General features: G+C 47.9%; 7 protein-coding genes across 10 annotated transcripts; 4 read left to right on the top strand and 3 right to left on the bottom strand.

Moving 5' to 3' along the window:
• Positions 1 to 29,596: 29,596 nt before the first annotated feature.
• On the top strand, positions 29,597 to 75,464 carry MTCL2 (microtubule crosslinking factor 2). The gene is made up of 14 exons (XM_068987605.1): positions 29,597 to 29,809; positions 36,949 to 37,107; positions 49,305 to 49,367; positions 50,018 to 51,202; positions 52,366 to 52,506; positions 53,879 to 54,004; positions 55,218 to 55,448; positions 61,683 to 61,787; positions 62,765 to 62,932; positions 64,477 to 64,728; positions 66,087 to 66,158; positions 67,056 to 67,126; positions 69,958 to 71,311; positions 75,189 to 75,464. The coding sequence occupies exons 1-14, from the start codon at positions 29,612 to 29,614 to the stop codon at positions 75,339 to 75,341; spliced, it is 4,278 nt and encodes a 1,425-aa protein (XP_068843706.1). The 5' UTR covers positions 29,597 to 29,611; the 3' UTR covers positions 75,342 to 75,464.
• A 10,261-nt stretch (positions 75,465 to 85,725) lies between these two features.
• On the top strand, positions 85,726 to 101,971 carry DSN1 (DSN1 component of MIS12 kinetochore complex). 3 transcript variants are annotated; one of them, XM_068987439.1, is made up of 11 exons: positions 85,726 to 86,021; positions 87,773 to 87,815; positions 88,048 to 88,371; positions 90,275 to 90,348; positions 90,986 to 91,058; positions 92,905 to 92,992; positions 96,951 to 97,010; positions 97,513 to 97,587; positions 98,877 to 99,024; positions 100,212 to 100,299; positions 101,111 to 101,971. In XM_068987439.1, the coding sequence occupies exons 2-11, from the start codon at positions 87,788 to 87,790 to the stop codon at positions 101,212 to 101,214; spliced, it is 1,062 nt and encodes a 353-aa protein (XP_068843540.1). In that variant the 5' UTR covers positions 85,726 to 86,021; positions 87,773 to 87,787; the 3' UTR covers positions 101,215 to 101,971. The 3 variants fall into 3 exon arrangements, with proteins under 3 accessions (XP_068843540.1, XP_068843542.1, XP_068843541.1); XM_068987441.1 differs by lacking the exon at positions 88,048 to 88,371; XM_068987440.1 differs by lacking the exon at positions 100,212 to 100,299 and having other exon boundaries at positions 101,111 to 101,258.
• An 11,183-nt stretch (positions 101,972 to 113,154) lies between these two features.
• Positions 113,155 to 173,183, top strand: NDRG3 (NDRG family member 3). Its single transcript, XM_068987027.1, has 16 exons — positions 113,155 to 113,173; positions 127,164 to 127,265; positions 135,570 to 135,605; positions 145,277 to 145,382; positions 146,416 to 146,536; positions 148,305 to 148,367; positions 149,592 to 149,652; positions 150,650 to 150,736; positions 152,425 to 152,481; positions 160,676 to 160,779; positions 162,037 to 162,102; positions 162,213 to 162,264; positions 166,682 to 166,729; positions 169,235 to 169,270; positions 169,356 to 169,407; positions 171,656 to 173,183. The coding sequence occupies exons 2-16, from the start codon at positions 127,209 to 127,211 to the stop codon at positions 171,835 to 171,837; spliced, it is 1,128 nt and encodes a 375-aa protein (XP_068843128.1). The 5' UTR covers positions 113,155 to 113,173; positions 127,164 to 127,208; the 3' UTR covers positions 171,838 to 173,183.
• Positions 173,184 to 179,345: 6,162 nt separating this feature from the next.
• Positions 179,346 to 202,264, top strand: SLA2 (Src like adaptor 2). Its single transcript, XM_068987790.1, has 7 exons — positions 179,346 to 179,436; positions 183,942 to 184,041; positions 184,402 to 184,488; positions 186,635 to 186,738; positions 200,681 to 200,830; positions 201,567 to 201,699; positions 202,099 to 202,264. Exons 1-7 carry the CDS (start codon positions 179,346 to 179,348, stop codon positions 202,262 to 202,264), a joined length of 831 nt encoding a protein of 276 aa, XP_068843891.1.
• A 968-nt stretch (positions 202,265 to 203,232) lies between these two features.
• On the bottom strand, positions 203,233 to 210,605 carry RAB5IF (RAB5 interacting factor). 2 transcript variants are annotated; one of them, XM_068986980.1, is made up of 4 exons: positions 210,311 to 210,605; positions 208,338 to 208,441; positions 204,932 to 205,092; positions 203,233 to 203,766 (listed from the first exon to the last, which is right to left on the bottom strand). In XM_068986980.1, exons 1-4 carry the CDS (start codon positions 210,422 to 210,424, stop codon positions 203,729 to 203,731), a joined length of 417 nt encoding a protein of 138 aa, XP_068843081.1. In that variant the 5' UTR covers positions 210,425 to 210,605; the 3' UTR covers positions 203,233 to 203,728. The 2 variants fall into 2 exon arrangements, with proteins under 2 accessions (XP_068843081.1, XP_068843082.1); XM_068986981.1 differs by having other exon boundaries at positions 204,963 to 205,092.
• A 9,939-nt stretch (positions 210,606 to 220,544) lies between these two features.
• TGIF2 (TGFB induced factor homeobox 2) lies at positions 220,545 to 240,323 on the bottom strand. The gene is made up of 3 exons (XM_068986979.1): positions 240,229 to 240,323; positions 236,245 to 236,470; positions 220,545 to 221,927 (listed from the first exon to the last, which is right to left on the bottom strand). Exons 2-3 carry the CDS (start codon positions 236,434 to 236,436, stop codon positions 221,406 to 221,408), a joined length of 714 nt encoding a protein of 237 aa, XP_068843080.1. The 5' UTR covers positions 236,437 to 236,470; positions 240,229 to 240,323; the 3' UTR covers positions 220,545 to 221,405.
• A 20,953-nt stretch (positions 240,324 to 261,276) lies between these two features.
• On the bottom strand, positions 261,277 to 269,574 carry MYL9 (myosin light chain 9). Its single transcript, XM_068986955.1, has 4 exons — positions 269,501 to 269,574; positions 266,324 to 266,533; positions 263,007 to 263,168; positions 261,277 to 262,051 (listed from the first exon to the last, which is right to left on the bottom strand). The coding sequence occupies exons 2-4, from the start codon at positions 266,505 to 266,507 to the stop codon at positions 261,879 to 261,881; spliced, it is 519 nt and encodes a 172-aa protein (XP_068843056.1). The 5' UTR covers positions 266,508 to 266,533; positions 269,501 to 269,574; the 3' UTR covers positions 261,277 to 261,878.
• Between the last annotated feature and the right edge of the window lie 9,742 nt (positions 269,575 to 279,316).

Below are 279,316 nucleotides of genomic sequence, written 5' to 3'. Positions count from 1 at the left end.
CCACATCCACCTCCCTGTGCTTCCGGGGAAACCTGGGGCTCGGTGGGTGAGGAGAGGCCACCCTGCTCTGGTCCTGTTTCCCTTCTCTCACGTGGGGGAGGTGATTCTTACTGGCCTGTCATGACATGGAAGGACAGGAAGCCCAGTATCTGGCACACAGTAGGCATGCTCTCGGTTCAGGTAGTTCTCTGTCCCAGGCTCATAGTGGGACTTCAGTGAATGCTGCTGTTGAAACACAGAACCTCAAAGTTGGAAGGGGTTTCAGCCAGTCCCAGACCAAGTGACCTCCACGCAGGACAAGAAGTCAGGAAAAAATATGCCCAGCAAGGGTCCCCCAGCCTGTTTGGGATGGGTGAGCCCACTCCTTGGGTGGCTCACACCCTTGGACGGGCCAGCTGCCCGCTGGGGGACCAGGATACAGAGCTACAACTGTTTCACGCAGACCTCCAGGTGAACAGGGTCAGTTCTGGAAGTAGCCCCTTTTCTGCAGGATCCAGGAAATGTGGGATGGGAGCGGGGGGAGGGGCAGCTGTAAAAACCCCTTCCTGCTGGCCTTGGTGGAAAGGACTTGGGTCTCCAGATCCTTTCTCCATGGCCAGGTCTCCTGGGGCAATGCCCCAACCAGGAAGATAGGATACTGAACGGACTTGTATTAATATTATGGGGAAAACATTCAAGTGATGGGCCCTGTTGCCATCTCAAACAAGGCTGTTGCAATAGGTGTTTGAACTGTTAACAGCCTGGAGGTCACATGTCTGGCCCTCCTGCTCTCACGGCCCCACTCCCAAATCTTTTCCCTCCACACTCGATTCCTGAACCTTTGGGCACTTTGGGAGGCCAGTGAGGTGTGCCTTGCTGTCCCATTCTTTGTCCTTAAGTCTAGAATGTGACCTGGCAAGAAAAATAATTGCCACGAAGTGTGTTCAGTCGTGTTTCACTCTTTGCGATCCCGTGGACTGTAGCCCACCAGGCTCCTCTGTCTGTGGAATTATCCAGGCAAGAATACTGGAGTGGGTAGCCATTCCCTTCTCTGGGGAATCTTCCTGACCCAGGGATGGAACCTGGGTCTCCCACATTGCAGGCCGATTCTTTACCATCTGAGCCACCTGGAAGCCCAAATCGCATGTAATTGGCTTCTGAAAAGCTTCCACGACCAGATTCTAGATGCCAGAGGGTTGAACATCCCAGCTCTGCCTTGCAGCCTGCCTTCTCCTTTCTCCACCAGACCACACGCCGCCTCTTTTAGCACGGCAACAGTCATCACCAGGAAACAATTTCAGTGTCCTGTACAAGGGAAAAAGGTATTTCTATGAATTAAAAGCGATGTTTGCCAAGAGTTCATAAATGCACAGGAAAATGCTTCTGCTACTCTGTAAAGTGAAAAAAGCAGATATAAAATGAGATGTGCGGCACAGTTTCCGCTACGCAAAATAAACCCTAAGACAGGAGAAAAGGGAGAGGATACACCGGGTGGCTCGCTGGGCTGACTGGCTTCACTCTGAGCTGTGGGTGGGTGCATGATGTACCCCTCGGCATCCCGGGAGCTCTGATCTCCGTGCTCTGGCCCCTGTTATGGGCCGCCTTGGCCCCCCTCGCGCACAATTGGCACTCCTTTGGCTCCTCACTCTCAGCTGGTGACTTTGTTCCTCTTTGAGAAAATGGAAGCCATCAGTCCCTCCCTCACCCTTCCGATAGACCCACCTGCATCTCACCCATCTCTTCTGCCTGCCTTCCGGGACAATGAAGGAACAGCCTCTGTTCCCTTCCGAAGCCAGTCCCTGGGGTCCCCCTAGATTTCTCACTCTCCACTTTTCTCTGCCTCATCCGTCTCTCGCTTGCCCCTGCCTCTCACGTGACCACGACGGCTCCATCCTCGTCTCCCTACATTCCACCTCTACCGCCTGGTCACTGTTCAATCCCTGGCCTTTGACATCTGTCCTGACCACCCCTGCTCTTGTCTCTCTAGGCTGGGGGCGGGGGGACACACTTTTCTGCTCCCGTCTTCCTCCAGCCCCTCTGCTATTTGACAGAGTGACTCTCCCTCTCCTGCATTTACCCCTTCAGTGGCAGCTCCCCTGCTGTCTTTCGTGGCTGGTGTCTCCTCTCTTACCCACTTTTTAGAACCAGGGATTCCTTTTTAATTTTCTACTTTATTAAAGAAATGATATATGGAGATAGCTTTATTTAATAAGATTCGAACAATTAATGACAGACATTCCAGAAGCAGTTGTTGAAGGCCCCTCTCATCCTGTCTTCTCCCAATCTCACCCACGCTTGGAGGGAACAACTACCAATTTTTTTTCATTTTTAAATTTTACTTTTTATTTTAAATTGAAGTATACTTGTACAGCATTGTAGAAGTTACAGGTATACGTGATAGTGACTCACAATGTTTAAAGGTTACACTCCATTTATGGTTATTATAAAACAGTAGCTATATTCCCCGTGTTGTACAATAAGCCCTTGTTGCTTTATTATTATTATTATTTTGGGAGGTGCGTGCCACATGGCTTGCAGAATCCCAGTTCCCCAACCAGGAACTGAACCTCAGGTTACAGCAGTGAAAACCTGGAACCCTAACCACTAGGCCACAAGAGAACTCCACTTGTAGCTTATTTTCTACAAAACAGTTTGGACCTCTTAAGCCCCTCCCTTCTCCCCACTGGTAACCCCTAGTTTGTTCTCTATATCTGTGATAGAACCAGGGATTCCTAACTTCCCGGTTCTAGGGCAGTTTTTCTTCTCTCTATAGACCCTCTCTGAATGTGACCCTATCTGGTCTCGTGGATTTAAATTATTATCTGAACGTTAATAATCTTTCAAGACTCTGGACCACATGCTACCCTGGGCCCCACACTCATTGATCTGTTGCATATATGCCTTGAAAGTCTCCAAAAACATTTCAAAGAACTTTCAATTGGGCCCAGAAAGAACTCTGAATTTCCATCCCTAAACCTGGTCTCTCTACCCACAATCACCTCTGAGCTGTTTTCCCTGTCTTGTTAAACCACACCACCACTCGTACTGTAACAAAAGCCAAAAACCTGGGAGTTGAACTTCATTTCTCTGATGCCTCACCTCCGTCCATGGGTGTCCGAGTCTTCAAAGTTCCCAGAAGCGATCTCAGGAGCATCCCTCTTCTTCCCTCTCTACTGCCTCCACCCTCATCCCAGCCACCGTTACTTCTCAGAGGCTGGTCCAACAGCTCCATGCCCCATCTTCTAGCAGCTTCTTGCCATCAGCTAGAGTGATCTATTTAAAACACAGATTACATCTCACCCTGGCTTACTCCAAAGTCCCCAGTGGCTTGTCACTGCATCAAGAATAAAGGCCTGCGAGGGCTGCTGCGACTCCCTCTGTCCACTCCAGCTCTGTCCATCACCCGTCTAGTGCTGGTCACATGGCCCTTCTCACTGTCTTGAACATCTATCAAGTGGGTTCTCTCTGTCTGGAATTCTCTTATTCTGGCTCTCTGAATAACTCACTTTAAATGTCACCTCCAAAGAGAGGCTGACCTGAGTACTCTATTTAAAGCAGGCTCCCTTACTAATTCCTCTAACTCTTCTTCAGCCAGTGGTTTGTATAAGGGACAAAAACTTTGGGACTTCCCTGGTGGCCTGGTGGTTAAGACTTCACAATTTTTAAAGGTTATACTCCCATCTATAGTTATTGTAAAATAGCAGCTATATTCCATGTGTTGTACAATAAGTCTTTGTAGCTTATTATTATTATTATGGGGGGTGTGCTGGGGCATGAATTTCATCCCTCATTGGGGAACTAAGATCCCATATGCTGCATGGTGTGGCCAAAAAATAAAAGTACATTTAAAAAAGGAATAAAAATTTCAGTTTTTAAAAGATCACCTCTTCTTGGGAGCCTTCCAGGATTTAGTCTCTATTCAGTTTCCATCATGTTGGTCAATTCAGCTGCTTGAATGGGAGAACATAAACTGTTTTCCCACTGGGTGATCAGCATCTTCATTTCTTACAATCTGATTTATTTCTTACAATCATTTAATGCTTCATGACTTCTAGAGTAGAACTTTATAAAGTGTGCACCTGAGCTGAACACTACCCAACAATGCAGCACAACAGGGTCTAAAGCCTGATGGCCCTGGGGTCAGATCTACCCCAGCCCTGCCACTTCCAAGTTATATGACCTTGAACAAGCATTCCAGTTATTCATTGCTGCGTAACAAACTACCCCCAAAATTAGTGTCTCAGAACAACAATATTTATTTTGCAGTTTGGGACAGCTCATTTCTGCTCTGCTTAGCATCAGCTGGTGCCATCTGAAAATTCCTTCTCTTACATGTCCAGGGCTTGATGGGGACCAGAGCTGGAGTTGTTGACTGGAACACTTTCATGTGGCCTCTCCCATGAGGCCTCGCTTCCTCCCAACATGGTGGCTGGGATCCAAGGGGAAGTGGATTGAGAGAGAGAGACTCAGAGACACAGAGAGATTGAGTTGTCAGTCATATTGCCTTTTAGGACCTAGCTTTGGAAGTCACACTGTCACTTCTGCCATTTTCTGTTGGTTGAGGCAGTCACAAAAGCTGCTCAGGTTCGAGGTGAAGGAATACAAACCTCGTCACTCAATTGGAAGAGGGTCAGTGCCACACTGTAAAAAAGAATAATTGGGGGACTTCCCTGATGGTCTAGTGGTTGAGAACCCACCTTGCAATGCAGAGGATGAGGGTTCTAGCCCTGGTCGGGGAACTAAGAAGCCTTGAGCCCTGCCCCTCACCACTAGAGTGTCTGTGTGCTGCAGCGAAAGATCCCGCATGACACAGTGAAAATCCCGCATGCCGCAACTAAGCCCTCATGCAGCCAAATAAATCAATAAATATTTTTTTTTAAAAAAAGAATAATTGAGATAAGCATGGCAACCCACTCCAGTACTCTTGCCTGGAGAATCCCATGGAGGGAGGAGCCTGGTAGGCTACAGTCCATGGGGGGTGGCAAAGAGTCGGACACGACTGAGCTACTTCACTTTCACTTTCATACATACGTCAATGCTGTATATTGTCACCCTGCTTATTTAACTTATATGCAGAGTATATCATGAGAAACGCTGGGCTGGAAGAAGCACAAGCTAGAATCAAGATTACCCGGAGAAATATCAATAACCTCAGATATGCAGATGACACCACCCTTATGGCAGAAAGTGAAGAGGAACTAAAAAGCCTCTTGATGAAAGTGAAAGAGGAGAGTGAAAAAGTTGGCTTAAAGCTCAACATTCAGAAAACAAAGATCATGGCATCTGGTCCCATCACTTCATGGGAATTAGATGGGGAAACAGTGGAAACAGTGGCAGACTTTTTTGGGGGGGGCTCCAAAATCACTGCAGATGGTGATTGCAGCCATGAAATTAAAAGACGCTTACTCCTTGGGAGGAAAGTTATGACCAAACTAGATAGCATATTCAAAAGCAGAGACATTACTTTGCCAACAAAGGTCCGTCTAGTCAAGGCTGTGGTTTTTCCAATGGTCATGTATAGATGTGAAAGTTGGACTGTGAAGAAAGCTGAGCGCCGAAGAATTGATGCCTTTGAACTGTGGTGTTGGAGAAGACTCTTGAGAGTCCCTTGGACTGCAAGGAGATCTAACCAGTCCACTCTGAAGGAGATCAGCCCTGGGATTTCTTTGGAAGGACTGATGCTAAAGCTGAAACTCCAGTACTTTGGCCACCTCATGAGAAGAGTTGACTCATTGGAAAAGACTCTGATGCTGGGAGGGATTGGGGGCAGGAAGAGAAGGGGACGACTGAGGATGAGATGGCTGGATGGCATCACCAACTCAATGGACATGAGTTTGGGTGAACTCCGGGAGTTGGTGATGGACAGGGAGGCCTGGCATGCTGCCATTCATGGGGTCGCAAAGAGTCGGAGATGACTGAGCAACTGAACTGAACTGAACTGATACATCCCTGAACCTATCTTCAAAAAATACAGACAGTCCCAAGAAGTTCCTAACCTTTCCGGGATCCTCTGCTGAAGCGTTGGGCACTGAGCCTGGCATGAGTGCTCAGGGGCCGGGAAGCCCCGGGTGGTCTCCCCACCTCCATGGAGCCAAGTCTGGGCCCCTGGCAAGTCTTGCTCCTTCTGCTGTTTCCCTCCTCTGAACCGAGTCCAGAGCCCGCACCTTGACCCTACCCAGCCCTCGCCACCCCAGCCCTACCAGGGCTTGCTGTTCCCCAGGCTCTTCTGGGGCTGCAATGTGGATTCAGGGCTCCCACATCTGAAGACCCTCAGAACAGGAAGGGCCATTAGCTCCCTGCTTAGCTATGAGTGTTGGGACCCAGACAGGGTATGTGGTAGAGCCAGGACTCTCGCCCAGGCCCACATGGGGAGATCCAGGCAGCTGCTGGGGGACTTCCCTGATGGGTCTAGTGGTTGATGAGTGTGTCAGGAGTGGCTGAGCAGCCTGCTCTAGCACGTATCCCCCTGCCACGGTTCACATCATCCAGCATCTCCAAGCCCACATTCTGCATAGATGGAGAAATTGAAGCTCAGAGAGGGTATGGAGTTTCTAAGAGCCACACAGCATCTCTCTGTGCCAGACCAGAACCAGTCTACAAGAAATGGGGTCATCAGAGCTAGAAGGACCCTGTCATCCATTATATCACATGGGGTCTTCCGAGGCCAGAGAAGCAGAGGAGGGCCTACCTTGGTCCTTGCCTTGGTGGAATGTCATGCCATCCTGTGGGTGATGACTCTTTTGTAGCTCATCTCCTCCCTTGACTGCGTGCTCCATGAGGTCAGGAATTCACCACTGACAAGTCCACCACTGTGGCCCTCTGTGGACTGGGTGAGTGGACAGTCAGTGCGGGCAGGGGAGCTGGTGCTTTGCCAGGAGGGGATGGAAATGCCCCTGAAGAAGTGTTTGCAGAGGACCTGTCAAGGGGCCCTGCTCCTTACCTGGCTGGTGGAGGCACCTGGAGAAAGGGTTTGAGGATGGAGGGGGCACTCACACACGTAGACACCCCTAGATGGGAATGAAGCCTTGCCTCACAAGGAGAGGGCATACCCCAGGAGTGTATTCACCGTTGTGGGGTAGGAGGGACAGAAACAAAGTGGACCTGGGGCCAGCTGTGTGTCAAGGCGGAGGAGTGAGGCAACAGGACTGGGGGGAGGAGGAAGAGGAGGGAAAGGGAAATGGAAAAGGAAGGTGGAAAGGGTTAAGAGGAGGAAACGAAAGTAAGAGGAACAGAGGGAGGAGGAAGGGGCTGCAGAGGGGTAAACACAGCCCTGCCCCCCACCGTCGCAAGGGGCTGCCACCCTGAGGGTGATCGCCACCCCGCTGGGCAGCCAAAGGACTTCCGATGACTCTGCCCAGCAGGGGCCAGGCGGCGATGGCGGGTAGCAGCGAGGAGAGGGGGCGGGGAAGGTGTGACAGCCACATGGGAACATCAACAACACGGGAGCACAGTTCTGGAAGGGAAGAAACGACACCCATCAGAGTCGGGGCTCCAGGGTCATATGGAGTTGCTCTGTCAGGGACGTGTGAGGATCAGGGCAACCAGGTCCAGCTCGGACTAGCCTACGCGGGAGCCAAAACCTACTCCCAAAGCAACCGCAGGTCTGACTTCTCAGAACGGGTCGCCTCGATTTTAGCCGGGCAGAGCCTGAGGCCGGGTTCAGGGAAGCAGCGAGCGTGCCTGGGGTCACAGCCGGTCAACGCGTGCAGAGCTGGGCAGGCACCGAGGGCCAGACGCTCTCCACGACTGTGAGAGGGAAGCCAAGCCTGGACATCCGGAGCACGCCCTTGGAGGCGCGAGGTCTGGCGTCCATCCCGGCTCTGCCAGTAACCGTGGGCCGGGATCGCCGGTCTTCCCCAGGCTTCAGTTTACGCATCTGTACATTGGGATGAACTGTCTCGCTCCGCTAGGTTCAGGGGGGCGGAGTTCGCGCACGCTCCGCACAGCCGCGAGGGGCGAGGTGCTCGGCGTGTATATGGATGCTGGCTCACGCGATCTGAGGTCCGCCCGGCCTCTGCCTGGGAGTCCCCCGTCTCGCGGCTCGCGCGACCTCTGCGCGGACGAGGGGAGCGAAGGCGCCTCTGCCGGGGGCGTCGCCCAGGCCAGCAGGGGAGGGGACGGCGGCGGAACGGAGGCGGAGGGAGCCGGGGCCTCGGCAGCCTCGGCCGGCCTGACCCTCGAGGGGGTCGCTGTTGCCTCGCAGATCCCTCCCTCGCTCGCTGCCTGTGTCCCTCCCTGCCGCTCCCGCCGCGTCCGCCTTTTGTTCGCGGAGCCGCGCGTCCCCGAGCCGAGGCGGCGGGGCGGGGAGCTGGCGGGGCTGCGCGGGGGGCGGGCCGCGCCGGGCGGAGCCGGGGCCCGGGCCGCAGCCGGACTGGGAGCTCGAGAGAGCGATCGGCGCGCAGGCAGCCGGGGCCCGGGCACGCTCCGGGGGCGCGGCGAGGCCGAGGGGGCGGGCGCCGGGCGGAGCCGGAGCCGGAGCCGGGGTGCCTGGAGGCGATCGGGCCGCTCTCTCCGAGCCCAGAGCAGCGGAGAGACCGTGCGGCGGGGGTCGGGGCCGGAGCGCAGCCCGGGGGCTGAGGTGGGCCGGGAGGAGCCGCGACCCCAGCGGCCGGAGCGGCGCCAGGAGCCTCCCCACGGGCGCGGAGGCCGGGCGGGCCCGGGCCATGCGCGCCGCTCCTTGAGGCCAAGGCAAACCGCGATGGAGGTGCCGGCGGGGGAGCCCCCGGCTCGGGGCTGCGGCCCCCCGCCTGCTCCCGCCCCGGAGAGGAAGAAGAGCCACCGCGCGCCGTCGCCGGCCCGGCCCAAGGACGTGGCCGGCTGGTCTCTGGCCAAGGGCCGCCGCGGCCCAGGCCCGGGCGCCGCGGCCGCTTGCAGCGCCGCGTCCTCGGCGAGGCCGGACAAGAAGGGGCGTGCGGTGGCGCCCGGGGCGCGGGGCGCAGGGACGCGAGTGGCCGGGGTCCGCACCGGGGTCCGCGCCAAGGGCCGTCCGCGCCCGGGGACCGGGCCGCGACCGCCGCCACCGCCGCCCAGCCTTACCGACAGCAGCTCGGAGGTGTCGGACTGCGCGTCGGAGGAGGCGCGCCTGCTGGGCCTGGAGCTTGCGCTGAGCAGCGACGCCGAGTCGGCTGCCGGGGGCCCCGGGGGGACCCGCACGGGACAGCCGCCCCAGCCGGCGCAGCCGGCACAGCAGCCTCCGCGGCCCCCCGCCTCCCCCGAGGAGCCGTCGGTGGCCGCGTCGTCGGTGGGCAGCAGCCGCCTGCCCCTCAGTGCCTCGCTCGCCTTCTCCGACCTCACCGAGGAGATGCTGGACTGCGGACCCGGCGGCTTCGTGCGAGAGCTGGAGGAGCTGCGCTCGGAGAACGACTATCTCAAGGTGCGGGGTCGGGGCGGGGGTCCCGGTGGGGGAAGGGGAGGCCGCGGGGAGGCGCGGGTGTCCGCCCCACCGGCCCGAGGCACCAGCCGGCCCGCTGTCCCACCGCTCGAGCGTGGCAAGGGGCCTAAACCCTCAGGGGTTCCCTCGCATCCCGCTTCCCATTGTATCTGGGAAACCTTCTCCTAAGGGAGGAACCCGGAGGAGACTGCCGATGGGCTTTGATTTAGGAAGAGGGTCTTGAGTGCTTTGGAGGATGCTTAGATAAGGTGCCTGGGATGGGGGTGGGTGCTCCGTGAGGGGCTGGACCTCGGAAATCGCGGCTCAGAGCCCCTACCCCCAGGCCGCTGGGTGGCCCTCCTTTCTGGGACAGGCACTGGTGTGCCGTTTGCCGGGGAGACCTGTGGCCATCTCCGGCTAAGGAGAGGCCTGAACACTAGCCTGAGTCTTCACCCAGGGCTTTCCTGGCTCGGGCCTGTCCCTGCCTGCCTTTTAGGGCGGGTCCGCATTTGAAAGCATGACATCTGGGAACATCCCCTTGGCTAGAGTCCGACTTCCGCCCAGTCTAACGGTCCTGCAGCCTGGGAGGATGGTGTCCTGGGAGAACCCGTTCACACCTCCCTAAATCCCAGGGTATTGTCTTCTGCCCAGTTTTGGATAGGCCCTGTATACACAGCAGTCCTATCGGTGCCCCCCAGCAGTGCCCATCTCCTTTCCAATGAGAAGAGGGAAGCTGGCATCTGAAAGAGGCTTTTTCTCTGGGCATGTAGGGGACCTGAGAGCTTCCCAGGAAAGCAGGCTTGACCGTCACCCTTTCGGTGCACATGAGGACCTACTGGATGCAGGCCAAGTTCTGTCTGCCCACTGAGGCAACTTGAGCGTCGGCCCAGCCCTCGTATGTCGGTGTTGGCCTGGGAGACTGCCGGCTTCCTGGGTTCTCCCACCACGGGCTGGGCACGGTTTGGAAGAGGCTGAAATGTTACCTGCTCTTATCAGTTGGTATCCTAGCACAACACCCGGAGCACCCCTGGCCAAGAGCCTCCGAGTTCATGGCACTCTGCTGATTTCTGTCTGCCTGGCAATACTTACCCTTGCACTGTAGCTCTTCGGGCCCAAAGGGTTTCTCTGTCTTTAGAGTCTGTGAGGTCTTGCTTAACTGTGTCTCTCCTTCTCCATTCCCCCAGGATCTGCTACCCCACATGTGTTTAGTAACTGCTTGTACAATAGAAGGACAGAGTCTGTCTGAATCAGAATAACCTACCCTTTTAGCCTCTAACCTTTCCTCAGACCAGGCCTTAGTTTTCTCATCTGTTAATTGGGAGGGTAAGCCTTCCCAAAGCCCCCATTCAGTGTGGACAATCGGGGGCTCAGTCAGTTCCTGCAGTCTTCACAAGCCAGCTGTGAGGAGGGTATTAGGACAGAGGAGGGAGATCAGCCAGAGAAGGCCTGGCCCTGCCCAGGTGGTGCCTGACCTGCCTTGAGCTCCTCAATCCTGCCTCCTGGCCTCCATTGCTCCCCTGGCAAGGGAAGATGGGCCATAGAACTTGACTTCATGGTCTCCCTCATCCACCCCCACCAGCTCCTGTTCATCCCAGGAAATTACCCGGCAGAGCTCTGGAGTCCTGCCCAGCCACCCATGATTGTTAGGATGGGAAACAGTTCCAGAAGGCTGGAGATTGAACCTGAGGCCCCACAGGGGCCAGGACCTGGCTGGGGACCACCCACTGCCTGGGTCAGGGCTCAGCCTCAGTTTCCCTCATTCATTCAGTGTTTCTGGCTTCACATGCAGGCCTCAGACCACTGTTATATCTGAAGAGTGTGCCTTCCTGGTTGTGTGATCTTGGGCAAGCCCCTTAATGTCTCTGGACCTCAGTCTCCCTGTTGTAAAAAGAGACATCAAACATCTTCCAACCTTAAGCGTTCAATGAGTTATGTGCGCAAACACCCTGAGAGCTCCACCCTGAGTGGAGCGAGCCTCAGAGGAGGGTAATTTCCACCACTGTTATTCTCAAGTGGTACACGACACATTTCCGTGGGCGCTTACCATGTTCTCTGGCAGACTCCGTGGGGAAGGAATAGAGCCTCCTCCCCACCCAAAGCAGTCCTGGCCCCTCATTCATTCATTCACCAACTAGTTACTTAATGCCTGCTGGGTACCAGGCACTAACACAGATCTGAGGCTGAAGTGTCTGTTTTCATGGAGCTGTTGGTCCTAGTGGAGGAGACTGGAATTAGACAGTAGTCACACACTGCATCACACACTGCATCACACTAGGGATCGTCACAAGGGTGGGGAGGGACACGAGGCGGGGACTGGGCGGCTTAGGGAGGCCAGGATGAGAGGGAGCCAGCTGAGTAAGGAGCTGGAGTGAGACCCTTCCAGGCTAAGCGAAGTAGGAAGAAACTTGTGGAATTCAGGGAACAGTTCTGAGCCTGGAGAGAGGGAGGAGATTGGATGGGAGAGGTGAGCAGGACAGGTTAATGCTGTGTCCACGTGAATCAGTCCCTGATCTTCTCTCCAGCTGCCAGCCTCACAGAAGCGAGGTGAAAGCCTAGAGGCTGTGGATGTGGGCCGTGAATGTAGAGGCTATCACAGGAGTTGAGTTCTTCGTTTGGTTTTGTTTCGGGGGGCACGCCGTGCGGCATGCAAGATCTTAGTTCCCGGACCCAGGGATCAAAGCCGCATTTCCTGCAGTGAAAGTGCAGAGCCTTAACTACTGAACCGGCTGGGAAGTTCCAGGAGGAGTTGTTTTGTTCATTCTGGAGATGGGTAAACTTCAGCCACAACAGGGAGGGGACTTGCTCCAGGTCCCAGAGCCAGTTCTCCAGGCAGCCAGGCTTGGAGTCAGAGTACCTTGTACTCTTGACGTGTTTCCTGCCCCTCTGGGCCTCTTTGCTTCCAAGATGCAGGAACCGAGTTACCAGGAGAGACTGCAGGTCCCCAGCATGTCCGCGGCAGGCCTGGTGCTGCCTGGCTTGAGTCCCTGGGAGCCCCGAGGGGCCTTTCTCAAGCTCACCTCCCAGTTGATGGAAGGCACTGGGACCTGTCGCCTGGGGAGGGCCTTGCGGATGATGATGGCAGATCTCCTATGGCCTGAGGCTTGCTCTGGGGCCCCAGGGGGAAGGTGGAAACCTGGCAGTTCTCTCCCAGTGAGGAGCTGCTACAGAGAAGGCAGTGAGCTTGCTGTCACTTGAGTTATTCAGAGTTATTGAATGCTGGAGGTATTCGCCCGTTGGATAAAGACATAGGGCTTGTGGAAAACAGCTTGTAAACTGAACAAAATGTAGTGTTTGTGATTACTTGAGGAGGATTTAGGAAGAGGTTTATGTGAAGGCTGTAGCTGAAATTGCCTGACCTCAGGGTCCCTTCCAGCCAAGGAAGTGTGAAGGTTATTAACTTTAAAAAAAATGTAAACAAGACATTGAGGTATAGTTGCTTCACAAGGTTGTGTTAGTTTCTACTGTACAGCAAAGTGAATCAGCTATGTGTATACATATATCCCCTCTTTATTTCCCTCCCATTTAGGTCACCACAGGACACTGAGTAGGGTTCCCTGTGCTATAATGGGAAGGTTCTCATTACTCGTCTATTTTTACATAGTATCAATAGTTTATATATGTCAATTCCAATCTCCCAATTCATCCCATCCCCTCCTTTTCCTCTTGGTATCTATGTTCTCTACCTTGAAGGTTATTGACTTTTAAGGGTCCAGGATTCAAAGAAGCAGACAGATTGACTGTTTGACCTTCAAAATCCTGGTGGTCTGAGGTCTTCCATTTCCCCATCACCACTAATTGTTGCCTGTGTACCATTAGGACATGCTGGGAACCACCCAGTGTGGACTGAAGAATCTGAGAGTTGGAACCCAAAGATCTGGCTTTGCGACCTGGCTGTCATTTACTGTGTGGCCATGAGTGAGTCACGTGGCCTCTCTGAGCTCTCTTTTAGTTTCATCTGTATAATGAAGATGATGAAACCTGCCTGGGCAGCCTCAGAGGACTGTTTACAGGGATCAAGGAGGTGTGAATAGACAAGAAAACATTTTGCAAGCAGTGAAATCCTGCACCTTTTAGGGAATTACCATTATTGTTAATCAGTGAGCAGAGAGTATGTCTAGGTCTTCATTCTTTCTTTGGGGGTGTGGCTGTGCCGGGTCTTTGTTGCTGTGCAGGCTTTATCTGGTTGCGAGGAGTAAGCCCATGCACCACAGCAATTCCTAGCTGTGGTGCGAGGGCTTCTCACTGCGGTGGCTTCTCTTGTTACAGAGCACAGACTCTTAAGGCACAGGCGCAGTAGTTGTGGCGCATGGCCCTAGTTACTCTGGGCCATATGGGAGTCTCCTGGACCAGGAATCGAACCCGTGTCTTCTGCATTAGCAGGCAGATTCTTTACCACTGAGCCATTAAGAAAGCCCTGAAGTCTTCATTCTTGATAGAGCTGGGAGAAGACAGGAGGGTGGATCCCCTTAGCTTTAAGATGTTAATAAATCAGGAGCTGCTCCAGGGAGGACAGGAAGGTGTGGGTCACATTCCACACTGTGTGGACTCCATGAAGCAGGCCCTCCCCACCTCCCTGGAGGTTCTACATGCGAGAGTTTGTGTGTGCGTGCTGTCACTTCAGTCATGTCCGATTCTTTGCGACCCTATGGACTATAGCCTGCCAGGCTCCTCTGTGCATGGGATTCTCCAGGCAAGAATCCTGGAATGGGTGGCCATTTCCTTCTCCAGGGGATCTTCTCTATCCAGTGATCGAACCCGTGTCGTCTATGTCTCCTGCGCTGGCAAATGGGTTCTTTACCACTAGCGTCACCTGGGAGGTTGGAAGGACAGCCAGTTTTAGATGTCAGCCCAGAAGGCCCAGAGGAAGCATCTAATTCACTTCCAGTTCCCATTGGGTACAGTTGGGTAAATGGAGGCTCCAGCTCACACAGCCAGAATTCCAAACCTGGTTGGTCCAACGCTGTGAAAAGACTGTTCTTTTCACAGTCTGAGAGGAGCATGAGCTTGTGGTTGCTAATGACGGGTCTAGTGTGGGACATAGGTTGGTGAGAGGAATTCTATTGTGTGTAGTGCCCTAGGCTAAGACTTGTTGGGAGAAAGTAGAGAATAACCTATGTTGGGGCTGAGGGCCTGGAGCCTGCAGGCACTGTGCGTGTGTTGGGGTGGAGGGGCACGTGCCTGCCTGAGTGTACATGGATATGTACCCCGCATCAGTGCAGAGTGAGATTGGGACCAGAGGTCTGAGACTGGAGGAAGTGATGGGGGGATGGATCCAGCTTTAAGGGTTAGATAATGGTTAGGCTGGAATCCAGAGTGCTGGAATGTTAGAGCCCGCCTGGGGACCCCCAAACCACTGATTACTGGCCTTCTCTGGCTCTTGCACACAACAGCTATCAGCTATGAGATCATTTCCAGAGTGCCAGGCCCTGAGTTAAGTAAGTCCTTTACTCCTCACAGCAGTCCTCTGTAGAGAGTTCTGACATCAGACCCATTTGACAGAGGAGGAAGCGGAGAGGTTATGTCACGTGCACAGCTGGTACACGTGGGACCCTCATCAGACAACCCCAGGGAGCTCCCTTCCCCAGTCGTTCTTCCACCCTCTCCCATGCAGGAGGCAGCCCGTGCCTCCGAGTTTCAGAGAACAGGATTCTCGCCTGGTTCTGCCAGTTACAAGCTGTGTGAGATGCTCAATCTTTCTGAGTCTCTGTTTTCCCTTCTGAAGAATGGGAGATAAGCATATCTGCCCCTTTTCCAAGTGGGGACCCTTTTCCAAGTGACAATGTAGATTTGTGTGCGTGCTAAGTCACTTCAGTCGTGTCCAACTCTTTGCGAACCTGTGGACTGTAGCCCGCCAGACTCCTCTGTCCATGAGATTCTCCAGGTGAGAATACTGGAGTGGTTTGCCATGCCCTCCTCCAGGGGAGCTTCCTGACCCAGGGATCAAACCCAGGTCTCCCGCTGCTCCTGCATTGCCGGCAGATTCTTTACCGCTGAGCCTCCGAGGAAGCCCGAGCTACATCTAGCACACAGTAAATGTCAGGGCTTGTCCTGGTTGCCACCTTTCCCTTACTTGCTGCTTCAGGCATTCATTCATTCATTCATTCAACTTATATTTTCCGAATGCCTCCTGGATTCCAGGCCCCGTGCCAGGTGTCTGGGGCAGTAGCCAGCAAGCTGTGAAGCATTTCTCAGCTCCCGGGAGTTGTAGGGGGAAGGGTTCAATCTGCCTGTCACCGGGTTGGGGGAGAGGAGTGGTCATCGGTCAGCAAAGCTCCTGGTCAGTCCCTGTCTTGAGTCTCAGCCGTCTCCGAGGCGGCTGAGAGGTGGCCTGGAAGAAGCAACTCTGAGAACTGGGTCTTTAAGGATTTTCAGCCTGTCATGGGGGCAGGGAGAAGCTCCAGCGAGATGGAGAATGAGATGGAAAATGTGAGATGGCTGCTGCTGAGGCCTTAGGAGGACCACGAAGCTCCTAGGGCTCCCAGTATTCCTGGCAGAGGGGCTTGGCCTGTGTCCCTGGGCACACTCTCTCCTGCACACACAAACTCACGAACCCATATTCACAGCGCATGCGCAGAGATCCACGCCCACTGACGCACGTCTCATGTACCCATTCAGGGACAGGCTTGTGCTCTCTGCTTTCCAGAAGCACACTTGCAGGCATTTTAGAGAGGAGACCCATTCAAAGAAGTACACAGACCCATGCAAGATACACCACACGTGTCTCCTCACACCCCCCGTTATTGGACAGACACAACACAGACACACCATCTAGGAGATGGCAGGCTCCGAAACACACCCTCACACACCGCCAGACACGACACACCCTCACACACCGCCAGACACGTTTGGCCACGTCCCAGAGATGGACAGACCCTGGAGACAGTGTCAGACATATCGGAAGTACACATGCGTATGCAGGCGCAGACTTGGTACACAAACCCACGCAGACTCATTACACACAGGTGCTGGCACCCACAGAAATCCACAGACCCACCCCTGCCAGGCGGGCACAGACACCGCCCATCACCCAGACACCCCCACTGCATCTGCCACAAAGACAGCAAACAGCAGACCGAGGCTCACCGACCCGGGCTTGCACCCCGGGCTCACAGACACACACAGCCAGGAGACACATGTGAACACACACACAGACAGACAGACAGACAGACACACACAGACACACACACACACAGACACACACAGACAGACAGACACACACACACACACACACACACACACACACTGGCTGTGACATTGCAGCCACACAGAAACACAGGATATCCTGGCCCGTGTCTCCCTGGAGCTCATGTGTACAAACTACTGTTTTCAGCGCCTCCACGAGGCTTCCTTCCACTAGGCTGCTGAGAACAGTGAGGAGTGTGACAGGGGCTTGATTTTGCAACCTCTGGGATCTGGGTGCCCTGGAGCCTGACTGAGGCTGAATGGTTTGTAGGCAGATAAAGGGCTGGCAGGTCACCGAGGTGGAGAAACTGCATCAAAGGCCCTCAGACCCCGGACACACGACACTTGGGCTGGGGCCCAGTGAGCCAAACGGAGCAATTGTCAGGCCTGCCTGCAGGAGAAATAGTGCCCAGGGGCACCTCCCTCCTAATCTCCTTGGAATTTCCTGCTTGCCCTCATCTACTGCCTCCTCCCCTTGCCCCTTTGCTGGGGGCTGTGGAGGACTGTACCATTCCTGTCCCTAATGAGTGCCTGATTCTGCCTGGGAAAAGGAGACTGGGATAGAGGAAGTTATGTGGGCACTCAGAGGAGGGGCCTGGATGACTTCCTGGAGGAGGAGGCATTAGAGTTGAGGAGTTAGCCTTGAATGACAGCCTCTGTGTCCAGCTGCTGGGACCGTGCCTGGCACATCCTAGCAATTCAATAAATATTTGTTGCACGATTGAATGAAAAGCAGTGATCGGGGTCTGCAGGTGGGCTGCAGGCAGTCTATGGGCTTAAAATAGAAGAGCTGGGGGGAGTGGTGGGTGGGGGCAGTGGTGAGGGGGAGACTGGGAAGGGGAGGTGGGCCCGCTTGGGAAGGGCACTGGGCGCTGAGCTGACTGAGGCGTTGTGAACGCCTTGCTGGCAGGGGCTGTGTTGACCTAGAGCAGGGCTAGGCACTGCTTCCTTTCCATGTGTCTTTAGCACGGGGCACAAGACCCAGGGGCCTCGGCAGGGACGTGGAGAAATTTCCACTTTGGGGATCAGGTCTGGGCCAAACCTTGCATTGTTGCCTCTTCCCTGTACATGAACCCTGTGTTCAAGGCCCCTCTTCAAGCCTCAGTCTTCCTGTCTGTAAGATGGGAACTTATGGGGTCCAGTGATTAATAATCCTTCCAATGCGAGGGATGCAGGTTTGAGCCCTGGTTGGGGAACTAAGATCCCACATGCTGTGGGGCAGCTGAGCCCATGCACTGTAGAGTCTATGCTCTCTATTAAGAGAAGCTCCCGGATCGCAATGAAGACCCACTGTAGCAAAGAAAAAACAAAACAAAGGGAACTTAATTCCTTTCTTTCAGAGCACTTGGGAGGATTAATGGTCAGGTATACAGCACATTCAGCACCATCCTGGGCACAGCAGAAGGGAGGGAGCCCCACATGTGTATAGTGTCTGGGGCAGAAAGAGTTCTTCAGGGGAGGAGCTTGGCTGAGTTCTAAGCAGAGGCTTGACCAGCAGCCAAGATTATAACTAAGATCATTCCCCTGGGTGCCCCGCAGGCGTGACCTCATATGCAGTCACATTCTCTTCCTTCTGGCGCCAGAAGGAACTGGGAACTGGGGTGGGGAAAGAGCCCGGAGACTTGGGTGTTCTGGGCCGGGCTGGCCCTGGCAGTCACTGGAGGAGCCCCACAGGTCAGCGGATGGTGCTGGCCTCCCTGAGAAATGGTGGGGAGTCGAAGAAGGTGGGAGCAATAAGCCAGCCTTTCCCTTCTTTGGGGTCCAAGGTGGTAGAGAGCACTGTGGTCTGGAGCCAAGCCCACTTGGGCTTGAAACCTTGTTCTGCCTTTTCCTCTGTGAGCTTTGCCTTTACAAGCCTCAGTCTCCTCATCTGTACAATGGATGGGCATGCTGATGGTGCTTGCCCTACGGTGTTGGCTGTGAGGATTAAATGTGAGAAAGAATGTATGTGAGGATTACCCAGGGCCTATAAGTTCTCAACAGCTCTGCACCCTCATCACTCGTTATCACCAGGCTTGGATCTGACTGCCTGTGAGCCCTGGGTTTTTGTTTTTAGTATTTATTTATTTATTTAATTATGTTGGGTCTTAGCTGCTGCACACGGGATCTGTTTTGTGGCATGTTTAATCTTTAGTTGCAGTCTGTGGGATCTAGTTCCCTGACCAAGGATGGAGCCCAGACCTTCTGCATGGGAACTGTGGAGTCTTCCGCCCTGGACCACTGGGGAAGTCCCATGCTCTAGGTCCTTGACGACAGGGGTTGTGCCTGGCTCTGGGTGTGGGTCTTGGCATGGAGCAGGGGCCTGGGAGGTGTGTGTGTGTGCAGCTGAAGTGCATTGTGGGTATCCCCAAACACATCTCTCCCTGCGCCGTCCACTCTTTTCCCTCCTGCCCCAAGTCAGGCCAGTGCTGCAGGCTCTCATCCAGAGATACCTCTTTGCTGATGGAGGGCCACCTTTGGGGATCCCACATTCTAGAAGTGGGGTGAAGAATCTCCCATTGCCTGTGCCTCAAAGAGAAGCTCAGACTCCAGAGAGTTTGGGGTTCTGTATCCAGGCTGGACCAGCTGTCTTTCCCCTGGTTTTGCCCCAGATCCACATGAGTTCTTCGGGGTCAGGTGCCTCGACCTCTCCCCTCCACACCCCTCCTGAGCCCTGCCCAAGTGCCTGGGTGGCCTGTGTGGTCCTGCTTTTCTCAGCCTCACCTCACCCCCACTCCACCCAAATTCTGAGTGCTCTTTGCACCCAAGCCTCTCTCTGTCTTCTCTGCCATGGGGCCTTGTGCTGCAGTCCCTCTCGCCTCCGTTGGGTTCCTCCTCCACCTTCCTGTGTTCAACTCCAGGCCAGGCTCCTGACTTAGACACCTAGGTGCTGCCTGTAGGCTCCTCTGGGGCATTTTCCTCTAATTACATTGTTAACTAGATAATTTCATCCCCCTTCCCCATGCTCTGCAGGAGGACACAGCTCTTACCCTGGTGGGACTTAACCCCTTCCTTTCATTGGTGTCTGTAAACTGAAGCTCAGCAAGGTTAAGGGGCTTGCCAGAGGTCATGCAGTCTGTAAGTGGCAAGAGGCAGAAGGACTAGGGTCCCTGGTGCTCTTTGCTGGATGCTAAGCAGGGGTAATGGTGCCCGCGAAGATTTGGAGGTGTGCGATGCTGGAGTGTGCTGGTGCCTCAGGCCACACCGCCTGGAGCCACTCCCTTGACTCTCCAACCCCGCCTTCCCTCCCTGTACACTTTTGAGCTCTGTGCTCTCCCTGCTCAGATATTTGGCTGCAGCCCGGAGACCGTTTGGGGGATGATTTTGAATTTTTAAAAAATTATATTTATTTATCATTTATTTTGGCTGTCCGGGTCTTCATTTCGGCACACAGGATCTTCAATCTTCCTTGTGGCTTGTGGGATCTAGTTCCTGGACCCGGGATCGAACCCGGGCCCCCTCCATTGGGAGCACGGAGTTTTAGCTACTGGACCACCAGAAAAGCCTCTGGGGGACGTTTTAAATACATCCAGGTCCAAATGCTACTTTCCTTCCTGTCAGCAGAGAAAGGACAGGAGGGACACTGTTGGGTGTCCCTGCTCTGAGCGCCCCCCAACCCAGAGGCATCAGGGGCTGCAGAGGTCTCGCTGCTTTGGCTAGTGAGGCCTGGAACGGGACAGCGACAAGTCAGGCCTGGCCTTGGAGGTCAGCGTTTTCTAGGCATCTCCTCCCTCCTCAGCCCTCGCTGCCCATGCACGCCTATGTGGACACACACACAGCTCCCCACCAGAGAGTGTGTGTAGTCTCACGCATAGAGCCAGGCCACATCTGAGAGGCTCACTCCTGATTGACTTTGGAGCCTTCTTCCTGACCCTCTGTTTCCTTATTTGTAAAATGAGCGTCTATAGAATAGCACTTGCCTCAAAGGAACTGTAATTGAGGTAACGGACATTCAGAGCTCAGCCCAGTGCTGGCACAGGATAAACCCTTGCATATATTAGCTGTTATTATTCTCACTACTGTCCCATCAGAGACACCGTCTAGTCTAGTTTACAGAGGTCAAACTGGACTTGAAACCTGGCCATGCCATTTAACGTGTGACCTTGAGGTGTCCTCTCCGACCTAGTCCCTCATCAGTCAGTGCTGAGGTGGGGATACAGCGAGATAACATGTGTCGCCAGGCATAGGTGGTGTGCTCAGCAGCCCTGTGCCTGTGGGCATTGATTGCTCTTGGAAAGGCAAGTCCAGGACTCTGTCTTCCATCACTGAGACCAGGCAGCCTCCATGCCAGTGGGAGGGGGCATTGTGTGGCTGGGGTCCGGGCCCTCCTTCTCCAGGACCTTTGACCCTGACTCCACTAAAGCTAGAGCCCAGCCTTCACACAAGGAGGCTAAACTGGGAAATGGGAGCACAGAGTCCCTCCCGGCTGGACTCCGGACAGTCTGGGGGACAGTGGGGTGTCCCAGGCCCCCTCTAGACCGCAGAGCCTCTGCCTGTGAAGGGATGGAGTCTCTGGGCCCCCCAGCCCCGCTAATGCTCCCGTAGTTCTTGGCTTTTGAGCTGGAAAGGAAGTGGAGCCGCACAGCCTCTGCCCTCCTTGGGGTCCAAGTGCGATGATCTCATCTGGAGCCTTGACAGACCCTGGAGGACGGGCAGAAGGGACAGCAGATGGCTGTCCTGGCCTCTCGGGGGGCTGGCATGCTGCCCTCGTGGCCACTGCTGGCCCACCCTGCAGGTCAGCCCTTCCAGGCGGGGGTGAGTGACCCGGCCAGAGCCAGGGTGGCAGATGGGCAAGCAGCCTGGGCTTTGGCCTGAGGGAGGGACTGTGGTGGCCAGGGTGGTGTGGAGAAGGCCGGCCAGGCGGAGGCTCCCAGGCCTCTGTGGAGTGGTTGCCATCCCGCAGATTGAAGCTTCTGGATCCCTCAGCTCAGCTGTCATTCTTGCTGGGTCTGTTGCCCATTGATGGGTCGGGTCCCTAGAACCTGGGAAAGAAGTGATAAATTTGGGTAAGGTTTGAAATTGAGCAAGGCTTCCCTGTGACTCAGACGGTAAAGAATCCACCTGTAATGAAGGAGACCCGGGTTGGATCCCTGAATTGGGAAGATCCCCTGAAGAAAAGAAGGGCAACCCACTTCAGTATTCTTGCCTGGAGAATTCCATGGACAAAGGAGCCTGGTGGGCTACAGTCCATGGGGTCACAAAGAGTCAGACATGACTGAGCGACTCACACTTTCACTTTTCTTTGAAACTGAGCAGCAGTGTAGTCAGGCTGGGACATATGTTACGCTCCATGAAAGAAAAACAGGGTTGAGATGGACGCGTTGGGCTTAGAGGGGTCTGGAGGGCTTCTCTGAGGAGGTGGCCTTTAAGGGGACACTTCAAGCAGGACGGGCAGCCAGTAGTGGGAGATGAAGGGGAGGGAAATCCAGGCAGAGGCCTAGAGGTGGGACAGGCGAGGTATCTTTTGGCCTCTGGGAAAAGACCTGAGTGGCCAATAAGAGGAGGAGTTGGGAAGATGGAGATGGACAGGTTGGCAGGATCAGGCTTCTCTTTTGCTTTCAGGCCAGGTGATTTACATACAGTAAAATGAACTTCGGCAAGTGTATGGAGCTCTGTAACCACCACCATAATCATTCCATTCCCCAGTGGCTCAGATGGTTAAGAATCCACCTGCAATGCAGGAGACGTGGGTTCAGTCCCTGAGTCAGAAGAGCCCCTGGAGAAGGAAATGGCAGCCCACTCTAGTATTCTTGCCTGGGGGAAATCCCACGGACAGAGGAGCCTGACGGGTCATAGTTCACAAAGAGTCAGACACGACTAAAGCGGCTGAGCTGCTCCAGCTCTCGCCCCCCGCCTGACATTCCCCCGTACCCCTTGGTGGCCAGGGCTTCCCTCCTCCAGCCCCTGGCAACCACTGATCTGTTTCCTGTCCCTATGATCTTGCCTGTTCCAGAATATCATGGAAATGGCTTCATACAGTCTATAGCCAACTGAGTCTGACTTCCTCCACTTAGCATAATGCCTTTGGGCTTCACCCGTGTGGTTGTGGGTATCAGCAGTTCCTTCCTCGTTATTGCTGAGTAGTTATTATATGGATGTACCACCGTTTAGCTCTTCACCAGTTGAGGGACATTTGGGCTGTTTCCAGAGTTTGATGATTGTTGAAGGATTTCACGTAGGAGAATTAACGGTTAAAAAAAAAAAAATCACTCCGTGTACTCAGTGGAGAACAGATTAGTGGGGAGTAGACCAGCCATCCTGGGGACTGAATCCAGTGATTTGGCGATGAATCTGGCTCACTGTGTGTGCTCAGTCGTGTCCGACTCTTTATGATCCCCCACTCCCTGACTCCTCTGTCCTTGGAATTTTCCAGGCAAGAATACTGGAATGGGTTGCCAGTTACTACTCCAGGGGATCTTCCCAACCCAAGGATCAAACCCCCATCTCCTGCAGCCCCTGTATTGACAGGTGGATTCTTTACCCACCTAGGAAGCCCATAGGTACTCAATAAATCATATAAAATGGCTGTGCCCTGCGGTAGCCAGGGAGGCTTCTTGGTGGAGGTGGTATTTGAGATGGAGGGGTGAGGAGGTTGGAGACAGATACAAAGAGGAAAGAGGCCCAGGCAGTGCAGAGTCCCCATGGGAGCTGGGTGGGCTGGGACCCCAGCTTCCTGCTCCTGCCCCAGCCTTGGTATCCCAGGGTTTCTAGAATGTGGTCTACAGGGACCAGATCAGGATTCCCTGGGGATGCTGGGTGAGCAAGCACCTGCCAGGGCCCACCCTAGCCCCATGTGGGCTGGCACTCTGGGGTAGGAGTTAGCCAGAGGACTTCAGCTCTGGAACAGTCTCTTCCTTGTTGGCTGATAAGAGGCTACCCCCTCATGTATTCAGGAGCCTCCTGTTCCCCTGGCTCCTCCTGTCCCCTCTGGGCAGCTGGGGGCTCTCCCACCTTTTGCTACCTGCTGTGTTTCTTTAAGGGGCTTCGTGTTGGTCCCTTGCACCTCTAACCCCATGAGCTGGGAGACCTCACCAACTGCTTTCCCAGTCCAGTTCCATCAAACCCATGTATCTGGAGCCCCTCTGAATATTCCAGTAGCCCCAAATATAACCCCTCCCTTCTGTCCTCATTGTGCAGAGATTAATCATCTTACATTCCAGTAGGTTTCCTGCTGAAAGTATTTTTTCCTGGAACATTTTGTATTTTTTTTGGCCATGCCACACAGTTTGCAGAATCTTAGTTCCCTGACCAGGTATCAAATCCCCACCCACCACAGTGAAAGCCCCAAGTCCTAACCACCAGACTGCCAGGGAATCCCATTTTCTGGTATATTTTAAATGTGGCTTGAAATCAGAGCTCTTCTTCTCCAGCTTTATGCCCTGATGGTGGAGAGTGGGGGTCTGGGGTCACTACCCAGACCCTACAGATGAGGCAGCTCCAGGGGAAACACAGATTCCATTTTATTTTGTGCTGTGTCTCCCTTTAGTCTCTCTGCTGAGAGTAATTTTCAGAATAGTGTTTCTAAATGTTTAAAACGAAATGTAAAGGAAAGCAAGCATATAATATAATTATCAAAGTATATATTTAAATGATGACATAGTAATAGGTGTGCTTATTAACTCATGAGATCTGGAAATAGGTCTACTAACACTGTAATTTCAAAGTACTGATGAGTGTAAAGGATATTTTGACATTTCTGCAACAACTGTTATATGCTATGAAAATGTATGTGGTTTCTTTTGGTGCCAAAGCTGTAAGTACTGCTGATACAACTGTGGTTTGTCCAGAATAGAAGGAAATGTTAATTTTTAGTGAGTGTTAGTGAAAAATAAAGGTGTGATTTTTTTCCCCCTTACCACTGAAGTTCATGGGCTCCCTGCATCCTGGTGCAGACGAGAGAGCCTGAGTCCTGCTTGGCGGTGTCTCTGGGTGACCTTGGGCAGAGCCCACATCCCTGTGCCCCTCCGCGGTTCTTTGCCCCTAGAGCGAGACGGGGATTCCTGTGCTGCCTGGCCGTGGGGCTTCTGTGAGGACCCACGAGATGAGTCACGTGGAATGTCTTTGTAAACTGTGACGCCCCGTGCTGCCATGCAGTGCCACGCTATTATTAGCGGTCGTGTGAGCTCATGTTTGGCCCTCTAGCCCAGCGTGGACCGAGAGACTTTTCCTGGCCAATTCCCCCAGGGTTCCTGGGAATCAGTCCGTTTTGGGGAACTGGCCTGCCCCTGAGAGGCTGCTTCCTGCAGGGTGACCTCATGGGTCATTAGGGAGGGTGGTGGAGATAGACTGAAATGTACTTGTGGGCAGGGTGTGGGTGGGGAGCAGACCCTGCCCATCCTCCTGGGTGGCATGGGGGTCTGAGGCCAGTGCTGGAGCAGCCTAGGCTCTCCCTCTTTTAAAAAGAATTAGCTAATTAATATGGCTGCATCAGATCTTAGTTGGGGCACATGGGCTTTGTTGCTACACAGCATGTGCATCTTAGTTCCATGACTAGGGATTGAACCCACGTCCCCTGCATTGTAAGGAAGATGCTTAATCCCTCCGGGAAACTTCTGAGCCTCAGTTTCCTCATCTGCAAAGTGGGAACATTTTCCCCTACCTACCTCACAGGGCTGGTAAGGTAAGACTGTTGCGCATGTACTCTGCTTGGATTGGGCCTAGTAATCAGTGAGCTGTTTTTTATTTGAGGGCATGTCTGGACATGGGGGGCTGAGGATTCTATGGCAGAGGCAGGGCTGTGAGCCCTGTGAGGAGGAGACCTGGGGAGAGGCAGGGCTGGATTCCAGGGTAAGAAGCGTAAACCTAACACAGAAACCAGGAAGAATCAGGGAGGAGAGAGAAAGTTACCTATTTTTTCTTTTTTTTCAAGTTTTTCCCAATAAACAGGTGTTACCTCTATGAAAGTGAAAGTGTTAAGTCACTCAGTCATGTCTGACTCTTTGTGACCCCGTGAACTGTCCATGGAATTCTCCAGGCAAGAATACTGGAGTGGGTTGGGTTGCCATTCCCTTCTCCAGGGGATCTTCCCCACCCAGGGATCAAACTCGGGTCTCCTGCATTGTAGGCAGATACTTCACTATCTGAGCTACCAGGGAAGACCATTACCTCTATAATCAGAGCAAAATAATTTTTTTTCCTTTTTGCTGCACCGCACACTTTGCGGAATCTTAGTTCCCTGACCAGGGATCGAACTTGTGCCCCCTGCAGTGGAAGCAAGCAGTCTTAACCACTGGACTTCCAGGGAAGTCCTTCCTCAGCTTTTTTAGTCTGGCATTTCTGACAGGGGGTTGAGAATCAGGGGCCCCCAGGCTCTGAGGTGGGCACCTTTGGGCAGTGTGGCCGTTTTCTGTCTACCATGGGGGATGAGGTTTAGGTTTCCCCACTGATATGGGGCGGGGGGTAGTCTCTGACAACCTTACTGAGTAGCCACAGGGCAGGCAGAGTCCAGTGGAGCTTGGCCCCTCTCTCCCCACTTCCGTGTTTTTGGGGTGAGGGGCTCAACCGGGTCACTGAGCTGTCTTTGAAGGGAAGGCTGAGCTCCCCACCCTCCTGGCGATTCCCTACCAGCTCCCTCCGTTGGATCAGACAGCCCCTGGATGCAGGAGTCCCGGGGGGTGGAGCGGCTCCGTGAGGTCTAAGAACCTCCGAGGAAAGCAGAGTTCTGCTCTTTGCCCCCTCCTCACGTCCCAGAAGCCTCTTCCCAGCCCCCACCTCAGACCCCGAAAGCTTAACCCCGGCCTATGTCCCGCCTTCACCAGCTTCTGCTGCCCACATCCCAGCAGACCCAGCCATGCGGCCCACAAGCCAGCCTTTGTGGACTCACCCTCTCCTGTGGACCGTGCCAGGAGGGGCTGACTGCATTCTGCCTGCAGCTGGGACAAACCCCCAAGGGCCCTGGGCCCCCCTTGGCTACCACGGAGAGATGGAGCTGGCATGAAAGCAACATCCTGCATTTTCAGAGATGAACTGTGGTGAAGGGTGGGCCTGGAGAGGCAGCTGCTTGTGTGAGAAAGACCATTCATTCATTCATTCACTTCTTCAATAGATGCTTACTGAGACCTTGTTCTGTGCCAGGCTCTGGGTTGGGGGAGCTTGTGTGCTGAGACACAGGACTCTTGCCCATTTAGGGAAAAAGACTGTAAGGAAACACCCTGCCTTAGAGTCACTCAGGGGCCCCCATTTCCAGGGTTTCTGAGTCAGTAGGTCTTGGTGAGGGTGTAAGAATTTCAAAGTTCCCTGATGTACCCAACACTGCTGGTCCAGGGACCACACTTTGAGAAGCACTGTGATTCAGGACCAGGTGGAAGAATTTTGAGTGGTTTGTATCCTCTTTATTTTCTAAACTATTTCTGTGGTCATCATTTACTTTCATCAATAGAAAAATCAGTTATTTAAAAGGTTATTTTTTAAGTGGTCCTGCAAAATTGACTTCAGTGCACTGGATGTGGTCCTGTGATGAGAGGTGTCACCTCTTATGATCTAAACGTCACACATCTTTTTTTAAAAATCTCATTTATCTTTAATATTCATTTATTTATTTGGCTGAATGGCGTCTTCGTGGTGGCACGTGGGATCTTTGTCGAGTCATGTGGGATGTTTCGTTGTGGCGCACGAGCTCCAAAGTGTGCAGGCTCAGTAGTTACGGTACGTGGGCTTAGTTGCTCCTCAGGGATCCTAGTTCCCTGACCAGGGGCTGAACCCACATCCTCTGCATTGCAAGGAGGATTCTTAACCCACTGGACCACCAGGGAAATCCCTAAATGTCATACATCTTTTAATGCAGCCGAGCATCATTAGTCGTGCATGCCCTGCACTTCCCTTTGGCTCTTCCTGAGCTTGGGGTCCACTCAGACCCCCACATCCTCCTCATCAAGATGGTCTATAAATGGTATGGTGAGGATTTGAACACAGGCCCATCTGGAGGCTGGTTTAGCTTGGATTTGGCCAACTGGCCCACACTTCCTGAGTGCCGTTTCCTTTATGCTTCCTTAATCTTGCCAGCTGAAATGCATGTGGACCCCTCACTTCCTCATTTCTTTAACTGGTGTGATCATTGACTGGGCCACTTCCTCCTTCTCCACGGATTAGTTATCTATTTTATATATAGTAGTTCAGTTTCTCTCTTTAGTCTACAGTCTTATTTAATGCGTTCAGCCACACGAAAGGTAGATCCTTTTATTTGTGATTCGTTCACATCTGCTATTAGACATAGTGATCATTGGTTTCTTCTCCCGGGTCTCCCCACTGCTACACTTTGTCTAATGATTGCTGCAGGTTGGTGTGTCTCCTTATGGTTGTTTGCCTAACCAGACATGACACTGTACACTCAGGATGTTGGTCCCTATGCTGGGTGTGGGGGATACAGCAGGGAGTGAGATAGACATGGGGAAACCCCCCGACCCTGCCCCTGGCACTCACAGTGTCTCTGGGAGATAGACTGTTAAATGAAGAATTACTGATGTGTTCATGTGGACAAAGGGGAAGTGAAGGACATCTGGGAACTGATGTCAGAGGTGGTCAGGAGCTGCCTTGAGGAAGTGAGGTCACCCCCCTCAATCCAACCCCCTCCACTTAAAACCCAAGCTCAGATTCTTTTATTTTGTTGGTTTTCCTGGGTCTTCGTTGTTACGCACAGACTGCCCTCTCTAGTTGCAGTGCATGGCTTCTCACGGTGGCTGCTCCTGTTACAGCGCATGGCTCGATAGCGCAGCGTCTTCAGTAGTTGTGACCCATGGGCTTAGTTGCCCCACGACATGTGGAATCTTGCCAGACCAGGGATCAAACCTCTGTCCTCTGCATTGGCAAGCAGTTTGCCTAGCCTCACCTTTCCCCTGTAGCCCCCCTGGCCACTTTGCTGTGTCCTGATACACTGAGCTCTTTCCTGCCTTAGGGCCTTCGCACACACTCCGCCCATCCCTCTGTCTCATGGGTGTTCCTTCCGCCTCAGCTCAAATGTCCCTTTAGGGGTGGCCTCCCCAGCCATGTCCTCTAACATAGCACGTTCCCCCATCACTCTATCATATTACCCACGTGTTTTGTTTTGGGTTTTTTATCTTCATAACTCTTAACAGTATCTGAGGGGTTTTTTAATCTGTCCATTTACACTGTGTCTAGCCAGTGAGACTTGGGGCTCCACACAGACGGTACAGAAAGGGCCACGTTCGTCTTGGTTGCCATCTCCTTCCCCACTCCCCTGCTTGCACAGGGCCTGGTATGCAGTTGGTGCCCATAAATGCTTGTTGAATGAGCCCTTTTCTGCTTCCCCAGTGTATTAGCTTCCTGTTGCTGCTATAAGAAATTACCAGAACTTTAGTGGTTTGCAGCAATCCCAGATTATCATCTTACAATTCTGAAGATCAGAAGTCTAAAAACCAAGGTGTTGGCAGGACTCCATCCCTGTAAAGGCTCTGGCGAGAGTCCATTCCCTAGAGGCTGCCTGCCTCCACTGGCCCTCGGCCCTTTCTCCACCTTCAGCATGCATCGCCCCAACCTCTACCACATCGCTTACTCCTGCTCTGATCGCTTTGCCTCCCGCTTTTTTCTTTTTTTAAAAATTTTTATGTATTTATTTGGCTGCTCCCAGTCTTAGTTGAGGCACGCGGGTTCTTCAGTCATCATTACAGCATGCACGATCTATCTTTATTTTAGTTGCGGCACGCGAACTCTTAGCTGAGGCATATGGGATCTAACTCCTTGACCACAGATCAAACCTGGCCCTCCTGCATTGCGAGCATGGAGTCTTAGCCACTGGACTGCCAGGGAAGTCCCGTACCTCCCTCTTATATGGATGCTTGTGATTACATTAGGTCCACCCAGAAAATCCATGATAATCTCCCAATCTCAAGATCCTTAATTTAGTTAGATCTGTACAGTCCCTTTGCCATGTAAGGTGATATATTCAGATTCTGGGAATTAGGATGTGGGCACTTGGGGGGGTTTGCATTGTGCAGCCTACCACCCTCAGACCACCCCTCCCCCGAGGGGTGCCTAGGACAGTGTCGAGTATGGGTTGTGCTCAAGCACTCTGGCCACTGCCACAGGGCCCAGCGACCTGACCTCTCCTCCCCTCTGCAGGACGAGATCGAGGAGCTGCGGGCAGAGATGCTGGAGATGCGGGACGTCTATATGGAAGAGGATGTGTATCAGCTGCAGGAGCTGCGGCAGCAGCTGGACCAGGCCAGCAAGACCTGTCGCATCCTGCAGTACCGGCTGCGCAAAGCTGAGCGCCGCAGCCTCCGGGCTGCCCAGACCGGCCAGGTGGACGGCGAGCTCATCCGTGGCCTGGAGCAAGACGTCAAGGTGAGCCTGGGCCCCTCCCCAGTCCTCAGAGGTGCCCCTGCTGGGTGGGGTGGTGGGGAGGGTCCTGAGCCCGAGTGGGCCCTGGTCAGCTTACTCCTTGTGTGTCCCTTGGGCAAGTTCCATCATCTCTATGCATGTCAGCATCCTCATCTGTAAATGGGGATCCCTGATGAACTGATAGGCCATCAATATGAATCCTCCCAACAGCAGCTGTCGTGTGAGTCACAGCCACACACCTGGTGCTGGGCTCCATGCTGTCTCTATGCAGTTCTGTGGAAGTTTTCTTTCTTATGCTGAAGGAGAGTAGTGAAGGTCTGGAGTTGGATGAGGCTGTTTATATCTTGGCCCCAATATGCCCTAATTTTATGGTTTTGAGCAAGTCATCTGTGTTTCAGTTACCTCATCTGTAAAATGGGTATAACAGCAGCCCATGCCTCACAGGGCTTTATGAGATGAGATGAGATCAGGTAGGTAAGAGGTTACTGTGTTAGCTACTATTGTTATTCCCATTTTTCTGGATGAGAAAAGTGAGGCTCAGGGAAAGGAAATACCTCTCCAAGGTCACAGGACCCACTGTGTAGCTGGCAGAGCGCACACTCATCAGCCTCCCATGCTGGCTGCCTGACCTCAATGTCCTCGGCCTCAGGGAGCCAAACGATGGCCTGCGGTCTGGCGTGGGGAAGAGTCTGCCTTACCTGACTGTGTGAGCCCAGGTCTGGGAACTGAGAAATCTGGGGGACCTGGCCCGACACCCAGCTCTCAGCACTCAGCACAGTGTCATCCAGGGATGTAGGAGCTGGGGGTGAGGGCATCTCGCACAGCCTGGGGGCCTATGGGGTCTTCCTGCAGGGGGACCTCTGAGCCGAGGGTTGAGGCACAAGAAGGAGTGTAGGAGGAAGAGGGCCCCTCTAAGGGAGTGAAGAGTGAACACCAGCCCCACCCTGGACTTGGCGTCTCCCATTGTCTTGCACGAGCCAGGTGCATCAGGTCTGCTGATGACGAAACAGAGCTCAGAAAGGTTATATCTCCAAGTCCAAAGTGCACCCGGGACCTCCTTGATGGTCCAGTGGCTAAGACTCTGCACTCCCCAAGCTGGGGGCCTGGGTTCAATCCTGCATGCCACAACTGAACATCTGGCAGACTGCAACAAAGATCGAAGATCCACGTGCCGCAACTGAGACTGAGAGCTGCCAAATGACTAAATACAAATACTTTTAAAAAAATCAAGAATGAAGTGCTCCTCGCTATCTGAGAAGGCAGCTTCTGGGATAAAGTTACAGAAATATTCAAATTCCCAGCACCGGATTGAGAGGGTGGCGGGTGAAGGAGAGCCCTAGAGGCTTAGAGGAATCTGAGTTTGGGTCCAGGTAGTTGGGGCTTTCAGGCAGAGACCCAAAAAGTCAGCCTTAGATGAGGAAGGCGGGGAGGAAGGCTGGAGCTGGGAGCAGACTGGCTGGGTGGCTGGTGCCTCCATGGGAGGAGCCGGGAGCAGCTGGTGTGTGTGCAGAGTGTGAGCGGGGAGGCCCCTGGAGTCTGGACAGGGGGGAGCGGGCCCCTTCTGTTGAGATTTGAACCAGCCAATCAGCAATCAGCTTGCCCCTTCCCTCCCTCCTCTCCCTGAGCCTGCAGCTGGGGCGCTGAGCTCATCCATGCCGGCCTGGACTGGACAGCTCTGGCTGCCTCCCTCAGTCCCATGTGCTGGGGACGTTCTGGGGCGTTTCTCGGAGGTTCTTAGAATGCTGACTTCCCTGGTATTGCCTGGGAGGGCTTGATGGACTTAAGTGTGGGGAGGACTGCTTGCTGTCTGGAAGGGACGCTCTGATTTCTCAGCCAGCAAGAGCAGACTGGCATGGGGCCACTTCTTGGGATCTCAGTTTCCTCTCCTCTTAAATGGCGGGCTTAGAGCAGCTGAATTTTCAGGGCTTTAGCAGCTCCAGTGGTTTTAGCAAGCAGGTGGACTGTCGGTGTGGGTGCTGTGAAAGAAACCTCAGGCCTTGGTCCTCCCTCTCCCCCTGCGCCCCCAGGCTCTCTCACTCTTTGCTGGTTCTCACAGTGGGCAGGACCCCACAGAATGCTGGAATGTTGTCCATCATGAGGAGGGCAGAGGTGGGCGCAGAGACCTGCTCTGCCACTTGCTTGCCCTGTGGCTTTGGGAGAGCTGCTTTGCAGCCTGAGCCTCAGTTTCCCCGTGTGGAAAATGGGGGTGCAGCAAGTCTCTACGTGGAGAGAATTTTGTGAGGATAAAATGAAATAGTGCAAGTAAAGAGCATGCTGAGCGCGGGCGCCAGCCCGGGACACTCCCCCAGCAAATAAGTAAATGTTGGTTGGGGTGTTACTGTTATTGTTCAGGAGAAAAACTTAAAGGTGGGATGAATGGCTGGGCCAGGGCGAGGAAGTGGGTGAAATCTCAGCCTCCCTGGATGGATAAGTATCGCCTGGAGGTTTGTTTACCATGCAGATTCCCAGGCCCCAGCCTCAGGGGCTGGGATCCTGTGGGAGGGTATCAGGTTCCAGGAATCAGGGATGAAAATTCCCACCTGAAGAGACCCTTGTAGGGGGCCCCAGGAGACACCAGTAAAACATTTCTTAGAAGCAGTTGCTGGAGAAAATGTTTTGGCTTTGGGTTTACTTCCTGGTGACTTGAGCAGGTTTCTTTCTCTTTTTGTGCCTCAGTTTTCTCATCTGTACAATGGGGGTGACATTCCCACCCTCCCTGGGTTCTTGGGAGCGTGTAGCCACACTGAGTCCACATGCTGCCTGGACATGGGATGTTCCTCAGTGAGGGCTCCCAGCCCCTGCCCTGAGGATTCAGTGTGACAGAGACGCCTTAAAGCCTTAGGCTTAGGAGCCAAGGGGCCGATGAGCGAGCTGGCTGTGGCCTGGAGGCTGCCAGTTGCATTTGGCAGGAGCCGGGCCCCAGCGCTGTAAACAGTGACCTCATGGCTGAGAGCATTTGTTTGTGCTTTGGGGATTTGCCCTGGTTTCCGGAAGCTGCAGCTGCTTCGCCTCCTGTAGTATCTCAGTCTCCCCAACTTGGGGATAGTTGGGAGGGTCGTGAAGGGGTCACATGAAATAGGCAGGTGGGGCCCTTTGAGCCCCTGACGCTGTGAGCACATGTTGTGCTTTAAAAAAAAAAAAAAAATATATATATATATTTAGTTTTTGGCTATGTTGGGTCTTAGTTACATGGGATCTTCCTTGTAACTCCCGTGGAGATCTTGGCACATGGGATCTTCCTTGGGATGCATAGGCTCTATAGTTGTGCCTTAATGGGTGGGATCTTAATTCCCTGACCAGGGAGAGAACCTGCATCCCTTGCATTGGAAGGCAGATTCTCAACCACTGGACTACCAGGGAAGTCCCTGTGCTTATTATTAATACTTTTATTACTGATATTAACACAATGTGTTTTCAAGTTTCAGGCCAACAGCAGGCTCAGATTGAGAGCAAAACTCCAGAGCTGACCCACCTGATTTCAAATCTGGTTCTGTAGCTTCCTAGTGTGTGACCTTGGACAAGTGACCTTTTCTTTCTGAGCCCCAGAATGGGGATGATAAAGTACTTCCTGAGGGTTGAAAGGCACGTGGTGTGCGCTCAGGGAGTGGCCTGATTCTGCCTGCTTACCTGTGGGAGCCAGGGAGCCAAGGGCCACTGAGACTCAGAGAGGGGAAGGGACCGGCCATGGCAGCAAGGCTCCCGCCCTCTAGACGTGTGCTCTCTGTTGCTGTGGGCCTTCATCAGGGGCACCGGGCTCTGTGGGGATCTGAGATTTGTCCACACTGGAATTCTGTAAGCTACCTGGCACTAGGCCTTCTTTACAAGGCACCCCTGGGGATAGAGAGCAGATGGAGAAGGGGTTTCCTGGGGAAGGGGACAGAAGGCAGCTGGGGACTCAGGGAAGGGATGAAATCTGCAGAGTCACTCATGGACCCCAGAAGATCCAGGATTCCACACTGATCATGCCTTCTTGGTGGGGAGTGGGTCACCTGGTCACCAGGTTGAGGCCTTGGTGGGAATGGAGTGGACCCCAGGTGGAGAGGAGCTTGCCCAGGTGGGAGTGTAGTTGGGAGAGGAGCCCCGGGTCCCCCCCAGCAGTTGGTCCCTCAACCCTAGCCAGGGACACAGCCCCCTCTGGACATCTGAGGGTGTGGGTGGTTGGGGGGTGCATCCCCAGCCAAGTTTGGCCAGGTGCAGCTCCCCATGTGTCAGCTATTCACTCCTTCGTTGCCTACCACCCATTTTGCTTGTTGGAGTCTCAGATCTGTTTGTTCATCCAACAAGCACTTATTAGGCACTTAGTATATGCCAGACTCTGCACTGCTGCCAGGATAGAGAGATATGAAGGAGTCCAGACATGGCCTGGATTCTGGACCTCTGTGCTCCACCACTCCTGCCTCCTGGGGGCTAAGCAGATGGATGAGTGAGTGAATGAATGAATGAATGAATGAAGTATTCATCAGGACAGGGGCTCACTGGGTGACCTCACAGCCTAAAACTTGGGACCGGAGCCAGAAGCCTGGGTCTGAATACCTCTAGCAGAAATACTGACCCTAAACTCAAGAGTGAAGCTATGAGATGTTGGACCAAGTTGGATAAAATCAGTGCACAGAGGTGAAGCGGTAATTTTAACACTGCATTACAAATTCATTCTTCTTCTTTTTTTTTTTTTTGGCCACACCATGTGGCATGTGGGATCCCTGACCAGGGATCGAATCTGTGTCTGCTGCATTGGAAGCTTGGAATCTGAACCACTGTACCACCCAAAAAGTCCCCCAAATCATTATACTTTTGAGTACCTGCTATGTTTCAGCCATCAGCCCGAGCCCTGTGTTGTTTATTCCCCACGGCAGCCTTTATGACAAGGCGCTGCCATCCCCTTTTACCGATGAGCAAACCGAGACTTCAGATGGTTAAAAAAACTCGTCCTGGGTCACACACCCAGTGAGGGCTGAAATTAGGCTTGAAGCCAGTTTTGCCACCTGCAACGTCTTTGTTCTGCTAGTGAGAAATTGCTCACCCCACTTTGTGGAGGGGCAAGGTCTTGGGGGCCTAGAGAGACTGTGGAAGGAGCCTGGTGGCCCGGCTTCTGGCCGCCCTTAGAGATCTTCAAGGGTGGAGAGAGTTAGTGGGCAACGGAGGGAGGAGAGAGAGGGAGGCCGAATTTCCTCTCTGGCTGTTGTTTTTCCTGGCCTGCCTTGCGCACTGCCAAGGGGTCTGTGCTGAGCTGGGCCTGGGCCCAGGCAGAAGGCAGAGCCAGGGAGGGCCCTCTTCCCTTCCGGCGGGGAGGAGGTGCCACGGTCATTTCCGAGACTGGCAGGCCCGAGGCGCTGGGCTGTCTGCCTCATTTATCCTTCTTGCTGGCAAAAGTCCTCATACCCCTTGTGGAGTCCTGGCCACACGGCCCTTCAGCCAAAGCCCCCGAGGTCCCCCCACCTCGGCCCACACTATCTCTGTTAGCAGGTCATTTGCGCTCTGAGCCTCTTATTTCCTTGCCAGCAAAATGGGGGCAGAATTGGGGTGAAGACGGGTGAATCTGGCCCACAGCAGGTATCAACACATGCCGGTGCTCAGTCCTCTTAGGGGCTCAGAAGGGCCTCCCTCGGGACTTCCCCGGTGGTCCAGTGGCTAAGACTCCATGCTGCTAGTGCAGGGGCTCCGGGTTCGACCCCTGGTCAGGGAACAAGTCCTGCATGCGGCAGCGAAGACCTGGAACAGCCAAAACACAAGAATATGAAAGAAGAGAAAGAAGGCCTTCCTCATTGCCAGAGACCTCTTTTCCTGTCCTTTCACCCCCACCATCAGGGGATAGGACAGGGGGTGTCCTCAAAGAAATGGAGCGTTGTTGCCGCAGAGCCCTGGAGCCGGTGACCTGGGGTTTGTGGCTCTGTCAGCTCCTCCCAGAGGGATGACCTGGACGGCTGCCCAGCCTCTGTCATTTGGGGCATGTTCTGTATCCCAGACAATTGGAAACAGGCCTCGGGGGCTGTGTCACACTGTGACCCCCAGCAAGCCATGCCCTCTCTGGACTCAGCCTCTCCCAGCAGCCGCCACCACTCACCCAGTGCTCACTGTGCAGGCCCTGGGCCAAGCCTTTGGTGCAACAGCTGATTCAGGCCTCCTGTCGGCCCGTGAGGTTGTGCTATTATTATTGCACCCATTTTGTAGTGAAGGAGACAGAGGCAGAGTAGGGAAATGATTTGCTCAGGAATATATGCTGGTCACTGGCAGAGAAAAAATAGGGTTCAAAGGGCTTTAGGGGAGCCTATCTTGCTCTGGGTTTCCCCTCTATGTATTATTATTTTTTTAAATTTATTTGGCTGTGCTGGGTCTTAGTTGCAGCATGCGGGATCTCTTTAGCTGTGGCATGGGAACTCTTAGTTCAGCGTGTGGAATCTTGTTCCCTGACTAAGGGTTGACTCTGGGCCCCCTGCATTGGCAGCGTGGAGTCTTAGCCACTGGACCACCAGGGAAGCCCCTCCCCTCTCTTTAAAGTGAGCTTCTGGGCCTTCCCTGATGGTCCAGTGGCTGGGACTCCGCCTGCCGGTGCAGGGGACTCGGGTCCAATCCCTGGTCAGGGAGGATTCCACACGTCGCAGGAGCCCGAGAGGCACATCTGCGGGAGCCCGTGTACCTGGAGCCCGTGCTCTGCAAGAGCAGCCCACGACCGCAGCTGGAGAGCAGCCCCTGGTTTCCTCAGCTGGAGAGCGCACGCACTGAAGGCCTCGGGCAGCCAAGACTAAATAAGTACATTCACATGTACGTAAACAAAAATGAGCTTCTGGTCCTGCCATCGGCTCTTGAGAGAACTGGGCGAGAAGGTAGATGGGAGAGGCTTTTGGAAGCATTAAAAGATCCAGATAAATGTAAAGGCACTGCTAAGGATAGACAGGGCCTCTCACTTTCTAGGGGCTGGACTGTAATGTGAACACAGGAAGCATAGGGTTCCTGGGTTTGGGTTTTGGTTCTCCCACTTCCTGGCTGTGTGACCCTTGTTGAGTTACTTGACCTTTCTGTGCCTCAGTTTCTTCCTCTTTAAGTGGGGGTGATAAGAGTAACTGCCTGCCCTGGGGTTGCTCTGTGGCCAAGGTGGGATGGCCCTCAGCCTGCTCACACGCTGCTTGTCACTCGCCTTTGCTCAGGTCTCTAAAGACATCTCAGTGCGGCTGCACAAGGAGCTGGAGGCGGTGGAGAAGAAACGGGCGAGGCTGGAAGAGGAGAATGAGGAGCTTCGGCAGCGGCTTATTGAGACTGAGCTGGCCAAGCAGGTGCTGCAGACAGAGCTGGAGCGGCCGAGAGAGGTGAGGGTCCTGTTCTACCTGGCATGTGGCGGCCCCACCCCAGCCAGTGTCTCTGAACCTCTGTTCTGCACTGTTAGGCCATCCTGGCAGAGCTGTCTATTCATTCATTGGTCCAGCACGTGCTCCCTGAGCACCTCCTGTGAGAACTGTGTGCTGGACACCAAGGACACAGTGATGCTTGAGAGACACCTGGCTCCTGGCCTCCAGGAGCCCAGAGGCCAATGAAGGAGACAGCCAGCCATCAGAGGAGCACAACTGGGTGGGAGATTAGCTGAGAAAACATGCAGCAATGCCCAGCCCTCTACGCCTCAGTCTCATCATCTATAAAATGGGATAGTAGTACTTCCAAGTCATCAGAAAGACTAAGTGGGATACATTTTATGGATGTGCTTTAGGGACGGCCAGGCGCTGGCCACTCGGTATAAAGTCACTGCTGGGGCTGGCCTCTGACTGGTGTCTCAGCACATTTTTAGGACACAGCTGCTTCTTGAATGTGACTCCAGGCACCAGGCTCTCTGTCTTTGCTCAGGAGCGCCCCTCCCACCTGGCAGCCCGTTCTTCCTCCTGCCGTATGTTAGGTGTACAACATGTTAAGCACCATGCCAGACACTTTCTATAATAGGCCCAATGAACTTGTGATTGTACCCATTTTATGGATGGGAAAATGGCCCCGAGGGAGGGAGGAATATCCTCCAGGTCAAGTAGGGCCCACTGGGGTGCACTGATTGGAAACCACCAGCAGAGGCGATGCCTAAGGGCTGGAATCTTCCAGAAGCCAGCGCTCTGTGTCCCAGGCAGCCCGGTTGCCTTCTGGCCCCAGCTGGGCCTCAGCTGTCTCACTGCTCCTGAGGCATCCTAGGATCGAATGTTGTGCTGGGGCACAGGCCTCATCTTCCCGGGGACAGGCATTCCAGCGTTCCAGGACACACCATGGCCCCGAGGCCAGAGCAGTCCTTCAGCTGCCCTTCCCGCTGGGTGTGTTGGTGTGATGTGCCAAAGGCTTCTCAGAGTGGAGAGGGAGGTATGTGCTGCTCAGGGCTCCCAGGGTGGGGTGGGGGCCCCCTTCCCTCAGGCAGCCTCCTGTCCCCCATGACCTGGCCTGGCCTGGTGCCACAGGGCGCCGTCTCCACACATCTCATTGTTGCCACCCTTCATAGTGAAAAGGAGAGACCGTTTCAGAAAGTGCCTTGGAGGTCAGGCTGTTCCCATTGTAAAAGAGGGGAAAAGGTTGGATGCAGGAGACAAAGAGTGCTCAGGGCTGGTGCACTGGGATGACCCAGAGGGATGCGATGGGGAGGGAGGTGGGAGGTGGGTTCAGGATGGGGAACACATGTATACCCATGGCTGATTCATGTCAGTGTATGGCAAAAACCACTACGATATTGTAAAGTAATTAGCCTCCAATTAAAATAAATAAATTAAAAAGAAAAAAAGAGGGGAAAAGGAGGCCCAGGGAGGGAGTGCTTGCCTGAGGTCACCCAGCCTTTCCTTGGCTGAGATGTGGCTGAGACCCTGAAGCCACCTCCCCTTTCTAAGCCTCAGTTTCCTCCTCTGTGACTTCAGGATAGTAACAGTACCTAGCTTACGAGGTTCATGATCAGTCATAAGATTCATAACCAGAGAACACTATGAAGAAGTTAGAAAGAATAAGGTAATATGACAGTTCCTGAAAAAATTAAACACAGAGTCACCAAATAAGCCAATTCTACTTGTGGGTATATACCCAAAAGAATTGAAAATAGGGACATGGACAGATATTGGTACCCCCATATTTATAGCAGACCTCCCTTGTGGCTCAGTTGTAAAGAACCCCCCCTGCCAAGCAGGAGACCCAGGTTCGATCCCTGGGTCAGAAAGATCCCCTAGAGAAGGAAATGGCAACCCACTCAGTATTCTTGCCCGGAGAATTCCATGAACAGAGGTGCCTGATGGGCTGCAGTCCCTGGGGTCGCAAAGAGTCAGACACAACTGAGCACCTAAACAACAACGGCATTCATAGCAGCATTATTCACAGTAGCCAGAAGGTACAAGCAACCGACATGTCCATCAATGAGCAAAGAAATATGTAGTATGTACTTACATTGTATGTGTAATCCTAAGAAGGAATGTGATTCTAACACAGGCTACAATGTGGGTGAAGCTCGAGGACATTGTGCTCAATGAAATAAGCCAAACACGACAGGACAAGTATTGTATGATTCCACTTGGATGAGATACTGAGAGTAGTCAGATTCATAGAAACAGAAGTAGGTTGGAGGCTATCAGAACCTGGAGGGGGAGGGTGTGGGGAGTTATTGGTTACTACATACAGCATTTCAGTTTGGGGTGATGATAAAGTTCTGGAGGTGAGAGGTGCTTATACCACTGGATTGTACACTTGTAAGTGGTTAAAAATGGCAGGTTTTATGTTATGTATATTTTACGATCATAAAAGGAAAACATGGTTAAAATGGTAAATTTTATATTAGGTATACTTTCCCATGGTTTTTTGTTTTTTTTCTTTCTTAAAGGTAGATACATATGCACTAACGTGGAAAGATTTCTAAGGTACATTGTTAAGCACAAAAAGGAAATGATAGAACCATCATTGCATGTTGTGCAATCTCGCTAATCATTTTGGAGACCTGTACAGAACAAACTGGTTTTGAAGCATATGTGTCTATGTGCAAAAATGCATAGCCTGGAGGAAAATCTGGGGAAAAACCCGCTGAACTCAGGTGTTAGAAGTGGTGGGAGTGGGGTAGAGAGTGACCCTTGCTTTTTACTATATGACTCCTGTAGTTAGGGGTTTTTCTTAGGCAGGGCATGGTCATTATTAGTGAAATTTTAAATGAAGTCAAGCATGTTAAGAGTCCTTTGTGGGGCCTGGCACACAGTAGACACTCAAGAAACACTGGTTCACTTCCTACTTATTTATTTGGCTATAGCAGGTCTTAGTCGCGTCATGCGGGATCTTTTGTTGTGAGGCATGCACTCTCTAGGTGTGGTGGACGGGCTTAGTTGCCCCGCAACATGTGGGATCTTCGTTCCCCCACCAGGAATCAAACCCGCGTCCCCTGCATTGCAAGGTGGATCCTTAACCACTGGACCTCCGGGGAAGTCCCTCACTTCCTCTTGAAGGTGACATCAGCAGGGTTGGTTTAGCCTTCCCTGATGTCCCTTGGAGTCTTAGGATCTGGGCAAGGAGGCACGGCCCTGTGTTTATTGGCTGATTGCCTTCTCCCCCCTCCTTCTCTTTCCTGATATGGTTGCTATGGAGACAGGGGTCCCTTAGCAATTCTTCTGCCAGAGCTGCTCTAGTCCCATCATTGAGATCTGCCTTTGCCATCATGACAGGTTGCTGTGGCAATGCTGTCACCCGACTGGGAACAGGAGCCCTTGGCCTGAGCTGATGTGGTTGCTATAGAGATGGCACTTCGCTGGAGAGAAGGGAGGGTGGCCTGCCCAGCCGTGTTCGGCAGTGACACTGTTGCCAGCTGGATTGCAGCTCAAAAATCGTAATAGCAGCCCCCCAGCGCCAATCCAGTATCACTCCCCTTCTTTGTATTTTAGGCAGAAAGCCAATATCAATGTTGATGGGATTTATTATAATATAGCTGCTGTGTCTGAGCGCTTCCTCTGTACCAGGCGCTGCACTAAGCATTTTATGACTGTCTTCACATGGTGTAGCCAACAGCCTCCCAGGGTACATAGTGATTTTTGTCCCCATTTTATTTTGTTTTCTTTCTAGCCATGCTGTGAGGCTTTTGGGATCTTGGTGCCCCCACCCAGGATTGAACCCTGGCCCTTGGCAGTGAAAACTCTGAGTCTTAACCCCTGGACATCCAGGGAATTCCCATTTTGTCCACGTTTTATAGATGGTACTCCTCTAGGCAATTGTTTAATTGCAATATAGTCCACATACCATAAAAGTCAGCATTTTATGTGTTTATTTTGGCTTGTGGGATCTTAGCTCTGTAACCAGAGATTGAACCCGGGCTGTTGGCAGTAAAAGTGTGGAGTCCTAACTGCTGGACCACCAGGGGAAAATTCACCATTTTCAAGTGTACAATTCCATGGGTTTTAATATATTCATAATGGTGTGCAACCATCACCATTATCTAATTCCAGAACATTCTGTTGTCAACAGTCACTGCCCACTCCCCGCTCCCTCCAGCCCGTGGCAACCTCTCATGTGTGAGAGTATGAGTGACATAGAGACTCTCTGTCTCTATGGTTTTGCCTATTGTGGACATTTCATCCAAATGGAATCATGCAACGTGATCTTTTGTGACTGACTTTTTTCACTTAGCATCATGTTTTCAAGGTCTATGTTGAGACAGGTGTCAGTACTTCATCCCTTTTCATGGCCATATAATAAGCCTTTGTATGGAGAGACCACAGTTTGTCCCTTCATCAGTTGATGGATATCGGGTTTGTTTCCACTTTGGGGGCTGTTATGTACTAATGCTGCTGTGAACCCTTGTGTACAGGTTTTCGGGTGGACATGCTTTCAGTTCTCTTGGGTGTATACCTGGAGTGGACCTGCTGTATGTAGATGGGATAGGAGAAAGGACTCTTTGCATCTTTCAAAGGCACGCTGACTCTCATGGTGATGCCCCTGTGCTCCTTGCCCCATCCAGGGGCCTTCCCGGAACCCTGCTGTGTTTCAGGACCTCTGAAGGGGCTGCTTACTCCAGTGAGGACCTCCTTCTCTGGCCCGGGCTTCTTGGCCTGATTCCCACTCTTATGGGGTAAGAAGGGCATCAGTTCACCTGGGTTCCCGTCTCCGTCTGCTGGATTCATCATCTCGTGCAGCCCTGCTAAGGCCTATGTGCTGCAGGACAAACTTGAACTTGGAGTCACATGGGCCTGGGTTTGAATCCTGGCTTTGCCACTTGTTGGCAAGTAACTGTAGCACTGGGCAAATCGTGTAACCCTTCTAGTGCTCAGTTTGTTCATTTATAAAATGGGACTGTGAATCCCTGCTTCTTAGAGGTATTTGTGAGAACTGATCAAGACAAAGCAGGTAAGGACTTGATCAATGCTGGTTGTTGGTATTGCATCAGCACCCTGACAACCTCTATGGTGGCTGTGGTCCCGAAGAAGTATTTCCCTTGATCTAATAACTATGCTTCTGGGACATGCCTGGCGATCCAGTGGTTAGGACTCCACTTCCAATGCAGGGGTGCAGGTTTGATCCCTGGTCAGGGAGCTACAATTCCACAGGCCACGAGGCGTAGCCAAAACATAAAATTTAAAAAATAAGTCATAAGTGAATATGCTTCTGCTGCCTCTAGCAAGAAGCTCTCCATATCAGGCTGCCAGTTGCCCACAGAAGGAGCAGTTAAGTTGCAAGACTGCGCTTGCAGTTGGCGGCGTCTGTCCCAGTGATTTGATCTGGGGCCCTTGTCAAACCACTCTCTGTTTCCTCCTCCCCAGTGGTCTCCCCCAGCCAGGAACCACACCCACTCTCTAGCTTCTTCAGCCAAGAAGGCCTCAGTCTTTGAGATGCACCCCGACCCAGATCCCCCTCCACCACCACCACCACCACTCCAGAGGAGATTTCATCCACACAGCACAGTCTGTGTTTTCAGGAGACCTTTCCAAACATCCCCTCTAAACTGGGTGAAAATCTACCCAACTGTTTTGGCAGAAGGCTCATTTTATTCCTTGAAGGTTGGTCTTTGTTTCCTGGCAGGATGGAGGGTGTTAGCAGGCAGGGGGCTGCTGCAGTTGTGTTCGGCAGCCTCTCCAGGGCAGGCTGAGGGGCGCGGGCACCATCCTGGTCTCCCCAAGAAGGGAGAGAAGGGCAAGTGGGGACAGAGCTCCTGCTGCTACTAGGAGCCGTTAGACCAACGATGCTTAGAGGCGCCACCCTGGCTGCCCAGAGGCAGCCTTGTGCGTTGCTCTGTGGGTGGGGAAGCCCCCTGCTGCTTGCCAGCCAAGGAGTGTGCCCTTGGGGTCCGGTACATGTGACTGCCATTCCTGTGGGTGCTCAGGCGTTGTCCTGCCCCGCCCCGCCCCATCCCACCCTCCAAGGCTCAGGAACAGAACGTCTGCCCCCAGGGGCTCCACAAAGGGGCTCTGACAGCCCTGGCTCCCTGGAGGGAGTCCCGCCTGACCAGCTGCTGCCTTGCAGAGGGGAGGAAGGTCTGTGTGCTCTGTGAGCCTGCCTTGTTTTCCCTCCAGAGCCTCAGAGCACTGTGGGAGCCCACGTGGCTGAGATGGGGTTGGGGCAGGGTCCGTTCTGTCCAGAAAAGACTGGAGCCACTCTGGTCCTGAAAAGGTTTCCTGCTTCAGCCCCTCTTCTCTGCCCACCGCCTGCACTTTCTTTCTTTTTTTTAAAAAAATATTTTTATTTATTTGGCTGCACTGGGTCTAAGTTGCAGCATGTGGGATCTTTACCTGTGGCTTGTGGGATCTAGTTCCCTGACCAGGGATTGAACCCAGGCCCCCTGCATTGGGAACCTGGAATCTTAGCCACTGGACCACCAGGGAAGTCCTGCCCTCCCTTTCTGGTGGGCACTCAGAGCTCCCCCTCTGCCTATTGAAAAGGCATTCATGACTTTCCTCGGAGAAAGTACGTTAAAAAAAACACAACAAAATAAAACCCTTTACTATAACTTTCTCCATCCACCTGACAGTTAACATATGCTTAGTAGAGAAAGACTACAAAATACAAGGAAGCCATAAGGAGAAAAAGTTTCACCTGTAGCCCACTATTCAGAGGGAATTCCTCTGAGTAATTACCAGATTACTATTTGGGTCGGAGTTCTTTCCAATCTGTTGTATTTCCGGTATGTTTTTCTATGTGTGTGCACACATATTGAAATGTACATATGCATTTGTTTTGACTAGAAAAGTAATACAAGGTCAGTGAAACAAAAATTTCATTACAAAAACACAAATGCATGCCTAGCATACCTCTAAGGCTGGACACAGCAGACTCTGGTTGCCTTGGTTGCCTGGGGTGAAACAGCCGGTTAATGGGTTCACTGTATTCCCTGATGCTGGGAAAGATTGAAGGCGGGAAGAGGAGGGGACGACAGAGGATGGCATTACCGACTCGAGAAAACTCCAGGAGTTGGTAATGGGAGGCCTGGCGTACTACGGTCCATGGGGTTGCAAAGATTCGGACATGACTGAGCAACTAAACTGAACTGAACTGTATTCCCTTTTGGATTTTTTTGAAGTTAAATGAATGTGAGTATACTCTCCAAAATATAAGAAATGATAAAAACCATACATAAAAGAAGAAAGCCTCCCCTAACCACTTCCCTCAATTCGATGCCTGATTCAGCCTAACCCATGATTTGTTTTAGTTTGTGCCTTTTCAGGCCTTTCTCTGTGCTTTACAATGTATAGTTGTTTCTGTATGTACTTTTCAAAATAAAGATGGGATTATGTTATAAGCACAGTTTCTGTAACATACATGATAATGTAGCATGAACACAGGCTGTCTTTTTAAATGCTGGATGTTTGGGGGTTTTCTTCTGCTTAAGGTGCTTATTATAAAAATCAAAGATCACAGAGCCAAGTAAACATAGGAAGGAAAGAAAGTCTAAAAGAACACCATCTATTTCAGTATTTTAAACACAGAGCCAGAGGTCTAGAAGGAGCTCCAGCCAACCTTTGGCTGTGGTCACCCTCAGGAGAATGGGTGGAGGTATAAACAGGGGGACTCCTGCTTTGTCAGCATAGTATAGATTTACAGTGAGAATATAGCTTTATGTATTAATTTACTTTAAAAAAATTATGTAATTTTTAAAAACCTTTAAAGAGAAAACTCTGGTGGACTATGTCTTCGCTCCTCTCAAAACCATGTGGGGGAAGAAAGGTGAAAAGTGCAGCTTCTCTGGACTCTCCTTGTTTCCAGCTGGGTGTATATTCTTTAAATCATATCCCGCCACCAGGCACACGCACACATGTATACCCACATGCACACACACACGAGTCTTATTTTTATAAAGATGGTAACACGTTCTAGTTTTTTAAAAATCGTTTTATTTCTGTATTTATTTTTTGGCTGTGCTGGGTCTTTGTTGGCACTTGGGCTTTGCTCTAGTTGTGGCAAGCAGGGGCTCCTCTCTAGTTGTGGTGCGTGGGCTTCTCATTCCAGTGGCTTCTCTTGTTGCGGAGCACAGGCTCTAGTGTGTCCGGGCTTCAGCAGCTGTGGCACGTGGAGCCCAGACTCAATGGTTCTGGTGCAGCCACTTCGTTGCCCCACGGCTTGTGGGATCTTCCCAGGTCAGGGATCAAACCTGTGTCTCCTGCATAGGGAGGTGGATTCTTATCCACTGAGCCATCAGGGAAGCCCCCCTCTGCTGCTGCTGCTGCTAAGTCGCTTCAGTCGTGTCCGACTCTGTGCGACCCCCAGAGACGGCAGCCCACCAGGCTCCCCCGTCCCTGGGATTCTCCAGGCAAGAACACTGGAATGGGTAGTCATTTCCTTCTCCAATGTCCCCCTCTAGGTTGTCTTAAATAACAGCTTTCTTGAGATATAATTCATTTACCATAAAGGTTGTCTTTTTTAAAGGGTAGAGTTCAGTGGTTTTTAGAGTACTCAGAGTTGCACAGCCATCACAGCTAATTCCAGAACATCTTCATCGCCCTGGAAAGAAACCTCAAGCCATCAAGTCACTCCCCACTCCCTCTTCCTCCCTGGCAACCACGAATCTACTTTTGGCCTTTGTGGATTTGCGTCTTCTGGACTTTCCATGTAAATGGAATCATATGCGATGTGTCCTCTTATGACAGGCTTCCTTCACTCAGCACAGTGTTTCAAGCATGTTGTAACATCGATCAAGACTTCATTCTTTCCCATGGCTGACTAATATTCCCCTGGGTGGATATACCATGTTTTATTATCCATTCATCAGTTGGTGGACGTTTGGGTTGCAGGTTTTGTTTTACAGTTTCCTTCCTTCTGTCTCAGAGTTTATCATGTCAGTGAATTTCACTCTCCCACTGCCCTTTTTAATGACTTTAGGTTTTATATCATCTCAGTCCTTTATATGTGATGGCTGGGACCTCTCAGTGCCTCCGGGAACCCCTGGCTCCCCTTCCTGTCACCCCACTTCCCTCCTCCAAGAGGTCTGCAGTAGTCATTTAATCTGTAGCTCAGTTTTGTAGATGATGGAGTGCAGTTTCTGGGAGAGGAAGTGGTTCACCCAGGCGTCCCACCTGAGTTCCCGGACCCACCCATCAGCTTGTGATGTGAAAGTGAAAGTGTTTTATGCTCAGTTCTGTCCGACTCTTTGCGACCCCATGGACTATAGCCTGCCAGGCTTCTCTGTCCATGGGATTTTCCAGGCAAGAACACTGGAGTGGGTGGCCATTTCCTTCTCCATGGGATCTTCCTGACGCCGGGACCAAACCCGGGGCTCCCGCATTGCGGGCAGATTCTTTCCCATCTTAGCTACCAGGGAAGCCCAATACGCTTGTTGTAGGCAGGCCCAGATCTGCAACCCTGACCACTTGACTCCAGAGCCCCCACCTCACCACTGCGGGACGGGGTCTCTCTCTGAGCATCCCCTTCCCAGACCTCTTTTGTGGGAGGAGCTCTTTGGTGGAAAGACTTGTTTTGTGACCCTCACCGCCTTCCCTACTCTTACCTCCTAGCTTTTGAAAGATTCCCCCATCAGCCCTTCTCAAATACTGCCTTCCTGCTCTTGGGGCCCAGCGTCTGAAATATCAGCCTCTGCCTTCCTGCCTCATTTACATTTCAAAAGGTCTCTTTAGGATTTGATTGGGCTCTAAGATAAACTTAAGAGCCTATCTCGGGTTCATCTTCCTCCTTAGCTCTGTAGTTCCAACCTTAGCTGCACATTAGAATCACCTGGGAAGCTATTTAAAAATACTGATGCCTGGGACCTACTCAGACCAATGATGTGGGAATCTCTGGGGCTGGGATCTTGGGTATCACTTTTTAAAATTTCCCCTAGGTAATTCTGATTTGCCCCCAGGTTGAGAGCCACTGTGCTGAGTCCACTCTGGTTTCTGTTGACGAAGGTACATTTTCTCCTTCCAGGTTTTTGGAGCTAGAACAAGAGTTCTGTCCAGAACTGGTCCCAGGTCAGCTCTGGTTTTGCTGTGGGACCTTTCTCTTGCCTTCAGTAAAGAGAAGGTTCTCACCTCCAGGGGTGGGGTGTGAGAGGTGGCGGACAGGAAGCACATGTATTCAAACTACTTGGAAGCATGCACAAAGATTACCTGCCCGACTTGAAAAGTCAAATGCAACCCAAAAGTGGTTTTATACTCCACTAAGTGAAATGCTCACTTCTCTCAAGGGAAGACGTGTTCAATGGACTCATGCCTTTGAGTGACTTTTTTAAATGCTGAGAAACTTCAGAAAAGATGATTGTAACAATTCCTCAAATTCCCCTCTATAGAACTTGTGCCATTTTGCGTTCTTGCCACTGATATTGAGTGTTCCTGTTTTTCCATCGCTTCATCAATAGAATGTGTTGTCAGATGTTTGGATTTTTGCCAATCTGATAGGTGAGAAATTGTATTTCAGTGTAGTTTTAATTTGCATTTCTCTTCCATGAATAGGGTGAGCATCTTCCTATGGTTGGAGCCATTTACCCTTCTTTGCCTGTGAACTGGTTTTCACCTCTCTAGCCCATTTCTCTGTAGGTTTGTTGGACTTTATCTTGTGACTCTTTTTATATATTTAGGATATTAACCATTTGTCAGTGTCATACACTGCAAATATTTTTTCCCAGTCATTTATATTTTTACTTTTCTTAGAGCATTTCTTTGCCCCAGGTAGAATTTGCTTATCTAATCAAATGTATCAATTTCTTCCCCTATTGCTTCTGTATTTTTGTGTGCTTTTTTTTTTTTTTGCCTCATTGTGCAGCGTGTGAGATCCTAGTTCCCCCAACCAGGGATAGAACCCTTGCCCCCTACACTGGGAGCATGGAGTCTTAACCACCGGACCACCAGGAAAATCCCTGCTTATGTGTTTTTGAATCATGATGATTATCAGAGCCTTACTTTGCTTTAATCTGCACGAAAACCTACCATTTACATTGTAAAAAAAAAAATCAGTTCCTCATCATTTCTAAGCCTCTTATATAATTATGATTTGTTTTACCATATTCATTTTGTTTATTAATGTGTGTTAGTTGCTCAGTTGTGTCCGACTCTTTGCGACCCCATGGACTGTAGCCAGGCTTCCCTTTCCATGGAATTCTCCAGGCAAGACTGGAGCGGGTTACCGTTCCCTTCTCCAGGGGATCTTCCCGACCCAGGGATGACACCCTGGTCTGCCACATTGCAGGCAGCTTCTTTACCATCTGAGCCACCAGGGAAGCCACCTAGAGTTCCATGTAAAAGTGATATCATATAGTATTTGTCTTTCCCTGTCTGACTTATTTCATTTAATATAAGAGAAATATTACTGTTTATTAATATCCACTCTGAATTAAAGTTCTCACTACAATGCCAGTTCCTTGAGCTCAGGATTCCCCCTGAGATGGAGATTTGCATGCAGAGGCTTATGGAAGTGTCCTCCTGGAATAACGCCATCAGAGATGGAGGCAGCAGGAGAAGCTGAGTTGGAGAGCATTCATACTCGTGGCCTCAGCTGATCCCGTGGGGAGCTCTGGAGCTGGTGTGGAAAGAGGGCATGGACTAGTCATTGAATGTGGCTTCCCCCCATTGCCCCCTCGCCCCCACAGGGAGGGCACAAGACCTTGGATGAGGTGGTTGCCCTCAGCCAGTGACCATCGCTGGAAGGGGGACTAGAGGAATGTTCTAGTACTAAGGGGAAGATCTGGGCATAACACTCCAATATCCCCCTGGGGTACCCTATCTGTCATGGTGCCTGCTGTATTCTCCATGCCTCACTCTGCCTGGCACATGATGGGTGCTCAGGGAGTCTTCGGTGAATGAATGAAAGACAAACAAGAATGGAAACCCACATTTTCCAGGTCTTGGGCTCAAGCCGATTAGATCACAATTCCGGGGTGGGAGAGAGGGGAGGAACCCTGGGCAGGTGAACCTGGCTCTCTATTTGCAGTCACTGGGTGGTCTTAAGGCTCCTCTAACTCAGCAGTTGGCGCTGCTCAAGGCTGGCCATGGCTGGACTGGGCTGGCTGGGGAGGGGAGGGGAGGGCTCTCAGCGGAACCCTGGCTGCTGTGACTGCTCTTGGATGTGCATCACCCTTGTGAGCTTTCAGCTCAATTTATTTGTAATCCTCATCCAGCACTCCTTGAAGAAAAGAGGAACGCGCTCCCTGGGGAAGACGGACAAGAAGCCTTCAGTGCAGGTACTTCTGGTCAGCCTCCACAGCTGCAGGCGGCATAACCCCAAGCGGCAGGTTTTAGTCTGAAGGCCCCTGGCTTAACAAGTGGCCCGAGGAGTCCCCAAAGGTGTCCACCCCTCCCCTGTTTCTACTCCGTCCTCCCCTTGTTCATTTTCTTCGCTTTGATGCCAGCTTTACTTCTCCAGACTACACCCTGAACCCATGGTTCTCACATGCTCTGCTCTGTATAGTGCTGTCTGTAGCACAGGTCAGGCACAGAATAGTTAGTCTCGAGTGGTTCTGGATGATCAGGGTGTCAGGCACTTTTTCTATATTGTGTCCTTTCATTTTCTTCATGGTCTGTTGGGAGCAGTGTTATTGCCCCATTTTACAGATGAGAAAACTGCAGTAGCAATGGTAGTAGTACTAGCAGCAAGTCACCCTGGCAGAATGTCACTTACTCCAGGAAGCCCTCCTGGATTCCTCAGGCTGCTATATGTGTGCCCCATTTGTGTGCTGCGTCCACCTCTCTGCCTCCCCTCTGGACCCCCAGTGCTTAAGCGTCAAGACTCTGTTCCCAGCACCCAGTAGAGTTCCCCGAAATGGTGTGGCTGAGCCTCCCAACACTAACTTTCCTGGCTCCTGCCTGTTCCCTGTTCCCCTTCCGGCCCCAGGAGGACAGCGCGGACCTGAAGTGCCAGCTGCACTTTGCGAAGGAAGAGTCGGCGCTCATGTGCAAGAAGCTCACCAAGCTGGCCAAGGAGAACGACGGCATGAAGGAGGAGCTGCTCAAATACCGCTCACTCTACGGGGACCTAGACGGCGCCCTGTCGGCGGAGGAGCTGGCGGATGCCCCCCACTCGCGGGAGACGGAGCTCAAGGTGCATCTGAAGCTGGTGGAGGAGGAAGCCAACCTGCTGAGCCGCCGCATCGTGGAGCTGGAGGTGGAGAACCGCGGCCTGCGGGCCGAGATGGACGACATGAAGGATCACGGCGGCGGCTGCGGGGGCCCAGAGGCCCGCCTGGCCTTCTCCGCTCTGGGCGGTGGCGAGTGCGGGGAGAGCCTAGCCGAGCTGCGTCGACACCTGCAGTTCGTGGAGGAGGAAGCTGAGCTGCTGCGGCGCTCCTCCGCCGAGCTGGAGGATCAGAATAAGCTGCTGCTGAGCGAGCTGGCCAAGTACCGCTCGGAGCACGAGCTGGACGTGACGCTGTCGGAGGACAGCTGCTCGGTGCTCAGCGAGCCCTCGCAGGAGGAGCTGGCGGCCGCCAAGCTGCAGATCGGCGAACTCAGCGGCAAGGTCAAGAAGCTGCAGTATGAGAACCGCGTGCTCCTCTCCAACCTCCAGCGGTGTGACCTGGCCTCCTGCCAGAGCACGCGGCCCATGCTGGAGACGGACGCCGAGGCTGGCGACTCCGCCCAGTGCGTGCCAGCTTCCCTGGCCGAGGCCCCGGGGCCCACGGCCACTCGGCTCTGCAGGGCCCGGGAGGCCGAGGCCCTGCCAGGGCTGCGGGAGCAGGCCGTCCTGGTCAGCAAGGCCATCGACGTCCTGGTGGCGGACGCCAACGGCTTCTCGGCCGGCCTGCGCCCCTATCTGGACAACGAGTGCGTCGACTTCCGGCTGCTCGAGGCCCCAGACAACAACAGCGAGGGCCCTAGGGACGCCAAGCTGATGCACGCTCTCCTGGTGCGGCTGAGCCTGTTCCAGCAGGAGCTCAACGCCTTCACGAGGAAGGCGGACTCGGTCCTCGGGGGCCCCGTCAAGGAGCCTCTGGAGCCCTTCTCCACACTGCCTGCCTTGAGCTCCCAGGGGCCCTCCAAGGAGATTCTTCTGGCCAAAGACCTTGGCTCAGACTTCCAGGTAAGAGGTCCCAATCAAGGGCCCTATTGCTTTTTTTTCCCCCTGGCCACACTGTGCAGCAGGCAAAACTTCTCTGATCAGAGATCGAACCCACGCCCCCTGCAATGGATGCATGCAAAGTCTTAACCACTGGCTGTGCTGTGCTAAGTCGCTTCAGTCATGCCCGACCCTGTGCGACCCCGTGGACTGTGGCCCGCCAGGCTCCTCTGTCCCTGGGATTCTCCAGGCAAGAATACTGGAGTGGGTTGCCACGGCCTCCTTCAGGGCATCTTCCCAACCCAGGGATTGAACTGGCCTCTAAGTCTCCTGCATTGGCAGGCTGGTTCTTCACCACTAGCACCACTGGGAAGCCCCTTAACCACTGGACCACCGGGAACTCCCCTGTAACTTTTTATATATTTGTGTATATATATATATATATACACACACATATATATAAACTTTTTACTGAACCATATCATACAGAGAAACACACAAAACACAAATGGGCAGCTTAATCAATTTTCCCAAGGTGAGCACACCCATGTCATCATCAAGATGACAAGAACCCCAGCAGCCCCTCCACAGGTCCCCTTTTAGCCATTGTCCCCACTCCCAAGGGTAACCCTTCTCTCAATTCAGTTCTGTCTTTGAACTTTGCATAAATTGAATCACACAGAACACACTCACCTGTGCCTGACTTCTTTCACTCACCATGACGTTTGCTGTCTCAGGTAGAAGTAGTTCCGAGTATTCTCCTGACCCGGTATGACCTCATGGAGTGACTATACCACAGTTCCTTTAGTCATTGATCATTGATAGATACAGGCTTCTCTGTCCATGGGCTTCTCCAGGCAAGCATACTGGAGTGGGTTGCCATGCTTTCCTCCAGGGGATCTTTCCCACCTGAGTCTCTTTTATCTCCTGCATTCTGCCAAGCGCCACCTGGGAAGCCCCTAAGACCTGACACAGTCAAATAAAGTTAATTCATTAAAAGAAAAAATTCATGGAGAAGTTGCAGTCTGCCAATCACCAGAGGTGAGTCCACTTAGGTCCCTGCCCTCAGGTGCCCGGTCAGAGGCTTCCACAGAGCCTGGGACCTGGAGTGGCGCTGTTTCTGGCACCCCCATATGCCCCTCCCCAGGGCCACTTTTAGCTTCTTCTGCTTGGGCCTCTAGGTGCAGCCTCCTGACCTCAGGGACCTGCCAGAATGGGAGCCCAGGATACGAGAGGCCTTCCACACCAGCGACCTGGACTCCAAATCTGACCCTAGCCGGAGCTTCAGACCTTACCGAGCTGAAGACAATGATTCCTACGCCTCTGAGGTGGGCCTGGGCCCACGGAAGCAGGGGCGAGGGGTAGGAGGAGAGTGGCTGAGGTGACTCAAGAACAGAGTGACCTGTGGAGAATCTTAGCCGGTGTTGATATGGATTCTGAGTGTTTCCTTTGGTTCCACGCTTCCTGGCAACAAGGGCTGGATGAGAAACAAGGAAGTTTGGGCCATTCTCAGGACCTGATGACAGGAAGTTTATAAACTCATCTGAGGAAGTTTTGTTTTTTTTTAACTTATTTTTGGCTGCGCTTCGTTGCTGCCGGCTTTCTCTCGTTGCAGCAAGCAGGGGCTACTCTTCCTTGCAGTGCGCAGGCTTCTCCTTGCGGTGGCTTCTCTTGTTGCAGAGCACAAAGTCTAGGCTATGGACCTCAGAACCCGGGCCCTCTGCATTGGGAGTGCAGAGTCTTAACCTCAGGACCACCTGGAAAGTCCCTCAAGTAATTTTCATAAACTGAACACTCCTATGTAATCAGCAAGCAGATCAATGAATAACCCATGACCTGTCCCTGGAAGCTTCCCTTCTAGTCCCCATTTAGTCACATCCTGACTTCTAACCAGATAGATTTGTTTTGCCTGTTTAGCTCCAAATCCCTATAAACAGAATTTCCCCTGAAAATGTAGAGTTTTATTGTCTTTTTCATAGGAGTTTCTTACATTATAAACAGCAAATAATTATAACAGAATCCCTAAATAGCATAGCATAAGGATGGAAAAAGAAAATCAAGATCACAAGATTAACACATAGTTAACTACTGTGAATGGTTAGTTTGCTTAACTTGTTATTGAAATATAGCATAAAAATATACGTATAGTAAAGGGCACTATCCTTTTTGTTTTTTTGGCCACACCTCTCAGCTTGTGGGATCTTAGTTCCCTGACCTGCACCTTCGGCAGCAAAAGCACGTTGTCCTAACCACTGGACCACCAGAGAATTACCAAGGGCACTATCCTTAAGTGTACAGTTGAATGGATTTTTACATACGTATAGACCCATTAAACACATATGTTTGATCCCTGACTTACCTAAGCTGTTTGTAAATTATTACAGTTATAAACAATGAGAGGAACATTTTTGTGAATACACTTAGTTTTCATAGTATATTATTTTCTTCAAATAAATTTTCGCCAGGAAGTATCAAGTTAAAATTCTAATAATAGCTAGATTTGATGTGCACTGTTTCATTTCATCGTCATGACAACCCACTGAAGTAGGGACCTGCCATCATGCCTGGAGTATACATGAAGGATAGCTTGGGTCTGACTTCCTGCTGTCTTGCTCCCCTCTGACTGTCATCCTTTGACTTCAGTTTCTGTCCTTCTGCTCTCTCCCTGCTCCTCATCTGTGTCCCTCATCTCAACCCCAGATCAAGGAGCTGCAGCTGGTGCTGGCCGAGGCCCACGACAGCCTCCGGGGCCTGCAAGAGCAGCTCTCCCAGGAGCGGCAGCTCCGGAAGGAGGAGGCCGAAAGCTTCAATCAGAAAATGGTGCAGGTGGGTGGGGTCCTATCCCGCACCTACTGCAGCCTCTCTTCCCTGAACTGAGGGCGGAGATCCTGGCGGTCCTTGGGTTTTCAGAGGCAAGCATGTGAAGGGCAGCCTGTGTCTTTGCACGCGTGCTGCACTGGTGCTTATGCATTAACTGTGCTGGGCTGGAATCCTGGGCTTGTCATGGACTGTGTGACCTGAGGCCCATCCTCTCTCTTGGGGCCTCAGTGTCCCATCTATGAAATATTGCCCCCCTCAGAGCTGAAGTTCTGTATTAGAAAGTCCATAGCCCTAGTTGGTAATCAAGATGGTAGTTCTGCTAGTAGAAATCATTTATGAAGCACTTACTCTATGTCAGGATTGCAATGCACTTTCCACACATCATGTCCTTTAATCCTCATGTTTTCCCCTGTGAGGTGTCCCCCTTTTACACCTGGAAAAACTGATGCCCAGAGGGCCAAAGTGCTTTGCCCAGGACTCCACTTGCAGGGCGAGGTGGAGCTGGGATTCTAATCCAGGTTATTGGTTTCCTCTGAGCCATGATACCTCGTTGCATCCTAGGGTATTCATGTCAGCAGCCTTCCTCACCCCAAGCATGGCCTTTGCTTTGCATGTTGGGTCACCCCTCCCTGCCATCATCACTCACCCTCCCAGGTGTCTCATTAAACGTGAGAGTCCATGTGAAACACTGGTGCCCAGTACGAGCTCATTGTGAAAAAGTGAAAGTGTTAGTTGCTCAGTCCTTTCCGACTCTCTCCCACCCCATGGACTGTAGCCTGCCAGGCTCCTCTGTCCATGGGATTCTTCAGGCAAGAATACTGGAGTGGGTAGTCATTCCCTTCTCCAGGGGATCTTCCTGACCCAGGCCTATGAACCTGGGTCTTCTACATTGCAGGCAGATTCTTTACCATCTGAGCCACCAGGGAAGCTCACCTGGGCTCATTAGATAAAGCCAGTGTTTTTATAATCAGACAGAGCGGGTTCAGATCCCAGCGCTTCCACTGATTACTGTGGTTGCTGTTGTTTTTATGAGTTTCCTTTCCCTGGAGTGGCAGAGGGAGGTGTCTGTTTCAATAGAATGAACTGCTAGTGACAGAATCCCCAGCAAGGTCACCACTAGGCACCACATGTAATTTCTGCCTTTATCTGAGGCCTGGAATGGGAAGAATCGGGGTCCCCAAGACAGCCGGGGTGGCTCACGCTCTGGTCCCTCTTGCAGCTGAAAGAGGACCAGCAGAGGGCGCTCCTACGGCGCGAGTTTGAGCTCCAGAGTCTGAGCCTACAGCGGAGGCTGGAGCAGAAATTCTGGAGCCAGGAGAAGAACATGTTGGTGCAGGAGTCCCAGCAGTTCAAGCACAACTTCCTCCTGCTCTTCATGAAGCTCAGGTGGTTCCTCAAGCGCTGGCGGCAGGGCAAGGTTTTGCCCAGCGAGGGGGATGACTTCCTTGAGGTATGGTTCCCCTGGGACTGGGACTGGGGTGGGAGTGGGGTGGAAGAGAGAGGAGGGGAAGGAGCACCCAGCTGGGTCAACACAGCCCTGGGACTCAGATCCAAGCCATCAGCTTGCAGCTTCCATCCCTGCATTCATTCACTCATTCAGATCAGTTTGTTGAGAGCCAGCTCTTCACTGAGTGCTGTGGCAGGTGCTGGGGATACTGTGGTGAAGACTTGGTCCCAGACTGGCCAGGAGGAAGTCTCCTTGGGGGCCAGTAGGTCTTTAACACCTCTCTGGTATTCCTTGGTTTCCCTTTTTAACAAGCCTGAGTCTTCAGCTGGCAACCGTATCTGGGTGAATTTAATGATCTAGTTCTGTTGCTTTTGCATTCTATGCAAATATGATATATTAATGTTTTTATACAGTAAAATCCACACGTCTTACGTGTGCAGCTGATGAAGTTTTATAGTATACACCCCACAGATACACAGTATAGCATCCCCCAGATTACAATGAGCACATTTCCAGTGCCCCAGAACATTCCTCAGTTCCCCAGGTGATAAGCCCATCCCAGCAGTCAGCACTGTCCTGGCTTCATAAACACCGTGGATTAATTTCACCTGTTCTAAAACTTTATAAAGACGTCTAGTCTTTTGTGTCCGGCTTTTGCTTAATAGGCATGCAGAATCCTCCCAGATCAGGGATTGAACCCATGTCTCCTGCATTGACAGGCAGATTCTTTACTACTGAGATAACAGGGAAGCCCCTAATTTATTTTTAATATTATCTTTGACAATGGTAATTGGCAGTGACCCTCCATTTTTAGTAATAATTTCAACTTTCTTTTTAATTTTAATTTTATTTAAAAAATGTTTATTTATTTGGCTGAGCTCAGTCTTAGTTGTAGCATGCAGTATCTTTAGTTGCAACATGTAGGATCTAATTCCCTGACCAGGGCTTGAACCCGGGCCCCCTGCATTGAGAGCTTGAAGTCTTAAGTCACTGGACCAACAGAGGAGTCCCTCACCTTTCTTTTTTACATTTATTTATTTAACCAGAAGGAGTAGGTTGACTTAAAAGCATCAGTGATAGTAGAGGTGGTATTTGGGTGTGGCAGGAAATAGGACTAGTGGGGTTTTGGGAATGTGTGAAGGTTGGGAAGGACTCACGTGGCCCGTTGGTCCCGCAGCCTGTGAAGGCTGCAGGTTGACCTCAGATCCTCATTCTCCTGTCACAGTCAGCCAGCACGCTCACATTACTGGGAGAAGGGGACAGGTAAGGATGTCATACCTGTCACATCCACCTGAGTTGGCACTGCTCACCTGGCCTTTTGAGTACCTCTGGTCTAGACCAGGCTTTGCCCTTCTCTCATTCAAGTTACTCATTCCACAGTCAATAGAGACTAGTGGCCACCCCAGTGTACCCCTCTCTGGGGTCCCCTAGAGTAGCCTGAATGTCCCAATAGCAGGGGATGGTGGTTAGAACTGAATCTGTAGCAAGCGTTCCCTCCCCTACCCCCAGCAGAGCTCATGATTCTTCTCACAGGCCACCCACTTACTCCTGAAGGGCCTCGAGAGAGAGTTGCTGACCAGTTTCAGTGGACATGCTCCCTGCTGCCCTTGTCCAGGAATGTCTGACCCAAAGGTGCCCCTATGAGAAGCACCTTGAAAGCCCAGCATGGCTGCCCCTTGAGCATCACTCTTTGTGACACCTGGGTACTATTATTATTTTTTTTAATCTTATCCATGTATTTACTTATTGGAATATAATTGCTTTACCATATTGTATTAGTTTCTGCTTTACAACATCATGAATCCTGTATAAGTATACATATGCCCTCTCCTTCTTGAGCCTCCCTCCCACCCCTGGGTACTACTATTTGAAACCACTGTCTGCTTCAGGAACACCCCTCCTGTTTGGAAGTCCCACACAAGCCTCTGGATGAAGCCCGGTGTGGTTTGTTTTTTTATATATTTTTTAATTTATTTTTTAAATTATAGTAAAATATATATAACATAAATTTTAACCATTTTTAAGTTTACAATTCAGTGGCATTAATTCACATTCTTGTGCAACCATCACCACCATTCAGAACTCTATCTTACAAAATTGAAACTCTTACCCATGAACTCTTTATCCCTCCCTGTGCCTGCCCCTGGCAACCACTACTCTGCTCTCTGCTTATATGAGTTTGTCAGATTCCATATATAAGTGAGATCTTGTAGTATTTGTGTTTCTGTCTCTAGCTGATTTTGCTTAGCATAATGTCTTCCAGGTTCATCCGCATTATCACAGATAGTAGGATTTCCTTCCTTTATAAGACTGAGTAATATTTCCTTGCGTCCATATGTCACATTTGCTTTGCTCTTTCATTCATAGACAGACACTTAGGTTGTCTGTCTCTGTATCTTGGCTATTGTGAATAATGCCACAGTGAACACGCAGAGATCCGAATTTCATTTCCTTTGGATATATATCCATAAGTGGGATTGCTAGGTCATATAGGAGTTCTATTTTAAAATTTTGGGGAAACCTCTACACTGTTTTTCATAGGGGAGATGTTTTGCCCCCAGAAATGTCTACAGGCCATATAGCCTGTATTTTAAATCAGTTTGTTGCAAGCAAATTCTCTATTTGGTGAAAATCTTTCTAGCCATTTCAATGTACTGGAATAACAGAGAGAAACAGAAACTTACTTTAGGAGAAAAATAAGGTATAAGCATAGAAAATGAAACGATATATATACCTATAATAAATAGAAACATACGTACTTACTGAAATAGACATAAATAAATAAAAAATAAGTGTAGGGGCTTCCGTGGTGGCTCAGAGAGTAAAGAATCTGCTTGCAATGCAGGAGACCTGAATTCAATCCTTGGGTCAGGAAGATCCCCTAGAAGGGAATGGCTAGAAATAGACATAATTAATAAGAAATAAACATAACCACCCATATTGTAAAATATATGTATATATACACACATATAAAATATGATATAAAGCCCAGTGTATAAAAATATATATACATAAATGCATAATAAAATACATATAACTATGACATATATACTATACTATATATATATACTATATATATATGACATATATACTATAACATATATAACTATATGAATAAGGGGCTTTCTCAGGTGGCTCAGTTCGTGAAGAATCCACCTGCCAACGCAGGAGATGCAAGAGACTCGGGTTCCATCCCTGGATTGGGAAGATCCTCTGGAGGAGGAAATGACAACCCACTCCAGTATTCTTGGAAACTTCATGGACAGAGGAGCCTGATGAGCTACAGTGCATGGGGTTGCAAAGAGTTGGACACAGCTGAACACACACGCATTCGGGTGCATGGGCCCAGGGCCCAGGAGTACAAATAACAAGTGATGCATATTCATACTTTGAAAGAACATATATGTCCACATACGCAGAAGTGAAACTATATGACTTCCCTGGTGGCTCAGACGGTAAAGCGCCTGTCTACAATACGGGAGACCTGGGTTCAATCCCTGGGTCGGGAAGATCCCCTGGAGAAGGAAATGGCAATCCACTCCAGTACTATTGCCTGGAAAATCCCATGGATAGAGGAGCCTGGTAGGCTACAGTCCATGGGGTCGCAAAGAGTCGGACATGACTGAGCGACTTCACTTCATGTGGATGATAACCCCTCATATATTGAGTATTTACAGTGTCCTGGGCTCTGGGTCAAATGCTCTCAGTGGATAATTGCATTAGGTATCCACACATACCCTATAATTTGGAAACAAGTACTACCCCCATTTTACTACAGATAAAGATCTTTGATTCCTTGTCCTCAGTTCTGAAATACAGAAATTCTGAGAACTGTTTTGTTGAGTCTAACTCAGATGGAAAAAAACCTGATATTCATTTGGCAGCAAAACCTTTATTTATCCCATTTCAGTAGCATTCACATGTTTGAAGGGGAAATACTGGTGTTGGTGAGCACAGGGTGTTACTCCAGACGGGGCTGTTATATAATATACAGTGTGGGTACCATATTATCTTTCCAAATCCCGATTAATTCTGAATTCCAAGCACACCTGGCCTCAAAGAATTTCAGAGAACGAATTGCGCACCTGTGTATACAGATAATAAAGTCTGCCTGTTGGACTGCCCTGGGGATCGGTGGTTAAGAATCCACCTGCCAATGCAGAGGGCATGGGATCCCTGGTCCAGGAAGATTCCACATGCCACAGGGCAGCTAAGCCTGTGCGCCACAACCACTGAAGCTCTCACACCCTAGAGCCTAGGCTCCTCAACAAGAGAAGCCGTTGCAGTGAGAAACGCAGGCACCACCACTCGAGAAGAGGCCCTGCTCACTGCAGCTAGAGAAAGCCAGCATGCAGCAGCAAAGACGCGGCACGGCCAAAATGAAATAAGCAAATAAATACATTTGTTTAAGTTTGTGTGTTTAGATACTGGTGACCAAGGATGGAACTGGGTGTTTATTCACACAGGCCCTGCTACCCGCACATACTTCCCAGTGCCTGCCCTGACCCTGGGAACTTCTTCATTTGGTTTTTAGGACACCATATTCTCTTGGTTTTCTTTCCACCTCACTGGTTGCTCCTTCTCAGTGTCCTTGGCTGGACCCTCCTTTTCTTCCTGAACTGACCCCTTAAGGTCACAGTTGCCAGGGTTTATAGCCCTCAGGCCGTATCTCTCCTTTTGACCTTTGCCTACTGCCTTGGAAAGCTTGTCCAGGCACTTGGCTTCCATGGCCTTTCCTGCACGTTGTGAATCTATCTAGAACCTACCAAATCTGCCCCAGCCGCACTGCCCAGCCCTGTCACCACCCCCATCTGAACCATCATCACTTCTTGCCTGGATCATCACTGCAGCCTCCTAACTGGTCTTCCCACTGTTGCCCTTGCACCCTTCCACCGAGCATCTTCTATTCAGAACAGGTGGGTACCCGGCTGCGTGTACTCCATGTGAGTGGTGCCCCCTGGTGCTGTGGAGCTCTGTTTCTACCCTATAAAGTATCCTAACACAGCAGCCAGAGTGATCTCACAAAATTGGAAGTCAGGTCAGTGTCACTCCTTAGCACAGCCCTCCTCTGGCTCCCACGTCACCCAGAGTAGAAGCGGAAGTCCCTACAACACCTGGTCAACCCGCCTTGGTCCCCGTACCTCTCACTTTCTTCCTGGCTCTCCTGCTCTTCCTCAGACAGACATGTTCCCACCTCATGGTCTTTGCATTTGCTGTCGTCGTTCCCTGGAATTCTCAACCTGCAGGTCTTCACATGACTTATTCTTTTACTTCCTTCAGAACTTTGCCCAAATACTACCTCCTCCCTGAGGCTTTCCTTGACCACCCAGTGGAGCACATCCTAGCTCCTTTCATGGTTCTCTTCTTCTTCATAGCACTTATTATTATGGAATATTTCATATACTTAATGACATTTCATGTATTTCACATATCTGTTTGTTTTATTGCTACTGGAATGGAGGCTCAAGGGGACCAGGGTCTGTCTTGCTCACTGACATATCCCCAGCTTTGAACAAGGACCTGGTGCATGGCAGATATTCAGTAAATATGTGTCAAATAAGGGACTTCCTTGGTGGTCCAGTGGTTAAAACTTCATGCTGTCAATACAGGGGGCACAGGTTTGATCCTGGATCAGGGAACTAAGATCCCACATGCTCTCGGACACAGCTAAAAAAAAAAAATTGTCAAATGAATGAATTAATGAACAGTAAATAGACACTCTCTTCTCCTTCTCTCCCTTCTTGAACTAGCCCTGGTCTCCTGGGGTGACTCTGGACTCCTGTCCAGAATCAATTAATAGCAACCCCCACCCCCAGGAAGGGCCCCCGTCTGTCTACCCAAACCTCTGGTTGCCCTTATCTATAGTTAAGAGGGTGCTGTGGCCCTTTTAATCCAATCAATCACTGTGCCTCCTTTGATAACAGAGCTATTTCTGAGTAGTTCTCAGGGATGTCTCATGGTCCTTGGGGCAGAAGAGATGGTTGTGGGGTAGGGGAGAGGGCCAGAAGGACCTGACTCTCTAGCTATGCTCCTGCCCCTAGGAGTAAAAGTTAAAGTTTGGGAAATCAGTGCCTAGCTGGGGTGCCTTTGGTCCATAAGTCCTCATATTTGCTTCCTGCCTGTCTATTCAGCCCCCTTTTTATCTAAGTCACTAGCCTGTATCCTCTCCCCCTGAGGGTTAGACCCTCAGGCATGATGCTCTGCCACCCCCTGATCAGTTCGTTTTTTAAAAAATAGGTAAATAGCATGAAGGAGCTGTACCTGCTAATGGAGGAAGAGGAATTGAATGCCCAGCATTCTGATAACAAGACCTGCACAGGGGACAGCTGGACCCAAAACACGGTGAATTCTCAGCCCATTTCCAGTCCTGTCCATTTGTTCCTTTGTCTGTTTAGTGATCATGTCTTGCGGCTTTTCTGACTGCAGTCCTACACAGGGGACTGGAGCTACAGAGGGTCATTGCCTGGTCACTGGCCCCAGATGCTCAGTACTGTGCGGTACATAAGTCATTCCAGGGCAGTGATAGAGGGTCAGATGATGGCTTGTGGGGCCACAGGGAAGAGAGCAGTTAATTCTGTTCAGAGTGTAGGGGATGGTATTACAGAGAAGGGGTTTTAGGTGGTAGGTTTTGAAAGATGAATAGGAGCTTGCCTAATAAAGAATGAGGAAAAGGCCATTCTGTACCAAAAGAACTGTGTTTGCAGAGGTGCGGCAAGGTATTCTGAGACTGGCTACAGCTTGGGATGTTCATAGTAGGGTTAAGGACAGCAGGCTGGAGTGAGCTGTATGAAGAAAGACCTTGTGGCCTAGGATCAGGAACTTTCAAATCGAGGCAGGGGGTAGTGGAGCAGTGGGGTCAGGCTCCCAGGGATACCCACACTAAGCTGGGTTATAGGTGGGAAACAGGTCATGTGCCCAGGAGAGAAGATTAGGCCCAAGTCAGATAGGTAGACTCCAGCGTTCAGATTGCTCATCTGGCCCCTGGTAGGTCAGAGAATGCAGTTGCTGAGCAGGGAGAAAGACCCAAGCCTAGATGCTGCAGAGCCTCAGAGAAGCCAGGGCCCAGCTCAGCTTTAGGCTGAATAATTGATGTAACTACAGAATTTTGTGTTTATGTGAAGCTGGGGCATGTGTCAGCCTTGGAGGGGGCCTGGGCTGGGCTTGTTATGCCTGTTTTATGAAGAGATGATCCAGAGCAGTCGTGGGACTTGCCTGAGGCCTGGTAGAGTCCCACACTGAACTCTGGATGAGTTCCCAGTCCAGCCTCCCCTCCTTGCCGCTCTGAAAGTTCCTGACTGAGACCTTGCCCCCATCTGCAGCCCAATGAGTACATCAAGACACTGGCCGACATGAAGGTGACGCTGAAGGAGCTATGCTGGCTGCTCCGGGATGAACGCCGTGGCCTGACTGAGCTTCAGCAACAGTTTGCCAAGGCCAAGGCCACCTGGGAAACAGAGCGGGCGGAGCTCAAGAGCCATACTGCCCTGGTGAGTGTCTCACCAGTCAGGGACATCCCTCTCCTTGTCCCTGTCTCTGCCAAGGTCTCAGCTGTCAGACTGGGAAACAGGATGGCCAAGCCATGCTCCTAGAAACATAGGAATCACTTTACTTCCTTTGTGGCCCAGAAAAGGCAAGAGTCTTGACTAGATCACACAGCAAGGATACCAGAAGCAGTGGAGGCGGCGGGTCTCTGGGCTAGGAAAGGCAGGTGAGGGGTTGGCAAAGGAGCCTTGGGGCATCACGGGCACCTTTCCCATACCACAGGCTCGCAGGTGAGGCCAGAACACTTAAATGCCTGTCTGCGCCTGACGGCATCTTCATCCTCACACCCAGACTTCTGTGGCTTGCTGTCCTTGTAAAATCCCCTTAACTCTCTGCTACTTGGCCCTGTTTTGCTCCATCCACTCAAAGTGGGGGAATCCCCTCCCTACAAGCCAAATAATCAAAGGACCCTTAACCAGGAGCCCTGGGTATTTAGTCTCTGCTGTGTGCCTGGCAGCAAGTTAGCTGCCCTCTACTGTGGTCTGAGAAGTGTGAGGGTGGGCTTCCTCCCACTCAGAGTGCTCTCACCACCCCCATACCACCTGCACTGCTCAGCTTCCTCCTCCCTGCCCCTGCTGCAGGCCGCCTTCCCAGGCGTCATGGGCCCCTTGGAGGTGGGTACACCGACTATCTTTGTTGGGCAAGTGACAAGACAGGCACAGAGGAGTTCAGTTTCTTCTCCAAGATCACCCAGCTAGTAAATGGCAGACCTGATCCTCACTCCCCAAACCTTTGCCCTCCTGGCTTCTCATGACCGTGATCCCCCCTTCTTCCCAATTCTCAAACTGCTGGCTTCCCAGTGCCACCAGTCTGTCCTCCCAACCTTCCCTGCAGATCTCACAGCTCCCTTCCCATCTGCACTTTCCACAGTGTCCACTGTTCATACTGCCCCACAACCCCAGCCATTGCAGGGGCCGCTCCCCCATGGGAATCTGACCACAGCCTGGGGTGTGGGGTGCCTCGATTCTATATGGCATCTTTACCTCCTGCTCCCCCCTCTCCCGAGCTTGGGACCAGGAAAGCCGTTACTCTTGAGTGATTCCTGCACACATTTTTTTATGTTTAGACTGTGCATATCTCCCACTAACTATAAACCCTGGTAAGTATTGATGAAATGTCATGAGAAGCATAACTAGGAACCTCTGCCATTTTGTAGCTATGTGACCTGGGGAAAGTAACCTCTCTGAACCTCTTCCCCCTTCGTAAAAATATCAAAAATGGTAGTTATCTTGCTGAGTTTTCTTGAAGATACACATAATTCCTGAAAAGCCCTTAGCACGGAGCTTGGTGTGTAGAAACTGTGCCACACAAGCTTTGATTGTGAGAAGAGACTAGTTCTAACTAAAGAGGTCAGCGACGGCTCCTCCTCCGAGGAGAGGACCCTCCTCCCTTTGCCTACCCTCTGCTGGTGCCTGGGAGGGAAGACCATGGGAGGGGACAGCAAGGGGCCTCCCAGTGCCAGCCACCCAATTTGCTCTTCCTTCCCCAGATGGAGCTGAAGGCTGGGAAGGGGGCTGGGGATCGGACGGGGCCTGACTGGAAGGCAGCCCTGCAGAGGGAGCGGGAGGAGCAGCAGCACCTCCTGGCCGAGTCCTACAGCGCGGTCATGGAGCTGACGCGGCAGCTGCAGGTCAGCGAGCACAACTGGGCCCAGGAGAAGCTGCAGCTGGTGGAGCGGCTTCAGGGTGAGAAGCAGCAGGTGGAGCAGCAGCTAAAGGAGCTGCAGAATCGCCTGAGCCAGGTGAGGCCTGCCCCAGCCCCAGCCGCCTTAAGCCACAAGCGGGGAGTTGCTGTGGGCACAGACCAGAGGGAAGACTCCTCCAGGTACTGCTGGATCCGTGTGCTCAGACACCGCGATAGGGACCAGGTCTTCCTTCCTGCTGGTCTCATAGGCTTGCTTTCCGTGTGTTTTGTTCCGAAGCAAGCTGTCCTCCAATGTGGCCTCTTTGAGTTTTGTGTTCACATCCTCACAGCTTAGCATTTGCAATGGGAAGAAAGTTTTCTTTTTCTCCACGGCTCTGATCAGCCAGGTGTGAGTCATATGTCCATATCCAGAAACTACCAAAAGCCTTGAACCAAGAGGGAAGAACCAAGGCTGGTTCCTCATGAAAATTAAAGTTCTCTGACCAAAAGAGGTAAATAGGAGAAACAGTCATTGACCGTAGCCCCACTACAGTTAACACGCGCCTCGGTTATCAAGCTCTGTTTTCCTTTGTTTATTATTTCAGTTGTATAAATCAGGACTTCATCTTTATATAAGACTCAAATACTGCAAAAGCATACTCCAACCCACTTCCTCCCTTTCTTGCTATTTAAATTTACATTCAGAGATTTTTTAATCATTAATTGAATCATAATATGCTGCTGCTGCTGCTAAGTCACGTCAGTCGTGTCCGACTCTGTGCGACCCCATAGACGGCAGCCCACCAGGCCCCCCTGTCCCTGGGATTCTCCAGGCAAGAACACTGGAGTGGGTTGCCATTTCTTTCTCCAATGCATGAAAATGAAAAGTGAAAGTGAAGTTGCTCAGTCGTGTCTGACTCAGCAACCCCATGGACTGAAGCCTACCAGGCTCCTCCATCCCTGGGATTTTCCAGGCAAGAGTACTAGAGTGGGGTGCCATTGCCTTCTCCAGGGAATCATTATATATATATATATATATATATATATATATAAAATATAATTTACATTTTCCCTCTTTCATAGAGAGCTGTTCACAACAGAGGGCAGAGTCATGCCATTCAGTTTAATTGCTGCTTAGCATACCTCGTGTGGAGACATCACTTTAATGTCATTCAGCTGCTGCTTAGCTGATATAGCTGTTCCAGGAACTGCAGCATGAATTAACATAGTAATAACAACTATTACTGTATTTGAGATAATGACACTTATAAGGATGCCTATAAATGGTTGGTTTTATGATCATTTGCCAAATCCACTTTGTTGGCTCAGAGCTGCTGTCCATTCGAAAGGTGGCTCCGAGCCCGTGATCTGGGTCATGTGGGCTGCAGAGTGGAGCCCGGGGAATGGCACTGCACAAAACAGGGCCCTGCTCCCCAGCTTTGCCTGTATGTGACCACCTTCTTTATTCTTGTTCAGCTGCAGAAAGCTGCTGACCCCTGGGTCCTAAAGCACTCAGATCTGGAGAAGCAGGACAACAGCTGGAAAGAGGTGAGAGAGGTGGCAGGCTCCTGGTTACACTGCAAAATCCCTCACTTGGGGGAAATGTGACCCGGAGGATGCTAATTCTGTCCCATAGGTCACATACCCTCACGCCCTTGGGCTCCTCAATCCTGAGGTCTCTATTTCATGATTCCAGCCTTAAGACCTGTGAAGGTCCCCTCCTTGCCAGCTCCATCCTTCCATGCCTGGGGAGAAAGGTTAGGTGTCTCTCTGTTTTAATTATGCTTTTCTCTAAAACAGGGCCTCTAAAAGAGCTTTGTGATCCTGGGCAAGTCACTCTGTCTCTTTGGGCCCCAGGTGCCTCACTGGTAAAATAAAAAGCATATTTTCTGCCTTAGCCCACCCCAGCTTGTGGAGATTAATCAGTGAAGTTTGCTTCTGAACCTCAGGGGCACTGTCCGTATAGCAACACACTGAGTAAAGCTCAACAGCCTGAGGGTGTCGTGAATTAGATTTGGTTGCAGCAAAAGCCAATTCTGGGGAACTGAAGTAGGAGAGGATTTCATTAGGGGCTCAAGAGGGCTGGGGATGCCGGGTCAGAAAACTGGTGCAAGTCTTGGTGCAAACCCCAAACAAGACCTCAGGTCACTGCTTTCACCTTCAACTGAGCAGTGGCTACTGGTTGCTTTGTTGCTGCCATTACATTCACAGTAAGTTCTAGATAGACTCTCTTGGGTTCTCCCTTGGACCATGGATTGGCCAAGCTTGGATCACATACCTATGGAGGGCAGGGTTAGATGTACTATAGCCAGAAACTGACCAATGGGCTTCTAGGTCGGTGCTAACAATACCCTTGCTCTACAGGAGGAGCCTCAGGCAGAGGGGCTGGGGCCAGCTCCCACACTGTGGCCCGACTGACCCTTTCCTGTCTCTCTTCCGTGACAGACCCGCAGTGAAAAGATCCACGACAAAGAAGCTGTTTCTGAAGCTGAGCTCGGGGGAACCGGCTTAAAGAGGTGCTGGCAGCCCCATCCCTTTGCCCTGTCCCCAGCCCCACCCCCTGCCCCAGCCCCCCGCCTGCGGTCTGTCTTGCCGCTTTGCCTTTCTTCTTTGCTCCACGTGTCCAGCACTGCACCTCCACTGAATTGAGAGAACATGGGGATATGTTTTTTATGGGACCCCAGCCACTGAGGAGCTGGGAAACTTTGGGTGATAGCAATGCTACCCTGCAATTTTTTTTTTATTCTAGTCATGGAAAATGGGCCCCAGTGTATCCTAGCTGGGAAAGAAACTGTTTAGCTCCTTTTGGGGTTCTTCCTGTCTCTGGAGTTTGGAGAGTCATCAGTTCAGTTCAGTTCAGTCACTCAGTCGTGTCCGACTCTTTGCGACCCCATGAATTGCAGCACGCCAGGCCTCCCTGTCCATCACCAACTCCCGGAGTTCACTCAGACTCACGTCCATCGAGTCCATGATGCCATCCAGCCATCTCATCCTCTGTTGTCCCCTTCTCCTCCTGCCCCCAATCCCTCCCAGCATCAGAGTTTTTTCCAGTGAGTCAACTCTTCTCATGAGGTGGCCAAAGTACTGGAGTTTCAGCTTTAGCATCATTCCTTCCCAAGAAATCCCAGGGTTGATCTCCTTCAGAATGGACTGGTTGGATCTCCTTGCAGTCCAAGGGACTCTCAAGAGTCTTCTCCAACACCACAGTTCAAAAGCATCAATTCTTTGGCGCTCAGCCTTCTTCACAGTCCAACTCTCACATCCATACATGACCACAGGAAAAACCATAGCCTTGACTAGACGGACCTTAGTCGGCAAAGTAATGTCTCTGCTTTTGAATATGCTATCTATGTTGGTCATAACTTCTCTTCCAAGGAGTAAGCGTCTTTTAATTTTATGGCTGCAGTCACTATCTGCAGTGATTCTGGAGCCCCAAAAAATAAACTCTGACACCGTTTCCACCGTTTCCCCATCTATTTCCCATGAAGTGATGGGACCAGATGCCATGATCTTTGTTTTCTGAATGTTGAGCTTTAGGCCAACTTTTTTGCTCTCCTGTTTCACTTTCATCAAGAGGCTTTTTAGCTCCTCTTCACTTTCTGCCATAAGGGTGGTGTCATCTGCATATCTGAGGTTATTGATATTTCTCCCGGCAATCTTGATTCCAGCTTGTGTTTCTTTCCAGTCCAGCGTTGCTCATGATGTACTCTGCATATAAGTTAAACAAGCAGGGTGACAATATACAGCCTTGACGTGCTTCCTTTTCCTATTTGGAACCAGTCTGTTGTTCCATGCCCAGTTCTAACTGTTGCTTCCTGACCTGCATATAGATTTCTCAAGAGGCAGGTCAGGTGGTCTGGTATTCCCATCTCTTTCAGAATTTTCCACAGTTTATTGTGATCCACACAGTCAAAGGCTTTGGCATAGTCTTGGACCTCTATTCCTGGTAGTACTGAGTATCATCCTCTGGGCCCAGCCCTGTGCTATAGCCAGGGAAACCCCAGGGGCTCTCAAGACCATGTCTCCACCATTAGGAAACCCATGAAGAGAGTTGGGGTAACAGGACCCCACAGGGGCCATGTGAGCAGCCCAAAGCCAAGTAAGCCCTGGGAAGGAGGGTGGCTCTGGAGCTGTGATGTGAGATCTGAATTTCAGCACTGCAGGTTCTAGCTCTGTGCCCTGGTGCTGTACTTCCCATCTCTACTTATGGGGTAACAGGAATTGCCCCCTAGACTTGTCCGAGGACTGAATGGTCTGACGTGTGCAATGCTGTCACGTATGCCTGGCACTTACAGTCATCAGACAGCACGCACACCAGGTCTGGGCCAGAGATAAAGTGGTTTCCTAGATCATGTTATTATTTGTTGTTAGTTACTCAGTCATGTCTGACTCTTTGCGACCACATGGACTATAGCCTGCCAGGCTCCTCTGGCTATGGAATTCCCAGGCAAGAATACTGGAGTGGGCTGCCATTCCCTTCTCCAGGGGATCTTCCCAACCCAGGGATCGAAACTATGTCTCCTGCATTGCAGGCAGATTCTTTACCGTTTGAGCCACCTGGGAAGTCCTAGATTGGGCTCCCCCAAAAGTAAGCCTTCAGGCAAGGATTTGAGTGCAAATGGAACATTTGGGAGGGGATTCCAGGAAAAGTCTGGAAGTGAGGCAGGAAAGGGAAGGCACCATGAAGGAGGTGTTATCAACCAGGGTACACATGGGCAGCTGGGGCTATTTCACAAGATTGCTGGGAGCCGGAGTGGAGCGTGAGTTTTCCCACCTAAGGGGACCTGGGGACTGGCACCAAATTACCAAACTCCACCCATGGTTTGTTGATGGCTATGTCTATACATCATGTGAAAGTTTTAGTTTCTGCTCAGTGGTAAAGAATCTGCCTGCAATGCAAGATACGTGGGTTCCATCCCTGGGTCTGGAAGATCTGGTGAAAGAAATGGCAACCCACTCCAGTATGCTTGCCTGGGAAATCCCATGGACTGAGGAGCCTGATGGGCTACAGTCCATGGGGTCACAAAAGAGTTGGATATGACTTCAGCAACTAAACAACAACTGGGTGGAGGCCAAGTGTGCTCCTGCAGACAGAAAAACAGCCCTCAGGTGGAGAATGGCAGGTGCGTGGAGAATGGCAGGTGCTCGGAGCATGCAGTACTGCACGTGTAGGTGTGCGTGTGGAGGGAGTGAGAGGCAGGGCACCAACAGCATCTTTCACAAGAGGTGAGCAGGACTGTCGTGGTCCCAGCTCCCGTGAAGCGCAGGGACCAGCGAGGAAGACCAGAGTGCTTGCTCCGTATAAGGCATCTTCCACTAACTCAGCCATTTTCTCTGCTCTTCCCAGAACCAAATCTGTTTCCTCCATGTCGGAGTTTGAGAGTTTGCTGGACTGTTCCCCGTACCTCGCCGGGGAAGCCTCCCGGGGCAAAAAGCTGCCCAACAGCCCTGCTTTTGCCTTCGTGGGCGCCCAGCCAGTGGACCCGGAGAAGGGTGCCCCCGAACAGCCAGGGCTCTCACCCCGTGACTGCAACCGCCTGGGCGCCCTGGGCTGCCCGGAGCCAGCGGGGAGGCAGATGCAACGCAGCTACACAGCGCCCGACAAGACGGGCATCCGCGTGTACTACAGCCCCCCGGTGGCCCGGCGCCTGGGCGTCCCCGTGGTCCATGACAGGGAGGGGAAGATCATCATCGAGCCGGGCTTCCTTTTCACCACAGCCAAGCCCAAAGAGTCGGCCGAGGCGGACGGGTTGGCCGAGAGCTCCTACAGCCGCTGGCTCTGCAACTTCTCCCGGCAGCGCCTGGACGGGGGCTCGGGGGGCGGCCCCTCGGCGGCGGGGCCTGGCTTCCCGGCGGCCCTGCATGACTTCGAGATGTCGGGGAACATGAGCGACGACATGAAGGAGATCACCAACTGCGTGCGCCAGGCCATGCGCTCGGGCTCGCTGGAGCGGAAGGTGAAGAGCACGTCCAGCCAGACGGTGGGCGTGGCCAGTGTGGGCACGCAGACCATCCGCACGGTCAGCGTGGGCCTGCAGACCGACCCGCCCCGCGGCAGCCTGCACGGCAAGAGCTGGTCGCCGCGCGGCTCCTCGCTCGTGTCCGTGCGCAGCAAGCAGATCTCATCTTCCCTGGACAAGGTGCACGCGCGCATCGAACGGCCCTGCTGCTCACCCAAGTACGGCTCGCCCAAGCTCCAGAGGCGCTCTGTGTCCAAGCTGGACGGGGCCAAGGACCGCAGCCTGTGGAATCTGCACCAGGGCAAGCAGAACGGCTCGGCCTGGGCGCGCTCCACCACCACGAGGGACAGCCCTGTGCTGAGGAACATCAACGACGGGCTGTCCAGCCTCTTCAGCGTGGTGGAACACTCGGGGAGCACGGAGTCGGTCTGGAAACTTGGCATGTCCGAGGCCCGGGCCAAGCCTGAACCGCCCAAGTACGGCATCGTGCAGGAGTTCTTCCGCAATGTGTGTGGCCGGGCACCAAGCCCCACGGCGTCCGCGGCTGGGGAAGAGGGCGCCAAGAAGCCGGAGCCCCTCTCCCCAGCCAGCTACCATCAACCCGAGGGCATGGCTAGGATCCTGAACAAGAAGGTGGGCAAGTCGGGCGGCAGTGAGGAGGCCAGGCTCTCCGTGCTCCCGCAGGTGGGGAAGGATGGTATCACTCGAGATGGAGATGGAGCCACGGTCCTTCCCAATGAGGTAGGTGGGTTGGGGGCGGGGTGCCCTTTTTCTTTTGAGGTGAGTTTGGCTTATAAGGCCCCAACTCTTTGGTTTTCAAGCTCAGGCGTGTGGTTTGTGTGTTTCAGTAAGCCCCTGTGCTGGCCTGGGATGGGGGTTGGAAGGCCTCCGTCCTGGAACAGCAGACCTGATGGACACATCATCTGATCACTAGACGCGTGAGCATGGCTTACCCACGCTCACCCCCAGAGACTGCCGGCATCCCCTCCGGGGAAGACACGTGTGCGCTGCTCTCCCACCACCCAGCGGTGTGCCCGCTCCCTTGATTCATGAGAGCCAGTCGTGGAGCTCTCTGTGTTCAGTGGTGTCAACTTAGTACCCTGAGAGGATTTGCTCAGTGGAAACGAATTGCTGAAAATCAGCGCTCCTCCTCTCACTCCTGGGAAACTAGTCTCTAAATATGTCCCCGCACACCACTGCCCCCACCTCACCAAGACTCCATCCCCAAGGGCTTCCATTCTGAGACCCTTTTGTTGCTCATTCCACTCCGGATATCAATTTCAGATTTAGTTAAGGTTTATGTGTATATTAGTAAAACATATAAGTTAACGTTGCAGAAAGGGAAATTGGAGGTTATACCGTGGAACCCAAGGGCAAGGATCCAAAGGCCCCAGTGGCTGCTCTGTCTCCCTCTCCTCTCTTAAAAAAAAAAATCTATCTATATATAGATATATATATATGTATCTATCTATCTATCTATATAATTTGTCTGTCTGCACCAGGTCTTAGTTGTAGCACTCAGGATCTTTTAGTTGTGGCATGCGGAATCTAGTTCCCTGATCAAGGACTGAACCCAGAACCCCCTGTGTTGGGAACTTCGAGTCTTAGCCACTAGACCACCAGGGAAGTCCCTCCCTCTCCTCTCCTTTGAGCTTCATTTTCTCTGATGTCCTCTTTCTCCTTCCCTCTCTGTTGTATTTGCATATGGTCCAGGTGGGCTCGCCCTACTCTGCTTTTGTAACATTTTCCGGTTCAAGCACTTAAAAGAGATGGAGTCGAATCTCTGTGTCCCAGTTCCACATTTCAGGAAGAAACTGATTGGTCTAACTTGGCCCAGTGGGCCCCTTGGCCCAGTCAGCTGTAGTCAGGGGTGGTATCATGGTCTGCAGTGCAGGGAGTGAAGGAAGGTTGTAGGTGGGGGCACAGAGGGATGGCACGGGCTGGAATTGACTCATGTGATTTGTACGGTTTCTATGTTTAGCTGGATTCTAGGTTTTCCCTATTGTACATAATACTGTGGTGAACATCTTGACACAAAAGCATTTTTCCATATTGCAGATTATTTCCTTCAGTCAGTTCAGTTCAGTCGCTCAGTCGTGTCCGACTCTTTTCGACCCCATGAATCGCAGCACGCCAGGCCTCCCTGTCCATCACCAACTCCCGGAGTTCACTCAGACTCGCATCCATCGAGTCAGTGATGCCATCCAGCCATCTCATCCTCGGTCGTCCCCTTCTTCCTTAGTTTTTTCAAATTAATTTAATTGGTTACTTCCTTAGTTTTGAGTTGTAGAAATGGGTAAATTGTTAAAGTAATTGATAAGTGTTGCTGAATTTCCTTTCCAAAGACTTTGTCGAGTTTCTAGAACCCCCAAGAGTATATGGTGAGTGCTTTATTTCCCTATACTCTCTGGCTGCGTTAAATTAAAAAAAAAAAAAAAACCTTTAAAATATTTATTCCTATTTTTTTTACTTAAAAAAACCCTTTTTTAGTTTAATATACATACTGTAAAAAATATGGCTTATTGAATTCTTACAAACTGAACATAGCCATCATATTAGGGTTCCTTGGAGAAACTTGGAGTAGGCTTTTTGGTTATGCATGCGTGAGAATGTGTGTGTGTGTGTGTAGAGAGAGACAGAGACAGAGAGACTGAGTCCAGAGGCCTGAGAACAGAAGAGCCAATGGTATGGTTCCAGTGCAGCACATAGAGCTGACGTCATTCCAGTCTAAAGGTCATCAGGCAGGAAGAATTCTTTCTTACTCACAGAGAGTCAGCCTCTGTGTTCTGCTCAGTACGCCAACTGATTGGATGAGGCTCACCCACGTTGGAGAGGGCAAGCAGCTTTACTCTGTCTACTGGTTTAAGTGTTAATCTCAGTCAAAAGCATCCTCGCAGAAGTACCCAGGATAATGTTTGACCAGGTGTCTGGACCTGTGGCCCAGTCAAGTTGACACAAAATTAAGCATCATAATCACATAACCACAACTGTATCACGAAACCAGAAATACAAAGCTGATTGTATTTTGCATGTTGGTTGACTCAAACATTTTTCAGTTTGTAAAATATGCTTATTGCCCATTGATCCAGTAGTTCTCTGAAGAATGTAGCCATGGAAAGTCTTACACAGGTGGATATGTATATAAAGAAATGTATTGCATTATTAATAAAAATTGCTAAGACTTACTAGACACTATGCCAACAGTTTATTGTGATCACAACAGACTTTGAGGAAAAAATCTGGGCTGAGATCAAAGTTGATCACAACAACTTTGAGAAAAAAATCAAGGCTCAGAGAGGTTGCAAAACTTATTTGAGGTCACACAGCTGGTAAGTAACTGGGCTGGAATTTGAACCAACCAATCAAGTTTTACAGCAGCACGTTTTTGGTTTTTTTGTTTTGAAGTATAGTTGCCGTACAATATTGTATAAGTTACAGGTGTGTAATATAGTGATTCATGATTTTTAAAGTTTATACTCCATTTGTAATCATTATTGACTATATTCCCTGTGCTATAAAATATATCCTAGTAGCTTATTTTTATTCCTAATAATTTGTACCTCTTAATCCCCTACCTCTATATTGCCTCTTCCTCCTTCCCTCTTACCATTGGTTACCATGAGTTTGTTCCCTATATCTGTGGGTCTGATGCTTTTTTGTTATATTCACAAGTTTGTTGTATTTTTTAGATTCCACATATAAGTGATGTCATTCAGTATTTGTCTTACCCTGTCTAACTTAACTTTACCTAGTATAATGCCCTCCAAGTCTATCCACGGTACTACAAATGGCAAAATTACTTTTTTTTTTTTTAATAGTTGAGTAGCATTCTATCCATTCGTCTGTTGATGGACACTTAGGTTTCCATATCTTGGCAATTGTAAATAATGTATAGCAGCACTTTTAGCCATTATCCCTGTGTGTTGGTAGTAGTAAAAAAAAATTAGCAACTACTTAAAACACACATAAAAAATGAGTTGGATAAATAAGCTATTTCCTTTCAGTGGAATACTATGTGGCGATTAAAAAGAAAGAGATCTGGACATACATAATGACAGAAAAGTATTCATGTCTTTGCGATCACGAAGTAAACTATAGGAGTTGAGATCATTTTGGTAAAGGCATGTTCCAGAATTTATTTATGTATATGCCAGGATTTATTATATTCTGGACTGTTGGGGGTTTTTGTTTTGGGTTTTTGTCTGTGCTGGGTCTTTTTTGCGGCACACAGGCTTTTGCCAGTTGCAGTGTGCAGGCTTCTCTCTAGCTATAGTGCATGGGCTTAGTTGCCCCGTGACATATGGGATCTTAGTTCCTCGACCAGGGATCGAACCCGAGTCCCCTGCACCGGAAGGTGGATTCTTAACCACTGGACCACCAGGGAAGTCCCTGGAACGTTATTTATGAACACTCATTACTGCTTTATTTATGAACATTCATTACTGCTCTAATGGAAGAAAATAAGTTTTTAAAACTGGTTCAAAGAGGGGCTACAGCTCCTAGGAACTGGTCCCGGGGCACAGCTGAGTCCAAGTTCCTTGGCTGGCTGGCCACCCAGTCCCGGGGCGGGCGGTCAGTGCCTCCAGGCTCCTCCTGACTTCTCTCTCTCTCCCCACAGGATGCAGTGTGTGACTGCAGCACCCAGTCTCTCGCCTCCTGCTTTGCCCGGCCATCCCGCTCTGCCATCCGCCACTCTCCTTCCAAGTGCAGGCTGCACCCTTCAGAGTCTGGCTGGGGTGGGGAGGAGCGGGCAGCCCCGCCCAGCGAGTGATAGAGCAGCGGAGCTCCTCACCTCGACCAGCCCCCGCCCCTGGACAGCCGAAGGGAACCAGTGGAGAGGAGAAGACGCTTGGGGCCTGCAAGCTCCCTGCATCTCTCGCCCTGGAGGGCTGCATCTCTGCCATGGAAGCGCTTTCCCAGCCAGGTAAAGCGGGGTCTCCTGCTGACTGCTGCTGGGTGGTGATCTCTGACTTCCCAGGGGAAGGCAGCGAGTGGGAGAAAGACCAAAACTGGGCTTCGGAAGCGTCTCCAGAGAGAGCCGTTGAGAGCTGATTCCTGGGTGGTAAGTTGGGAGAGCCTTGCCTGGTTCCGCCCACACCCACTTCTCAGAAGAGCCAAGGAAAGGATCCACTTCCAGCCATGCACCTCAGGGAAAAGGGCTCACAGAGATGTTCCCGGCCAACCACATCGCTCTTCATGGGGAGGAAACACCGATGAGAAGAACAGGCTTTGCTCTAGGGCTCAACATGGGGTGTCTGGTGGAGCTGAGCTGGGCGTCACCCCATCCCTCTCTTCCCTCCGCCGCCGCCGCCGCCTCCTCCTTCCAGCCCTGCTGCTCTGGATTGCCACAGTTCTAGGGGATATGATAGGGCAGTAGCCACAGTCAGGTATCTGCTTGGAATCCTGGGGCCCTGGATCTCCCTGCCCGTAGCTCAGATGCAGCAAGACCTAGAACGGGAGGTAGAAATGTGCGGGGCCCAGGGTCGGGGAGCCACTGGAACTACCTTTCTTGCTAAGGTGACTTGGGGGGACCCCAGCCTTCCCAGGAGACTCCTTGAGGACAGACAGGTAGAGTCCATCTCAAGACCAGGTGCACAGATAAATAAATGCCTAATTGCCCACTGCCTTGATTGCTGGGGCCTCTTTCCCCAGCACCCTGGAGGGGTGCCACATCTCTACTGTGTTTACATCCTGCAGCTGGTGGAGGGCAGCGATGTTCCCAAAAAGAGACTCCCAGTTGGCCAGATCAGGCCCAGGAGCCTTCCACGAGGCCGGTGCCCCAGGACATGGCAATGCACTGGGGCCTAGAAACACATTTCTTGCCTAGGTTGTTTATTTTGAGTTTTTCTTACTATAAATATTTAAGGTGGTTTTACTTTATTTTAATAATTTAATTTACCCCAAAGTCCCTAAGGTAATTTATTGGAGGTTGAGACATGTACTCTCATCACTGGGACAATGCAAGGCTTTAACATGATGGATGGATGGTCCCCTCTGTGGACAAGGCAACTCAGCAGGCGAGCTCTGGTCTCCTGGTTCAGGTTTGGAGGGGGCCCCAGCAGAGGTCCCCACAAATCTGCTGACCCTTTGGCCTCAGAGCACCACTTGTATGTTCCACACCTGCTAATTGCCCGCCCCCAGCCGTGAGTTTGTAAATACTCACAGACAGGACAGAGGGCTGGACCAGCAGCACCGCTTCCCAGTCACTTCCCATTTTCCTTCTCATTTTCCTCCCTCCTTCTGACACCTTTATTTTGGTTTCTAATGAGTCCAACACAGATTACTAAGGCTTTATCAAGAGCATGGAGATCTTTCCAAGTTCCCTAAGTGAGAACTCACAGGAAAACAGGACTGAACTTCGAGAATGTTGTTTATTGCAGCTTTGCACATGGATCTGAGAGTGTCTGCCAGCCTGCCTCAGTTCTCATCAGCCTCCAGCCTTTTCACCAGCCTCTTCCTTAGCCTTATGGACTCTCCAGGCTCGTCTCTCAGCCCCAGCCCCACTGCCCACCCTTCCCCCTGTTGCATGTGAGCTGTCTGAGCCATCAGGCGGATTGCAGCACGGCTCATTGCAGTGGTGACAGGGCAGGGGAACGTGGAGGGCCTCCCGCATGGTGCCAGTGAACCCATTCTGGTTGCACACATACCTGCATATCTGCGTGTAACTGGTTGGGGGCTCAGAATGAAAACATCAGGATAAAGTGGCTTCTTTGTGAATTTTCTATCAGGAAGACCAAAAGCCGGCAGCTTTGCTAGTGTGTCCCCAGGACTCAGGAGATGCCTCTGTGCTCCCACCCACCAGCCCCCAGTCTTGCCCTTTCTGGGGCACCTGGATCAGTTATCCAAATACCTTCATCTCCATTGCCTATTGGCAGAACTTTGGGGTCATGTTAGTACAACCAGCCACTTCTTCATACCATAGTGACCTGTGTGGGCAGAGCAGGCAGGTCAGTGGAGCCAAGGGCCAGGCCCCTCTGGGATGCCAGTGCTCCCACCCAAGAGGTCAGGGGGCCCCTCCAATGCTATCTCCAAGGGAAGGGGGTTCACACCAGGCCACAAGCTACCAGAGGCCTTCTGCCACCTCCCTGGGCTGCAGAGGGCCAGGGAGGCTGCACTTCTAGCCTTGGGGAGGAATCCTCATGAGACCTGGACCCTGCTGACTGCTCAGCCTTACCATCATTGTTCTCATCCAAGATTGTCCTTGCGTTCTCGTTGTCTTAGCGCCTGGCCGCCCAGCCCTCAGCCAGTGTCAGAGGCCTCAGACCTTGGTTTTCAGTAAAGTCCCAGTTTCTGCTTCCTGCATGCCACTGGGCAAGGTCACTCATCACTGTTCCTACAGAAGCCTCTGGACATGGGGCTTGATGAGGTTGAAAATGTTACATGTAAATATTGGTTTGATTTGGGTTTTAGCATTTTAATTAGTAACTGGTTGTGTTTTCCTCTTTTGGGGTGGGGGGTTGTCTTGTAAAAACTCTCTACTCTTTTGAAATGTAGTTTCTAAGTTTTTTTTGTTTCTTCAAATGCCTTTTAAGTCTTGGTAACATTCCCGAAGCAGAAAACTGCCTGGCCCACCGTGAGGACTCCCCAGGAGCACCGGGTCCCAGGAAGGAACACTGCCCTTTTCCCCTTTCTTCTTTGCTGCCTCTTTACTCCCAGCAACTTCCTTTTCTTCCTCACCCTCTGTCCCTCTTTTTCCTTTCCTTTCCCTCTATCTTTGTTCTCTTCAGCCAAAGTCCCAAGGAACCCTGGGGTCCTAATTCCCCACAGGCCCGTAGGCTCGGATCCATTGTGTTGGCACCAGTTGGTTGAGGGGAAATGGAGACCAGTTGGCATGACTGACCCCAAACTGGGTGATCTTGTGTTTCTGACATCTGACCTCTTCCCACAGCCAAATCAGACCCTCTTGGGGGCAATGATGTCTGTATTTGAAATGAAATTCAAACTACTCTGGCACGTCAGTGGCCCCTAGATCCTGCATGCACGAGGTATCAATATTCAAGTCTCTGTCACCCTGGCAGCCCTCTCCCCTCCTCCAGTTTTGTCCCCACCAAAGGCTGATCAATTAAAAAACCCCTTCTAAGGGGTCTTGCTGAAAATGGCCCCTTCCCTTGGTCTCCCCAGGGATGCTCCTCTACCAGCTGCTCTCCCAGGTGACAAAGTCGAGGGTCCAAGACTTGACCTTCTTGTGCCCTGACTGCCACATGGCTCCCTCCTGCCTGCCTGCATCCACTTTTCATGGTTTCATCACATGGCCTGTTCTCCTCTTGCCCATCCAACTTCTAGGGCCTTCCTCCCTTTCCTCTCCCATCTAGAATGCCCTCCCCCTCAGCTTTGCCAGTCTTCCAGGCTCATCAGCCCCCGAATCCCACCACCTCTTCATTAATAATTAAGTCCCTGGACACCTTTTCTAGAGCACATGGCTATTTAGAAATTGCTTCCCCTGCCACATCTCCTTCAGGCTTCTACATGCTAACTCTGGGAGGCAACCTTGGCAGGGTGGGGTTTAGTGCTCCCATTTTACAGATGAGGAAACTGAGGTACAGGTCTCATTCTAGAGTCGCCTAACTAGGAAGTCATCAAGTTCAGACTAGAACCTAGGTCCACTGGAACCCTCAGTCCAACCTTGTCCCTTGCTGTGTTAACCTACTGCTCCACTGGGGGCTTTGTGTGGGTGCAGAATACCCAGACTATGCCACTGCCCAACCCAGACATAAAACCAGTCTACCCTGAATCTCTGGACCTGTGTGTCCCAGAGGGTGGTGTGGGGACCCCTGCATCAGAATCCTCTGTGGACATGTCCAAAATGCAGCTTCTTGGGCCCCACCTCACCCCAGAGGGCCAGGAATCTGCATATCTAACAAACTCCCAGAGAGATCCTAAATACCAGTGCCATGCCATTGATGTTCACAGCCTTGACCATTGTTGTTCAGTTGCTCAGTCATGTCCGACTCTGTGACCCCGTAGACTGCAGCACGCCAGGCTTTCCTGTCCTTCACCATCTCCAATTAGGCCATCTTTTTTAAGCCCAATAACCACAGTGTTATATCTTTAGAAGAGCCTTGAGTTGAGAATTAGGGGACTTGGTCCTCAACCCAGCTCTGATTTGGGTTAATTATGCTGAGAATTTCCAAAAAGCACCGGAGGCAATTTACAATCTTAGTCGTAAAGTTTCAGTAAAACAACAGAAGAAAAAAAAAAGTCAAAAGGCAAGAGGAATTATCATTCCCCAAATCTATCTTCCCAGGTGGCACAGTGGGTAAAGAATTCTCCTGCCATAATCCTGCAATTAAATTTTACTCTGGCGTTTCCTGGCAGCTATGGTAAAAAGGGAAGCACATCACTTTCATGACTCTCATCATCCAGTCATGGGAAGTGACAACATTTGCCCCAGGAGGCAAACTCTTATGCTAATTTAGAGCATGTGTCCTTTCTTCAAAGGCCACTAAGTCAGTTGTGGTATGAACCTATAATGCAAGGATGTTTTCCAAGTCACTATTTTAAAAATAATAATAAACTGCCACTGACTTGAATGACCTTGACCCCAGAGCATGTGGCTAGTCTGTGCCTCTGTTCCTCCAGCATCAAAGTGGAAGAAATCCTACCTCACATGGCGGTGCTGAGGACCAAATACAATACTGTGCCTGTGAGTCTACATGGGATAAACGTAAGGTTCTACACTGATGTAAAGCGGTCTGATCACACTCATTGTCCCCTAATGCCCTCACTAGTCTTAGTGAGTAGAAAAGCTAATAAATTGGACCAACCCTCTCACTTTAAAAAAATTGTGGCCCAAAATACATAATATAAAACTGACTGTTTTTAGCCCTTTTAGCGGCTTTAAATACATTCACACAATGGTACAACCATCAGGACTATCCATTTCCAGAACTTTTTCATCACCCCAAACCGAAACTCTGTACCCACTAAACAGTAACTCCCCATCCTTCCCTCAGGCCCCTGATAACCTCTATTCTACTTCCTGTCTCTATGAATTTACCTATTCTAAGTATTCTAAGTGGAATCCCACAGTGTTGGTCCTTTTTTGTCAAAGCCCTCACTGTTTTGGATGAGGAATTGGGCCTAGAGAAGGGAGTTCCTCACCCAAGGTCACACAGCAAACCGGAGGCAGAGTCAGGACCAGAATTCAGGTTTCCTGACTCCCAGCAGGTTCTGCATTCCTGGGGGTGAGTGAGACCCCACCTACCATTCCCTGATCTTGGCTGAACCCTGTCTTCTCTCTGGGCTCAGCCTATTTGCTTCCCACCACCCATCCATCCTTTATCACCTTCCTCCAAAGCCTCCCCTCCTTCTGCTTCCTCTTCTCTGACTGGTTCCCACCAGCAGACCGGGTGGCCCTGACCCATGGCCAGGTTTTCCTCTTCTGAGCCCCGGGCTTCTTTGTAGCACCCACCCCCTTCAGTCCTCCCAGAATGGCCTCCTCTGGATTTCCTGGCCCCTCAGGCTCACATCCCCATCCTCCCGTGTCTGTGGTCTCCCAACTCCTGATGTTTGCTTTCAGATCTGATTGTGTTTCCTGGGTTTTGTTTTGTTTTCTCACACTGAAGGAGGAACCTTTCCCCCATGCCTCAGGCTGGGCTTGGCCCAGTGACTGCCCCCAGCCCAGAAAGACATCCCCATCTCACCCTTGCGTCCCATTTTCTTCCATCCACAGCCTCCCGACAGGACCCCGGCACTATCCACTGGGATTTGGCGGAGGTCACTGGGACCCCCATTTTGGCTTCCCCTATCCTGCCCAGTCCTGCATAGCCTTGTTTGTAAAGCAGATGCAGCCTGACTTGGGTTCTTCCCTCCTCTCCCTGGCCATCTGTCCATCTGTCTGCCTGTCCATTTGACATCCCACCACCCTCTCTACCCTCCCCTGGATCTCTCTGCCTCTGAATAGCTTGCCCTGGTGGGACCTGTAGCCCACCCTGGCATTACCCCTTATCCCTTCTGTAGTATTTGCAGTTTGCAAAGTCCATAGAGCCAAGAACCAAAGGGAACTGGTGACAAGGTGACCCCTTGCCCAGGGCTCCCCCTCCCCACCCTTCCCCACACCCTCCTTGGACCCTCCTTTGTCTACCCCATTAGCCTTGCTCGCCTCCCTTCCTGCCCTTCACCAGCTCCCTGACCCCAGGCGGTAAGGACAGGAGCTCTGGTTTCCCCTAAGCATCCCTGAAGGGCCAAAGTCATCAAGGCCTGACCATCTTGTCTTTCTCCGCTCTATACCACTCGAACTGCTCCTGTGAAAAGGAACTTCAGCTAGGATTTTGGAGACCTGGCCCAGGTCTGGGCAGTTGTCCTAACTTCTCTGTGTTTGGTTGGTTGTATGATTTTACGATGATGATCCTTAGGGACCCCAGAGCACCCCTCATGTTTTGGGGTCCTGCATCACCATCCTCTCTCCACTGGGCCCTGGTATCGTGGCTCCTCTCTCAGCTCTGCTACTGATCTCTGTGCCTTAGTTTACTTCTCCGCACAGGGGCCTCACCACGAGACTATTCCCGGCAGCTTCCCAATTTGGTGCCTCTAAGGCAGGGCCTTGGCAGCTGTGGCCCAGCTCCCTGGCACTGTCTTCTTAGGGCACCAAGTTGCTGAGGATGAGATGCCTGGAGGTTCTCAAAGAAGCCAGAGCATCACCTGGAAACTTGACAGAAATGCAAAGTATTGGCCCCACTCAAGAACTACAAAACTAGAACTTTGGCGGGGGTAGGGGGAGGGCAGCAAGCTGGAGCTTTAAGAAGCTCTCCAAATGATTCTGATATACATAGGCGTTTACTGCCTGCCGATCTAAACCAGCAGATAGTGTGGCCTGGTGAAGGACCGAGGCTGGTCCTGACCAGGAACAAGTGGGAAACATCAAGCTCATCTGGATTTCCGAGGCTGGCAACCCTGGCCATCCCTACCCAAAGCAAAACACATCTGTGTTCTCCTCTTCCCAGAAACTGGGGGACTGGGAAAAGGCAGGCATTTTTCCTTTCCCTACCCCTGGCTTGGTTCCAGTTCTACCCACCTCTCCTACTTGTCTGGGTTTTACTAAAGGTTGTATAGGGTTGTGCCAGCCAGGCAGGGGGTGGGCATCCTGTGGGGTGGGGGCAGGAGACAAAAGACCCTGACCCTTTATCCCTTGGGAATCTCACCATAGGCTTATGGCTTCTTTTCAAAGGGAAAGAAACTTAGGTTCTCAAAGAAAGACTCCTAAATCCCCAGCCAGCTCCTCCTCCTCCCACCTCCAGGGAGACCTTATAGACAGCGCCAAAAAGCAGTTCCTGCCCCTGGGGGGCTGAGGGGAGAGAGCCAAAAGCTGTCCCTCAACCTGGCCCCCCCATCCCAAACCCCCGCCAATACTGTGAAACCCCCTTCCAGACCATCCTGGTTTCCTGGCGTGGACCCTGAAGTCGTGGGCCCAAGGGGTCCCCCAGGGAAAGGCCTTTGGGAAGGAAGGGACCAGGGGCATCCTTGGGCCAAACTCTCTGCCTCTCCTGTCCGCTCTTTCTCCTCTCTACTCCTTTCTTCAGAAGGCTCCTTCCCAGGAGGTATTGGGTGCTAGACAACCGTGGTCCAGTCTGCCAGCTCTCCTTCCCTCCCATGTCTTATTTCAGACATGAGAATAACTGTACAGTGTAAACTTACAAAGGGTTTTTAATGGTTGTAGATTGGAAATAAAGTATGTCATATGAACAGTTTCCATGGACTTGGCTTCTCTGATTTGTCACGTGAGGTGGGTGCGGTCCCCAGCAGATTTGGAACTTGACTCAACCCCACACCCAGCTGCCTGGGAAGGAGGGAATCCTGGGAATGCCACAGCCAGCTGGCTGGTCTGGGGTCACTTAGGAGGAACCACCAGGGGCTCCTAGCTACTGACTGCTGACACCTCAGAGTCTCCCATGAAGGGTGGTAAGGCCACAGAGAAACAAATGCAGTCATCAAAAATGGACTTGAAACTTTCTACAGAAGACTTTCAAATATTTATCACAAAAAAAGGACATGGGTTAATTATCTATTATAGTATAATTAATTATCCCCAAACATTTATTATATCACAGATGCCGTGGGTCAGGGATTCAAGAGCTAAGTTGTTCTGACTCAGGGTCTCCTGAAGGTGCAGTCAAATATCAAATCAGGCAGCAATCATGTGAAGGCATGATTGGGGCTGGAAGATCCATTCCCAAGGTGCGTTACTCATGCCTGGCAAGTGAGGGTGGGCAGGAGGCCTCAGTTCCTCCCCATGTGGACCTCTCCCTAGGGCTGTTTGAGTATCCTCACAACATGGCAGTTGGCTTCCCTAGAGCAAGTGATATAGGAAAGCAGGAGAGGTCACAATGTCTTTTATGACTTAAGCCTTGAAAAATCATACACTATCATCTCTGCAGTATCTAGTTATAAGATTAGCCCTATTCCTTTTGGAAGAGAACTATATATACAAGGGCATGAACAGCAGAAAGTGGAGGTCATTGGGGACCATCTTAGAAGCCAGCAACCACATGAAAATAATTTTTTTTTTTTTTTGGAATGTTAGTTCTCAGACCAGGGATTGAACATTGGTCTTCAGCAGTGACAGCATGGAGTCCTAACCACTAGATCATCAAGGAATTCCAGATCTCTTTTTTGAGGATCTAATAACAGCCAGGCCTGTGCTGGGCATTGAGGATAACAATATATGAACCTGAAAAATAGGAAAGCAAATGTCAATGGCCAAGGGGTGGTCAGGGAGTTGGAGGGATCAGGAAAGGCTGCAATGATTCCTAAGGTTGAGATGTTGACAGATAAAGGAGATGGTGATGTGTTGCAGGCAGGAGATGGAGACAGTATGTTTCAGGAAGACGGAACAGCATGTAGAAAGCCTATTAGAAAGAAAGGAGAGCAGGATCAGGGAAAAGAGATCATTGGTGTGGGGTGATGAAAGAGGCTGGGTGAGATCACACAGTGCCTTATGAGGGAAGGAATGTCCACATCCTGTGGACAATAGCGAGTCATGGAAGAACTGAAAGCAGGGAAAGGACCTAGAGGAGGTACTGGTTCTGGATTCCATGAGGCAACATACTTGCCCGCCGTGCAAGGAGTTGAAGGAGTGGGGTGGGAAGAGAAGGAACTGGGGTCCAGAAAGTGATACTCAGGGAACAAAGAGCAAATTTCTGCTTCAGACATCTGTTGGGAGTCAACATGCTAGAACTACACGGTGGAAATTTCAGGAAGGCAGATTTCTGCCTACCACCAGAACACTTTTCCAGGGACCACAGCTGCTAGGGAAAGATGACCACAGTCACATTCCAGCTGTGGCTCATTAACCAGTTTTTGTGGACTGCTTGTGATTCAACACTTGTGGAGATTTCAGATGCTGAAGGCCTGCACGTGCAAGCTGACACTCTGATGGCATCATGCTGGGTGTTGAAGCAGCAGCATGCTATCTGGGAGCCCCAAAGCCAGCAATGGACAGTGTGCCAGGCACAGGGTAGGCTCCCAGGAGCACAGAAAGGGCATCTGCTTTCCCGCCTGGGGCCTCAGAGAAGGCTTGCACTGGATCCTCAACTGAGGCTTAAAATTGGAGAATTCTGCCAAGAATAATCAGGGAAGGGCTTCTCAGGCCAAGCAAAGGAGCAGAAGCAATGGAGGTGATGAGAAGAGTGGCAAGCAATTTGGGGAGGGGGAGGTCTGCAATGAGGTTGTAAAAGGAGAGATCCTGAACTTCTCCAGGTGTTGAAGGGGACACAAAAAGAGGGAATATGCTACAGGAGAACTGGAAAAAGTGGTCCCAGTCTGCCCTGGGAGAGTCATGGTCCACAATTTTAGAGTTAAGACAAATGGAGAGAGGGATTGTGGCCTAGCGACCGGACAGGGCATCACTGCCCACTCGCTAATGAATTCCTTTGGCAAGTACCTTTCTGGGCCTCTGCTCCCTCGTCTTGGAAAGGCTCTGGGCGTGTCAGGCGCGAAGAACACGACGATGTAATCGTACCTAGTCAGGGGCCCCTTGGGCGTGCCGTCGTTGGGAAGGTGGTAACTTAGCCAATATTCGGCGGGGAAGAACTTGGACCAACCGGGCGGGGCCACAAGTCTCCAACATAGGTTTGCGCATGCGCCTCGCGGAAGCGGCGTTGTGCGCATGCGCGAGACCGGGAGCTCACCGGCCGCGCATGCGTCGTTAGGCGGCGGGAGTTTTTTAAGGGGCGGCTCTGGCGCCGCCGGAAGGTAATGTAGCGGTCCTAGAGTTGGAAGGAGCAGCGGACTTGGTGCAGGGCGTCCAGGGGTAACCTGGTGTCTCGGAGAGAGTGACCTGCGGCCTTGTGTTTCGGAGACGGAGGCTCTGGGTTGGACAGGCGTCTCTCTGAGGTGAAAAAGTCTCAGGCCTGTTCCCGGACGAGGCCTCCCTCACCCCCGCACCAGCCTCTTTGGGGTTAGACAACTCGGCTCAGCCCACACCCTGCCTGCCCGTCGTCACCCCCGAAACCGGGTAAGAGGAGACCCGGGGGCCAGCGGCGCCTCTCGCTCGGGACCTGTTTGCAGAGCCCGTGGTCTAGACGTCACTGTTGGTGGAAGGTTGAAAGCGGGGTGGAGGTGGGTCACACAGGCCAGGCTTCGAATTTCGCCTCTTCTCCAGGCTGGCTGCCTAACAAGTTTGGGTGTTTTTTTAGCCCCTCTGAATCTCAGTTCGACTAACTGCAGCGTGAAACTGTTGATGGTACTTCCAGAGCTGTGGCAATGATTAAATGGCGCAGTAATGCACATACAGTTTTTACATACAGACAGGTCCTGGCATGTAATAAGCACTTAAAAGGTGTCAGTGGTTGCTGTTAAGTAACCAGACTTTCATCTGAATGATACAGCCATAACTGTGATGATTTAGATCCTTGATCCTACTACCCCTCGTTATTCTCTTACTTTTTACACGTTGTCCCTTCACATATATTTATTTTTCTTTACTAAGCACTCCCCCCACCCCGTATGGATTTTTACTGGTGGTGGAGGGAGAGGCTCAGTCGCGTCCCTTCCCTTTTCCAGTCAGTTACTTGTCTGTGACAGGCACTAGAAATACAGTCTGTAAAAAAAAAAAAAAAATAAAAAATAAAAAAAGAAAGAAAGACAGTCTGGCCCTGGGAGACATGTAAACAGACTTTACAACCAGTGCCAGGGAGGCCCAGGGGTGGAGCTGCCAACTCTGCCAAAGAGACGTGGCATGAAAGCTTCCCACTTGAGCTCTATTGGAAAGGAAGAATAAGTTATAAGGCAATGTGTACAAAGATTCAGAAGTGGTGCGTGGAAAGTGAAGAGTTTTCTGGGTGGATGGTGGTGATGGTAGCCAGCAATGTGGATGTACTTAATGTCACTGAACTGAACTGTACACTTAAAAATGATTAAGATGGTTTATTATATATTGTGCATATTTCAGCACAATTAAAAAAGAAACAACACAAAGAAAGTGGTGCCTGGAATGGGAGTAGCAGGAGAAAGCAGGAGTAGGTACTAGTTAGGACTAGCTTCTGGAAGGTGTTCAGTACACTGGAGGGATCTGCTGCTGTCTAAAGAATGGATTGGAGGGAATTACCCAGCAGTCCAGTGGGTAGGACTCCGAGCTTTCACTGCAAGGGCCGGAGTTCAGTCCCTAGCTGGGAAACTAAAATCCCACAAGCTGCTCAAAAAAATAAAGAATGAATGGATTGGAGAGGAACAATGCTGCATGTAGGAAAAACTCGTGGAGCAGCTGTTTGATGCTTGGGGGAAGTGGGGAAGAGGGATAGAAACTATGAGATCTGAACTAAATAGATAGCTGGAAGTTGGAAGAGTTTTAGGGATCGTTGGAAGTAGAATGGACAGGGCTTTAAATCTGCAGAATTAATAAGTAAAGGGTAAAGTGATTGTTCATGTTTTGAAGACCATGCCATTGATTGAGTTATGCAATTAAGCCCTTGTTAAACACAAAATAATTGGGAACTAAGAGGGGTATATGTTAAGGAAGATAAGATTATTTCTAGTGATAAATTCTGTAGAAATTCAGAACAGGAGGTGATGAGCCCTGCTGATGTTCTGTGGAAGAGATGTGGAAGTGAAGTTGGGCTGGGCCTTGTCAGGCAGGTAGAATTTCATGGGGCCAAAAGGGGCGGTTCAAAGAGACGAGAAAACACAAGGCTGATTCTGGGGGAGTAAAGCCCCAGCAAGACTGGGACTGAAATGTGGAGAACAGATTACTTCATTTTCCTGTTTCAGGGCTCTCATCTCAGGATGACTTCTAGACCGGAGATAGTAGAAGGTGAGTATTGTTGTGAAGTTTGGTACCTTCTTGCCTTGGGTTTAGGTTCATGAGCTTTACCTACATACCTCCCTGGCTCTTGGTGGATTTGAAATCACTTATTTATGTATTTGCAGAGATGCTTCCTCAATGTTTCCATGACCTGGGGCATATGTTTCCTTTTGCCACTTTTTTTGCACAGATTCCTAGTTGTGATGGGTTTGATTCTGTATTTTGACTTTTTTGTGACAAGTGCTAGGAGAGGAACCAGTGGCATCTAAGTCTCATGATCATCAACTGGAATCAGATCCCAACCCTGTGGAAGTGTGTAATAAATCGTCCACCTCCCTGAAGATGACTGAACGTGTTTCAAAGGAACGAATCCACCTTGGCCGTAGCCCCCAAAAAGGGGAAAGTGGTGATCTCAGCCACCAGGAAGAACTTGAATCCAGGTCCCTTCATTTGTCCCCAGAGCAGTCTGCTTGTCATCAAGACAGGAGGCAGTCCTGGCGGCGAGCAAGTATGAAGGAAACAAACCGGCGGAAGTCACTGCCTCCCTTTCATCAGGGCATCACAGGTGGGGTGCTATGTACATAAGACTGGAGCTCCAGCTCAGATAAGAGGCAGTGAGGTATGGCAGGAAGTTAGGCTTGGCTTGGCTACTTACTAGCTATGTGACTGAACAGATGACTTCACCTCTCTGAGTTTCAGTTTCCTCATCTGTAGGAGTATTCTCAGATTATAAGTACTGATGTCAAACACCTAGTAAGTATTCAGTATCAATGCTGTTTATATCATGTTATTAGCTACCCATTGTAATCTATACCATGGACAGAAAATCTGATTTACAGTTGTTCAGCATTCACCTTTGCTAAGTGAATGTTCAGCATTCACATTGGCTAGAAGTAAAGATTTCCTCTCGCTTTCTTCCTCATATCCTAAAGTAGAATAGAAGGTGGATGGGTTGCTACCTGATTTTAGGTTTTATAATTGAAAATATCTCAGAGGGAAGAACCCATAAAAATATCTAGGGTAAAAACCTAGTTTTGAGACATGGTGTATTTGAATATGATTTTGTGTAACTTTATAATAATAGCATCTCAGGATCACTGAAGTACAAGATTTAATGTGGAAAGTAGCACATTTCAGGAAGAACTTAACTAACTTAACCTCCTTTGCTTTACGGTCCTCTTCCGTAAATGGGGTGAAATAATACCTATTTTACAAGACTGAGAATTAAATGAGTTGATACATAACATAGTACTTAGCACATAATAAATAAATATAGCTCGTTGTAAGTTATCATGATTAAAGATATTACTTCACTTCCTGAAGGTCTGATGTTTAGAAGGAAATCGACCTAAAAACAGCCATGTAGCATATCAGAAAATTGCTACCATGGTTATGCTTGTATACTTCCTCCATAGATGTGCCAAGAAATTTCAGTTTCCTAAGGTTACCCTTATTACGTTCATCTATTTTCCAGAGCATGTGGACCTAAAATTCTGTGTAATAAAAAATTACTGATGTATAGGATTTGTTATTTTCTGGTTATTCCTGCCACTTCCCAGGTTTCTTTGGTTATAGGCAGAAGGTATTCTATTTTTCATGACTAAAAGTGAGAAGAAGTAATCAAGAGAGGGCGCAAAAGAACTTAAAAACAGCCAGCTGACGCTGGAGGGCTAAAAGACATGTATCTCTCCTAATTGTCAAAGCAAATTTCCTTTGCTGTGTAAGAATGGATGTTTTTAAATGGACATAATTGGGAAAAGCAGTATCTACATCTTTTATTGATAGCTGTTTGAGGATTCAGTGGCATAATTACGTAAAATGCCTGTTTAGTTCAGGCTGATGCACTGTGTGACCTTGGGCAAGTTGCCCAGCATCTAACCTTTGTTAAATGGTTAGGCTGATAAATCACTTGCCTCAAGTGAGGGTGAAGGTTAGAATTTAATAAGATTCTTTTTAGATAGTCTATGTTGAACAAATTTACTATTAATGTTATTGTCTCTGGCTTCAAACAAGCATCCCCCCCTCTGAGCTTCAGTTTCTCCATCTGTAAAGTGGAACTCATAGTTTATAGGAAGATTCTTAAGACACTGTATTTAAAGCACACTGCAATGGCTATCACAAAAATTCTGAAATATTCCCATCTCCTTTCTTCAAATGGTGAATATAAAACACAAAGAGAAGTTAAATTTTTTTTTAATCTGTTTTATTTAGCAAGACAAGATTTTAAGGTAATACATAAAAGGTTCTTTTAACTCTTTAAATTTAGGATGCACAGATGGGTAAATTTCATTCTCTGGTGATCTTGAACAAATTAGATGTAAGAAGACAGATTAGAGAAGACTGCTTGGGTTTTCTTACCTTAAGTTAGGCTGCATCAAGAGGGAGGGAATTTTTCAGGTTTTTTTGTTTTTCACTTTGCTAACTGTAGAAGTGTCCAGCTCTTTGAATATGGTAATATTTTATGTTAGAGCTCTGCAGATCCATCAGTGTCGACCTAACAGAAAGCAAACGGCTGAGCTCTCTCCTCCTTTCCAGTTTCCAGGTGAGAGTCAAGTCTCAGGATTGGGAGTGTTTTCTTTTTCTTTCCTTTTTTGTTTTAAACTGTTACTGTGACATCCCCAAAGACATGTCAGGACTGTGTGATTTATCAGTAAAGAGTAAAAGGTGTTTCTCTGTAGTGAGATTAATTTAAAAGCCAGATTTAATCCTAGAAGTTTTGTCTCTGGATCAGGCTCTACCAGTGCCATTGATGTTCCTGTGGCTAACTGAGCAGTTAAGAGAGTTCCCCTGTCTAGTATATTTTGCTCATTAGCAGCAAATGATGGGACTTTTAAGGTGGGTGGAGGTCATACCTAAGTTTAAGCAGACATTTGAGATCTGGCTGCTCTCTAAATTGGAATTATATGACTAACTGGTGATTGCATCAGTGTAGATAAGCAAGTCATTTGTGTGAATTAAATGACCATTTTTTCCCCTGAATCAAAAATCACATCACGTAGTCTAGGAACAAAGAATTTTTTCCTTACCTTTTTATTTTCTTGTTTTGTTTATATGAAAAATCTTAGGTGTAGAATTAAATCATGCTCACTTACATTTATTAAATATCCTAAGATTACATTAATTCAGGATTGGCCTGGCAAATCTTGGTTGTTGTACTGAAAATGCTTTTCTTTATTTAGTTCTCTGTTCAGAAACTTGAACCTTTCCTAAGGGGAACTGAGGGCTTCAGTCTTGAAAGTTTCAGAGCCAAAGGTAAGTTGCTAAGACCAGACACTCGAGCTTTGACCTTGGTCTGTACCTTCTTTTAGGGTTGGATGAAACCTCTCTCTCGGGGTCACTACTTACAGGAGCTGCTACCTTACACAACCAGGCCTCCTCCAATTTTGGGGGGAACTGCATTAAAAAAGATACGAATATGTGCTTACGAAGTTTAGAAGGTCTGAAAGTAAGCCTCTCTTGCCCCATGACCCCCAGTCTCAGCTCCTCTCCTCCCAGAGGCAACCACGGCCACCAGCTTCTTGGGTATCTTTGCAAATTTATTGCATTTCTAAACATTTATCCATTAAAATCAAATGAATAATCCTCTCTACACACTGTTCTTAATCTTGTTTGTTGTTTTTTAAAACCTTAATTTATCTTGCAGATAGTTCTTTATCACACTGATAAAGCTGTCCTGATATTTTAGTAGCTACATGATGCTCTATTTTATAAATGTACCATATTTCATTTAAATGGTTCTTTATTGATGGGCTTTTAGGTTTGTTTTCAGTCTTTTGTTATGACAGTGAATGCATAATGAATACCTTTTTATACAAGCCTCTTAGCACATATTCAAGTAAAAATAAGATATATTAGAATTAACTAGTATAAATATACTGTAACTAAAAGTTTAGATTTTTTTATTACTTGGTAGGTATTATTTGAAGGTCTTTTGGGGGTTTTAATCTGTGTTTCTTTTTCTTTCCTGGAGAAGGAAATGGCAACCCACTCCAGTACTACTGCCTGGAAAATCCCATGGACAGAGGAGCTTGGTAGGCTACAGTCCATAGAGTCGCAAAGAGTCGGACACGACTGAGCGACTTCACTTCACTTCACTTCACTTCACTTCACTTCTTTTTCTTTTGAAGAGGATAATATTTTTTCGTATTTTTAGAGGAGAGCCATTTGTACTTTATTTTCTGTGTATTGTCTCTCCATATCCTTTGTTCATTTCTTAAAATTGAGATATTGCCTCTTTTATGGGCTTCCCTGGTGGCTCAGATGGTAACGTGTCTGCCTGCAGTGCGGGAGACCCCGGTTCAGTTCCTGGGTTGGGAAGATCCCCTGGAGAAGGAAATGGCAGTCCACTCCAGCACTCTTGCCTGGAATTTTGCGGGCACTCTTTGTGTTAAGGAAATTAGCTTTTGTCTGTGACATAAGTTGAAAATATTCTTCCCTGGGAGTCAATTTTCAGCTTTCTAGGAAGTAGCTATTCTCCTTACAGTGTAATTATGCAATCATCCAGGCCAGAAATAAAAGACCTAGAAAATACATGAAGTCAGACTTACTTGCCAGTTAAAGCTGTTTATCTCAGAAGTGCACTATTACTGTAATTAGGTTAGACATGTCCAGGTTTATTGTGATAGCTATTTAACATATCTTTTCCCGTCTGCATTCCTCACCTGAATTTAATTGTGAACTCTTTAAGCAGAGACCTGTTTTTACCTTATGCCCATCATTTTTTTATTTGCTGCTAGCATTTCTGACTTCTATAATAAGTTTTTTCACCTAATGCCAGCAGATCGAATCTCTTGAAAGAGTGAATTGTCAATGCCGATACATTTTTCTAACACATCTTTTAACCTGCTGTTTCGTCAGTTGTGTGAAAAACACTATTATAAATGTTATAAAGAGTTGTCTTCCATTTTATCTGTACCTACCCAAAGAAAAAAGGTAAAATCTTCCCGCATGTTTATATCACTTTTTTGAATGGGTGAGAGGGCAAGAATGTAACAGGTGACCCTAGAGCTGAGACCACCATATGTATGTTACATCTTTGTCAGCAGCTCACTGTGAAAAGTATTCTCTTTATTTTATAACATAATTTTATTCTCTGTAGTGTCTTCCCTTTCTGAAGAGTTGAAACATTTTGCAGACAGATTGGAAAGTAATGGAACACTACAGAAATGTTTTGAAGATTCAGAAGGGTAAGAACAGTTCCCTTTCTCTCCAAAATTATAGTTGAATAAGGACTTTTTATTTTTTAATTTTTTACATTGAAGTATAGTTAATTTACAGTGTTGTGTTAATTTCTAGTGTACATCAGAGTGATTCAGTTATATGTGTGTGTTTGTGTATACTGCAGTTCATTTGTATCATATTTTAGATCCCACAAATAAGTGATGTATGGAATTTGTCTTTCTTTGTCTGACTTAATCTGTTAGTATAATCTCTATCTAGATCCATCCATGTTGCTGCAAATGGCATTATTTTGTTCTGTTTTATGGCTGAGTAATATTCCTCTGTGTGTTTGTACACACATACATCACATCTTTTATCTGTTTATCTGTTGATGGACATTTAGGTTGCTTCTATGTCTTGGCTATTGTAAATAGTGCTGCTATGAATGTTGGGGTACATGTATCTTTTTAAATTCAGTTCAGTCGTTCAGTCGTGTCCGATACTTTGTGACCCCATGAACTGCAGCACGCCAGGCCTCCCTATCCATCACCAACTGCCGGAGTCTACCCAAACCCATGTCCATTGAGTCAGTGATGCCATCCAACCGTCTCATCCTCTGTCATCCCCTTCTCCTCCTGCCCTCAGTCTTTCCCAGCATCAGAGTCTTATCAAATGAGTCAGTTCTTCATATTAGGTGGCCAAAGTATTGAATTTCCAGCTTCAACATCAGTCCTTCCAATGAACACCCAGGACTGATCTCCTTTAGGATGGACTGGTTGGATTTCCTTGCAGTCCAAGGGACTCTCAAGAGTCTTCTTCAACACCACAGTTCAAAAGCATCAATTCTTCGGGGCTCAGCCTTCTTTATAGTCCAACTCTCACATCCATATGTGACTACTGGAATTGACAAAGTAATGTCTCTGCTTTTTAATATGCTGTCTAGGTTAGTCTTAACTTTCCTCCAAGGAGTAAGCGTCTTTTAATTTCATGGCTGCAGTCACCATCTGCAGTGATTTTGGAGCCTCCCAAAATAAAGTCAGCCACTGTTTCCACTGTTTCCCCTTCTATTTGCCATGAAATGATGGGACCGGATGCCATGATCTTCGTTTTCTGAATGTTGAGCTTTAAGCCAACTTTTTCGCTGTCCTCTTTCACTTTCATCAAGAGGCTCTTTAGTTCTTCACTTTCTGCCATAAGTGTGGTGTTATCTGCGTATCTGAGGTTATTGATATTTCTCCCAGCAGTCTTGATTCCAGCTTGTGCTTCCTCCAGCCCAGCGTTTCTCATGATGTACTCTGCATATAAGTTAAATAAGCAGGGTGACAATATATAGCCTTGACGTACTCGTTTTCCTATTTGGAACCAGTCTGTGGTTCCATGTCCAGTTCTATGTTGCTTCCTGACTTTCATACAGGTTTCTGAAGAGGCAGGTCAGGTGGTCTGGTATTCCCATCTCTTTCAGAATTTTCCACAGTTTATTGTGACCCACACAGTCAAAGGCTTTGGCATAGTCAATAAAGCAGAAATAGATGTTTTTCTGAAGCTCTCTTGCTTTTTCGATAATCCAGTGGATGTTGGCAATTTGATCTCTGGTTCCTAGGCCTTTTCGAAAACCAGCTTGAACATCTGGAAGTTCATGGTTCACATATTGTTGAAGCCTGGCTTAGAGAATTTTGAGCGTTACTTTACTCGCATGTGGGAGGAGTGCAATTGTGCGGTAATTTGAGCATTCTTTGGCATTGCCTTTCTTTGAGATTGAAATGAAAACTGACCTTTTCTAGTCCTGTGGCCACTGCTGAGTTTTCCAAATTTGCTGACATATTGAGTGAGCACTTTCACAGCATCATCTTTTTGAATTAGTTTTTGTCTTTTCCGAATACATGCCCAGTAGTTAGATTGCTGGGTCCTATGGTAAGTCTATTTTTACTTTTTTAAGGAACTTTCATAGTGTTTTCCATAGTGGCTGCACCAGTTTACCCTTCCACCAACAGTGTTAGGAAGGTTTCCGTTTTTTCTACACACTGTCCAGCATTTATTATTTGTAGACTTTTTCATCATGGCCATTTCTGATGGGTATAAGGTGATACCTCATTGTAGTTTTTACATATAATTTTATTTGCTTATTTACTTAATGTTTGGCTGTGCTGGGTCTTTGTTGCTGTGTGATTTTTTCTCTAGTTGCAGTGAGCAGGGGCTACTCTCTAGCCACGGTACGTGGGCTTCTCGTGGTGGTGGCCACTCTTGTTGCAGAGCACAGACTCCAGTAGTTGAAGTGTGTGGGCTTGGTAGTTTCGGCTCTCAGGCTCTGTAGCATAGGCTCAGTAGTTGTGGCGCCTGGGCTTAGTTGCTCTGAGGCATGTGGGATATTCCTGGATCAGGGATTGAACCCATGTCTCCTGCATTGGCAGGTGGATTCTTTACCACGAGACATCAGGGAAGCCCTTCATTATAGTTTTGACTGCATTTCTCTAATAGTGATGTTGAGCATCTTCACATGCCTATTGGCAGGCAATCCGTATGGCTTCTTTGGAGAAATAAGACTTAATTAGACAGTTGTTCATTCACTTATCAAACGTTTATCCAGCATCTTCTATGTACCATGCTCTTCTGGAAGCTGGAGATATAGTGATAAATAATCAAACAAGATCTTTCTTCTTATTCGTTGTAGAAGGAGAGACAGTCAAATTACTTAGAAAATAATGACTTCAGATATAATCTGAATGATTTCAGTGATAATCTAATTGGGCAGGTAATATGATAGTGACTTGAAGCAGTGGGCAACTTAAGCTAGAGTGTTCAGAGAAGTCCTCTAATGATTTGCCGTTTGGACTGAGACCTGTAAGACCTGGATGGTGAGGAGGAACCAAATATGTGAAGATGAGACGAAAAGCATTCATATTTTTGCTAGCCATGCCAGTTGTAGATAAAGTCATGTTTTTAGCTGTTGGCCAGCAAGAATATTAAGAGAACATTTACAGCCGCCACCGCTACCCGCCCCCCACTTCTTCCCCCGAAACTGGTAGTCCCTCAGCAGGGGCAACACCTAGCCCTCTCCCCATCCTGCAACAAATTACATGACTTGATCTCACACTTACAACTTCACAGAGGTCTGCCTTTCCATAGATCCTTAGAATTAACATTGCTATTGAGGAAATGAACATTATGTTAGCTTGACGTTGCTTCCCTTTTAACGCAGTGTATTTAAACCATAGGCTGCTGTATTGCTGCTAGAGGTGATAGAGGCTGTTTGTCACAGGCTTTGATAGAAAAACATAAAAGGTGACACAGCTGATTTGCCTTTGCCAGGTAGAGTACCAAGTACATCTGCAAAATTTTGGCATTTTCATTGCCTCCTGCTTTTCCATTAGAATCATTCGCCCTACTAGCCAAGCTATTGGTTTTAGTAGAACATATCCAACTGAGTGAAAAGTGCACTTCAACTTAAGTGCAAAGACAGTTGTATAAAAAAGCTATTAAGGTTTTGATTAGTGGGAAGGCAAGAGGCTATATAAAAAAAAATGGTGGAAACAAACTTTGGAGATTGAAACCGGCAGATATTTTGAGACTGAGTGGCATTATATGCATAGAATAGATAAAGGGTAACAGTAGGAATCAAAGATAATGAGCTGGACAGAGCCAGAACACAGAGAACCTTAAGTGCCAGGTTAAGGAGTTTTGGCTTTTCTTCTGAATGTAGTGGAGAGTCACAGAATTTTTAAGAAACAAAAAATACAAAAGGAATATTTGAAGAGAGGTTAATTGTTTCACATGTGAATTCAAATTGATGAGGGAAACAGACAATGAAGAGCCCAGTGAGAAAGCTAATACCTAGTGCAAAAGTGAATTCGAGTCCAAGACTAAATATTCGTTGAAAGATAAATTCTGAACATATTTTATTGCTGTTAAAATGATGTGAGACGTCCAGTACTAAAAGCAAACACTCTTGGAAGATTTCTGTTAATCTCATAATCGTGTCTCTTCTAGAAGAGTATCAGATTTGGCTCTGGAAACATCAGTGGCTGAGATGAAGGAATATATAACAAAGTAAGTAAAAACGAGTGAACTTTTGTTGGGGAATTCTAAATTTGTCTGGGGGAAATAACTCAACCCAGGAAAAATGAACAGTAAACATCCTTCTCAGGGTGTCAGTATTAGAAAGCTGCACACGGGGATTTTATGTACTGTTGTCGTTTTGTCACTAAGTTGTGTCCGAGTCTTTTTTGACCCCATGGACTGTAGCCCACTAGCCTCCTCTGACCATGGGATTTCTCAGGCAAAGACACTGGAGTGGTTTATGGACTGTATCGATGGCCAGTTTCATAGAATGGAGTCTAGAGACTAAGGATGTGGATTTGATGTAAAGACTCATGTTTGATTTGATTAAGTTAATATTCTCTGACTTGGTCCTGCTTTCTAATCTTCTTTATTTTTTAATGACCTTTTTATTCATATCTTAGAATCAGAGTAGACACCTAATGTATGGTTGCCCTGAGTGATTCAGAATGAGATGATCAAAAGTTAACTGAATTTTTTCCTGCTTCTGTAGGTTTTCTTTAGAACGTCAGAGTTGGGATCAGCTCTTGCTGCGCTACCAGGAAGAGGCTGAAGAGATCCTATCAAGGTTAGATCTATGACAGGAAATAGGAAGGTTTTACCTTGTGACTTTTGATTTGATTTCAGTTCTGTTAGCACAAATTGAATGATGAATCCAGTCTTACAGGCCAGTCAACTCATCAAATCTCTGTAGAGTATATACGAACAGTGTGACTGAAAATGGAGAGTGAGGGGGCTGGGAAGGAAGAGTTGTCACTATTTTCAGTCAAAGAACAGAACTGCCTCTGTTCTGTGCCCTTGGCTGCTGTTCCACATTCTGGGGGAGACAGGCATGTCTCTGCCCTGTACCTGGCAACCTGGGGCTGGTCTAGGAACAGTATCAAGGGACTTCAGTGAGCACTTGGCCTTTGAAAAGCTGCGACTGTGGGAGAGAACCACAGCCAGGGCCCTCATGGAGACACAGGGGTGAAAGAGGTGATGGAAGTGGGTCTACAGGAGAGAGACGATCTTTGGGCCTTGAAGGCATAATAAAATGGGAAAGTGCTAGGTTTTGGCTTCATTTTACTGTCCAAACCAGTGATTTTAAGCTTTTTTTCCCCAAACAGAACCTTAGCTAGAAACACAACTATAAAACATTAGCTAAAATAGTAATTGCGAAAGTAGCCTCCTAGTAGAGAGGCACCTTGAGCACAGTATGAGAAGCTTCCCTAATCCAAGCATTGATGCCTATTACTTTCTTCACCCTTTAAATGCTCTATGTATGAAGACCAATAATGCGTAAGATGGCAGTTTCAGAATAAACACTTTTGACGGGCCATAGTTCATATTAACAGGAAAGCTTCTGGAAGCAGACTGTCTCTGTTCAAATCCTAACTGCTCCTTAGTTTAGTGACCTTGGGCAGTCCGCTTAATCTGAAGTTCCTCATTTGAAATGGGATAATATTACTACCACCTCATTGGTTTGTTATGACTAGAGTCATCAGCAGTTTTCATAAACTCTCCATTATATTGAGTTATTTTAGATAATTGAAGTGGGCCAACATCTTTTTGGTAAAAGATCATAGATGTTCACTTCAGGCTCTACCCCAGGAGTAGTCCTTTTTGTAAACGGATCTTACTGTTAGATGGAGTCGACTAACCTTCTAGCATTTCCTGGAGTCCAGAAGTATAAAAATATTAACACTGGATAATTATCTCAGAATCTCCTGTTGGTAAGAGAGCCTGTGCTCACCATGGGGTGGAAGAATATTGATTCAGGTTAGTAAAGCCTTTTAGGAAGTGTTTTCCCTAGGTAAATCTCTGCTATTTTCCCACAGAAAATTATTTGAAAGCTTTTTTGTTTTATTTTGTTTTTAGAGGATCAGCTGAAACCAAAAATACTGAAGTTGAAGTGGAACCTAGAATGTATGTCGGGTCTTCCCAGAGTGAAGTCCTTAATACAAAACCTGACTACCAGAAGATACTGCAGAACCAGACTAAAGTCTTTGATTGTATGGAGTTGGTGGTGAGTTGGGTCATGTTTCTTTGGCTGAGTTATCCAGCTTTGATACCTTCCCATCCTTGTTAAAAGAGCTGGAGAACATGTGTAATTAGATAAGTATATTCAATTCTACCTTGGGGAAACATGGAGAGACAATGAAAGAAAATAAACAAGTAAATGGTGATAAACGCTATTAAGTCAGGTGGAGGAAGAGAATGTGTCAGGAGGGCTTCAGTTTGCTATATAGAGGGGTTGAAGGCCCTTCTTAGGTACCACCTTAATAAAGAGTTGAAAGAAATGGGAAAGTGAGCCATGAGGACATTTTAAAGAATGTCAACCCCAATTTTTTTTGTTTTTTGTTTTTTTTTGCCAAAATACCATCTTAAACTTAAGGTATGAGGTCTCAAGTTGGACTTTTTTATTTGTTTCTCTTACGTTTATTTTGGTTGCACCACACAGTATGTGGGATCTTAGTTCCCTGACCAGGGATTGAACCTGTACCTCATGAATTGGAAGTACAGAGTCTTATCTACTGGGCCACCAGGGAAGTCCCTCGATCCAAGTATTAGGCTGGCCAAAAAGTTTGTTCAGGTTATATAAGAGCTTACAAAAACCCAAATGAACTTTTTGGTCAGCCCAATATGAACAGGAAGCAGGTGGCATTTGATATAGGGTAAGGAGAGTCTGTTTACAAAGGGGCTGAGTATAAAGATGTGGGTATCAGGAATTCAAAAGTGAAGTGAAGTGATCTGGGGCTAAGAGGCAGCTGAGCTGTTCCTACTCCTCAGCTGGAGGGTGAAACAGTTACTGTGGTACCTGGCAGGGAGTTGTATGGTGGGCTGCTCTGAAAGAGCCATGGTCTTCAGTTGAGAGACACTAGTAACTCCAGATGACCCTTCCGGGAGCAGGCCCAGGTAAAAATACCCTGAGCTCATTCAGCTCCTACTTGGCTTCCTCTTGGTCAAGCCCACCCAGAAGCCAGAGGACCTGGGATCCTGTTGAGGTTGTGCAGGTCAGTCTGCTCAGGAGTTAAAGCAGTGTGGAGAAGGGTGAGTATGGATGTGAAAGGGCAAACAAAATGTCTGGCATAAGCATTCCAGGTTGAAAGAGCAGCAAAAGCAAAGCTCCTGAGCAGGAGCTCGCCTGGTGTGTTTGAGGAGCTATGCAGAAGCCATGCACCCTTCCAGTTCACAGTTGTCTGTTGTCTGCAGATGGACGAACTGCAAGGATCCGTGAAGCAGCTGCATGCCTTTATGGCCGAAAGTACCCAGTGCCTCCGGGAGGTGTCAGTACAGCTCGGTAAGCCTGTATTAAGGGGACCAGAGCTTGCACTGTTTTATATCTAATGGCCCTTCGGATGTACACTGCCCTTCAAAACATTTTAGGGGTCATTCGGATTGTAAAGGGAATGAGACTGATTTTCTCCTGTGACTTTGAGGGTGATTTTAGGTAGAGGAGTTGTGAGCATTGTTTGCATTGTGTGGATACAAATAAAGGCTTCCAAGGGTAAGGCCTGTATCTGGTGACTTTTATTTTTCCCCCTCACAATAACAATTACTATTGTGGGTACTCGAAGTTAATTGGAAATTTTTAGACAGGAGTACAGTAGACTGAGAATTAAATCTCCACAAACTGACAAACTGTATTGTTTGGGTAGATCCAGGACAAGAAATATCTATCCATTGCCTTTTTTCTCTTTTCATTCTTCAAGAATCTACCAAGTGACACTGACATTACTTTTTAAAAAAATAATATTTATTTATTTGGCTGTGCTGGGTGTTAGTCGCAACATGTGGAATCTTTAGTTGCAGGCTGTGAACTCTTAGTTGGATTTGTGATGTGGTTCTCTGACCAGGGATTGAACCGGGCCCCCTGCACTAGGGTGCAGATTCTTAGTCACTGGATCACTGGGGAAGTCCCCATCAGATTGTATTGCGGTTGTAGTTGCAGCTGGCTTTCCTACCAGAGAGCCATCTCCTTGAGGGCACATGCGCTCTTAAGTTGTCCTTCGAATACCCTTCAGGGTCTGGCACAGTATTCACACAGTAAGTTTTCAACAGTGGTATTTGAATTCAGTTGAAATGTATTTTTTGGCTCCTTTTCTCTCCAGGGAAGAGAAGCACTCAACAGTTAGATCCTTCACCAGCTCGAAAACTGCTCAAGCTTCAGTTACAGAAACAACCTAGCAGATACTGCTCTAAATCTTGTCAGTGACTTCATGCAGCTTTCCTGCCACAAGGTGCTCTAGAGGAGAGAAACCGGAAGAGTGCCCCAGTGCACAGCGGGCGGAGCTGTGACATCTGCCCTGTTGCCTTTGAAGATAACTGACTGACTGTAAAGCACTCTGATTTTTTTTCTTAAAATGGAATTTATGCATTTGAATGAATGTCATATACAAGCTTTTTCTCAAGAACGAGCAAAATGCTTGAGACTTTGCTTTGGTATGATGTTCAGAACTAGTAGCCCATTCTTTGAAATATTCTTTGTGATCAGAAATCTCCCTACTCCGAAGATGTTTTTGAGGTTTTGAAACAACCTAAAGTCATTCAGGACTAAATCCAGTAAGCATTTTAGAGGTCATTCTGGTTGTAAACAGAATGAGACTGATCATCTGTGATTTTGAGGGTGATGTTAGGTAGAGGAGTTGTGAGCATTGTTTGCATTGTATGGATACATATATCTCCTTACAAGATTCCCAAATTGAAGATAATAACACTCATTCTTTATATCCTGATGTCTATAATGTGTTTTAGCTTTTTTAGGGGGGCGTGCTACACCATGTGGCATGCAAGATCTTAGTTCCCCAACCAGGGATCAAGAAGGGGTTAAGTGTTTCTTTTTCATTGTTCTCCATATTTGTTAATGATTTGCATTACAAGATTGCATGTTCTTAAAAGCTTTCCCTTATCCTTGTGTATGGAAAAAATGAAAAGGCAGGGAAGACTTAGCAGAAAATAGGATTCTTTGTCAGGACCCAGAAGTGTACAGTAGCGTGAAGTTACACCTCAGTGTTAACAGCCAATAAAACACCAACTAATTTATTGTCAGTGTCTCTTATTTTCTGATCCTCCTAATAGAACAGAACCCAGTTCACTTAAATACGCAGTTATTAAGTCTTAAAGCTTGGACTATGCACCAGTTAGTGAGAGGTGATATATCCTAGCTTTTCCCTGTGTTCCTTATTGTTTAAAAAAATTTTTTTTTAAATTTTTTAGTTAATTTGGCTTTGCTGGGTCTTAGTTGCTTCACGTGAGATCTTTGATCTTCGTTGTGACCTTCAGGATATTTTTTTTCTTGGTTGCAACATGTGAACTCTTAATTGCAGCCTGTAGGATCCAGTTGTAGGGATCAAATCCAGGACCCCCTGCCTTGGGAGCACTGACTCTTAGCTGCTGGACTACCAGGGAAATCCCACATTCTTCATTCTTTCATATATTTACATAGCCCATGCTAAATGCCGTGCACAGTTCTCGGACTGGGAAGAGAGCAAAGAACAAAAACAGTCTTAGGACTTCTTTTCAGGATTCTCACAGTCTGTTGGGCACAGGGAACAAGAAGAAACCTCTTTTCCATAGAAGTAATGTTTTAGTTGACTTGGGAAGGAGAAAGGAGTTAAATAGAGCAGTTATTTGAGGTAAAAGGAGCCACATTTTAAAAGGCCTGAGGAGAGAGAATAAAACATTCTGGGATACTAAAAAGTAAAAAAGACGGGTTAAGCAGGAATGCTAAGTGCCAGTGTAAGAACCACCTGAGACAAAGATGATTGAAAGTTACTGAGAGGTTTTGAGAGAGGGATGGGATCAGAACTTAATTATTTTTAATTTATTTCTAATTGGAGGATAATTGCTTTACCAAATTGTGTTGGTTTCTCCCATATATGAACATAAATCAGCCACGTATACCATATATGTGGAAAATTCTGAAAGAGATGGGAATACCAGACCACCTGACCTGCCTCGTGAGAAATCTGTATGCAGGTCAGGAAGCAACAGTTAGAACTGAGCATGGAACCACAGACTGGTTTCAAATAGGAAAAGGAGGACGTCAAGGCTATATATTGTCACCCTGCTTATTTAACTTATATGCAGAGTACATCATGAGAAACGCTGGACTGGAAAGAAACACAAGCTGGAATCAAGACTGCCGGGAGAAATATCAATAACCTCAGATATGCAGATGACACCACCTTATAGCAGAAAGTGAAGAGGAGCTAAAAAGCCTCTTGATGAAAGTGAAAGAGGAGAGCAAAAAAGTTGGCTTAAAGCTCAACATTCAGAAAACAAAGATCATGGCATCCGGTCCCATCACTGCATGGGAAATAGATGGGGAAACAGTAGAAACAGTGTCAGACTTTATTTTTTGGGCTCCAAAATCACTGTGGATGATGACTGCAGCCATGAAATTAAAAGACGCTTACTCCTTGGAAGAAAAGTTATGACCAACCTAGATAGCATATTCAAAAGCAGAGACATTACTTTGCCGACTAAGGTCCGTCTAGTCAAGGCTATGGTTTTTCCTGTGGTCATGTATGGATGTGAGAGTTGGACTGTGAAGAACGCTGAGCGCCGAAGAATTGATGCTTTTGAACTGTGGTGTTGGAGAAGACTCTTGAGAGTCCCTTGGACTGCAAGGAGATCCAACCAGTCCATTCTGAAGGAGGTCAGCCCTGGGATTTCTTTGGAAGGAATGATGCTAAAGCTGAAGCTCCGGTACTTTGGCCACCTCATGCGAAGAGTTGACTCATTGGAAAAGACTCTGATGCTGGGAGAGATTGGGGGCCGGAGGAGAAGGGGACGACCGAGGATGAGATGGCTGGATGGCATCACGGACTCGATGGATGTGGGTCTGAGTGAACTCCAGGAGATGGTGATGGACAGGGAGGCCTGGCGTGCTGCGATTCATGGGGTCGCAAAGAGTCGGACACGACTGAGCGACTGAACTGAACTGACTGATATGTATGTCCCCTCACTTTTGAAGAACTTTATTTTCAAAAGATCACTCCAGTTGCTGTTTGGAGAACAGTTAGAAGCAAGTAGGTGTGGATAGTAGAGACCAGTTGTGCTCTTTAATAGTCGGCAGTGGTCAGGTGCAGCGTGACTGCCTGGGCTGGGAGTTAGCAGTGGGTCAGTAGGGGGCGTCATTCATAGTGTCTGGAACACAGCAGGCGTGTCACCTCCATGTTAAAAGCCTAACTGCTACTTAGTGACTGAGAAAAAGTCATTTAACCTCTTATTTGTAAGATTGGGAGAATGATAGACTCTATAGCACAGGAATGCTATAAGAGTTAGATTGACAAGTTAAAGAACAGTGGATGGGGGACTTCCCTGAGAGTCCAGTGACTAAGACTCCAAGCTCCCAGTGCAGAGGGCCCAGGTTCGATCCCTAGTCAGGGAACTAGATCCCACTTGCTGCAACTAGTTCAGTTCAGTTCAGTTGCTCAGTCGTGTCCGACTCTGCGACCCTATGAATCGCAGCACGCCAGGCCTCCCTGTCCATCACCATCTCCTGGAGTTCACTCAGACCCACGTCCATCGAGTCCGTGATGCCATCCAGCCATCTCATCCTCGGTCGTCCCCTTCTCCTCCTGCCCCCAATCTCTCCCAGCATCAGAGTCTTTTCCAATGAGTCAACTCTTCGCATGAGGTGGCCAAAGTACTGGAGCTTCAGCTTTAGCATCATTCCTTCCCAAGAAATCCCAGGGCTGACCTCCTTCAGAATGGACTGGTTGGATCTCCTTGCAGTCCAAGGGACTCTCAAGAGTCTTCTCCAACACCACAGTTCAAAAGCATCAATTCTTCGGCGCTCAGCGTTCTTCACATTCCAACTCTCACATCCATACATGACCACAGGAAAAACCATAGCCTTGACTAGACGGACCTTAGTCGGCAAAGTAATGTCTCTGCTTTTGAATATGCTATCTAGGTTGGTCATAACTTTTCTTCCAAGGAGTAAGCGTCTTTTAATTTCATGGCTGCAGTCATCATCCACAGTGATTTTGGAGCCCAAAAAATAAAGTCTGACACTGTTTCTACTGTTTCCCCATCTATTTCCCATGCAGTGATGGGACCGGATGCCATGATCTTTGTTTTCTGAATGTTGAGCTTTAAGCCAACTTTTTTGCTCTCCTCTTTCATTTTCATCGAGAGGCTTTTTAGCTCCTCTTCACTTTCTGCCATAAGGGTGGTGTCATCTGCATATCTGAGGTTATTGATATTTCTCCCGGCAATCTTGATTCCAGCTTGTGTTTCTTTCCAGTCCAGCGTTTCTCATGATGTACTCTGCATATAAGTTAAATAAGCAGGGTGAAAATATACAGCCTTGACGTCCTCCTTTTCCTATTTGGAACCAGTCTGTTGTTCCATGTCCAGTTCTAACTGTTGCTTCCTGACCTGCATACAGATTTCTCAAGAGGCAGGTTAGGTGGCCTGGTATTCCCATCTCAGAATTTTCCACAGTTTATTGTGATCCACACAGTCAAAGGCTTTGGCATAGTCAATAAAGCAGAAATGGATGTTTTTCTGGAACTCTTGCTTTTTCTATGATCCAGCGGATGTTGGCAATTTGATCTCTGGTTCCTCTGCCTTTTCTGAAACCAGCTTGAACATCAGGGAGTTCACGGTTCACATTGCTGAAGCCTGGCTTGGAGAATTTTGAGCATTACTTTACTAGCATGTGAGATGAGTGCAATTGTGCGGTAAGAGCCTAAAAAATAAAAGAATGTGGATGCAGGAAGGTAAAAACTCCAACTGGGTAGATAATGAGCAGTTAATTAAATGGGAAAATTCGCAGTTAAATTTGGCATACCAAACAGATTTCAACTAGATTGTTGGATATACAGGTAGAAAATTGGGTAGGAAAACCTAGACTAGGGATAAAATTTGGAAGTTAACAATAACCTAGTTATTAAAGCCTTAAGAATAAGATAATGTTGTCCAGAGGAGAGCATGAAGGGAAACTGGATGGCCCCAAGGAAGCTTTTAAAAATCAGAGGAGTGGTGTTTAATTGCCACTCTTTCAGAAGCAGAATAATATAGTGGTAAGAGTGTAGTTTGGAGTGAATCTTCATCCTTATCCTCAATTTCTTTTCTGTGAAATGGGGAGAGGACACCTCTCTCCAAAGGTGATTGTACCTCCCCCCCCCCCATTTTATTTAGTACACTGTATTACATTTTTAAAACGTATTTATTTGTGGTTGTATTGGTTCTTCCTTTGCGGCATGTGGGTTCCAGAGCACATGGACCTATAGTTGTGGCATGCAGTCCACGTGGCATCTGGGATCCTAGTTCCCTAGTCAGGGATCAATCCCAAGTCTCCTGCATTGGAAAGTGGATTCTTAACCACTGGGCCACCAGGGAAGTCCTTAGTGTTTTGGAAGTTTTGTTTATAAGAATTAAGAAGTGTCTTTGTATCTCCAATAACCATACAAAATAGAGCACAGAAAAAGAATAAGATCTGAGCATTCTATATCCATACACACCACAACTTGAGGTTGCCTCTTTTTTTTTTTTTTCATTATAGTTGAACTCAGGCATGGAGGGGCTTAATAATCCAACCAAGAACATAAAGATAGGAGTGGAGGGTCAACTAGAACCCATGTAGCATTCAGGAAATGTTAACTAACACAATAATTAGTAAAAGGCTGTGCCCAGGTACTAGTTTTTTCTCCCCCCAAGTTTGGTTCAGGAATTGTACTTGGTGAATGCTACAGATAGTTGGAGCCTTAGAGATGTTTGGTAATATTCTTCCTTTTGCCCTACTTTAGTTAACAAGTATCTTGCTTTTAATCAGTGATATTTAATACTAGAGAAAAAATAGGTTATATTATAAACTCTTTCAAGGAAGGAAATATAGTGTGTACATTTTGATTGCTTAATGTAATCGTCTGGGAAAATCTACTCAGGTTGCACTCAGGAAATGGTGTGACTGGTGGTTGTAGTAGAGGTGATACAATGGAGGACTGGGAATTAGGAGCCCTGTTTTGGATTCTAGTTTTGGGTATTTTTTTGTTGTTTTGAGTATAGTGGATTTACAATGTTGTGTTAGTTTCTGCAACACAGCACAGTGAATCAGATATATATGTATATGTGTGTGTATACATATATATATATATATGTGTGTGTGTGTGTGTATACACACATACACAAACACATACTCTTTCTTAGGTTCTTTGCCCATATAGGTCATTACATAGTATTGAAGAGTTCCCTGTGCTATATTGAGTTCTTAAGTTACTGGTTCATTCACCAAAAATTGACTAAGCCTGTTCCTGATGCCAGGCACAGTGCTCGGTGCCATGTGACCTTGGGTACCACTCTAGGCCCATGTCAAAGGAGGAGGCCTTGCCGTGTAGAGAGGTCTTAGGGGCTCCATAAGGATGTAACTCGGCAGAAGGGCAGAAGCCAGCCAGACACAGCTCTCAACACCCCTCCCTCTGAGCAGTTCTGGTTAAAGGTTCTCCAAGGAGACTCTGAAGCAAGACAACTACAGTACTTTCCTCTTAACTGAGGGAGAATATGTTCCAGGACCCCAGTGGATGCTTAAAACTGCAGATAGTATGCCCTGTAATTGCAAAGTTTTTTCCTATATTTACTTACCTACAATAAAGTTTAACTTATAAATTAGGCACAGTAAAAGATTAACAACAACAATGATAAAATAGAGCAATTGTAACCATATACTGTAATAAAACTTGGGTAAATGTGGTCTCACTCTCAAGATATTGTATTGTCTTGTACTTACCTTCCTCAGAGATGTTGTGAGATGATATAGTGCCTATGTGATTTAGTGAGGCATTGTGACATAGCTTTAGGCTACTGTTGACTTTCTAACTGTACATCAGGAGGAGGATCATTGAGACATTACAGTGTCCATGGTTGGATGTCTGAGTAGATGATTTTGGGGATCCACAAGATATAGTTGAAGGTGGTTTTGCTGAAAGCTTTTGGGAAAACATTGTAATTGGAGTTGTCTCTTTAACTCATTGAAGTGTTGCTGCAGCAATTGTAATCCTTTGGTGATCGTGAGTAGTTGCTATGATGCTTCTTTTCATCTGAGGGTCATATTCCATATATTTGAAATTGTGAAATTCGAAACATTTTGGCAAATTTCAATAGTGTCCACATTGCTGATTCTGCTTCAGTTGCTTTGCCTTCCTCTTTCTCAGTAGATGGCTCCACAAGTTTGTCCAATAACTCCATTGTTAAGACTTCTCAGTGCCCTTCAATATGGTCTTCCACTTTCTCATCAAGCGTGTTGGCAGATCCTCTGGCATCAACTTGTCTTGCTATGTGAATGAGTTTCCTAACTTCTCCATCGAACCTCAGTAATCTTTAAAATCATTCATGACTTCATAAGTTCTTCCAGCAGGTATTAGGAGTGTGGTTTTAATTCACTTACTGCATCTCTGATGAACGTTATTCATTGGCAATAGTAATGATTTCAAGCACTGCATTGTGTCCAGATTAAAATCTGCATTAATTGCTGACCATATGTCCTCAGATATTGAGCAGGTGTATGTGGCCTTGACCAACTGATGGCTTGTCAAGTGGCTGAAGCATTGAGGTTGTATTTGGAGATAAAAATACAACTTTGACATTTACAAAGCAAACAGATTCAGGATGACCAGGTACATTGTCTATTAGTAACAGGATTTTAAATTCCAGCCTTTCCTTTTCCAAATATTTTTCATTTCTGGAATGAACCATTGGTAGAATCATTCCATAAAGAAGATAGCTGTCAGCTGGATTATGTTGTCAGAATACAAGCAGATAATTCTTGGTTTTGTTCTTGAAAACCTGTTGGGTCTTTGTATACAACTCCTGCCTTCAACATACGCTCTGTAGCATTGCCAGTAATACCAGAGTTAATCTGCTTTTCCAAGTTTTATGATCTAGTGCTTCCTTTGTACTTTTATGACGGTAGATTTGTTGCAAATTCTTGTGCCTGACACACAATGAGGCCAAACAAACTCAAACACGAGTTTGGAGCAGAGAAAGATTTATCAAAAGGGCCAAGCAAGGAGAATGGGTGGCTCATGATTAAAAAAGAGCTTCCCGGATTGCGTTTGGTTCTGTTGGGACTCTTCTTCCAGAAGAGCCCAGTTTCATCACATGAAGACTTGCTTTGGATGGTATCCCTTCCTTCCTCTTCAATCAAATTCTTGACCTCTGAGGGAAATGTGGCAACAGCTTCTGAAGCCAAATCTGGCCTCTACCCTGACACCAAATTAATTCTCAGGGACAGGTTTTGGTGAAATAGGAAAGAATAGCTCTATTGCTTTACCAGGCAAAGGGGATCAGTGGGCTAATGACCTCAAAATGGTGTGTCCCAACCTGGAGCAGGTAGTAAGAAGTTTCATAGTAATGATTCAAAGAGGACGTGATCAACTAGCTGATGGATAATCTGATTAGTTGGTGGTGAAGTGGAAGTCAACATCATCAACCTGGTTCCAACTGATCTGGGATTTCTCCCATCTGGTGGGGGTTTCTGCAAAATAGCTCAAAAGATACTGAGACCTGCCCCAAGGCTGCTCTATTGTTTCTCTTGACTGTTCCTTGCTTCTGCATCCCCTCCCTTCTCTAATTGTTGTTTAGTCACTGAGTTGTGTCCAGCTGTTTGCAACCCCATGGACTGCACTGTGCCAGGCTTCCCTGTCCATCACCATTCCCGGAGCTTGCTCAAGCTCATGTCCACAGAGTCAGTGATGCCATCCAACCATCTCGTTCTCTGTTGTCCCCTTCTCCTCGTGCCTTCAGTCTTTCCCAGCATCAGGGTTTTTCCCAGTGAGTCAGCTCTTTGCATCAGGTAGCCAAAGCATTGGAGCTTCAGCTTCAGCAGCAGTCCTTCCAATGGATATTCAGGATTGATTTTCTTTAGGACTGATTGGTTGGATCTTGCAGTCCAAGATGGAGAAGTTGGAGAAGAGTTCTCCAACACCACAGTTCAAAAGCATCAATCTTTCAGCACTCAGCCTTCTTTATGGGTCCAACTCCTACATCAGTACATGACTACTGGAAAAATCATAGCTTTGACTATATGGACCTTTGTCTCTAATTAGCAACACTTTGAACGTGCCTTGTGAGAGTTGGACTGTGAAGAAGGCTGAGCGCTGAAGAATTGATGCTTTTGAACTGTGGTGTTGGAGAAGACTCTTGAGAGTCCCTTGGACTGCAAGGAGATCCAACCAGTCCATTCTGAAGGAGGTCAGCCCTGGGATTTCTTGGGAAGGAATGATGCTAAAGCTGAAACTCCAGTACTTTGGCTACCTCATGCGAAGAGTTGACTCATTGGAAAAGACTCTGATGCTGGGAGTGATTGGGGGCAGGAGGAGAAGGGGACGACAGAGGATGAGATGGCTGGATGGCATCACTGACTTGATGGACGTGAATCTGAGTGAACTCTGGTAGTTGGTGATGGACAGGGAGGCCTGGTGTGCTGCGATTCATGGAGTTGCAAACAGTCGGACACGACTGAGCGACTGAACTGAACTGAACCTGCCTTTGCAACTCAGGGAATGTCATGGAATGAATGAGGCCTATTTCCTGTAATCAAGAAATGGGAGGGGGGATTCCCTGGTGGTCCAGTGGTTAGGACTCTGTGGTCTCATGCCAGGTCTGCTGGGTTCATTTCCTGGTTGGGGAACTAAGATCTCTGCATCCCAGCAAGCTGTGTGGTGCACCCAAAACAACAACAACAAAGAAATGTGGGACAAAGAAAGGCTTTTGTTCCCAGGAACCCCCCACAGGGTCCTGATTGGTATCATTTTTTCATTGGCAGACACAGTCTCCCCAGTAATTTTTCTACTTTCCAGTCCAAACTATTGCTGAATCTGTTTGACCTTCCCTTATGTCAGTATCAGTTGCTCAGTTGTGTCCAGGTCTTTGTGATCCCACGGACCATAGCCCGCCAGGCTCCTCTCTCCATGGAGTTCACCAGGCGAGAATAGTGGATAGCCATTCCCTTCTCCTGGTGATCTTCCTGACCTAGAGGTCACACCCAGGTCTCTTGCATTGCAGGCAGATTTTTTACCATCTGAGCCACCAGGGAAGCTCCCAACCATCCCTTATTTTCAGTAAATGGCTTGGTGTCACTCTTCAGGGGATCCCTTGCTGAAGTCTTTGTAATGACTTGGAACCAAGCAGGGGCCACTGGGGCCCTCCTGCATACAAAAGCCCTTCAACGTCCCATTTCTTGTCTGTAGAAAGAGGCTTTGGTCTCCTAGGCCTCTTGAGTTTCAAAGAGCAATGCGGAAAGAAAAGAAAAGCAACCAGGAAACAATCGTTCAGTGATAAAGAGTCCTTGTTCCTCCTTAAGGGATATACAGAACCATCTGAGTTGCTATAAATAAACTAAGACCTACCCTCTACCCCAGCCCCACCCAGGTGGAAGATGGTGATTGCATGAAGACAGCAGTATACCCCAGACTGATTGGAACCACAAAGTTGAAACATCACCCTGTTACCTTACCACCAATCAATCAGAAGAAAGTTATGCATCCTGGAGCCCTCACCCCCAAATTTGCCTTTAAAATTCCTTCCCTGAAAGCCATGGGGGAGTTTGGGTCTTTTGAGCCCAGGTTGATTGATCCTTGCTTAGCCCTGTAATCAACGTTTCTCTGCTCCAAAGTCCAACATTTTTGGTTTGTTTGGCCTCACTGACAGTGGGACACATGAACTTCAGTTTAACAATAGATTCAGTGTTTTCTGGGGCAACACATCAATCAAAATATGTATTTTGTTTGTGTCTTTCATAAATTTAATGCCTTTTCATTAAAAAAAGTTTATATTGAAATATAGTTTATTACTATAAAAGCAAAGCCATCATTTTGCTGACAAAGGTCCGTATAGTCCAAGCTACAGTTTTTCCAGTAGTCATGTATGGATGTGAGAGTTGGACCATGAAGAAGGCTGAGCGTGGAATAACTGATACCTTGGAATTGTGGTGCTGGAGAAGACTTTTGAGAGTCCCTTGGACTGCAAGGAGATCCAACCAGTCAATCCTAAGGGAAATCAACCCTGAATATTCACTGGAAGGACTGGTGCTGAAGCTGATGCTCTAGTACTCTGGCCACCTGATGTGAAGAGTCGACTCACTGGGAAAGATCCTGATCCTGGGAAAGATAGAAGGCAAAAGAAGAGGGTGGCAGAGAATGAGATGGCTAGATATTATCACTGACTCAATGGATGTGAATTTGAGCAAACCCCAGAAGATAGTGAAGGACAGGGAAACATGGTGTGCTGCAGCCCATGGGGTTACAAGAGTTGTAGACTTAGGAACTGAACAACAAGGAGTAGTTTATTAACAAGGCTGTGATAGTTTCAGGTGTATTTCATTCTTAACTAAGCACCTTTTATGCACTGTGGCCCTAACTTAAGCAGTTTGAAGTGTGACCTAAAAGCACAATTTTTTTTTCCTGCAATTTTACAGAAAATTCAATTTAAAAAAAATTTATTTAGCTGCACCAGGTCTTGGTTGCAACACATGCAATCTAATTCACCAACCAGGGATCAAACTCAGGACCTTTGCGTTGAGAGTTCAGAGTCTTAGCCACTGGACCACCAGGGAAGTCCCTGACAGAGAACTCATTCTTACCATAGAGCTTAGCAACCTCAGCATACCTGTTTTTTTCTTACTAATTTGAGAACTTTCACGCTTTGTGGCTTCTCTGGCTTCTCCACATCACTAGCAATACCACTTTTGGACTTTGGGGCCATTATCAAGCAAAGTAAGGGTTACTTGAAACAAACACTTCCGTATCCAGACAATCGATCTGGTGACAGACTAGAAGACTAAACGGGCAAGCAGCATATACCGCGTGGGTATGCTGGACAAAGGACTGATTCACTTCCCGTGGTGGGAGGGAGCAAAAGCAGAGATTTCAACACACTACTCAGAACAGCACAGCAAATAAAAACGTATGAATTATTTACTTTCCATTCAATACTTTAAGACTAGAGCTAGCCAAGGGAAGCTAAAACCACAAACAATAAGAGAAAATCATTGTATGCCGAAGATGGCGCCAACTCAACCATCATCTCCATAGTTCCCCAGCGGGGAAAGCACAGTGCGCATGCGCTGCCTGGCGTCCTCAGCGCGCCTGCGCGGGCGCAGAACCTTCCCCGCCCCACTCCTGCCGCCGCCGGTGCTGCGCTGACGGCGGTTGCCCGAGCTTCAGGTGAGTGTGAGCGCCTCAGCCTGGTTGGCTGTGGGCGCGCCGTGCTGCCTGTGGGGTCGTCGTTCCCTTTTCCTTCTCCTTCCCTGCCTCATCACCCCAGCGCGCCGGGGCTTGGGTGAGCGCTGCCAGCCTCCCCCAAGTGTTCGGGCGCCCTCCGCCCTCGTCGCCTGGGGACCCGGAGCAGCCCGTCCTCTTTCGGCCGCTACTCACCTGGGCGGCGGGGCTCACGGCGAACCCGCTGGCGACGGCGTGCAGGCGGCAGCGGCCGAGCCTCTGGGTGCCCAGCACCTCAGCCTCGGACCCTCCGCAGGCGCGACCCCCTTTCCCGCTTCTGCTCTGCAGTCGGCGGAGCTCGGTGGGCCTCGGTGTCGGACATTCGTCTGCTCCGTCTGCCCGGGAGCCGGGTAGGCGGGTGGGGAACCTGGAAGATGCGCCAAGAGCTCGCCTTGCACCCGTGGGGTCCTGGTGCGGTCAGGAGTACCCTCTGGCTGTACCCCGCGGCTACCATGCGAGGGAGCAGCTTCTTAGCCCCTGGTTACAGATGAGGAAACTGAGGCATCGAGCGGTGAGGCTCCCTGCCCAAGGTCACGCGCCAGACGAGAGGCTGGAGTGGCTCTGGAACTCAGGGTCGGGGGCTCTCAAGCTAGTGCGGTTTTGTTCCTTTGGAAAAAATCTGAAATACACTCGCATCTCCGGAGATTCTTCAACGTCATAAAAGTAGGCTGCAAAAACGGCATTTTCTTGTTGATGAAGTACAATTGAGGTGTTAACTGTAATAATGTAATAGCATTGTTCTTAAGAGCTCACGTTCACCCAGCGCTTGCCAGTGTGCCAGGGATCTTCGTAAACATTTTAAGATTATCTCAGTACCTCAGCGCTTCGCCATCAGATGCGTCCTCTTTCCTTTTCATGCAGCTTTTTTCCTGCAGAGCTGGCCTCTCTGTCAGGTAAACTGGGAGCCTCCTGGTTTAGGAGCAGGGACGGTGGCTTACTGGCAAAACAGAGGTAAGCCTTGTCTTGGATCCAGATTTTGCCCCCAGAGGATATTATTACCCTTCCTTTTCTGGCTACCAGGAGGTCAAGACTGATAGAGCTGGGCTGGTTGGATTTGGAGGTGAAAGAACAAATCTGGTGAGCACTCCCCTTATCCTGGGGCTTTCTGGCTCTATTCCAGTGCTGGGCTTGAACCTCTCATTTAACATGAAGTAAAAAGAGAAAGAGATCCTTGACAAAGTAGTGTAGAATATAAGAAGCTTCACCGATTTCAAGTTCCCAAAGGAACAGCTGTAAAAATATGGGAATGTTTCTTTCCCAATAAATAGCTCAAACTGTCTTTTTTTTCCCCCAATCCTTAGCAAATTCTCTTGCGTACTTCGAAGTTCCATTAACTTACCACCTTTTCTGTGAAGCCTTCCTTGCTTGATTTTCCTAATTAGAATTACATACACACACATACATGTGTGCCTGTGCGCTTGTGTGTGTGTGTGTGTGTATGTGTGTGTGTGTGTGTGTGTGTGTGTGTGTGTAGGTAGATAGGTAGGTAGGGTAGAGGCTTCAGTCTTATTCTTAGAACTATTAGCCTGTTGAGGTCAGGGAGCATCTTTGCAGCCTCAAGTGCTTGGCTCACTGTAGGCCCTGGGAAAGAATCAGTGAATTTCCACAGTTCCTTTGTATTACTCAAAGAGTGATGTTTTCCTGCTGGCCTTCTGTTCCTTCATTCTGCCCTTCAGTTTTTTTTTGCTGGCTTTCTCTTTAGATTCAACTTCTGGTCATTCAACAACTGACCACTCAGAGGTCTCTAGTCCACCCTCTTGTGTCTGAAAATTTGCAGAAAAAGGTTCTAAGTCAAGAAGCCTGTTTATCCCCAAGAGTGGAATTGGTGTATGTCGCTTAAGTGTACAGGGCAATTTTTATTTGCATTTTGCACGAAGGTAGCCTCAGGCTTATAGGTTTTTAGTCTGTCCCTGAATACATGTAGGAGAGGGAACTGGCAACCCACTCCAGTATTATACTTGCCAGGAGAATCCCATGGACAGAGGAGTCTGGAGGGTTAGAGTTCATGGGGTTGTAAAGAGTCGGACACGACTGAGTGACTAGCACAAATACATGTAAGATTCAGTTTTGCCTTCTTTTGCCTTATGTGGCTGACTGCCCCAGTGTTATTAGAGTACTCACAATTTTTACTATAAATCTTCATAGTACTTATAACAATAAATATTCAAAGGGCCGTTTGGGAGGCTGTAGATGGTTGCATAGGCTTTCCATATAAATAATTAATTTAAAAGGTTTTTTTCCAAATAATCTGCAAATAGATTGAGCTGTTATGTGTAAGGAATGGTGCTGGGTATGGTGTAAGATTCTCGTAGTTCTTGTTCAAAGAGCTTACTAGCTAACTGGGAAATATTATTCCTAACTGTAACTCAAGTCTAAAAATCACCGTAATAGCATTATAAGCAAAGCAATGTGTATAATTGTATACTCAAGCATAATGGAATACGATATTCCAATGTGGGGCATTTCATAAAATTATACGTTGCCCAAGGCTGAAAGGAAGCATCAAGTCATTGAGTCCAGCTGTGCTGCTTTTGTAGACTTCTTCCTGAGAAGGGAACTTGTCCAAGGCCAGGGTTATAGAACTGGTGCTTCAACTTGAATGTAGACTTTTTATCCACTAAAAGTTTATCAATATTCCAGTGAATTCATCCTTGTATGTGTGCTTAGTCTCTCAGTCGTGTCCGACTGTTTGCAACCCCATGGACTGTAGCCCGCCAGGCTCCTCTGTTCATGGGGATTCTCCAGGCAAGAATACTGGAGTGAGTTGCCATGCCCTCCTCCAGAGGATCTTCCTAACCCAGAGACTGAACCCAGGTCTCCCACATTTGCAGACGGATTCTTTACTGTCTGAGCCACCAGGGAAGCCCAACTCTTAATATTTGTGAAATGGGTGAGGAAGGGGTGAAAGAAATACAGTTCACATCTTCAGGGAACTTATGGTCTGTTAGGAAGGAGTTAAAGAACCCGTCTCTAACTTTGGAGACAGTGCATACCTAATTGTTAAATTATATGGTAGAGGGACTAGGTATGTCAAGAGGGATCAGTATGAGCTGTGACACAGAGAGCACTTTGGGGAGGATCGAGGGCCTTTCTGGACTCTGACAGATTGGTACTGTCAGAATTAATCAACAGGACAAGGAACGCATTTTGAAGTAGGATGGTAGGTGGCTCACATGGTAAAGAATCTGCCTGCAATGCAAAAGACCTAGATTCGGTCCCTGGGTCGGGAAGATCCCCTGGAGAAGGGAATGGCAACCCACTCCAATGTTCTTGCCTGGAGAATTCCGTGGACAGAGGAGGCTGTTGGGCTGCAGTCCATGAGGTTGCAAAGAGTTGGACACGACTAAGTGCCTAACACTTAAAACCAAAGCATGGTTGCCACACCTGACAATAAAATATTTAAGAGACAATAAAAAAAAACCGGCTTGACCAGGGTGACTTGCTTGTGTTCAGTGGTTGTCAACCGTTAGTGTGTATAAGAATTACCTGAAGTTTATTAAGACAGATTGTGGGGGCCCCACCTCCAGAATTTCTGATTCAGTAGGCCTGGGGTGGGGCCTGAGAATTTGTATTTCTAACAAGTTCCCAGATGCTGCTGATGCTCCTGATGCAGGGACAGCACTTTGAGAACTTGGGCTGGATTAGAAAGTTGAAAAACTAGAGTCAGAAACTGTCAAAGAACTTGTTCCAGAAAACGTATATTTGTGTGTTGTATACCACCATAAGAAAGTTCTGGAAAGATACATTCCAAACTGTAATAGTAGTCATTTCTGGGAGTGGGATTTAGAGGGTTGGAGAATTCACTTTTTACTCCATAGCTTTCAGTACTATTTTTGCATTGTGCACATATTGTTTTCATGTTTTAAAAAGGAAAGAAAAGTAAGAGTTGTTTTTGAAGATATGTACTAAAATATTTATGGAGTTAAAAAAGAGCTTGCTAAAGTAATCTAGTGTCACACAACAGACATTTTTAGAGTGTCTGCTGTATGCCAGATGCTGCTGGTTCTGGAAATACAGAGCCTTTGCTAAAGCTTGCAGTCTGGTGATTGAGAAGGGCAGACAGCAGCTCTGCTGAGTATCACGTAAGCTTCCTAAGATGAGGGGCAAGGGTCTAGTTCTGGTGTGTGGCAGGTAATAGACACTTGATAAATGATGAATGAACAAATCCAGGCAAGAAGTGAGGATAGTCAGAAAGATAAGGAAAAGGCAAATGAGAGATTGTGGGGGCGGGGAGCAGGGGGAAACGACAAGGCTGAATAGAGATGATGAAAGGAAGGGGTGTTTTGAATACTTTCAAGTCCACAGATTGATAACGTTTAGGTTTACTGCTGAACTGGATATCCAGTCATCTATTCTGAAAGAACTTTTTAAACCTTCCTACCCCAACCCCACTTTCTTTTTTTAAGAGACTGCTTGAAAATAGCACACAGATACTTAACCTAGATTTAATATGAGTATTGACCAGGGCTTTCTTTGGTAAATGATTTTTTTTTCTTCTTTAACCACAGTGCTAATTCTGTAAATTTATAATTTACCTACAATTTTGCCATTAATTGTCATCTTATTAATGTGAAATTAACTGAGTGTGGGAGACTGAATTTTTTTTTGGTTGCGCTGCACAGAATCTCAGCTCCCCAACAGTGGTTGAACCTGGACCACTGCAGTGAAAGCCCAGATTCCTAACCACTGGGCTGTCAGCAGAACTGGAGGATATTTTAAGTGCCATACAAAATTGGGTATTTTGTCTTTTGATCTTATGTCTTCAGTGAAGAGATGTTACAGTGATGCAGAATTCTGTCATGTTCCCAAAGCGCATCACAGAGTTTGACATATTATCCGTCTTAAATAAATACCCATGGTTGTTGGCTATTTCATGGCTCAGTGGGGTGTGCTTTGGAAGAAATATGGCTTCACTGCATTCTGAGTTGAATTCTAGGTAACACTCCTCAGAAAACTATCAAGCCATGTTATTAAACTTGGTAGAGAACATGGTGTGGAGCAGGCTTTCTCCCCCACTTTTTGTTTGGAGGTGCTACTTTTTATATCCCTCAGATGTAATATAGAAAAAGAAAATAAATTTCCCAAGTAGAGAAGTTTAGCTCTGTCATTTGGTTGGTAATCGTTTACCACCTAAAAATGCCCACTGTCTACAGATTGAGCTTTCATTTGGGCCAAGGATAAATTTCTGATACAGTCACTCTTCATACTTGATTTTATTACTAATTATTAGAAGGTGCTTTTGGTTGCTGTTATAAATTTTGCAGTATCTTTTTTTTTTTTTTTTAATTTGTTTTGCTGCCCCAGGTCTTAGTTGCAGCATGTGAGATCTAGTTAGTTTCCTGATCAGGGACCAAACCCTGGGGTTGGAAGCACAGAATCTTAGACACTGGACCAGCAGAGAAGTCCTAAAGATGTTGATTCTTTTAAACCTTTCTGTCGGGACATGGTTTTAACCAGGAGGTTGCCTGGAATGTAACTTTGGGTGATTAGACAGTCCACGGGTAATTGCTTTTCAAATATCCTCAGATAGGTGCAGGCCTCCCCTGCTCATTAATAATAATGGTGATGATAATAATACCTAAATTTTGTTGGATGGTTCTCAGTTTTCAAAATTCTTTGATCATTAACATCCTGGTGGGTTCTAGTAGCCAAACCTGAAACAAAGTAGAAGAATTAATGATCAGTTGGGGTCAAGTGGGAAAAGTCATTTATAGAGGCTGGCCAAAGCTCTAGCTGCAGGCTGCTCAAGTTCAAATCCTTTCTGTGCCACTTGCTAGCTGTGTGACCTTTGGCATATTACAAAACCTCTCCCCGCCTCAGTTTCTTCATCTGTAAAATGAGAAGGATTGCTAACAGACTATCTTATAAGTGTGTCGGAAAATATAAAGAAATAATGAATGGACAAATAAAGTGCATATTATGGTATCTGGCATAAAGTAAGTGATCAATAATATATCATGAGCATGAAGTTAGTGTGAGCTTTAAGTGCTGCCTCTCAGGTCTCTTGTTCGTCCTTTACCTCCACTCCGGCTGTCTTGAAGAACAAATTGTTTTCCGGGATTCTGTCTTAGAGCTGGCGGGAACCTGGAACCCATCCCAAGAGCATGTACCAGCGCTTGCCAGCAGTAGCTTTCCTAGTGTCCTGAGCTGCATCCTTCAAGAGTTGAAGGCAGAGGGTAGCGCTTCTTCTTCTAGAGTTACTTTAGTGTGATCCCCTCGTTAGAGGGGATCAACTGGTTGATGGGTGTGTGAGGTGAAAAAGAACGCCCCGAGATGTGTGTTGCTCTGTTCTAATAGTTATCTGTACTGATATCCTGGAATTAATCTGATGATGATACAGGCAGACTCAGATTCCCAGCTTGGCAGTCTCTGCAAACCTCCTGTTCACCACCTGCTGCCAGAATCCAGGAGTGACACAGCAGGAGTGGGCCTGTTGTGAGGGGTGCCGTTCTCTTCCTTTCAGAAAAACACAAGGTGTGTGGATAGCCCTTATCCAGGGCTGAGGCCTGGTAGAGATATTTACTGTAAAAATGAGTTTCTGCAAGGATGCTTCAAGCGTCTTTGATCACTCCCCCATCCCCCGCCTTTGCTTATGGCATAGCATCTCTCAGAGTAACCCAGGCTTTCCTTTATGTGGTGCACAAGCTCGGTGAGCTAGCTGCATTTTAAAAAGCCATTGTTTCTTCCACAGAGCTGGGTGGTTTGGCTTGTTTATCTGGCTTTCTGGGGAGTCTCCTGAGACCCTTTCTTTTCCTAAGGGCCCTCAGGAGACAGCAATGAAACCAGCATCCATTACCCTAGACACTTGAGAGGATACTTAAGTCAATAGTTTTATGATTAGATTAATTCAGGCTTTAACCCTGGCAAAACTTGAGAGCCAAGTCATCAGATTATGCTTCTTAAAGACTGAAGTATGGAATTTAGCCCAGGACTCTGTGATATCTTTCAGAGCTTGGAATAGGAATCTAGACGCCAGCCAGTCCCAACCCCACACCCAGCTGAATACATGAATTTAGGCAGATCACTTCAATTTCTAGGCATATCTGTAGACCAGTGGTTCTCAGCTTTAACTGTATGTTAAAAACCATACTGGGCCCTATCTTAGCCCGATTAAATTGGATCCTTAGTGTTGGGGCCTGGTATTGACCTCCCTCAAAGCTCCCTAAGTCTTTCTAATGTGCAGCTAAGAGAACTATTGGACAGGATGCCGCATTTTAAAAGACTGTTACTTTGCTTCTCGGGAAGCGCAGTGAAGTGTGGTTGTCCACACAGTGAAGTCTGGTGCGTGTGCTCAGCGTTCTGACCAGCCTCGTCGTCTTTCCCAGCTGTGCTGCTCTCCTGCTGTCCCTTGGATATGTTGTGTACATTTATTTCTCTCCCAACTCAGACGTCTTCACCTGGAATGTCCTCTCCTCCCTTCCAGCTATCCAGAACCTGTCCTCTCAAGGCCCAGCACTCTCTGACTCCTTTGGGAGACTCCTGGCCGTCTCCGTCCCTAGTTACTTCCCCCGCCTCCGCTCTGGTTCCAAGCCTCGTTTGCTCTGTGCTCAGTGTGCCCGGTCACGTCCGACTCTTTTCGACCCCATGGACTGCATCCCTCCCGGCTCCTCTGCCCATGGTATTTCCCAGGCAGGAATCCTGGAGCCGGCTGCCATTTCCTACTCTATGGGATCTTCCCGAGCCAGGGATCGAACCCGCATCTCCTGCATTGGCAGACAAATTGTTTACCACTGTGCCATCTGGGAAGCCCCAAGCTTCGTTTAATGCTGACTAAATGTAATGTACACTAGATGCAATGTAAGAGATGACACTCAGGCAGCATTCTGTCCTCCTGGGTAGGACAGAATGGGACATATGAAAACACCACTGGTTTGACTCGTAAACTGTTAATATTAATCTTTTTAGTATCTTATATTGTTCGCTACTTCTTAATGTGTTTGTGTATCTTGTAACTGTTAGTTGATAAACAGCTACCCCTGATGTGATTCCAGTGGACATTTGATCCCCTATTGCCAACAGCAAGCTCCTCTTCTTGCCGAACTAGAGCATTTTTCAGCACTGCTTTCTCATCTCGCTTTTATGTTCTCCCTTTCTAGACTTCCTTCTTTTTATTCTCTCATCCTCACCTATAGAAACTTTATCTGTTCTTCAAGGTCCAGTTCAAATATGACCTCCTCCATGAAGCTTTTCCTCAGCACCCACAACTTGCATTAACTGACTTTTGCCTTAAACCTCTGTAACCCTTAGAGCAGTGGTTCTCAGCTGGGGTTGATTTTTGCCCCCCAGAGGACACTGGGCAATATCTGGAGGTATTTTTGGTTGTCTCAACTGTTGGAGGGAAGGTGCTGATAGCATTTAGTGGGTAGAGGCCTGCGGTGCTACTAAACGATGTGTGATGTACAGGACAGCCTCCATGATGAAGAATTATTTGGCTCAAAATATCAGTACTGTGGTTAGCCTCCCTCCCGAGGGACCTCCTGAGGGGCTTCCCTCCTGGCTCAGTGGTAAAGCAGCTGCCTGCCAGTACAGGAGACACGAGTTCTAACCCTTATCCGGGAAGATCCCCTGGAAAAGGAAATGGCAACCCACTCCAGTGTTCTTGCTGGAGAATTCCATGGACAGAGGAGCCTGGTGGACTGCAGTCCATGGGGTCATAAAGAGTCAGACATGACTTAATGACTGAACAACAACAGCTGAGGCGGAGAAAATGCCTCAGAGTTTGTCCAGTTCGTATGTTCATGTTTATCCCGCCTTGAACCGAAGTGATTTATTTACAGACTTAATCTCCCCTACTCAGTTGAATTAATGGGTGAAGGCAGACTCTAGTTCCAAATCTGGGCTTTCTTGTTATTAACTTCATATTAACGTTTAATCCTCGAGCCTGTGCCCAGATCCTGACTGCGCAGTGTAATTTAGGACCGGAGATAAGAGCACAGTGAGGCAGTCAGCTGAATTTCTTTTCCTTTCCTACCAACCCCACATCTTTTCATCTGTGATGACCTGGGAGGAAGTATGGTACAGGGCACAGAGTAAGCGTTTGGAATCAGAAGAAAATTGGGTTTTGGTTAGAGCTGTTGCGTGTATCAGTTGTGTTTTTTGTTCGTTCCGTTGCGCCTCTTCAAGCCTGGGTTTCCACATCTCTGTAACAGAAGTGAGGCAGTGCCGCAGTGTTTGATTCCCAGTGTCTTTGTGATAATCCAGTGAGATGTTAGACATGAAGGTGCTTTGTGAAGTGCTGTAATCATGATTCAGCCAGTAGTTTATAGGTAAGAAGAGAGGATGTGGGTCAGCTTGCTGTAGAAGCACCACTAGCTTCCCAGCCTGTCCTCTGGCCACTTCCTACCGCTTTCCAGTCATCGCTACTCCAGCGCCAGCTGCAGCTGACCCCTTCCAGCTCAGCCTCCTGAGAGTGCCTCCGCTATTTGCTGCCTTCATTCTGTTCTGATTGTCTGTCTGCAGTCTTGCCAAAACCAAAAGTGACTGACTCTCCTTCTAGAATACAAACTAGTAGCCTGCTGTCGGTTCTGGCAAAGCGTGACAAAGGCCAGACAAATTACCTTGGTCATGGGGAAAAGCTGGAAAATAAGACAGCTTGTAGTTTTAGAAAGCCAGTACTATGTATAGTCCCTTATTGTCTTCATTTAAAGTAACAGAGCAGTGTTTTTAAGCACTGGAAATCTCAGTGAGCTTTTCGTGACTGAAAGAAAAAAACATAACGTGGGGTGTGCTAAAAGCCTGAGACCCTCCTGTGCCTGGAATAAGGCCAAGTGCACCCTCCCACTGATTTGCTGAGTGAACTTCAGCTAATCAGTGAATCTCAATAAGTTGATAACTGGGGGACCTCTTAGGATTATAGCAAGAGCCTTTTGAGGTGGAGGATAGATGCTTACCCTGGGGAATAATGTAAAGTGCTACATTTATAAGGGACTTTTGGGTCACAGAGGGCTTCCTTGGTGGCTTAGTGGTAAAGAATCTGCCTGCAATGCAGGAGACCCGGATTCAGTCCCTGGGTCAGGAAGATCCCCTGGAGAAGGGAATGGCAGCCCACTCCTGGAGAATTCCATGGACAGAGAAGCCTGGCAGGCTCAGTCCATTGGGTCACAAAGAGTCAGACACTACCGAGGGATTAACACTAACTAACTTTGGGTCACAGAACATCAGTTCTAAATGGGGGTGAAAATGTTATCCTACCCAACTTCTTCTCTTGACAGATGGGGAAACAGGTCCAGAAAGGAAAAATGCTTTGCCCAGTGCCACTCAGTTAGGTAGGGCCCACCTAGGTCTAGAGTCCATATCTGATATGCTTATGGGCTCTTTCTATGACTAGAAGAGTCAAATTTTTAAATCCTTGCATTGTTACTCACTTAGATGTGGATATTAGGAAAGTCACTTAACTTCTCTTAGCTTAAGTTTTTCCTGCCTATAAAGTAAGAAATGAAGACATCTACCCGGGAGGAGTGTTAAACAAAACATAAGGTCCTTAGACTATAATTTCTGGCACAGAGTAGGAATTACACTTTTCCCCTTTCCCTTTTTAGCCTTTTGATACAAGGCTCACTTCCTCAGTTTGAGGATGGCTGTTTTTTTTAACCTGTCACGCTTCCCCCTATCTCATGAAACTGGAAAAGAGTTCTTATCTACTACATTTATAAAATCTCCACTAACCTTTTAAAAATTTTAATAGCCCTTGGTATCAGGATGGGATCTGGCAGGCACATCATTTGTACAGATGAAGGCACTGCAGCCCTTTGATCCCCTGGAGGCAGCCAGTCTGTTTAGCAGAGGGATCTGGAGATGGAGTTTTCCACCATGTGATGTTAATTTTCTTATAGGAGCTATAAAACTGCTCATTGACAAGGGCTCAAGACAGTGAGCAAAAATCAGGTCTCTAGAAGAATATGTTGGGTTCCCTGTCGTGCGGAAAGTGAACACCTGCTGTCTTGTTGCCAGTTCCGAAGTCACACTGTCCTGCATTGAATGCGTTGGGCCCAGCTGATAAGGACCGCCTTCTCATTTAATTGTGCCCTTGTTTAAGCGTTTGTCCTGGCACAAACTGCATCTTTCTTTATCTTTAAAAGATGCTCGGGAACATTAGGTGAATGCGTCACTTTGGAGGCACCTCAGGCTTCCCTCTGTCCCTGAGGCTCCTTGACAGGCTCCCCAGTGGAGTCACATTTGAATGAATCACACCTTGCAGTGCCCTGCTTTCAAATGAGTGAATTAAAGTAGTGAATAAAGCAGGGTTGGAAAAGTTTCAGGATACCACCATTTTATGTGTGTGTGTGTGGGGGGAATGGAAATAGACTGAAGTATTAACAGTGATTGTTTCTAGAAGGAAGGACTGTGAATAAAATATCTTTTGGTTACCTGTGGTTTCCATAGTTTCTAAAACGGGCCCGTATTTTATAATAGGAAGAAGAACTTTAAATTTGTCATTTTTAATTACTGACAGATAGTGAAGTCCAAATGAAAAGTAGCCACATTTCATAGTGTGGTTAATAAACATTGTGAAGGGACTTTCCTGGTAGTCCACTGGTTAAGACTGTGCTTCCAATGGAGGGGGCCTGGGTTCAATCCCAGGTCAGGAAACTAGATTCCACATGCCTCACCTAAGACCTGGTGCAGCCAAATAAATAAATCAAAGTTTATTAAAAAAATTCAATGAGTAGATCCCAGTTGGGCCAATATTTGGGATGCTAAGTGGGTTGATGCGGGGACTATAGGAGAGAGAAATGTTAGATGCTGGCTGAAATTTGTGATAAAAAGTTCAAGCCATCGCATCCCCTTTTGAAGTGTGACTGATATGAAAATAAAAATTCTGGGCATTCGGTAGCTCAGTCAAGGGTATAGGATACCTGGGGTCTGAGAAAAGACCCACATCCTAGAGGGAGGGTAAATACCGGGCTTGTGCTCTTGCAGTGACACAAATGTTTGGGTCCTCATGGTTGGCGTGTGGTATCCATGGTTTGAGCAGTGGTCCCCATTGGCACCCTCAGGGTTCTTCAAAGTAATGGTAGAAGAGCTTTTGTTAGTCAGCCTAAAAGAAGTCAGCCCTGGATAGTTCATTGGAAGGACTGATGCTGGGGAACCTGAAGCTCCAGTACTTTGGCCACCTGATGCAAAGAGCTGACTCATTGGAAAAGACCCTGATGCTGGGAAAGATGGCATTAGGAGAAGGGGACAACAGAGGATGAGATGGTTGGATGGCACCATCGACTCAATGGACCTGAGTTTGAGCAAACCCCAGGAGATAGTGAAGGACTGGTGTGCTACAGTCCATGGGGTCACAAAGGATCAGATACAACTGAGCAACTGAACAACAACAAATGTAGGCATAGTTGAAAGCAGGATTCATTTTGGTGTATTGGTCATTAATACAAGTGGTCACGTGGAACACAGACCCTCTCCATAGCTAAGTCAAAGCCATACATCCTATTTCTGGAGGGAAAAACAGAAAAATGGATTAATAAACTAATATATTGTGAATGATTCCCACCAATCAGAAGTAATTGCTCCTCCTTTGAACTCCTCTGCCCCTTTCTCGTTTTGTAAGTAACTTTATAGATAGTGGTCATCTCTACTAATAAACTTGTAGAAGGCAAGGACCCTGTTTTCGTTGTCCATAATGCTTTGCACAGTGGGAACTCAATAAATGGTTGTTGAATGTCTGAATTCCCAAATCATTGAATTAGCATTTTTCCTGCAAGGCCAAGGCAGAAGAGATGAAGCCCAGAGCTTTGAAGTCTGGGTGGGAATCACTTATATCCAGTATTTGCCATCTCTCCCCATGGCTTCCTGTACAGTGGGATGGAATCTGTGCCTCTCTACTCCACACCTTTCCCTAACTTCTCCCTTTTGGTCTTAGTTATCTCTCACTATGTAACTAATCACTCCAAAACAAAGTTATTTATTATGTCTTATGGTCCGGGGTCAGGAACTGGGGAGCAGGCTCATTGGAGGCTTTTGTGGAGGCTGGCTACCATACTCTGCGTCTACTACTGTGATTCCCCAAGTGAAGGCTAGTGAGTGTAGCCTTGGTTCATCTCTCTGTCTATGTTAGGCTGCAGCATTAACCTTCAATTTTTGTTCTCTCTTAATCCACCTTCTAAACTGTTGCTTTCTAACTTGTAGCTCTGAGCATGTTGTTCTCTTACTTATACATCTCCAGTAACTAAAACGAATTCTCCACGTGAGCAAAGACTATTGTATTAACTATCTGTTGCTGCATAAAAATATTGCTGCAAACTTAGTAGTTTATAACACACATTTATTATCTCAGTTTCAGGGGATGGGACTCCAGCATGGGTTGACTGGCTCCTCTGCAAGGCTGTAGTCAAGGTGCTGGTCAGGGCGCGGCGCAGATGGGGAAGGATCCACTTCCCGGCCCAGTGGGCTGGTTGTGGTTGTTACAGCCTTCAGTTCCTTGCACATGGTTGGACTGAAGGTCCCAGTTTCTTGCTGTTTTGGCTGGAGGCTGTTTCTTGCCACATGGCCATCTTACAGCATGCCAACTTGCTTCTTTTTTTTTTCAGAGAAGGACAACACATTTACAACCTGCTTCTTTAAAGCTAGCAAGGGAACTCTGTCTCTTCGCAAGACAGATGTTAAAATATTATGTAATGTAATCATATGCAGATACTCATATACTTTCCATCACTTTTGCCATATTCTAATGGTTAAAAGCAAGCCATGGGTCCCCCCGCCCACACTCATTTGGTCGGTTGGGGGGTTATGCTTGGGTGTGTATGCCAAGAGGTACAGAGATCACAGAGGCCACGTTAGAGTCTGTTTGCCATAAGTATCTAGTTTACTGTGTCTTCAGCACCCTGAGCAGTGGATGACACATAATAAGCTCTAATATTTGAGTGAATGGATGTAGTGTGACCATTATATTTCTAACTCCTAGTTTTAAGCCTTTTCTCCACTTCTGTTTCAGAGTCACTGATTTATTCTTGAGAATCCTCTACTCTCATCTGTCCTCATGGATGAACTTCAGGATGTTCAACTCACAGAGATCAAACCACTTCTAAATGATAAGGTAAAGACTGCTGTTGTCACTAAAATATATGTAAGTCCTTTCTTCTGTGGTTAGTTTATTTTCTATATTATCTGAATAGTAAGTAAAAACATATTTATCTTGACTTTCTTTGGGGAGAAAACTTTAAAAAATTTATTTCTTAACCTTCTTCTCGATGTCTTGCCTCTCTTTCTTCCTACTTTTGTTTCCCCCAGCCAAATTCAGGCAAATTATCCTTGATGTGTCCTGTTCTACAGATAGAGGTGTTAAGCAGAAAGTTTGAGTGGGGTTTGATTTAGAATCCAGGTATTGTGACTTTCAATTTCTAGGAAAACTTAGCCTCTGTGGCTGGTAATGCTCACAGGCTGTGGTGCTATCTGTAAGGTTTGTCCGGTCTGTGATGTGACCTCTCTGTCTATGTTGAGGTTTTCATCAAGGGTGCCTGGAATATTGGTAATATATCTCATTTTTCTGTTCGTGTCAGAGAATACACAGTGAGCATCATAGTTAACAGTCACGAGGATTTAGCAGGTAAAGAGTGCTGTGATGCTAAGAGTTACCAAAAAGCTAAGAAAAGTTTATCCTCTCTCTTCTCCCTCTCCATTCAGTAAGTGTGCCTGAAATTCCTTCTTTTAAGCCCTGTTCTTTTGATGTATTGTCCTTGTCCCCTATTAAATTACTCTTCTAGCTTGGTATGGATGAGCTCATGGCATCCTTTCCTGGGGAAGTATTGATGGAAAGGGTAAAGTTGGGTAGCGTCAGGATGCCGACGGGGGCTATACCAGAAGATGCTATTGCTTGTTAATCTTTTTGTGCCCAAGGCAGGGCCCTTCACCTACAGCTACTAGGGCTATTGACTTACTCTGTTCACTAATTTGCTGTTGAAACCTGTCAACCTCATTCTTGTCCCTGTGACCTCATCTCTACCCCTATTCCCACCCCTTCCTTTATCTTTCACCAGATCTCTTGCTCTCCCCCTTGGCAAGCTGCACACTTTTTAAACCCTTTCTTTGTTTCTTTTGTTGCTTCCCTTCATGTTTTCAGAAAACTCTCCGTTAAGTACTGAATTTTGGTGCATGTGAAGGGCTGTACCCAAATGATGGGCCACAAAGAGGAGGAAGGAAGTAGAAGCTACATCTGTAACGGTGCGGGTAGGCAGTTTAGCTTCAGGAACTTAGAAACGTATCCTAAACCTGAGTGGTCACCAGAATCAGCTAGGAACTTGTTTAAAAATACAGATTCCTGGGTCCCCACTCGAGAAGAACTAAATTGGAATCTGAGGGGATGAGGACAGGGCACGCACACCTCTCTGTGATCGGTGGTCCTCAGCCTTGGCTGCTTATTGGAATTACTTGGGGAGATTTAAAAGTAACTGATGCCTAGGTATTACCTCCAGAGACTATGATTAAATTGATCTGGGGTGAACGTTTATAAAAGCATCCAAAAATTGAGAACCATGCCTATAGTGATTCTGATTAGCCAGTGTTGGAAGCCTGTGGCCTGATGGATCTCAGACATTTGAGGACTGGGACCCGGGTAAGAGGAGGAGTCTTTCCTGACCTTGGGAGTCCACAGGATGCCTGAGGCACCTACATGAGGAATTGCAGGAGTTAGTTGACTGGATGTCTCATAGAGAAGGCAGCTGGAAAAGAAAAGATTTGGCGACTGTAACCACAGAAAAGCGCTGGATTAACATTTGGGTCCTCATCTCTGAGGCTATAGTGATTCCCTGGCTGTGTCTGATAAGTGCCCAAATGCTGTGAACAGAATTATGTCTGCTCCCCTAAAATACATATGCTGAAGCACTAGCCTCCCATGTGACTGTACTGGAGATAAGGGCTTTAAGGAGGTGACTAAGGTTAAATGAGGTCAAGTGGTAGAGCCCTAATCTGATAGAATTGATGGCCTTATAAGAAGAGTGAGGGAGAGGGAAAGAGTGATACACTCTCTATCTCCACCCCTGGACAGATGAGGAAACGTGGATGGCAGCCACCTGCAAGCCCAGAAAGGAGCTCTCACCTAAAACCAAACCCTGCTGGAACCCTGATCTTGTACTTCCAGGCCCCAGAACTGTGAGAAGATAAATTTTGGTTGTATAAGCCATTCGCGCAGCCTGAGCAGTCTAAGATACCAGGCATTGTCTCACTTCCTAACATCTGTTAGCTCCTCTTTGATACGCCTGTGCTGTTCCTACCCACTTCCCACGCTCCATCTCACGCCTCTCTCCCTGGGAAGTGCTCCTAGCCCATCACTATTCATGAGCACTCCCCCTGCTCCAGCCAGGCTTTATAGAAGTCGATTGGCAATAGGCCCTCCTCAGATGGCGTCACTCCCAAACAAAGCCTTCTACCCCGTTCCACCCCCCGCTCCCCAGTATATCAGTGCTCTGCCTTTGCCCAATAAGTGGGTGCTTTTGCATACGTTTTGAAAGGTATAATGGCAGTAGTGCTTCTCATCCATTATTTCATTTGATCCTCCCAAAGGCTTGGTGATTTAGGACACACAGATCAATTTATTCTCATATTGCTGATGAGGAAACTAGGCTAAGAAAGGTGAAGTAGCTTACTCAGATTGTGTACCCAAGAGCACGTGCTGTAGGACAGGGTTTCTTGATCTTGGCACTCTAAATGTTTTGTTGTGGGAGGCTACCCTATTCTTTGTAGGGTGTTTACCAGCATCCTTGGCCTCTCTACCCACTAGATGCCAGTAGCATCTTTAAGTCATGACAACCAAACTTGTCCCCAGACAGTATCAGATGTCTCCTGGGGGTCAGAGTCTCCCCAGCTGAGAACCACTGCTGGTAGGGTATAAGCTTCCAGGCTTGAATAGCAAAGGAAGTCTTAAAGTATTTAGTTTTCAGGGAGGTTTCATTTTTGCCTAATAGCCTATCCTCTGTTACTTGTTGGGTGCTTTACATACCTTCTTTCTTTTAATCATCAGAACATCCCTTTGAAATAGATAGTCTTCCTCACTTAGTAGATGAAAATCTGACTATAAGGCTTGCCCAGTCAGGAAGTGGCAAAGCCAGGACTGAAACCCAAACCTTTCCTACTCCACAACCTGAGGCCTTTCCACTGTGTTCACCTTGTAGAAGTTTTGGCATCACCTCTGAGGCTTGTCCTCTCTCTGTAAGCAGAAACCTAGAGATTTATATCATTTCACATCATCTTTCTGTCCATTCTCTTCCTAGATACATTCTTAGTCAGAGATATTGTTGTGCCCTTCGCGGTTTCAGGGAGTGAAAGGGAGTCTAGACCCAACCTGAAATGCAGAAATTTATCCTGAGCTGACTATAAGGAAGCATTCTCAAAATAGCTTTAAGCGAGGCTTATGTTAACTTTTTTCTTGTCATTTGTTGGTACTTTTCCCATTTAATTTTAGTATGGCTGTGATTTTGTCTATGGCTCAGAATTGTGAAGAAGTGGGTAATTTTGCCATTCTTGTTTTGGCTCCAGTGATGAAAAGAAGCACCTGCCAGCACTTCTGTGTGGTTTTTTTTTTTTTTTTTTTTTGAGACAGAATTATATGAAATGATTTTTTTTTAATAGCATTTAACCATTTTCAGAGCATTTTCACAAGTACTATCTGAGTCTCCTAACTTCTTGTGAAGGAAGTAGTTAAAGGTATTTTTAACTCCATTTTACAGATGAGGCTCAGAGAAATTATATGACTTGTCCAATGCTGGTGTCCAGTGAGGCGGTGAAGCCAGGATCAGACCCCACGGATGTTGACTTTAGTCTGGGTCGGGGCCCCCAGGTTCTTCCCACCACCTGCTGCCTCTTGTTAGCTGGTTGTTCCAACCTGTTCCCCCCACCTCCACAGACCTGTATAAGGAGGAGAGCTCCCTGATCTGTGCTTCATTTTCCCTCCCTTCCTTTACCTACCCTTGGTTCAGATACTGCTGCGCCTGTGGAAGCCAAAGACCAGACTTGAGAAGATAAATAGGAGACCACAGTTGGCTTCAGCAGAACTGAGGACCTACCAAGAAGGGGAATAAGTATTTAGTGGGGGGAACGAACAAGTTATTAATTGGTTTTGGTTGTTACAGTAGAAAGTGAGGTAGACCCTCTACTGGTGACTGGAAATAGGAGGTCGGGAGGATATTATAAGAGGAAAAGCAGGAAGAACCCAGGGATGAGCATTTTAGTCATCTCCAGGGCCGCAGAGACAGGCAGAGGTTGTTTTGTTTGGTCTTTATTTTTAACTGGAGGATAATTGCTCTACAATGTTGTGTCAATTTCTGCCATACAACAGTGTGAACCAGCCATAAGTATACATAGGGCCCCTCCTTCCTGAACTTCCTCCTGACCCCACACCCTCCAAGGTCTCTTTAAAAACAACAGCAACACAGACTTGTTGACATTTTCATTAAAGAATATTTGTGAAGTGCTGTTAATACATTGCTTGTACAATTTCCCATCTTTCTACTTTCTGTTGGTAAGAGTTATTGTCCTTTTTCTTTTTTAGTAGACATGCCATATTTTATTCTCTTTGACAGTCTTTAATCTGCTTGTTTCTAAAACTTTTCCTGTTTTAACAACTGTACTTTAGTTCCAAGCTCATCAGTTGCGTGTCATTCTTCCTCTTTGGTATTCATATCTTACTCAAATTGAGTATCTCTATTTTGAGATGCTCGTATCTCTTCCAGAATGATGTTTATTGCCTTTACTAAGTGCCAGAATTGGGAATAGAGTAGTGAGTCAGACACTGCACCCCGCATCAAGGTCACCAAACAGGTAGATTTGCCCCAAATCTCCTCCTGTTGGTAGTTGGTTCTAAGGTCTGTCTTTCTGTTTTATCTGTTGCTTTCTGTCTTTTGAAACTATATGTTGATCTTAACTAGATCTCATAGTGGGAAATTATGTTTCTCTTCTGTCCAGTTATATTTCTATAACTGTCCAGCAGTTACTTGATTTTTAAATTTTTCTCCTTGCCTTCCCCCTTTTTCTCATACTTCTCTTCATACACTGATAGATTCTCAGTTGCTTTTTGCCTATTCTCCAGGCTTGAACTGCAAGAATTGCTTTTTCAAAATTTACTTTCTTGAGCTCCTTCATTTACCTTCTGCACTTGGCCTAGAGCCTCCACCAAGAAACATGCCCCTTAGCTGGCTTCTGCCTTGACTGCAGCTTTCAGTTGTGATTTCTCTTTTTCCTTGATTTTTCCTTTTCTCCCTCTTCCCCTACATTATTCTCTTGTTTTCATTTATTATCTTGAATCCCTTTCTGCTGCTTAAGTCTGCTTAGTGCAAGAATCTCTCTGAACATGGAATTAATGCTATATTCAAATGGGACGGAAAATAAAAAGAGAGGACCCAGAGCCTGAAACTTCTGAAAGTTTTGTTGGAGTGGAACCCTGCACTACAAATATCAGAGGCAAATAAATCCCCAGGGAAGTGTCCCAGGGATGTCTTTCCCCTTCCAGAATCTATCTAGTGAGCAGTATTGAATTTTTAGTAAGTTCAGAGAATTTGGCTTTGGTTGACCACACTCATGTCGTTTGGGGACCAGCTAATGATTTCTCTCAGAAAGTCTGGGCCCCAGACATGGTCAGACTGACCCAGTCATATCCTTTCTCCAAGATGCTTGATCACTCATGAAGCCTGAAGCCAGACTCCAAGAGGATCTGACATCTTTTAAAAAAAAAAGCCAAGAAACAAGTATTAGTCTTCCTCTGATTCCCAGTATCTTTTCTTTGGGAGGTGAACATTGCATAAAGAACGTGCAGCCGTGTTCTTGCTAGGTTCTCAACAAAAAGCACTTTGGTTTCAGGAGAGAATTGCATCTTTCTAATTTTGGCATTTCCCTTTGTGCTCATCTCAAGCATCAGCCTCACAAAATGCTTCTTGACTGTGATCACAAGATAGTGAAGAAAGCAATTCATGCATACAGTGACAGCTGCTTCTCAAATTGCTCATCAGAATTTTTGTGTCTGTGTTCCAGGACCAAGATTTTAGTTCAGACTGGAGTGATATTCCCTAAGCTTTCTAAATAATCTCTAAGGGAACCTCTGGGAGCCCAGTAAGAGTGAAGCTCTAATATGGTCTGTTTTGATATCATTATAGATTATTCCTCAAAAGATTAAATGAATCTTTAAATCATATTTTACAAAATACTAAGTTACATATTTTTTATGCCACACCAAATCTTTTTTTTTTTCCATTACAAAAGGTGAAGTACATACTTATTGTAGAAGAGTTTCAAGAAAAGTGTAATTGCCCCTAATCTTTCTGTTCTGAAATAGTTGCTATTGTTAATGTTTTGGTATTTTTCTTCTAGTCTCTTTTGAGTGCATATTTTAATGTAGTTGAGGTCAAACTTTGACGGCTGTTTTGTAGTCTATATTTTTATTTAATGACTGGGATGCAGTGGAATTGTTCTGTTGTTTTTGACCCAAAATCTTAACAGAAGCTTGTTAGTATTTAATTTTATTACACTGGTTTATTCCTTTCATAAATATCCATCAAGTACCTGACTTACACCTGGTCCTCTGCTGAATGTGGTGGAGGGTGCAAGTTGAATCGGACTGGGGCTCACTGGCTGGTCATTTATATCCTACTACAACAATCTACCCTAGTCCATGAGACGGCCCTCCCTTCTGCTTCTCACAGTCAAAATAGAAATTAAGTGCAGTGACTTCTCTGAAGGAGTTCTCAGGAGTTGTGTGGGGCCAGTGGGGGCCGTGGAACACTATTGATCCTTTTTACCAGTGGCAGCATTCCTTGGGAATGTGCTCTCTGCATGGGATTGGAGTTGTTTCTTCTTGCTGTGACTGCATCAAACTTTATTTTGTGAACTTGGTTTCATGCTGGGACTAATACCTCGAACTAGCTCTCTCCACCACCGTCTCCTCTTCTCAGTGTCATCAATAGTCTCTCTGTGATTGGTGATCTATTGTGACTTTACTGCCACCTGTAGAGAGACGAGAGCTGCTCATCCATAATCTTATTCCTTCAAAAGCTCTCTAGATCAGCCCTGTCCACTAGAAGATTCTGCAGTCAAAGGAAATGTTCTGTATCTGCACTGCCCAGTAATACAGTAGCCACTGGCCACAGCGTGCGTGCTGAGCATTTGAAATGCAGCTAATGTGAGACTGAATTTTAAATTTTAAAGTGGCCGCTGTGGCTGTTGACTGCCGGCTGCCGTATTAAAGAGTGCTGTGCGTCATCCCAGCGGCCTCCACAAGATCCTCTCAAGGGAAGACAGTTTGTTTCTTTGGGTGGCTTCTTTTGTTGTTTTTTCTTTACCACGCTGGGCTGTGCTTTTAACCTCTGTTTTGTCCTGCCAGCAGTGTGAGTGATAGGACACAGAACTGTTTCTAAGAGGATCTTCTTGATGAGAGATGGGATTGCTTAGTACTCCCTTGGCATCAGAGACCTCTATCTTCTCTGAAGGGGCAGCTTTGGATAAGGTGCTCATCATTATAGCTCCACGCTTTCTGGAAGGTGGATGGATATAACAGTTTCTGAATAATGAGGGTAATGAGGTTTGGGAGGAGCTTTTACTTTATGAGTCAGAAGGTTTTTTTTTTCCTCCCAAAGACATCACTTATTTACCCTTTTTATACTCTTATGTCATACTCTTGCACCTCTGGCATCTGAAATATTACAGAAATGCCTCTGAGTCATTACCATTGATTTTTTTTTTTTTTTTGGCAATCCTACATTACTCTGATGCAGTCTCTTCTTAGAAGCTTGGTGAATTCTCCTTGGATCTTTTGACTATGTCCTACTCTTTAAACAATTCAGTGAGTTGTCCTTTATCCTGTTAGCAGTTTCCTAGGATATACCAGTGTATGAGGAACTGCGTTTTATCTGTTTCCCTTCTTCAGTGACACTGCCTTTCTTCCTTGTTAGATTTCAGAGTTTTCATTCCGGACCCATCTGTATCTTTGTTCTCATCTTCATCCTTTCTTTGCTTCCTTGTCCTGGGCACGCTGACTCCTGCCAGTTGGCCTCCAGCTCCTTTCCTCCCAGGTACCTCCCGTGTGGATTGTGAATGTGTTCTCAGACTCTGATCCATGTTTTCTCTCTTCCCACAAGCTCTCCCTGCTCTCCTTAGGTAGGAAGACAAGTTACAAGCTTTACTAGGAAAGCAGGATCTTTTCCTTCATCTTCATAGGAAGCCTGCCAAAGTGTAACCCCATCACTAAAGACTCCCCTTTTACTGACATGCGTTGCCTCTGAAGCCTATTGCTGAGAACCATTTTAGTTTTATGGCAACCAAGAGGCTGCACATGCTCTGCTTTCACTGTGAACTGAATTTGCTGCACATTGGGGGAAACCACATGGGGAAACTGACTGTGTTTTCTGCCTTCTGTTGACAGAATGGTACACGAAACTTCCAGGACTTTGACTGTCAGGTAAGGACTGTACAAGCACCAAGGAGGGCTGTGTACAGGATCTCTGCAGAGCTCCCCTCCCTGTGCTGGTGGTCTTTTAGAGGTGGATCTCTCTTCATAGCTGATCATGATTCCTTCGTGCTCTTTTGATCACTGGATCAAGTTTATTTAAAATGATTTGCTATTGTGTTCAAAAATTGCTTGCCAGGTCCCTATGGTTGTAGGTTATTGGGTGGAGCTGTCTTTTTACAATTAAGATCTCCTTTCCTCAAATTGATACTTGAAACCGTAATCACGAGTGCCATGTGGCTGTCACCTCACAGCAGAGAAGGTTGGGGGCGGTCAATTTGGAGGGGAGACTTTACTAACAACAAAACCTGTTCTAAAAGAAAGATTTAGTGTTACTAATACAAAAAGCAGATGTCTCTTGGCTGTATCTCTGGAAACACAAAATTCAACCTAACTCATTAGTGTTTTCCTAAATGGTAGTTCATCTTAGACTGCTTTTGCCTGTCGCTCTGTTGCTAATTGGAAAATCCATAAAGTAAACTAGCAGTTCCATCTTCCTGCTTTTATCTGTTGACTGGCCCTGAAAGAAATGGGAAGAAGGAATAAATACACGGAAATGGATACCTTACAAACCCATACAGCCTGACTCTCCTACTTTTGGGGTAGATGTGGTAAGTGGCTGTCAGAGGCAACATGAAGGAGACCCAGAGGGTGCTAAGCAGGAATGGAAGGTGCAGGGAAGGCAGCTTCCCTGTGTCCAGGATTCAGCCAGCTTGCACACCCACAGGCAAATCATTATTTTCAGGTACACATTTTATGTTAAGTACAGTGGAGCCTCTCCATATTAGCATTAACATCAAAAGGAGAAACTAACATCTGTCTCATAGGCAACCCAGTTATATCGTATTAATTTATTGGGTACCTACTATAGATACTAAACATACATTTCTGTAATCCTTGGAGCAGTATCACAAGGTGGTTTTTATCAGAGATGAGGAAATTAAGAATCAGGTTTCATAACTTGCCATGGGTGGAATTGAAGTTGAAAACCTCACTTTGTTCTGAATCCATCGCCCATTCTTTCTCACCTGGCGATGTCCAGAGCTGAGATGTGGCAGAAAATTGAGCTGTGTATAAAGCTGAGCTTCCTTAGCAAGACAGGTGAGACTGAGACTCACTTTGGAAGGGGCAGGCTCATAGCATTGTTACAGATTTTTAAATCCCAGTGCCAAACACTTCTTCTTGTGACTGTTTGGTATACTTTATGTATACCACATAATCAGCCTGCTGCTGTTAGGAAATCATTTGTTATAAAAAGAAGCCATATTATTTTTTGGTAAATGGTGGCAGTCAAGTTTTGGTTTAGTTGTTTTTAATTTGATCTTTTGATCTAACTTCAGTTATGTTTTAGATCCTAGGTTGAACTAATTTAACTGCATTACTCTTAATATTTGATATAATTACCTAGAAGGAGCTCATTTGAGAGAGGGTAATAGTAAAATTCAAGGTGAAAAATTCCAGAAATAGTGTACATTTTCCTACTTTTAAGATGCGAAAGCATTTATTTTCATCAAATTGGACACGCCGCTAAATCAGAATATTAAAAAATTGTGTGCTTATAGCAAAACAGATATAAAAATAGCAAAAAGTAAAGAAATAAAAATCACTTGTTATTCATCACTGTTAATATTTTGGTGTATATCCTTTAGGATTTTTCTCACGTATAAATATACTTAGATATAAATGAAATTGAGTTTTAGAAATTATATTATCAACTACTTTTTAATACTAAGGCTTAAAAATAGTCTGACAAATATTCTTTATATTTTGGGTGAAGCTTTAATATAACAGTGTGTTCTGGCCTCATTAAATGTAACTTTTAGTTCAGTTCTGATACAGATAGAATGAAGGCAAGTGTGTGTCACTGTCAGTGGTTGTGAACGTACAGGTTCTCTGTGTTCTAAAGAAGAAGTCATAGGCCCTTCTTTTTTTCTCCTCAGCACTCAGGAATGGGCTTCATTCTCACCTGTCTCTTTGGTAAAGGCTTCTGTGGTGTTCTGGAGACTGGGGGTGTCTTTGGGTCAGGAGTTTGGCTACAGGTGATAGAAGGCCTCGGAGGTAGGAACTGTGACGTGAGACATCTGTAGAGTGGCGCGGTATACCTGAAGGCTTTTTGGAAACCACTGGGCATTCTTAGGAGACAAAGCAGAACAAATCTAAAGCCAGTGTTGCTACATTCAGACTTGGCATCGGTGTTTTTCTTTAGCATAACTGTGGCATGGGACTAGCTGATGAAGCAAGTTCCTCTGGTCTCTATCTTGCCTTAGAAAAATCTTTACTGAATTTGGTGATATTCCAGGAAGTTATCTTAGCATCACAGCTAAGCTCATAACTTCAATCTGAACTGTCTTTTCTTCCTCTGTTTTCTTTACTAATCCAACTACATGCTTCCCCTCCCCCAAAAATTGAAAATATAATTAAAATCGTACCATTTCTTTTGATTCTTTGATTGTCCTAGTGACTTCAATACTATACAGCTCCCCTGTGGCAAATAGCAGTTATATTGAGATCTAAGTAATGAGAGGAGGGGTGATTAGAGGTAACAGTGCTTGGAACTGATGTGAAAGGAGAAAACCTATTTCCAGTTGAAACAATAATCAACAGACTTATTGTTAATTATCTACTTTGGGGCTGCTTAATGGTCTTCTGCTGGTGAGAATGTTTAAAAATTTGAAATTAGAACTAAGACAAATACTATAGCTTCTTTGTGTATGTGATATATTGCCTTCAAAAATAATTATACTAGGAAATTAAGAGGCACAAATATATATATCTTACTATATACAAGATAAATAAGCTACAAGGATATATTATGCAACACAGGAACTATAGCCAGTATTTTATAAAAATTTTAAATGGAATATAACCTATAAGAATTTTGGATCACTATGGTGTACACCTGAAACTAATATAATACTGTAAATCAACTATACCTCAACTTTAAAAAAAGGATTAGTAAGATGGATATAAGATTGGATAGATGCATGATAATTGAGCATAGTAATATATTAATGGTAGAATCCAGGTTGTGGGTGTACAGATGTTCACTGTAAATTCTTTCAGCTTAGGTGTATGGTTGAAAGTTCTCATGATAAAATGTTGCAGGGGGGAAATCAGTGTTTAATTTTACAAAGACGTACACAAAACTGTTTTTCATTTTTAAACAACTCTCTCCATGGACATTTCCACACGTTCACCTACACTTACTATGAAGTTGTAATCACTATGTTTGTATAAATATCATCATCATTATTTCCCACATATTTCTAAAACTTCATGTGTAGTGTTTAATGTGTGCATATCACATGAGTAAATATGCTGTATGTTTAAAAACAATTCTTGTGTATAATCAAATTTGGAAAATTTAGAAAAGTGTAAAACTAAACATTACCTATAATCCTGTTAACTAGAGATAGCTGTATTTTATTATATTTCTTCCCAGTTTTCACTTTTGTATTCTGGTTATCAAAAGAGTACATGCTGATAGTTGAAGAGTTGGAGAGCACTTATGAAGTAGCTAGAGAAAAGCTCAGAAGCCTAGAACCCAGGGACAGCCATGTCGCTGTGTTTAGTTTGAGATATGTTTGTGTGTGTATAGTTTTTTAAAATAATTTTTAAAGTTTGTTTGATTGGTCATACTGGATGTACAGTTATATATTTCCTTTTCTGACTTAATATTAGAACACAATCCCATTTCCATTTTTAAACTCTCATTAAAAACAGTCTTTAATGGGGAATTCCCTGGCAGTCCAGTGGTTAGGACATGGCACTTTCATTACATGGGCCTGTGTTTAATCCCTGGTCAGGGAACTAAGTTCCTGCAAGCCACATGGCACAGCCAAAAAGAAAAAAAAAAACAACTCTAATGACTGACTGTTATATCCTCATATAGCTATCCCGTGACTTAACTATTCCATTATTTTTGGAATTAGATTCCTTATAGTATGTTCAGTTATTGTAATTTGTTCAGTTCATTGAACATTTTTCTGTAAATTTTATATACACATTTGATTATTTCTTTAGATGGATCTTGAAATGAACACACTTAAAGGATCTTGGCATATCTTGTCAATTTGCCTTTCACTTCCATCAGAGGGGCACTCAATAAATATTAATGGAGAGTGAAAAGCTGCTATCTTCCAGGATATATATTCCTGTAGAAGATGCTGATAATGGAGTGCACTCACAAGAATGGAGTTCATATTCCTAGGATAAGAGCTCCAGACCTGGCTAAGGGCTGGGTAGTTCCATGCTGGCTGTTTAATTGCAATAGTTCTTTAGAGGACTGATTTATAGAACCCTACTGTGAGGATGTATATATGTGACTGCCTCTTCTAAAGGGATTTAAACAGCTTTAAACTCCCGCACATCACTTGGTAAATGGGCACTATTACAAAATAAGAATTAAATGAAGTAAATAACTGGAAGTTGCTTCCGCAGAAAAGAGGTGTTTGGAAAGAACTGGGATTCAGGCACCTGCTATAGTCTGTTAGAGAGCTTGACCAGTTCCATGCTCCTCTCCTTGCCTTAAAGGATGTGAATGTGGCCCCAGTCCCCCTTTCAGCCTCTGTCCCACCGTTTCCCATTGTTTACTCCACCCACTCCCTGGAAAACTAGAATTGTTGCTGACCCACCCATACTTCTGCTTTGTGCTTTTCCTTTCTGATGGCCTTTGTTCACAAGTCCTCCCCTCAAGATGCACACCTGCCCCCTTTTGGTTTGATTTTTTTTTTAATTGAAGTATAGTTTATTTACAGTGTTGTGTTAATTACTGCTGTGTTGGTTTGATTTTGCTGATTTGAGGGGGTGGGGTAAGGGAGAAATTGATTATTAAGTTCTAAGGATATAGTTGACTTTATTTTCATTTGCAGAGAAAAAAGAACCTTATAGATTCTAAGGCCTTTGTATCACCACCCCCAGTCTCAGTTCCTTTCCCCGTCACTATTTCTCTGACAAGCTGTGTCACAGCATGGGCCTGATGGCTACCAAGGCCCCAAATTCATGTCCTTTCAGCTTAGCAGCCTCACTGCCGAGAGAAGATGTTTACCTATAACTTGTTAGAAAAGGCCAGGGGAGGAGTCTTGTTGGTTTGGCATGGGTCATGTGTGTGGGGGTCACACTCTCATCCTTGGACTGCTACCGTGGCCAAAGATTGGGGTGTTTGAATTGGCCAAATCTGTTCCTCTTCCTATCTGGACTAGACAGTCCATATTCTGAAGGTGTTCTGGGCTGTATTGCATGTAGGTTAGTCATTCACTCTCATTTTCCTCATTATTTTACTAAGGCTGTTTGAAGAAGATATTGGATTTGGCTTTGAAAAAGATAGATAGGAAAAGACAGATTTTATCTTGACATCTTGCAAAAAGAGCTTTCAAATGAAGAGCATGATTTGTAAGAGTTCTGAGAGTGTGGGTAGCTGAAAAATAAAAGTAGACATCTGAAAGAATGAGTTAACTAGGCTGAAGGATGTGAGAGGTAAAAGGGGAGAGAGCTGAGGCTAGAGTTAGGGAAAACATATTAGAGAACTTTAAAAACGAAAATTCATTTAGTTGTAGGCAGAAGGCTGAATAATTGTGGAGACAGATTCTTTTACTATGGGATTAAATGAAGTCATGCAAACGAACTTTATACCACTATCCAGGTTAAGGTAATGGGATATTATATTAAAATTTCCTATGTAATAAATAACAAAAACTATGCCCAGGGATCGTAGAGAGGTCTGCTTATTAGAAACAGAATAAAATTCATAACTAATAAGAATGTTAATATTTCTAGCAGTATGTTGTCCTACAAGTTTGCCTAAACTGTTTCAGACTAGCCAGGGAGAAGAAGAAGCACTAACAGGCGTGATGTGGTCAAAATTTAAATTCTCAGAGAGGTATAACACATCAGAATGTGTAACTGGTGATAGCACATTGAGCTGAAGGAAAAGGACTTAGGAAAAAAGGTGAATATTGGTTATTATCAATTAATGGTAATAACCTAAACTCTATTATTAAAGTCTTAAAAAGATAATCTATCTACATCTTTGATTAAGAGGGAGAGGCAGCCCAGGATGGAGAAGTGTGTTGGGGACCAGTATGATCTCAGGCTGTTTTATAAGCCTGGAGAATAAGGGATCATACTTAAGAGGTGCATAGCCTTGGAGGTGGTAAGTAATCAGAGTGCTGGGGAAGATCTATGACCAGAGCCTACTAGGCATTCTCATTGTGAAGTCACACCCTCTAGAATGCTGGGGCGAGTGGTGGGCTGACTAGAGAAACAGCCTGTGCAGCGGATGGTAGTTGACTGAAGTGGGAAGGTGACAATAGCACCATCCCGGGTCTGACCATTGAATCAGCTCCACAGCCAGAGTCTCTGCATACTCAGTTCCAGGTAGAGACTTGTTCAAGCCATCCCCACATGAGGTCACAAAGGATATATTTATGGGTCCACATGGAGGTGAGTGTCTCCTTTCTTTCCATATTCCTTTGAAAATGAACAGTAACCTTATGAGATACTGGTAACCAAGGGTTGCTCCAGAGGGGCAAGAAGATTGACAGATAGAGCCTAGGAGATAGGGGCTGAGATCTCCCTAAAAAGTTGAAATTTTGCGAGCCAACTTTAACTCTGAATTTCGTCCAGATTATGAAATGATGACAGAGTAATTACTTTGCCCTCTTGCCTTGTCTGCTTTTAATATGTCCTGTTTTGCCCCATCTGTTATAGCTCCTTTTTCATATCATCTGAATTTCCTTGACAGCTTGCTGTCCCCCACCCCTTCACTCCACACCCACCCCTCACCTTTCCTGCACACACTATCCCCATTAATTATCAGATCTTGGGAGGTCCTGCTAACCCCTAGGCCAAAGTATGAATTGTTTTTTACTCATTTCTCAGCATAGCTGAGACCAAGCTGGAATACTTAACCAAGACTATACTGAAGGCTTGGATATGATAGAAAGAAGGCTCCAGCAACTAGATTGTTGGATGACAGATCGTTGCCCATTCTCATCAGTTTGGATTCTCCTGTCCTATAACTCCTCTGGCAGGGGCTGGCTTCTCCCTTTCTTTACTCTTTCTCCAAAAGTAAGACATGAGAGAGGTCAAAGCCTCCTTAAATTCACTTTCAGAATAGGTCACTGCCCAGAAGGAATCAAGTCTAAAGTTAATGTACATTCCTTCTCCAAGTTTTTGCACTTTAAATATATGTATGTAAACATATACAGTCTATGCAATGTTGCTTTTTAAAAAAATCTGCATATGTAAATCATATGTCATATACAAATCCTTCTGCGCTTCTATTCAGCATTGTTTTTTCAAGATTTTCTCTGTGTATTAATGCTTAGGTTCTAGTTCATTCATTTTTATCTATATCTCATGTGAATATGTCATAATTCCATTTTCAGTTTCCTTATACATGATTGTTTAGACTGCTTCCAGTTTTTTGATGTTATAAATGAGACTGCAGTGTGTATGTATATATGTACATATCTATGTATCTGCATATCTTTTTGTGTGTTTGAGTATGTTTGAGAATTGCCTTAGATTATACCTAAAAGTAAAACTGCTGTAGAGTACACATTTCTTAACTTTGCGCGAAATTACCAAATTATTCTCCAGAGTAGCTGTTCCTGGTTACTGCCTACCAACAGTGTATGAAAGTTCTTATTTCTCTACACCTTGGCTGACAGCATTATATGACTTAAAATTTTTTGCCATTCTGGTATATATGAAATTACATCTTATTGAATTTAATTTGCATTTTTCTGTCTGCTAATAGAGTTAGTATCTTCCTCGTCGATTTTCTTTAAGAGCACTTTATTTCTGTCACAGTACTGATCACAAGCTGTTGTTATGGTTGGTTGGTTGGTTGGTTGGTTTTTTGTCTGCCTCACATGTAGAACATAATCTCTTTGTGAGCAGGGGTCACATCTCTCTTGCTCACTGTTTTGTGCCCAGAGCTCAGCCCAGGGTCTGGTGGTAGGAGTTCAGTAGATGCATAGTTGTTTAGTGAAAGAGCCTGGTGGAGAGGTTCCTCCTAAGTCTGACGCTGTGTGTTAATCTCTCAGTCACGTCTGATTGTATGTGACCCCATGGACTGTAGCCCGCCAGGTTCCTTTGTCCATGGAATTCTCCAGGTGAGAATACTGGAGTGAGTTGTCATTCCCTTTTCCAGGAAGTCTGACATTTACCACACAAGAAATGCTCATACAGCAACAGGAATTTGTGTCTCTATATTCCTCCATCTAAACCCTATACTTTATTTCATAGCCAGTTCACAGTACCTGATTCTCTTTTTCATTTCTTGTTTCCCTTTTTTAAGCCTTTGAAAAGGAGGTAGCAAGCAGTAATAGAGAAGAGCAGAAATACTGAGTCATTTGTGGTTTGATTTGATAAGAGTTATCTGCTCCAGCCTGGGACCTATAATTTGAGATGCACTGATGTTCAGCTAGTGTGAGATTGGTCTCTGCCCTACATGAGTGAAGAAACCAAGGCTCTGTTGAGGTTTATTGTTAGGTTGGAAGACCTTTACCTTTGTTGGGATTCTTACTCACAGTTTATCTCATCTACTGTAAGACTTGCTGAGATAGGTAAAGACTTTGTCAGCAAAATTCAGTAGGCTAGGCATGATAATGTATTTTTAAGAAATATAGACATTGAAGAAGACTAGAATAAATTTCAGTTACTTTTCCTACAGAGTCTTTATTTTCCACCCAGCCACTCTTGGCACTATCCCAGCACCTCTGACTGCATCTTGTCCTGGCTTTATTCAGTTCCTGAGCTCTGCTCTGACTACATCTTAAATTTTACTCATTGCCTTGGTTACGATCCTTTGGGATGCAAGGAACAAACCCAACCCAGTAGCTTAAACCAGAGGCAGTCCAGAGATGTCTCAGAACTTAATGGCATACACAGTTGGAATCAGGAATCAGAGCAGTAGAAATGCTTATTATAAGCTCCCAAGTTTACTTCTCTTTTCAAGAGAAGAACCAAACTAAGGATGGAATCTCTCAGTCCCAATTACACATTCTTAAGAAAGGACTTAGCATGGACCAAATGTTCACCTGACTCCAGTGAACCATAACCATAAGATGACAGTCTGCAAGCCAGGTGGCCAAGAGCCTTTCCTGTGCTGTATGGATGGCACAGAAGGGCAACTCCCAGGGAACAGGAGAGATTTTAGATAGACACACTCATAGGTGCTACCGAATTTATCAGTTGCTGCACATGCATTTAGAGGATCTGAAACCTCTGCCTTTTTACCTAGCAGCTTCTTCATATCTTTTGCTTCTTTCGCTTGCCTTTCTCCAGGTCTTTCCTGGCTTCTTATTCAACTTGCTGATCTCACCATAGCCAGTTGTGAATATATTCTCAGCAGATACCCTGGCTTCCCCCATTTAAGAAAGTGAGCTTTGTAGATAAGGTGCATTTTTTCTTCATTTGTTTGTCTGTTTATCTGGAAGGAATTAAAAAGTAGGACTGTCCTATGTAATGTAACATCTCTCTAGTAGGCTTATGGTTCAGTGACGTGTCCTGCCCCAGCTAGTGGGGAACAGTGGTGAATTCGGGTATCGTGAAACTTCAGCAGCCTGGGCAGTACGTTCTGCCCTTGCTGAGACCTTTACGTTCTCTTGTTACAGGAACATGACATAGAAACAGCTCACGGTATGGTGCACGTCACTATCAGAGGCCTGCCGAAGGGGAACAGACCGGTCATTCTGACATACCATGACATTGGCCTCAATCGTATGTATTTGATTTTAAACTGTTCCTTTTTGTTATAACACATAATCTTTGTATATTTTTTAAAAACACAGAAGAAACCCCAGTATTCTAATAGAACATAGGTTTTCTCCTCTCTGCCTTATCCTCGTTGCTACTTGTGTTAATGGCAGAATTGAAGTTCCCGGGAAGTATGCAGCTAAGTGCATTTTGGGGAATACTGGGATTTTATCTCATTTTGTGTCACATCTGCTAAAGGACTGAAGATTTATAGATAGACTGGTTAAGAAAGTAGGGTTGAAATCAGTTGTTTGTTTATTTTTTTTAATTGATACTCTGGGTTTTTTCATATTTCAGATTAGAAAATTCAGAATTTGAGCTTAACTTTGTTATGAGCCCTTCAATGAGTTAGTAAAAGTATCCTCACTGTAGCCTGTCCCTCATGACTCTATATGGACCTTTCTAGGTGGTAACATAAGATTCTGGCCCTAGCCCCGGGTCCACGGAGTCTGCATTACGTGTGTTTCTTTCACACTCCTCTGGCTATCAGAGGTGACCTGCATTTGAAGTTACAATCTAGTGCTGGAGCTTTTGAAAAGGAATTTAAGTGGTAGAAATTGAAGCAGTAACCCTTCCCTGCACCTTAGCAGTTTTGCCATGTGAGACGTTTTCCACATGGTGAATGTAAGCAACAAGAAACTCACTTTAGCCAGGCTCCTGGGATATGGTCAGTATCTCTGTATCAGGTAGGGAATAAGATACATGAAAAATGACAGCGTTATGGGTGTAAGATTGTTTTGTGAAACACCAGGATTGGCTTCCACTCTGTAGATGTTCTATAGAATTGAGTACTAATTAAATGTTCTTTTCAAGCCATTGAGATGACTGGTAGTCAGCCTTTAGGGCAGCTTGAGTCAGACAGTTGTTCAGATACTTCATTCTAGTGAAATAGTGATTTAAAAGGAGTAAGAAAGGACGATGATATGGAATTGGTTGGATAGAGGAAAAGTGAGGTGAAATGAAGAGCCTGTGACTTGCGAGTGTTTTGCTGTTGCAGATAAATCCTGTTTCAACGCGTTCTTTAACTTTGAGGACATGCAGGAGATCACCCAGCACTTCGCTGTCTGCCATGTGGATGCTCCAGGCCAGCAGGAAGGTGCGCCCTCCTTCCCAACTGGGTAAGGCCACAAGCAAGACCCTTCTGGAAGACAAGCACTTAGAGAGCAAAGCTCCAGTGGGAGCACTAGCCATGTGCTTCCCTCCAAGCTGGTTTTAGCACAGCCTGCAGGTTATACTTGTCAACCAGCCGTCCAGTTGCTTTCTCTCCTCACTCTGGGAGGACGGTCATGGACAGTCTATTCAGGAAGACTGTATTTTCCCATATCCAGGAATGGCCCTCCATAAATGGGAGCCAATCACAAAACATTCATGTCTGGAACACCCACTTCTTACGGTCTTCTATCTGTCCCTTTCTTTCATCTGTTTTAAACCTGTCACTTTTGGCCCCTCCTGGAACTCGCAACTCCCTTTAGACCCAAACTCAGATTTCTCTGAGCTTCCTGAGAGCAACTCCCCAGCCTGACCTTCAGTCTGGTGACAGGAATTTGAATATCAGTGTAATCATTTATTCAGAGAAGCTGCAGCGTCAGGTGGAGCTCTCAGCCTCAGCCTCATCTGCTTTGCATGGCGGAGCTGCAGTCTCCCTGACTCTTCCCTGGACAGTGTAATTATGGGGGAGACCTTGGGGAAGGAGTGAAACTACAAGCTGTGGAATACTCATCCTTCCCCTCTTTGCTTATCTCCAGAGCTGCTTTTGCCAGTGATTGCTGTGAAATAGACCGTTGCAGACAAATAGCAGCTAACATTTACACTGTACTCAGACAGTAATCTTGAACACTGCATTACATACTTAACCCATTTAATGCTTAAAACCCTATGGGATAGGTTTACTATTATTCCCATTTTACAGGTGAGGATACTAAGGCCCAAAGATACTATGTACTTTGTCCAAGCCTACATAACAAATAGTAGCAGAGCTGGGATTTTAACGCAGGCAGTCTGGCTCCAGAATCTGTTATTCACTATGTCCAAGCCATTTCTGTCCCTTAAACACAAATTGGCCAGTGACCAGTTTATATCCAGCAAAATTTAGATACAGTTCTTTTTTTCTGTTTTATGCACAAATAGTTCAAAAGCATGCCAATGCTTGAAGTCTTTCAAGCAGAGGCAGGCTGACATCCCTGTCAAATGTAGAGCGGAACTGCCACGTAAGTAGGAAGTTGTCTTAAGATCTCTTTCATCTTTGATGCTGCAGTTTATGTGGACACTCCCTACTTTTCTTAGATGCTTGGTCTGAGTCGGTTTTGGGCTTGCTTGACCATCTTAGGATCCAGTGACTTAGATCAGGAACCAAATTCAAAAGCAAATAATAAAGTAGCTGGGTTATTCTATGCCTAAGTGAAACAAATCAGTCTTCATGATAAGAGCCCAGGATTTGTGACCGAGTGCCCTGGACCCAGTAAAGGTTTGTTTACTTTTGTGCTTAGCTGCCTAAACATAAGCAGCAACCAAAAGCCACTTCCTGAGTTGACTCTTAACTGCTAGAAGTTTACTGAACCTGAACCCCAATTGAAGTAGTTATTTGGGGATTAGAAATACCTAAGAACTCTGTGGGCTTCCCTTGTGGCTCAGCTGGTAAAGAGTCTGCCTGCAATGCAGGAGACCAGGGTTTGATCCCTGGATTGGAAAGATCCCCTGGAGAAGAGAAAGGCTACCCACTCCAGTATTCTGGCCTGGAGAATTCCACGGACCAGTCCATAGGGTTGCAAAGAGTTGGACACGACTAAGCGACTTTCACTTTCAAGAACTCTGTACTTTTTCTAATTGTTCTAGTGATTGGGAATTGTGAGTGCATTCCAATTCAGGAGGTATCCTTCTGGATTTCAGGTACCAGTACCCGACCATGGATGAGCTGGCCGAAATGCTGCCTCCTGTTCTCACACACTTAAAGTGAGTTCATTCTGCAATTCTTCCATATGGTTTTTGTTTTTCAAAAAAACACTTTCTATTATGTGTCTAATCTGGGTGCTGTGATGGTAATCAAAACAGTATGGTCACTACCCTTATGGAGTGTGAAGCTTGCGTTTTGCTATGGAAAATAATTAACAACAGGTAAACAAATAGTCACAGCTTACGTGCGGTAGAAGAAATCAGTAGGGATGTGTGATAGAGAATAAGAGCAGGCTCTACCAGATATGGCTGAGGAATACCTCTCTACGGAGTCCTTTAGGTTAAGACCTGGAGGATAAACAGGAGTTACCCAAATAGAGAGCCAGGACAAGAGGATTCCAAACAGAAGGAATATGTCCAAAAGGCCTGACCCAAGTGAGCAAGTGGGAGAAAAGCATAAGGTGATATTTGAGAACTAAAACAAGAACCAGATTACACACATCTGACACGTCCGGTGAGACTTCAGGGTTTTATTCAAAAGGCAAAGAAAAACACTGAGGAGTTTTATGCAGGGGAGTGCTATCTGATTTAGTCTATTAAAATAATCACTCTAGATATGTAAACTGCACATCAATAAAGCCGTTTACATTTTTCTTTTAATTACTTTAAAGACTTCCTTAGCAATCCAGTGGTTAAGATTCCATGCTTCCAACACTAGGGGCATGGGTTCGATGCCTCATCATGAAACTTAAGATCCTGCATGCTGCATGGCACAGCCCAAGATAAATAAATTAAACCCTGCCAAAAGGAACCTTTAAAAAATAAAAAGATTAGCTGTGGAGAGAATCTCCACAGGTTTAGAGAAGGGTAAAAGAGAAAAAGCAGGGGACCAGTTAAACTGTTACAACAGCCAGGCAAGTGATACTGATAGCTTGGCTCTAGATGCCTCCCAGAGGATGGGATGGAGGAGAAGGCAGCTGGAAGGACTGTGAAGGTGACTGTAGGACTTGCTGACGGACTGGGTGTGGAGGTGATAGGAGAGTGAGCTGTCAAGGATGACTCCCATGTTTTAGTCATACACATAATCTTTAAAATCAACTTAGAAGTCATCATATCCTTGTTTTATAGATAGGGAACCCAGGCTTAGGAAGTTAATGAAACCTAACCAAATTCTCCATCCAGTAAGCATCAGAGCCAGATTTGAATCCAGTTGTATTCTTTCCATTATGCCATGCTCCCTTCGAACGAGTTAACCCTATTCATATTGGTGTGTTCCTTTTACAGTCTGAAAAGCATCATTGGGATTGGGGTTGGAGCTGGAGCTTACATCCTCAGCAGATTTGCAGTAAGTACATGGAGGATTAGTCTCAGCGCCCTTGAGGCACTGCCTAGGTCACAGCTCTTACTGCTGTGTTAAATGAGAAGGAACTGTCGTGGGCCTTATGTCTGGTTTTCTATAAATTCTGTCCACAGATACTAGTTTGTATAAAGCCTTGCTTTGTACTTCTAGCACCTAAAAAAATAAGAGATGCGGGCAGGATATCATCAATAAAAAATAACTCTCAGAGAACATTTAAAGTGGAATTTCTTACAGCCATTAAAATTTTATAAGACGAGCTTATGATACATAATTCACATATATTACAACCTTAACAAAAGGTTAGAATACAGATGCAGGTAAAGTTTGTCATAGGCATAGGAAAGAACTGGAAGAAAACATACCAAAATACTAAGATTGATGATGTGTAATTAGATAATAATGAGATTTATTTTCTGCTCTTCATTATTTCTCTGTTTATCACATTTTCTATAGTGAGCATAATCAGAGGGGAAAAAGTAAGCTGGGAAGTTTTTAGTTTACATAGAAATGTTCTTACTGCTTTTTCCCAAATGCCTCCTGGGTGATAGGACAATCTTCTGAGGGTGGTATTACCTCTTCATGTGGTTTTAGGAAAAACAAGAAGTTGCTACTGGGGACAGTCTAAGCCTTAACAGCCCCTTATGTCATGTAGTCCCAAGGGCACTGCCCAGGAGGGTAGACCCACCCTGAGCTAAACAGCTGTGGAGATAGCTGTGGCCGTCCTCTACTGTGGAAATAAAAACCATCTCCCCCATAGATCCTTGCAAGGCAAGGTCATTTGATGGCAATTTAGAAAGCTGGTTTTCTACATGCTGAGTTAGATTTATGGAGCTGTTTTTCTAAATATCCTCCCTAGCACCTCTCTGACCTTTTTTTAAGATCTGAGACATCCAGGCCTAGGAAGAGTTGACTAGCCACACGCCAGTAGGTTTAGAAGAAGCTGAGAATGGGGCTCTCATACTATTGCTTTGTCTCGTTTCAGCTCAGTCACCCAGAGCTTGTGGAAGGTCTTGTGCTCATTAACGTTGACCCTTGTGCTAAAGGCTGGATTGACTGGGCAGCTTCCAAAGTAAGACCAAACAGTATCCATTGGCTCATCCCTTAGTCCCTTCTCAAAATGGCTTATCTGTTTTTTTATTTTTTCATTCATACAGTTAAGGGCAAGAAGTCTTAAGTATACAGCTTGATATGAATATTTACACATGTAATCACCACTCAGTCAATATACAGAATATTTCCAACTCTGCCCTTAATACTTCCTCCCTTCCCCAAAAAGAAACCATTATTCTGGTTTCTATTACCATAGATTGATTTTATATATTCAGAATAATAGAAGATGTGTTCTTTCATATCTTGCTTCTTTCATTCATCATTGTCTGTGAGTCTCAGTCATGAATGGAACTATGCAACTGAAAAATTATGGGTTTTTTTTGTTGTTGAGGGAAATGAGAAAATTCTCATGCTTAAAAAAACAATAAAAAATTTTAAAAACACATATATGCATAAGAAAAGAAGGAAAATGCTACTAGTAGTTAAATCTTTGGTTGGTAGCATTACAGATGATTCTTATTTTTATTTTATATATTCTATATTTTCCTAATTTTGCTTTGCTTTTATAGTTATTTTAAAATATTAAGCTGTTCCATCTACCAGCAGACCAGATTCTGAAAAGTTTATCTATTCTTCCCCATCTTTAACTTCCAGAGAAATGATGTATTTCCTAGCATTGGATGAAATATATTAACATTGCTTTTGCCAGATATTATGGAAATTCTTTCTTACAGCTGACTTCAGATTTGTTCTAATTCCTGTCTAGTATGTGGGTACATTAAAACTTAGATGAACACTCTTAATAACATGAGGAATATTAAATAGGTTATTAAATGATGAAATGAAATAGGTTATTAGTTCTAATTATCTTTAATTTACAACCTGTGGATCATTGATAACCCAGGTGAAGATTTCCGGGCTTCTTTCTTAACTCCGTCTTCCTGGGACTACCTGATCCTGCTCCACCCATATCCGCGTCTGTCTCCCTTATCCCCTCTTCTCCATCTCCACCCCCAACTCAGTCCTTTACCTCTGCGCCAAGTCCGCAGTAGGAACTGAGCTTAAAATCAACAGAGAAGGTTTAAGGGAAATCAGCAACATAATGTGAGTTGGAAATTTTTCTGAAAATAGACTAACAGGCTGCAAATCTACACAGATTGATGGATTTATTAGACTGTGATATGCAAAACTTTGACGTGGGGAAAATTAAGAGAAAAGCTTTCAAAACGCAAGAACATTCTGTAAACATAGCAGTTTCCTCCCACTCCTTTAAATGAAGATAGCAAAAACTAGAGGAAAGAAAAAAAAATTGCTTTTTCTTTTGGATGACTTGGGAGTAGTTGTAAGTTGACCTTATTAAGCATAAACCCAGTGTAAATGCAGAAACACAAGTAGAAATTAAGTAGCTATAGCTGTTGAGCGCTAGGTCCCATGTTCTCAAAGAAGTAACGGCCAGCATTTCTTTTAGCCACCTATTTCAAAGTGGGCCATATTATTACCCTAGAAGGCAGATTTTGTTTTTTCCTGACTTTTTTCTTGTTTTCAGATTTCTTGGGACCACCATCTCATGAAAATATGCGACACTGAGTTGTGTTTTTTGTGTTTTTAAGCTTAGCATATTTACAAGAAAATGCACTAATAAAGTGGACAGATTGATAAAATTTTACCCATGCTCACTCTCTTGACACAAAGTTTTTATCTTTTTAGCTCTCAGGCTTGACAACCAACGTTGTGGACATTATTTTATCTCATCACTTTGGGCAGGTAAGTGCCTATTCCAGCCAGGAGAGGGGTATGTTTACTGGCTTGTGTGTAAAGGCTTATTCACTTCAGGAAAGAAAGGGTTCCCTGGAACTCACTTGATTCCAGTGGGTTAACACTTTCAGCACCGTGGGAGATGCACATGGCGCCCACCAAAGGCCAGTCTTGGGGAGGGCATTAACTCAGTGCCACCCGGCTCTTGGCATTCAGAGAGATGAGAGAAGACAGCTCCCACCCCACCCCCAACCCGTTCCCTGTAAGCCGCATGCCATCTGTTCCTGTTTGACGACATCACGTGCCTCACCAAGCTTCTTTAGAGCCAGAATGAGGTCTGGGAAGAAGGGCTGCACAGAAATAGAGATTTCAGAGAAAATAAAAAACCAAAAGACACCACAAATGTTACTGCTAAAAGAACCTTTTGTTCAAATCCCATGTCTTTCTGGTAAAGAAACTGAAGCCTATAGAGGAAATAACAATTGTGTGGATAGCTGTGGGGCGAAAGAAGTCAGGACCCCAGTCCTCTTTTCAGAGAGAAAGTAAGTTGAGTAACAGAATTTCTGTCCCAATTACAGTGTGTTTTTTCTTACACTACCAAAGAATTCTCAGACACCAGCTGGATGTCCTGCAGCTCAGCTTGATGACACGCAGATTACAGCTGAGTGCCGGTCACTGAGCCACCACCACTGCTCCCCATCCCCCCACTTCAGCCACTCCAGGTGGCCACCTGTGCTGCTGACCAACCAGCTATAGATCAGAGGTTCCAATAGCCCCTTCCTTGGGTCCAATTTGTTTTCTAGAGCTGCTCACAGAGAAACACTGTATTTACCAGACTGGCTTATTATAAAAGGACCTAACTCGGAAACAGCTGAGTGAGAGAGATGCACAGAGCAGTTGTATGGAAAGGGGCAGGGAGCTCCCCTGTCCTCTGGGCATGCCCCAGTCTCCCAGGGTGGCCATGCACTCCCCAGCCTGGAGGCCCTCCCACACCTGTCTTTCGGGGCTTTATGGCGGCTTTGTTACAGACACGTGATTATGTGGCCGTCAGTTCAGCATTCACCTCCATTACCCCCTAGCCCCCGGAGAGAAGGGCAGGGTAGGGTTGAAAGTTCCAGCCCCCTACTCACAGGGACTGGTTCCATGTAGAAGTTACTTAGGGGCTTTCCTAAAATCCCATCATTAACCAAAAAAAGATTCTTTATCAGTCTCATCGCAAGGTTTTACAAAGCTCTTTGCCAGGAGGGGGATGAAGACCAAGTGTATATTTCTTGCTATAAATCACAGCAGCACAGATGACCTATGAAGGAGGGAGGGAATGAATGAGCAATGAGTGTGGAGAGCTGTGAGGTGTCTGGAGTTGGGATGAAGACTAAGTAGGAGTAATGCATGCTCAACTGTCACCTGTGTATTAAAGGAAAATGGTCAGTGTGGAGAAAATTAACATCTACTGAGTACTCATTCTGTGTAAAGTACTTTGACAGGTACCTTTTAGGCACAAACTCAGTTATTTTTTTCATGTGGTTCTATTAAACTTATTTTAAGATGGAAAAACTGAGGGCCAGAGAGGGAACATACCTTGCTACAGTTGTCCAGCTAGCAAGTGGTCTGAATCCAAATCAGGCTCACTCCAAAGTCCATAGTTTTTCCTTTCATTGAGATTGTATTTCAGCAAAATTAAATTCACATATATTTATTTCTAACATTAAGAAAAACTTATTTCTTTATTTTTGGCTGTGCTCGGTCTTTGCTGCTTTGTGCGGGCTTTCTCTAGTTACAGTGAGTGGGGGCTAGTTTGTTGTGGTGCACAGGCTTCTCACTGTGGTGGTTTCTCTTGTTGAACCATGGGCTTCAGTAGTTGAAGCACATGGGCTTAGCTGTTTTGCAGCATGTGGCATCTTCCCGGACCAGGGATCAAACCCGTGTCCTCTGCATTGGCAGGCGGATTCTTATCAGTAGTGCCACCAGGGAAGTTCTCACATATATTTTAGAGCAGAGGAGTTCTGCAGGGCTTAATACAAAGAATCTTCTACTCACTCTGTTTCTGCTTCTTAGAGGTAACTACTTTAATTCTTTCAGCAGATTCTTTGGGTTTTGCCTCATTGATTAAGGTATTATCTATATATACTAAAGGACACAGATCATCAGTACATCTCAGTGACCTTTTATACATACACTCATGTCTGTCCATCGTAAGTCACTTTAGTCGCGTTCGACTCTCTGTGACCCTGTGGAGCCTGGCAGGCTCCTCTGTCCATGGGAATCTCCAGGCAAGAATACTGGAGTGGGTTGCCATTTCCTTCTCCAGGGCATCTTCCTGACCCAGGGATTTAACCCGAATCCCTTATGTCTCCTGCATTGGCAGACAGATTCTTTACCACTGGCACCACTTGGGAAGCCCATACTCTCATGTAGCCATCACCAAATCAAGATATGGAACATTTCTGTCATTTCAAAAAGGTTCCCTCATGCCCTTTGCTAATCACTAATTCCCCTCCCCAAACAAGTATTCACTGTTCTGTTACCCCTATAGATTATCTTGCCTGTTCTTGAACTTCATATAAATGTAATTACAGTGTATACGCTAATGGGCCTGTATACTCTAATGAGCTGCTTTTGCTCAGGATAGTCTTTGAGATTTAAACCTGTCTTCCTGTGTGTCAGTAGTTCATTCTTCCGTGTAGCAGTCCATTGTTATAGACCGTGAATGTTCCTATGAGCATTTGGGTTATTTCCAGTATTTTGCTTTTGTTTTGCTATTATGAATAAAGCTTCTGTGGACAGACTTCAGTCAGTTCAGTTCAGTTGCTCAGTCATGTCTGACTGTTTGCAACACGCCAGGCTTCCCTATCCTTCACCAACTCCCAGAGATTGTTCAAACTCATGTCCATTGAGTCGGTGATGCCATCCAACCATCTCATCCTCTGTCGTCCCCTTCTCGTGCCTTCAGTCTTTCCCAGAATCAGGGTCTTTTCCAGTGAGTCAGTTCTTTGCATCAGGTGGCCAAAGTGTTGGAGTTTCAGCTTCAGCATCAGTCCTTCTAATGAATATTCAGGACTGATTTCCTTTAGGATCGACTGGTTTGATCTCCTTGCTGTCCAAGAGACTCTCAAGAGTCTTCTCCAACACCATAGTTATGAAGCATCCATTCTTCAGTGCTCAGCTTTCTTTATGGCCCAACAAACCATAGCTTTGACTAGATGGACTTTTGTCGGCAAAGCAATGTCTCTGCTTTTTAATATGCTGTCTAGGTTGGTCATAGTTTTTCTTCCATTGAAGAAAAAACTTCTCTTCCATGAACATTCTTATATGTGTCTTTTTGGACATAAACCTCAGTTCTCTTCAATTGTCTTTGCCTCTCTCTCTCTAAATATGCATGTATTTCCACCTGTTGGTTTTTCAGTTGTAGGCATTATCTTTGGCATTCCATTGTGAAAGATGATTTCTCATATTCACACATACACCAACACCATGACCCTCATTTATGTTTTCTCCTACTCCATCCTTCCAATATAACATGATTTGGATTAGATAAATTTCCAGCATTTATACTAGCATGTAAATGTTATTCAGAGCTGAGCCATGACAGATTTCTTTTTCTGTACATTTCTCCTCTACCAAGTGACAATGTTAGAATTTTTAAATGAAGGATACCGGGGGACACTGTAAGTTAATAGTGGCAGGAAAGCACAGCAATTTTTTTTTTTTGCTACACTGCATGAGGGGCTTTTGTTCAAGGATTGAACTCTCACCCCTACAGTGAAAACAGAGTTTTAAACCAGACTGCCAAGGAAGTTCCTGTTCTGCCTTTTAAAAATATTTTAGCACAAGAATCAGGACTTGCCATACAGAAGATCTGGTGACACTCACTCATCTCAGCCTCCTTCAGGTCACATTTTCTCCATCCTGTGGGCTTTTCCAGGGTCCAGTCAGGGGACAGAAGCTACATGCTTTGAGTAGAGAAAATTTCATGTAATATATCAACTAGTAGAAGGTAGCTTACTTCTTCAAGAGGTGAAAAAGGACTTTGAGGTATCCAAAAGTAGCAGGTGGAAAAATAGCAGCTACTCCTAGGCTGAGGGGAGGAGAAGCAGGGGGACAGAGAATATGATGGTTGGATGGAATCACCAACTCAACGGACATGAATTTGGGCAAACTCCAAGAGACAGTGAAGGACAGGGAAGCTTGGTGTGCTGCAGTCCATGGGGTTGCAAAGAGTTGGATACGACTTGACAACTGAACAACAGCAACTCTTAGGCCAAGGGAATGTGGACACTGAAGGAACTGAGGACTTAGTTGAGCCCCCACCAGCACACCTAAGAGAGGCCTGTTCACGGGAGGAATGGTTTCCACAGGGAGCACAGCTGGCCAACTGTGAAGAAACTTGCCCAGAGGGTAAGGGCCCTAACTTGTCCACAGAGCCATTCACCAGATGGGGGAGACATTGTCTGAAATAAGGTCTGAACAGCTGCAGAAGCTACAGAAACTGCAGCTGGATGGGAAGAACCTGGGCCTAGGATGTGGTGACAGCTAGTCTAATAGAATTCTTGAGACCTTGGGCCAGTGGCTCCTGTGCTAAGTTTCAAACAAAGGACTGGCAAACAGAAAATGTTTTTATTTTTTGCCTATGCTAGGTCTTCGTTGCTTAGTGTAGGCTCTTCGTCCGGGCTAACAGGCTTTCTCTAGTTTCCGCTCACAGGTTTAATTGCCCCACTGCATTTGGGATCCTGGTTTCCTCAGGGATTGAACCCACATACCCTGCTTTGGAAGGCGGGTTCTTAATCGCTTGACCTTCAGGGAAGTCCCTGTCTTATAACTTTTTTTCTCTTTTTTTTTTTTTTTTTTACTATTTATTTATCTGGCTGCTTCGAGTCTTAGTTGTGGCATGTGGGATCTTTGTTACATCCTGCAGGTCTTTTGTTCCGGCATGTGGACTCTGCATGTAGCACACAGACTTAGTTGCTCCTTGGCATGTGGGATCTTAGTTTCCTGACAGGGATCAACCACCTCCCCTGCATTGCAAGGCAGATTCTTAACCACTGGAACACCAGGAAAGTTTCTCTTTTAATTTTCTTAATGGTGTCCTTTGAAGCACAGGTTTTATTTATTTTTTTTATTTGGGTTTAACCTAATGAAGTATCTTTTTGTTTTGTTTTATTTCATTTTTATTGGAGTATAGTGTTGATATACAGTGTTGTGGTAGTTTCAGGTATACAGCGAAGTGAATCTTGTTACATACATATATCTATATATCCACTCTTTTTTAGATTCTTTTCCCATATAGCCTATTACAGAGTATTGAGTAGATTTCCCTGCGCTATACAGTAAGTCTTTATTAGTTACCTATTTTATATAATCCAGTACTTTGGCCAGCTCATGCGAAGAGTTGACTCATTGGAAAAGACCCTGATGCTGGGAGGGATTAGGGGCAGGAGGAGAAGGGGACGATAGAGGATGAAATGGCTGGATGGCATCACCGACTCGATGGACATGATTTTGGGTGAACTTCGGGAGTTGGTGATGGACAGGGAGGCCTGGCGTGCTGTGATTCTTGGGGTTGCAAAGAGTCAGACACGACTGAGCGACTGAACTGAACTGAACTTTATATAGAATAGAAGTGTGTGTGTGTGTGTCAATCCCAGTCTTCCAGTGTTATCTGTTCGCCATCGCTTGCCCCTGGTAACCAGTTTATTTTCTACATGAAACACAAAAGGTTTTAATTTTGATGAAGTCCAGGCTATTTTTTCTCTTGTTGCTTGTACTTTTGGTGTTGCATCTAAGAAACCATCACTTAATCCAAAGTCATGAAGATTTACAACTATCCTTTCTCTTGAGAGTTTTATAGTTGACATTTAGGTCTGTGGTCTATTTTGAGATAATTTTTTGTAGTTAGTGTGAAGTTGGAGTCTAACTCCATTCCTTTGAAAATCCAATTTTCCCAGTACCATTAAAAAAAGACTTTTCTTTGTTCAGTGAGTTGTCTGGGTTCCCTTGTTGAAAACCAGTTGACCATAAATGTAAGGATTTATTTTGGAAGGCTCATTTTTATCTTATTGATATTTGACTATCCTTATGCCAGTATCACAAAAAGACTTAGCAGCAGCAGCAGCAGGTGGTGCATTGGTAAAGAACTGCCTGCCAATGCAGGAGATGCAAGAGACGCAGGTTCGATCCCTGGGTTGGGAAGACCCCCTGGAGAAGGAAATGGCAACCCGCTCCAGTATTCTTGCATGGAAAATTCCATGGACAGAGGAACCTGGCAGGCTACAGTCCATGGGGCTGCAAAGAGTTGAAAACAATTGAGCAATTGAGCACGCACATATACACATACCCATATCACAGTATCTTGATAACGATAATGATTTCTATAAAGTAAGAACATCCTCACAAATGTACATATTGTGTGTTTAATTAAAAATGCTGCAGCCACAGACAAGAGGTTGTCACAAGGCTGATGAGTTCATTTAAAATTTAAACAAGTGAATGCATGTATTACTCTTACTGCTTTGAAATGGAAGCATATAAGATTTCTATACACTAATGTCATCTTCACTAATAAAAATACAATGATAACCCCTTTTTATCTGTCAGATTAGCAGAAGTCAAAAAGAGTGATCATTTGTACTAGCAAGGGTGTGGGAAAACAGTATAAATAAATGAGAAGGCCCCATATGTCCTGAGAGGGAGTGACCTCACTGCAGAATAGTATGTCTAGCACACTACAGTTTGTATTCTAAAGAAGTGTGAGTGATGGGGTGCAATTTACACATTTCCTAGGGTGTTCCATTAGCACGTAAGCCAGTTTTACCCCTTTTATACCAATATTACTTCTGCCCCTTTTTTATCTCAAACTTCTGCTCAAGTTCGTCTTCAGACTTTCAAGGGGAACTGTAGAGGTCATTTCATCTCTGATTGCGATGTGGTTCATTTGTTGTCCACTTTTCTTAATATCTTCACCATTTATCAAGTTTCCTTGGAGTGGCTCCAGTGCCTTCGTTTCAGGGACACTCTGATTCAGTTGGTCAGTTTCCTTCTGTATTCTTGGCTCACTTTCCCCATGTAGTAGTGAGAATACTCACACAAGTTCTCCTTACCTCGGTTTCTCCACAAGGCTTGCTGGTGGTGACCTTTGCATACTGCTTTAGATTAACTGACTCTCTCACTACCCCTGATATATTTTTTTTCCTCCAGTGTAAACCCTTTTCCTTCTGCTTAAAACTGTCCATATTTACTGGTGTATGTGTGTGTCCATATATGTACATATATACTTACATATACAAAAACCTGGCAACTGGTTCTAGTGGCCTCCAAGAAGGCCAGCAAGATAAGGATCATTGGATATGGGTTGTAAGGAGGGAGATTTTCTTTTCACTGATAGACTCTCATTTCTCTTGAGTTTTATACAGGGCTTATAGCCAGTATTTTACAGCAATTTTATTTATTGCTTTTTGGCTTCACTGGGTCTTCGCTGCTGCATGCGGGGACTTCCTCTAGTTTTGGTGAGCAGGGCTGCTTTCTTGTTGCAGAGCACAGACTCTAGAGCAAGAGCTCAGTAGCTGTGGTACACGGGCTTAGTTGCCCCCCAGCATGTGAATCTCCCGGACCAGGGATTGAACCTGTGTCCCCTTCATTGGCAGGCAGACACTGCACCACCAGGGAAGTCCCTGTAATAACTTCAAATGGGACATAATCTATAAAAATTTTGAATCACTATGTGGTATACCTGAAACTAATATTACAAATAAACTCCACTGCCTCAAAAAAAAAAACAACCCCATAATATTGGTAAATAAATGATAAATTGACTTAATCACTAAAATATTAATAGAATGTAATATGCAGTTCTAGAATGCATATTATTAAATAATAGTATATAAATAGATATTATACCCACTATATTGATGAAAATATAGATAAGTTAATGATACAGCTATATGACTAGTAAGAGAAGTGTTACTTTGCATTTATTTTATACTTTACAATTCATATAGCATTTCTTATTTAATCCTTAAAACATCCCTGTCGGGTAACGGGTTGTTGTCTTCATTTTACAGACAAGACTCTTGTCTCTGTGAAAGTGCCAGAACATGAATCAAAGACAAATAAGGAAATTAGGGTTGCAGATGGTGAGAATGCAAACCAAACAAGATAGATTTGTCCTGTAGCTCAGAAGTTCACCTGTGTCTTGTTTTCATTGTTCTAGGAAGAGTTGCAGGCCAACCTGGACCTGATTCAGACCTACAGGCTGCATATTGCCCAAGATATCAACCAGGAGAACCTACAGCTCTTCCTGGGCTCCTATAACGGGTACAGTTGGTTCTGTTCCTTCACTTAGATGCAGACGAGGTCTGAGAAGCTAATGGATATTTAAGAGAGAATCAGGAGGGGAACTAAACTGCTGCTTACAGTGTTGCGTGATGGGGTTACTTTCGCACTTTCACAACAGTAGAAGAGGAAGAACTTTCAGGTAGATGTGAAAACAGCTTTCAAGAGGAATGAATGAACTGAATGCTGTTTCAGGCATATTCACCTAGCAGTTGTACTTTTAAGATGTTTTGAGACCAAAAGAACCTAAAAGTTATGTACACACACAAAAACACACAATTTGGGTGACACAGAAAAATGCATGTCGAGGATAGAAGGATAGAAGTTTGGGACCTTAATTCAGTCTCTCTCTGATATCCTGTCATCAGGCAGAAGTGAAATGTGAACAGTAGTAAATTCTCTTTTGTTTGTGTATTCCCAAAGTTGTCACATTTCCCCCAGTTACTGAGAGAAGCCTGATTCTTATTTTGGGTCCAGCTTCTCCAGTGAAAATGTTAGCTCCTTCTAGCTCCCTGGGTATATGGAAAAAGACTGAGGAAATGGGCCAGCTGTAACTTACCCAGAGTTACACAGCCAGTAGGAGCAAAGCAAGTTTTGAATCCAATCTCTCTAGCTCCTTCCTCTGTATTACAGAGCCTCCTTATTGTTAGCTGAAAATACTACAATAAACTGTAAGTACCAGGAAAATAGTTCCCCTAAAAGGTTCCCCTTAAGAAATTATTCCTAGGGGCTTCCCTCATGGTCCAATGGCTTAGACTCCGCCCTCCCAATTCCCGGGTCCCGGGTTCGAGCCCTGGTCAGGGAACTAGATCCTGCGTGATGCAAGTACAGATCCCACGTGTGGCAGCTTAGAAGATCGAAAATCCCATGTGCTGCCACTAAGACCCAGCACAGGCAAATAAATAAAATAAAAACAAATATTAAAAAAAATTATTCTTGTAAAGTAATTGGAAAATTAGACACTTAGGACTTGAGGATTTCAGCAGCATCGCTGTTCAGTTTTCAAATTGCCTCCTTTCAGCATCCTACCAAGTTCCTTCTTCCTTCTCTGTTCCACTCAGGATGCCACTGACGAGGCTACTTATGAACAAAATCTATAAATAATCTCTTCCCTTGTCAGGTGTGAAGGAAAGATAATTTTCAGATTCTTTGATACCTGTGGGTTTTCACATCTAGGAAATAACCTGAGTTGCCATGATTTTACCTGAAACGTGCATTGTTTCCTTGGTGTCTCTCTAGACGCAAAGACCTGGAGATTGAAAGACCCATTCTGGGACAAAATGATAACAAATCAAAGACGTTAAAGTAAGTCTCTCGGTCTACTATGTTGCTAGATAGACCTGCCTTTGAGAGAAGTCAGTGTCTGTGGAGTGTGTGCACTCCCAGCTGATGTCCTCCTATTTGCCTTCCCCCAGGTGCTCTACTTTACTGGTGGTTGGTGACAGTTCACCTGCCGTTGAGGCTGTGGTAAGTATGTCCTGGCATTGTGAAGATGAGTAAGGTGAAGAAATATAATAAGTTGTTTGTAGCACACTGCTGATGTACTGGAAACAGCTGATAGATACTAGATTTTGTTATTTCTGATTACACATATCAGGTTTGTGCTTTGTTATCCAATCTGGAAAAATAATTCCTCATTGATCACTCGGTTTCATCAGAAAGGATCAATAGTGCCCAGACTGTTTTGTATGGTGCAGTTCATTCGGTGGCAGGTAGTACCACTAAATGCCATTTGCTTATCATCAGATTTCTGACAGCCTTGGCCTTCTGCAGCCACCACAAGTCTGGAACTGTTTCAGCTGGCTGGGAGGTTGCTGAGAGCTTGCGTACTTTTCTCTACCTCTTTCTCAAGCACATAGCACATTGGTAAAAATAATATGTGTTCATTGTAGAAAATTGGTAAATAGAAGGACAGGAGGAAAAAAATCACGATCCTGAAGATAAGCCACCATGTTTTTCTTGAACATAGATATTGTTGTTGATCACTAAGTCATGTCCAACTCTTCTGTGACCCCATGGACGGTAGCCTGCCAGGGCCCCCTGTCCATGGGATTTCCCAGGCAAGAATACTGGAGAGGGTTGCCAATTCCTTCTCCAGGGGATCTTCCCGACCCAGGGATCCAACTCATATCTTCTGTATTGGCAGGCAGATTCTTTATCACTGAGCCATCAGGGAAGCCCCACAGCATAGATTGGATGATACTAAATATACAGGTTTTAGAGACCTGATCACTTCACACTGTATACAATTCAGACTTGTAAATACACCCTTGCTTATATAACTTCATTCTCTTGTTGATTATTTATGATTGTGCACCATTAATAATGTTGCGGTTGAACATCCATACAGAATCTTTGCCTGAATTTTTGATCATTTCCCTGGGATGAGATGGAAATAATGTGTCAAAAATCATATGCCTTTGTAAGGTTTTTAATGCCTTTTGTCAGATTCCTTTCCAGAAAAAGATACAACAGTGTGTTGCCGCTGGCAATGTAGGAGAGTGTCTGTTGCACAACATGCTGTTCAGCATTGGACTTTTCAATTATTAGTAGTTAATTTGGTTAAAAATTAACCACTGTTAACCACTGTTTTAATTTGCACTTCTTTAATTACACACGAAGCTTTCTGTTTTTCATAAGTCTGTTATCATTTTCTCATCTTTCCCACATATATAACGTAACTTAAGTTTCTGGATGAAATGTTCTGCTTTTCTTAGGCCACCTTCACTTCTTTAGCTGGAAAGGTGGAGATACATGTTTTTGATAGATCTAGCATGTGTACTTAACACAGAAAAATAGTATTGTTTATAGAAAATACCCTTAATGAGAATTTTCTAATGATGCTGAGTTGTCTTTCTAAAATTACATGGACTTAAGGAATGTTACCAATCATTTTTCAAGATTGTATAAGTTGCCCATACATATACGGTCTTTTTCTGATTCCATATCTTCAGTGTGTATAGAGAATAACTTCAAAATGCCATCTATACCACAAAGTAGATGCTCTTCTAGACACATTCAAAACTAACTCCCCTGCCAGAGCCTTTTATCCCCTGGTAGGGGATTAGAGGGCTATCCATGTGTGGAAGAGCAGGAAGAAACTCCACAAGTTTTAGTCTCTAGCTATTCTTGCTCACTTATTCATTCAGTATCATTTTTTGAGCTTCTCCTATTTGCTCAGTGGGCTTCCCCGGTGGTTCAGCAGTAAAGATCTGCCTGCCAGTGCAGGAGATGCAGGTTCAATCCTTGGGTCAGGAAGATTCCCCTGGAGAATGAAATGGCAACTCACCCCAGTATTCTTGTCTGGGAAATCCCATGGACAGAGGAGCCTGGCTGGCTCCAGGCCATGGGGTCTCAAAGGAGTTGGACATAGTAAATGACTAAACAACGAATATTTGTTCAGTGCTCTGGAGAATACGTAAATGAATAAGATGGAGTCTTAGCAAGACTGCAAGGAGATCAAACCAGTCAATCCTAAAGGAAATCAGTCCTGAATATTCATTGGAAGGACTGATGCTAAAGCTGAAACTCCAGTACTTGGACCACCTGATATGAAGAACTGACTCATTTCCTGACTCAGGAAAAGCCCCTGATGGAAAAGATTGAAGGCAGGAGGAGGATGGGACGACAGGAGAATGAGATGGTTAGGTAGCATGACCGATTCAATGGACATAAATTTGAGCAGACTTTGGGAGACAGGGTAGGAGCCTGGCGTGCTGTAGTCCATAGGGTCACAAAGAGTTGGATATGATTGAGCAACTGGACTGAACTGGAGTCTTAGCAGTTGGACCTGGGGAGAAAGCAGACACGTCAAAAACCAACCATTGTTCTTGGCCTACTAGATCCTGAGCCTTCGTCTTACACAGTTACAGAAATTACAAAGTGATGAACCAAGGAAAAACATGCTTTATTATATTAAATACAGACTTAGGAGTCCTTCTTCCAGAAGATACTTATTGTATATCTAGTATGTTCTCAGCACTTTGCCTGGCATTTAGGGATCTAAGTTTTTACATTCTTCTTTTTTTTTGGTTGGGCTGGGTCTTAGTTTCTGCGTGAGAGCTTTCTCTAGTTGCAGAGAGCGTGGTTACTCTGGTTATGGTGCGTGGGCTCCTCTTGTTGTGGGCCACAGGCTCCAGGTTCATGGGTTTCAGTAGTTGCGACACGGGGGCTCATTAGTTGTGGCTCATGGGCTCAGTAGTTATGGCGCACAAGCTTGGTTGCTCTGCGACATGTGGCATCTTCCCAGACCAGGGATTGAACCTGTGTCCCCTGCATTGGCAGGCAGAATCTTACCCAGTGTGCTAACAAGGAAGTCCTACATTCTGCCTTTTAGAGCATATTCTGTAGTAAGTAAACAGGTACATTTGTTTACTGCCTGTATTGGCGTTTATATAAAGAAAAAACCCTGACTGTATGATCGTGGCTTTTAGATCATCCTCTGATTTTAGAAGTTTTGAGTACCCACCCATCAGCCATCCCCAGAGTAAGCATTCAGCTGGATTACTGGTTCTTGCCTAGGTAATTTTCATGACTTCTTAACTGGCTCACTGCCTCTTCAGTCTGTCATACAGGCCACTGCTGGTTATTTTCCTGAAACAATTTACATCCCGTCACCTCAGAAACCCTCTGTGACTTCTTGCCTTCCACAGTCACCTCAGGTTTTCTCACCCTCTCCCCACAGTGCATCCTCATACCATATACTGGTCTCTGTAACTCCACACATGCCCAGCACACTTGCCTTGCATCCCCTGGGTCTTTTCTTCTGCTTCCCCCTGACTCTGGAAGCCTTCAGATGCCCACCCTTCTTACTCTGGCTGTAGAAATCCTATTTATCCTTCTGTTCTCACTCAGCTCAGAAGTGAAGTTTTCAAGTACTCTCATTCTGCCTTGGGGCTTCCCTAGTGGCTCAGCAGTCAGGAATCTGCCTGCAATTCAGGAGCCATGTGGGTTTGATCCCCAGGTTGGGAAGATCCCTTGGAGAAGGAAATGACAACCCACCCCAGTATTCTTACCTGGGAAATCCCATGGACAGAAGAGAATGGTGGGCTGCAGTCCATAGGATTGCAAAAGACTCAGACACGACTTAGTGATTAAACAACATTCTGCCTTGTGTTATGTGCTTTTGCCCCTCTAGATTCCATGCTCTTAGCACAGTGTTTTATGTGTGTGCTTGGGCAAGCATGTGTAAAGAGATCTAGTGGATCAAGTTAACCATAAAACATTGTGGAACCATGAAACAGCCTCCCCAGAACATTTTCTTTGAGGTCCCTGCCTTTGTAGATACAAAGGTATGAGATACGAAGCATGAAAATAGACAAGATTGTAATTCTTAAGTGTGATGATTGCTCTGAGAGAAAAAACCATAGAGAAGTTCAACTTTGGATGGGACAGCCAAAGGTCTTGAGGCTTAGAAGAGTCAGGGTGAGAGGGATGGCACCCCTGCTACCTCCGGGGCAGAGGAGGCGGGTGAGGAATGGGCACAGGAGCTGTGAGGGCTCAGTCAAAAGGACCAGTTGTGCTGGGGAATCATCAGGACCTCAGCAGGTGAGGCCCATAGCTCACTTTTTAAAGAAGGAGATAACTTGCCCTGCTGCTGCGTAGCCATAAGAGGAATTAGATTCAAAATGTAGCTCTTTAAAGACTCTACTTGTAACGGATCCAGAAAATGAACTTAGCCAGATTTTTAGATCTACTAAGAAATACAAGATATAAAGTATATCGTGTAAATATATCTCCTATTTTTTATTTTGGTAATTTCTTCGGCTGATTCAGCCAAAACTGAGTTTCTCCCAGCTGAGCTTCCTAAAAGATCATTTGTGTGCCAAGCTATTTTGTATTTACCAGTTCATAAAATTGTCTTTCTCTGTTTTTTTTTTTTTAGGTTGAATGCAATTCTCGCCTGAATCCTGTAAATACAACTTTGCTAAAGGTAATGTGTTTCCTTTCCTCACTGCCAACCATTAGTGAGTAAATTATATGTGGTTCAAATCACTTTATTTCTGGAATAGTTGCACAGAAACAAGGAAAACTTCTTTCCCTCATTCTCTTTTTTTAAAAAAAGAAATTATTTTCCTGAATATAGTCTCAGTATAGAAAATTGGAAAATAGAAAAAAGAATGGAAATATAGAAAGAATAAAATAAAATTACTCATAATCCTGCCACCCTCAGGTTACCCGCTGGTGAAAAAAATACATATATTGGTCTTTCTCCTGGGTGGTGAGGGGCTATCCTGGGTCTTTGTTGTGGTGCATGGGCTCAGTAGTTGTGGTGCTCAGGTTTAGTTGCTCTGTGGTATGTGGGAGCCCAAACCGTCATCCCCTGGGTTAGAAGGTAGATTCTTAACGATTGGACCCCTGGGGAAGTCTCTCTTATTCATTTTTAAATCTTTAAGATTATAGGCTATTTCTAGCCCTGTGTCTGTTTTCCTCAACTTCTTGACATGTAAACAACTTCCTGTGTCATTGAAAACTTCATAAGCATTACTTAATGTTGTGAGATATTAGATAATGGATGGAAATTCTTCACAAGCTAAATTCCCTTGTATGGATAAGAAAGTTTTCCAGTAGCATTGTCACAGTGAGGGTAGATGGGTTTTCTGGAGCCTATAGTGGAATATTTAAGGGCCTGACCTCCTGGTCTGAATTTGGATTACAGTAAGTTTAAGTGCTAAACTTAGGTTGCTTACTGCTGCTTTCTCAGCCTGAAAGACCTCTGCTTTCTTCCCTTTTTCTTTGAAGTGCAGTTAAAAGGAAAGTGCTGCCACTATAACAGCCCATAGTTCCTGGAAATAACACTCTGATGTGACAGAACTCAGCGTGCTCTAGGGTCCAGGTGATTGATGAACTAGTCTAAAACATGAATTTTTTTGTAAGTATATGGTTTCAGATTAGCCTTTCAATGCAAGTTTGAATCAGTTTTCGAAAAGTGCAGAACTGAACGTAACAGTAGCCACAGGTGTGCTTATTTCTGGGCAAAAATGTCCATCCCACAGCAGCGTGATGGAATTGATTCTCTGATAGGCATCCAGCTTGGAAATAGTCCTTCCCAGTACTGTCTCTACGTATGAGAACTGTTCTACGATTCTAATCAGATTTTGACTCCTAAACTTCTTGAAAATACAGCCTGGGCTAACTAGGTCTGTTTTATACTTAAATCAGGTTAAATGTTTGTTCCTGATCTTACACTTAGAATTTTCAGGGAACTGACTATTCCTTGTTAACCTCGGATTCCTGTGCCTCCTGTGGCATTCCCATCTGCAGAATAACAGTCTACCCTCAAAGTTTTCATGTTAGTGAAGGTTTCATGAGGTTCATGTCTCTTTTCTAAAAGATGCCTGAATACGCTACCCTGTGAGTATGGGATACTTAACAAGTAGAAGGAAGAAGGTGGCCTCGTGATTGGCCATTGTGCCCTAGAAGCAGCATTCTCTGCGGATTGGCAGAGTTTGCATCTCCAGGGCTTGTTAGAAATGCAGGTTCTTGAGCTCTGCTTCAAAGCTATTAAATAAGAATTCCTCAGGCAGGAACTCGGAGTTTTAATAAGCCCTCCTGGTTATTCCAATGCATCATAACAAAACCCCACTCTGAAAGTTTTTGTGCAGATGACAGTAATCAATGTGTAAAGATTTATGAAGTGAGAGAGACCCTCATCACTTCCAACAGTGAAATTAAAGTGGCTGACCAAGCAGGTTGGCTGAATTCAGCATCAGTGCCTGATCGTAGACCTCCCCTTAGTCATGAAGTGGAGACAGTGTAGAGTTGAGAGGGAACTTGTATGAGTTTGGTGCCCTGAGAAGTAGGGGTCACACTGCTTGAGGACTCTGAAAGTAAATCCTCCAGGTAGAGGCAGAACCAAGGTAGTAGTTAACATTACTGTCACCTGAATGGAAAATTCCTGACATGGGCCTGAAAGCCGGGCCCTGCACTACTGATTAATAAATAGTGAATAATCTTTCAGAATTATATCCAAAGTTATTGCTAGAGTTTAGGTCTATGTATAAGCGTGCATTGAGGAGGGACTTCCCTGGTGGCTCAGTGGGAAAGAATTTGCCTGCCAGTGAAGGGGTTATGGTTCAGTCCTTGATCTGAGAGGATCCCACATGCCGTGGAGCAGCTAAGCCCATGTGCTGCAACTTCTGAAGCCACAAACCCTAGAGCCCACGCTCCACAGCAAGAGAAGCCATCGCAATGAGGCACCTGCGTTCCGCAACTAGAGAAAGCATGAGCGCAGCAGTGAAGACCCAGTGCAACCAAAAGTAAATTAATTAATTAAAAAACGACGTGCGTTGAGAAGATGGACACTAGGGTGCAGTTAAACATTAAATTAAGGAACCTAAAATTTGATTCTGTCCTGTTTGACAGGACCCTGGATATTCAGAGCATTTCCCTTAAGTGTATTTAAGTCTCAGCTGACTTACATGCTTTTTCCTTCTAGATGGCAGACTGTGGTGGCCTACCCCAAGTAGTTCAGGTAAGGAGACTTTTTTTAAAAAGCACGCATTTGATTTCAGCTCTGTCCTTGCAAAGATTAATAGCTGCTTCTTTTGTCTCCCTAGCCTGGGAAGCTCACCGAGGCCTTCAAGTACTTTTTGCAGGGAATGGGCTACAGTGAGTAGTACATAACTTTCTGTTCTAACCAAGGTTTATTGATAAATGGGGTCATTTTGGCATCTGGGGAGCACTCAGTTCTCAGTGCATAACGACCTCTGTGCTAGCCAGGCTGAAGTTAAGTAGAAACCAAAATTTTTTATGAAAGATTCTTCTGCGCATATATACAAAGATGAGCTAATGCTTACTGAGCACTTACTCTGTGCCAGGCACTCTGTATTCTTAACCTTAAGAGGTAAGTTCTGCTATTAGCCCATTTTACAGAAGAGGAAATTGAGACTTAGAGGCTAAGCATGTTTCTCAGGAGAACAGTTCAGCTGCAGAGCCATGATTCAGTCTAACTCCAGAGTCCACATGTTCAACCACTGAAGCTTTGGCAGTCCTGGCTGTGAATCTGAGGTTATTACTTGCATTTGCATTTAGCTGGTTAATGACTCCTGGTCTAGAGAAACAAGTTAAATCAGTGAAGTCTGCTCCCCACAGGAGACAAACTTGCAGAGTATTTCAGAGTGAATCCAAGAATGTGTTGTATCATGTGCCACTGTCCTGGTCTCTTGTATTGTGAGACCCCTGAGCTTTCTCATTTGTCCCAGGATATCCTCACTGGCTCCTTTCTTGGAGTTTTAAAAAGGAAAACCCTTCTACCCAGGTACAGAGCTCTGTATCCAGTAGGGTGATTTTTCTCCTATCCTTGGTGTCAGTGTGATTAATGACCCCTGGGCAGCTGCTCTGGGCAGCAGCTGGACCCCTGGGTGCAGCCCTGTACCTGGCAGGCAGCCCGTGTACGTCTCGTCTGGAGTGGCCGTGTCATCCCCGTCTGTGAGCCACTACCAACCAAGCCCACACCCCTGACCCTCTGGCTCGCTGGGAGGAGCAGAAGTCCCTCTCCTTTCCTAGGAAGCAGTTCATTATCCAGGCAGGCTGGCTGTTTATAGTGGAGAGAAAAGCAGTTGCCTTTGACTAGTTGAGAGAAGTACCATCCGAGATGTTATTGAAGCATCAGTTAGCCTCCTCTCCTTTCTGGAACCTTAGAATAAAATTTTGCCCCTGGCTTAGTTTATTCTGTCAGTGTCTGCCAGGTAGCCAAGTTTACCACTTGGCACTCTCAGGTCACTAACCTGCCTTTTCCTGTGTCCATCCTGCTTCCAGTCCCGTACGTGCAGCTCAGTCACCTGAGCACCGAGTCAGGTACCTTCCTCTGTGCTGGCCCCACCCCTGCCTCCCAGCGATGCTCTCCTGGCTGCACTGGCTGTCCGCAGCATGTCCGTGGTTTCCCTGTGCAGTGAGAGCCCGATAGAACGCGGCTCATTGTGCCCCGAGAGAGTTAGCCTGCCAGTCCAGCCCTGGTCCCCCAGGAATAAAGGGGTGGGTTGTAACAGCCAGGGTCACAGCAGCAGCTGAAACTTCATAGGGGGCCCTTCTTCCATCACCACCACCTACTGAGTGATCCTTGAGTTAACTCCCAGACACAGGGTTCTCAATTACGAGGGTTGGAGCCTGTGCCTGGAGAATGCAGGTACTGGCATCTTCTGACCCCAGCATTGAAATGACAGCTGGAGGAGTGGCTCATGTCTTAGAAAGACAGGCAGGGAGGTAGGCCAGGTTAGGCCCTTTCCTAGCCAAGCTGGAAGGACCTTACAGCCAGGGCAGCGGCACAACAGAAGTCTGACTTACATGGACCTCCAGTGCGCTTTCTCGCAGTCAGCCTGCACCTCAGTGCCTGTGCAGCGGCCAGCTCCAGGCCCCCTTGCCCTCCCTGCCCCTCACCAGCCTACATGTCTCCTCCCCAGGTAGCAGGGGTCACCTGTGGACACGGATGGTGGTCTTGTTGTATCGGGCTTGCACTGTGTGTGTGAAACACCCTCATACTTGTGTGGTGTGGTTTGTCTTTCTTTGGTTTAGTCTTGCATGCGTCACAGGTTTGGGTTACCTGTCTGGGTTCCCAAAGCCTTCTTCCTAATCACTGTATGGATGGCATGGGCATAGCTAAGAGGTTGTACTCTGGCCTTAGTTCACCATTGTTCTGCTGTAGAATAGAACCAGCTGAGACTTCAGCCAGATCCAGAGGATTAAAGCAGCCTTGCCTAGAGCCCCTCACCTAGAGCAAAGTCGGATGGCTGTGTCTCGTCCTGGTGTCACCTTAGATGATGGGTTGGGAAAGCGACATGTAAAGCCTTTGGTGAAACTTGTAGATTAGCTGAGCTTAACCACAGCTCTTGCCTCTAGTCGTCTCCGTTCTCTCTTACAGTCCCATCTGCCAGCATGACCCGGCTCGCCCGATCCCGAACCCACTCCACCTCAAGTAGCATCGGCTCTGGAGAAAGTGCCTTCAGCCGATCTGTTGCCAGCAATCAGTCAGATGGAACTCAAGAATCCTCTGAGTCCCCTGATGTTCTGGACAGACAGCAGACCATGGAAGTGTCCTGCTAAGCAAATGCTCCTCCCCAGGACCATGCAAGTCCATCCTCCTTCAAACAGCCACTCCATAATATAACACTTCATCCAGCAATCTGGCATCTATCTTTAACTCCTGCATGGCCACTGACTCTCTTTCTGGTATTCTGGATTTATCATCCTCTCTGCCTGCCCACCCTCCTTTTTGTATGTACCAAGAACCACTTCCATGCCATTTCTGTAACATTCCAACCTCTTTAGCTGATCAGATCTCGGTATCTTCTCTTACCAGCCTTTCCCTGTGCTTTCCCAACTATGTATCTAAGATTCTTTGGTTCCTGACGTGTGTGTGTGAGCACGCGTGTCTGTGTTTGTGTGTGCATAGTTTTGTGATTTTAGACATGCTTTCTTGTAGAGCTTCTGCAGACAAAAACAAAAAAAGGGACTCTTTTTTTGGCATTTTCAGTGGTGTTTTTAGGAGAAATATGCAGAACAGGATTCTAGGTTTCTAGGTAGGCCGTTACATTCTCTTTCGGTTCCTCTCTGATGGTCAAGATTTGTGAAGTGACTTCAGGAGAGAGGAGATCTGAGGAAGGTGGAAGATCATAATTCCTGTTTGGATTGTTGATTGTGACCAATAGAAGGGAACCTGTTACATAGAAAAGCAGGCCAGGTGGCCAGCCACCTTCTCCTGTCGAATTCATGTATCCTATAAATGAAAGGAAGGGATATGTTCTCTTAGAAGCCCATGAACGATGACATTCTGATGCAATGTGGCATTTTTCTGAAGGAATGAGTGGGGCTTAATTATTGGACTCTCTTAGCGCAGGAAGGTGGAAAACAAATTCCAGGCCTCTGCTCTGTCAGAGCAAAATTGATGTCTCTGCAGTGTCTGATGCCACACACCAGACATTGGAAGGAGCCGCCTCCCAGGAGAAGCACTCTACATCTCTCCATCCCCCCAGAAGGGAGAAGTCCAGCCTGAAAATTATATAGATGTTGAGGAAATGGCTGGAGAGAGAGGAACAGACATTAACACAATATGATGCTTTATAAGTATAACCTTGATTTCAGAAGACTTAATGGAGCCTAAATGAAAGATAGAACCCACTTCTCAGAAAGTTAATCCGGTGAACTCCCTCTTCTAAGAGGGAAGGGACCATAAGGGCACCCCGACCAGGTAGAATTGTGTTTGGTCCACTGCTATGTGAGGGGGTCACAGCCACCCAGAGAGTGTCTCCAGGAGGAGTGTGAAAACAATTGCCACCCAGTAAGGGTCCCGCTTTGACAGCACAGAGATGTCAGCTCAGGGTTACACAATTTCAGTCCTAGGAAGGGGCTTTTCAGACGTAGCATTCGCTTTCTGCTCAGATAGGGAATGCATCACTCTGCCGGAGTACGACTTTTTACAGATGACGAAATAAAGCTGTATATGTCTCATTGTTACCCAGTGGCTGGTGTGACTTCTCTCAAGCCACTTCCTGGGGCTCTGGTGGGGACTGCACATGGGCTTCATACTGGGTCACATACCTGATGATTATCCACCCAGCGACACCATCCATTTAAAGTGAGGAAACCAAGTCCCGGGATTAGTCATTTGCCCGAGATCATCACGCCAGTAAGCCAGCGGGGACTGAACCCAGAGTCCACCTGACACACCTGTATTCCCCGCAGAGGAAAAACCAGGAGAAGCTTGATCGCTGGTTTGTGATGGAGGAGCAGGTGAGGTCTCAGGAAGGCCTTCAGCATCTCAGCTCAGCCCTCGCACTGTTGCCGCGTCCCCCCCTCGTGCAGTAATGCGCAGCCGCCTGCCAGGGCTCCACCAACAGACCAGGCTGTGTTTCTCCAGAAGGGGCTCTTTGTACCCTGCCCCCCAAGAATAATTCCAGGGCGGTGGCCATCCTAGATCAGTTCCGAATGATCCAGGGGCTGCGGCTACCAGTATACCCAGGTCGCAGTGTCTGTAGGAGGTACTTGTAAAATGACTCGACCCTGCCTCTCCTAGTAGAGGACAGGAAACCAGTGACCGTGGGCAGATCAGGTGTCCGCGCTGAGTTCCAGACAAAACCATCCAGCACGGAGTTCCAGAGCTGCAGGAGGTCTGATGGCCAGGGCTGCTCTGAGAACCCACCCCGCTCCGGCCGTCTTGGCTGCACAGCACGGATGGTTGCCTCTTTTCCAGCTTGGCTTTGTGCCTGGAGTCAGGCCCCAACTGACTACACCCAGCTGGTCCTTTCCGTACTCATCCTCTTCTCATTTTCACTTTCTTTCTTCCTATTCAATATTAAGGAAGTTGGAACACCTACTGTGTGAGAGGTAAGGAAGTGGCCAGGTAGACGCTACACACGATGACTGTGTTAAGCTTGTCCGTGTAAATTTTCTCACCCAGTTCTTGTGGCAGCTCTGCGAAGTGGGCAGTGCGTTTTACAAAGAACAGTTGAGGAAAGTTAAGTGATGTCGCCAGAGACGCCTACTTGACAAGGTTCCTAGTTCTTCCAGAATCAATGCATTTTCATGTTTTATTAAGGCTTTTATTAAGCACTCACTACAGATTGAGCCCTTTCATCTTCTTGCCTGTCCCTTCTCTGATCCAGGAAGGTAGACCTATTCCAGTTTTATGGATGAGAAAACAGGCCCAGAGGTAACTAACTTAAAAATAATCAAGAAACTAATAGAGCAACACATCTAGGCTTTAAACTCTCTCATTTTCAGGTACCTCCCTGAGTGGAATGGGAGAGCATATGGTGGGAATATTTTGAGACCAGAGATGTCTTTCCCTACTTCGCTCCTTGCTCATGTACTGCTCCTTAAGGCCAGTGTGAAAGGCTGTTTGTCAGATGGAAAGATGGACAGCACAGCGGTGTGGAGGCAAGAGCAGGTGGTTGGGGCTGCGATCAGGTCCCTCCCAGCCACAGGCCACATCCTTGAGGGGTCGTCACCGACTGTAGCATGCTGGTTAGAACTTTCTTAAAGAGGAGGCACTTCCACTGTGGCCCTCCACTCTCCACATCATGTGCCTCAGGAGTTAAATCTCAAACAAGCCTTCCCCAGGAGAATGGGAGACCGTGTGAATCCAGGTATGGCAAGGCCCCCAAACAGGCTGCATTGCCTGTGAAATGACAGTTTTGCGTTCAAAGCATCTGTCTCCAGGATTGCTAAGCCCCTTAAAGAGGAGATAATGAGTGTGTATGATTATTTAGATGCTAATAAGCTGAGGCTTTTATTTAAATTTATTTAAATGTTAATGACTGATTTAAGCACACCAATCAGAGACAGTTCTATCAGAGATTCTTCATCCTAGCGGAGTGAGTCTCAAGGTTAGGGAATGCATCAAGGATCACTTGGAGGGCTTGTGAAGACAGGTTGCTGGCCCTCCACCATGGAGTTTCTGTTTGGGTAGACCTAAGATGGGCCCTAAGAATCCTCCCTCTCTTCCCTGGTGGCTCAGACGGTAAAACGTCTATCTGCAATGCTGGAGACCCAGGTTCGATCCCTGGGTTGGGAAGATATTCTGGAGAAGGAAATTGCAACCCACTCCAGTACTCTTGCCTGGAAAATCCCATGGACAGAGGAGCCTGGTAGGCTACAGTCCATGAGGGTCGCAAAGAGTTGGACACAACTGAGCTACTGTACTTTGAAGATGGGCCCTGAGAATCCTCCTATGAAACGAAGTCCCAGATGATACTGGGGCTGCTGGCCTAGGGACCACACTTGAACCACTGTCCAGGTCCTGCTATGCACAGTGTGGCTCCCAGATGGTCAACATGGTTTTATCCACTGGGAGTTGTTAGCAATGCAGAATCTTGAGCCCTACCCAGACTCACAGAACCAGAATCTACTGTTTAACAAGATCCCCAGGGGCTTCCTAGACAGTAAATTTTGGGACACCGCCCTTCTTGGCAATGCTTCCCATACTTGGCAGCCAGAGGAATCTCGGTGTGGTGAAGATTCAGTCTGGGGGCTGCTCCTCTGCTGACTTGGATTCAGAAGATGTGGGAGGGTCTCAGGGATCTGAGACTAGCAGGCCCTCAGGTGATGGTGGTGGTCAGGGAAGTCTGGCTACCCATTTACCTTGGGTCTGTGTTCCTCAGAGCAGACCCAAACCCCAGAGCCAGAAGAGAAACCTCTCCCTCCGGGATCGTGACGCGGCAGCTGCTTCTCCCCCACAAACAGGAACTTGGGGAAGGTGGCTCCTTGATGGTCTGTGATGCCGTCAGAGGAAACGGGTGGTTGTGAGAACCACAGAGCCTGCAGATGTGAGCCGGGAGCCCCGAGGACCCTGCAGCAGAGCTCAGAGACGCAGGTCCTGCTTCCCCGCCTGGCTGTACTTGACAGGACCACCTTGTCAGAGGTCTCTGAGGAGCACGGGGCTCCTGTCCCATCCGCGGGGTACAGACCGCTTCCACAGGCAGATGCCGAGCTCCTCAAAGCTCCCTGAAGACTCTCACAGGCCAAGAGGTTTCTAGGTGGCCTAGAACCAAGGACATTGGCAGACTTCCAGAAGACTTTCCATCCCACCCAGAGTTCCAACCTCTTCAGCTAAAGCATGTGACTTAGCTGGGCCCCCACCCCAAGACTCTGATGACAGGAAACCAGTAAGTATGCTTGTTTTTATTTTCTGATGGCCTTGGGACTGTGAGGAAGGATGGTCCCCTCAAGACTGGGAGTGGGCTATACAGTTGGGAAATAAGCTCAAGGGGAAGGGGAGTTGGTTCTGCTGAGGCTGTGAGAAACGGCTTCTGAGGGTCCTCCTCTCCCCCTTTGCTGTTCCCTCCAGCTGCTTTTCATGCCCGTTCTGGTCCCATCTCAGTTCGCAACTTGCTGTGTGACTAGGGGACCCTCTCTGAGCGATAGCTGTATGGTGTCAGTGGATACGAGGAGTAAAGTTCTGGAGTCTACAGTTTCTCTCAAAAGTCTTCAGCTGATCTTTCTCAGCTAAAAGGGAGGGCAGGGGTTCTCCCTTTAGCTCAGTCCAAATCTGTGACTTCCCTCCAGCACTGAGAAATTACCTTCAGAAGCACAAGCACACAGAAGACTCAGATTGTAGACCCAGATCTGCACTAACCAGCTACCAACAGAGTGTGAGGTCACTTTCTCTGGGCCCTGGTCATTGTTTGGAATGGTATTCAAACCCTGGGATCTCTCAAAAGGTCAAGTGCGATGATCAAAACAGTATGGGCAGTGTGCTGACCTCAGCTGTCTTTAACTCTTTCCTTCCGCCCGTGCCTGGGCCCCTGCAAAGTGCCTAACATGAGTAAGTTGTTCAGATACACAGTTATTAGATTCTTCTCTAAGTTTGGGCCAATACCACCGCCTCCTTCTAGGTCTGGCCACCCATGGTCTTCATTTTGCCCCCAGAAGTCTTCCCGACCTTGACCTGACCAGGTGAAGGGAGCTGGCAGAGTGCTGCAGGCTGGCAGCCTGAGTGCAGGGTTCTCCTGCCTCCCGTGGGCCCAGCCCCCACCTCTGCCTGCAGCGGGAAGAAGCCTCTGGGTTTAGTGTGGTTGGTAACTGTGGTGACTTTGTCTTGCTCAAGGAGAAGAAAGCAATCTTCACTGAGCACACTCTCCCTGCCAGGCTGCTCAGCTTCTCACAACCCATGGTGTCAGTATTATTCCCAGATTGACACATGAGACTCAGAGAAGTCGCGTGCTTTGCCTGAGGTCACACAGCTTGAGTTCCGTTGGTCTGAATTAAGCCCTCGCGCTAGCCAGGCATGATCTGTCCCAGGGGTTTTCTGGACCCATGTCTGTACCTCATACCCAAGGGAAGGAAAGGCTGGGACCAGCAGGACTGTTGAAAACCTGACCATGAAAAGCTGCCTTGACGTTAAGGGAAGCAGAGACCCCAGGAGGCAGCAGCACCAGCTCGGGCTGCCAAGGCTTCAGGATTTCCAAGTCTGAGCAGGAAGTGGCTACCAGGAGCCATCCCCTAAGGGTGGGCCTGAGCTCCCCCAGAAGGGAGAGCAAACAGATCCTGTTTTCCCTGTGTCAATGGCATGAGATGGCAGATGGTTTCACAGATAAATGTTCTAACCTCTAAGGCAGCACCTTTACTCCTCAGACAGGATGGCTGGTGAGGCCCCAGGAGCCCCTCCATGATCATGGCGAGCAGCTAGATGTTCAAAGGCAGGATGGAGCCTGCCATGTCCCCACACTGGTGTAATCGTGTTCTGTCTGTAAGGAAAAGACTGAAACTGTCTCAAAGAATGAAACCACCTTCCTGCAACATCTTAATAATATATTGTTTGAAAAAGTCAGCATTACCATGGAAACGAGAATTTTAATTATTCTAAGGATAATGGGCAAGATCCCCTGGAGAAGGAAATGGCTACCCACCCCAGTGTTTTTGCCTGGAGAATCCCATGGACAAGGGAGCCTGGCGGGCTACAGCCCATGGGGTTGCAAGAGTTGGGCACAGCTTAGAGATTAAACAATAACAAACAAGGATGAGACCCCTATCCAAAGAGCTTATAATCACTCCATCCATTTAGGTAATGTGCATCAGGTGCCATCTGTGGGTGAAAATGCCGAGGAAATGGGCAAACAGAGAGGTCCTTATTCACAGCATGCTATGAAATCATGACTGGTTAAACAAACGCCCCAGTACATGAATAATTAAAAATTGGGACGAGCACAACAGGGAGCCAAGAGGGACACAAAGGAAGGTCCCCAGAAACAGCCTCTGGTGAAGTGACATTAAGGGTGTGAGAAAGGAAAAGCAGGTGCTGGCCAGCCTCTTCACACGAGTTATCTCTCAGGCCCGTATGGCGGGTGTCGTTATCCCCTTTTTCAAATGAGGAAATGGAGGCAGAGGGGGAAATGGTTCGACGACCAGTCCTGTGAAGACTTGCAAGTCACCACTGTGTCATGCAGGCTCCCAGGCATCCTGCTTTGCCCTGTGATACTAGTCACTGTGTGCTCAGTGTCGCCGTAGCTTGCGAGACACACCAGCCCCAAGCCCCCTCAGATCCCCCTTGCCCACCTAGCCGTGGGTCCCGGTGTGCCTGGGATGAATGAACTCTGTCCTGTCATTGGCCCTTGCCCCCCAGGTGACAGAATGTGATCCCAGGTCAGGCAGTGGTTCTGAGGAACCATGGCAATGAGCAGCTAGGGCTGGGGGATTCAGGGAAAACTTCCTGGGGAGGGTGGGATACAGACAGGCCGGAAATGGGAAAAGGGTCTTCCGGCCAGTGGGAGGGGACTTCACACAGGGAAAGGCCCAGAAACATTGAATGGAGCATGGCTGCGGCGTAGAAAAGATGGGATGGAAAGAAAACAAGGTCCGGTTTGCAGAAAGCCTTCAGAGGCTGGTGGGGAGCGGGGCTGGAGCCTGGTCCTGATGGGAGGGACCTCATTCCCTTGTGTCAGCCAGGAGGTCTGCAGGGCTGAGCTGGGGCAGGGCGGGGTGGAGGAGGGGTGGACAGGAGCGGGAGGAGGCAGGGGTCTGGGCACCAGGCTTGGGGAGTCATGGCGCGTCCCCATCACAGCATCTCTTTTGGATTTCTCTTGGCGATGTGCTCCTGAGTGTTCTTCTGAGGAACGATGGGAAGTCAGCCCAGCAGGGGGAAAGCCCTTCCAAGTCCAAGCTTCAGCCCGTGTGTGCAAGGCCAGGATCCTGAGCCCATGCAAGCAGGTAAGCCATGGGCTCCAGGGCAGCCAGCACCTTCCTGACCAGCCACTGCGACACAGCTTTAAGTATAAACACAGCTTCGAGCGTTCACCTCCCCATGAACCCCACAGCCAGGGTCCCTGCTCTCGCGGAGCGTACATATTAGTGGTCAGAACATTAAACCAGATAAACTAGAATATGTGAGAGGGTGACAGGAGCGAACTGGAGGGTGTGATGGGCCCCAGGCGTCTCCCACGGCTTCCCTCCTCCTAACTCAGCTTATCCAGAGGCTGAGCTGCAGCTCTCAGACCAGCCCACTTCCACTGTTCTCCAAAGCTGCACCATCCATTACCACAGCCACTAACATAATATTGCTATTTCAGTTTAGACTGAAATTAATGAAAATCAAAGATTCAGCTCCTCAGTCACACCAGCCTTATTTTAAGTGCTCACCAGCCATATGTAGCTAGTAGCTACCTTATTGGACAACACAATTATAGAACATTTCCATCAGCACAGAAAGTTCTGCTGGATGGTGATGCTGTTATCCTGAGAGGTGCTATGAAATACTTGAAGCAAAATAGAGCTATGATGCCTGGAAACATGAGTTCATACAAGGCATAGGCTAAACCTATCATTGTTTTCTAAGGCAGTCCTGACTAAAAATGTCTGTTTTTATGATGATTCAGTTCAGTGCAGTTCAGTTTAGTCGCTTAGTCGTGTCCTACTCTGCAACCCCACGGACTGCAGCACGCCAGGCTTCCCTGTCCATCACCAACTCCCAGAGCTTGCTCAAACTCATGTCCATCGAGTTGGTGATGCCATCCAACCATCCTGTCCTCTGTCATCCCCTTCTCCTCCCGCCTTGAGGCTTTCCCGGCATCAGGGTCTTTTCCAGTGAGTCAGATGATTAAGATGATTAGGCCATCAGAATATCCTGCAGTATCTAATACTTTGATGTTAGAACTGTAGCCCCAGTTTTTTCTTGTTCCATAAAACAGCCCACAAATCCTGTCTAACATCACTTTCTGATTTGGGATTTCGATAATGCATTTGTCAGCGGCCCCCAGCGAGAGAGAGAGAACTAGCAGAGTATGTGTGTGCACACGTGTAAGAGAATTTAAGAAGTTGGCCCACGTAGTTGTGGAGTGGCCAGTCTGAAGTCTGCAAGGCAGGTCAGCAGGCTGGAGACCAGGGAGGAGCTGATGCTGCTGAATTCCAGAGTGGAGCCTGGTGGCAGGATTCTCTCTTCTTCGAAGGACATCAGCCTTTTTCTCTCAGTCTTCAACTGACTGGAGAAGACCCACTCACATTGTGGAGGGTAATTCAAAACCTACTGATTTAAATCATTGGAAAAGCCCCTGTTGCTGGGAAAGATTGAAGGCAAAGGGAGAACCGGGTGGTAGAGGATGAGATGGTTAGAGAGCATCACTGACTCGATGGCCATGAAGCTGAGCAAACTCCAGGGAGGACAAAGAGGCCTGGCGTGCTGCAGTCCACAGTGTTGCAAAGAGTTGGACACAATTTAATGACTGAACAACAACTGACTTAAATGTTAATCTCCTCTAAGGAAACAGCAGCATGGCAGCGTCCAGACTACTATTTGACCCAATATCTGAGTACTGTGGGCTAGCCACTCTGACACACAAAAGTAACCATCACAGATAACAAGATTACTCTAAACCATCAGCAGTTTTAGGAGGAAGGACACAGCCACACAGTCGAACAGAAGTGGGAGCGTGCAGAGCCACAGTCTGGATGTCTGTGTTCGGCAGGTGTTGCCCCCAATCTGAAAAGTCCTCTACACAGGCAGGGGCATCCTTTCCACTCCTCTGCCCCCATCCCCAATATCCTTTCTTTCTTTCTTTTGTTTTTTATTATTTGTATTCTTTTTTGGCCACACCGCAGAGCATGCAGGATCATCGTTCCCCGACCACAGATCAAACTCATGCCCCCTGCAGTAGAAGTCAGCAGTCCTAACCACTGGACCCCCAGGGAAGGCCCAGTATCCCCCCTTCTTTAATACCAGCCTCCCCCAGTTCCCAGATCCAGGTGTTATCGACATCTGGATGCTGCAGACAGCTGGTGGGCAGGCAGCTGCCTCCTCTTTGCCACTCACTGTGCACCCAGAGTCTGGGGCCCTGCAGGAAGAGATCTAGAAACCACACAGACCTCCACCTTATTTCCTCTGAATCTAGCCACAGGCAGTGCCCCCAAGGCAGCTCTGATTCACGGCGAGGCAGCTGAGAGGGGTGACCCCCAGCAGGTGTCCTGGGGCCCTCCCTGCCTGTGGGAACAGAGGGGAAGTGGGTACCCCCCTCTCCCAGGGTCTCCAGGGGAAGGACGGGCCACAGCTGTGAACAAGGCAGGCATAGCCCCTGAGACAGGAGCTAAAGCAACCATCAGTCACAATTGTGTTAGATTTTGGTGACAGTTTTAAGGGTTTCTGATTCAGAGTGTGGGCTGAGGGGCTCGTCAGGGAGGGGACATTTCATCTAATCCAAGGAGTGAAGGTTGAAGATGACTCAGCCACTGGAGGGCACCCATCAGGGGGCAGCCTGTGCAACTCAGTGGCTCCTGGGGATGCAAAGCCAGGGCTCCAGAAGGGAGAGGGGCGCTTCTGGCCACCTGCTTCCATTCTTGTCACAGCACACCCTCCCCAGACTTACTCACACCGTGTATTTGAGCATCAGGCATTCCCGTGACCTGTGGGATGGCCAAGCCCCAGGGTCTGAGGACTCTAGTCTGGGGTCAACAAGGGGATCTCCATGTGGGTCTGGGAGAACATGCATGAACCAGTCCATTTCCAGAATCTCAGTCTCACTCTGTCTATGTCCTGGAGGCCCTCAGCCCCCATAAAGAGTCCAGCGCTGTGTTTGCCCCGCCCCATCCCCTGGGTCCTTGTCTGTCCTCTTCTCTCTCTGCGTCGCTTCCTGGGGCCCCAGCTCTGTCTAGAGGGCCTCACAGAGGCCTCTCAGGCCCTGAGGAGCATCTATGAGTTACATAAACCTTTCTTTCTGGCCCCGACTGCTTCTCATAGCTTGATGCAGAGGCCCCTACTGAGATGGGATGAGGAAGAAGGGGAGGGGGCCACTGGGGTATGGGTGAAGGGTGCTCAGTAGGATGGGATTTTTCAGTAAAAGTGGGCCTGGACAGGCATCAGGTCTAGTTAGACGGGACAGGCTGGTGCCCAGTGGGATGAGGGGATGAACATCCTGTGCTAAAGATAGCTGTTTGCCTCCTGCTCTCCAACTTCAAGATAGGCCTCAAGGCCCCTGTGTTCTCAGGACCAGTCCTGGTGGGGTGGGGTAGGTGTGGGGGTGGCTTGGCATCCTCTGTCTCTGTGACTCCCTCTTTGAACGTCAGCCTCCCAGGCAGTCTGGGCCTTTCAGAGATGTGCTGTGCAGGCCAGTCCACCCTCCCTGGGCCCAGGAGCAGTGCCCCATGGGTGGAGAAGGACTCCCAGCAGAGCACCCTGCGGAGCCTCAGTTGCTTTGCTGTGTCATGGGGCTGAATAGAGACGATGCATACAGCAGGTGTTCAGCAAGATATGGCAGGTGTGTGACTAGGACACTTGACAGAGCCATGCGCTCCTGCTGGGCGCCTGCTCTGGGCCAGGCCTGTCACAGCGGGTCTGGGACTGCACTTCTTCCGAGTGGGCAGTGCAGACTTACCCCTGTTGCTCAGGACAAAAGTCACGGGAGAACCACTCTGCCTACGTGCAGGCAGTCCAGAGTTACAGCGCCCGTCCAGATGGGTGATGTCCTGGGCCCCTCCAGGAGCCCTCACCCTCTCGTGTCCCCCTCCCAGCCCCTCAAAGCTGGTCCATCTGGTAACCACCTCATCAGTGCCTTTCAGAAGCTGAGCTCAGAAATCCAGGCTAATACCTGCTTAGAACTGTCAGTTTTAAGTTTGCTGAGCAGCAGAATCCTCTATCAAAATCTCCTGTGATGATCTGTGTAAAAATGGGGTTGTAGGGACTTCCCTGGTGGTCCAGTGGTTAAGAATCTGCCTGCCAGTGAGGGGGACACGGGTTCTATCCCAGGTCCAGGAACTAAGATCCCACATGCTACAGGGCAACTAAGCCTATGCGCCTCGGCCACTGAGCCCACGCACTCTGGAGCCCATACTCCACCCACCGCAGCAAGAAGCCCACACACCGCAACTAGCTAAGAGAGTAGCCCCTACTCGCTGCAACTCGAGAAAGCCTGTGCACAGCGACACAGAGCCCATGCACTGCAACGAAGACCCTGCAGCAAAGACCCTGCACAGTCAAAAAACAAAAAGGGGTTGTTGTCAGGAGCCCCACTCCCTTTGCCACACCAGTCCTCTCCCTGAGGGGCCCCAGGAAATGTCTGGGTGCCCTGGGGCTCTACACAGCCCTGTGGAAAAGCATCAGACCCAGGCACCCTCTGGGAGCCCACCAGACATGCCGCCCCGGGTGCCTGTGGGAGGACTGATTGAGGAACCCAGCCTCCACCGGAACTCACGTCTGGCCCGAGGGTGACCACCTCTGTCCCTCCCTTCAGAGAGGACCCGGGCCAAGGCCGTGGCCCTGGGCAGTTTCCCAGTGGGCGAGCAGGCAGAGCTGTCGCTGAGACTGGGCGAGCCGTTGACCATCGTCTCGGAGTAAGTCCTTCCGAGGGCACTGGGTGGGATGCTCTGTCCCTTCCCCCAATCCCTGAAGATGCACTCAGCGGGGAGGGGCTCCTTCCAGGAGAAAAGAGCATGGCCTTTGGTGCTGAGCTCACATAGGCGGGGTGTCTGCAGCTTGACACTCCTGCTGGGAGAAGCAGTGGGGAGGGGCCCTGAATCAGACCACCTGCTGCCCAGGAGGTACCTGGACCGGCTGGTGCAAGGAAACCTGGGACGCTCAGGTGGGACAGGTGGCCACAGGACCCAGCCTGGAGGGTCCCCATGAATCCCCCAGGAGCACTTCCCAGGGCTTGGCCCTTCTGAGAAGGGGCCCCCTCGTCCTTCTCTCTCCAGGGATGGAGACTGGTGGACGGTGCTGTCGGACGTCTCGGGCAGAGAGTACAGCATACCCAGCATCCACGTGGCCAGAATCTCCCATGGGTGAGTCCCCACCCCAGGCCCTGCCTCAGGGGGCTTCCTGCTGTCTCCTCCCACAAGTGTGGTTCTGTACACCCAGTCTTATCTGAGCAGAGCTGGCGTCAGCGGCCAGTCAGGCCAGGACCCTGTCCTCCAGAGGAGCTGACAACTGACTCTCTCAGGTCAGCCTGTAAGGCTTGGGAGCCCAGGGGAGAGGGCTCGCGAAGGCCTCATGGAGATGTGGCGCCTGGTCCTTAGAGGGTGGCCAAGAATTTGGTGAGGAGGGCATGGCAACCCACTCCAGTATACTTGCCTGGAGGATCCCATGGACGGAGGAGCCTGGTAGGCTGCAGTCCATGGGGTCACAAAGAGTTGGACATGACTGAAGGGACTAACACACACGCACACACAAGAATCTGGTGGTGGAGAATACTGAGCATCAGTGTGCCCAGGGAGCCTCCTTGGCTGGCCTTTCCAAGAGGCATTTACTTGGGAGGGCTGGACTTGGGCACACATGGTCTCTTACAAAGTATGAGCCATCTCTCACCAAGAGTAAAGGACAGATTGACTCCCGAGCAAATTCTGTGTCGAGAGAGAAAGGCAGTGAATACCCTGGACGCATCACTGTGTGCGCTGTGACGGCCGCTCTTCAGTTCTGAGGCAAACTCCAAACTCAGGGACGGCCTTACTTTCTGAAGCTCATGGGATGCCTGGCTCTGATCCTGAGAAATGAGAACCCCTCATAGAATCAGTTCACACTGAGGCGGGGTGAAACCCACGTGGCCTGCGTGTCTCTCTGTGGCCTAGGCCTGCTGGGCAGAGTTTTGTGTCCATAGCTGACACTGAAGTTTAAACTGAGGAAACACTGACTACCTCTAAGAGTCAGTCTCCTTTTTGGCCATGACTTCATTTATAGCCTCTTTATGAAGGGATGTGTTTTATTTCCTATAAAGTTAGGCTAAGTTTGCTGCTGGCACCAAGAGAATCACAGCTTCTTATTTACTTGGGATCAGCTCAACCCTGACTCTGGCTTAGACTGTGGAATTTCACAGAATGACAGCCATTTCCATCAGATTGGCTTCTGGAGGCTTTGCTTGGGCCCCCCAGCCTGATGCTGGGAAAGATTGAAGGCAAAAAGAGAAGGGGGCGGCAGAGGATGAGATGGTTAGATGGCATCACCAACTCAATGGACATGCATTTGAGCAAACTCTGGAGATAGTGGAGGACAGAGGAGTCTGGTGGGTTACAGTCCATGGGGTCACAAAGAGTTGGACACGACTTAGCCACTAAACAACAGCAACGACCCAGGAATGACTCTGGGGACAGTGTGAAGCAGACGGACTAGTATGCCAAAAAATTCCTGCAAAACTTCCTTGAACTTTCCACGGCAATGAAGTCCCTCTTGGACATATATGGGTGAGGGATTAAATGAAGAGAGGAAGGAAGATGTGGGCTCAGAATTATCAAGAATCCCAGCATTGGAAGAATGTATGGAGATCCGTGGGCTACGTAATTTTTTTCCTCAAAATTTTAGAATGTCTTGAACATTCTAGTTCCAAACTTTCGACCCACAAATAAGCTCCAATGGAAGTGAGATTTCAGTGATAATGAGTAAATGTTCACCTGCACACTGTTTGACTACATCGTTAAACTTTAAACTTCAAATGGCGGGGGAGGTGGGAGCGGGGTTCGGGATTGGGAACACGTGTACACCTGTGGCAGATTCATGTTGATGTGTGGCAAAACCAATACAATATTGTAGAGTAAAAAGAAAATAATAATAATAATAAAATAAACTTCAAATAAAATATTCACTAAAGAACAGTTCTTAGAGAGGTGAAGGCTTAGAAATGTGAGTGATTGGCGTAGGGGTGCTGGGGGAACTGGGTGGGTGACAGGAGAGAATCTGGGATCACCTAACCTCCCCCCAGACCCTGGCCATTTGGGAATGAGGTCTCCAGTCAGAGGAGACTGGGGCTGACCCCATGAGATTGTCCTCTGAGGGCCCTGGAGCCAGGACCAGGACACAGCGGCGGGGCCTGAGAGACCCCGAGGCCAGCTCTCCATGGGACAGTTGGAATTGTAGGTCCACAGAGGCAGGAGAGGCTCCAGTAGGGTCTTGGCCCACCCACCCCCAGGCTGACCCCCGACCGTCTCTCCCCACCCCCAGGTGGCTGTATGAGGGCCTGAGCCGGGAGAAAGCTGAGGAACTGCTGCTGCTGCCTGGGAACCACGGAGGGGCCTTCCTCATCCGGGAGAGCCAGACCAGGAGAGGTGGGTAAGCTCAGCGCCACCCTGGGCCCGTCCCTGTTGTGCCAAGAGCCAGGTGTGGTGTGCCTCGGGGGTGGCGGTAGGAGGCCAGGAGTGAAGGGCTGGAGACTGGCCCCGGAGCTGGGCAGCCTGACTGACTGGCCACATGCTGCGGCCTTGAGGCCCACCAGCAGCGGGGAAAGCGGCCTCCCCTGGTGGCTCCAGATGCAGGGGCCCAGGGCTTGATCCCAGTTGGGGAGCCAGTCTCCACATGCCACAGCTAAAGATCCCATGCGCTGCATCTGGGACCCGGTGCAGCCACATAAATAAATGAAAATATTAAAAAAAAAAAAAATGAGGCAATGACCTGCATTTCGAAAAGTGGGTGTGAATGCCCACAGAAGGGATCCAGGCTCAGCCAACGCTTTGGCAACCAGGACTTACCACATAGTCATAGGAGAGTGCAGTCATTCCCTGCCTTGACCAGCAATGATTTCTCCTCCCCAAGACACAACAGGATCCTGATCTCTTGGCAAAATGTTAACAAGTTGACAAGGTCTCTGTGCTTTCGGTCATTAGCCAGTTGGAGCCAGAGAACCTACCAGGAGTCACCTCATGACCCTCCTCTCTTTGCTGTGCAGATGGGGAAACAGAAGCCCACAGAGGGATAGAGACCTGTCACACTGCACATCCAAATGGGGCCTTTCCCACCCCAGGTTCAGGGCCTTTGCAAACAAAACACGAAGTCAAGTCTGTGTCTGATACCCTTGCTTACTCTCTGAACTGCAGCCGGGCGTCCCTTATGGCAGGAACGAGAGGAACAGTGTTCACGTTTATGTTAGGCCCTTTAATTGCCTTCACACAACCCTGTTGCAGGGGCAGGCATTATACTTTCAATGTTCCCATTTTACAGATGAGGAAACTGAGACTTTTAGAGAAGAGAAATGATTTGCCTAGGGAGACACAGATAATAAGTGCAGAGCTGCCATTCAAACCCAGCTGAGGTTCATCTCACTTCAGACCCCCAAGAGAGGCCCACCTGTGATGATAATGGTGATTCATTGCAACCTCAGGGATGGAAGTTGCCCTCTGCGCTTGCCCTAAACTGAACTAACTCTGACGCATCGTCAGGGGCGTACTCAGTGCTCTACTCAAGTCTCCCTCCTGGGGCTCCTTCCAGCACCTCTTTGCCTCTCCTTTCCTTTCTTTGGGAGCCCCCTCCCCACTCTACCTCTCCCCAGCCCCTTCTGCTGGTTTCCAGAAAGTACCAGCATCACCCCCTCACACACACCAGTAGGCTGACCAAGGGTCGGGGGCTGGCTCGAGTGCAGTAGCTACAAACAGGAAACCATAGCGGTGCTGTTGGGGGCAGGGGTGCTGCAGACCAGGCCCCAGTGAGCTTGAGAAGCCACAGGAAGTGCTCCAGTGCTCAGCTGCCCCACCCCCACTCCTTCTCTGGCCTGGTTGAACCCCAAGAGCTTAGTGACCGGAACTTATTGCCACTCTGCCCCCTTTCTAAGAAGGTACCAGGAGGAACCAGTGGAGAAATAAAGGAGAAAGCAGATAAGAATCCATGGGGTCTTTTTTTTTCCTTCCGGTTTTATTGAGACATAACTGATATCCAGCACTGTATAAGTTTAAGATGTAAAGGGAAAAAAAAAAAAAGATGTAAAGGATCCATAAGATCTCTAAGGATCCACAAAACTGTTGGGATTAAGGTTAGATTTGACTCTAAGTTTTCCCACAGCAACGCCAGAAGGGATTAGTACAGAAGGCAGCTCTCATCAAAAAAGAAAGAAAATTGCCAATTCTACAGGAAAGGCAGCAGTTTCCCAATACTAATTTTTGCTCTCTCATCTGGGGCTTCCTTTTGGAGAATGCTTGTCAAGAAAATGGGTCACGACCCATTTGTGGGTCAAGAAATCAGGTTAATTCGGTGGTTATAGACCAGTGGGTCTCAAACCTGGGTGGCCATCAGAATCACCTGGAGGGTTTATTAGACCAAAGACCTGATCCAGGCAGTTCTGATTTGGTAAGTCTGGGGCCTGAGAATTTGCCTGTCCAAGTTTGCAGTTGATGCTTGCTGCTGCTAGTCTGGGAACCACACTTTAAGACCTAGACCTTAATGGGCTTCCCAGGTGGCTCAGTGGTAAAGAACCCGCCTGCAAATGCAGGAGGTGCAAGAGATGTAGGTTTGATCCCTGGATCAGGAAGATCCTCTGGAGTAGGAGACAGCAACCCACTCCAGTATTCTTGCCTGGAATATCCCATGGACAGAGGAGCATGGTGGGCTACAGTCCAGGGGATCACAAAGAGTCAGACACGACTGATCTAGATACCTTGGCTATGTATTGGAATCATCTGGGGGAGATTTATAAATTACTGATGCCTGCCCTCCACCCCCAGAGTTACTGATTTAATTGGTCAGGGGTGTGGCCTGGGCCCTGGAAGCTATAAAAGCCCCCTACCCCCCAACCCTGGGTGATTCTGATGTGCAGCCAAGGTTGAGACTCATTAAGCTGGTGAATCTGGACTGGTGAGTGTTTAAAGTGAAATACAGTTGAAACATTAGGGTGCCTCACTGGGGTTGGGGAAAATACTACTTCATCAAACTTTTGTTTTCAATCATTTTAACTGTGTCCTGGGTCACAGTGTAAAATTTCGTGCTGCGGTTTGTGGTCAAAAAAAAAGTTTGACACTAAAGCTGTAGGGGCCCAAGTGACGCCATAGGATGGTGGTTCTGAGACCCGAGTGTACAGGAATCGTCAGGGAAACATCTTGCCAGCGTGTTCCTGGGCCCCACCGCAGACCTGCCTAATAGAACTGTGGGGCACAAGGTCAGAAATCTGCTTCCGTCATAAGCTCTCCGGCTGCTTCTCCTGTTCTTTTCAGTTGGAAAACACAGTTCCAGTCTAGGGAACCCAAAATCAAGTAATGAGAGACAGCGTCTTTCATGTTTCATAATGCATCTTGTCGTCTATAATGGTAATTAACTGTTGACTGAGTGGGTGAGACCAGGATCAGCTTTTCTTTGGCCCGAGGTGCGGATGTACCTCTGGGAGGGAAATTCTACAGGGGCTTTGAGTCTGTGGATGGACCAAGGAGGAAGTCCTGGGGCACTGAGCTCCCAAGAACACAACTCAGGGCCTGGTGTCGGGAGGGGAAGAGGCCTCTACATCTTCCTGAGAGTCCTTCTGGTGTACCTTGTGTTTTAGGGAGCCGTGGCAGGGTCCGAGTCAGGCTGAAAATCTTGGTCTGAGGAGGGGCTCGAAGGGCTTCTGGAGGTCCCAGGACTGTTCCAGAGGTCAGCGCCAGGACCAGACCCCAAGAGCACCACCCTCTTACCTTCCTACTGTCCTACGGTGTGTTGATACTCTATTGAGCATTAGAGATTGATGAGCCGTACACACTTCCTCCCTGAGGGGCTCACCTTTGTGCGTTCTGTCAGCTGATAAGCATCTTCTCTGAGTCAGGCCTGCTAAATTGTGGTTCCTGCCCTCAGGCTCCAGACAATTGAGGGGCCAAGGTGCAGCATCCTCCAGGCTCTTAGCTTCTCTGAGGTCTCAGTGGAAGTTCAGAGCTTTTAGTCTAATCCCTCACACTACTGTGGACCCCTCCCCTCCTCCTGGCATCATCGTCAGAACACCTGGGAAAACACGTGCCTGACCCCACAGGTCACTGCAGGCCAGCCTGTGACATAGGCCAAGCCTGCCTGAGCTTCCTGCAACCCCAGTACCTTGCCTTTTCCCCCATGGGTCTCCCAATGGCCCTGCACCAGACGCAGCTCCCACAGCCTGGCTTCCGGCCCACTGCCTACCAATATGCTCCATGAACAAACACTCCTTGTTCTTTCCATTGCTGCACCCTTGCACACAAGCCTCCCTCGGCCTGGAGAGCCCCCTCCTCCGTTTTTCCACTTGGCCAACTCCTACTCATCCTTCACAACCCATTGCAATGTCATGTCCCCAGGTTGTTTTCCGCCTTTTGCTCTCAATTTCCATAGCTACCTGAAAAGACCTCTTCTGTAGCCGCAACACATTTATTTCTTAAAACAAAGTCAGGTGTGTGGTCTAAGAGCAGGGGAGCTAAACGTAAGGATGAGGACCATAAAGGAAAATTCTGGCTGAGGCATGTGCCCCACAGAACGTGCCCCAGAGAACGAAGTTCTGATTACTTGTGTCCGGGGCTCACGCAGTGCCAGCTCCTGCTCAACAGATATTTACTGGATAAATGGATGAGTGAATGAGTGCATGTATGTACGTTGAGGGGAAGAGAGAGGGTGAAGAACCGGGGTAGGGTGGACTGCCCCTTCACACCATCTGTGCTCAGCAGTTGGAGTACAAATGGTGGCAAGAACTCCTAGGGTCTGCTTTTGTCACGCCTGTGTGTTCATCACTGAAATTCAGTAATTCACTCAGCAAATATTGCATGGTGACTGTGCCAGCCGCTGTTGTAAGTGGTGGGGATTCAACAACAGAAAAAGCAAAATACCTGCCCACAGTTTGGTTGGCAGCATGAATAGTGAACAAGTAGTCATTAAGCGTCTAATCATGGCAAGTGCTCTGGAGTAGGAAATGGCAACCCACTCCAGTGTTCTTGCCTGGAAAATTCCATGGACAAAGAAGCCTGGCGGGCTGCAGTCCATGGGGTCGCAGAGTCAGACACGAGTGAGCACGCACAGCAGCCCGGCAAGTGCCACAAAGGAACAATAAAGCAGCAGTTAGGAGGAACCAAGTAAACTGGAGCATCCTCTGCGGGAGGCAGGTGTGTGCTGGGAGCAGATTCAAGGTCACCAAAAGTCAGGTCACACAAGGTGTGGCCAGGGTGAGGGCTTCCGATTAATTTTAAATGTGACAGCGAGGGTTCTAAGCAGGGGAGTGACACGATCTGATCCCTATACTGGGCAAAGAGAGGCTCTGGCAGGGGATGAGGCGAAAGTGGGAAGCCACAGTAAGAAGTGGTTGGTTTCCAGATTTGTTCTGAGCGTAGCCAGTACATTCAGGTTTTTCTGTAGGGCTGGAAGGGAGATTAAGAGAGAATGGAAGCTCTGAGGGATGATGCTGGGGTTAGGAGCTTAGTAATGGGTGAATCGTGCTGCTGTTTTGTGAGATGGGAAGATGGTGGGCAAATAAATTAGAACCATCCCTTGTGAGACTCACCATTGGTTATACGATGGGTGGAGTAGTGTTGAGGGAGAGCTGGGGCTTCTCCCAGGCAGAGAATGAGCTCTGGAGAGTTGTCTGAGTAGGAACTGAGTTGTAAAAGGAAGACTGGTGTTGACTCAGGTGGAAGAGTGTTCCATATAAAGAGAACAATGTGAGCCAAGAGGCAGAGAATGGATCAGCAGTGTTGGATGCTTGCTATATGCCAGACCCTGCTGAATGCTTTATCTTCTTTACCATCTGAATCCTTGTGGCAATCTCCTGACACAGGGACAATTCTGATCCCCCTTTATAGATGCAGAAACAAATCTGAGAGGTCAAATAATGTCTTAGAGTTAGGTAGGGTTATAGTATGCAGGGGTGTTATAGGGTGTGACTCTATGGGATGTGAACCCAGAAAGTCCAACTTTAAAAGATGTCCTAAAGCTGAGAGGCAGCAGTAGATATTTGGGACTGGCTGCAGCGTGCAGTGAGGTGGGACGGCAGGGTACCAGGCACACAGAGCGGTCGCAGATGCCTTGGGAGGAGGCCTGTCCCCACGTGGGGTTGACAGAGCTTATTATCTCTGAGTCTACCCGTCAGGTTCTCAGTGTGGCTGTGAGGACCCTCCCTGGTTCTGGTAACTGTGGTGACAGTGGCCGAGATGGGGTGGCTGGAGAACCAGGCCCCACAGAGGAACTTGGTCACTTCGTTCAGCTCACTGGTTGGCCTCCAGAGACTATTTTCAGATATGTAGTCCTTTCCCAACCAGAGAACTTTTTCAGGGTGACAACACAGCTCCAGAAGAGAGACTTCTCCTTTTTTTAAAAAAAGTTTGGTTACTTTTGGCTGCTCTGGGTCTTCATGGCTGTGAAGACTTTCTGCCGTGGTAGTGAGCAGGGGCCACTCTCTGTCGCAGTGCTCGGCTTCTCGTCGCAGAGCACAGGCTCTAGGTGAGCAGCCCTCGGTGCTTGCAGCACGGGGGCTCAGCAGCTCTGGGGCGTGTGGAATCTTCCCTGACCAGGGGTTGAACCGGTGTCCCCTGCACTGGCAGGCGGACTTTCAGCTGCTGGACCACCAGGGAAGCCCCAGAAGAGATTCTTAAAGATACAAAGTCAAGGTGTCTCCAGGGTCAAGTAGAAGACGAAGGAAAGGAAGCAGGGACCCTACTCCATACTTCTCAAAGTATACTGACTTCGTAGCCTGTAGCCTTGCTAAATTCGCTTACTAGTTCTAGTAGCTTTTTTGTAGGTTCCTTAGGATTTTCTACATATATGATCCCACATTATCTATAAATAGTCTAATTATTTTCCAACTCATAGAACTTTCTTTTTTCTTTTCTTGATTGCACTCGCTACGACCTCTAGTCTATAACAAGTAAAGTTGTAAGAACATTCTTTCTCTGTTCTTAATCTTAGCAGGAAAAGTTTAGTCTTTCCCGTTAAGTATGATGTTACTTATAGATGTTTCACAGATCCTCTAGGTCAGGTTACAAGGACGTACCCTTCTGTGATAGCAGTATAGTTCCCCAATAATGTCTAGGTCCTAATTCCTGAAACCAGCGAGTGTGAATTACCTTACATTGCAAGAGAGAGTTTGTTGATGTGACTAAGGGTTTTGAGATGGGGAGATTATGGTGGATTATCCAGATGAGCCCAATGAAATCACAAGGGTCTTTACAAGAGGGAGGCAAGAGGATAGGAATAAAGATGGAATAAAGGGCCATGAACTAAGGAATGCTGGTGGCTTCTAGAAACTGAAAAGCCAAAGAAAGGGGTTCTCCTCTAGAGGCTGCAGAAGACCCACAGGCTTGCTGATACCTTGATTTTTGTTTAGTGAAACCCATTTCAGATTTTTGACCCCCAGCATTGTAAAATAATCCACCCTTGTTGTTTTAAACCTCTAAATATATGGTAACTTGTTACAGCAGCCACAGGAAACTATTACACCTTCTATCTGTAGTTTTAGTTTAAAAAAAATCATAATTGAACTGTGTCAAATTATTTTTCTACATTTCTCCAGGTGATCGTTTCCCTCCCATTCCCTTTATTCTACTGATATAGTGAGTTAACAATGATGTTCAATTTTTAAATCAACTTGTATTCCTGGGATAAAGTCAATTTAGTCATATTGTGTTATCGTTTTTATGTATTGCTGGGTACAGTTTGGTAACAGTGTGTTAAGGATTTTTTTGTCTATATATATGTGTATATGTATATATATATGTTATATTGCTATAGTTTTCTCATAACGTTTTTGTCTGGTTTTTATAGCAAGTTAATTGGTGATCTCATAAAATGAGTAGGAAAATGCTGCCTTCTCTATTTTAAGAGAATTTGTATAAACTTGAAATTATTTCTTATTAAATGTTTGATAGGACTCACAAGAGAAGCCATCTGGGCCCAGAGTCGTCTTTGCAGCAAGTTTTAAAATTATGAATTCAACTTCTGCAAATAGATATAGGTCTATGCAAATTTTCTATTTCTTGCATCAGTGGTGGTAATTTGTGTCGTTTAAGGATTTGTCCATTTCACCCAGGCTGTAGAATTTATTGGCATAGAGTTGTTCATGCCCTTGCCCTTTTAATGTGTGTAGGATCTATTCTGTGGTGATGTCCCCTCTTCCTGATGTTGGCAATGTGTGTGTGTGGTTTTTTCCTTTTTTTCTTGATCAATCTAGCTCGAGGTTTATCAATTTTATCAATCTTTTCGAAGAATCAGCATTTGATTTTTCTCTATTGTTTCCTATTTTTTTATTTCTGCTTTATTTCCTTCTACAAAAATTTACTTTTTCCAGCTTTTTAAGGTAGAAACTTTATTTTATGCCTTTCTTTTCCTCAAATGTGAGGTTAAAGCTACAAGTGTACTTTTAAGTCCTGATTTAGCTGAGCTCACAAATTTTTCTTTGGTTAAAAATATTTTCTAGTTTTGCTTGTAATTTCCTCAATCTCTGGGTTATTTCCAAGTATCTGGGAATTTTCCACATATGTTTTTGTTATTAATTTATAACTTAATTGTTGTAGTCAGAAAACATATCTTTAATTATTTCGGTACTTTTAAATTTGTTTTTATGGCCCAGTCTACAGTCTGCCTTGAATATTCCATGTGCACTTGTTGGGTCCAGTGTTTGTTAATTAAGCCAAATGGGCTGATTGCATTGTTCAACTATTCTATTTCCCTACTGATTTTCTATCCTATCAAGTACTGAGAGAGGAGTGTTGAAATCTCCAGTTATGATTATGGACATCTCTTTCTTCTGTTAATACTCTCGGCTTTGCTTCTGTATCTTTAATCTCTGTGATTGAGTGCATGCAAATGCAGGACATCCTCTTATCTCTGATAATATTGCTGGTCCGGAATTCTACTTTTCTGATATTAATATAATCACTCCAGCCGCCCTATGATTAATGTTTGCATGATACATATTTTTTATCTTTTACTTTTAGCCTATGTTTTAATAGTCAAAATGTGTTTATCAAGTAGTTGTATTGTTTTTTAAATATATATTTATTTATTTGGCTACATAGGGTCTTAGTTGTGGCATGTGGGATCTGGTTCCCCGACCAGGAATTGAACCCAGGCCCCCTACATTAGGAGCTCAGAGTCTTAGCTTCTGAACCACCAGGGAAGTCCCAAGTAGTTGTATTTTTAAAATACAGTTTGAAAAATCTCTGCCTTTTAATGGAGGATTTAGACCACTTCCTCCAAGTAAAAGCTTCCTAAAACCAAGCAGTGCCTGTGGTTTGGGAAATTCCCTCCTGCATACGTTGGCATTCCACAGGGAAAGGTTAAGTGACAGGGCCACTGCCTCTTCTTCCAGGTTCTCTGTGCCAGTCTTCTCATCTGTAAAGTGGGGATAATTGTACCTACCTTATAGGGTGGTTATGAGAATTATATCCCATATAAAAGGTGCATAGTAAGCACTCAATAAATGAAAGCTACAGATAGCTTTAGATCCTTCAGTTCAGTTCAGTTCAGTTCAGTAACTCAGTCGTGTCCGACTGTTTGTGACCCCATGAATTGCAGCACGCCAGGCCTCCCTGTCCATCACCAACTCCCGGAGTTCACTCAGACTCACATCCATCGAGTCCGTGATGCCATCCAGCCATCTCATCCTGGGTCATCCCCTTCTCCTCCTGCCCTCAATCCCTCCCAGCATCAGAGTCTTTTCCAATGAGTCAACTCTTCGCATCAGGTGGCCAAAGTACTGGAGTTTCAGCTTTAGCATCATTCCTTCCAAAGAAATCCCAGGGTTGATCTCCCTCAGAATGGACTGGTTGGATCTCCTTGCAGTCCAAGGGACTCTCAAGAGTCTTCTCCAACACCACAGTTCAAAAGCATCAATTCTTCGGCGCTCAGCCTTCTTCACAGTCCAACTCTCATGTCCAAACATGACCACTGGAAAAACCATAGCCTTGACTAGACGGACCTTAGTCGGCAAAGTAATGTCTCTGCTTTTGAATATGCTATCTAGGTTGGTCATAACTTTTCTTCCAAGTAGTAAGTGTCTTTTAATTTCATGGCTGCAGTCACCATCTGCAGTGATTTTGGAGCCCCAAAAAATAATGTCTGACACTGTTTCCACTGTTTTCCCATCTATTTCCCATGAAGTGTTGGGACCGGATGCCATGATCTTAGTTTTCTGAATGTTGAGCTTTAAGCCAACTTTTTCGCTCTCCTCTTTCACTTTCATCAAGAGGCTTTATAGCTCCTCTTCACTTTCTGCCATAAGGGTGGTGTCATCTGCATATCTGAGGTGATTGATATTTCTCCCGGCAATCTTGATTCCAGCTTGTGTTTCTTCCAGTCCAGCATTTCTCATGATGTACTCTGCATATAAGTTAAATAAGCAGGGTGACAATATATAGCCTTGACGCACTCCTTTTCCTATTTGGAACCAGTCTGTTGTTCCATGTCCAGTCCTAACTGTTGCTTCCTGACCTGCATACAGATTTCTCAAGAGGCAGGTCAGGTGGTCTGGTATTCCCATCTCTTTCAGAATTTTCCACAGTTTATTGTGATCCACACAGTCAAAGGCTTTGGCATAGTCAATAAAGCAGAAATGGATGTTTTTCTGGAACTCTCTTGCTTTTTCAATGATCCAGAGGATGTTGGCAATTTGATCTCTGGTTCCTCTGCCTTTTCTAAAACTAGCTTGAACATCAGGAAGTTCACGGTTCACATATTGTTGAAGCCTGGCTTGGAGAATTTTGAGCATTACTTTACTAGCGTGTGAGATGAGTGCAATTGTTCGGTAGCTTGAGCATTCTTTGGCATTGCCTTTCTTTGGGACTGGGATGAAAACTGACTTTTCCAGTCCTGTGGCCACTGCAGAGTTTTCCAAATTTGCTGGCATATTGAGTGCAGCACTTTCACAGCATCATCTTTGAGGATTTGAAGTAGCTCAACTGGAATTCCATCACCTCCACTAGCTTTGTTCGTAGTGATGCTTTCTAAGGCCCACTTGACTTCACATTCCAGGATGTCTGGCTCTAGATGAGTGATCACACCATCATGATTATCTGGGTCGTGAAGATCTTTTTTTGTACAGTTCTTCTGTGTATTCTTGCCATCTCTTCTTAATATCTTCTGCTTCTGTTAGGTCTATACCATTTCTGTCCTTTATTGAGCCTATCTTTGCATGAAATGTTCCCTTGGTATCTCTAATTTTCTTGAAGAGATCTCTAGTCTTTCCCATTCTGTTGTTTTCCTCTATTTCTTTGCATTGATCGCTGAAGAAGGCCTTCTTATCTCTTCTTGCTATTCTTTGGAACTCTGCATTCAGATGCTCATATCTTTCCTTTTCTCCTTTGCTTTTCACTTCTCTTCTTTCACAGCTATTTGTAAGGCCTCCCCATTTTGCTTTTTTGCATTTCTTTTCCATGGGGATGGTCTTGATCCCTGTCTCCTGTACAATGTCACAAACCTCATTCCATAGTTCATCAGACACTCTATGTATCAGATCTAGGCCCTTAAATCTATTTCTCACTTCCACTGTATAATCATAAGGGATTTGATTCAGGTCATACCCAAATGGTCTAGCAGTTTTCCCTACTTTCTTCAATTTAAGTCTGAATTTGGCAATAAGGAGTTCATCATCTGAGCCACAGTCAGCTCCCAGTCTTGTTTTTGCTGACTGTATAGAGCTTCTCCATCTTTGGCTGCAAAGAATATAATCAATCTGATTTCAGTGTTGACTGTCTGGTGATGTCCATGTGTAGAGTCTTCTCTTGTGGTGTTGGAAGAGGGTGTTTGCTATGACCAGTGCATTTTCTTGGCAAAACTGTATTAGTCTTTGCCCTGCTTAGATAGTAATAATAAATTACCATTATACCAGTAAAAAACCCTCCTCCTGTTTCGCTTAAAAAAAAAAAAATTATTTATCTATTTTTGACTGATCTGGGTCTTCATTGCTGCGCATGGGCTTTCTCTAGCTGTGGATGCTCTTCATTGTGGTGTGTGGGCTTGTCATTGTGGTGGCTTCTCGCAGAACACAGGCTGTAGGCAGGCGGCGTCAGAAGCTGCAGCATGTGGCTCAGCAGCTGCAGCTCCTGGGCTGTGGAGCACAGGCTCAGTAGTTGTGGCCCACGGGCTTAGTCGCCCCTCGGCATGTGGGATCTTCCCGGATCAGGGGTCAAATTCATGTCTCCTGCAACGGCAGGGAGATTCTTTACCACTGAGCCACCAGCGGAGCCCCCCTTTCGCTTTGATGAAGTGTTGACTGAAGAAATGAATCCCATGTTAAAGTTATAGAGAGCTCTCATATGTATCCTCATCTGCTGAAAATTACTATTCTAGGCCTGACTTTATATAGTTACAATTTTATATAGTCCTTTTTTTCTCTATTTTTCAACCTTGGCCAGTTATCTGTGTTTTGTTGAAACCTATCATCTGTATACTTTAAACATTTGCATTTTCATTTCATATAAATTATATCTCAATAAAGTTTATTTTAAAAACTAAAACAGGCAATTCCCTGGTGGCCCAGTGGTTAGGATTCTGGGCTTTCACTGCTATGGCCCAGTTTCAATCCCTGGTCTGGGAACTGATATCCCACAAGCCACATGGCATGACCAAAACTACCAGTTCAGTTCAGTTCAGTCGCTCAGTCGTGTCCAGCTCTTTGCGACCCCATAAACCGCAGCACGCCAGGCCTCCCTGTCCATCACCAACTCCCGAAGTTTACCCAAACTCATGTCCATCAAGTCGGTGATGCCATCCAGCCATCTCATCCTCTGTCGTCCCCTTCTCCTCCTACCCCCGATCCCTCCCAGCATCAGGGTCTTTTCCAACGTGTCAACTCTTCACATGAGGTGGCCAATGTACTGGAGTTTCAGCCTCAGCATCAGTCCTTCCAATGAACACCCAGGACTGGTCTCCTCTAGGATGCACCACGCGCCCCTAGAAAAAAAAACAACTGGAAAAATTCTGTCTCTTGCATCAGTGTATATAACCTCCCTGCATGAAGCTCCAATACTTTGGCCGCCTGACGCAAAGAGCCACCTCATTGGAAAAGACGCTGATGTGGGGAAAGATTGAAAACAAAAGGAGAAGAGGGGAGCAGAGGACAAGATGGTTATATATCTGACTCGGTGGACGTGAATCACTGACTCAATGGACATGAATTTGAGCAGACTCCAGGAGAGAGCGGAGGACACCGGAGCCTGGCATGCTACAGTGCATGGGGTCGCAAAGAGTCGGACACGACTTAGTGACTGAACAACAGCGATAGGTTACAGACTAATAAAAGCAACACCCATATGCCCACCTTTCAGCGTAGGGGGGAAACTGTGCATCGTTGCCTTGAAGCCCCCTGCCTGCTTCCCTGTGTTGATCAGTTTCTTTTCTTCCTAGCTTTGCCACACATGCAATATAGTCAATATAGTCTCAGCTGCCTCTGAGCTTTATATAAATAGAAATCATACTGAACGTATGCTCCTGTGACTTGCTGTTTCTGCTCATTATTTTTAACATTCACCTATGCTTGTGTGCATGGTGGTTATTAACTTTTACTGCAGAATAGTGGGGCTTCCCTGGTGCCTCGGATGGCAAAGAATCTGCCTGCAACACAGGAGACCTGGGTTTGACCCCAGCATCAGGAAGATCCCCTGGAAAAGGAAATGGCAACCCACTTCAGTATTCTTGCCTGGAAAATTCCATGGACACAAAAGCCTGGAGGCCAATAGTCCATGGGGTGGGTCACAAAGGGTCGGACACTACTGAGCGACTACCACTGTCACTGAATAGTGTTACTTTCTAGAATCCGCCGTTCTCTTGAGTGTATATGGGCTCTTTGCAGTCTGGGGCTTTTCTGAACAATGCTGCTCTGAATATTTTTGGTTTTGTATTGGCAAGGGATCATGCTGGGATGGAACCACTGGGTTGTGAGGTATGGGCATGTTCAACTCAACTAGTTAATGCCAGCTGTTTCCAAAGTGGCTTATACTGACTTACCTTTCCACAAACAGGCTAAGAATTCCTTTTTCTCCGCATCCTTGCTGACATCTACTGATCACATTCTAAAACACTTCTGTCCACTTGGGTCTTTATAACAGCCAACACTTAATGCTCACTTCAGCTGTGGCAGGCCCTGTTCTGAGCACTCTGTGTGCCTGATCTCATCTTGTCATCACGAGAGCCCTAGCTGTTATGAATGTGTTGCTATTTGCGAACAAGAGAGCAAGTCTTTGTCTTTCCCCTCTGCCTCCCCTTCTGTCTGAGCCTGGTGGCCACTCTCTGTGGCCATTTCACATGTTCCTTCTCCCATCCTGGGCAGGGCTGGGTCCCAGCATGGCCTTAGTCCTACCCAGAGCCTTTCCTCCTCAGGCTGTTACTCCCTGTCGGTCCGCCTCAGCCGCCCTGCCTCCTGGGACCGGATCCGGCACTACAGGATCCAGCGCCTCGACAATGGTTGGCTGTACATCTCACCACGCCTCACCTTCCCCTCGCTCCTGGCCCTGGTGGACCATTACTCCGGTACGGCTGCCCCCCGCCTCCTATGAGAGTAGATGGGGATTTGGGCTTTGGGGACAGTCAGTCATCTCTTGGACACTTTACCTGCTGGAGAATATCCAGACAGAAGAGGGACCGCCCCTTTCTCCATGCCAGTCTCTGTGCCAAATAACGCAGCCTGGGAGCCCCGGCTTCACCTCACAACAGCAGACCCGCTCAGATGTCCTGTGGGTGTGTGGGCCAGAACCTCACCCAGCACTGTGGTTCTGAGTCAAGGTCCCCCACGGCTGGCACGGTTCTCTCCGCAGGAATTAGGCCCACAGCTGTTGTTACTGTGGAATTTAGTCAGTTCGTAGCATCTTCTGGTGCCTGTCCTATAACAGCACAGTGTCAGAGGCCGAGAGGAAAGACCACTGCTGAGAAAACTGATCAGGGAGTTTCTGGACAGCTGTTCCAGGCAGCAGATACCAACCGAACAAGTGGAGACTGATCATTCTTTACCTTTCTTCTTTCCAAAGCACTTTCCTAATCAGAAAACTGGGGCTCAAAGAGGTCCCTCAACTTACCCAAAAATCACACAGTAAATTAAGTCTCCCTAGTTAGCCCAGAATCTTTGACTGCATCTCAGATTCCAGATGAACAGTTTGGGGCTCCCAATCCCACTAGCTAAGTGTGGAAGGCTGTCAGGGTGAGGGTGGTTGGTTGGCGAGGGAAGCAGGGCTAGAGTCAGCCAGGTCAAAGGTCTAGGTCTCTTCCTCAGAGCTGGCGGATGACATCTGCTGCCTCCTCAAGGAGCCCTGTGCCCTGAGGAGGGCTGGCCCACTCCCTGGCAAGGCCATACCCCCACCTGTGACTGTGCAGGCGACACCACTCAACTGGAAAGAGCTGGACAGGTGAGGGGGTCCTGGAATGGGAAGTGGAACAAAGAGTTAGAAGGACCCACCCCTGGGAACCTGGACTGGGGGCGTCACCTTCAGGGACACCTGGGAGCCACTAAGCATCCTCTGAACTCAGAGGCCAGCCCAGGCTCAGCGGGTCTGCTGGGGGGACCAACAGGGATGCCAAAGAAGGCACGGATACTGAGCATGCCTGGACACCAAGGTGGCCAGGGTGGAAGGGCAGACAAGATGGGATACCACAGAGTACCAGCCCTGAGTGAGGTCAAGCAGGGGTCTGATCTGACAGGGAATAGGAAACCAGGGGGTTTTCAGCAGGTTCTGAGAGCAGGGACTGTGTGGCAGGGGCGGGGAGGAGGCTGAAGCTCCCGACCCAGCTCTGTCCCTTCTCCACAGCTCCCTCCTGTTCTCTGAAGCATCTGCCACAGGGGAGGCGTCTCTCCTCAGTGAGGGGCTCCGGGAGGCCCTGAACTCCTACATCAGCCTGACTGAGGACACCTCCTTGGACGAGGCCAAGGCCGAAAGCAGACGGCGAAAGGGGAACCAAGGCTGCAGCACCTAGGGCCCCATCTCAGCTCAGCCTGAGCGAGCACCCGAGGCAAGGCTGCACGGAGTGGGAGGGAGGGCTGGGACACAGAGGCACATCCAGGGCCCCACCAGTATCCTCTGTTCCTTCCCCTCTTAGTCCTAAGAAATCACTTAACCTCCTCCTGGCACGAAGACTTGGCCTGCAACCTCTAGTTCAAGTCTAGAGCAGTTAAGAACAGGGCCAGGACTCCAAAAAGAGACCAGATGTCCCCTGGGGTCTGACCCAGTCAGTTCCTGAGTTTGGGATTTCCAGTGTCATCTCCTGCCTGTTGAGAGTCATTTTCCATCCCACAACTCCTCCCACAAGGTAGAAAACCACCACCAGCATCAAGGCGGAAAAAGTAACCATTTAAAGAAAACTGACCACACCTCTTAAGGTGGACTGTAGCCTGGAAGGAACAGGAAAGCAGAGGGGATAGGTGGCTTAAACAGCAGCAGAACCTGCGCTGGCCAGCTTCCACCTGACCGCCATGCCAAGAGCAAGGCCTCTGACAGTCCAGGTCTTCCACATCCCCATTAAGCCCCTTCTCTGGACAGTCCTAGCTCTCAGGTCTGTTTCATTGTATGGCTCATCCTTTGAACCTGACTATGCTTTTCTGGCTACAGCAGCCTTGCCACCTTGTGGCCAAATGCAAAATGACACCATCTGACCCCAGCACACTGAGGCGAGGTTATAGTCACATTCCCTGGGCAGGGGCATCAGAGGGTGGTGAGCCCTCGCTCCACAAAGTCAAGGCCACTGCTGGTACCAACTCCAGTCCTCCATTTCCCTGCTGCCCATGAAAGGAAAGGGGACTAGCTGAAGCTGCTAAGTGAGCAGAGAGAAGAGGGAAGAAGGAAGGGGAGGGGAGGCCACCGCCTCTATTGCCCTACTGGGTTCTGAAGCTAGAGTGGAGGTGGGAATGGCTTTACCAGTATCATCAACAGGGTCTCAATTAAAGATCTGATTTATTCAAGTATCTGAAAACATTCTACAATGAAAATCGTTATCAGATGCTGCTTGTACTGTGCTATGGACCATGCACATACTGCCATACTGTTTTCAGAAGACTTGAAATGCCCATGATTGGTAGTTTAAAAACTGTACACCTGATGGAGAAGGAAGACAATTTAATGTTTCATCCAGATCCAGAGGTGCAGCAAATTAAAGGACAGCTCCAATTGGCAAACAGGTATCTCATGACGGTCTCCAAGAAGAAACGGTTGGCGACGGACAGTTCAAAAGTGCTTCTCCAAAAGGTGGATGGTTCTTTAAAAAGTTTCAGGTCGCAACCCTTGCAGAAGACACTGACGCCCAACACACGGATTCTCGGTCCAGGAAACATGGGTCTTCCGGGTTCCACGTGGCTGGGGAGCCCCTACCAATCATGCTTCTGTGCTGTGACTAAGAGGGTCCTCTGGACCAGACAGGGAGCAGGCTGGGGCCGTGCACCGTCAGTCATAGTGGATGGCAGTGTAGAAGATGATCCAGATGACCTAGACAGGAAGGAAGCAATGTTTATAGGTCCCTTCACCGAGAGGGTCAACACAGCCTCCTACTCCACCAAACAAAAGTGTCCTAACAAAGTGCGCGCGGTGGATTTCCTGGGGGCTAGCCAACACGCGAGCTGCTTGGGGGCTTATATAATTTCACTGAAAACAAGATGTCTCCAGTAGAACCCAGGACCACCTTGCTGTGCTCCCAAAGGACCCTGGACAAGTCTCTCCTCCTGCCAAACATGCGAGGGCTTGAGTTACAGATGTGGAAGTGATGGAGGAAAAGTCAACTTGTACTGCTTGCAAGGGTTAGAACTGGCAACACGTGAAAACAGAACTCATGTCATACCCTGTCAGCTTCGTATCAGAGCAGAGGTTCTCAAACCTGACTGTCCTTGGCAATCTTCTGGGATCTTTAAAAACAGAGAGATGCCCAGGTGCCACCTCCCAGAGATTCTGATTTCATTGGTCTGGGCTAGGGTCTATAACTTTTAAAATATAACTTTTTGAGATGTAATTCATTGTTCATAAAGTTTACCTCTTTAAAGTATATACAATTCAGAGGTTTTTCGTATATTCAGAGTTGTGAAAACATTTTAGAGCATTTTTGTTACCCTGGAAACAAAACCTATTTCCGTTATCAGTTACTTCCCATTTCCCTTTCCACCCCTGTCCTAACAACCACTAATCTACTTTTTATGCATATGGGTTTGCCTCTTCTTAACATTTCACATAAACAGAATCACAACATGTGGCCTTTTGTGTCTGCATTTTTTTCACCTAGCATCATGTTTCCAAGGCCCGTCCATGTTGGAGCCTGTCCCAGTACTTCAGCCATCTTTATGGCCGAGGATTTTATCTAGCCATTTGTCAGGTGATGGCAAATGCAAAAATTTCCATTTGGGGGCTGTTATGAATATATGTGTTAAATGTTTCCCAGTTTTCAATATGCAGCCAGAGTTGAGAATTGGGTGCAGAAGTTGACGGTGAGCCCTGTATTCACTTACCACAGGGAGATCACCCCACAGTGCATCACCCCACATCTTATTAATAAGTCAAGAAAGGCCCTCCAGCCTCTGGAGTCTTGGAAAAACAGTAGGCAAATCACACAATGTAACTATCAGAGGGCTCCCCCTGAAGAACTGAGAGCTCTAGGAAATGACACACCCTGCTGTGGCATTCTCAGTGACACTCACCATGAACAAGGCAAACGATGTCATAAACCCTTCTTTCGTGAGCTCCCACGTGCCGCCATATTCTTCCTCATCTATTTGCAGGTAGTTGCTGAAGTAGACGTACAGGACACCCGCGTTGATCAGGCAGAACCTGGAGCAAGGGAGGACAAGCACCAAACGTGAGCCATAGGCGTGGAGGACCCAGGACTGCCCCCAGCATGGTCCAGCTCGGTCAGGGCTGGCAGCTGCAGTTAACTGTGTCATGGGGACAAATGAAATGATCCATGAAAACCCACCTAGGTCCTCAGTGGGGCTGCCCACTTGGTGTGTTTGAGAAAAAAAAAAACAACCTCTTTTTAGTTGATCAGCAAGCTTATGTAAGTTCTCCTACCCCCTTGAAGTAAGACAGAAGGCTGATGAACAATCCCAAATAGGACCAGTTTCTGACGGCCTCCAGGTAGCTGCAGCTCGGGAAGGGGGTTGGCCATGGAAAAGACCCATGTGAAGCTGCTGCTTCCTGGCCTAGTTGGGCAAGGGCAAGGTAAAGCAGCGCCTGATAATTCCCAATGGGAGACAATTTCTGAGTGTTCACTGGCAGCTACTACTCTTGATGCAGAGATGAATGTGGCAATGCCAGCCGCCAGCTCACCATCTGTGGGGGGCAAAAGCAACAGTCAGAGTGGACTGAAACCAGAGGGTTCAGAAAGGTCTCTGACCCCCGTCACATATGATCTAACTGGTGCAGGAATCTGAATCCTGAGAAGAGTGACACTGCACTGTGCTCCACTGATCGCTTGGCGCTGCAGCTGCGGAAAAGTGATATTCATAAAGGGATTAAAACTGCACCTAATCTTACGGCGGACCATATGCCTTAGGCCACACCCCTCTGAAGGCTGCAGTGGAAAATGCAAAGAGAACAGGTTCCTCCTGTTCTGCGGATGAAGTGTGAGCTGCTGCAGGGCATGGTAGGGCAGTGTGAGGATAGGAGTGTAAATCCTTGTGCAAGGCGAGAAGGGAGTGTGCTATAGACCTGAGGCTGTCTGAGCAAGGTGAGGTTGAGGCAGGGTGTGAGTAGTCACTGTGGGCTTTCTCAGGCTGGAAAGAACAGGAGTTGGGAGACTGGTTTAGTCCTGTTTCAGGACATCAGTACAAATAAAGTTTGAGGACAGGGACTGAGAAAATGGCTGAATGGGGAGGCAAAAAGCCCCAAAGGCTTTGCGCCTAAGTGCTTGGGAGAACCATGGGTCCAGCAACCAAAGCAGGGAGTCAGGAAGAACAGGTGGTTTTTCTTGGATGTCACGCAAACTACAGTCCTTGGCTCAGCCATGTCATGGCCGCATCCTTATCTGCTACTAGAAATCTGGGGACCCAGCCAATGTGGCCACATCCCTCTGGCAGGAGTTTCATTTGGGACAGGCTGAGTTAGTGGCTCCTGACAGAGCCTGCTAATGGGACTCAGAAATGTCAGCGGGGCTCAGCTACTAAGCTCATTTAGAGTCTCCTACTGTAAGAGTGGTTGCTTAATGAGATGAGAAAGGGAAATACAAGTGAAAGAGACACAGGGTGACAGGGAGAGAGAAAATGGCTGACACTGGGCCTGCCTGCCAAGGGTCACATGCTAAGTAGAAAATGAAGTCATAGAAACACAGTATTTAAACGTCTGGTGGTCAAGGAAAGGACTGGAAGTCTCCACACTGAGATTTAAGGATGGGCATCAATTTTATATTGTAAATAGGAATGAACCACACAGCAAATGTACGGGCAAAGAGACAAGCCTGCTGGATTGGGGCGGGGGTGTGTGTGTGTGTGTGTGTGTGTGTGTGTGTGTGTGTGTCGGGGTGTGTGTCGGTGTGTGTGTTAGTTGCTCGTTGTGTCCAACTCTTTGCAACACCATGGACTGTAACCTACCAGGCTCCTCTGTCCATGGGAGTCTTCAGGTAAGAATATTGGAGTGAGTTACCATTTCCCTCTCCAGGGGATCTTCCCAACCCAGGGACTGAACTCGAATCTCCTGCACTGGCAGGTGGGTTCTTTACCACTGAGCCACCAGGGAACCCTGACTAGCGTGAGTCTTTGCTTTATTATTCCCAGATTGGGTGACTTCAGAGATATCCCTCAGGGCTCCTGTAAGACAAGACAGGTGCAGGGGGTTCAAACCACTGTTACCCTCTCTTAGAAAAGCGATCTGGGGAAGACAGGAGACTACTATTTTTGGCTTTTCGATTGCCTTCTGCCATCTCTGGCCATTTTCCTGGTATCTGCCTTTTTTTCTCATAGTAAGCTCAAATGGGGTGACCAACATTCTAAAAATGTGGTATATATCTTCATACCACTTCCACTGAGAAGACCTCTAGGAACCCCAGGTCCTGCCTGCATCTCATCATCCTCAGTGAGTCCTCATCAAATGTCCACTCTGTCAAGAGTGAGTTGGAGGATAAAGCCTATGGTTTCCTTGGACAGTTTGCTCAGCATCATAAATCAAAAACCCTCTTTAGCTGGGAGAGAACTGTACATTCCTTTTCGGTTACCTTCGGAGAAAAGAGCCAGCTCAAATGAGTTTGAAACGATTTCACACTTTTCACCCGAGTAAGGAAATAAGACATGTGGTCACAACTAACACATCTATGTGGTTTTCCAATGTTGAGTACTGACCGTTTGTTTTCCCTGTGTGAAAAGAGAAAAGGCCAGAGGTTTGCCTCTCCATTTCTGCCATAACTTGCCCACGACTCCCATCTTGAGACAATTCCCACAAATCTTTTAAAATCAACCTGGTGGGCATGCAGTGACTTCTTAACAAGCTGAGCGATGACCAGGGGCTGGTGTCAAATGCTGCCACTGGCCACGGGTGCACAATAGAGGAAGAAGGACCCAATCTCCTACTTTCTCGCTGCCTTTAAAATGTAGGGACCTGGGGCTTCCATGGCAGTCCAGTGGTTAAGTGCTTCCACTGCAGGGGACACGAGTTCGATCCCTGGTCTGGGAACTAAGATTCTGCATGCCATGTGGCAAGGCCAAAAAAAGAGTAGGAACCTAAAACAACTTCTGCCAAAGCCAAGATTCAGGACATCCAGCACAGTGCACGAGGGAGTGATCGTCAGGTACAGGAGCTCTTCCACCTCCCAAATTTGCCAAGACAACAAAGGCCACGTCAGAACTAGATGCCTGTTACCAACAGGCAATATAGCAACCTCTTGCATGAGGTCACTACGGACCCATGAATGAATAAGCTAACCCAGATCTTTGTAAAGGTAACATGCCTGACCCAAGATATTCCCAGGCCTGTTGAACTGAGGAGTGCTGCATCAGACCCAGGAGGGCCATCATGGGGCCAGTTTTTTGCTTTAGTTATTACACACACACAGAAACCTAAAAATACAAAAAAGACCCAAGACTTACCCTGCTATTCCCAAGAAACCTCGCAACGGTAACACTCCCCAAATGACACCTAGGACCACAGCAATGATCTGTCGGAACCAGTAGATCACATCTAAAAATTCATCCTGTAGAAAAAAGAGAGAATGCATGCGTTATCTGGAGGGGGCACCACAAGAGAGCCTTTTGTATCAGGTGAGGAACAAATCTTTCTGCTAAACTCATCTTCCAGAGAAATTTCCCCCAAAAGCAATGGTATTTGGTTCTCCAATCTCCACATCTTCTTCTTATACTAAATTGTGGTTAAAAAAAATGATACATATTTACTTATCTTGGGACGTCCCTGGTGGCTCAGACAGTAAAGAATCTGCCTGATGCAGGAGGCATAAGAGACGTGGGTTTGATCCCTGGGTCTGGAAGATCCCCTGGAAAAGGAAATGGCGACCCACTCCAGTATTCTTGCCTGGGAAGTCTCATGGATAGAGGAGCCTGGTGGGCTCCAGTCTATGAGGTCAGAGAGAGAGTTCTTGTAACAGGTAAGGAACAAGTTTAGCAGAAAAGCTCCCTGCTAAACTCTTCTTCCAGAGAAATTTTCTCCCAAGACAATGGTATTTGGTTCTCGAATTCTTCTTGTACTAAATTGTGCTTCAAACAAAAGATGATATATTTACTTAAGTGATGGCTTCCAGGGTGTTGTGCTCTAGATAAAAATTTAAGAAAAATCATTTACCTTTTTTCCCCCAGAAGCTACAAAAATGAAATCGCTGTGACAGTAACTGAGCTACTGGCCAGTTATCTGACCTGGGGATACCTGGACAGACTAGCCACAGGCGGAAGGGCTGACTGTGAACCGATTCACTACCACTTCCCCACACAAGGAATTCTAAGTCAGTCACAAAGGAGGAGGTTGAATTAGAAACCAAAGTGAAGAAGGTGCCAGTACATCTAATTTTCATACAGGAACATGGAAGATTCAGGTTTCTGACCTTCCCTGGACTGCAGAAACCAGTCCTTACACAAAGAAAGCAAGCCATGACACAGCAAATCAGGGAGGTTTCACGGCAGCTGGGCAGGACAAGGGCACTTTCAGGAAGTGCCTCCCATTCACCCCCGCCCCCTTACAGAACCCCAGGAAAACCTATTTCATCATTCCAAAAAAAAAAAAGCAAAGACTGCAGGTACAACAATCTTTTCAGGCCAACTGGAATCAAGCTATGTGCAATAGTTCCTTCCCCACCATGGAGCAGAGGTGGGGAAGTGCTCACACTCAGATCTTCTGAATGCATGTGACCACTAAGGACATCCTGAAGTTCCCCAACCATTCCTCACACACATTTGGTGGTCTCTCTTCGACCCGTACTCCCCACCACACACATGCACTAACGCTCACCCCTGAAAGGTGGTCTCAGTCTCCCCTCTTAACTCACATTTATTAGGGTATTCAGTTTTCTCATTCGACAGGAAAGCAATGGTAGCTCACCTTTGGTGAGCCTCACTATGTGCTAAGCACTTTAACGCAGCAGGTACCCCACTTCAGAGGTTTTTTTGAGACTCAAGTGAGATGATACACAGACAGAACCGGACACATAGTAAGTATTCAATAGACGTCTGCTCTGGTTACTGCTCCTGCCAACGACGCTGGTACAACATCAGTCACTTACTCAAGATCCTGCTGGCACTAAAAGACGGAGATGGAATCGAACTCAGCTCAGTCTTGCCGTTCAGGCAGCGACCTGCCTGCGGGGACAACTCCTCCACCCCTCCTTGCGGCTTCCCGAGTGACCCAGGCGATTTCACCCTTCGACCACTCTGTCATGAGCCCCGAGCCTGACAGCTGGGCCCGCGCAGTTCGCCCCGCCATCCTTGGGCCACCCGCCCCGCCACCCCGAACACTCGGCCAGGCCCGGACCGGGGCAGGGGCAGGATCGGGCCTGTCCTTTCGTCCCCGAGTCCCAGCTGGCTCCTCGAACGTGCGCCCCCGCTAGTCCCCACCGCACCTTGTCTTCCCAGGCCGCGTCGCTCCGCAGCACCTTGCTCCAAACAGAGACTTTGAGGGCCCCGTTGGCCAGCTGCGGCTGAGACGGCTCCTCCTTCCGCCGCCCGCCGCTCATCCTCCCGTCGCGCCGCCCGGGCCGGGCCTGGGGCGCGCGGGCCGATCTAAAAGGGGTCGAGGTCGCGGGTCGCGAAGCGCGGGTCGGCGGTGGCGGCGACAGCGACAGGCTCAGCAGATCGGTTCAGCGGCGCCCCTCCGGCAGCCTGCACTTGGCCAAACACCCGGGCTCTGTTGGCTCGGTAGAGACCGAGCGCGCGGAAGGCGGAGCCACGCAGCGCCGCGCGTCCTCCTCCCGCCGACGTGCACACGCAGCCAATCAGCGGCCGCGCAGCCGTCCGATCGCAAGAACAGGCGCCGCTTCGGCGCAAGCGCACTATGCGCGGGGACGTGACGGCAAGCTTCCGTTGACCCCGCAGTAAGGTGAGAGGGAAGGGACAATCTTGGTAACGACGACGCCATGAGCGCGAGGAGGCGCAGCGGAAGCATAAGAACGGTGTCACCGAGGAAAGCGAGGTTAAACAGGAGCTTCATCCAGTCCGCCACAGCTTGTCCCTCGAGCAGCGGGGCAGAACACGGCCCTGCCTTACCCGAGGCGTCCTTTGGAGCCCAAGCCTTGCTCCTCGGGGGCCCCAAGTTGCCCCTCAGGGTTTAGCCCTTGCTTGTTTTCCCCGAACCTTGCAAGTCCCTTAGGACCTTGTTCAGAACGTTCATTATTTTGTGTAGTAGTAACTTAAATGTCTCTTCACGCCTAGCGTCCTCTTTTGACAGATGTGAGCCCTGAGATCCAAAGAGGGGAAATGATTTTCTAAGGCTTTCGAGCGTGTTGGAACCAGCTGAGGACTCCTCAGGGGAGAAAGGTGGCATCAGAATATCTGAGCATTCTTCCAGCGAGCGTGTCCTTGCTACGCGCTTGGTTAGTGGTTCACGTGTGGTTCTGGGCCAGCAGCAGGTGCATTACCTGGGAATTTGATTAGAGATTCAGATTCTCAGATCCCACTCAGACCCATTGAATCAGAAATTCTGGGCTAGGGCCCATAATCAGAGTTTCAGCCAGCCCGCCAGGTGGTGCCCTGCGCACACTGTGCAAAGTAACAAGGCACATGAGTCCTGTGTGTTAGGTTTATAGAGGCAAAGTAACCTGCTCTGAACCACTCAGCTAGTATCTGGGTCTGTCTGATTTCAAAATCTGCACCCTGGGGAGTTTCCTGCAGGTCCAGTGGTTAGAACTCGATATGCTTTCTCTCCCGTGGAATTTAGTTCAATCCCTGGTACCTGAAAAAAGACCCCGCAAACCAGAGGGGCGCCAAAGATGATACTGCAACAGATATTACTTTGTCCGCACCTGGTGGGATGGCCATATACCTGACATGGGTGTACACCTTTTGTCCTAACTTTCACATTATCAGCCCTCCCTCCTCTGAACCATCTCCCCTATGCAAACCTAGAGTAAAGCCTAACCAGCTCACTCCAGTTTGGACATGCATCACTGATATAAAACCTATTTTACAGACTCCCTGATGGCATGCAGTGCTGGAGATGGATCATTCTATCCCAGAATGTTGGAAGAGTACCTGGCCTGGAGCCAAAAACAGAAAAAGTTAAGTTTTTAGCCTGCTGGGTCTAGTGGCAGAGGATTGTAATGGGGAATCTGATGTGGGCTGTTAGGGAACTGAACTCGGAGGGAAGAGTAGGAGTTAAGAAGAGGAAGAGGGAGGGGAAAGGAGAGTATTCCAGGAGATGAAAGCATGTCTGCTATTGGTGAGGAATAAATCCACAAGTTAGGGTCGGAAGGGGAGACTCGTGCTGAATAAGGTTCTTCCAGTTTTATTGAAAAGTGATGTGCATCACTGTGTAAGCTTAAGGTCCACGGCATGATGGTTTGATTTATGTATATTTTGAGATGTTTACCAGAGTAGGATCGGCTAACACCCACCTTCTGAGATAGATACAATAAAGAGATAAGAAAGACAAATATAGAAAAGGAAAAAGAAAATCTCCTGTGATGAGAACTCTTAGGATTTACTCTTTTTTTTAATTTAAAAATTATTTATGTATTTATTTTTGGCTGCACTGGGTCTTCATTGCTGAGCTTGGGCTTTCTCTAATTGCAGCAAGTGGGAGCAACTCTCTAGTTGTAGAGCATGGGCTTCTTATTGAGGTAGCTTCTCTTGTTCCACAGCATGGGCTCTAGGGCCACGTGGGCTCAGTAGTTGTGGCACGTGGGCTTAGTTGCCAGGCAGGTAGAATCTTCCTGGAGCAGGGACTGAACCTGTTTCCCCTGTATTGGCGGATGGATTTTTAACCACTGGCCCCCCAGAAAAGTCCAAAATTTCACCATATTTCAGTGTGTAGCTCTGTGACCCAGTGTGGTACATTTGCTGGTGGTCGCATCCATTTTCAGAACACTTTCATCATACAAAACTGAAACTCGGTGCTCATTAAACTATTAACTCCCTACTCTCCCTTCCCCTCAACACGTGGCAATTACCGTTCTACTTTCTGTCTCTGAATTTGACTGAGTTCCCCGTGAAGAGGGTAATTGCAGCATCTGTCTTTTTCTACTCGCTGATTTCCCTTAGCACTACATCTTCAAGGCTCATCTGTGTCATAGCATGCCAGCATTTCCTTCTTTTGTAAGGTTGAATGATAACTTTCTTAAATGTCCACAGTGTATACATTCTGTTTATCCATTTATCTGTTGAGGCATACTTGGGCTGCCTCCACCTTCTTGCTATTGTGAATACTACTACAGTGAATAAGTGTACAAAGCATCTGTTCAAGTCTCTGCTTTCAATTCTTCTGGGTATATACTCAGAGTGGAATTGCTGAATCATATCATACTGCCTTTAATTTTTTGAATTATTACCATACTATTTTCCATTCCCACCAAGAATACACAAGAGTCCCAATTTCTCTACATTCTCATCAACACTTGTTTTTTTCAACAGTCAACCTAATGAGTGTAAAGTGGGATCTCACTGTGTTTTGATTTGAATTGTGATGTCAAGCATCTTTTCACTTGCTTGCTGACCATCTGTTTATCTCTTTTGGAGAAATGTCCATTCCAATACTTTGCCTATTTTTGAGTCTGTCTTTTGGGTTTTTGTTGTTGACTTCTAGGGGTTTTATGTATAAAGTAGATATTAATCCCTTATGTGTAATTTGCAAATAAAGTGCAATCTGTCTAATTTTTTGATCGTTGTTGGTGTTATGTTCAAGAAATCATTGTCAGTCCTATGTCATCAAGTTTTACCATGTTCTCTTTTATAGTTTTAGCTCTTATGTTTAGGTCTTTGGTCTATTTTGAGTTAATTTCTAGTTATTCTTTTGCATGTGGATATCCAGTTTTCCCAGCACCATTTGTTAGATTGTCCTTTCACCACTGAATGGTTTTGGCATCATCATTTGACCATATATGCGAGGGTTTATATCAGGGCTGTCTACTTTATCCCATTGGTCTGTTTGTCTGTCTTTATGCCAGTGCCACTCTTTTGATTACTATAGCTTTGGTAAGCTTTGATATCAGGAAGTGTGAGTCCTCCTCCTTTCTTCTTATTTTTCAAATTTTGTCACTTATTGGATATCCCTAGATAATCCATATGAATTTTAGAATGAGTTTTTCTATTTCTGCCAAAAAAAAAAAAAGGTATTGGGATTTTGATAGAGAATGCAGTGATTCTGTAGATTGCTTTGTAGTAACAATATCAAGTCTTCTAATCCACGAGCATGAAATGGTTTTCCGTTTATTTGTATATTTTTTAATTTCATTCAGTGATGTTTTGTAGCTTTTTTGACATGTAAGTCTTTCACTTACTTGGTTAATTCCTAAGTAACTTATTCTTTTTGATGCTATTGTAAGTGGAATTATTTTCCTAATTTACTTTTTGGATTTTAAAAGTAATTTTTATTTATTTATGGCTATGCTGGGTCTTCGTTGCCGTGCACTTTTCTCCAGTTGCAGCAAGCAGGTTTCTCATTGCGGTGGCTTCTCTTGCTGCAGAGCACCAGCGCTAGGGCACAGGCTTAGTAGCTCTGCGGCACGCAGAGCCTTCCTAGAGCAGGGATGGAACCTGCATCTCCTGCGCTGGCAGGCAGATTCTTTACCACTGAGCCACCAGGGAAGCCCCTCCTTTTCGGATATCTCATTGAAGAGAAATAGCTGATTTTTGTATCTTATAACATTGCTGAATCCATGTATTAGTATAACAGTTTTTCTGTGTCTAGAATCTTTAGGGTTTTCTACATATTGATCATACCATATGCAGAGATAACTATTTCTTCCCCCTGCTGCTGCTGCTGCTAAGTCGCTTCAGCCGTGTCCAACTCTGTGTGACCCCAGAGATGGCAGCCCACCAGGCTCCCCCGTCCCTGGGATTCTCCAGGCAAGAACACTGGAGTGGGTTGCCATTTCCTTCTCCAGTGCCTGAAAGTGAAAAGTGAAAGTGAAGTAGCTCAGTTGTGTCTAACTTCTAGCAACCCCATGGACTGCAGCCTACCAGGCCTGTCTATGGGATTTGCCAGGCGAGAGTACTGGAGTGGGTTGCCATTGCCTTCTTTTCTTCCCCCTAAGAAGAGTTAATTCTTTATATGTCATATTGTATCATATTTTGAAGCTCTGATTGGAACCCCAAGATTCACTACATCTATCTTTACAGGGGAGGAGAGTGTCACAGAAAGTTTTATTTGGAAAGCTGCTTAGATCTTGCAGTCCAGCCCAAGGTCACTTGGTTAAGTTAGAGGTCCAACAGGCATCTTAAACCTCATTTGTGTTCCTCCTCTTATCTTTCTGTGCTGTGCTAGTCTCTCAGTCGTTTTTGACTCTTCGTGACCCATGGATTGTAGCCCGCCAGGCTCCTCTGTCCATGGAGATTCTCCAGGGAAGAATACTGGAGTGGCTTGCCATGCCCTTCTCCAGGGGATCTTTCCAACTGAGGGACTGAACCCAGATCTCCCGTATTGCAGGCGGATTCTCTACTGTCTGAGCCACCAGAGAAGCTCAAGAATACTGGAGTGGGTAGCCTATCCCTTCTCTGGAGGATCTTCCCAGCCCAGGGATTGAACCCCGGTCTCCTGCATTATAGGATTCTTAACCTGCTGAGCTATCAGGGAAGCCCCTTAGCCTTCTAGGAGCAGACAAAGCCAAGCTGGCAGCGTGCAATGTCTTTGCCTAGAAGGCATTCATGGCACTGAGACTGGTTCCCTTTCTTCCTTTCACCCAAAGCTTTCCTTATCTTAGGAAGTGGGGAATTTGGCTGAAACCCAGTGGACCCATCTGGTTAAAATAAACGTCTTGGGTGGTCTAAGATGGAAAAGAACTTGATGAAGAGTCAGATTTGGAAGGAGAAATTTTGGCTTTGTGAGGTTGGTTTGTTTGTTTGTTTTTACCACCAGTTAAATGTATGTCACTCTTGGGACCAAGAGTGTTCTCTTAGTTGAATGCCCCTATACCACTGCCAGCTGCTTGTAGCAGGGTTTGGAGGAAGGTGTGCTCTGAGGGGCAAGATTGTGGCCTCAGAAACAGATGGAATCACAGAAACCAGGTGCCCTGGTGGGGGATAAAACTAAACAGCTGTGAAGAGAGCACTGGTTGTGAACTAAAGGCCTGAGTTTCTTCTTTTAGCCTAAAAGAAATATTTTACTAGCATTTTTGAGCCCTTGCATGTATGCAGGCTAAATTGCTTCAGTTGTGTCTGACTCTTTGCAACACTACAGAACTGTAGCCTGTCCATGGGATTCTCCCGGCAAGAATACTGGAGTAGATTGCCATGCCCTCCTCAGGAGGATCTTCCCAGCCCAGGGATCAAACCCACGTCTCTTCTGTCCCCTGCGTGGGCAGGCCGGTTCTTTACCACGAGTGCCGCCTGGGAAGCCCACTGATCCCTTACCAGGAGACAGCTCTACTAAATGTTTTACATAATTTGTTTTTCTCCCAAAGCTGGCTGAGATCTTAGTCATTATACTGACCTCCTCTCCTGTAAACAGTAGTCCTTCCCTTATCCATAGAGTATGTGTTCCAAGACCTTCAGTGGATGCCTGAAACTGTGTATATCCTAGGTATACGTTTTCCCTATGTGTACATACCTATGATAAGGCTTAATTTAAAAATCAGGTACAGTAAGAGCATATCTGAATTGCCAACATCACTATCGTTGTACTTTGGGGCCACTATGAAATAAAATAAGGGTCACTTGAACACAAGCACAGAAGTATAGCAACAGTGGATCTGATAACTGAGCAGGCTCCTGAGTAGCAGGTGGGGTGAGTAGCATATACAGCATGAACAGGATAAAGGGGTGATTCAGATTCCAGGCCTGAGGGTGGGAGATTTCATTATGCTACTCAGAACAGCATGCGATTTAAAACTCATGAACTGTTTCTTTCTGGCATTTTCCGGTTAATATTTTCAGACCAAGGTTGACCGTGGGTAAATTAATGTGGAAAGTGAAACTATGGGTGGGAGATTACTGTACCTTTACTTAAAGAATGTGGATTACTTATGTAATGAAAATGACCATCTCAAGAAGGCTACACTTAACCTTCAGGCCATTATAGCTTCGAGAAGTCAAATGGTCTTCGGGGACTACTTGGTGGTAGCCTTCTTACCGTGTAACTTTGAAAGAGGATATGCTGCCTTCCCAACCCAGCCGTTTCCTTGGGAAACCAGAACCCTGATTATAAACGATCAGGTCCCTGGAGCAGCAGCAAGAGAATCTTGTTTGGCATCACTGAAGGGTGCAGATTCCTGGACTCTCTGGGGGTATAAGCTCTCTTGATGCATAAGGACTGCTTCTCTGGGTCATCAGTCCCAGTTCTGCCACTTAGAAGCTGTGTGGTATTGGGCAAGTTACTTTAATTGTTCTGTATTACTCTCAACCCTGTGCCGAAAAGCCAGATAACAACAACTATTTCATTCTCCAAAAAGATGAGTATTACTGTTCCTTTCTATTGATGAGGAAACTGAAGCTTGGAAGTGGTAGACCGAATTGCCTGTGGTCACAACAGCTAATTAAGTGACAGAGCCAGAACTTGTACCCATGCTTAGATCAGAGGAATGCTTTGGAAAACAGTAACGCTGGTAGTAGTGACAATTACGTCCACATCTCCCGAGTTTATTCTCTAAAGTTCGAGGGGCTAACATAGAAAGGTTACAGCCACACCAAGGCATACTTGGGCCCTCTTCTCTGGGAGCTTTCACATTTGCAGCTTCCAAACTAGTGTCCTTTTATAATCCAGAGTCCTAAATTGTACCCTGAAAGTGTTAAGTCTCTCAGGCATGTCTGACTCTTTGCAACCCTGTAGGCTGTAGCCCACCAGGCTCTTCTATGCATGGGATTTCCCAGGCAAGAATACTGGGGTGGGTAGACATTTCCTTCTTCAGGGGATCTTCCTAACCCAGGGATCAAACCCGAGTCTCCTACACTGCAAGCAGATTCTTTACCACTGAGCCACCAGGGAAGCCCCTGAGTCCTTCTAGCATGTTCTTATTCTGCCAAACCCAAGGGCTAACTGTCCAGCTTGAGGGATACTGACAGGGAAGTGGGAAAACCAGGACCCTGGATAAATGGAGCTGGGGCACTGTAATCTGGGGAACTTGAGCAGGGAGGCTCCATTTCCAAATTCCTGATAACTGACCTATGGTAAAGATTAGACATCCTCCACCTAAGTACATCTAGGTGTGCTGGGGAGAAACCAGAAGAAGCCAATTTGGTTCAATGAGAGAAACTTCTAGTGCTTAGCTCAAACCACGTTAGATAGCTGGATGCCAGCAGGCAGTAAACCATCCATCATTAGTTTACATAAGAGACGGACTGACTTCAGGGTGACCTTAACACCAACAGAGGCTTGAATTCATACCCTGGTTTCACTCCACAGTAGCTGTGTAAGTTTGGGCAGGTAACTTAACAAATCCCATTTCTTTAGCTATGAGAAGGGCATGTCATTTTCTGGTGGATGTTAAGTGTGTACAAGAGTTAATGTTTGGGCTGCTAAGTAATTTCATTATAACAGAAATGCAATGCACAGCTAGCTTAAGCAAAAGGGAATTTACTCACTTACATAATAGGGAATTTCAGAGATGGTGCTGGTTTTAGACATGACGAGAGTCCATATTATCACCTCTGCTGCTTTCTGTGCTGGCTTCACACTGTCGCCACACTCCTTCCTCATTAGGAGAGCGGGAGGACGAAGCTGCCAGCTCCCTATCTCCTTACAGCACAGCATCCCCAGAGTGGGACTTTTGACCCCAGGGAAGGCTGGTCCAGCTTGGGATCCAGATGCTCCCTGTACACTGTGATGAAAGGATACAGGAATTCCCTGATGGCCCAGTAGTTAAGAACCCGCTTGCCAATGCAGGGGATGTGGGAATGATCCCTGGTCCGAGAAGATTCCACATGCTGGAGGACAATTAAGCCTGTGGGTCACAACTACCAAAGTCTGCACACTGCAACAAGAGAAGCCCCTCCAGTGATAAATAAGTGTCTGCATCGCAACTAGAGAGTAGCTACTGCTAGCTGCAACCAGAGAAAGCCCTCGTGCAGCAGTGAAGACCCAGCACAACCCCAAATGAATAAGTAATTAAAAAGAGGATATGGAATGCAGTTGCGGCCTAGGGAACAGAAACAGAGTACAGGACACTCATCAGCAGCTACTAGAGAGGGTGAAAGAGCCGAGGCAGGGCAAGAGCTCAGCCACTGCCCCGCCTCCAGGCGGGCCCAGGGCCACAGGGAATCATCTTTCTGCTTTGAGAAACAAAGACAAAAACAAAAAGACAACTTTATTTGACAAAAGACAAAAACAAGTTATTTACAGTAGTTTTTTGCTCAGATAAGTCAACGGGATAACTGTGCTTCTCCTCCAGGCTTCTCTCACAACCAGACCAAGCAGAGCCTGCCCCACCCCCAGCCTCCCCATCGTGTACAAGGGGGGAATGCCAACCAGAATTCAGCAGCACGGCTCCCTCACCCCTTACTGCCCTCTATTGCTCAGTGCACTGTGGGAAGGGAAAGTGCCCCCACCCCCAGCCCAATACACTTCCAGAGTTCCTTGCTATAAGTCTTACAACAGTCACGCCAGACCTGGGCTCACAGACACGGGGTGGGGTGGCAGAGGCCAGGCAAGCAGCAGCCTCCACTAACCCTGAAGCTGCCATGTTCATTCTTCCCCAGTGGGGCCTCAGGAGGGTGAGGGTCCCTGATCCCCCTGGAACATGCAAGGAGAGGGCCCAGAGAGGAGAGGAGGCGGAAGAGAGAGCCTAGAAGACTCGCCTGCTAACAGAGAAAGAGCTCCCTCTCTTAAATAACCAATCCCCATTCCTATAGCGATGGGTGGGCAAAGCCACTCAGAAGTTGGGGAGCCTCCCTGAAGTCTTTAGGAAACCATCCCAGAAGGATAGAACACATGCTGCCTTTCTCCTGGCCAGGCCCACCCTAGTCAGCCAACACCCAGGAACTGTGCTCCTGTGCACAGCCCGGCAACTTCAGGAAACGACAGGCTGAGTATCCTGACCTGACTTTTGGCCCACTAACAATGTTACTCATAACAAAAATATTTCAGCTAATAACCTAGGATTAGTGTTTCTTAGGATATACTAGAAGATGGGGGTATATTGCTGTTGAATGCTATCAGCAATGAAACAGCCAAAAAAAAAAAAAAGTTAAGGAGAAGGAAGGAAGGAGAACAAGACTTAACTGATCTTTCTCACTGTGACGTTCAGGGCAGGGGCTTCTGCAGCTCCGATTTAAAGAAAGGTGCAACAAAGAGACACTCACAGAGACCAGGCTTCATAACCGGCTTCTAGCCCCAGCCTCTCCCAAGGCAGGTCCGCAGGCAGCAGGGGGCACCATCCCATGTTTCCTCTGGGAACAGTCTCCGGCCACCATCATGGGAAAAGCTGCCCACTTAAGGGCTTCCTGACCAGTAGATGGCTCACTTCTCTCCAAGCAGGAGCTACAAGGAACTTTTTGACATTACAGCCCCACTAAGCCAAGTTCCTAGAAGGAATTCAAAACTCAGGCCACGGGGTGAAGCTTTCAAGGATAAAGAAGGAGAAAAGATTAAAGAGGGAAATAAAAAAACAAACCACCCCACTGCCTCAGTCTAGCTTACCTCCCCCACCCCCACCCCCACCATACAGTACAAACAAAAACAAACCAAAAAAAAAAAACAAAAACACCTGTTTTCATCCTCCTTCTCTGCTCTGCACGTAGAAGGTTTGGTCGGATTCTCGGCTGGACCCCCTCTGGTGTGGCTTGATCCCCTTCTGTGCATGATGCAGAAAAGCCGAAGCCCATAAAAGTGTTTCTGCTATTTTTTTTGTGTGTGTGTCGGGGGGTGGGGACCAAACCAACAACAAAACAACCATTTGGAAATTTGCAGAGATTTAGATGGTCCCCCAAATGAAAATACTCCTTCCTTGTAAAACAACCCCCAGTTGCAGTGGTGAACTAGTCCCAGCTCATCAGGCAACGCACTCTCATTCCCCACATCGGGTTTAACTACGCCAGTTCATACAAACCACAGCAAAGAGGGAAAAATAAACATGAAGTCTGGCGAAAACCTAAACATCCAACTGGACTCGGTTCTGTTACATCTGATCAGTACCTCTTTTCTTTTGTTCACACTTATGAACCTGGAATGTCCACACTTGGCTTAACAAAAAGAGGCCCTGTCAGGGGCAACTTGGACCCAGCACAGGTCTGAACGAGGCCGGTTTCCCGTGCCCAGCCCAGGAAAACAGGCTGGAACAAAGGCGTCCTGGGGATTCTCTGAAGCAGCAGCAGCAGCAGCAGCAGCAGCACCACGCCTGTCTCCCATGTCTTGGTCTCGTCACCGAGCAGGCCTAGAGAAACGGCAGAGTCAGCAGAGAGGTCCCGTCACAGCGCAGTGACACCAGCTGGTGTCTTCCTGCTGAAGACCTCTGGACAGAGGAGATGATCCTGATGTTTGGCAGTGATCCAAAGAAAACCCTCTGTGGGAAGGGGAACCAGAGTGGAAACCCAGGACAGCGGGCTCGAACCTTGAGCACCCCTGCTGGCAGATGCCTACTTGGGGTTTTCAGGGACTAAGGCAATGGGAGTGCGCAGCAAGGCAGGTGACGGGTTCTGCTGCTTCTGGAGCTCCATCTCTGCAGCCCTCTGGAGCGCCACCTCCACCAGCAGCTGGAAGCCGCTGAAGTCCTCCTTGTCCTGCTCCGGGGGTGTGGGCGGGGGTGTGTTGAAGAGTCCGCCCGTGGGGCTTCCAGCTTCGGCCCTGGTCAGCAGGGTGAGTGTGCTACCAGGGGTCACCAGGGGCTTGGGGGGCTCCAGCTCCCCTTGTGGGAAGGCGGCTCCTGGCTTATCACCCTGGCCCGAGTGGAGCGGCATGGAACACATGGACAAGGACAGCACGTTGGTGGGGGCCGGTACAGACACAGCCAGCACGGAGGGGCTGCCGCCTCGGGGGAGGGCCACATCGGAGGCCTTGCCCCCGCGGCGGGAAATGGTGTACTGGTTGGGGTCTTTGCCATCCTTCCGAAGCATGTCTGGGAGGAGCCGCCGCCGGGCGTTGATGAACCAGTTACAGATCTGAAATGAGAATGAGAAACTGGGATCAGATTCCTCAATCAAAACCAGCTACAAAGCCCCCATTCCAGGCCCCAGGAACCCAGCAAACAATTCAGGTACAACTGCAGCCCTCAGACAGATGTTTGTTGGGGAGAGTTAAAAAAGAAATCATATAAATGAAAATAAAACGCAACCGTGATCCAGCCGATGAAGGGACAGTACGGCAGTGCTGCTGGAGGCAATAATGGGAAGACCCAGCCAAGTCTGTGAGGACTCACGGGAGTGCTCTCTGAGGACAAGGCTCGCAAACTGAGATGGGAAGGGTAAGCAGCAGGTCAGGTGGGAGGCCGGAAGAGCATCCAATCGGGAGCGATTACCTCTGCAAAGGCTGGGTGGCAGCAAAGTGCCTCTGAGAAGCTCAGCGAGGTTAACTCAGAAAAGGCTCCATCCTGCCTGGATGGAGCTCAGAGTGGAAACCAGAGGTTACTTACCTCTGATGGTGCGGACTTGATTCTTCATACTAAGGGTCATGGGGAGCCGCAGAAGGCTTTTAAGCAAAGAAGTGACTTGTGATGTAGAGAAGAGTGGAAGCAGAGCGAAAGGTTTTAGTAGTTCAAATTAGGCTGAGAGAGATGACGAAAACATGGCCAATGTCTGATTTATTTGGGAAACTGGTGCCCAGTTGGATATGGATGTATGAGGGAAGAGGGGAGAGGACCAAGGGTGATTCATTCACTCCTGAGGTTCTAGAACAGTCTTGTTGTAGGCCAGGGAAAGAGCCACAGAGATACTTTGGGACTCTCAGGTAGAAGAAAAGTTATTGTTTCTAAGCAAAACCAGGGTCAGTGGTTCTAGGTGAATGAGCGTTTGACCAACATATGTAAGACCTTTTCCCTACGTGCTGCTGGAGAAGCTAGCATGAACCTCGACCCCATTCCTGTCGAGCTGATTTAGATCAATCCTCTTGGGCCTGTGCATAAGGCATGACATTTCTCACTGTGAAGTGGTATGCTGCAAAGCCAGGACATGTCCAGCACCCAGTCCTGTATCTGTCTGGACTCTTTTCATGGTCCCCAGCTTCACAGCTCTCCAGTTCAGCCTCGCCACTGGTTGTCACTCACTTTCTAAAATGCAATATCCCAGAACTTCCCTGGTGGTTCAGTGGTTAAGAACCCGCCTTTCAATGCAGGGTACGTGGGTTCAGTCCCTGGTCGGGGAACTAAGATCCCACATGCTGCAGGGCAACTAAGCCCATGTACCATGACTACTGAGCCTGTGCCTCAACTGGAGTCCATGTGCCTCAAACTACAGAGTCCACACACTCTGGAGCCCACCTGCCACAACAAAGATGGCCTCTGTACTGCAACTAAGACCAAATGCACCTAAACTATAAAATTTTTTAAAAAGTAAAGTAAAATGCAACACTATTATTCTTGTTCTAGAAAACTGCCATTTGTCTCCTACCACCTATAGGATCAGGTCCAGACTCCTGGGCCTGGGTATTAAACCCCTCCCCTGTTCGTGGCTTATCTTTCCAGCCCTTGTATAATTCTTAGTGTGAAATTGCTCACCAGCCTTTGTTGAGGCCCTGTGCTTAAATAAGTAAAAAAAAAAGAAGTCTCCATGCTTTTTTGCACATCACATTTGTTCTTTCTGGAACATCCACTTCTCTACCTGGAGAAGGCCTACTCTTACAAGTCTTGGCTGATCTAAATTGAGCTGGACAGAGGACATGGTTTCAAAACACATCTCTTCACCTACAGCTGCTGCAGTGTGTTAGCTGGTCCGTCATATCTGACTCTGCAACCCCACGGACTGTAGCCCGCCAGGCCTCTCTGTCCATGAAATTCTCCAGGGAAGAATACTGGAGTGGGCAGCCATTCCCTCCTCCAGGGGATCTTCCTGACCCAGGGATCAAACCCGGGTCTCCTGTAACGCATACAGATTCATTACCATCTGAGCCACCAGGGAAGACCACAGCTGCTGTAGGGCCATTTTTTTATACTTGAATGAATGACACCGTGAGGGCAGATAATTGTTTAGGAAGTGTGAACAGTTTCTGTACACCCAAGAGGAGAAGGCACCTAATTATGGCATGACTACTGGCATCTACACCACCAGCCTCTCATATCCCCTTTCCTCTCATTTACTCCTAACAGCCTGGAGTAACATGATCAATCCTGTAACAGCTCACCTGGGCATTATTTTAAAAGCTATGGATTGGACTAGCAAACAGTTTCTTAGCTGCACAGCTGGTATAAGCTCATAAATCTGTTTTTCCTTAAATAGGCAAATACAACCCCTTATCATTTTTTCCATGTCCTGCTCCCTCTTGCCCTCCACTGGAGGAGCTACTGCCGGAGGAAAGAGGCCAAATCGCTTTCCTGCTAATACGAAAGTACTGGAAAGAAACAGACTGTGGGAGCCTGCTGGTGATGAAGCCTGGCTGTAGCGTGGTCCACACCCACACATCTAGGCACGTTTCTAGGCGTTTCGTTGAGAAGGGTTCATTAGCAGTAGCCATTTAAGCACTGTGCATGAGTGCGTGCATGCTAGATCACTTCAACCATATCCTACTCTTGGCAACCCTATGGGCCATCAGTTCAGTTCAGTTCAGTCACTCAGTCGTGTCCGACTCTTTGCGACCCCATGAATCGCAGCACGCCAGGCCTCCCTGTCCATCACCAACTCCCGGAATTCACTCAGACTCATGTCCATCGAGTCCATGATGCCATCCAGCCATCTCATCCTCTGTCGTCCCCTTCTCCTGCCCTCAATCCCTCCCAGCATCAGAGTCTTTTCCAATGAGTCAACTCTTCGCATGAGGTAGCGAAAGTACTGGAGTTTCAGCTTTAGCATCATTCCTTCCAAAGAAATCCCAGGGCTGATCTCCCTCAGAATGGACTGGTTGGATCTCCTTGCAGCCCAAGGGACTCTCAAGAGTCTTCTCCAACACCACAGTTCAAAAGCATCAATTCTTCGGCACTCAGCCTTCTTCACAGTCCAACTCTCACATCCATACATGACCACAGGAAAAACCATAGCCTTGACTAGACGGACCTTTGTTGGCAAAGTAATGTCTCTGCTTTCGAATATGCTATCTAGGTTGGTCATAACTTTTCTTCCAAGGAGTAAGCATCTTTTAATTTCATGGCTGCAATCACCATCTGCAGTGATTTTAGAGCCCAAAAAAATAATGTCTGACACTGTTTCCACTGTTTCCCCATCTATTTGCCATGAAGTGATGGGACCGGATGCCATGATCTTCGTTTTCTGAATGTTGAGCTTTAAGCCAACCTTTTCACTCTCCTCTTTCACTTTCATCAAGAGGTTCTTTAGTTCCTCTTCACTTTCTGCTATAAGGGTGGTGTCATCTGCATATCTGAGGTGATTGATATTTCTCCTGGCAATCTTGATTCCAGCTTGTGCTTCTTCCAGCCCAGCGTTTCCCATGATGTACTCTGCATATGTTAAATAAGCAGGGTGACAATATACAGCCTTGACGCACTCCTTTTCCTATTTGGAACCAGTCTGTTGTTCCATGTCCAGTCCTAACTGTTGCTTCCTGACGTGCATATAGGTTTCTCAAGAGGCAGGTCAGGTGCTCTGGTATTCCCATCTCTTTCAGAATTTTCCAGTTTATTGTGATACACACAGTCAAAGGCTTTGGCATAGTCAATAAAGCTGAAATAGATGTTTTTCTGGAACTCTCTGGCCTTTTCGATGATCCAACGGATGTTGGCAATTTGATCTCTGGTTCCTCTGCCTTTTCTAAAACCAGGTTGAACATGTGGAAGTTCATGGTTCACATATTGCTGAAGCCTGGCTTGGAGAATTTTGAGCATTACTTTACTAGCGTGTGAGATGGTCCATACATCTACACAATTTTCTGCTAACGGTTTTATCAGCCCTATGTGTTTGATCAACTCCTATTCTACTCAAGAACATACATAAAGCTGAGCCTGAAGTTAGGCAGGAGTCCACTTCCAGCCAGGGCTCCTCAAGCCTGGCCCTTTGGATCTTGAGGAACAACAACCCCTAATCTCTGGCATCTTCCTCTCAGGATATCAGAGTCTCAAAGCCCAGCTTATTTGATTCACTGGTATGGTCAAGTTAGAACTTCTCACCTTCCTGTTGCCCTCCCTTTCAGGACTTCTTGCTCACTCAGTATTTACGGAGTGCTTACAGTGTGCCAGGCCAGTTCCTGGTGCTGGGGATGCTTCTGTGAATTAAATAGATGCACACTCTGTCCCCTGGAGCTTAAAGTCCATCTGGTTGTGGAGACTGGCAGTGAACAAACATCACAATTGCTGCCCAGAAGCGCCAGGAAGCAAGCAGAGAGGAGTAAAAAGGTAGTATATAAAGATAAGAGAGGCTTCTGTAGATAAAGAGTATGGGAAGGCTGAAACCTGACGGCTTAGAAAGAGGCAGCCATACAGAAAGGTGAGGGAAGAATGTTTCAGACAGAGGGAACAACAAATGTCAAGGCCCTGAGAGGCAGGAAAGGGTTTGGTGTACGGAACAGACAGCAGCAGGCAGGGCCGACCCCATGAGGCCAGAGCACCATGGTCAACCACCAAAGCGGCTGAAAGCGTCAGTGGCCTGACCTGGTTTCCACTGTCGGGTCTTCTCAGTTCAGTTCGGTCGCTCAGTCGTGTCTGACTCTTCGTGACTCATGGACTGCAGCACACCCGGCTTCCCTGTATCACCAACTCCCAGAGCTTACTCAAACTCATGTGCATTGAATAGGTGATTCCATCCAACCATCTCATCCTCTGTCGTCCTCTTCTGCCCTCAATCTTTCCCAGCATCAGGGTCTTTTCAAATCAGTCAGCTTTTCACATCAGGTGGCCAAAGTATTGGAGTTTCAGCTTCTGCATCAGTCCTTCCAATGAATATTCAGGACTGATTTCCTTTAGGATGGACGGGTTGGATCTCCTTACAGTTCAAGGGATTCTCAAGTCTCCTCCAACACCATAGTTCAAAAGCATCAATTCTCTGGCGCTCAGCTTTCTTTATAGTCCAACTCTCACATCCATTCATGACTACTGGAAAAACCATAGCTTTGACTAGACAGACCTTTGCTGGCAAAGTAACGTCTCTGGCTTTTTAATATGTTGTCTAGGTTGGTCACAGCTTTTCTTCCAAGGAGCGAGCGTCTTAATTTCATGGCTGCAGTCACCATCTACAGTGATTTTGGAGCCCAAGAAAATAAAGTCTATCACTGTTTCCACTGTTTCCCCATCTATTTGCCATGAAGTGATGGGACTGGATGCCATGATCTTAGTTTTGAATGTTGAGTTTTAAGTCCACTTTTTCACTCTCCTCTTTCACTTTCATCAAGAGGCTCTTTAGTTCCTCTTCACTTTCTGCCATAAGGGTGGTATCATCTGCATATCTCAGGTTATTGATATTTCTCCCGGCAATCCTGATCCCAGTTTGTGCTTCATCCAGCCCGGCATTTCTCATGATGTACTCTGCATATAAGTTAAATAAGCAGGGTAACAATATACAGCCTTGACGTACTCCTTCCTCGATTTGGAACCAGTCTGTTGTTCCATGTCCAGTTCTCACTGTTGCTTCTTGACCAGCATACTGATTTCTCAGGAGGCAGGTAAGGTGGTTTGCTATTCCCATCTCTTTGAGAATTTTCCACAGTTTGTTGTGATCTACACAGTCAAAGGATTTGGCATAATCAGTAAGGCAAAAGTAGATGTTTTTCTGCAATTCTCTTCCTTTTTCTATGATCCAGCTGATGTTGGCAATTTGATCTCTGGTTCCTCTGCCTTTTCTAAATTCAGCTTGAACTTCTGGAAGTTCATGGTTCACGTATTATTGAAGCCTGGCTTAGAGACTTTTGAGCATTACTTTGCTAGTGTCTGAGATGAGTGCAATTGTGCAGTAGTTTGAACATTCTTTGGCATTGCCCTTCTTTGGGATTGGAATGAAAACTGACCTTTTTCACTCCTGTGGCCAGTGCTGAATTTTCCAAATTTGCTGGCATGTTGAGTACAGCACTCTAACAGCGTCATCTTTTAGGATTTGAAATAGCTCAACTGGAATTCCATCACCTTCACTAGCTTTGTTCATAGTGATGCTTCCTAAGGCCCACCTGACTTTGCATTCCAGGATGTCTGGCTCTAGGTGAGTGATCATACCATCATGGTTATCTGGATCATTAAGGTCTTTTTTGTACAGTTCTTCTGCGTATTCTTGCTACCTCTTCGTAATATCTTTTGCTTCTGTTAGGTCCATACCATTTCTGTCCTTTATTGTACCCATCTTTGCATGAAATGTTCCCTTGGTATCTCTAATTTTCTTTAAGAGATCTCTAGTCTTTCCCATTCTACTGTTTTCCTCTGTTTCTTTGCACTGATCATTGAGGAAGGCTTTCTTATTTCTCCTTGCTATTCTTTGGAACTCTACATTCAAATGGGTAAGATCTTTCCTTTTCTCCTTTGCCTTTAACTTCTTTTCTCAGCCTTTTGCAAGGCCTCCTCAGGCAACCATTTGCCTTTTTGCATTTCTTTTTCTTGGGGATGGCCTTGATCACTGCCTCCTGTACGATGCCATGAACCTCTGTCCATAGTTCTTCAGGCACTCCATCAGATCTTATCCCTTGACTCTATTTGTCACTTCCACTGTATAATCGTTAAGGGATTTGATTTAGATCCTACCTGAATGGTTTAGCAGTTTTCCTTACTTTCTTCAATTTAAGTCTTCTCCTGGTCCCGTCTTTTCTCTCGTCCTAGTTTATCAACAGATAACTTACAGAGCATGTAGCAGCTGCTGTAGGGGGAGGAAAAGATAGGACCCCCCCACACACACACACCTGCCTTATGCTGAGGTGCTGGGAACTGCAAAAATGTCTAACGTTCCTCTTACAGGTGAATGGACCAAAGGCCCAGGCTCCTCAGGGCTCCTGTACCAGTTTCTACCCCTATCGCCTTTCTCGGCTCATATCTTGGCAAGGCCTTGAGTACCACTATTCAGTCAAAGGCACAGACACCTATGACCAGAGCTGGCACCTGGAGTTGGCACAGCTCCTTTCCCAGAAGCCACACTTGCTCTACAGGTGACCCAAGGACGGCACTGGACTCCAGGTCCTGTCAGGCTGGGAACGCTCCTGGGCAAGGCAGAGCCAAAGCCTCCTCATGGCTTCTCTCCCTCTCCATTCCAGCCTGGAAGGACCTTGCTTCTGCGGTTCCCATTTACTCCGCCTTACCTCTCTGGTCCTCTCAGTACAAGCAAGCACACACACAACAGCCATCAGCTGACAGGGGCCGAGCTGCTCACTCCAGTCTTGGCTGCAGTGGCAGGAGAGCCCTGAGTGGGAAGTAAGACTGAACAGGCTAAGAAGACGAAGGAAGTAAGGACTTTGATATGAGGTACCATGCCAACCATCTCACTTGTGATATGTTTAATCTGCAAGCAAGCCTGGACGGTAGTAAGCAGCATCCTCAAAGTACTAGAGGGACCTGGAACTCAGAGATGAAAGAATCTGCCCCAAGTCATACCGCCTCCGAGTACAGAGCTGGGGTCCAAGTCCAGGTCTTTTGGCTTTAGGGGCTCTCCGTTCTTCTCATTCTCATATGGTATACCTTACTGAATAGAGGAAAAAACGGAGAGCTGAAAGTCATCATCGTAATCCTAAAAGCAGACACTTTTTGAACAAGACAAAACAAACAGTAAGGAGGCTGCCAAGTTCTCCGCAGGCCAGGGTGAGCTTGGGGACGGGGGTGTTCTTATGCTGTTTGTTTCTCAGAATTAGAGGCCAAAATGGGAGGTGCAGCTAGAGGCTAGGTGCCCACACATCTGCTGGTAAAGCCAGGCTCCCCTCTATATGACTGCACTGCTGTTCCGAACATCTCCCATTGAACTCACTCATTTAAGCTTCTACCCGGTGGCTCAGTGGTAAAGAAACTGCTAGCAATGCAGAAGACATAGGTTCAATCCCTGGGTTGGGAAGATCTCTTGAAGAAGGAAAAAGCAACCCACTCCAGTATTCTTGCCTGAGAAATCCCACAGACAGAGGAGCCTGGTGGGGCTACAGTCCATGAAGTCATAGGAAATGACTTAGTGACTAAACAAGTTTATGAGACAGCTTCTGTGATGAGCTCCATTTTATTCAGGCTGTTGAAGAAACACAGCCCTGATCAGAGAGATTCAGTAACAAGTGCAAAGGCTGGGATGTGGTCCAAATAGCCTGGTTCCAGGCAACAACCAGGTGAAAAACTGAAGACAGTCAGCCCAAGGCCCTTCCTCCTTGCTCAGAGGCTTCCATCTCTGTCTCCACCTGCCTCCCCATCTACCTATGCCCCAGGAGAGCACTGCACCTCTTTTCCTTATCCCAGGATGTAGCAGAAATGTGACCAAGGTTGAGAGGAGCAAGGGACCAGTGTGTCTGTTTTGAGTGCAGTCATGTGGAGGGGAGCCTGGCTTTACCAGCAGATGCATGGACACCTAGCCTCTAGCCGCACCGCCCATTTTGGATTCTGAGAATTGAACAGCCTAAGAACACCCCCGTCCCCAAGCTCACCCTGGCCTGCGGAGAACTTGGCAGCCTCCTTACTGTCTGTTTTGTCTTCTCATCCGATAGAAATGCACAGCTGAGGGAGGCGGGGGAAGGGCCCAAGGCCTGAGTGTACCACCATGCCAGCCGTGATAACGGGCTGTGTGATTTTCTGCAGCTCCCTCTGGCTGCTCAACCCAAGCTTAGATCAGGAAAAAAAAAAAGCACGTGACCTGCCCCAGCTCAAGGTCCTTGAGGAGTGGGTAGGAGAATGCCAAGGTGAATTCTATGATTGACATGCCAAAACACAGGCTGGGTGCCTGAAGACTGTCCCTACCATAAAGCAGGGCCAGAAAGGCTGCTGCCCTGGCAGTAGTTTTTTTTCCAATCAGTGGCCCAGATGAAGGACACAAAAGGAATCGCTGTGGCAAATGGGAGCGGGAGGAGCACTAGGGAGCTGATGAAGGCCATGAGGATCAGAGCAGGTCTTTTGATGGACGTGAATGCTTTTTATTTTTTTGGCTGTGTCACGCACCATGTGGGATCTTAAGTTTCCCAACCAGGGATCAAACCCAGGTCTCCTGCATTGGCAGCACAGAGTTTTAACCACTGGACCTCCCAGGAGCACTTTAACTTTAGGAAGTCTTTTCAACTGTGAAAAACAGAAGCAATAAGAGGGGAAAGAATGAGGGCACAGAAAGACCTTTCCCAAACATCCGATCCCTCCACCTGAGCTGTGACCACTCCTATCTGGGTGCTCCTAAAGGCAGCTGGCTGTGTTAGATCACCTCAAGCGTGATTTTTAAAAACTATATATTCTACTTTACAGATGGTGGATAGGGGAGGGTGGAATCAGGAATGTGTTTTTTTAAGCAAGCTTTCCAGAATTTTGCCACCCAAGCTTAAGAACCAATGGTTTAGCCCACTGGTTTAACTTGTCCTAGTGGGCCAAACCCTGTATTTAAGCTAAAAAGCTTTACACAAAAGCTCAGAAAACAAAAAAACCCCACACAGATGAAAAGCCTGAAGGTGGGGAGACAGTGGTTACCTGCAGGAAGAAGCAGGGAGCCTGGCTTTGGAGCCTGTTGGAGTAAAGAGAGCAGCTTCAAATGGTAAAGGCTCAGTAGTAAAAGAATTCGCCTGCCAATGCAAGAGATAAAGGAAACACAGGTTTGATCCCTGGGTCGGGAAGATCCCCTGGAGGAGGGCATGGCAACCCACTCCAGTATTCTTGCCTGGGAAATCCCATAGACAGAGGAGGCTGGCAGGCTGCAGTTCATAGGGTCATGCCTATGCATGCCAGGGCAGGGCCAGGCCACCCCCTGGACACGCAGCAGGTCACTACAGCTTCGGCTCCTCTCTAGCCCAGGACAAGTACCAGAGGGACTGCTGACCACACCTCCCGCATCCTTCAAGTCTGTCAGGATTCCAGGAAGATTCAGCTTCCTGAGAGAAGCCTTGCCCTACCAGGGCAGTTCAGCTGACACCACACTGGTAATTAACTACACTGAATCCTTAGTCCTTTGAATAAGGCCCTCCCTCCCCCCGGGGGGACGGGGCGGGGAGGGGGGGGCGGGCAGTGCCTACTGTGGTGTTTCCAGGACACAGCATCAGGTCCAGCACAGGGCACACCCCCATCAAGACTCCACATGGTGGAGGGAATCGGGTCCCCCTCCCCCCGCCCCCCCCCACCCAGCCACGCTTACCTTCCCTCCCCAACAGGCAGCCCCTTAGAACAGTTGGAACAGCAATACGGTGGGCTTAGAGGGTGTCACTGGGACCTGTGAAAATCCTTCACAAATGACTTTTTGCTTTTACCTTCGCAACTGTCTAGCCCAGGGGCAAGTACCAGCAAACCAGTTAGTTAAATGACTCATTGACTTGCTAATGAGATTGCTCCTGGGCCAGTTAAAGGAGACAATCAAAAGGGAGGTCCCCAGGGAGAGAGTGAACAAGCTTTTGGCAAAATGTTGACGCTGGCTGGAGCCAGGTGATGGATGCCAGAGGTGTATTACAATATTCTCTTACTTTTGTGGTTATTTGCAAATGTTCTTAATAAACAATGGAAATTTAAAAAATTAAATGCAGGAAAAAGAAATTCCTCCAGGGACTGGCTTACACCAACTTTTCCAGGTTGAGGAGCCACCGCATTTCCGTACTTCTGGAAGTCCTCACTGTTGACATTTCCAGCAGTTTAATCTTCACTTTGTCACTTCAAGAATTATTTACTGAGCACCTACCAGATACCTGGCATTAAGCTAACATTTAGGACGTATGATAAATAAGACTAGGCTTCTGGAGTTTAGCGTTCTAAAAATCATTCAGAGCTTTCCTGGTGGCTCAGAGGGTAAAGAATCCGCCTGCAATGTGGAGACCTGGGTTCAATTTCTGGGTTGGGAAGATCCCCTGGAGAAGGGAATGGCAACCCACTGCAGTATTCTTGCCTGGAGAATCCCCATGGACAGAGGAGGACAGGACTGAGTGACTAAGCACGGCACCAGTGACTAAGACTCCGAACTCCCAATGCAGGGGGCCTGGGTTCAATCCCTGGTCAGGGAACTAGATCCCGCATGGAGCAACCAAGACCAGTCACAGCCAGATGAACCAATTAATTTTTTTTTTAAAGGCCATCAGTCAATTCCAAATGCCGACCAGTCCTGGTGCTGTGGAAGCACAGAGCTCCTCTAGGAGTCAGGAGTCTCCTTGGTCAGGGGTGGGAGCAAAGGGGTCTGGGTATCTATCAGGGTGACAGGAACATGGGAGGCCAGGGATGAGGCCTGCTATGCAGACTGGTACAGCAGCCAGCCACTGAAGGGCTTTAAGCAGAGAAGTGACAGGCGGTCCAGGCTGAATCAGGGTAGGAGAGAAGCCATATTCCTGAAATCCTGGTTTCTCTGGTGGCTTCGGTGGTTAAGAATCCACTTGTCAGGGCAGGAGACGCCAGTTCAATTCCCGGGTCAGGAAGAGCCCCTGGAGAAGGAGATGGCAATCCACTCCGGTATCCTGGCCTGGGAAATTCCACGGACAGAGGAGCCTGGTGGGCTACAGTCCGTGGGGTGGCAAAGAGACAGACATGACTGAGCAGCTGAACAACAGCAGCAAATGTGCAGGAACTGGTGAGACCAAATGAGCTGAGAAAGGGCTATAGAGGGAAACTCCTTAGAGAAGGAAGGATCCAGCTTGGAGAAATTCCGTGTTATCAGTCAGGAAATCTGGGGTGCCAGTGAGACCTTCAAGAAGGGGTGTACGGCTGGCGCTGCTTGGGATTCACAGTACAGCTTTCATCAAGAACGCCAATCGGGGGACTTTCCTGGTGGCCCAGAGGTTGGGAGTCTGCCTTGCAGTGCAGGGGATGCAGGTTCGATCCCTGATCGGGGTAACTAAGATCCCACATGCTGTGAGGCAACGAAGCCCAAGCGCCACAACGACTGAGTACTCGTGCTACAACCAAGACCTGATGCAGTCAAACAAATAAACATTAAAAAAAAATAGAACGCCTCACGGTCCAGACTGCTCCTTAACTCTCAGCCTGACTCTAGTGCAGGGTGGCCACCTCCGAAACCCCTCCCACCAGGGGATGCTGAGATCCAGCCGGCCCTTCCGCAAGCCTCCAGTCTGCAGCAGCTAATCTGTGTCCCAGACCTACACTTCTGTAATGCAGGGATCTGGGAGTGTGGCATCCGAGGGGCCCACGAGTTCTGCACAAGAATGGTTTGGTCCTGTTTCCATTTTGGTCACAAGTAGCAGCAGTGCCTCTGGCCACCCAGGTTTGCTCAACTCTGGAGCCAGGCAGTGCCTGTGTCTCCCTACTCATCCTTGTGCAGCCAGCAACACAACATCCACCATTTGATATTAGTGCAGTTGGATGGAACCTCATTCCTTTTACATTTCTTTACCTTGGAAAACTGGTTATTTTACAGTTGTGTGTAAGAGCAAAAGCAAGAAGCTTTTTTTCTTTAAAACCCAGTTTTATGTTTGTACATGCTTAAAGAATGTGATAAAAATTATTTAAGTCAACACTGTGAGGTAGGCAAATTCATGAAAAATATTTTCTTAAGAGAAGCCAATACGTTATTCAGGCTTGAGAAATAGTGTCCCTGATAACAAGCAATTTCAATAAAGTGTGACAGGTAGTTTAGAGCACAGGTAGAGGCATACTGGAAAAACAGCAGTGGCCTCCACCCTAGGCTGGGAGTTCATGGGAAAATGCTTCGCCAGAGTAAGCCAGGCTCAGGAAAGGCCAAATAGAAACCAAGGGAGATGGCCTGGAGGCTGCAGTTCAAGGGCCCGAGAGATAGGAGGAACAAGGCTTCGGGCAGAAGACTGGCAGGAGGCTTCCTAGGGAATCCTGGCTCTTAGGCGCCTGTCTTTGGCCTGTGCTGTTCTATATCCTGTGAGTTAAACTCCACCTCTTCTGGGAGGCCTTCTGAGGCTCCAGGCCTACTCAGAAGCCCTGCCCTTGTCTCTGCTGCCATCTATCCCAGAGGTGATCACTTCTCCCAAACATCAGTAACCAGGTCTTCCCCAGCTGTCCCATCCCAGACTAAATACTGCCCAGGGTAGGCCTGTGTCTGGATCCCCTCCGGGGCCCCAGCTCTCCCCAGCATATAGCGCTTGTCGGTACAGAGGGTCTCGGAACTGCTGGGCAAGACCTGTGATCCAGGAAAGGATTAGAGGGAGAGCAGAAGCACCGCCCTTGCCAAACACCTTCCAGTAAGCCTTGAATTCTTCTCGGTCTCGCGCCCTGACCCACTATCACAGTGCTCCCAATGTCTCCCTTTCTCAGATGAGGAAACACGAAGCTCAGAGAAGAGGCAGCGACTTGGCCAAGGTCCAGGCTTCCTCTTGTGGAGAAGATGGGATCTGAGTCAGGGTCTGTAACTCTAGAGCCTTTCTCACAGACAGACTCCGATTAACCACTGCCCAGCGGGTATAAAGTCAGGTGACAGGAATTCAGAGGGCTGAATACTCACCAAGAGGCTTTGTATAAGAGGGAAAACAGCTGGAAGATGTGGGAGGTTCAGAGCCGGGTAAGGGAAAGAGAGGTAGGGCCACGGGCTGGAGTAACGGGCCAGGAAAGAACAGGCGTGGAAGGGGAGGTGGCGGGCATGGAGGTGGGCCTTTGCTAGGCTGGGGGGCCAGCTCTGGGTCATTGTCTTACCTCAGCATCATGAAAACAACAAACACACCTGCAGGTCAGCAACAGGGACAATCCAAAGTAGCTAATTCCCCTCACTGACCAATAGTGGATATCAGGCTCCTTTGAGCATCTTCACATTTGTGGTTTACAGAGCACTTTCGCAGCCAGTTCTGAATCCCTTCCTCACAACAGTTCAGCCAGGAAGTCTAACCCCACTTTACAAACGGGAAATCAAAGTGTGGTTCACAACTCCTGCATGGCAGAATGGGGTTTTGACCCCAGAACCTCTCCCTTCTGCTCTTTCCTTCACTGTGATTCCAACTCCTTTTTAACCAATCTGCAGATCACCAGCTGCCCCTGGAAATCAAACTGCCATCAAAGCCCCAGTCCCGAAGCCCAGACACTCACCGCCTTTTCACCTTCTCTTGGCCTCCTGCATTAATGATGACACCCAGACATTAATAACAATTCCCTGCCTCTTCAGAACATTCCAGAATCTGAAATCTAGCTGTGAAGTCTTCAGGCAGTTGTCGTCCCGTGAGGCAGAGAGGCTGGCTATTCTCACCTGACCCAAGAAGAAACTGAGGCCCAGGGAGGGGAGGTGACCAGTCCAAGGCCACACAGCTGAGTCAGTAACAGGCCTGGGATGGGACCAGAACCTGAGTCTCCTGCGACCCCCTGCTTACCTGCAGCACCGACAGGTTGGTCTGTCCAGAAAGGCTCAGCTTCTCCTGCTCTGAGGGGTAGGCGTTGTAGCGGTGCAGGTACAGCCAGTCCCGGAGGATCTTCACTGACTCCTTGGGCAGGTTCCCTCTGCGCTTCCTCTTGCCTGCCAGGGAGAGGAGGCCTTCCTCCTCGCCCAGGTCACTGTCAGACATGGTGTCTAGGGGCAAGGTGAGACCCCAGGCAAGTCTGAAACAGGTGACAAAGGGAATGGCGACAATATTACCATGCGCTGCCTGTGACCCTTTTCTCAGCACACCATTAGAGCCTGGGATGCCAGAAATGGGGTAATCGAAACTCAGTCTCAGGACACACCAAAGCCTGAGCAAGGCAGAGAAAGAGCCTTAAATGCCTCTGGTTCATCAGGCCAGAGAAAACGATGGGAACAAACGGCAGATCGTTGATAAACAGAACCAGACAGCAATGACAGCTACCACCGAAGCCTGTTTTCTGTGCTCTGCACTGAGCACTTCACATTTGTTATCTCATTCAGTCCTCACACATGCCCTTGTGATGGAGACATTAATATCATCATCATTTTATAGATAAGAAAAACGAAGGCCCAGAGGGATTCAGAAAGTCATCCAAGATACTATGGCTGTTAAACAGTTACCATGGGACCCAGTAATTTCATGCCTAAAGTAGCTGGTTATGAAGATAAGTGAAAACCCATGTCCACACAAAACCCTGTACAACATTATTCATTAATAGTAACATTATTCATAATTGTCAAAGGTGGAAGCAACCCAAGTGTCCTCCAACAGATGTATGGATAAATGAAATGTGGTCTACCTGTAATACAGTAGAATATTAGTCGGCTGTAAAAAGGAAGTCTTGATACAGGCTACAGTATGCATGAAACTGCAAATATCATGCTAAGTAAAAGAACCCAGTCACAAAAAACACATACTGTATGATTCCATTTTTACGAAATGTTCAGAATGGGCTGGAAGGGGATAGGAGAGTGATCACTAAAGGGTACGAGGTTTCTTTTCCAGATAATAAAATCATTGACTTATTTCTTTAAATGTGTAAGCTGCGGACTTCCCTGGTGGTATAGTGTGGATAAGAATCCGCTTGCTAATGCAGGGGAAACAAGTGCGATCCCTGGTCAGGGAAGATCCCACATGTCGAAGAGTTAGTAACTAAACTTGTGCACAACTACTAAGCCCATGCTCCCCAACAAGAGAAGGCACCACAATCAGAGGCCCTCGCATCACAACAAGGAGGAGCACCCCCCACCATCCAGGGCAGCTAGAGAAAGCCTGTGCGCAGCAATGAAGACCTAGTGCAACCAAAAAAATAAAAGTGCAAGCTGTATGGTATGTGAATTATACCTCAATAAAGTTGTTATGGGGAAAAAAAACTCTGACCTCCAGGATATGGTATGGAAGCACGGTTTGGACCCTGATAGCTTGCCCTGCCCCCATGCCTTCTTGCTTCCCAGGTCTCCTAAGACCCAGTGTGGAGTCTGGAAACTCTATCAATCTCCACACTCCTATAGCAATCCATGCAACATTTACTGGGTACCTATTGTATACCCTGCAGAAATGATGAATTATCCCTACTGGTTTTCTCTGACATTCTCCTTTGTCATTTAGCCCTTGGTCTGGTCCCAGAAATCAGTGCCTCAAAAATCCAGAAAAATGAGCAAAGGCTGGGCTCTGGTTCCTCCAGCTTGGCTGTGTGACCTGGGGCAAGCAACCTTCCCTCTCTGGGCTTGAGATTCCTAGTCATCTGTCAATCGAAGGAAGGTGTTTCCCTAGACACTCCCAGCTCAGTTGCTCATCACCCCCCCACCCCTCCAAAGTTCTCCTTCGCAAAGGCAAGAAGAGATTTACATTTTTAAAACCAAAAGTTCCAGGACAAGCTGATGCCAGAATCTAAAGGCTCCTCCCTCCTCAGCCTTTTAACAGCTCCCTGGCAGTCTGGGCCAGCAGACTCTGGCATCTCCCAGGTTTTGTTTCCTCGACTTGGGCTGGAGCCCAGATATCTGGGCTGGCTAGGCCAGGCTTTCGAGGGAAGGGTCTACTCTCCCAGCCAGGCCACCTGGAGGTGAGACAGGCACTGGTGAGAGATGCCACTCCACAGAGAGCACCAACAGCAGGCTGCTTTCTGAGGTCAGGTTTCTGAGGTTTAGCTGGCCAGGGCAGTCGGGACCTCAGCTCAGGCAAGGATGCAGCCCTGGCAGGCTGGGAGTTTACCCGAGGTGATCTGCACAAATTCCACCCTGGCTGCCAGTCAAATCCCAGTCTGCAGGGTTCCAGTGGGTGGCCTGCGGAGATGACCCTGCACAGACTTCCCCACCGCAGTGTCTGCGCCCCGGCCATGATATACATCGACAAATACAGCAGACACCGTTCACAAACCCCAAGCCGGGAGGTTCGCCACATACACACCCCACACTCCCACCCAGCCTCACACCGGGCAACTCTTAACAGCACTCCGATAACTGGCACCAACCCATCGCTCAGCCCCTGGAACCGCCACGATTTCCACCGACAAATCCAGCAGGCACACAGTTTACAAATCCCACCTTCAGCACGAACAACTGGTACCACGTAACCAGTTCCTGGATATACGCCCACCCACGAACTCCAAACGACTCACCCACCCACGAACTCTCAGACTGGGAAAACTCCCGACGGCATCACACCAGTGATCAGTTCTTACCCTCACTGGCCTGCTGCAGCACCCTCTGAACACAACAACCGGGGCACCACTCCACGACGCCGGACCTGCAAGCACTCCCGCACCGACTTTCTGACAACTCCCTGCAGCTCGACCGACACTCCCCCGGGCCGAGCCCTCGCGCGGCGTTCCCAGCAGTTCACACAAAGCGCGCAGCCTCCCCCGCGGCCCAGACCCGAGTCGGAGCACATGGCTCCCGGGGCGGCGGGGGAATCGGCCTGCGCTCGGGGAGCCGGCACCCCTCGCCGCCCCCCCCCTCGCCCCGCCACCCTGCGTCACACTCGGCGCTTCGGCTCCCCGGCGGGTCCGCCACCCCCGTGGGGCGGGGGCTCGGGAAGAAAGAAAACTCACGTGTCTGTCCCGGGGCAGGAAAAAGTTTGGTTCCCACCCCCCTTCCCCCGCCGCTCGGCGCTGGCTGACTCTTCGGGGCGCGGGGCCGGCCGAGCCTGCGCGCTCGGCTTTGTGCTCCGAACTCGGCCCGGAGGGGGAGGGGAGGGGGCTGGGCTCCCACCTCCGCACCGCCCCCCCCCCACCAGCCCTGCGCCCAGACTCCATGTTGGCCGCCCCCTGCCCCGGAGACGGCGCGCTTCCCCCACGCCGAGGGAGGCTCGGCTCCGACTCGGCCTGCCCGAAGGACCCGGCGCGCACAAACTTTCTTCGGGTCACCGGCCCCACGCGCCCCGCTCCCTTGGCCCGCCCGGGAGTGACAGATGCCTCAGAGACAGACTTTCCTTTGTTCCAAAGGAAAAGGGAACTCGCGCGGGCTCCCCGGCCCCCCCAGCTCCGAGACCTTCCCGCTGCCCCCACCCGCAGCTGTCACTCTCGGGGGGCCCCTCCCCGGCTCGGCCGCGGCGGGGGGCGGGGGGGGGGCGACCGGCGGTTAGCAACGTGCACTTTTGAAACCAAACAAACCCGCCCCCGGCGCGCTCAACCCGGGCCCCGGGGCTGGGGCGGCCCTCTCCCGGGGTGGGATCCTGGGGAGCTGGGTCCCCCCCACCACCAAGGGGCCCGGAGCGAACTTCCTCCGGGACGGGGGGTAGGGCGCGAGAGCCGCGCCCCCCCGTACCCCGACCGGCCCCCACCAGCACACCGCAGTCGGAACTCACAAACACACCCGGGCTCACACACCCACAATCGCACGCGCTAGGACGACGCCGCCTCCCCCGCCCGGCCGAGAGAAAGAAACTTTCCAAGTTGTCCGCGCGCCCCCCCGCCCCCATCCGGCCCCCCCCCCAACTCCGGCGCCCCGCACTGACTTTCCCCCAGCGGCTTTTCCGTCCACGCGGCCTCGGGCTTGGTCCCGGGCGTCCCGGCAGGGGGCGGGGGGCGCCGGGGGAGCGCGCCGCGTACCTGCCGGGCCTGACACTCGGGCCTGACAGCTCGCGGCTGGAAAGCACCTCGCGGCCTGACGTCAGATCCCCTCTCCTCCCCTCGGCGCTCCGCTCGCCCTCCCCCACCCGCCCGGAGGGAGAAAACAAACTTTGTGCGGAGCGCGGGGCGCTACGCCCACCCCCCGCGGGGCGGTCCCGCGGCGGCTGGGGGCTCGGCCCCGCCCACCGCGCCCGGAGGGGGCGGGGCCGGGAGGGCACCTTCTTCCTGTGCCCACCCCCGCCCGCAGGAATGCCGCATGGCCTCCGGAGAGGAGCGCTGGGGACCCTCCAGCCTGTCCTCTAGGTCGGGACGGTCCGCTTGGGGGGCAGGAAGTGGCCCGTTCCTCCTTTCGGAGAGCGTTTCCGGAGCGCCTACTGTGTGCCCCACGCTGGGGGGTGGGGGCCGTTATGAGGAGGAGAAGTCGTGCAGATCCTAACGTTTGTTAGTCTCTTCCCTCCACCGGGATCTCCCGCCGGCGGGTTGATTTTTCCCCTTGCTCGGAGAGGAAACTGAGGCCCAGTTGGTCCGGGGATTTACTGCCCGCCCCCAACTGGTAAGGACTTCGGTCTGAATGTGACGCTAGTTCTGTCCTCAAGGTCTCCTAGAGTCGAGTAGAGGTCACCCCTCGGACACAACCCCAAAGCCCGTAGCCCTAGAGTTCATCACACTAGGGGCAGCCAAAGGGAAAAACAGCCAGTGTTTAAGGAGTGTTTGTAAGGCAGTGACGTTAAGCGAGGCACTGCGTGTGTGTCACCCTCGGCTCTTGCGGTAGGTGCTTATATGTCAGTCCTTGGTTTGCCCGTGAGCGGTTCTTGGCCATTGCTTATTACAGGGTCAACCAGTGTCATTCAGCCCAGGTGTGTCCAGTAGCGCAGGCCAAGCCTTTATCTGATTGAGACCCGCCCTTGAAGGAGGCAGACCACCTGAAAGCTCTCAGTGCTCCTGGCTGGTATCTTTTTCCTCTGCCCAGGACACCCAACTCCAGTATCTGTTCCTTGGTCTCCCCCAACCCTACCAGCACTCTTCCCTGCTCTTTGCTTTCTGTTCCACATACTGTGAAATAATCTGTTGACCAAGCTGCTGGCCTTTCGGGGAGACTTTGTGACCTGCAGAGCCTAGCACAGAGTCTAGCACAGAGTCAGCCTAGAAATGGGCAAGGCCTTTGCTGGGCCTCTTGTTCCTCATCTGGTCCCAGATGATTTAAGACCCTTGAACTTGGATATCATCAGCTTTGAAATGGCTTTTGATCTTAACTGCACTTTAACTATGGAGAACTCAGAACAAAGGTCTAGTTTGCTCCCCAGGCCCTAAGCCCATCAGAATGCTGATTAAATGATTGTTAAGGTGCACCTGGGTTCCCCATTGAAGCCGGACCAACCTGCAAATGCTTAGAACCCAGTCGGCCACACTGCTCTCCTTGCTGCGATCGCCAGGGTGCCAGTACTGCCGCCCAGTGCTTCCATTTCAGATGGGGAAACGAGGGCCTGACTAGAGGCCCCAGACAATTTATTGGGGTGCTCTGTCCACAGCCTTCTGAGAGAGAAAGGGAGGTTTACATCAAGTCTCGGGTAAGAAAGGTAAAAACCTCAAGGCCCTGGTCACTAGGATCACAGAGGGGATGGGGGCCTAGGTAAGGGGGACCTGGAAGGGGAAACAGCTGCAGCCAGGTGAGCCTGGCAATGTGACTGTTCCCAGCACTTGGCGACAAGCATTGTGCCGAGTGCATGGGATGACCCTGTGTATTCAGCCAGCGGGGGCCCCCTAGGCCAGTATTTCCCAGCTCTTGTGCTACAGCAGGTATCAATCCATCAGAACGAAGGGAAGGGAGCAGCTCCTTCCTCCTTTTAGCCTGCAGCACAGCCACCTGGGAACCGATGACAAAGCTGCTTCAGGAGCCCCTCCCCAGACTTCCTGGAGGGGGAGGGGGAGTCAGAAGGTGCAGGGCTGCTGGTAGAGTATCAAGATGGTGTATTGTAAACAAATTCCCAAGGTAAAGCCTAAGTACTCCTAGAGTTTGAGAATTACCATACAATGTTTCTCAACTGGTAAGTACCAGAATTTATGCGCATCCTTTAAGCCAGGAAGTGTACTTCTAGGAATGTCTTGAGAAGTGCAACCATGAATGCTTACACAAGATTGTTCTTTGCAGCACTATTTACTTTGGTGGAAAATGTGAAACAACTCGCTGCCTCTCACTGGGAGCCGATTGCTTACAGTCACTCTGGGACCTCCGCACAGCAGTATGTGTACTGGGGTAAGTCTGAGCGCTAACTTAGGGGATGGCCTAGGCTTATTTATTATGTCGCTTTGTGGTGTCCTGGCACGAAGGGGGGTTGGGTATACTTGCTGATAACTTTCGTGGGAAAGCTTTTTCCAGCTGGGAGGTTATTTTGTCATTTTTCTCTCATCCAGTTTTGGGCCCTGCCCCGCTGCCTTTTTTCATGTACAGAAAAGCTGTGTCCTTGAGAGGGAAGGACTGGTATGGTGATGAACCTGGGGTCCTGACTCCTGGGACGGGTCTAGGGTGGAGCTTGGAGAGGAGAGAGAGGTGGGCGGGGCCTCAGAGCCCAGGCTAACCTGGCGGCCCCCAGGAGGCCATTTTAGGAAGAGTCCAGGAACTCAAGGGCCCTCAGGCTAAATAGAAAAGGGACTGGACCTGTTGTAGAAGGCAGGCCAGCCTCTGCACCTGAAAACCCAAATCAGAGGCTCATTGGGATGGGGGTCTTTCTTGATTGTTCCTGTTTCTAGTGAACTTGATTGTTGCATAGGTTCAAATGAATGTCATGCAAATGTATTTCTCTGAAAGAAAAAAAAAGGAATAAAAAAGGAACTTCCCTGGTGATCTGGTGGTTAAGACTTCCATGCTTCCAATTCAGGTTGCACCGGTTTGATCCCTGGTTGGGGAACTAAGATCCAACATGCTGTGGGCCGAGGCCCCAAAAATGAAAACAACAAAAAAGCCAGCCAGTACCTTTCTCACCTGTTAGTGTTAGTTGCTCAGTCGTGTCCGACTGTCTGCGATCCCATGGACTATAGCCTCTGTCCATAGAATTCTCCTGGCAAAAGTACTGGAGTGAGTTGCCATTTCCTTCTCCAAGGGCTCTTTCCAACCCAGGGATCGAACCCAGGTCTCCTGCAGTGCAGGCAAATTCTTAACCATCCGAGCTGTCGATGAAAATGGGGAAAGGGACCAATATTCACCAGAAGCCAACATGAGCCAAAGTTACAGCCAGTGGCACAAAGGAGATGGGGCCCGGGGGGTGAAAGGGGAAGCATCCAGCAAAGGCCAGGGTCAGTAAGTAACTCAGGAAACAGTTGTATTGGATCAGTTGAAGGGCCTTGAAGGCCGAATGAAGAATTTGGATTTGGCAGTGTGAGTAAGTAGGGAGCTCCTAAAGGTTTCTGAGACAGTGGCTGAGGAGAGGTGGGAAGAGATGGGAGGCAGGGTGATCAGGTGAGACAGATCTGGATAATTGAGACCAAACAGATGGCCACCTGTCTCAGGTCTAGGAGATATGTGGCTCTCTTCTCTGAGGTTCTGCATTTTCAGCTCCTGTGAATTTCAGGTTATCAACATCTTACTTTAAAAGCCTTGAAGTGTTTTGTTGAGCAGTTACAATACAATTTGCTTTGTATTAGCTTTCTCCCAGTTGTTGGGTATTCACTCATCTAATTTTTCAATAAGTATTTTTTTACTTTTGGCTGCTTTGGGTCTTAGTTGCAGCTCATCGGCTTCTCTCATCGTTGTACGTGGCTCCAGCTCTCTTGGCGCCATTGGTAAAAAAAAAAAAACCCGTCGCCAGTGCACTTTCAGTAGCTCAGTCATGCAGCTGGTCAGTCAGTGCAGGAAATGTAGGAGACTCGGATTCAACCCCTGAGTGGGGAAGATTCCCTGGTGAAGAGCATGGCAACCACTCCAGTATTCTTGCCTGGAGAATCCCATGGACAGAGGAGCCTGGAAGGTTGCAAAAGGTCGGACATGACTGAAGTGGCTTAGCACACATGCACGCATGGGCTTAGTTGCCTTGAGGCACATGGGATCTCAGTTCCTCCACCACAGATCAAACCCACATCTCCCGCACAGGAAGGTGGATTCTTAACTGCTGGACTGCCAGGGAAGTCGCCTCATTCATCTAATTTTTGAGCATCCAGTGCTTTGACAGGATGTGCTTGAAGCTGGCGAACCCACCCCCTAGGTTGTCATGAAGGGTTTGCGCTGCAGCCCCCAGTAGTGGAAATGGTATGGGAATAACTAGCCTGGTGATAGAGGCAAGTCATCCAAAGCCACTGAACCTCAGTTTTCTCATCTGTGGAAACATCTGGCTTTGGTGGGGGTCAGAGAAAATAAAGGCTGTGTAAAAACCCTTTTGTGAATAGCATCCAGCATTTGTAGAAGAGCAGATACCATATCAAGATGTCTTAGCTCTGCCTTTTTCTTTTTAGAGATTAATTCATTTTTGGCTGCTCTGGGTCTTCGTTGCCGCGTGTGGGTTTTCTCTATTGTGCTTGGGCTTCCCACTGCATGGCTTCTCTTTCGGAGCTCAGGCTCAGTAGTTTCAGCACGGGTTTAGTTGCCACACAGCATGTGGGATTTTCCCAGACCAGGGGTTGAACTCATGTTCTCTGCCTTGGCAGGCAGATTCTTAACCCCTGGACCACCCGGGAAGTCTTCAGTTCTGCTTCTGACAGCTGTGCGGCATTTGACACTCTGAGTTCCCATTTCTTTCTCTTCGTCTGAGGAAATTGAGAGGGTAGGTCATGATAATCCTAAAGGTCTCTTCCTTCTTTGGCATTTTACCATCTGAGGGTTAAATGTTTTTGAAAGCTACATATTGTATATATAAATATCTGTTTGCCCATAGTTCAGGCAACACTGGGTTAAAGATTAGAACGCTAGATTAAGATTTAAAAAATCTTTAAAATTGTTATCTTTTCAGAATTAAGTGGTGAGGAATATATTACTTAAAAATTGTGTATGTCTGCATGACTTTCTTAAGTAGTTTTCTAGTTACAGTTGATTATGTGATTTTCTTGTGCAGTTTGCATTTCAGAAGGTCCCCAAGTTACAGCATCTTAACTTGGGGATGTTGATGTGTCAGGGATGAGTCAATAACCTGTGGGGAGAAATACCACAGTCTCTTCTCTTGATGCCCTCTGGCTTCTAGCCAGGTTAATTAGCAAGTGTTCTGCTTTTAATTCGGGGATTGAAAAAAATCCCTTTCTATTTTTCTGGTAGTCCCTACCTGTAAACCTCTGGGTCGTACAGAAATAAGCCTCCAGAGCTGGCTGTTGTGGGGACTGGGAGACTTAATGATTATATTTTTTTCATTCTTTTTATTAGGGTCTCAGGTGATAGGATAGATGGGGATCAGATTCTATTTGGCATGCTTTCATCTTTTTTATACATGGGAACTTTCTTACCTCCTAAAGTATGTTTTACATTATAAAAGCAAATACACTGTGTTAATTATGGCAAGTTGAACAATGCAAAAGCACAGAAAGAGAAAATGAGTAACCTCCCCCTTATTCCCACCTTCCTGCATTAGCAGTGATAGCAGGTCTGTTTTCTTCCTCGCGTTTCTCTGTGTTCATGTAGACACGTGCAAATATATACACACATCCTGAGAGGTGTTTTTCTCTCCCTCTTATTTAAATTTTTTCCTGATTGTCAACAATTGCAGTTAACATTTTGAAGTACATATCTTTGCAATTCTGAACATTTCCTTAAATAGATTCTCTGGAGTGGAATTACTGGGACGAAGAGTTGGAGTGCGTGTTTGTAAGGCATGCTAACGAAGTGCTCTCCTTAAGCACATCTGTAGTGTTTGAGTGCTTGTCTTACCTTGTCCTTAGCCACGAGTGTTAGCAGTTTTGTGTTAATCTCTGCTCATTTGATGGCTGAAGAATCGTCTTTGGTTCTTGTAATCTGCATTTACAAATAATCTGTTTTGCCTGTGGTGGGTCTTTGCTGCTGCACATGGACTTTGTGCGGTTGCAGTGAGCAGAGGCTGCTCTAGTTTCGGTGCTCGGGCTTCTCGTGGCGGCTTCTCTTGTTGCAGAGAATGGGCTCCTCTAGGGCACGTGGGCTCAGTAGTTGTGGCCCATGGCGTGAGTTGCCCTGAGGCTCAGGGACTCTTCCCAGGCCAGGGAATGAACCCCTGTCTTGTGCATTGGTAGGTGGATTCTTGATGTTTGTCCTTTAAGGACCCTTACTTGCCTCTGTCTCTTCCAAGGCCCTGAAGAGGTCCTATGTTTCCATAAAATGCACAAATTAAGCAATTGCCCTTGTAATCACTTAAGGGTCTTCCCAGGTGGCTCAGTGGTAAAGATTCTGCCTACCAGTGCAGGAGACTCAGGAGATGTGGGTTCAATTTCTGGGTGGGGAAGATTCCCAGGAGGAGGAAGTGGCAACCCACTCCAGTATTCTTCCCTGGGAAATCCCACAGACAGAGGAGCCCCGAGGGCTACAGTCTATAAGGTCACAAAAAGTCGGACACGACAGCACGCATGCAATCACCTAAGACCACTGTCTTATTCCACCATGACCTCCCTCCTCACTGTTCCCCTTGTTCTAAGTGGCCTTCTGTTGGCTCTGGACATTGTTTCGGATCTACCTAAAGGTTTAGTTAGAATGCGTTTGCATGCTTGTGTGCTTAAGTCACTCAGTCTTGTAGCCCATCAGACTCTTCTGTCCATGGAATTTTCCAGGCAAGAATACCGGCATGGGTTGCCATTTCCTCCTCCAGGAGTCTTCCCGATCGGAAGATCAAACCCTCGTCTCCTGTGTCTTCTGCATTGCAGGCAGACTCTTTACCCTCTGAGCCATTGGGGAAGCCCAGAAGGCATTTAAGTTGTGTTTATCTAGTTATGTGATTTGCAGTCACTTCTGCCAACAGTGCAAATACTGACAACTGTTCTGGTAGAGGGAAGGCTTTCATGACACAGCGTTACAGGAACAGAGGCATTAATAGTAGCACCATATAAAGATGTCCTATAGAATCCACACCAGAGGTACCTAAGTAAAGATATGACAGGGTTTGAAACCTCCAGTCAGAAGCTGGTCTGTGGCAAATTCTTCCAGTCATGGAGACCGTGAAAATGGAAGCAGAGGGCTCAGTTTTTAACCAACACTTATTAAAAATGGAACTTTTCTTCTGCCAAGAATGTGCTTAATGCAGTGTACACAGTTAAAAGTGTACACATCAGAAGAAAAACTGAGTCATCTTTACTTTCTCTCTATAAAAATTGTATTACAAAGCTATTATCATAAGGCCAAAGAAAGTGCCCCCAGGGACTTCCCTGGTGGTCCAGTTGCTAAGACTCTGCACTCCCCATTCAAAGGGCCTGGGTTCAATCCCTAGTCAGGGAACTAGATCCCACACCCTACAGCTTAGACCCTGTATGCTGCAGTGAAGACTGACAATTCCACATGATGGAGCTAGAACCCAGCGCAGCTGAATAAGTAAATAAATGTATTCTTTTTTTAAGTGCCTCCAGGGACTTCCCCGGTGGCTTAGTGGTGGAGAATCCGCCTGCCAGGGTAGGAGACATGGGTTCGATCCCTGATCTGGGAAGATCCCACGTGCCGAGGAGCAACTTACCGCACTCGCCACTGCTATTGAGCCTGTGCTCCGCAACAAGAGAAGCCGCCACAATGAGAAGGCCTGTGCACCGCAGCTGAAGAAGAGCCCAAAATGAGAAGGCCTGTGCACCACAGCTAAAGAGGAGCCCAAGCAGCAAACAAATACCCAATGTAGACAAAAATAAATAAATAAAATTATAAAAAAAAAAGAGAAGACTTTTAAAAGTACCCCCAAAAGTAAGAAAAAAACTACTTTTGTGATAGTGATATTTGTGATGTGATATTTGTTAGTTGTTAAAAATTTGCAGTTTACTATCTTTTTTTCTCATTTTGAATACAGTCATATTTGTGCCAGTTTTATATATTTAATATAACATATTTTTCTTAATAAAGACCCCCCCAAATTACGTAAGTTTCAGTTCTGACAAAACCCTTATGTGGCTTCAACCGTTAGGATGAATATATTGCTAGAGATTAAGGCCTAACCCCACAAGAAGACGAATAGTGTCTCTCCCCTCTGCTGCTGCGGTTTAGATGCTCAGTCGTGTCCAATTCTTTGCAGCCGCATGGACGGCAGCCCGCCAGGCTCCTCTGTCTGTGGGATTCTCCAGGCAAGAATACTGGAGTCATTTCCTCCTCCAGGGCATCTTCCTGATTTAGGGATCGAACTCATGTCTCCTGCTTGGCAGGTGGATTCTTGACCACTGTACCACCTGGAAAGCCCTTTGGAAATGAAATTTCTTGCCTTTTGCTCTGATTTTGACACGGAAATAAAACTTTTGAAGGGAGTGTTGATTACCTGATGCAGTCTGTTCATCACCTTGCCTTTTTCACTTAACAGTATATCTTAGAGGCCTTTTCTCTCTTCATATGTGAAGAGATCCCTTGTTCTTTTCAGCAATTACCTCTTAAAAATATATATATATATACACATTTACTTATTTGGTTGCACGGGGTCTTAGTTGTGGCATGTGGGATCTAGTTTCCTGACCAGGGATCGAACCCAGGCCTCCTGTGTTGGGAGCTCAGAGTCTTAGCCGCTGGACCACCAGGGAAATCCCACAGCAGTTATCTCTTATTTCTTTGTGTAGACATACCATATTTGTCTTAGTGGTGTGCTGTGGATTGTCATGTGGGTTGATTCCAGTATTAACTGTCACAAACAAAAATGCAGTAAGGACCCTTGTATACATCTGTCATCTCTCAGAGTACAGTTGTAGGAAAAACTTTGAGAATTTGCACTCCCATGAGTGTATGGGAAAAATTTAGGGTGGAAATAAGTTTTCTTTGGATTTTTTTTTTTGAAAGAATATATGTAAGATAAAACTTACCATTTTAACCATTTTCAGGTGTGGGGTTCCGTGGTGTTAAGTACATTGACATTGTTGTATGGCCATCACCACCATCCATTTCCAGGACTTCATTTTCCCAAACTGAAACTCTGCACCCATTAACTGGTAACTCCCTATTCCCTGGTTTCCCCAGCCCCTGGCAGCCACCATTTCACTTTTTGTATCCATAAATTTGATTACTCGGATACCTCATAAAAGTGGAATCATACAGTGTTTGTCCTTCTGGGTCTGGCTTATTTCACCCAGCGCAATGGCCTCAAGGTTCATCCCTGTTGGAGTGTGTGTCCGAATGGCCTTCCTTTTTTAAGGCTGCATGATACTTTGCTTTGTGTATATGCCACGTTTTCGCTTATCCATTCAGCCATCCATGGATGCTTGGGCTGTTTCCGCCTTTCGGTTATTGTGAATAGTGCTGGTACAGACACGGGTGTGCAGGAATCTGTTGAGTTCCTGTTTTCAATCCTTTTGGGTATATACCCAGAAGTTTCATCAGGTTTTGAAGGCATCACTCTTTCAGTATTGCAGTTGGGAAATCCCAAGCCATTCTGAATACTGATACTTTGCGTGTGACCTACTTTTGCTTCTCTAGAAATTTCTAGAATGTCCTCTCATCCTGGACTTTCCTGATTATATGCCCTGATATGAGTCTATTTCTGTTTTTTTCCTGTTGTGCTGAGAGTTCTGGGAGTCAAGCGAGGGATGAAAACTGGGGGGAGGGGTGGACTCAAGGGTGGGTGGGTCTCACCACGTATTATTATGAGCTCCGTGCCTCACTGGCAGTGTTCCTGGAGCTGAGTAGAGGAAGAAGGCTGAGGATCTAGACATCTTCAACAGTTAGTAAATGAAGTTTTGTGTAATTCCTCTTGTTGGTATCTTCTCAGTCTCCTGTGTCTAGTAACTACCTGTCCAGGGACCTTCTTCCACATTCGAAAATAATTCTGACCTGCCTAAAAATAAATTTCTGATCTGCCAGGGTCTGGGTTGTAGCCATGGTGGGCAGGGAGTAATATAGGGAAGGGCTCTAAGAGTCTACTATTTGATATATTTAAGCTGCTTTATTGACTATGCCAAAGCCTTTGACTGTGTGGACCACAATAAACTGTGGAAAATTCTGATAGAGATGGAAATACCAGACCACCTGACCTGCCTCTTGAGAAACCTATATGCACGTCAGGAAGCAACAGTTAGGACTGGACATGAAACAACAGACTGGCTCCAAACAAGAAAAGGAGTACGTCAAGGCTGTATATTGTCACCCTGCTTATTTAACTTATATGTAGAGTACATCATGAGAAACGCTGGGCTGTAAGAAGCACAAGCTGGAATCAAGATTACCAGGAGAAATATCAATAACCTCAGATATGCAGATGACACCACCCTTATAGCAGAAAGTGAAGAGGAACTAAAGAACCTCTTGATGAAAGTGAAAGAGGAGAGTGAAAAGGTTGGCTTAAAGCTCAACATTCAGAAAACGAAGATCATGGCATCTGGTCCCATCACTTCATGGGAAATAGATGGGGAAACAGTGGAAACAGTGTCAGACTTTATTTTTTTGGGCTCCAAAATCACTGCAGATGGTGATTGCAGCCATGAAATTAAAAGACGCTTACTCCGTGGAAGAAAAGTTATGACCAACCTAGATAGCATATTCAAGAGCAGAGACATTACTTTGCCAATAAAGGTCCGTCTAGTCAAGGCTGTGGTTTTTCCAGTAGTCATGTATGGATGTGAGAGTTGGACTGTGGAGAAGGCTGAGTGCCGAAGAATTGATGCTTTTGAACTGTGGTGTTGGAGAAGACTCTTGAGAGTCCCTTGGGCTGCAAGGAGATCCAACCAGTCCATTTAAGAGATCAGCCCTGGGATTTCTTTGGAAGGAATGATGCTAAAGCTGAAACTCCAGTACTTTGGCCACCTGATGCAAAGAGTTGACTCATTGGAAAAGACTCTGATGCTGGGAGGGATTAGGGGCAGGAGGAGAAGGGGACGACAGAGGATGAGATGGCTGGATGGCATCACGGACTCGATGGACATGAGTCTGAGTGAACTCCGGGAGATGGTGATGGACAGGGAGGCCTGGCGTGCTGCGATTCATGGGGTTGCAAAGAGTCGGACACGACTGAGCGACTGAACTGAACTGAAGCTGCTCTTTGGAGAAGGAAATGACAACCCACTCCAGTATTCTTGCCTGGAGAATCCTGTGGACAGAGGGGCCTCGCGGGCTATAGTCCATGGGGTCGCAGAGTCGGGCATGACTGAGCGACTACCCAGCAAGCTGCTTTTTAAGCCTTCTGCTGCGAATATTTCCTCCTGTAGCAGCCCTCTCTCCCAACCTCACCTTTATCCCCCCTTCTAGAGATGCCACTAACTTCTGAGTCTTTTGGGTGATTCTGTGGTATAAATCAGGTTAAATTTTCACCTTTTCTTACTGCCTGCTTGGTTTTGCCATCTGATAATACTTGCCCATTTACTTTCTACCCCAACAATTTTGTTGTGTGGTCTCTTCTCCTCTTTCTTGTAGGGTTATGCTGTCGTTTGTTTGTTTTTTTTTTTCACCACACAGCTTGCGGGATCTTAGTCCTTGACCAGGGACTGAACCCATGCTTTCGGCAGTGGAAGTGCAGAATTGTAACCACTGGACCACCAGGGAACTCCCGGTTTCTTCATTTTAAAAGTAGAGTTTCAAGAGGGAGTCTAGTGGCATGCCTGTGATAAATCCACCATCTTCAAATAGTTTTTTCCCCAAACGTCTCCCCAGTGATCCCAACGCCCTGTGTTGACTAGTCTACCTTTCTGCCTCTGGGCTGAGATGCTTGCCTTTGTCCTGCACCAAATATAAAGTCCCATTTGTCTGTGGATCCTCTTCCGGAGCTTTTTCTTCTGTTTCAGCAGATCTTTTAATTTATTTTTTAAACTTGAAAGTAGTAAAAAAAAAAGAAAAAGTAGTCTAGTTTTTGTGGGATGGAAAGAGTTCTTTGAGTTGTTTATTTTATTTTCCAAAGGCATTGTCATTTTTTTTTCTTGGCCGCACCATGAGCATTTGGGATCTTAGTTCCCTGACTAGGGATTGAACCTGCACCCTCTTCAGTGGAAGCATGGAGTCCTAACTACTGGACCGCCAGGGAAGTCCCTCAACAGACCTTTATTAGCACATTTAGTAAAGGGAGACAGGAAATAATGTCAGAGAGTGATAAGTACTAGGAAGAAAAATAGAAAGTAAGACAGAGAGAAAGAGGTTGAGTTACTGTAGATACCAACAGAGGAGTGATGATGATGAGTGGAGTCTTTAATAAAGTGGAAACTCCAGCCACACTTGGATCTGTAGAGAGGGGGATGTTGTGGGCAGAGGAAATACCCAGAGCAGAGACCCTGAGACAGAAATGAGCTGGATGAGTTGGAAGAAGAACAAGACCAGTGTGGCTGGAGCCCTGCAGGCAAAGGGGAAAGTGGTACCTCGGCCTAGATTTCGCAGGGCCCGCTAGACCACGGCAGAAAGTGTGTATTTCCCCCCTGCACCCAGTGAGTGTCGAGAATAGAAGAAGGGAGTTGTAGACATCCTGACGTGTTAAAACAAGGCTGTGGTGGTTGTGTAGAGAACGGACTATGGGAGGGGGCAGGAGTAGCAAGCGACACTTGGGCTGTTGTCAGCGAGAGAGAGTGGTGACCTGGACTAACTAGGTGCGGTGGACAAGGTGAGAAGCTGCTGCTTCTGGAATATATTTGGAAGGTAGAGGCAGCCAAACAGATGGGCTGAAGGAATGATGTGGATGGAAAGGAAAAGAGAGACCTGATCAACTAGAGGAGTGGCGGTGATTAATGGAGCTTGACCAGGTACTTGACACAGATCCTTTTGTTAACTTTTCATAACCCTTTGAGAACAATGATGTCTTTTTGAAGAGTAGAGGAAATGGAGGCTCAGGTAGTTTAAGTAACCTGTCTGTGATGACACTCTGGTCATTGGAAGAGATAGGATTTTATTTCTGTAAGGTCAGTAGTAAAGTCCCCTTCTCTTTCTGATTCTAATAATTTTGTGACTTTTCCTCTTTCGTCTTGGTCAGCTTAGCTGAGGGTTTGTCAAATTTTACAGTCTTTTCAAAGAACCTACTTTCGGTTTTGTTAATTTTCTCTAATGTTTTTCTAGTCGCTTTCATTAATTTCTGCTCTAGCCTTTATTTCTTTTCTCCTGTTTGATTCGGTTCCATTTTCTCCTCTTCCCTTCTTTTCCAGTGTCTTAAGATAGAAGGTTAGGTTGTTGATTCGAAATCTTTCTTTTTTTTGGCCATGCTGTACCGCTTGCAGGATCTTAGTTCCCCAGCCAGGGATGGAACCCTCACCTTCAGCAGTGAAAGCCTGGACCAGCTTCCCATATAGGAAATGGGAATAGCAGCGCTGTCTCCTCCGAAGGCTACTATGAGAGATAAAATAATGAAATGCTCATGCTGTGCTCTGCCTAATGCTTGGCAAATAGGGAAAGTAACACACACACAAATCTTCATTTTGTTACATTATATGACTGCTTTCAGTTTTCTTTTTATTTGTTTGCTTATTTATTTATTCGGCTGCCTTGGGCCTTAGTTGTGGCACCCAGGATCTTCACTGCATCATGTGGGATCTTTCCTTGTGGTGCACGGATTAGCTCGTTGCAGCGTTTGGGTTTAGATGCCCAGCTCCAGCTGGAATCTTAGTCCCCAACCAGGGATTGAACCTGTCTCCTGCATTGCAGGGTGGATTCTTAACCACTGCACCACCAAGGAAGTCCTGACTTCTTACAATTTTCTAATCTGTATTTCACAAATCATTGTGTGTGTCTGTGTTTCATATGGGAAAGACTAGTAAATCAGTAGCAAGAGAGTACCTATTTTTTGCATGGAATAGCAAGAAGCATCACAGAGCAATCTGTCATTTTTGGGAGGGAGCCAAGTATGTGTCCACGCAAAAACTTGTACATGAATGTTCATTGCAGCCTTATTCATAGTAGCCTCAAACTGTAAGCAACCCAAATATTTATCAGTGGGTGAAAGGCTAAATAAATTGTGTTATAGATCCTTACAGTGGAATACTACTCAGCATTGAAAAGGAACTGCAGGGACATGCAGTAACATAAAGGAATCTCAAATATATGCCACGTGAAAGGAGCCAGTATTGTATGGCCTGTTCATTTAAAATTCTAGGAAAGGAAAGAAATATATAAAAAAAGGGGATTAAAGGTTGTGTGAACTAAAAGGGCTCAGCCAAAAAGGGGAATGAGCAAACATTTGTCAAAATTAATTTTATTTTTGCACTTAAAATGGATAAGTTTTATTTAAAACAAAAACAGGACTTCCTTGGCGGTCCAGTGATTGAGAATCTGCCTGCCAATGCAGGGAACATGGGTTCGATCCCTGGTCCTGGAAGATTCCACATGCCACAGAGCAGCTAAGCCTGTGCACAGCAGCTAAGCCTGTGCACAGCAGCTAGAGTAGTCCTTGCCTGCCCCAACTGGAGAAAGCCCTCACGAAGCAATGATGACTTAGTGCAGCCAAAAATAGATAATTTAAAACCAGAGACGAAAAACTGTGGGACACAGACAAAGCAATAGTAAAGAGAAACAAGTGCAACAACAATAAATGGTTAAATTTAATCATACATTAAATTTAGTTGATCAGTAGCTTACATGTACAGTGAAACCATGTTCTCTTTTCACTGGGTTGTAAATTCGCTTTCTCATCATCCCAGTTGGGGACGTTTTACAGCTCAGCATCTGGGTAAACAAAATCCTTCTAGGCCCACGTACTCAGTGGTAAAGAACCCACCTCCCCGTGCAGGAGATGCAGGTTTGATCCCTGGGTTGAGAGGATCCCCTGGAGAAGGAAATGGCAACCCACTCCAGTATTCTTCCCTGGAAGATCCCATGGACAGACGAGCCTAGCAGGCTGCAATTCATGGGGACACAAAGAATCTGACATGACTTGCGACTAAACGGCAACCTTGTGCCTCATAGTTTCCCTGTAGTGGAAGTGGATTCCTTTTATTCATTTTTGGCTTCGCTGGGTCTTCTTCGCTGCACCCAGCAGTGAGCAGGGCTCACTAGTTGCAGTGAGCAGGGCTACTCTTTGAGGGGCTGGCTTCTCATTGCGGTGGCTTCTCTTGTTGCAGAGCACGAGCTGTAGGGTGTGTGAGCTTCAGTAGTTGTGGGGCACAGGCTTAGCTGCCCTGCAACATGTGGGATCTTGTCGGATCAGATATAGAGTCCATATCCCCTTCATTGGCAGATGGATTCTTTACCCCTGGTCCACCAGGGAAGTCCCATGAATTCCTTCTTAAGGGAGAATTTATATCTGACTTGTATTTCTTTCTCAAAAATGAGATGTGCTTATATGCTGTGTCTGTAAGTCTCTGTCCTGAAACATTCCAGAGGAAGAACGTGCTGGAGGGTTTTGCCCAGGGCAGTGACGTGGTCCCATGTATTAATACAACTGGAAACTGCCCTGTGGATGGAAAGGCGCGTTTGGGGAGAATCAGAAAGGCTGGTTAAGAGGCTCAGTGTGGTTCATGGATCTGTATGCTTCAATGTATGCATTTTTCTATATATACGTTTTGTGCTTGCATGCAAAGTCGCTTCAGTCATGTCCAACTCTGTGCGACTCTATGGACTGCAGCTCACCAGGCCCCTCTGTCCATGGGATTCTCCAGGCAAGAATACTGGAGAGGGTTGCCATTCCCTTCTCCAGGGGATCTTCCCAACCCAGGGATCGAACCCACGTCTCTTACAGCTCCTGCATTGGTAGGTGGGTTCTTTACCACTAGCGCCATCTGGGAAGCCCCGTGTATAAGTTACACTTCCTTTTTTAAAACATGAGAACAAAGAAATGTCTCAGTAGTCCAGATGAAGTCCAGCGATCAGAGGAAGAGGCTTCAGGTCAGTCTGACAGTGGGACCAGTCTGGGGACTTGCATGGGATTCTGGTTGCAGAACTGACAGGGTTTGAGGGGAGATTGCACAGCTGAGAGGAGGCACTGGGGGAGGGACGTGAGGCCAGGAGAGGAAGGAAGCCAAGTCACACCGAAGCACTGAAGAGCGTTTCTGCGTGGGGCTCAGGGGTTCTGACCCAGTGAATCAACTCACTGTGTAGCTTAGCAATTCTGCCAGGATGGGGGGTCAAGAAGAAACCTAGACCCCATCGCCAAATGTCATGGTTCAGTGGGGAAAGACGACAGCCGTCCTGGACCAGTGGGGGACGGCGTGGAGGGCCTTTGGGGGAGGAAGTAGACATCGCTTCCTGACCCCTCCATCATACCTCCTGTTCGCCTCCCAGATCTGAGGGTGGGGATTAATAACGAAGTGATGGAGCTCTCACCCACCTGGGTGTGATGTAAATTCCAGTTCTGAAGTTCCCTAGCTGTGTGACCTTGAACAGGTTGCTTAACCTTTTTGAGTCTTGATTTCTTCACTTGCAAAATGAGGATAATATCCTATTTGCTCTCATAGGATTTTCATCTCCTCTTCCCCTTCCTGAAAAAACTGCATTTACAATTTCCCTGCTGCATTGTAATATGTCTGTATTATAGATGGACAGAAATGGTACTCAGGGTGGTTCTGGGGTACCTGGGTGAAGAATTCCTTTATTTCAGCTTCTGAGGGCTCCATGGACCCAGGGCCACCAGTCCCTTGAGCATCTTCGAACAGAAGCAGCTCTGAGGGGGCAGCAGGCAGTGGAGGAAAGCAGAGGGGCTGGAAATGGAACTCTCTGGGTGACCGTGGGCGACCCCTAGTGGGAAAGTATAGCAACACAGCATGGCTGCAAGGATGCATTTTGCAGCTTTCTAACAGATTTTGCTGATAATATGTGCTTTTGCTGCAGGTACCAGGTGGAATGCATTGTAGCTTGCTTTTTATTCACTTGGATGCAGCCCTGATGTCCTCATTTACGCCATTGTATGTATGGAAAGTGGTTTCCTTTACTGGCAAATCTGGTAAATCTTGTTATTTATATCACTATTTTCCTTAGCTTTTACGGTTGTTGTCCTTTCCAGAGCTTATGAATTCCTACTAGAATCCTCTGAAATATATTCATGTAACAAAGGTGTTTTCTATAAAAGGACTTTAAGATCACATTCAACGCATGTATTTTAAGATTCATTTTATGGTGTTTTTAAGATTCATTTTATGCAATAATTTAAAAGTAGCACTTTATGTACCAGGCACTGTTCTATGTATAAGTTTATTTAATCCTCATAATGACTCTCTGAGGTGCATATAATTATCCCCATTTTTTTTTGGCTGTGGTGCCAGGTATGCGGGATCTTAGTTTCTCACCCAGGAATGGAACCCACGCCTGCTGCATTGGGAGCTCAGTCTTAACCACTAGACCGCCAAGGAAGTCCCTGTTATCTCCATTTTATAGTAAAGAAACTGAGCCTTAGAGAGGACAGATAACATGGTGAAATTCATGCCGTTACTAAATGGCAGAACCAGGACTGCAACCTAATTTTGTTCTCTTAATTATTCTATTACCTATGACCTCAAAATTATTTCTCCAAAGCTTTCGTAAAATTGGGGTCATCTTTTGTATCTTATAAGCCAATAAATACAGTAGTAATAGGCTGACCAACTTAACCTCTAGTCTGAGTCTTGGTTCTTCTTCACAGTGACCTTGGATCCCCTAGACCTCATCTATAAAACAGGGGTGGGCATGTGAAGAATTATATGAATTTTTTTTTTTTGAAATTAAAAAACATTTTGGCTGTGCCGGGTCTTCGTTGCTGTGTGTAGGCTTTCTCTCCTTGCGGCGAGTGGGGACTGATATTCATTGCGGTGTGCTGGCTTCTCATTGTGGTGGCTTCTCTGGTTGCAGAGCATGGGCTCTACGCTCGAAAGCTCTAGAACGTAGGCTCAGTAGTTGTGCTCAGGCTTAGTTGCCTTTGGCATGTGGAATCTTTCCAAACCAGGGATCAAACCCATGTCTCTTGAATTGGCAAGTTTCTTAACCAGTGAAATGCCAGGGAAGTTCGCTTATGCTGGTTTTAAAATCTTATGCACATTTAAAAATTACATTTAGGTTATTAGGTGCTAGCACTCATTCTGTTTCTCCTTTCCTCACCCCACACATTGTTTTTCCCTCCCCACAACCAGGGATGAACCTGGGCCATGACAGTGAAAGGGCCACCTCCTAACCACTAGGCCCCCAGGGAACTCCCCCAGACATTGTTTTTAATATCTGTGTTGATGCAGGAACATTGATTCGTTGCATCGGAAAGCTGCGTGGTATTCCACATCCTGCGTCTGTCACATTTCTTATTCCTTCTCCTTGTGACAGGTGTGGGGCTTCTCGGGGTCTCTCCAAGGCCCTGCTGCCATCTGTGCGGGGGCAGTGGACATGGTGTCCTGCCCGTCTGGGCTTGCCCCTAGTTCCTCTGGGAGATGTCTATAGCTGGGGAGTTTCTGAGCCAGAGGGGCTTCACTTGTTCACAAATGCTGGCAAATGCTGTCGTGCGTGGGGGACCAGTCTGTCCCCTATCAGCCAGTGTATGGGGATTCCCCCTCCTCTCCATCTTTGCCAGTGTTTGGTATTATCTGTGTCTCTGATTGGCAATCTGACGAGTACAAAGTGGTCTCTTATTTTTGCTTTCTGAACACCAGTGAGGTTGATAGATTTTTCTTGTTGGTTGAAATTCCCTTTTTGTGAGTCTCCTGTTTATACACTTTGCTCATTTGTCTATTAGATTCTACAACTTTTTCTTTTAGATATTAATTCCTTGTTTCATTTTAATACAGTAAAAATGCACCATTTCTAAAAACTGAGTTTTACTAACACAACATTGTAAATCAACTGTAGTCCGGCATAAAACAATTTTTTTTTAATTAAAAAATGAGTTTTAAGGAATTCCTTGGCATTCCAGTGATCAGGACTCTGCTTTCACTGCCGAGGACATGGGTTAGGGAACTGAGATGCAGCCAATAAAATAAAACATGTTTATTAAGTGTTTGTATTTCTTCTGAGATTTTTTTTTCATATTATTTGCCCATTTTTTCCCTACTGACATGGCTCTTTTTTTTTTTTTTTTGGCTTGTAGGGATCTTAGTTCCCTGATGAGGGATTGAACCCTGGTCCTGGTAGTGAAAGTGCCTGAGAGTCCTACCACCAGGGAATTCCCTTTTTCTTATTGAATGATTGAAGTTCTTTTTATAGGATAGTGTCATTAACTTAAAAAAATTAATCATGCTACAAATACTTTCTCCCCATCTGTACTCAGTTTTAACTTTGCTTACAGTTTCTCTAGCCTTACAGAAACATTCAGTCTTCATCATTTTACATCCGCTGGTCTTTGTGTGCGTAGTGCGCGTGCGCGTGCGCCTCTTCTGAGTTTTGTGCCAGACATTGCAACTTTTGGGGTCCTTCGCCATTACCTCTAAATGTTGCCTGTAAGAAATAAAACAGCTGCTGCTGCTTTTCTAAGAGGCTGCTGTGAGATGGTAATAAATTAACCAGTGAAACTCACCTTCCTCTTGGGTCGTACGTCTGTGCCACATGCATTCCTGTTCCCGGACTTTTGTTCAGATTGTCTCCATGCCTTGCAGTACCCTCTTCCTTAGCGCTTTCTGCAACTTCCTCCTGGCCCTGCCCTTCCACACACACAACGCTTCCCTCTTCCCGTCACCAGGGTTCCTTCAGCCCCCGCCAGCTCTGAGACCAGTGAGGCTGCACTGGTTCCAGCCTGCCGCCCCTGGGTGAGTCTTTCTTTCTGGGGTAGAGGGGGAGGAGGCTTGTGGCACAACGGGGGGGTTGAGACCAAGGAGGTTTGTTCCTGACCCCACGTCCCCACCTTCTTCCAGGAAGGCCTTTGGTACCACAGTGGCTCCGCCGAGAGACCTGGACCCTCGTGTCTGGCCTGTGTGACCAGTGCTCTGGGAGTCCCGGGAACTGGTCCCAGTGAGTGGGTAGCCAAGCTCAGTGTCAGGTTGGGATGAGGGTTGCTCAGGGCCCACAGTCTGGGGTCAGAGTTAAGGGTATGGTGTGGTTAGGACTGAGTCTGGGGAGCATTTGGACCCTTTTGGAACTCGTTTGGGACTGGCTCCACCTAAAGTTGACCTCAGGGAGTTGTGGGGCTCAGTTTGGAGGCAAGAGAAGGGCTTTCGTGGCTTTCCACTGGAAAGGGCTGGGTGCCTACGCTGGGGCAGTGGCCTGGAGGACGTCTGGCTTCCTAGGCCGATGCAGGGTCCCCTTAGTGCTTGGTGCTCCTTTGGCTCTGACCTCATACCTTTGTGGCTGGCTGGCTCTGGGTGACCTTTAGGGAAGGCAGCAGCACCTGCTCCCTGCTGGGTGCAGATGGGATGTGTCCAGTCCTGGCCTGAACCCCATGGAAGGTTCAGAGGCCAGGGACCAGCTCTTGCTCTGCCCCAGACCTGCTGGGGGGTGGTCTCAGGTGGTCCCTGTCCCTGTCTCTCTGTTCATTCAGCCAGCATTTATTTCCCTTCCCATTAGGCTCCAGGTACCATCATCAGTGTCCCCACTGTCAACTGTAACAGGGACCCCAGTCCTGCTGGTCTCTCGCACATGTGGGATGTGAAAAGCTGTGGCTTACTGTGCTGCTGGTCACGTGGCAGAACCGACCCTCCAGTGCACCCAGACACCTGGTAGCTGCCTGCAGGGAATCCGTTCTTTCTCATCTCCATCCCCTCCTCACAGCTCCCAAAGCCTCCCTGCTCTTCCATGACCACCTGGCTCCCCAGGAGCATTGAGGGGACCCTGGAGACCAGGCTCTAGTCCTGAAGGCTGTGACCTTGACCCTTGCCCTCTCAGAGCCCCAGAACCCCCACTGGGGTTTGCTGTGGTGGGTCCTTCCCCCTCTGCCTGCTCCCTCCCAGCAGAGCTTCTCCCCTTAGGATCTGCCTGCTCCGAAGCTGGTCTGGTCTCAGCTGAGCCTTCCCTGGGCTGGTAGTCAGCAGGTGGAGGGAAGGACGGGGCAGCCACTGGGGAAGGAGAGGGTGGGCGGTGTTTGGGGCCTCAGGGCGCCTTTATTTCACCCCAGCCACAGACATACACACCCAAAGCAATGCTCAACCTTCTATTAGAGGCTCTGCCTCCCCAAGACGAAACGTCCGCCCTCTTGCATCTTCCAGAGCACACTCCCGGTGGGGTGGGGTGTGTTCTCATGGCCGGGCACGGTGTCGGGGAGGGGAGTGGCACCCTGTCCTCTGAGAGGGGACCTCGGTGAGATTCGTGTATTTGTGGCAGTGGCTGGGGAAGGGCTTGCGGGGGGGGGGGGGTGCAAGTGGAGTGGTGTCCCAGACCAGGACACAGAGCCCTTCCTGTGGGGAGCAGCCAGAAGTGGGCAGGCAACAGCCGAGGCCGGGGCTCTCCTCGGGGCCTCCCGGGCCAGCCCCCTGGCCCAGCTCCCGAGAAGACGGGGTTTCCTCGGAGGGTCACCGGCCTCCGCTGGCTCTGCCCCTGGCCTGGTGCTGTGCTTTCTCAGTCATTTCCTTCACTCGGAGCTGGGCCCCCGGCCCCTCAGGGGGAGAGTCCTCTGAGAGGGGGCTCTGGGCTCATGGGCACGGAGCCGGTGCAGACGGTGTATGTGGGAGCAGGTGGCTGGGACAGGGGCCGGGCAGGGGGCGCTGGGATGGCCTAGTCGTCCTTGTCCTTGGCGCCGTGTTTGAGGATGCGGGTGAACTCCACATAGTTGAAGTTGCCTTTCTTATCAATGGGCGCCTCTCGGTACATCTCGTCCACCTCCTCGTCTGTGAAGCGGTCACCCATGGTGGTGAGCAGCTCCCGAAGGTGGTCCTCGTGGATAAAACCTGGGGCGGGGGCGGAGGGGGCGCAGGGCCAGGGCCTTGAGACACACCTCACACCCCCTGCCCGGGGCCCCCCCAGGACTCGCAGACCTTGTGGCTGGAGGTGGGGGGCGGGGGCGCCGGGAAAAGACACAGCCCTGGTGTCTGTTCGGTTCGAGGTCACCAGGGCCCAGCGGGAACAGTTCTGCAGTGCGGCTGTCTGCGAGGTGTTTCTGTGGGGGTAGGGATGGGGGCCCTGGGGCTGTGAGGGTTGGGGAGGCCCTGCCTGGGGCTGTGGGGGTGCTGACGGTGCTGCTTGAAGAACCTGGGCCCCAGAGCTCCACTGCCTGCGTCTGAATGCGGATCTCTTCTTTCTAGCTGTGTGACCTTGGGCAAGTTACTTAACCTTTCTTTGCCTGTTTGATCTGGAAAATAGGGAGGAAAATATGCCAACCTAGTTAGGGAGCTGTGACGCAGTCAGGAAAAGGTTCTGACCTGCTTAGGCCTGTGGTGCGCCTCTGGCCCCTGAGAAACTGCTGAAGCAGCTACTGCCAGCGGCCTCCCACAGGCCTGTCCCTGGGAGAGACCCGCGGTGGCTGGGAAGCCCTTTGGAGGGCCTGAGGGTGGGGGGCGCTGGTTTCTGTAACCTGTTGGCCCGCGGGCCTGAGATGGTTTGGTTTCTGGAAGGGTCAAAAGCAGAAGCCAGTGCGTTGAGCCAACAGGAGAGCTAAGAAGTGGGAAGGCTTACGGGATGTGGGCTGTTTCAGTTTAGCCTTTGGTGGGGACAAAACAAGGAAGCAGCTTTTATCGTTCTGGTGGCAGAAACAGGTGGACAGATGATCTCTGTCCTGGCCTTTGGAGGCAGAGGGGGGCCCTGAGGTGCCAGCGCAGCTGGGTGCCACTTGCATACGCGGGGTGCCCGGGCGAGGTGTGCAGCCCCAGCCCCATCCAGGCCTCTGTCCCGAGGCTGCCAACTGACCTGAGGCCTCCTCGTCGAAGCAGGCGAAGGCGTTGCGGATCACATCCTCGGGGTCTGTGCCGTTCAGCTTCTCCCCAAACATGGTGAGGAACATGGTGAAGTTGATGGGCCCTGGGGCCTCACTCATCATGCCCTCCAGGTACTCGTCCGTGGGGTTCTTCCCTGTGGGGAAGGGCCATCCGTGCCTGCTCTCACCTCCCGTCCCCTCCCCGCATAGCCCCATAGACAAGAGACAGTAAATTTAGTTAACTGTTGAAAAGTGTGAAAGGGTAGTCACTCAGTCGTGTCTTGACTCTGCGGCCTCATGTACTGTAGCCCACCTGGCTCCTTTCTCCATGGAATTATCCAGGCAAGAATACTGGAATGAATAGCCGTGCCCTCCTCCAGGGGATCTTCCCCACCCAGGGATCGAACCCATGCGTCCTGAAATGCAGGTACCATCTCAGCCACCAGGGAAGCCCTAGTGTTCGTAAACTAGAGCTGACTAGTTAACTTAGTCAGAGAAGGCACTGGCGACCCACTCCAGAACTCTTGCCTGGAAAATCCCATGGACGGAGGAGCCTGGTAGGCTGCAGTCCATGGGGCTGCTAAGAGTCGGACACGACTGAATGACTTCACTTTCACTTTTCACTTTCCTGCATTGGAGAAGGAAATGGCAGCCCACTTCAGTGTTCTTGCCTGGAGAATCCCAGGGACGGAGGAGCCAGGGGTCTGCTGTCTATGGGATTGCAGAGTCGGACACGACTGAAGCACCTTAGCAGCAGCAGCAGCAGTTAACTTAGTAAACTGTAAAGCCTCCCTCTGGGACCGCCGGCTCTGACTGCCCTTTCCCACTGATAATCGCCGCCCACTCCCCTGGCAGCCTCGACCAGTTGCCTCCTCGGGTCTGGGGTCTGGATATCGCCGTGGGTCACGCTGTCTGAGGTATAAGAGCCCCCCTCTGGGGACCGCTCCCTGCCTTTGGTACCCTGTGTGCCTGATGGCTTTAAATGTCACCGCCTCAGCTTCTTACCCCTTCACCAATGTGGGACCTGAGGCTCAGAGGCGAGGTGGCTTGTCCTCTGTCATACCGCAAGTGAAGAATGGAGCCAGCGTGTGAAGCCAGGCAGCCAGACCCCAGACCCCAGGTACAGTTTCGACAGTAGGTAAACCAGCGAGCTCTGGTGCCACACAGGCTAAGGTCTGAATCCCAGCTCTGTGGCTGCTTCCCCAGCCCCTGAGGAGAACTGCAAAGATGAGGACGGCAATGGCTGTAATATGCACAGAACAGTGACTGGCACAGCCCTACGGACTCGGAGCAGCTGCTGGGTTCAAATCCCAGCTCCGCCACTTGGTAGCTGTGTGAGCTTGGGCAGATTCCTTCACCTCTCTGAGCCCCTGTTTCCTCATTTATAAAGTGAGAATGATAATCACGTCTACCTTTGAGATTTAAGATCATACCCGCAGAGCTGCCGCTTGTTATTACTGTTCTATTGTTTGCTGCTCTTGTTTTTACCGTCTGAGCCACCAGGGAAGCTGTTCTTTGCTGTTCTTGTTTTTAAAACTGAGGATGGTGGTCCTGATTCTTGTTTTCAGCTGTGCCACGTGACCCACAGAATCTTAGTTCCCCTGCTGCTGCTAAGTCGCATCAGTCATGTCTGACCCTGTGTGACCCCAGAGACGGCAGCCCAGCAGGCTCCCCCATCCCTGGGATTCTCCTGGCAAGAACACTGGAGTGGGGTGCCATTTCCTTCTCCAATGCATGAAAGTGAAAAGTGAAAGTGAAGTCGCTCAGGCGTGTCCGACTCTTTGCAACTCCGTGGATAGCAGCCCACCAGGCTCCTCCGCCCATGGGATTTTCCAGGCAAGAGTACTGGAGTGGGGTGCCATAGTTCCCCTACCAGGGATCAGACTCACACTCCTTGCAGGGGAAGTGCAGAGTTCTAACCACTGGACTGCCAGGGAATTCCCAGAGAGGGATGTTCTTAACCAGAGACCCTGACTGATCTGTGGACCCACTGACTGAGCTGCAAACAGGAGTGGGGGTTTTTCTGGGTAAACATCCAGTCTAGTCTCTGGGGTTGAGAGCCCAGGTGTGTGTGCTCAGTTGCTTAGTCACATCTGACTCTTTGCGATCCCATGGACTGCAGCCCACCAGGCTCCTCTGTCCATGGAGGCAAGAAAATACTGCAGCGGGTTGTCCTTTCCTCCTCCAGGGGAATCTTCCCGACTCAGGTACTGAACCTGCATCTCCTGCATTGGCAGGTGGATTCTTGACCACTGCGCCACCTGGGAAGCCCGGGTTCTACCTCCTAAATGGGAAGGAGTCTTTGTGTCCCTGTCTCCTCTGAGCCCCACACTCTGCGGTGTCCCCGTGGGATGGCTGGTGCCAGCAGGACACACAGCCCCTCTCCTGCCCAGGCCTCAGTCTTCCTTCCTGCCCCTGACTCCCCAGGGAGGACCCTCCAGGTAAGTCTGGCCTGAAGCTGGGAGAGGTGTGGCGCTGAGGGTGGGGACAGTGTCCATCGTCCGCCCTCCTGGGTCATTTGCCCCTCTCACTAGACCCCCTGGAATGCACACACAGGCCACGGGCCTGAGTGGGCTGCTCAGTGAGGGGCGGTGCCAGGGACTGACTCAGGCATGACTGCCATAGGCTGCCTCCTCTGCTACCTGAGACCACCGCCCAGTCAGTGTCTGACCCAGATGCTTTCATCTGGATGAAGGGGGCACCAGAAACTGGGGCTGAGGGGGATTGTCTGTGGCCAGTGCATGGGGAGCAACGTGGAGGCAGACCACCTTGGTGTCTGGTGGGCTGGCATCTGGGGGCTGGTGTCTGGAGGCCTGGCCTCTGGGCCTCAGTTTCCCCATCTGAGCAATGGTGCAAGGTGCTGGATTCCTGAGGCCTTTCAGCTCTGACATTCTGAGTCTGGGGAAGTCACTGGAGTCCGCCTCTCAGAGTCTGACACAGGTGACCTCTGAGGGAGCAAGGAGGTGCCCTGGCCTCCACTCTAGGCCTCAGTTTCCCCATCTGTACAATGGAAAGTCTGCAGTTTTGTAGTTGCTGATCCTTTTCCTTCAGTGAAGTGGCACCAGGCAGTTGAAACCACAGATCTGCCTGAGGCAGGAGTGGGCCTGTCTGGGTTCAAGTCCAGTGCCGAACTGCTCTGTGCCTCAGTTTCCCTGTCTGTTAAATGGAGAAAGAGGTGGCAGCTCCTCTCCAGGGTGGGCACCTCAGTCAGTACACAGGAAGTGTTCCCTGAGGGATGAGCCACCCCACCGCCTGCTCCAGCTGCAGCCCTCATGGGCCCACTCAGCCCCCCAGCCCTGCCTCTGCTCACCCATCGAGGCCAGCATGTCATGCAGGTCCTCCTTGTCGATGAAGCCATCCCGGTTCTGGTCGATCATGTTGAAGGCCTCCTTAAACTCCTGGATCTGGGACTGGTCAAACATCGCGAACACATTGGACGTGGCCCTCTGTGGCCGCTTCTTGGTGGTCTTGGCCTTGGCCCGTTTACTGGACATCTTGGCTGCAGGCGTGTGGGGCTTTCCTGTAGGCAGAGGGTGCAGATGGGAGAGCCAGTGACCCTGGGCCAGAAAAGCTTCTGGCCTACCCCACCTCACTCGGCTGTTGGTGCCTGGGCCTGGCCTTCGTGCTCCTATAGGCTGGGGGCTCCTGCCACCCGGCTGATCACAGAAGCAGCCAGCGTTGGCCCTGTGACATGCTCTGAAACAACTTCCTCTACCTCTCTGAAGTGTTTCCTCATCTGGAATGGGATAGGAGTGCCCAGCCAAAGGGATCCATTGACTTGTGCCCGAAAAGCCCCTGGCATGGTGCCCGGCCCAGAGGAAGCTATTTCTGCTATCATGGTGTGGGTAGACACTTAGGATTGGGTTCGGTGCCAACCATTTCCGTGCTTTATCTCCCTTAATCCTCAAGAGCATTCACACCATCCATCTCTTTCCCAGTGACAAGGTGGGCAGCCTTGGGAGAGGCCCCGAGGTTCCCTTCCCCCAGCAGCAGGAAGGAGTCGGCGGCCCTGCATTCCTCGCATTCCTTCTCCTCTCCTCCTCCTCTCCCTCCTCTGGAGGTTCTGGAAGGCCAGCGCTCTGGGCAGCCTCCCTTCCCCCCACCTGTCCACACTTGACCAGCCCCTTAGGGTGGGGGACAGACCTGATTTGGGCCCTGCTCTTTGTTCTCCCTCTTCAGTGCTTATAGAAGCATAAAGCTTCCCCAGACTGAGCACCCCAGCTTCCTGTTACATTTGTTTAGGCCTGGCCTCCGAACGTCCAGCCAGTCTTACCCATTGCATGCAGACCCCAGTACTTCACCCTGAAGCCCTTGAGGGTTCCTGCCATCCCCCTCTCCCACCAAGCCTGGCACAGAAGGAGGCCCTCTGAGCCTCTCCTACCCTGTTCTCTGACTCGCCTTGCCATCCTTCTTGCCAGCTGTGATCCTGCCCAGCTGGACCTCTGGCTGCTCCCAGATACCCCCAGACTTTCCTTCTTGGTTCTTCCCTTGAAACAACCTTCCTTCTTGAGCCCAGTTCTTCAGACAGCCCTTGGGGAGCAGTTCCCCCACCCTGGCTTTGACAGCAAACACTTAAAGGTCTCTCTCCATCACAATCAGTCAGGGCTGGTGTAAGCACCCTGAATTATACCTAAGCCCATGGTGGCACTCATAGATGCTTGCTTAATGAATGATCTTGAAGGCAGCTAGCCAGTCTACTGACCCCACTGTACAGATGGGGAAACTGAGACTCAACAAGGGGCTCTTTCCCTGAACGCTTGTCGTGGCTTCTGGGGCAGTTTGGGGCCCCAGGACTGCTGCCCCCTCTTTCCTCTGTCCTGAGTCTCGTGGTTGAGGATCTGCAAGAAGCCTTGACTGCTCCTCAATCTGTCTTCCAGGCCTTTATCCCATGACCTTGTCCAAGTCACTCTGGATCTTTGGCCTTTGAGATCTTAAACCTTGAGCTGGGATGCTGGCCAGCCCCAGCCTTTCCCCACAGGCACAACTGCCTATAGGTAGAGACTGTCCCCCTGCACCCACACACCTGGCCCCCGGTGCTTCTCGTGTGGTTCAAGGTGGGTAGACAGAAGCCTTGAGAAGGGGTTGGGGTGGGACAGTGCCGTGGGCAGGGAGTGCTTTGAGGAGCCGGGTGTTCTCTGGAAACTTTAACTCACGACGCCCACAGAAGGCAGCCGAGGAGAAGTCCACCGCGCCCAGCAGAGACTGCCATGGTCCCCGTCAGTCACTGCCACCCCCATCTGTACAGTTCTAGGGCCGATGTGGCAGGAGTGGCCAAGAGCTCACCCACTGCTCTGATCCTGGCTTGGTCTCCATGGCCGCCCCATGCCCGCCCTCTCTCTCGAGGGGCTGTGACAGGGCTTGGAGCACTGAACTTCGCAGGGTGGGGAAAATGGGGTGCCCCCACCGTGCAATTAAAAGAACCGGTGTGCCCATAAGAGGGATAGAGTCCAGCTGGAAGCCGGGACCCCTGGGCTAGGCATAGGTCTGGAGATGGCAAATGGCCTTTCCTGGTGGGCCGATGGTAGTTGAGGGGCACTGTTATGACCAGAGGCAATTTGTAGGCTTGATTGAGGAACTGGAGTCAGAGCCAGGCTGAGCTCTTAAGACCTGGAGCCATCGCCGCCTCCTCCTGGGGGTCCTAGACACCAGGGATCAGATATAACTGGTCCTTGGCCTGCTACAGCTAGGTGCCACCTCCCCACCTCTGGCCCTGGAAACCCCACTGTAACAGCAAAGACACGGCCTGCGTCCCCCATTACCTCAGGGTCTCTATGGCTGGCATTGCCAGCTGCCTTGTTGGTAAACTTGTCTCCCCTGAGGGGGAGTTATCTGACTTTTTCCTGAAGTAGCCAGAGCAGCTGCAGGGCTGGGGAGGAGTGGGGACCACTTCCTGCAGCCCAGGGCCTTGTCAGGCCAGGGGGTACAGGGGATGAGCCCTACAGCCCTTGCCCAAGCTTCCCCACCCAGAAGGCCTAGGGGGGCAGCGGGCTCAGAGCAGGGAAGTCCCGGAGATGGCATTCAGCGTTGGTGTGATGGCGGAGACAAGCTACCCCGGTCTCCATCCCTCTTTCCTGCGCCAGGAGATAGGGGAGGGGTCAGGGATGCTCCGCGGGAGCCTAGCAGGGGTGCTTCCCGCCTGTGACACAGATGCGTCCTCTAGAGCAGGGAATGCCAGCGACCCCAGGCCCCTCCCGTCCTCCGGGACACCTCGAGTTCTGGGCTCGGCATCTCTAACTTCACAGCGAAGGGGCAGGGCCTGGACAGTCTTCCCTTGCTGCAGGCCCACTGGTTCCCAGAGCCTGTCCAGTCTCCCTGCTGCCCAGCCGCCGCCCGAATCCCCGTAGGACGGCGCGACCTTGCAGCCCCAGCCTCACTATCTGTCCCTGGCCAGAGACCCTGCGACCCCCACCTCCCCCTCGCGACCCCATGTCCCAGCCGCGTCCGTCACACCGCCCACACCAGACCCCCCGGGCCGCGGGGCTCCCACCTGGTGCGGAGAAGGTGCTGGCGCGGTGCGCGGAGCGGCTGCGGAGCGAGGACCGGCGGGCCGTCGGTGGGGTCTGGGCCCGGGGGTGGGGGCGCGGGGCGGGGCGCGGCGCCGGGCCTTACAAGGCAGAAGAATGTGCGGCGGCGGGCAGGGGCGGGGCCGCGGCAGCCCGGCCTTATTTGGCCGCGACCCACGGGCCAGGGAGGTGGGGTGTTCCCGGGTGAACCCCCCAGTCTGCGAGGGCCTTCCCCATGGTGGGCTGGGGGAGGTGACGGGGGCGAGTGGGGGGCCTGGACAGCCCGGGGAAGGGGGTCTGTCTGGGCCGGTCCTTCCTCTCTATCGAGGCCGCTGGACCTCCGGGGGCCTCCAGCTCTCAGACCCCACCCCCACCATTCCCCCAGAGCCCGCGCCCCGGCCTATTCCCCGGGGAGAGTTTCTTTCCACCAGGCCAAGTACGGCTTTTTTCCACTCCCAGAGAAGAGCCTGCTGCACTCACAGGTTCCTGCAGGGGGGGGGCGCCCAAGGGCCTTAGGCCAAGTCACTCTCCAAGTGCCCTCGGTGCCCTCACCTGCACAAGGGCAGGGTGGTGGTGAGAATTAGTGGTCAGGAAGACCCACGGAGGCCCTGGGGCGCCAGCGAGAGCTGGGACCGGGGGACCCCCGGAGCATCCTTGCTAGTGGGGCTGCACCCCCAAATCCCTCTCTCGTTGGCCTGAGTCAGAGGATGGGGGCTGGGAGGACAGACCCGTTCCTCTCTGTCTTTGCCATCAGGCCCTGTCCGTCATCGTGACCCCCGAAGGCATCAGCTCCCACCCTGACTCCTGCCTGCCTTTCTCTCCTTCCCTTAGCTCCAACGCAGACGTTCCATTCCCGAGGGAACTTTTCAACATCCAGTTATTTGCTTGGTAAATATTAACTGACAGCTGTCTGGCACGGTGCTCGAGTGCTGGGGAAATAGCAGTGAACTGTAGTGCTCAGGAAGCTTTTGTTCTTGTAGGGAGAAATGTCATGAACCCGTAGCTACACAGCTTGGAGGGTAGAAACAAATGCCTTGAAGGAAAATAAAGGAGGTGAGGGGAGAGAGAGCAAAGGAGAGGTAGGGGCTGCCTTCCAGGAAGGAGGTGAGGGAGTGAGCCCGGCCCAGTGAACACCTGAGACAGAACCCCTGTAGGGGGCGCTTGTCCAGCTCCTGGTCAGGGTCACTGAGGGACAGAGGCTGGGAGAGGAGGTCTGAGAAGCAGTAGGGACCTAGCCCAGGGGATCCTTGTGTTACTCCAAAACTGGGTTTGCCTTTTGGTGGATGTCAAACCAATAGACACTGCCAAGCCAAAGATCAGGAGGAGGAAGGAATTATTACTTCCTGTAGTCAGTAAGGAGAGCACGGGGGAATCTTTCCTAAAGCAGTGTCTCCCTGAACAGCAAAACTGGGGGAGGCTCAGCTGGTGAAGAATCCGCCTGCAATGCAGGAGACCTGGGTTTGATCCCTGGGCTGGGAAGATCCCCTGGAAAAGGGAACGGCTACCCACTCCAGTATTCTGGCCTGGAGAATTCCATGGACCCCATAGTCCACAGGGTCACAGAGTTGGACACCGCTGAGTGACTTTTGCTTTCACTTTTAAGCTAAGGGTACGTGCATATTCATGAAGGGGTTAAGCAGAGGAGAATTCCTCATGGAGTTGCGGCCAGGGTTCACTGAGTCCAAAGTTTAGTTGATTGAAGTCAAGAGGGTCAGTGCCATCGTTCCTTCCTCTACCTGGGTGGGGACTTCAGTTCCTGGAGTACTCAAAGATGAATTGTTATGCATAATCGCTTGAGGAGGAACTGGGACTGCGCTTTATCACCGCTGTATTGTTTGTCTGCCTCTTTTCTGCATGCTATTGTTCCCTTAACATCATTCATTACCGAGAACTGTTCAAGGGCAAGCTTTGTGGCCAGGCTTAGATCATAAAATGGCTTAGGCCAGAATGGCTTCCCTTATGTGAAGAAAAGCCATTCCTGGTTCTCTTTCTCCAGGGACCTCTTCGCTTACCTGCTTACACTTGCAGACCTCTGTAAGACCTTAGAGAGTTCTGAGCAAAGGGTGGCATGATCTGGCTTATGTTTTAACTGAATCCCTCTTGGAGTGGGGGCATGGGGCGGCGGCGGCAGGGAGCAGGGAGACCAGTGAGGAGCTATTGAGCAGGATGAGGTGTCCAGACTAGTGAGCTGGCAGTGGGAGAAATGATGGGATTCTGGACATATTTTAAAGTTGCAGCTGGTAGGATTTTCACGTGGATTGGTGTGTGTGTGAAGATTCCAAGGTGATTAATGTGTGTGTGTGTGTGAAGATTCCAAGGTGATTAAGTAGTTAATCTCAGTGGGGATTGTAAGTAGAAAAATACGGGAGACCCCTGTAAGTTAATGGGTACTCGAGAAAGCAGGTTTGCTTAAGCACAGAACCAAGCAGGCTTGCTTAGCAACAAAACCAGGCAACAGAAGCAGGAGACATGCCCCACAACAATAAAAAAAACTGTGGCATGAGCCCCACATCTTGCCCAGTGAGCACAGTAAGTTACTGATCCCTAGGACATGCTCTCTGCACACAAAAATAATTTGTGGACCTAGTTTGACCACACAGGGACAAGAAAACTCCCCTGTACGACCCGGAGGATGAACTAATGATGAAAACATGACTCAAGGAAGACAAAGAAGGTCTTCTCCCCGTCCCCACTTATCCTTTGATTGTAAAACTGTAGCCCAGTAAGTTCTCGGGTGTGGCATTCCTCACCTGTCCACTTGCAAGCCTCACAAGTATCCTATTCTAATAAATCACTTCTCATCTACCACTCTGCTTTCGCCGAATTCTTCTCTGCCCTGAGACATCAAGAACTATGGTACTGGAGCTCTTCAGAGCCCTGGAAAAGACACCATACACCGGTTTCAGTCTGAGCAGCTGGAAAGGAAAGAGCTGACATTGTCTAAGCTGAGTCTATGGAAGGAGCAGGTTTGGTGAGGAATCAGAAGTTCTGTTTTGGACATATTTAAAACTTACTACATTTTAAAACCTTTATTTTGAAATAGTTTCAAATTTAGGATAAAGTTATAAGAACTATACAGAGAGTTCCTGTACACCTTTATCCAGATTCTGTACTTGTTAGCATTTGGCTTCCTTACATTCTTTTCTGTGTGTGTGTGTGTGTGTGTATTCTCCTCCCAAACCAGTTGAGAGTAACTTGCACAGATCAAGCCCTTTTACACTGAAATACCTCAGTGAGTATCTCCTAAGAAGGAAAGTATTACATATCCATAATGCAATGATTAAAACCAGGGAAAAGTAAAAAATTGAAGTATAGTTGATGTACAGTATTATATAAGTTATAGGTGTACAATATAATAATTCACAATTTTTGAAGGTTATATTCCACTTATAGTTACCATAAAATATTGGCTATATTCCCTACATTGTACCATGTACTCTTGTAGAACTGTTTCTTTAACTTGCTTTTCATTGCTGTTATTATAATCATATGTACTGGCCTGCCTCAGAGGACCCTGCTTCTCTGCCTGACTGTTAAACTAAAGTGCCTTTGTTCAGTTCACAAGGAGATAATCTGACCCTGCCCACCTGTGAAAAGAAGAGATGAACACATCCCCTTTAACACAGCTGGCCATTCCTGGACATGTTTTGCAAGACTGATGGCCCTTTTACTTTACTTCTCCACCGCCTCTCCCTCTCTGTTCTGTCTTTTCACTTTACTTCCTCACCCCTTCTCTTTTTGGTTCTATGAAAGAAACTGGAATCCAGACCCCTGAGAAAGATGGTTATTTTGAGTCATTAATCTGCCATCTTCTCGGCCTGCTGGCTTTCCGAATAAAGTCATATTCCTTGCCTCAATACCTCTTCTTTTGGATTCATAGGCCTGTCATGTGGCGAGCAGAGTGAGCTTGGACTTGATAACATATCTTTGTAAAAATCAGGAAAATTTTAACATCAATTTAATACTATTGTGTAACAGTCCATATTCAAGTTTTGCCAATTATCCTGATAATGTTCTTTAAAAAAATTTTTTTTTCTGCTCTAACAGCCAATCCAAGGTTGTCATATTTCTTTGATCCTCGTGTGTGTGTGTGTGTGTGTGTGTGTGTGTGTGTGTGTGTGTGTGTGTGGTTCAGTTCAGTTGCTCAGTCGTGTCCGACTCTTTGCGACCCCATGGACTGCAGCACGCCAGGCCTCCCTGTCCATCACCAACTCCCGGAGTTTACTCAAACTTATGTCCATTGAGTCGGTGATGCCATCCGACTATCTCATCCTCTGTCATCCCCTTCTCCACCTGCCTTTAATCTTTCCCAGCATCAGGGTCTTTTCAAATGAGTCAGTTCTTTGCATCAGGTGGCCAAAGTATTGGAGTTTCAGCATCAGCCCTTCCAATGAATATTCAGAACTGATTTTCTTTAGGATGGACTAGTTGGATCTCCTTGCAGTCCAAGGGACTCTCAAGAGTCTTCTCCAAGACCACAGTTCAAAAGCATCAATTCTTTGGCACTCAGCTTTCTTTATAGTCCAATTCTCACATCCGTACATGACCACTGGAAAAACCATAGCCTTGACTAGATGGACCTTTGTTGGCAAAGTGATGTCTCTGCTTTTTAAGATGCTGTCTAGGTTGGTCATAACTTTTCTTCCAAGGACTAAGCGTCTTTCAATTTCATGGCTGCAGTCTACCATCTGCAGTGGTTTTTTGTGTGTGGTAAAACAGCAGGATTTACCATTTTAACCATTTTGAGTGTATCGCTCCTTGGCATTGAGCACATTCACATTGCTGTACAGCTGTCGCCTCTGTCCATCTCCAGAAGCGTTTCATCTTCTCAGCTTAGACTCTGTAGCCCAGTGAACAGCCATCACCTGTCCTTTTCTCTCACCTGCTGGGCAACCACCCTTCCCCTTCCTGCCTCTGTGAATTTGGCCACTCTGGGAAACTCATATAAATGCAATCACATAGTATTTGTCCTTTCGTGACTGGTTTATTTCACTTGGCATAGTTTCTTCAGGGTTCATCCATCTTGCAGCATATGTCAGAATTTTCTTCCTTTTAAAGGTTAAATACTATCCCGTTGTGTGGAAAGACCACAGTCTTGCTTATCCATTCATGTCAATGGACATTTGTGTTGCTTCCGTCTTTTGGTTATTGTGAAAAATACTGCTCTTAATATGGGTGTACTACAAGTATCTTTTTGAGTCCCTGCTTTTGATTTTCTTTTTTCTTTTTTTTTTAGGGTATGTATCCAGAAGCAAAATTGAAGGATTATATGGTGACTCTGTTTTTAGTTTGTTTTTTTGGGGGGGGTTGGTGGGAACTGCCATACTGTTTCCCATGGTAGCTATGCCATTTTACATTCCCACCGAGTGCACTAATTCTAATTTCTCTACATCCTTGCCAACACTTGTCATTTTCTGTTATTGTTTCTTTTTGCTAAATAATAGTCACCCTAATGAGTGGGAAATGATATCTCATTGTGGTTTATTGTCTTCGCACAATAACTAATGTTGAGCATTTTTCATGTGCTTATCGACCACTTGTGCATCTTCTTCGGAGAAGTGTCTATTCAGACTCTTGGCCCATTTAGGGAATGCCCTGGCGGTCCAGTGGTTAGGACTCGGCACTTTCATTGCTGTGTGGGCCTGGGTTCGATCCTTGGTCAAGGAACCAAGATCCCACATGATATGCAGTACGGCCGAAAAAAAAAAAAAAAACCCAAAAGCTGCTTAAAAAATCAGGTTGTTTGCTTTTTTTGTTGTTGAGTTGTAAGAGTTCTCTGTATATTCTAGATACTAATCCCTTATCAGATACATCATTTGCAAAAATCTTTCCCATTCTATGGACCTCTCTGTTTAAGATCATTTTTAAAACTTATATAATCTATGTACCATAAAATTCATTCTTTTCAAAGGTACAATTCAGTGATTTTAAAACTCAGAAAATTAAAAAAAAAAAAAAATTCACAAATCACCACCGTGTAACTCCAGAACATTTCATCACCCCCAAAGTGAAAGTGAAAGTCGCTCAGTCGTGTCTGACTCTTTCCGACCCCATGAACTATTACAGTCCGTGGAATTCTCCAGGCCAGAATACTGAAGTGGATAGCTTTCCCTTCTCCAGGGGATCTTCCCAGCCCAGGGATCGAGCCCAGGTCTCCCACACTGCAGGCAGATTCTCTACCAGCATCACCTCCAAAGAAACTGCATACTCATTAGCAGTCACTCCTCTCCTCCCCTTCCCCCATCCCCTGGCAAACACTAATCTACCTTCTGTCTCTGTTTACTCTGGAAATGTAACGTAAATGGATATAACATGTGGCTTCTTTCACTTAGCATAATGTTTGCAAATTCCGTGTATGTTCATTCCATAACATGTATCAGTGCTTCATTCTTTGTAAATTTGTTCTTTTTTGGCCACACCACACGGTTTGTGGGGTCTTACTTTCCCAACCAGAGATGGAACCTGGGCCCCCTGCCTTGGGAGCATGGAATCTTAGCCACCAGACCACCAGGGAAGTCCTGTTAGGATTTTCTGAATGAGAGATCATGTGATCTGCAGATAGAGATAGTTTAACTTCTTTCTTTCCAATTTGGATGCCATCTGTTCATTCACTTATTCATTCTAAGCTCATTCTTGCCTAAACGCCCTGGCTGGAACCTACTGTACAGTGTTGAATAGGAGTGGCAAGAGTGAAACTCTTCATCTTTGTTCCTGATCTTGAGGGGAACGCTTTCAGTCTTTCACCATAAAACATGTTAGCTGTGGATTTTAGGGGGAGGGGGGGATGTTCCCTCCTCAAGTGTCAGCTCGAAGAAGTTCTAATTTGTCATGCATTCTTTATCATGAAAGGGTGTTAAGTTTTATCGAGTTTTTTTTTCTGCATTGATTGCAGTGTTTTTAATCTGTCAGTTAGCTTTGTTTTGGCTATGCTGGGTCTTCGTTGCTCTGTGCAGGCTTTCTCTAGCTGTGGGGAGCTGGGGCTATTCTCTAGTTGTGGTGTGCAGAGTTCTCATTGCAGTGGCTTCTCTAGTTGCAGAGCACGGGTTCTAGGGCGTGAGCAGGCTTCAGTAGTTGTGGCACATGGACCTAGTTGCCCCATGGCATGTGGAATCTTCCTGGGCCAGAGATCAAACCTGTGTCTACTGCATCGGCAGGTGGATTCTTAACCACTGGACCACCAGGAAGTTCATCTATCTCCCTGAGCTTTTCTGTGTCTTTCACAAACTAAGATTTTCGGAGAGTCCGGGTCAGTTACCTGGTACTTCCTCATGATTATTCTGTGGATTTTTAAAAATTTCATTTATTTGTTTGTTTTTGGCTGTACTGGCTCTTCACCGCTGTACATGGGCTTTTCCCTAGTTGTGGCAAGTGGGGGCTGCCCTCTAGTTGCAGCGCGAGGACCTTTCATTGCGATGGCTTCACTTTGCAACGGCTTCTCTGTGGCTTGTGGGCTCTGGAGCACAGGCTCAGTAGTTGCAGCAATGGGCTCAGCGGCCCCCAGGCGTGTGGGATCTTAATTCGTGGACCAGGGATCGAACCGAGGTCACTGAACCACCAGGAAAGTCCCCAAATGGTGATTTTTCTAACCCTTCTCGTTTCCTTTTACTAGTTGGTGGACATGTTAACTTTGAGATTACCTGTTAGACATCTAAGTGGCGATGGTGAGTAGGAAGTGTAAAGTTCAGGAAAGGTTCAGGCTGTAGATTTAGATGTAGGAGTTGTCAGTCTATAGGAAGTTAAAGCCATTAGCAGTTGAGGGGCTCCAAAGGCCCACATCCCCTCTTGGTCACAGGACTTCTCCAGGCCTGGGTCCCCTGACCTGTTTTGGGGACAAACTCGGGTGCTGACTGGGTCACCAGAGTACCATGGCTTCATGGAGGCTGGGACTGGGGGCTCCTGTCTTAAGGGAAACTGGGTTCTATGAAAGGAAATGACCTTGCTCTGTTCAAAGCTGGTAAAAGCTCTTGGACTTAACCTGGCATTCAAGGCTTGTCCAGTGCACCCCTCCCCAAGCAGCAGCACAGTCCTACCTGTCTGCCTCTGCTCTCTGTGTCCTTCACTGCCGCAGCTCGGAGAACTCCTGCTCATCCTTCAAAGCCCAGCCCAAATATTACCTTCTTCAGGAAGTTCCGCCCCTGTACTCCCCAACAAAGTTGTTCATTTAAGAAATATTTCCTGATGCTAGGCACCAAGACCAGTGAAAAAACACTCTATTCCTGCCCTTGGGGAGCCCATCTGTCTCCCTGGTGGAGACCGATACTGTATTCATTTGTAATCTCACAGATCTAAGCACCAGTGACAGCAACAAAGGACATCACTCTTGCGCTCTGAATGGAGAGCAGGGGGTTTGCACCAGCCTGGCCTGAGGTGTTTTGGGAGGGTTTCCTTGCAGAAATGCCGGCTGGCTGGAAGGCAGAGGGCAAGGGACGGGCTCCCAGGGGTGGTGCACCCAGAAAGGTGGGCAGAGGCCGCCAAGGTGAGGAGGCTGGATTTTCTCCCACTGGTACCGGGAAGTGTGCAAAGGGTCCTGATCAGAGGGGGACTTTTGAGGGAGTGGAGGGGGTGCTTCTGAGGAGTCCCTTGGCTGCCGTAAGGAAAAGGCAGTGAGGACTGCGTTGATTTTTCAGATCAGCCAGATTCAGGTGGGTAGCAGATGCCCTACTTCATTTTATTCTTAAAAAATATTTATCTGGCTGCGTCAGGTCTTAGTTATGGCACGCAGGATCCTCGTTGCACAGGCTTCCGTGGCATGTGGGATCTTAGTTCCCTGACCCGGGATCACACCCACGTCCCCTGCATTGCGTGGCAGAGTCTTAACCACTGGAGCACCAGGCAAGTCCCCCAACTTCACTTTACATTTCTCTTATCAGCCCCGCTCCAGGGCTGGTGGTGATGGGAGCTTCTCATCTCAGTTCATCTGGGGTCCTCGTGGTCTCTGGCTCAGAGGGCTTGGCCCTTTCTGTTCTGTCAAGGGTTGTGCTCTGGAAACGCAGATGCCAAGGATTCTCAGGTGCCCTGGGAAGCTGCCTTTCCATGAAGAGAGAAACGCCTCCCTGATAGAACAGAGTGCAGGAAGGGGACATCATCTAAGCCATGCTCACGTGCAGACTGTTTAATCTGAGTCTCGTCATGAGGAAACGGAAATCCAAATTATGTAACATTCTGCAAGATGCTTGGGAACTTTAAAAATGTCAGGATCATGAAAAAACAAGTGGGGAAACTGGTTTTGCTTCAGTGAGAGTAAAGAGACATGGCAACGTGAGAGCAGTGACCGGTCCTGCTTTGGATCCTGGCTGGATATGAAGGAGAAGCCGTGGAGGCTGTTGCGGGCCATCTGGAGTGTGAGCCCCACTCTAGCTGGTGTTAAGGCCTCGGTGCTGTCCTGGGTAAGGGAGGTGCTTGAGGGCCCCTCGGCTGTTAAATTAAGGGGGTGACAGTGGCACTGGGCTTCCCGGGCGGCGCTGGTGGTAAAGAATCCGCTGCAGTGCAGGAGAAGCAAGAGACGTGGGTTTGATCCCTGGGCTGGGAAGATCCCTGGAGAAGGAAATGGCAACCCACTCCAGTATTCTTGCCTGGAGAATCACCACGGACAGAGGAGTCTGGCGGGCTACAGTCCATGGGGTCGCGAAGAATCGGACATGACTGAAGTGACTGAGCGCACAGCACCTGGTGGCACGTGCTTACATGGGAAGGAGTGTCCCTGTTCTTAGGTGTCGCTTGGTGTGTTTGGGGTGAACCAGCATGGTGTGTGCAGCTTATGTTTAAATGCTTGAGGTGAGGGAGATGTTTGTGTCCCAGAA

The sequence above is a fragment of the Capricornis sumatraensis genome, chromosome 15 (genome assembly GCF_032405125.1).
Source record: "Capricornis sumatraensis isolate serow.1 chromosome 15, serow.2, whole genome shotgun sequence".
Taxonomy (NCBI): Eukaryota; Metazoa; Chordata; class Mammalia; order Artiodactyla; family Bovidae; genus Capricornis; species Capricornis sumatraensis.
Note: the sequence above shows the minus strand (reverse complement) of the source record. Positions and strands in the feature narration are given on the sequence as shown.

Coding starts and splice junctions, on each gene's coding strand:
- MTCL2 (XM_068987605.1), top strand. CDS start 29,612: ATGCTGGAGATGCGGGACGTCTATATGGAAGAGGATGTGTATCAGCTG. Junction 62,933..64,476: donor TCAAGAGCCATACTGCCCTG/GTGAGTGTCTCA, acceptor TTCCTTCCCCAG/ATGGAGCTGAAGGCTGGGAA. Junction 67,127..69,957: donor GGGGGAACCGGCTTAAAGAG/GTGCTGGCAGCC, acceptor TGCTCTTCCCAG/AACCAAATCTGTTTCCTCCA.
- DSN1 (XM_068987439.1), top strand. CDS start 87,788: ATGACTTCTAGACCGGAGATAGTAGAAG. Junction 92,993..96,950: donor TGTTTTGAAGATTCAGAAGG/GTAAGAACAGTT, acceptor TGTCTCTTCTAG/AAGAGTATCAGATTTGGCTC. Junction 100,300..101,110: donor GGAGGTGTCAGTACAGCTCG/GTAAGCCTGTAT, acceptor TTTTCTCTCCAG/GGAAGAGAAGCACTCAACAG.
- NDRG3 (XM_068987027.1), top strand. CDS start 127,209: ATGGATGAACTTCAGGATGTTCAACTCACAGAGATCAAACCACTTCTA. Junction 135,606..145,276: donor TCCAGGACTTTGACTGTCAG/GTAAGGACTGTA, acceptor CTCTTGTTACAG/GAACATGACATAGAAACAGC. Junction 145,383..146,415: donor CCATGACATTGGCCTCAATC/GTATGTATTTGA, acceptor TTGCTGTTGCAG/ATAAATCCTGTTTCAACGCG.
- SLA2 (XM_068987790.1), top strand. CDS start 179,346: ATGGGAAGTCAGCCCAGCAGGGGGAAAGCCCTTCCAAGTCCAAGCTTC. Junction 184,489..186,634: donor GTGGCCAGAATCTCCCATGG/GTGAGTCCCCAC, acceptor CCCCACCCCCAG/GTGGCTGTATGAGGGCCTGA. Junction 201,700..202,098: donor AACTGGAAAGAGCTGGACAG/GTGAGGGGGTCC, acceptor CCTTCTCCACAG/CTCCCTCCTGTTCTCTGAAG.
- RAB5IF (XM_068986980.1), bottom strand. CDS start 210,424: ATGAGCGGCGGGCGGCGGAAGGAGGAGCCGTCTCAGCCGCAGCTGGCC. Junction 208,442..210,310: donor ACGCGGCCTGGGAAGACAAG/GTGCGGTGGGGA, acceptor TTTTTTCTACAG/GATGAATTTTTAGATGTGAT. Junction 203,767..204,931: donor TGAGAATGCCACAGCAGGGT/GTGTCATTTCCT, acceptor CTTCCTGTCTAG/GTCATCTGGATCATCTTCTA.
- TGIF2 (XM_068986979.1), bottom strand. CDS start 236,436: ATGTCTGACAGTGACCTGGGCGAGGAGGAAGGCCTCCTCTCCCTGGCA. Junction 221,928..236,244: donor CCAACCTGTCGGTGCTGCAG/GTAAGCAGGGGG, acceptor TTCTCATTTCAG/ATCTGTAACTGGTTCATCAA.
- MYL9 (XM_068986955.1), bottom strand. CDS start 266,507: ATGTCCAGTAAACGGGCCAAGGCCAAGACCACCAAGAAGCGGCCACAG. Junction 263,169..266,323: donor TGACATGCTGGCCTCGATGG/GTGAGCAGAGGC, acceptor CCTTCCCCACAG/GGAAGAACCCCACGGACGAG. Junction 262,052..263,006: donor CTTCGACGAGGAGGCCTCAG/GTCAGTTGGCAG, acceptor CCCCCGCCCCAG/GTTTTATCCACGAGGACCAC.